This window comes from Maniola hyperantus, chromosome 6 (genome assembly GCF_902806685.2).
Source record: "Maniola hyperantus chromosome 6, iAphHyp1.2, whole genome shotgun sequence".
NCBI lineage: Eukaryota > Metazoa > Arthropoda > Insecta > Lepidoptera > Nymphalidae > Maniola > Maniola hyperantus.
This window is the reverse complement of record NC_048541.1, coordinates 4,702,380-4,990,737: the sequence shown is the minus strand read 5'-3', so window position 1 is coordinate 4,990,737 and position 288,358 is coordinate 4,702,380. Positions and strand designations below refer to the sequence as shown.

General features: G+C 37.6%; 10 protein-coding genes across 18 annotated transcripts; 4 read left to right on the top strand and 6 right to left on the bottom strand.

The window, feature by feature from the left end:
- Nucleotides 1-24,443: 24,443 nt before the first annotated feature.
- LOC117983110 (lipopolysaccharide-induced tumor necrosis factor-alpha factor homolog) lies at nt 24,444-32,364 on the bottom strand. 4 transcript variants are annotated; one of them, XM_069499447.1, is made up of 3 exons: nt 32,310-32,364; nt 29,256-29,394; nt 24,444-26,393 (listed from the first exon to the last, which is right to left on the bottom strand). In XM_069499447.1, the coding sequence occupies exons 2-3, from the start codon at nt 29,387-29,389 to the stop codon at nt 26,291-26,293; spliced, it is 237 nt and encodes a 78-aa protein (XP_069355548.1). In that variant the 5' UTR covers nt 29,390-29,394; nt 32,310-32,364; the 3' UTR covers nt 24,444-26,290. The 4 variants fall into 4 exon arrangements, with proteins under 4 accessions (XP_069355548.1, XP_034825472.1, XP_069355547.1 ...); XM_034969581.2 differs by lacking the exon at nt 32,310-32,364 and adding an exon at nt 32,002-32,160; XM_069499446.1 differs by lacking the exon at nt 32,310-32,364 and adding an exon at nt 31,660-31,851.
- A 1,374-nt stretch (nt 32,365-33,738) lies between these two features.
- LOC117983107 (lipopolysaccharide-induced tumor necrosis factor-alpha factor homolog) lies at nt 33,739-40,407 on the bottom strand. Its single transcript, XM_034969578.2, has 3 exons — nt 39,929-40,407; nt 37,257-37,566; nt 33,739-35,037 (listed from the first exon to the last, which is right to left on the bottom strand). Exons 1-3 carry the CDS (start codon nt 39,939-39,941, stop codon nt 34,935-34,937), a joined length of 426 nt encoding a protein of 141 aa, XP_034825469.1. The 5' UTR covers nt 39,942-40,407; the 3' UTR covers nt 33,739-34,934.
- Nucleotides 40,408-44,392: 3,985 nt separating this feature from the next.
- LOC117983109 (lipopolysaccharide-induced tumor necrosis factor-alpha factor homolog) lies at nt 44,393-48,775 on the bottom strand. Of its 2 annotated transcripts, XM_069499331.1 has the most exons (3): nt 48,672-48,775; nt 45,331-45,637; nt 44,393-44,793 (listed from the first exon to the last, which is right to left on the bottom strand). In XM_069499331.1, exons 1-3 carry the CDS (start codon nt 48,691-48,693, stop codon nt 44,691-44,693), a joined length of 432 nt encoding a protein of 143 aa, XP_069355432.1. In that variant the 5' UTR covers nt 48,694-48,775; the 3' UTR covers nt 44,393-44,690. The 2 variants fall into 2 exon arrangements, 1 of the variants encoding a protein (XP_069355432.1); XR_011236865.1 differs by lacking the exons at nt 45,331-45,637; nt 48,672-48,775 and adding an exon at nt 44,911-45,071.
- A 73,217-nt stretch (nt 48,776-121,992) lies between these two features.
- Nucleotides 121,993-124,242, bottom strand: mRpL27 (mitochondrial ribosomal protein L27). The gene is made up of 3 exons (XM_034969579.2): nt 124,050-124,242; nt 123,709-123,872; nt 121,993-122,248 (listed from the first exon to the last, which is right to left on the bottom strand). The coding sequence occupies exons 1-3, from the start codon at nt 124,099-124,101 to the stop codon at nt 122,045-122,047; spliced, it is 420 nt and encodes a 139-aa protein (XP_034825470.1). The 5' UTR covers nt 124,102-124,242; the 3' UTR covers nt 121,993-122,044.
- Nucleotides 124,243-128,109: 3,867 nt separating this feature from the next.
- LOC117983102 (cytochrome P450 4d2-like) lies at nt 128,110-144,219 on the top strand. The gene is made up of 11 exons (XM_034969569.2): nt 128,110-128,362; nt 130,902-131,008; nt 131,490-131,580; nt 132,741-132,926; nt 133,858-133,927; nt 134,557-134,753; nt 134,933-135,042; nt 137,992-138,125; nt 138,876-138,976; nt 142,701-142,889; nt 143,332-144,219. The coding sequence occupies exons 1-11, from the start codon at nt 128,212-128,214 to the stop codon at nt 143,496-143,498; spliced, it is 1,503 nt and encodes a 500-aa protein (XP_034825460.1). The 5' UTR covers nt 128,110-128,211; the 3' UTR covers nt 143,499-144,219.
- Nucleotides 144,220-145,264: 1,045 nt separating this feature from the next.
- On the top strand, nt 145,265-148,412 carry LOC117983104 (transcriptional adapter 1-like). Its single transcript, XM_034969571.2, is given in 5 exon segments — nt 145,265-145,789; nt 146,787-146,950; nt 147,317-147,517; nt 148,094-148,182; nt 148,185-148,412. Coding segments are annotated over 5 exon segments (903 nt in total). The 5' UTR covers nt 145,265-145,393; the 3' UTR covers nt 148,238-148,412.
- On the bottom strand, nt 148,404-155,474 carry LOC117983103 (uncharacterized). Its single transcript, XM_034969570.2, has 6 exons — nt 155,317-155,474; nt 155,091-155,223; nt 152,570-152,872; nt 150,765-150,931; nt 149,757-150,172; nt 148,404-149,718 (listed from the first exon to the last, which is right to left on the bottom strand). The coding sequence occupies exons 1-5, from the start codon at nt 155,381-155,383 to the stop codon at nt 149,865-149,867; spliced, it is 978 nt and encodes a 325-aa protein (XP_034825461.1). The 5' UTR covers nt 155,384-155,474; the 3' UTR covers nt 148,404-149,718; nt 149,757-149,864.
- A 3,243-nt stretch (nt 155,475-158,717) lies between these two features.
- Nucleotides 158,718-169,849, bottom strand: Suv3 (Suv3 helicase). The gene is made up of 15 exons (XM_034969568.2): nt 169,348-169,849; nt 168,629-168,749; nt 168,314-168,482; nt 167,677-167,860; nt 166,934-167,011; nt 166,539-166,630; nt 166,293-166,432; nt 164,935-165,069; nt 164,037-164,143; nt 163,179-163,372; nt 162,713-162,892; nt 160,701-160,849; nt 159,824-159,922; nt 159,403-159,541; nt 158,718-158,912 (listed from the first exon to the last, which is right to left on the bottom strand). The coding sequence occupies exons 1-15, from the start codon at nt 169,769-169,771 to the stop codon at nt 158,814-158,816; spliced, it is 2,310 nt and encodes a 769-aa protein (XP_034825459.1). The 5' UTR covers nt 169,772-169,849; the 3' UTR covers nt 158,718-158,813.
- A 3,712-nt stretch (nt 169,850-173,561) lies between these two features.
- Nucleotides 173,562-204,893, top strand: LOC117983181 (eukaryotic translation initiation factor 5B-like). The gene is given in 20 exon segments (XM_069499180.1): nt 173,562-173,763; nt 173,845-173,907; nt 174,050-174,204; nt 175,407-175,762; nt 175,765-176,041; nt 176,044-176,562; nt 177,183-177,370; nt 178,186-178,317; nt 178,862-179,080; nt 179,660-179,773; nt 180,162-180,389; nt 181,513-181,695; nt 183,870-184,031; nt 184,830-184,960; nt 186,112-186,244; nt 186,874-186,981; nt 187,544-187,708; nt 188,391-188,498; nt 188,911-189,072; nt 201,243-204,893. Coding segments are annotated over 20 exon segments (3,558 nt in total). The 5' UTR covers nt 173,562-173,716; the 3' UTR covers nt 201,351-204,893.
- Nucleotides 204,894-207,528: 2,635 nt separating this feature from the next.
- LOC117983105 (protein sprouty-like) lies at nt 207,529-264,286 on the top strand. 5 transcript variants are annotated; one of them, XM_069499328.1, is made up of 4 exons: nt 207,529-207,692; nt 235,161-235,189; nt 263,449-263,579; nt 263,696-264,286. In XM_069499328.1, exons 3-4 carry the CDS (start codon nt 263,516-263,518, stop codon nt 264,142-264,144), a joined length of 513 nt encoding a protein of 170 aa, XP_069355429.1. In that variant the 5' UTR covers nt 207,529-207,692; nt 235,161-235,189; nt 263,449-263,515; the 3' UTR covers nt 264,145-264,286. The 5 variants fall into 5 exon arrangements, with proteins under 5 accessions (XP_069355429.1, XP_069355428.1, XP_034825463.1 ...); XM_069499327.1 differs by lacking the exon at nt 207,529-207,692 and adding an exon at nt 210,628-210,822; XM_069499326.1 differs by lacking the exons at nt 207,529-207,692; nt 235,161-235,189 and adding an exon at nt 254,549-254,745.
- Nucleotides 264,287-288,358: the final 24,072 nt, after the last annotated feature.

Here is a 288,358-nt window from a genome sequence, read left to right as displayed (position 1 = left end):
TTACATAATTACAAAAACCTTTCGTGTAAACATTCGCAACTATAAAAACATAATTTCAAAAATTATAGTCCTCATTTTGAAACTGGGTCGTGTTGAATTTTCGTACAAAATTACGTAATCCGCATGCCCTAGACTAAAATTCTACATTGTCTGTAAAGTGAGGTGAATGAGGTCTGTACATTGACTGAAAAAATGGAACTTTACAGAGGGAGTGAAAGTCACCCCTCATTTGGGCATTATGCCAAACTTTTTACACGAACATACTCGTACATCGTTGTAATATACGGGCCTCCAACATGCGCATTTTTCAGAGCAGTCCTCTCGTGCATGTATCAGTTGTTACTTTGTTACTGATGATTTTATTTGCACAGAACTATGACATGCCAGGCTGAGCCGCAATCGTTTGTTTGAAACATTTTATATATATTTTTTTCATCTGATGTTCAAAGGGGCTTCTCCGGCTTCTATACTTAGGTGAACTATAATATCCTAGCACTGCCAGCCGTTATAAACTTTTTATACAATACTAGATGATGCCCGCGACTTCGTCCTCGTGGAATTAGGTTTTTGAAATTCTCGTGGGAACTCTTTGATTTTCCGGGATAAAAAGCTTATGTCCTTCCCCGGTATGGAAACTATCTCTGTACAGTACCAAATTTCGTCAAAATCCGTTGAATGGATGGGCCATGAAAGGCTAGCAGACTGACAGACAGACAGATACACTTTCGCATTTATAATATTAGTATGGATTATGTAGAGTATATATCATGGTCGACGCATAATAATAATAGTCTATTTTTTTTTCACAAACCATGGCCCGGCTACCTTCCATTGTAAAGGAAGTAGAACGTACGTAGCCAAAGATCATATTTTATTGAAATCAATCGGAGGATAATACTTACCCATCCTTATTCAAGTTTTATTTGCGTCAATTGCCATCATCATCATCAATAATTAGCGTGTTGTCCACGGCTGGACATAAACGTTTCCGAGAGCTTACCACCACACAGTGTTCTACGCGTACCTCATCCACCCACTTCCTGTCACCAATTAGCGGGCTGGAAGTCTCAAGTCATACCATTATTTTAAAATTTAAAAAAAAACATTTTATTAAAATCTTGAATTAAATTTTGTTTGATAAATATTTTGTATGAGAAAAGGTGTAACGACTTAGTTAGACTGTACCTTAAGATCGTCTTTGAACTAGGTAAAAGGTAATGACGTCTTTGGAGAAAGTTATCACAAACTAATTAAATCAATTTAGACAAGTTGCGGAGTAAAGGTATAAACAACCAATTTAGCAAGATCTGTGTAACATCGTTGAAGAATTCTCAGATTTAAGAACCACGGCAGTTCTCATTATATTGGTCCTCAGTGTCGGAATATTTCGCTGGAGGTAATAAATCGAAGAACATTTATTACTTTTATCAGATGCGCAATTAATTTGTCAAACCAATTTAGTTAAGAAAATTAACATTTAAATCGTCTTAGAGCAATGTTTGTATTATTTGTTTAATAGGCTATCTAATTTAATCATTTTAGTCAACAATTTCAATTTATTCGCTTTGTATCTGAGGAATTAGATAAGAAATATATTTACGTGATAGGTAAGTAGATAGTAGAAAACCCACGTCTTTTTATTCGCTTCTAACTGAAATTTTGAGTAGCTTTCATTGCGGTTTTACGATCATTAGAATTAAATAAGCTCATAATGTGCAATGAAGACGTAGTCGCGCGCAAGTTCTAGTAAAAAATACATATTATAGACTGTGTAAAATGACTCCTCACGCGCCATTTTAACTCTACGCGATAACTATCATGTCAAAAGTACGTTTGACCCATGGGTTGACCTTTAAAATACGATTTTAGTCATTATTTTTAATAACTAAAATCGTATTTTTGACACGAAATTTGACACAAAAAGTTTAAATGGCGCATGAGGAGTTAAATTTTACACGTTATTACCTACCTACGAGTTGAATTGAAAACTTCTCCTTTTTGCAAGTGCAAAGTTCAAAATTGCGCACGAAGAAAAGTCGAAAAGTCGGCTACATTTCCGTTGCACTCACGCAGTGGATCAAACCGTTGATTGCCCTGTCAATCATTGCCTAGGAACCGATGGGACTTTAACGTGCCCACTATTCACCTCTTATTCACTCTTCACCCTGAAGAAAGAGACGCCAAATCGCATAACGGGCTCACTTGGCACCGGATATTTGTCCCGGAACTTATTTACTGGTTCAACAGCGTGCCGACGCGATTTCATTTTCGTATGCATATTAATGTGTACGCGAACATGTGAGTTTGACATCTTTACAACGTTTTATTCAGATATGAAGTGGTTTTATAAACGCACAGCTTTGCATGTACAGTAGCAACATATATAGACAGATTAGGTCTATAGCAAACAGAACTTAAAGCATAAGATAATAAATTCAGAAAACAACAACCCGGCAGGAAATATTATACATCGACCTTTAGAAAGAGATAGCGGTTTCGTAAAGTATTGTCTCTGTCGTTGAGACCAACAAAACGTCACATTGACTTGAGTGACAGAAAACGCTCTACGAATCCGAAATCTAAATATATAAAAGGAAAAGGTGACTGACTGACTGACTGATCTATCAACGCACAGCTCAAACTGCTGGACGGATCGGGCTGAAATTTGGCATGCAGATAGCTATTAAGATGTAGGCATCCGTTAAGAAAGGATTTTTAAAAATTCAACCCCTACGATGGTGAAATAGAGGTTTGAAATTTGTGTAGTCCACGCGGACGAAGTTGCGAGCATAAGCTAGTCTCTTTCTAAAGGTCGGTGTAAAATATTTCCTGCCGGGAATTGTAATCCATACTAATATTACAAATTCGAAAGTGTGCCTGTCTGCCTGTCTGCTATATTTTCACAGCCCATATGTTTAATTTTGACGAAATTTGGTTCCCAGTTAGTTTGTATCCCGGGGATTGGGGAAGGCTACTTTGGTCCCCGAAAATCAAAAAATAATTTTAGTTTCCTATTTTCTTCCTTCCATAAGTTCCTCCCGATCCACGATACTTCGTAAGAGTGCAGCAAAAACTATCATTATTAATCTGAAAAATGCAATGAAGAGAAACCCGGTTTACTCAATCAGAAATAGAGCTGGCTATCAATATTCAATGAGCAAACAACTCTAACTAGCCTTAACAAGCCATTGAATGACAAAGTCTGATTCTGTCGCATACTGCTGTTTGCTAAAGAAACGAACTTGATTTCCCTTTAGTGCAAGCCATTCGCAACTTTGTAACTTATAATCCGAGATAAGACAAATGGATCTTAAGTAGAAAAAGGACGAAGTCTTTTATAATTAATTACAATCTTTAATTTAAGAGTTAAATAATCCCTCTTTTTTGCTAAAAGCACTTGGTTTCAAAGATTCAAAATATCCTTCGCTAATTTCCCGGGTAAAGCCAAATAAGTAGTATAAAAAATTCTGAGCAAAAGCAGTTTTCCAATCTACTATAGTCGACGCATTTAAAACTGAGTTGTCGATTTATCTGTCTGTTTCGTTCGCACTTACAGGTCGTAGGTAACAGGACAGATAACTCGACGACTCCGTTCAAAATGCGTTGACTATACAGCTGAAGCTATGAATGCGTCATGATTATAATAAACGTCAACAATAAGACATCCACTACCGGACATAAGTCTCATATAAGGACTTGCGCAATCATCTGATTCAGCGAATCCCTGCGACTCTTCGCTATGAATACTTACACTTTAAAAAGTAATAGATGGTGATTTTTAACGTTTATAATGAAACATTATAAAATAATGCTTATCATACATGACAATCTTTTCAAAACTACTATCAAAGGGATGACAAATCATTTATGTATGTCCCCGTAATCAGAGTCCGCAGTATCACAAACAACCCTAGAAGGCTCTATAGAATTCCTGCCCAAGCTTGCTTTTGGGGGAACGGAAAAAAAGGACGCCCCTTCCGAACCGGACGTTTGAAACATGGTCTGCATTCTCCAATAATGAATGCAAGACCTCCGTACGTTCCGACAGAAACTAATCCAACATGGAGGTACCAAATGGGATCGACTTTTGGAAATGACAAAATGTTTATTTGAAAAATAAAAAATACCATGGAAATACAGGTTGGAAATTGATTTAGTTTAGACATTATAAATTAAGCGCTGCGAAATAAGAGACATTTTTGTTAATAGTATTTGAACACTGTTTTGCACCTTCTAGTTTTCCATCTACTTACGATGCCCGTTCGTAATGCCATTGGAGTCGTAGTTTTATACCGCTAAGCTACCGCATATCATCATGATCAATCCATCGCCGGCTCACTACAGAGCACGGGTCTCCTATCAGAATGAGTAGAGTTTCGGCCATAGTCTGCCACGCTGGCCATTTGCGGATTGGTAGACTTCACACACCTTTGAGAACATTATGGAGAACTCTGAGGCATGTAGGTTTCCTCACGATGGTTTCCTTGACCGTTAAAGCAAGTGATATTTAATTAATTAAAACGCACATAACTTAGAAAAGTTAGAGGTGCGTGCCTGAGATCGAACCCCGGACCTCCGATTAGAAGGCGGACGTCCTAACCACTATATCTATCACTATCTATTGGCTATCACAGCTTACCGATATCGCATATATGGGTTGTAAAAATTTCATCTTGCTTACCATTTGCTGACAACAAAAGCGAAGCAGTGAAAATTCTTTGTTTGCTTACTGGTCGCTAGGGATGGCAACTGGCCACTTCGGCTAGTGGCAGCAGAGTTGGATCTAACGCTAGACTAAAATTAACTACCCAGTTTATGAGCACCTTGTATCATCAACCAAACTTACTGAAAACTTGCCTAAAAGCAGTAGTTATTATAATATTACTAACTGATGCCCGCGACTTCGTACGCGTCTATTTAGGTTTTTAAAAATCCTGTGGAAACTCTTAATTTATCTGGGATAAAAAGTAGCCTATGTCCTTCCACGGGTTGCAAGCTACCTCTGTACCAAATTTAATCAAAATCGGTAGAACGGTTGAGCCGTGTAAAGCTAGCAGACCGACAGACAGACAGCCAGACACACTTTCGCATTTATAATATTATAGTATGGATTAGAGCAGAAATGTCTAACGCAATGTCTAGCAAAATAGACTTTCTCTTCTTAATTGTTATATCATGATTAGCAGATTTTATATTATATTGATATTTGATAGGACCTAGAGCGGTAGGACCCCATATAATGTATGAAATTCACTCTTCCATGGTAACTCAAAGCCTAGCTTCTTAAATTTGCATACTACACCCTACAAAATCCCAATCAACACGCGTGGGTAGGTATTATTTAAAAGCTAGAGCTTTTTCGCGGGGAAATTATGACAGATGAAATCCGAAAAGCGAAGATTTTCGAGTTCGGGCTTACGTGATGGAGACGTTGCGAATCCCTTGAGCCTTCTTACCCTTATAGAACGAACGGTAAGAACGAGTTTCACACTAGATATTAGGTATTGGCACATTGCATCAAAACAATATTATAAAGTAGGTACTGTAGGTGCCTACTGTACCTACTCTTATACCTACATTTATATATAACTCCCACGAAACATTCAAAAACAATCCACGAAATTGATTTAATTTGTTTCGGTTAATTTTTTAATTGTAGGTATAATATTATTATTAGGAAGAATCGAAAATTAAAGCTGAATTGCGTGTACGTAGGTAGACCTACATATACCTCATTGGTTAAAGAATTAAAAAGATCTTAATTATTGGCCAAAAGACTTCGTATAGGAGTTTTGTCACCTTAAATTCGATTATGTTTAAAATGATGTAATTTAATAAACTTTTAAGTTCTTACCGATACTACAATATACCCAGACCTATTCAAATTTTGCAAGCGCTTATTAGTTTACGATAACATAATTTAATAGAAACATAGTAATGAGAAAATAAAATAATGCTAGAGCAAGGAATATTTAGACTGGAAACGCAAGCTCAAAATCAATAGCACGCGTGGTACAAATGAAAATGCAAACATAGCAAAGTTACTCAAATTTTTAGTCCTATTCGATTCAATAGTACGCGACAGGTTGCGGTGACAATCGGGGTATGAAGTGGAGGGACGCCCCGCACACTAGCACGTCACCCGTGCTATCCCGCACCAGGTTAGCGTGGGGGCTGTGTGGGTGTGCGGGGCATCCCCACCCCAATAGCCATCTCAACTTGTCGCGTACTATACCTAGATAACTATTGTCAGGGTTGCTTTATTCCTAGCTGTACTCTAACTTTAATTTTTCCAGACATTTTCGAGATCTTTTCAATGAAGTCAATCCATTAGTACGAGAAAGCTATATTGGAAAGTTGACATCACATTTCATCGTTAAAATATAAGACCGAGATTAATTTGTAGAACTAGAATATCGAGTGAGTAGGTAGGTACAATTTTATTATACCTACTCAAGACTTAAAGAAAGAATATAAATAACGACCAGTTTGGAGATTCGTACAAAAACACAAATAAAAAACTGCCATCCTGAGGTACATTATCTTGATTAGCAAGCATTGAAGTATTTTTTTTTGCTGCCACGATACAATGCTTTTTTTGAATAATCAGCCTTCTCTTCACTCGCGTGCGAATTTTGGCGCAAAAGCGCAGTGTGGATGGTTGTTTCGCGCAATTCACAGGGTGTTTAGGCTTTTGTGCCGCGATTCGCACACGAATGTTCCGGCATAATGTTCGTCACACTTTGCAGTTTAATGTGCTTCATATTATACTCGTAGTTCCTTGTATTACAAATTGTACACACGTACGAACGCGTTCAGTATGACGACATCCTGCCGACCAATTGCGGTCTGAACATTCGTTGGCTCTAAATACAATTCGTGTCAGGTATAAAGAACTCTAGATGATAGCTGAGGGGTGTGTGTGGAATAGTTACAGTAAGTACTTTTCTACTGCCTGAGACGCTAAACCTTCAAACCTATTGCGTGACGGAACAGACGCCCTAACCGGTGCATCTCACCTTACATCAGTACCCCTATTATAAATGCGTAAGTGTATTTGTTTGTTGGTTTGTCCTTCAATCACGTCGCAACGGAGCAACCAATTGACGTGTTTTTTTGCATGGGTATAGTTAAAGACCTGGAGAGTGACATAGGCTACTTTTTATCCCGGAAAATGAAAGAGTTTCCATGGGACTTTTATAAATCTAAATCAACACGGACGAAGTCGTAGGCATCAGCTAGTCTTAAAATAATTCGATAAAGCATTGTGCAGAATCAAGTGATATTTTTTCCTGGCACCAACTGTAGGTACAGTTATTTCCTATCACAATTTGATGATAATAAAATCACATGTAACTAAAATCGCTTCAGCTTATAGCTTACACTCAAGCAGCGGAGGTTAGTTTTAGGTAAAGGAGCAAACAGCTCCGGGGCGAGCAAATACGCTGACGAAGGAAGGGCACACCTCGCTTATATCCAGGATATACTTTTTATCTGTCACTGACAGGCGAAAGGACAGAATTTAAGTGAACCCTTTGATGATGTTGACTTTGGATGGGCCGTTTAGTGGGATGTTTTACTGGTATTTATAATATTAACACAACGTGTTTAAGATGACGCCTAGGAAAATGTAATAGCAACAACATATTATCAAGTTTTTAGACGTCAATAAATGTTACCTATGCATTTCATACTTTTTATATGATAAATGCGAAAGTGTGTATGTCTGTCTATTACGTTTTCAAAGCCCAACCACTAAGAAATAGCTTACCGTTTCTACCCGTCTCCACATGCAAGCTATCTATTTCCAAATAGATGATGGCTGGTGGGTTTTGTTTTTTTTTAATCCCATGGAAACTCTTTTATTTTTCAGGATACAAAGTACCTAGATGACTGTCCCTGGCACACAAGTTATCTCTATACCAAATTTCGTCACAATTGGTAAAACGAATGGGCCGTGAACACGTAGCACACAGACAGACACTTTTGCATTTATACTTAATATTAGTAAGTATGGATAAGCTATGAAATATCAAAAAAACGTGGCGATTTGCTTAAACCCTAAAACACAAATACGAAGATCTAATACTGGTAATATAATGCTGATGAATACTACATCAGCCTTTCGTCACCATCAGAGGGTAAAAAGAATACAATCGCCCGTATACGCAAATTGCGTATAAAATAAGCTTGGTTAAACGCAGAACACTCGTGTGAGGGATCATGCGTCAGACAGAGCCCTAGATGCCGAGTCAGCACGAACAAGAGGGCGATGTCAGGCCCTCAGTTTGACGACTTCATACCGAATTTCGGGCATAAAGATGACACGTAAGTGATGCTTAAAGATGTGGTATTTAGAATAGCTTTATTAGGGTTTTAGGATTGTCATAAAATCTTTATTACTGTAAGTAACTTGTAATTTTAATTTTTAACATCTTCATAAAGTTTTGATGTTGTAAGTACTAGAAATTATTAGCCATGTTAGCGGGGTTCATCGGCTCGAATACTGCTCTTCCCCTCGGACGCATCCAAAAGGGATCAGCAGCACCTAGGCACACCAGGTTACCTGGAGGTTACCTGGCTGGCACCCCAAGACATACCTACATGCCAAATTTCTTCTTTCCACGCACATGAAAACTGTGGAATCGACTCCCATCGGCGGTGTTCCTACTAGATTACAACTTGGGGTTATACAAGGGGCGGACTAAAAAATTCCTAAGGGCCGGCAACGAATCGGCAGTTCCTCTGGTGCTGCAAGTGTTCATGGGCGGCGGTAATCACTTAACATCAGATGACTATTAAAAAAAATATGATCCTAGGTCAACGGGAAGTACACTTATATAATAATATCCCTAGTAACCTATAGGGAAGTACCCTATAGGTTTTCTTGACAGACACGACAGACAGACAGATGAACAGACAGAGGAACTGACAGACAGAGAGACAGACAGAGAAGTGATCCTATAGATCCTTTTTTCCTTAAATCATCATCATCATCATCATCAACCGATAGACGTCCACTGCTGGACATAGGTCTCTTGTAGGGATTTCCACACGCCACGGTCTTGCGCCGCCTAAATCCATTTCTTTAAATCATCGCTACCCCTATTTCACTACCCCTATTATAAATACGAAAGTGTGTTTGTTTGTTGGTTTATTGGTGTGTTGGTTTGTCCTTCAATCACAATCATAGGCTACTTTTTATCCCGGAAACTTAAAGAGTTCCCACGGGATTTTCAAAAACCTAAATCCACGCGAACAAAGTCGCGGGCATCAGCTAGTTAATCATAAATCATAAATTTTTAGGTACGGAACCCTAAAAAAGATAGAGAGTTATGACTGGCACTGGTACTGGTACCGGCACGAATGTAAGACTTCCTAGTAAGTGTTCAGGTTCCCGAGCAAGTTTTTGTGATGCTAAATAAGTAAGTCATTATCTTCAAACCTTTTAATACCATTACTTGGCAAACGCAAGAAAAATATTTAACCTGTCAACCGTTTGCCAAATCGATAGCAATATACACTAACCAATTTGAAAATGGGCCAAGAATCTGGAAAATGAATGTTAAAATATTATGTAAGTAGGTATAACGTAAGAAAGACAGAGATATTAATAAGATGGGGAGAGTATTTTTATTTTGTCCGACAAATTGTTGTAAAATCATGCTTTTTAGGGTTCCGTACCTGGAAAGGCAAACGGAAAACTTATAGGATCACTTTGCTGTCTGTCTGTCAAGAAACCTACAGGGTACTTCCCGTTGACTTAGAATCATGAAATTTGGCAAGTAGGTAGGTTTTATAGCAGATATAAGGGGAAAAATCTGAAAACCGTGAATTTAGGGTTACATCACACAAAAAAAATTAAATTGTGGGCGTGACTAATAATTGTTACTTTCAGTTTTCGAAGTAAGATAACTATATTAAGTGGAGTATCATATGAAAGGACTTTATCTGTGTATTCTAAAACAGATTTTTATTAATTTTTATGCATCACAGTTTTTGAATTATCGTGCAAAGTGTCGAAAACATACGACTGTATTACGGAACCCTCGGTGCGCGAGCCTGACTCGCACTTGGCTGGTTTTAGAGTTCCGTAATAAAACAACTTACTCTACCACAGAAATAAGGTAGTACGGAAAACATGGGTTCGTTTGTGATTGGTTGATTGGTCTCTCAAAATGGTTACACCCACTGACTTTATCTTTGTCATTTGTATGGGCTTATGTAAAATTTGGCACGCAGATAGCTATTACGACGTAGGCATCCACTAAGAAAGGATTATTGAAAATTCAACCCCTAAGGGGGTGAAATAGGGGTTTCAAATTTGTGTAGTCCACGCGGACGAAGTCGCGAGCATAAGCTAGTACTTTATAATACTCGCACATCAAATCCTCTTATGGTTTCAACGCTTTTGTTACTACATTCAACATAACACAAATTAAGTAGGAGACCGAAGAGCTGACAGCTACCTCGGACAAAGAATTAGCCTAGCAATTCAAAGGGGGAACGCTGCCAGTATCTTCGGAACCTTGCTTAGGGACTCCTTTCAATAATATATAATATTATATTTTTTAAGGTTTTAGTTTTAGTTTCATTGTTTTAGTAAATTTTTAAGATATTCCTATAAATAAGTTTATCTTTGTCGTAACAATAAAGTTTTTATTAAGTAGGTACCATTGTAAGTTGCGCGTATTCAGAACGAGCAGCCCATGAAAAGGCTCGGGCATGTGGTCGCCCTCGCCAGCTAATGAAAATTCTTTGCGCAAACATTTGGACACCCAGGTCAAGGCGTGACAGGTTCAACCCAAATGATTACCTTACTGGGGAGCTTCGTAACCCTGTCTAATCTGTAGTAGGTTACATTAGGTATAGTAGGTACTTTACATATTCCAGCGAGAAGCTACTTGTTTACCTTTTTTTTTAATTCGATATAGGCGCACGCTTGACCACGATCACACCTGATGGAAAGTGATGATGTGGCCTAAGATGGGACGCGTTTGCCTAGCTGTGGACGTGGTGAAGCGCAAACCTGTTAGCAGTAAAAAAACGTAGAAGAAAAATTATATGAACAATATGCTATAAAAGTAGGTGAATAAAAATACTTGGGATTTTGCCAAAAGCGTCTTTATTCAAGAATCAAGGAGGGTGCCACATGACGACTTGAGCTAAGTTTATGCGGCTCGTGTAATTTGACGGTCGGCTATAAGGAAAGTTTTATTTTATTGAGACTACCCAGACGATAGTTTACTCACTGTTTTATTGCCTTATTAACATACACTACGGTGGTTTACGGCATATTCATATACTTAAATCCAGATATTATAGAGAACATATTTTTATTTATATAATTTATTTGTTTTATCTAACTGGAGAACAACTATTTAATCTTGTAAAAGTGACTAATATTGCTGGAAGGAGATTTCTAAACTCAGACTCCTGAAAAGCCGGCTACGCATTGGCGGTTCCTCTAGTGCTGCAAACATTCGTTGGCGGCGGTTATCACTTAAGATCAAGCGATCCGCTTAACTCTTTCACTCGCTATTCATATATTTATATGGTAAAATAAAAATATTGAAACAAAGTTGCAGAGGATGTGAGGCTGTATTTTGAACTCATACTAATTTTTGCAAGCATAATATTCCGAAGGTTCACTCACGTGTATAAATTTAAAAAAAAAAAATTAAAAAATTAAACTTTGGAGTGTAAAATTTTAATTAATTTTTCATGTAACTCGTATATTCGCCCGTGCGTGTTCTACCCTCTATTGTTTGGTGCGCCAATAAAACACGCATGTTCTTTTGTACGCTTGTCGCTACGCTCGACATCACTCGTGCCGTGTAATTTGTACCTGCTGTAGCTGTACCAACAACCTATGTGTAGGCACTAGGTGGGTCCGAACAAAAAATTTAGGGTGCTGAAACGTTTTTGCTTGAAAATTGATCTCTAGTGTTCTACTACCTTTGACAGCTTCATAGATCACGTATCAAATATTCATAAAATAGTTCACAGGCACAACTAACTGTAAAGCGAACTCCAGACGATAGGTCATTAGTAATCGATAATGAGCGGTACGTGCTTAATGCGTACCGAAGCCGACCTAATTGTATTTGCAAACCAATTAATGCTGAATATAGGCTCCATTATATGCATTATATTGTAAAGTCAATGCGGACGTGGTGCAATTGATTAGTTTCTGGAGATTGATTGTGACCACGTTGCGACAAATGACGATCGAATTTATGAACCGACAACCGCAATTATTACCCACCTACTAAGCTATAACCGTTCACTAATCCAAACTCTATAATATAATGCATAAGTTTTGAGAACGCACTCGCCATATTTGCTATATATGTCAAGTTGTCAACTGTAATGTCAAAAGTATAACGCGTAAAACTTAACTCCTCATGCGCCATTTTAAATTTTTGTGTCAAATTTCATGTAAAAAGTACGATTTTAATCCTTATTTTAAAGGTGGTTCTTCACCTTCAATGCGTACCGAAGTCGACCTAATTGGATTTGCAAACCAATTAATGCTGAACATCGGATCATTATGCGTGCTCACAATATCGTTAAGTCAATGCGGATGCGTTCATTGTTAATTGATTAGTTTTTGGAGATTGATTGTAACGTTGCGACAAGTGACTATTGAATTTATAGCTTAGTTAGACTAAGCTATAAATTCAATAGTCACTCGTTAATTCAGTCGTTAATTTAAATATTCTTCTTTATCTCGATAGACCCTAAAGCTAACTATATTATTCTGTATGGTGGCCGAGTTTTTTTTTGTACAAATGTGATAACTGTATTTGAAAGTAGTAATGGAACGCAATAAAATAATAATATAAATGATGTTATTAATTTGATTATGTTGATTGTTACATCTGTATTAAAAAAATACTTTAATATTTATTTCACTAAAACTAAGGTGATCAAGTGAATGAAAGTAAAATCAATAATGCAAACTCCAGACGATAGGTGATTAGTAAATCGATAATGAGAGGTACGTGTTCAATGCGTACCGAAGCCGACCTAATTGGATTTGCAAACCAATTAATGCTGAACATCGGATCATTATGCGTGCTCACAATATCGTAAAGTCAATGCGGATGCGTTCATTGTTAATTGATTAGTTTCTGGAGATTGATTGCGACCACTTTGCCGTAAACGGCGATCGGGTTTATGGACCGACGAGCGTAATCGGGATTGCGCAGTGAATAAATACCTAACGTAGGTGAGGTAATTTATACTCGTACCTAACTACTTCAGACACACTGATTTTTACGATTACTTTGGGATATAGGATCACTTTGTTGTCTGTCTATCTGTCCGTCTGTCTGTCGTGCCTGTCAAGAAAACTTATAATATTAGTATGGATTAGTATGGAAGTATGGATTGATTAGTTTCTGGACGTTGATTACGACCATCTTGTAGCTACACCTACATTAACAGTAAAGCTGAATAAAGACGATAGAAGAGATACGTGCTTAATCCGTACCGAAGCAAACCACATTGCATTTCTAAACTAATTAATGTTGAAGACATAATATATTGTAGGTACACAATACTGTAAAGTCGATGCGGACGCGTTTATTACTAATTGATTAGTTTCTGGACGTTGATTGCGACCATCTTGTAGCTAATGGCTACCCAGTTCATGGACCGTCGAACATATTATAGGAGGCTAGATTGCATTATCATTCCACAGTTAATGCGATCAGGTTTAGAGCTCAATTTTCAATTTTTATTTATTGCATTTCCATAACTCATTACATCATATTAAGCATGTATAAAGTATTATGGATACCCAGTTTGGGTGTCGCAATTTGGTCCTTAGACCTTGGTAGGGAGACCGATATTATTATTTATTTTTATGTTCGTCGTTTAGGAAATCATTTACGGCATAGTAGCCCTAAATAGCTAAATAATTCACGACCATATTATTATAATGTAAAGGTTAGGTCTTACTTTAAAAATGCAGTAGTTTAGTATTAGATAATTTGAATATTAGCAGATTTCCAAACTGAATATGAAATAGGTACTTATAATATGAATGCGGTATACCTACTCGAACCTGTATATTAGCCATTTAACAGAATATTACATGAAATTGCTTTTATGCATTTAATTAGTTTTTGTAATAATAAAACGCATTATTTCACCAGCAAAATATAAAGTGACCTAACTCATAATACGCGATAATACCTATGCGCCAAGTGCAAAAGGAATTACAGCTTAGGGCAACCACACACGCGATATAAAAGAGATCAGAGATTTGATCTCTCTAAGGTAGTTTGATGCAGCGATTGAATTCTTATTTCCACACATTAGAATTACTTAGTAGTATTTTTTATTGAACTTATAGAAAGTATATTTTGAGTTACGTGGTTCCCTCGAGATACTTATCACCGTCTTCACGATGTTGCGTCATTTTTCTCTGTTGGAGGCCGTACAGAAGGCGTTGCAGAAGGGTGTATGGACCGCTTGTCTTATTTGGTCACAGCAACGTAACGGGCTCTTTCCTCCAATCTTGCCTGTGACCAACAGCACCAACAGTTTCTCTTTATAGGCTAAAAGTATTATGTGTGCTTTGACTCTAAAAGCATAGGTCAGTACATCGACGTATTGACGCTCTAATACGTGCTTTGTCCGCCGCTAAATACGCACTCCGGGCCAAATGGCTAGTAATTATCCCGATCGGCTCTATACTGATGACTTGTTGAACGCCGCCATTGTGTCCATTACCGAATAGACTCTATTGATCATACTATATATGTGCTTATTATTATACCCCACGTAGCATGGTAAGAGCTATAATTATTAACAATACAATATTAATACAATTAAGTATCTTGTATACCTACACCACATAACTTCTATTGATAGCAGTTCATGTACCTATACGAGTAACTATTGCATCTAGAATAATTTTTATTCATTATAGGCAAACGCTTGACCACAATCACACCTGATGGAAAGTGATGATGTGGCCTAAGATGGGATGCGTTTACCTAGCAGATGCCTATTCACTCTTGTTTTAAAGATACCCGGGTTGCACCTAATTGGTAGGAAAAACATATCGTGGAAGCGTATTCCAATGCAAACCTTATGCGTATGAGGAATGATGACGCAAAAAGTTTTGTGCGTGTAGATGGGATGTCGATGACATAAGGATGAAAATTCGCCCGAGCGAGGTCTTGCTTCTCTTTTCTTACACTTAAAATTAAAATACAATAATTATTAATATTTTTAGTTATATTACCCTGTCATTAATCGTTGTGATTAGATAGTGTGTGTGACTATACCTACCTAAATTTTATCTATAACAGCAATTTCCGGTTTGAATAACAACCAATTCTAATATTATGGTTGAAGATAACTATATAATGAGGTAAATCATAATATTCTGATATTGTTATCAAACACGGCTCTTAAGATATGGTAGGTAATTCAATTCCGAGTAAGTATGTTGAAGCAATAGTGATAATAATAAGTTAACATCACGAGTTATGGCCTAAAAGCCAGCGCGTGCCAGACCTTCCTTATTTTATAAAAGCTGAAAGTTCTGCGTATTGTCCCCAACACTGGGAGGAACGTTTGTTTGGGTCATGGTGGCTTTGGGAGATAACAGGGGTAATAAAGGTGTAAAAACTCTTATGTCAAAGTATAAAGTCTATTTTTTTAATATTTGCTTCGTTAGACATAGACACCACTGGGTTAGCGTGGGGGTTGTGCGGGTGTGCGGGGCGCCCCCACCCCGATTGCCATCTCGACCTGTCGCGTACTAGGTATAGGTACATTTCACATTGTTTTGTGGTCCTGTCTTCATTTATGATGATGTTGTCATACATAAAGTTGTTTAGGTATTCCCCGTTATCAAATTGTGTTATCTAAATTGCATTATTCTATGAAATTGATAAAATAAAATTATATATTAAGACACTCTTTATGGATGTAAATAAATCCTATAATGGCTTTGACCGAACAGTAGGTATAGACTATAGTAGGTAGCTATAGTGAGAGAAAAAATTCACAACAAGAATATCTTTATTCCGATTAATATTCTTTATTGGTTTACGATACGATGGTTTTCATAAGCATGAACAGAATAGAAAAAAAATTATTCAAACAGAAACACAAAGGCGCCGGGCACGATACCCAGAAGACGCAGGAATATCTACTCGTGTGACGCAGGTTCGAATCCTGCCGGTTCCGCAATTTTTGATATATTGTATTTAAAATTATTTATTCAAACAGACTTTTACAAGTGTTTTTGAATCGTTGAAAGAATTTACCACTGGTTCGGAATGCCATTTCTACTGAGAAAAACCAGCAAGAATTCCGGCGATCGCTCTTTTCATGCCATATTGTTATGTTACAATTGCAGCCCTGCGCATTGCTGGGGCGAGTCAAATCTGTGCTTTTTATCATTTACATACCTAATCTTCATAATAATTTCATAAAACCTAAGTATACGATGACTACCGGACCCTTATTAGACACCTTATGCGAATTGTCACACGCACTTGATCAGTTTTTGAACTTTATGAAGTAGGTACCTACCTACGTTAATCTTTAGTAGTTTAGCTCAACAGTGACAAATAATACCTTAGTTATGATAGGTACATAAGGAAGCTCAGAGTCACTCAGCGGGCGATGGAGAGAGCTATGTTTGGAGTTTCTCTACGGGATCAAATCAGAAATGAGGAGATCCGTAAGAGAACTAGAGTAACCGACATAGCTCAACGGGTTGCGAAGCTGAAGTGGCAATGGGCAGGGCACATAGTTCGTAAAACCGATAGACATTGGGGTCCCAATAGCGACCTCGCACCGGAAGATGCAGCGTTGGAAGACCCCCCACTAGGTGGACGGACGACATCAGACGAGTCGTAGGGAGCCGCTGGATTCAGGAGGCGCAAGACCGTGGCGTGTGGAAGTCCCTACAAGAGACTTATGGCCAGCAGTGGACGTCTATTGGTTAATGGTGATGATGATTAGGTATTGGTACATAAGTATTACTCCAGTTTTTAAGTACCAAAATTAGAACACTACAAAAGCCTTTTTAATTCCGAGTTTAATTGAACAGTTTCATCAACTTATTCTAGCTTGAATGTGCATGCATTGTACGTTAGCCACAAGTCGAATTGATTGGGAACTATTGATTGGAATGGAGTAATAATCTCGGCAGGAGTTAGTTGCAACATGCAGGCGCTCAATTTAGCAAATAGTTACAAAAATACCAGACTGCGGCCTGTAGATTGCATCGTCAACTAGTGATGTAACGAATATTCGCATATTTTTGCATTCGCATACCGCGAAATTACTGCGAATGTTTTGCGAATATAAAAATTTTTTTTTTGCTGTTGGTTAATAAAACAAAATCCATTAATTTCTTATGTTTTTTTTAATGTAATAAAAAGTAACTTAACCTGTAATCACATTATCAGTCTTCTCTTTAATTTTGGCAATGGGACTGCCGCCAAAAGGTCACCAAGCCATAAACAAATGACGTCAAATTTAAACAAAAACTGAATATTAGCATTCGCATTCGCGAATGTTGGCAGCAGATATTCGCATTCGCATTCGCATCCGCGAATGTCCAATATATGACATTCGTTACATCACAATCGTAAACATTTCGCTCGAATTATTCCACTAGATTGTACTCGCAACTTCGTACCCGTGTTGAAATATCTATTATAGGGATCCTTCTTCTTGTTCTTAATTTTGATTTGTGCCTCATGTCATCATCATCATCATTATCAACCGATAGACATAGGTGACGCCACGGTCTTGCGCCGCCTGAATTCAGCGGCTCCCAGCTATTTGTTTGATACCATCTGTCCACCTAGTAGGAGGGGCCTAGGGGAGGTTTTAAAATGGCTTCAAAGTTCAAAAACTGTTAATCATACCTACCTACCAAGTTTCAAGTTTTGAAAAGAATGTTATTACTTAGGTAATGTACGCACATTGCTGCAATAGTATATAAAGTGGTATAAAGCTGCCGAGCTTCTTTTAGACACTACGTCCTTGAAAACGGCTAAATACCTACCTACTAAGACGACAGAAACGAATGTGCGCCCATTATCCAGTATCCACTCAACCAAAGTAGATCAGAGATGTGCTCAGCAGATCATTTAGATTTTTATTTATAGATAGATGACGTGAAAAGATTATCCAGCTTTTATCGAAAATCTGATTGGTCTGCTAAACACAATATCTCTGCCCATCTCCACTTGAGTGGATACTGGGCCTAACAGAGTACTATAATCCATACTAATATTATAAATGCGATAGTGTGTCTGTCTGTCTGTCCGTCTGTCTGTCTGTCTGCTCGACTTTCACGGCCCATCCGTTCAACCGATTTTGACGAAATTTGGTACAGCGATAGCTTGCATCGCGGGGAAGGACATAGGCTACTTTTTATCCCGGAAAATAAAAGAGTTCCAACGGGATTAAAAAACCTAAATCCACGCGGACGAAGTCGCGGACATCATCTAGTATTATAATAATTACAATCATTAGCAAGCATGGTATGTATCATCATGATACTGTAATCTATCGTTTTTATCATTCACCAATAATGCAATCAATATACCCTTAAAGCGTCCGTAATTTACCTCTATTCAATCGTGATACCTAATGCGGTTAATCAATTCCATATCGTGCAGAGGCGCCCTTACCGTAACGTCTACAACTTGGTAAATGATTTCCATAGCTATTGCTCAGTTGCATAGCCGTTATGCATTCTGCCTTTGAACCGTCCAAAATTTAATTGGAGCGTCTAGCATCCAAGCAGATCCAAGTTTCAGAGCTGCCCGCCTTCGATGGCCAAACTTTATCACTAACCTACTTACATGAGCGGTTTAAGCAAATATCGTCGTCTTGCATGTATTGTGTACTTTAAAGTAAGTCGTGCTAGCTATCCACAAGCTATCCCACCCCAGCTTCGCTTGAGTGAGATCCATAGTAATATTACAAAATGCGAAAGTGTGTCTGTCTGTCTATCTGTCCGTCTGTCTGTCTGCTAGCTTTTCACGGTCACGGACATAGGCTACTTTTTATCCCGGAAAATTAAAGAGTTCCCAGGGAATTTTTAAAAATCGAAACTCACGTGGACGAAGCGGGCATCACCTAGTCTAAATATATAAAAGGAAAAGGTGACTGACTGACTGACTGACTGACTGACTGATCTATCAACGCACAGCTCAAACTACTAGATGGATCGGGCTAAAATTTGGCATGCAGATAGCCATTATAACGTAGATATCCGCTAAGAAAGGATTTTTGAAAATTCAACCCCTAAGGGGATGAAATAGAGGTTTGAAATTTATGTAGTTCACGCGGACGAAGTCGCAAGCATAAGCTAGTATTATCATAATCTAGATGACACCCGCGACTTCGTCCGTTTTTTAATTCCGTCATTTTGTGGTTTTTAAAGGTAATTAAGTACTAATTAGAGTGATTTACTTATACAAACTGTTATTAAAAGCTGCATCCAAAAGATTTTAAATAATCTTAAATTACACTATAAAGTGTACTTTTTGTACCAGGTAGATATATTGTGCAAATTATCCAGTACCCGTAGTACAAGATTTTACGTCTGACCAAACCAAACCAAACTCGAGCGTCGAAATACTTCCGCGTTACAGTAAAATGGACCTAAACAGCCTTGAATTGAAGTCAAATATTCAATGCCACTGATTTTAATTTCGCAATGTTTCCGCTTGGAGCGCTGGCTGTAGAAGTGTAGACAAACTTGAGCTTTAAAACAAGGCAGTTAAGATCCAGTTTACTGTAACGCAGAAGTATTTCGACTCTCGAATTTGGTTTGGTTTGGTGAGACGTAAAATCTTGTACTACGGGTACAGATTCATTTAAAAGCGTACAACGACTCTACGGATTTATGTATCGAGAGTTTTTTTCGATTTATTATGTAGGTAGCCTGTTCCATTAACCAGCTGCGTTATTTATCACTGACGTAGGTACAAATACCTATGCTGTACTTACCTACCTACTCAATCTTTACTCTCGTCGAAGAAAAATCTATTTATACAAAAATATTAATAGATTCTCACTAAGTGGCCTCTGAAAAGCAATGTGAAAAACCACTAACTATACGGTGAGAAAATCCGTCAGTACTAAAATACCATCTACTGAAAGTACCTAGAATATATTTTTACTAGCTTATGCTCGCCACTTCGTCCGCGTGGACTACACAAATATCAAACCCCTATTTCACCCTCTTAGGGGTTGAATATTCAAAAATCCTATCTTAGCGGATGCCTACGTCATAATAGCTATCTGCATGCCCAGACCGATCCGTCCAGTAGCTTGAGCTGTGCGTTGATAGATCTGTCAGTTAGTCAGTCAGTCAGTCAGTCAGCTTTTCCTTTTATGTATTTAGATTTTCGCAGTTGTATAAATTGAATTTTATAATATCGCTACTTTATATGTGACAAGCTGTATAAAGTTCCTTATACCTAAACCGATACAAACATACACTCACACTTGTATGAACTATGGCGGCACTGCTTACTCAAGAAACATTCCATTTTTAGGGTTCCGTACCTCAACAAGCAAAACGGAACCCGTATAGGATCACTTTGTTGTCTGTCTGTATGTCTGTCTGTCTGTCTGTCTGTCTGTCTGTCTGTCAAGAAACCTACAGGGTACTTCCCGTTGACTTAGAATCATGAAATTTGGCAGGTAGGTAGGTCGTATAGCAGACGTAAGGGGAAAAATCTGAAAACCGTGAATTAATAAACTTATATAACACATACATGCATTCGATATTTTGCTAGATAAAAATACGGCTAAAAACAACCACTTTTAGAGTGTATACTCGGAAACGTGTGTACATCTATCCACCATGGGCTAAAAAATAATATAAAAATTCGCCATCCGAGGTAGACGGACACACATTTCCAAGTATACATCTTAGAAAGTCTTAGGGTGTGTAAACGGAATTCAGTCAATACTAGATACTTACACTCCTATGTTCCTCAATATATTATTTATTTATTTATTTATATCTAGATTCTAGTAGATATCTACATAAACCGAAGTTCTCGGCGCCATCGTCGCACCGCATGACTGATGTTTTTTATGCGTTTTCCTTTCCGTTTATTGCGCCTCGGTGTTGCCGTGCCATTGTTGTATCACATTCCTTCACGTTTTATGTGAATCTCTTTCGTGAACTGGATTCGAACGCAGCAAAGACACGCAAAGACAATGTTTGTAGCGTTAGATAATTTAGGTCAAAGGTTCTTGGAGCGAAAATGAATACCTATCTAGCAGGGCCATTAGCGTAACCGTTGATGAAAATTTTACCGTCATGTAGATAATAGGTACCTAGGTACTGTCATGGTATAGGCATGGATATAGTAAATAATAATATAGGCAGGCATATATTAATTTTTTTTTAGTGTTTTTTCTTATGGTATTAAAGCAGTACTCATCAGTACTATCACCTGACTTTGTTTTTGCTAGCGTTCTGTTTACACTCTGTATAAGTACTTAATTAATATTCAAAAGTTTAGAATACAAAAACTGAAAAATTCAAACATAGGTATCTATTGAAAGTTGAAACACATCATTATTGATGTAGGGTGGGTGTAGTACCTAGAAAATATCTATTTCTCGAAAGATTTATTAATTATTAAGGGAAAGAATCCTTACAGTACTTTGATCAAGAATTTATCAAAGATTTTAGAAACTTTTGACGACCTCCCTGGCGCAGTCGTGAGCGCTCTGGTCTTATTAGTGGGAGGTGGGAGTGGTGGTCTTAGTACTGGTTTGGAATTTTATAATTTCTAAATTTCTGGTCTGGTCTGGTGGGAGGCTTCGGCCGTGGCTAGTTACCACTCTACCGGCAAAGCCGTGCCGCCAAGCGATTTAGCGTTCCGGTACGATGCCGTGTAGAAACCAAAGGGGTACGGGTTTAATAAAAACTGCCATATCCCTTCCAGGTTAGCCCGCTATCATCTTAAACTGCATCATCACTTACCATCAGGCGAGATTGCAGTCAAGGGCTAACTTGTATCTGAATTTTAAAAAAAAACTTTTAGTAATAATAGCTAGTTACAACTCTTACCTACCAAATAAATTATTGTGTCTCTGTTTCCCCATATATTTTCAACTAGCTACTGACATCTAGGTTACATTTTATCAACAAGCCACTTTATCATGCAAAATGTTATCAGACTCAGCGCGCACTTTCTTGATTCACAATCATAGAGAAAGTGCTTTCTACGCTTTCTAGTATACTCATGAGTGCATGGTATCTATATATATTATTATGTTTAGTACATCTGTGAGGCATGATGCATGAATGTCAGCGCATAGTCCAAAATCATTGTCAAGCATATAAATAAATATAAATTTATGTAATCTACTTCATATTTTCCACACTACTCGCTCGACCGCTCGACAATGCTTTATTACAGACCTGTTATCTAAAGGTAAAGTACGTCATAACATTCCTATGACTTAGCCGGGTTGTAATGATGTACTGAAATCCATTACACCTTAAAAGATAAGATGTAATGTAATTTGAATTTAGAACATCCCACACCCGAAGCAAATTGTTCCTAAGTTTCTCCTTTCTAAGAAGTTTTTAGTTCATCAACTATTGCTATCTTGCTTTGACGTATGATGGCGTCCGTTTTACTCGCCAGAAACACGAACCATAGAGGAAAGACTAAAGATTATTATTGGAAATTCCCTCTAAAACTTATCTGCCATCTCCGAAACGTATATTGTGGTGTTATTTAAATTAATTATTTACCTTAAAATTAAAACGGGGTGACGATGATGGCAGCAGTAATTTAACTCCGGAAACTATTAATGCTCAAAGTGTAATAAACGATTTGCTCTCAGAAACTTCTTAAGACAGACAGGTAGTTACCTATTTAAGCATACGAAGATTTTGATTTTATTGTCTCGCGAGGTGTGAAAAGTAGAGTATTGAACTTGGGGGTAATACTGTCTTAGTCTTGGGTGGCTCTAAACTCCGCGCTTCACTCAGGATTCTAGATGCAACACTCTCGCTACGCTCGGGAGTTACTCTGAGATCCCTCATTACGCTTAGGATTTTTCCCGGCACCCGTGACGTAAGACCCCCATGTTGAATAATCTACTATTATAACACGCAAATTGTTTTTGTATTTTACGGAATTTATGAAGTTCCAAGGGGCCGTCGCCGTCGCGACGCGTGTTTTTATGCGTGCCCCTTTATGTTTATTGCGCCTTGGTATGTCCGTGTTATATTACACGCGTTCACGTTTTATATGAAACCCCTTTATGAAAATTATTGTTGTATAATATTTACGAAACAGGAAAAAGTGTAAAAATTCATGAGCATGATGATCCGTGGTCGTTAGTGAGGCGTCGTCGCTCCCACAGACAAGCGTCAAGAGTTCTGTAATTTGCGTTCATTTTGCGTTCAGTTCTAACTTCTGACCAATCAAAGACAAAAACATTTATATAAAATAGTTCATCATCATCATGATCAACCGGCTCACTACAGAGCACCGGGTCTCCTCTCAGAGTGAGGGTTTTGGCCATAGTCTACCACGCTGGCCACGTGCAGATTGGCAGACTTCACACACCTTTGAGAACATTATGGAGAACTCTCAGGCATGCATGTTTGCTCACGATGTTTTCCTTCACCGTTAAAGCAAGTGATATTTTAATTACTTAAAAACGCACATAACTCCGAAAAGTTAGAGGTACGTGCCCGGGATCGAACCCCCTACCTTCGATTGGAAGGCGGACGTCCTAATCAATAGGCTACCACAGCTTATAAAATAAAATAAAATAAAATAGTTGCTTACATCGAATTAGTAGGTAGGTACTTACCTAACTAGGTAATAGTTAAAGTGGCCAAGTCTTCTTTAATAACCACTTAAACTCAGATTTATTACACGCAAGCATAAAAATATGGTTGAAATTGTTTATGTAAACAAAACACAGAGAATACAATTCAAGTGCGCCATCTCTATGCCAAAGTTAATACAGAATAGTTTGAGTTGTTATCAAAAAATACGTTGCACCTCGTCTCCACTCCACGTGACTCCACTCTGTATATTGCGTGCGATGCGTCTTGCACTTAGGGCGGAAATACACTACGAACAGGTCAGGACAAACCGTCTGTGCGAAATGTTAGCTTTAATATGATTCTTACCTATTGTCCAACTAGTCTATGCAGCGCCCTAGAGAAAAATGCACGCGCGGAATTTTCGACAGCCAGACAAAAAATTTATGTCTGTGGTGTGTTTTCGCCCTTAGGTACAGTGAAGGCTGAACGTAGATAGGACGTTGAACCTAAGACCTTTGGTCGTGTTAACTTATATTAGTCTTGTGAAGCAAAACTCAATTGGATTGTGATAAGTACCTTTCGTATCTGTACGGGTTCTCAATAAAAAACTAAAAGAAAATAATATGTTGTACGTTATATAATATTCAATGCATACCAAAAATACTAGCACACTAACCTAAATACGTTTATCTTAAATATAATATATAAATGCTTTAGTTTGTTGCTAGTTTCATACTATTACAATTTAAAATCAAAAAAAATTGTCAAACTGAGTTGGCAAACGATCAAAAATCTTTCAATCATTGGTAAATTACGATGCAGTCCAGAAAATCTCTCTCTTTCACTCTAGAAAAACCCTATTCAGTGTTTTTCAGAATAATAATTTGAGTGAAAGATTTGAATTCATTTGCCAAGAAGCCTATAATTTTTTTTTTTTTTCTTTTTAAAAAGAATATTAGCCATGTTAAATGACTAATATTCCCCTTTCCCCTCCAACTAAGCGTAAAGCTTGTGCTAGGAGTAGGTACGACAATAGTGCAACGGGCGGGGTTTGAACCGTCGACCTTTCGGTTTTCAGTCCACTCCTTTACCTGTTGAGCTATTGAGGCTCAGAAAGCTCTCAAAATATTGTTTCAAATAACCACTCATCAAATAGGTATGGAATAATTTATATCAAGCAGATGTGAAACAATCAATTTCACACATACAATATACAAAACGTAATCATAAAAATCAACGTACCAATTTTGTGGCTAAAATATTAAAAGGTTTTGCAAAACAAAATACTGATCTAAAATTATTTAACAATCAAAATATTTCAATTCGACTAATGTCTCATTCTTAGCTTCAATTTGCTTAGCTATAATAATATTATATTAAGTAATTAAAAATTATATTTTAATACATTAAGAAAATTCAAAAGGCAATCGTATCAAAATTACAAATTAGGAACGAAAAAGTATTTGTACAATATTCTGCAATTTTCATCTACTTAAGTGTACCTACGTAAGTAAATACATTATGTTATACAAAAATGGATGCCATTTTGCTAAGAATTTAGCGTGAGATGGTCAATAGATTTTATTAAATTCTGTAGTATTTGCTGTTTTATTAGGTAAGATTTTTTAATAGTTTAACTAAATTATGCCTGATGGAAAGCATTGATGAGGTCGAGTATGTAACGCTGAAATCTAAGCGATGCATAGTTACCTTCTCTTGGCTTGAAATTACTGAAGTAAATTAATACAAGAGCGGATTAATACGGGCTGTAATACAAGAGTAAAGAACATGCATGTATTAAAAATGCTATCGCGTAATGGCGTTGATAATGAGAAAATACTCTAATGATTAAATCTTCATGATAAAAGCATTAAATTTTTTATCATAAGCCCGTGTGAAGATAATTTTTATTATGTTATTGGAAATGGTTTGCACATACCAAATGGTTGGTACATGGGTTGGATATGGTTAACACCATATATTCCCTGACCTCTATAAAATTCTCTTCATCCTATATCAACAGGGCATCTTAAATATCAAATTTCTATTTAAGCATTTTTTTCTAAAGCCTTTGTGTTACTTTTCAATTAGGTAAGTAGGTATATTAACGTGACTAGCACTTTAGTTGAAAATGAAAATCTGTTATTCAGCATGGATGGGCAAACGTTCTAATTTAACATCTTCGGAGTTTAGCAGATTTAAATTAACGTATCACATTTTTTTAGCTTGAAAATTTACAACGTAACGGCTTTCGGCCCTTAAATTCTATTTCTTGAAATGGCGCCAGTTAATTATTTTATAATAAAATTAATATGTGATTTCCATTAAAAGGCACATCAAGAAATTCTTATTGTAATCACATTTAAAACTTAAGTGATAATAATAATAATGAATACATCTAAAAACATTCATTTTAAAAAATATTTTAGAGTTTTAATGATATTCAATGATTAAATATTATTAAAATCGCTATCCCTGATAAGTCCCGAGGTAGGCGTTACAACTAGGACAGTAGTGATCGGCGTTTTGGCAAGAATCCATGCAGTAAGGAATACAAATACAAGGCCAGCATCTGAAAAGAAAAATCATCTAAGTATTCTATAAATATATTCTAATAGTTACATGGCAACCTGAATATTGCCAAGAAAACGGCACGTCGAATCGACACTTCGAATTGATTAAGTTTAGTAGGTACATTTCACAAAGGGTCATTTTCATAGCTCCATACCATCTTAATACATATTATAACATGTAAAATATAATTAATTACATCATGATCAACCCATTACCTGCCCATAACTGAGCCGGGTCTCCTCTCCGAGTAGAAGGTCTCAGGGCATAGTCTGCCACGCTGGCCCAATGCGGATTGGCAGACTGACATAATAATATAATATTATGGTAATAATGGTATACATATTATTATATTAAACCAACTGATCCGCCTCCGCTTCACTCGGGTGGAATTTCTGCAAATACTTTCTGATAGGGGAGCGACACGAGAATCTCAATCTGAAGCATAGATCCAGCAGTTTAAATGCTGCACATTAATATACATATCAGTCTATCAGTTTATCCTTTAAGTATTCTTGGCTGCCTGTACCTAGCGTACAAACCGCCGTGATGGCGTCGCGTTGTACTTTAGATTGGACTATTAGTTTTGCGATCACTATAGGTATGCCTATATAAATTTGGACCAAATGACACATGTTTGAGTCATGGCATATGACTCATAAGTAATGACACATTACTAATTACCACAGTAATTATTAATGTAAATAAACCGGTCGAAATCGCACAAAAAAGTAACAATTTTTTGTGATGTAACCACAAATTCACAGTTTTCTGACTTTTCCCTTTACTTGTCCTATAAGCCCTGCCTTTCATGATTCATCGGTCATGAGGTCATCGGGAAGTACCCTATTTCTTGACAGACAGATAGACAGAGAACAAAGTGATCCCATAAGGGTTTCTTTTTTCCTTTTGAAGTACGGAACCCTAAAAACGTAAGCAAGCAATCTAAATCAAACTAGTCTAGCAAAACTCAGTGACATATCTTTAGACCTACGGCAGCGTCATTCGTCACTTTGGCATAGAATCTTACCAACAATGAATCAATTAATGGGTCCAACCTATTATTTTGTTTTGGTTGTTTCAACCTGTTTGATATCTACATGTATGCAATGAATACGCAAAGAAACGCGCAGTGCGTGTTCTCGTAAATATTTAATTAATTAAAATTATAATAGAAACAAGGTGAAATTCGCCAAGGCCGCACGGCCATTACCTACCTACCAAGCCGGCAGGCTCGGGTTGGTTTGTCATGCATTAAACGACTTTGTGAGCAAGCGTACGCTGTTGAATGTTTTTCAAAAACACTCTCCGATTTGCTTTCAATGCATCCGAATTTTAAACAAACACGAAAGTATGGTTCGGAATGCCTTTAATATGGAGAAGAACCAATAAGAAACTCGGCGGTTGCTGTTTTCAAAGATTTGATAAATAATATACTTAACACCTAGACATAGGATACTATTAATCCCAGAAAAACAAATAGTTCCTGGGGGATTTAAAAACAAGCTTGAAATCAACGCGAACGCGGATGAAGTCGCGGGCACAAGCTATTGTACCTATACGTATAGTTACATCATGTAGTGATATGATATACTACAAGATTGGCAATCAGTGCTTCAAAAATTGCCCGAAAAATATCAGCCACGACATCGCTAATAGGTATATTTCAAATTAGTATGATCCAATCATAGCCAACATTAAGAGGGACCAGGACGGAGCTTTCTTCATACAAACGTAGAAGGGTAATTACTACATTACGTGATATTGTACGCTCAAAACTAAGTATTATATCGATTTATCTCGTCGTTATCTAGGTTTATTGATATATAAAACATTGAAAAAATATTGATTTTAAAGTTACGAGCCTCAAAAGATTCCTATTTTAACACTAAATTTATGACAACTATGGGCGCAAATAAATAAGATTAAGGGTATGAAAATTCTAAAAATATTTAACATTAGACATAGTTTATTTATTCATTAGTTGAAATAACTATACTTTGCAAACATAAACTCAGTACTTTTTTTTCAAAAATACTTTTCCTAAACCCTTGATTTCAGTGAAAATCATCGTGCCTCTCACCTTTCTCATACAATGTCAAGTGAAAAGCAATCAGGTTAGGTCGAGAGTACTGCGTCACCTTAAGACGTCAAAATAATAAAATGCGCATGCTACATTTCGTAATAAGAAACATGCATGTGCACACGTGTGCAAACCGTTCCACTTGAGCGAAGCAAATTCGTTTGTAATGCCTTGTCTATACCCTATTATAATAAGTCAATAACATCATGTCATATTTTCGGATATTTTGATACATTAAAACTCAATTATAGAATTTGATTGTAGTCGTAATCATAGCTGAAAACGAATATTGTTATCGTATACGTCATTCCAACAAATAACAGCAGTTAAATACACGAGCAATTAAGGGCATACAGTAGATACTACTGTACTCGTAGATAACTTTATGAGTAGGTTGATAATGTGGAAAATATTAATATCTCAATTTTATTCATACAAATCTTACAATGGAATAAGTTAGTTACATAATTACTGTAGTCCAATAAAATCGTAGTCAGTGACAAACAAGTTATTAGTAACATTTTATGGTGCAACACCGAATATTCCTGATTTGACAAAATAGGGATTTATTAGTACGCAAATAAACCTTAGCTTATTATTTTACCCTTAAAAACGCTTACATAAAATTAAGTCGCCTAAAATTAAGTTAAAACTTATTTAACTACTTAACAACTTAATATATGGAAGTTAGGCTATACGGTCCCGTTGGCATCCTTCAGACACGGAACCGTAAAATTTATATAGACAATGACCAAGACAAATTAATGTAGTATAACTTACAGGAATAGACACAGGACCAAAGCTATTATGTGTGTCTTAGTTGTCGCCTTGTGTTCTACTCTAGTGACCACGTTGGCTCTGCACGAAGGGCAGACCAGGCTGGAAGCTTTAGGTCCTACTGCAGCGATGTTCATTTTTCCTAGAAAAAAAAATTTAAAGTTTCTAAATAATTTTAAATACATATCAAAAATTTCGGATCGGCAGAAATCAAACCCGCGTCTCCTGGGATCGTGCCTGACGCTCTGACCACTAAGCTACGTTACGCTTGCTTTCCAACATTCATTTTTATGGATTTTTAGGTATATTCATTTTTATTTTTATGGATTCAACCTTCTTTTATGTTTGTGTTGAATCCCATGTCTTATTTCTTGAAGACTGTACTTTCATTTTGTTTTTCTTTTTGTTCGATTAGTATTATTTTGTAAGAATAATTTAGTTTAATAATTTGTTTTTATTTTATGTACATAGATTATAATGGGAGTGACATGTACATAAATATAAAAACCCCTAAATAAATAAAGAAAAGAAAACCCCACTTTTCATTTTTTGCTAGTCAAAGTTAAACGGTGATCGTAACAAACTTTAACCGCCTGATGTGCAACTGGTTTGTCACTTACTAAAACAAATAAATATAGCAGTCGATTGCTAATTACAGCCCGTTCCCACTTGTCGGTGGTCGGGCCCGGATTTTAATCGATAGGGCGATTGTCTAAAACCTGCATCAATCATTATTACAATCTCAATTGTTCTGATTGGCTGAATTTGTGCGATTCTTGTTGCAACAATGCATTGTAGCCATTTAACCAATAGTAAGCGAGCGTTAACCAATCAGAGATGATTGCGGTCGTGACATTGTAGCTGTCGTTCTCCCGCAATCGCGCAGCGGATGTTCCAGTGGCAGAACATTTTGACACAAAATCGGTTTAAGACAAGTGCGAGTATTTTCAGGTATAACATATTAAATTATACGTTTTTATCTTTATTTGTACGTTTCGTATTCGTCCATAAGAGCCCGTTCTCACTTTTACGAGCTCGGATTTTAATCGGATGTTTCAGTGGCAGAACATTTTGACACAAAATCGGTTTCAGACACGATTTTAGACAGGTATTAGACTATAATAGTCCACAACTACAAGTCGCCTTGCCACATGATGTCATGATTTTTTACTGAAACAAGGTCAACAGCACGATAGCTCTGACAAAAAAATAAACATTGCTGAGTATTATGGCAACTGTACACTCTGCGACCTCATTGGCGCAATGGTAAGCGCTGTGGTCAACATGAACTGAGGGATCCCGGATTCGATTCCTAGATGGATTAAATATTAGGAATTTATTATTTACTAGATGATGCCTGCGAGTTCATACGTGTGGATTTAGGTTTTAAAAATCCCGTGGGAACTCTTTGATTTTCCGGGATAAAAAGCCTATAGCCTATATCACTCTCCAGGTCTTAAACTATATCCATGCAAAAACTCACGTCGATCCATTGCTCCGTTGCGACGTGATTGAAGGACAAATCAACAAACCAACAAACCAATAAACCGACAAACAAACACACTTTCACATATTTTATAATGGGGGTACTGACTACTGACTAGATGATGCCTGCGACTTCATCCGCGTGGATTTAGTTTTTAAAAACCATTTAAAAATCCAGTGGTTTCCAGGACAAAAAGTAGCCTATGCCCATCCCTAGGATGCAAGCTATCTACTGTAGGTCTACCTTTTGTCAAAATCGGTTAAGCGTATATTCTGTACAAAGCTCTGTAAAGGCACTTTAAAATTAGTATTATTACTATGGATAAAGAACAGACCTGAGCAAATTTTATCCCAGATCAATCTGATCACAGACCACTGGCGTCGGTCTGATCAGTGACTTCGGTCATGCGATGCTAAGCCATTAAGCATTCTGATACGATGTCACGTAAAACCAAGTACCTAGGTAGGTACACAAAGAAAATCTACCTATTTGTGTTCCAGTTAAACTCTTGCGCATGACGACTAAGTAGGTAGGTACCTATATTTTACTAGTAGATGACGTTGGATGCGACCTTCATAATATTTAATTTCGTTTCCCTGATAAAATACACTCCCGAAATTCTTTTTATAGGTTTACGGGACAGCTACGTCCGGTGATAATACAATAAAAAAAATTTTGTGTTGCTCTTTGGATTTTAGCGGTACCTAAAATAGCGAAAATACTTAAGTACCTTTTGGTAAATAAATAAAATTATGTACTTATACTTATCTAGTTATTTGTATTGCATTAGTGGTCGCCGCTAATTTTCAATTTAGAAATGCATAGGCACAATGATTACAAATTGAATTGCAATTGCATACAATGGTTTATCTATGCGCTGGCGCAAGCACCAGGGAGGTCGTCACTCTTAACAATAATTACCTGACTTCTCATGCTTGTTCGACAAGCAAGTTGTGATGGAAGGTCAATGTTTGAGCTAGACTCGCGAGCACTTTGGTCTTTTGCAGACTATAATTATTTTACATTGCATGTCCTACGCATCACAATAATTTGTCATAGCCTCGAAACCATAGCGCAAGTCACTAAGTACATTATTTTCCTGCATCGAGAAAGTTCGCAACTACGGTACTAACACACCGCATTACAAATCAAACTCCAACCATACTGTACGAAATTAATTTTTTTTCTAAGTTTCATTAGAATGCGTTCGTTTTCACTTTCAAAAACAAAAGAAAAAATATTAAAATTAAAGGAAATAATTACCTGTTTTAACTAATAAAAGGCGTAACTAATTGAAAAAAACAATTGAATAAACACCGAACACAAAGTCAATTAACAACACAGAAGCGACCACACTGAATGAAAAGTAACAGACTACTAAAAGTAAAATAATCCGCTAGCCTTCGCACCTAGTATTGACATGGATTCGTTCTAGATACTTATTATAAATTTTATCGGCGGAAGCCCCATAAAGATTACATAATAATAAATTATTCATCTTTAATGTGTGTCACCATTAATGTCTTTCCTAATCAAATAAGTAATAAAATAAAAAGCTTATTCCTACTTACTATGTTTTTGTGTTTCGTTGTCAAAATTAAATAAAAACCCGAAAAACTTCAAGCGGCGTGAAGTGTGAATCGATTGCTACCCACTACTAATTTAAACTAATAAATGAAACTGAAGTCACTCTCTGTAATTTCGAATTCAGTTAATATGGTTATTTGAACTGAATCACACGTTTTTGAATTTTTGTCTGTCTGTCTGTTTGAACGGGCCAATCTTAGGAACGGCTGAATCAACTTTGACTGGCAAGTAGAAGAATAACGAAGGGGTAAATAGGCTACTTTTTTAACCAACTTTCTAAAAAGGAGTTGTGTTTTCTACCTAGAGAAAGCGCCTGTGACTAATAACATAGTAATATAAACTTATATCGATATTTTTATATCGAGAGGATTTCCTCTGAGCACAATTATTCGTTTCGACCATGGTACCACTCTGTCACAGAAAAATTAAAATATTAGGTAAGTAGATGCTGACCTACGTACTGATCCTGTTTAAAAATTGCACTGCTACATCCGGGAGGACGTGCGACCTCTGCCCTAATAATTTTCGAAATTATCTATACATGACTCATTATTCCCAGTTTGCATGAAGCTCTGATATTAAGTAGTCTCGATATTCTGACATAGAAATAAGCAAATAAATGTATTCTTGTCGTTATGTTGTAAGTACTTGTAATTCATTCTAAGTAGTAGCAATTTGAGCTCTGCCCAAGGGCAACATCTAAACAGGCGTTTTTATTATTTAATTTCGATACGGGTTAGCCCTTTACTGCGATCTCACCTGATGGTAAATGACGTTGCAGTCTAAGATGCAGGCTATCTAGGGACGGGAATAGTACTTTAATTAAACCTATACCCCTGATCGGTTTTTACAAAGTATCGTACCGAAACGCTAAATCGGTTGGCGGCACGGCTTTGCCGGTAGGGTGGTAACTAGTCACGGCCGAAACCCTCCACCAGACCAGACAAGAGACAAAAAATATATAATTTCCCAAATTGCCCCTGTCAGGAATTGAACCCGGGACCTCCCACTTATAAGACCACAGCGCATACCACTGCGCCAGGGAGGTCGTCAAAAACGTGGTCCCACGGTAGGCGTATGCGTTGCTAGCATTGCTAGTGCCACAGAAGGAACATTCATTCTCACAAAAGGATTAATCAGTACCCTGTAGTAGTACCTAGTTTCTGCTATAAACAAGCTTTCACCTTGCAAGTTTAGCTTAGTTTCAGGAATAATTGGGCTCTCAAAACGACAGTAGTGTAAAGTGGCACTAGTGTCATCATAGGTCATAGAAGTTATCAAGACCAACGAAGATCTTTACAAAGTAGCTGATTTTTCCCCTGATGGAGTTGCAACTCAGAACTGTCATTTTTTGGATAGTTCAATTTTTGTTCTCAATATGCAATATAATTTCGTTTAAAAAAAAAACAAATATACATAGTAATAATTTTATTTAAGCTTAAAATGTTTGAAAAATAGTGTAGGTACATACGAACAATATTTTATGGAATCTTATCATGGAATATGGACACATAGCAATTACTGAACCACCCGAACCATCCCATACAAAATAAATATCATCAGGGATAGTCGTAAGTAAAGAACAGGTTTTATAACCAACTTTCCACATTGCAAAGCTAGTAAAAACGCTAGTTTTCTGACAAAAGTACTTATAAATAAATAAATAATATATATCACAATAGAATTTAATAGTCTTCTGTCATTGACGATGCGATGCCATTTCAATTTTTATGACTAATCAAAGACTTTAGAAGCAACAAGTTTTAGTTTATTTCCCTTCACGTAAAATGTTTCTTGGTGGTTATGCTAAGGGTGTTTGTGCACTCATCCGTTTCGGTTCGTTTCCGTGATTCTTCGAAGTGGCCGTCATACAAATACGTACTCGTTCGATTATCACGGATCCGTGCACAAGCGCCCTAAGTTAAGTAGGCGCGTTTTACAACAAGTGTTTGTCGCACTGTCATTCGCCAGTGTCTGTAGACTCTATTATAAATTCATTATTATAGCCTTACCTATTTGTGCGAGCGGTAACTGTAATATCAGTGGCGTGCAGCTCATAGAGGCATAAAAGCACTGCTTACCTAAGAAATAGTTACCCTAGTTGAAATAGCTTAATGCTCAATGTAAATAGGTACCTTCCTAAATACTGCTTACCCTGGCTTTGAACCCTGTGCACGCCACTGCGTAATATGTATAGCTGGAGTTTCTAATGTGGAGTGTGGACACGATGTCCACGAACGGTAAGACAAGCCAGCCTATTCGCAATGGAAGCGCTTTTGGATTCGCGGTACAAACTGACTTTCATCGAGTACATAATTATTATACCTACCAATAGTACACGCCAGGTTGAGATAGCAAGCGGGGTAGGGACGCCCCGCACACCCACACAGCCCCCGCGCTAACCCGGAGCGGGCGAGTGTGGGTGCCGTGCGCGTGTGCGGGGCGTCCCCTGCCTCATACCCCGATGGCCCGATGCCATCTCGACCTGTGGCGCACTGTAGGTACTATGATTTTTGGTAACAGTCGTGCAAGGGTTAAAGTTACAGCTTGTTAGTGAGTAGAATTAGATACTCGGCTTTTTTAGGATAGACGAGATAGACATTATAAAATTATCCAGTGTATGAACCGATGTAAGCATTGCAGTTAGGGCAGTAGTGTTCAGCGTTGTTGCAAGAGTCCACACAATAGGGAACGCATACGCAGGGCCAGCAACTGAAAAAAAATATGGAAGTTTTACAAATGGCCAAAGTAGGTAGGTATTAAAAGTTAAAATAGATAATCTAACGATACTTATTTAACCCTTAACTTGGCAAGAGAAAAAAAGTATTGTTTTTATTATAATTTTGGCATATTTTGCTTTAAATTTACATAAATAAGTAGGGAAAAATAAAATGAAAAATCCAATGCTTGTAGTTTTTTGGAAAATACATGTATTATATATGATACATTGCCAAACTAGATAGAAATAAAAAATACGGTTATACAGCACGTGTATACCTCTTGAACCCACATTTTGATGGTTTTCTTTTCGTATATTGTTTGCAGGATCTGGCTTTTTTACCTTTATCATTTCGTAGATACTAAACTTCTATTCTTTTTCATATTTTAAGCAATTTGCTCTTACCATATCTAGTGCTGGTCTTATTTTATGATATCTGTATCCATTATCATTATCAACTAAATGAAAATACCTTCTAATTAGTTGATACTTTTAGCGGCATAATGTTTCCTACAATAGAAATCCTCAAATTTCTATCCTAATTCGATCCAATCTGATAATTCCTATCATAAGTTCAATCGCCACATTATCTCAAACTTCCTGTAAGGACACACTAACGCATTTATTTGCCTGTATATTGTGTGGAATATATATTTGTGTGTGGAACAATGTGTTCAATAATATTATTAGAAAAAAAATTGAAATGGCCATGACACCTTTTCTGGGTTTTTTGGCAAAAAAGATCCAAGAACCTAGTGAGTGGACTCTTTGTTTTTCTCCGACTTGAATGTTAAAATTTTTAGTTTTCCTTTCCTAACACTAAATGTTCTTTTTAGAAAAACCTGATTTTCTTTTCTAGGCTCTTGTAATTTTGAACTGCGCTCTTCAACATTTCTCTCAGAATTATCATCAGAACATGCATTTGTGGATTGAATTAGTGCAAATATATTACAAATCTTGAAAAAGAATTGCCAGTTTTGCATAAAAAATATGAAATTAGCAAAAAGCTAAGCCATACCATTATTATTAAACAAGAGGTGCTGTCTTTCACCATAAAATTCCACTAGTGTATGTTTAAATCTTAGCAAAAATATTTTCCCCAAGTTTGTAATGTATCATATTTGTTACAATGCAATTGAACTCCAGATTACTATTGACTTGGCAACGTATTACATATGATACATCGCAGTTTAATGATCAATAAAAAAGAAACACGGCTCAGTATCTCTAAAAATCTTACCACTAGATAACTATTGATACCTCCTTAAGTCAATGTATACCAATACTCTAAAAAATATGCATAAATATTAAAATAATAAATGAAAATTCACGTGTAGTCGAAACCCAACGTGCTTGCGTGACGCCATTTTTGCAATAATTAACCCAAATGATGCATAAGATTCAGGTTTGTATTTTAATCTTATTTTTAATTAAATTCTGATCACATTTCATGTATAAAAGTTACGATAAATTACGTTTTGAAGCAACAGCATTTTTTTAAATATGATGTATCACGGGTGTTACGAAGTCAAGAAAAGGGTTAATTTTTAGATATTTTGAACCGAAATATTACTTAACTATAAGATGAGTTTTTTTTTACATTTTGAAAATAAATCCAATTAGGTAGGTACATAAGTATATTTAAGTTTTGATATAATATACCACAGACAATCTGTGTAATATACTCCACACATTTGTGGTTATCTATAATTAAAAATTGGTCGGCAGGTCTATTTAAGATTATCGCATTCCTTTCCTTTCCATTCCTTGGAAGAAGACAAACCCCCCCCCCCCCCCCCCCCCCCCCCCCCAACTAGGTGGACAGGCGACATCCAGCGAGTGTAGGGAGCCGTTGGATTCAGCCGGCCCAAGACAAGAGGCATATGTCCAGCATCGCAGTCTATCGGTTGATAATGATGATGATGATGATGTAGATGCATTCCTGTCACGCCATTGTTGGACTACATCATCAATGAAATAAGTAATCAAATCCAAGAACTAACGTCCAGCAAAGCCTTGCCCGCCCCGCGATTTAGTGATCCGGTACGATGCCACGTAGAAACCGATCAGGGGTACAGGTTTAAAGAAACCTCCATACCCCTTCCAAGTTAGCCCGCTTCCATCTTAGGCTGCATCATCACTTACCACCAAGTGAGATCGCAGTCAAGGGTGCACTTGTAGCGGAATTTTAAATAAAAGCTGTATTACATACCCTATGAGACAAAGCAGTGCGGCGAACAGATGTGTTCTCATGGAGGGGACCCTCTCCACCCTTGTTACTATTTGGTGATTGCAGGACCTGCACACGTATGAGGTAGGTGCCGGAGCCATACTGTTTGTAACAATGACTGTGGCTCCCATAACTCTGGTATTTGGATGGATTACGGTTACTTGTGGTTGGTTCATGACCGGAGGATATACAGGTTGGGCGGGGCCGGGAGAAAAACCTGGGTATGGTGGCGGGTCCGGTCCTGGGTATGAATGGGCTTGAGCAGTCGCATAGCTCTCCATATTATCTCTATCTGAAAATATAATTTCAATAATATTTAGGTAAGTAGGTATATCAACTTCGAATTTTTATAAAGAGTTTTATTTAGTTGGTTCAGTTTGCAGGCTCAGTTTATTTACAGAATCTTCATTACTACCCATCACCATTTCATAAATGCGAAAATGTTGGTTTGTTGGTTTGTCCTTTAATCACGTTGTAACGGAACAACAAATGAACGTGATTTTTGTCAAAGACTTTGAGAGTGACAGACTTTGTATCCCAGAAAATGAACCCCCCAGTTACCGTGGGGTTTTTAAAATTTAAATCCACGTGGACGAAGTCGCGAGCATCAGCCAATCATTACATCAGAAATGATTCATGATTACTTACAGTTATCTATTGCAAGTGTAACAAAATATCATCATCATGATCAACCCATCGCCGGCTCACTACAGAGCACGGGTCTCCTCTCAGACTGAGAGGGGTTTTGGCCATAGTCTACCACGCTGGCCATGTGCGGATTGGTAGACTTCACACACCTTTGAGAACATTATGGAGAATTCTCAGGCATGCAGGTTTCCTCACGATGTTTTCCTTCACCGGTAAAGCAAGTGATATTAATTAATTAAAACGCACATAACTCCGAAAAGTTAGAGGTGCGTGCCGGGGATCGAACCCCCGACCTCCGATTAGAAGGCGGACGTCCTAACCACTAGGCTATCACAGCGTAACAAAATATACCTAGCTGTTATTCTAATTGATAAAAACATTAATACAAAACGATATTTCATAAAAACTTAATAAATTGAGGAAATCTATACTAATATTATGAATGCACTAGTCTGTCTGTTTGTCACCTATATCTTAGATCCCGACGAAGGACCTAGGCTACTTTTTATTCCGGAAAATCACTTGGTTCCCACGGGATTTTTAAAAACCGAAACTTACGCAGCTGAGGTCGCTGGCATCATTCAGTAAAAATAGGTTTTCAATCATTCCGATAAACAAAATTATAATAATTATAATCAGTTATTATTTATTGGTGCAAGCTTTATCTTATTTTTCTTTATATTGCGTTCTTATCATTATGTTTTGTGATTCATATAAGTAGGCACAATATCTACCTACCTATCGCAAAATCGTCAGACGTGGCACAATTAAGAATAAACAGTAATGAAGTGTTTTTGGGAGAACGATAATTGAACTTTATAAAGCCTGACCAGAAATATAAAAAACTTGGTCTTGGGGCGCCACTACTTAGTATATTATGGACTATGGTCACTACGTATGGTCTTATACAAATTAGTTCCACGGGTTTTCCGCAATATGGCGAGGTATTTTATTTTTCTGGCAGGCTTTAGTTGTATATTATACTAAAAAGTCGATGTACAACATTTCCTGCCGGCTACTGTAAGTACCTAATCATTAGCTACTCCAGCGAGACTAATAAATAATCGCCTAAGGCAGTGATCCGACCGCCGCCGCTGGCGAGAAAACGACTAACTATTGGCGATTTTCTCTCTCAAGAAACGCACAATAAATGAACATTCGGTGTAAACGAAAGAGATGCATACATCAAAGTTACTCTCTGTTAAGACTGTTCATACTGCCGGCGACGACTCGGTTTACTAGTTTTGTCGCTGAGTTACGAGCTTTCAAAAATAAACTCGCTCAGTGATATTCGTTGATGCTCGCTCGCTGTTGTTGTAAACACGTGTAACGCAGGTTTGCACAGGACTGAGCGACCGCGGGCGAATGGCGCGAGAATCGCTCGTCGCACTTGCAGACTCGCTTATAGCCCGGCGACAAATAACTATCGAAACTACACACTCGCTTCCCGCTGATCGCCAGTTTCTAGTTCTACTCGTTTCTCGTTCATCGTCGGCGGTCGGACCACTGCCTGGTCTGACCAACTGAAGGAGTCAGAGTCATGTAATGTCAATCTCATAAGTCAAAACTCTTATCATTGAGGCCGCTCTATAGTTGAACGGCTTCATTTAGTAAAATAGCTAGGCTGTTAATTGAACGGCTAATTTAGCTAGTTGACTGTGACATATACATATAAGTATAATGCGTCAGTTTAAAATGGATTCAGTCGTACAAAGTCCATTGAAAATAAAATATTTCTAGCAATGACGTCACAACATGGCAGAAACTTTTTCCTTTGTTAGTTCGGACGCATTAAACAGATGTTTACTACCGCATAGGTATACATACCACATCGCGTGCCGCATAGTTTATCTATACTACCGTGAAAATAGCCCCCAATAGGAACCGATGAAAACTATTTTCTTTCACGAAAAGAATCACTCACGGCCATGGAGAGAAAAAATTGCGGCGGGAATTGACAGTCATACAGAGAAAAAATGTACAACAATATAGGAAGCGTTACTTACTTTTTGTTTCCATTTTTTATTAGCCTTCGACACTTAGAGATGATTGAAATCACTGTAGTTTACCGTCACACGCAAAAGAATAATGCTCTGTGCCACTATTTTCTAGCTTCACTGATTCAGTCGATATCAGATTAGGCCCTATCTGAATATTGATAACAGCAAGTTCGTTTTATCGTGGTTTTATCTGAGCCAAAATTTGTTTTTATTTATTCGAGTTGCTTTTTCAATTATCTGAACCTATTTTAATGAAATACACGACTGCTTACAGAGAGATGGGGCATTCAAGTGAACCGTGCGTGTCTTTTTACTCGAGGGAATTAATTATCATGCAATACTATACACAATATAATAGATCGATGAAATACCCAATTTACTTAAGCATTGTTTAATGTGTAAAACACTAAGTAGTTAACGATAAAAATACTATTAAAAAGATGGCGTCTAATTATATCGATTGAGTTCACTTTTTGTTCGTCTCTCGCGTGAGGCCCCGTAGCTATAGCAGGGCGCGGTCGCCTGCGCATCGATTTTGCTCTGTATTCCCTATTTTTTAAATTTTGGCGGCCATTGTGGCTAATTCTGTTGTACTTACACAATTTATGCTAAACAGAAGTGACAGGTCTAAATACTAGATTTATTTATATTCTTTTCCTTGAAAAAAAATGAATATGGCAGCTGGAAGGCGCCATTTTGAAATGTGATCATTTTTTACTTTTTACTAGTTCATCTTTGCCAGCGCAGTATTTTACGACTGGTTGACCCAACTGCACCATTAGAAGGGTAAACTTTCTGCGTGATCGGTATCTGCGTTTCACGTCGGTATTTTGTGTACCCGAAAATCGTGTAAATGTAGATAAACTATTGAAACATGTGAGCTTCTCAAAAGAATGCCAGACAAAGAAAATGTTACTTTTGAATCCGGCTAAATTGTTAAACTTTAGGAACGATAACGAATTTCAACACAGCTTACGATAACTAACATGGAAGAAAGCTGTGTTGCGTTTAAAATTAGAACGACTGCACCAGAAATAACATCGGGTATCGGTATCTAACATTTCCTCGAAATCTGTAAGAAACAAATTCACCAAACTAACCATGCAAGATAGAGAAATCGCGTTTTGAGGGTTTCATTTATAAATTTGGCCTTACAGTATGTTCTTCTACTAGTATCCAGGTCAGTAAGTACACATATAGGTATTATAATGGGCTCTTTTGTAAACTTTTCTAATGATGCTTACAATATCAATACCTAATTAAGCCAATCTTAAAATCTCTATTTAATGCAACCGTAGGTTTTCTAAATGCACACATTTCTCTCAACTTTCATTCAAAATTGAAAAAAGTTATTACCTGTTTGTTAATAGTGAAAAAACGCATTCCATAGTAGATGTCTATTATTTTCATATTGGGAAAGGGAACCCTATAAATGTGACCACATCGATAAGTACTATCAGTCTGATAAGGAGATAAAGTTATACGAAATGTTTTTATTAAAGAAATAAATTTTTACATAAATATGTATTTTTGGATGATACATAAATAGGTACCTAACACATTGTATTTAAAGTTCACTATTAAAACAAGGACCCCTTACAGTCCATTCAGTCGATCTGTCCATCTGTCTGTGCCACAATCGTTTTAAAAATATACCAAGAAGTGTAGCATGAGAAGTGTAGCATGAAGTAGGTACTTAAATATACCTACTTAGGTATAAAATTAAAGTAAATATATAGTTATTTACTGGTTTTTTTATGAAAATATTACAATTAAACTTAAAGCTAGCCTTACTATACAAACCATGCCAGCGTGGAATAGTGCCAAGAATACTGGTTGCATTTTCGCACTAGACAGCCAGGCTGATCCGTTGCGCAAATAATTAGCCAGCCTTCTGTCACCAGATGAGGCTATTAATCGCGGTGAAATATATCGTAATTTTTTTTAGCACTAATACTCCATGGCCCCAGGGTCTCCACGGCAAACGGAACAAAAATGTAACCCTAGATAAGAGGGCATACTTGCGCCTCTTGCTAAAACTAAAATATATATATTGCATGCTGCAGATGTACATTAGACCTTAATGTTAATACACCTTTGTACTATCGAAGGGCAGTCCAGCGCGCGGTTTTAGCTGACAGATAAGCTAATCTTGATTGAAAGCCTATTTGGCTAATGCAAGCGCAACCACACCACATAGCAATCTATCACTTAGCAGATACAAATGGTTTTAGCCAGTAAAAATACGGCACTACCCACTGGGTGTCCATGAGGATTTCCACTATAGTACCTATACATTAAAAAATGTTGTAGGACTAGGTATCTTTACGATATTTCTGCGCTCGGTACGCTTATGTGGTCTCTCTGAGAAACTAATTTTTTTTCCAAAATTTGCGTAAGTACCTAACATAAGTATAAGTAGGTAACACTTTTGGTACTCTGGTTACTTTAATTTTCAGTAGATGCCATCAAAATTGTAAATAGGATTTGGATGAATGTACATGAAAGCAAATAAATAAATCTGAATCTGAATCTGAAATATTATATGTGTATTATTTTGTGTGTGCATATTATCATAACTCATAAAGTTTGCACATCAACGCACCTTCTTATCACAATGTAATTACAAAGGTAAGTACCTAATTTAAATGATAAGATAGATAGAGAACAAAAGCACTCAGGTATAAAATATTTCTTACATTCAAACATAATATCGACACTTGTTTAGTAAACCGCTGATAAATAAAATGTACTTACCTACCTATAGAACGCGACAGGTCTATATGGCAATCGGTGAGGTGACGCCCTGCACACCCGCACAGCCCCTGTGTTTGCCCGGTGCGGGCGAGCGCGGGTGACGTGCGAGTATGCGGGGTATCCCCCGCCTCATTCCCCATCCATTGCCTGATTACCACCTCGGCCTGTCGCGAATTATATCTACCTACCTACTTTAAAACAATCTTCATACATTCAATGAGTATGAGGAGTCATAACTTAATTGTTATCATCTTATAACAAAGTAATATTATCACTCTTGTGCTATAAACATCTATAATGAATCATGGCAATGAGTATCCTGTGATTGTGATATGAAAAATGACTCACACTGTACAAGACTTGAGGAACTGGCGAACGAATGTAATTGCACTTCTGATCCAAATTCTTTTTTAGGGGTCCGTATCCCCCGACACAAAAGGAACCCTAAATAGGATCACTTTCCGTTGACTTAAAATCATGAGGTAGTGCGTTACAATAATGAGACAGCAATGTCTTATAACACAAATAAAGAGAAAAAATCCGAAAACCGTTAATTTGTGGCCACAAAATTGTGTTATTTTTTGTGCGATTGTACGCAACCCTTCGTGTGCGAGTCCGACTCGCACTTGACCGGTTTTTTTAATACGGATGTTTCGTGCCTACTGAATACAAATCTTGTCATTTTCTGTTTTTTTTAAATCCCGTAGGAACTTTTTGATTTTCCGGGATAAAAAGTAGTTTATAACCTTCCCCCAGATGCAAGCTATCTCTGTACCAAATTTCATCAAAATCGGTTGATCGAATGGACCCTGAAAGGCTAGCAGACAGACAGACAGAATTTCGCATTTATAATTTTAGTATGGATTTTTGTGGAAGCGCCTGCGAGTAATAACATAGAAATACATGTTATACACTGATATTTTTAATATGGAGAAGGTTGAACACTGCGTTTCCACCATGATTCCACTCTGTCACGGAATAATTGTGATGGCACTGCCTACTGACCCTGTTTAGTTCTGTACGTTCAGGATGACGTGCGGCCTCTGCCCTAATAATAATTAATTTTCGCAATTATCTATACATGTGCGATCACGGAATACATATGTTATGTATAATAGTACTAACGTAGTGCGATGATGACTGATGAGCCATGATTCCCTGTTCGCTTGAAGCTCTTATAAGTAGTCTCGATATTCTGACGCGAATTCTGATTAGCGAAATTTGTTTCGTTGTGTTGGAATTCAATTTTGGGGGACATTTGAGCTCTTCACTAAGGGCAAAACATTTGAACAGGCGTTGGAACCACGGGAGGCGTATGCGTTACCAGTGCAACAGGAGGAATATTCGTTCCCACAGCAGGATTGATTTTTGCTATAAACAAGCTTTTACCTTGCAAGTTTTAGCGCCCTAGCTTAGTTTAGCAATAATTGGGCTTAGTTTAAAGTTTCACTAGTGTCATCATAGAAGTTATCAAGACGAAGATCTTTTCAAAGGATCTGTTTTTTCAACAGTTACTTAGTTAAACAATTAATGTTGTAACTCAGAACTGCCAATTTTTGGATTATGCAATTTTTTGTTTTCAATGTGCAAAATGAGCACATTTTGTTTTTAAAAAAAACACCAAATTGAAAAGTAATAATTTTTTTAGCTTAAAATGTTAGCAAAATAGTAAGTAATATACACAGCAACAATATTTTAAGGAATACTGTTAGGTATATAAGTAACTACTGAACCATGCCATACAAAATAAATATCATTTTTAGGGATAGTCGTAAGTAAAATTCAGGTAGGTTTTAAAACCAACTTTCCACATTGCAAAACTAGTAAAAACGCTAAGTAGTTTTCATACAAAAAGTGCTTAAAAATAAAGAAATAAATCACAATAGAGTTTATAGAGCCTTCTGTCACTGTAAAGCGATGCCATGCGATGCCATTTCAATTTTTTGACTAACGCTCGTTGGTGAGTAGCCGACTTCATCACGATAGCCGACTTCTTCACATTATAAAATTATTATCCAAAGTATGAGCCGACGTAAGCACTGCAGTTAGGGCAGTAGTGTTGGGCCTTTTTGCAGGAGTCCACACAATAAGGAATGCATACGCAGGGCCAGCAACTGAAAAAAAATATTGAGGTGTTATAAATGACCAGTAATAAAATAGATACCTATTTAAGAGGGGTGCTCGTAGCACGCTCCTAACAAACGTAGCTTGGCTCTCTTTTGATTACAAACCAATTCAACTCCATGAAATTTTGTACGAGTACGTTCTAGGAACTAATAGATCGGTAGTTTAAACCCTAAAATAACTAATAGATCTGTCTGTGGTATTCCAGATTTCCGTCAAAATATTCAGTTTCAAAGTTACACGGTCTCAAAAACCACAGCCGCACAAATTCAGCCAATCACATAATAATGATTGATGCATGTTTTACGAAATCGACCTAGAGCGGTAGGCCCTGACAGCTACAGTGTCACGATCGCGCAATCACCTCTGATTGGTTGATGCTCGCTCACTATCGGCTACAATGCGTTGTTGCAACAAGAATATTACTTTGACACTGAAATTGTAACTATGCGGAAAATTCATTTTGTGACTATCTATAATCAAAATCAAGAACTAATGTCCAAAACAAAGCAGTAAGATATACATACCCAAAGATACAAAGCAGCGCAGCGAACAGATGTGTTCTCATGGAGGAGACCCTCACCACCCTTGTAACTATTTGCTGATTGCAGGACCTGCAGACGTATGAGGCAGGTCCCGGGCCCATACTCTCTGTAACAATGACGGCAGCTCCCACAACTCTGGTATTTGGATGGATTACGGTTACTTGTGGTTGATTCATGACCGGAGGATATCGGGGTTGGGTGGGGCCGGGAGAAAAATCTTGGTATGGTGGTGGATTTGGCCCTGAGAATGTATGGGCTTGAGCAGTCGCATTGCTGTGCATATCTCCATCTGAAATAATTTTAATATGATTACTAATTATATTTACGGAATTATCTTTATGATGTCATCACTATCAACGCACAGCTCAAACTACTGGACGGATCGGGCTAAAATTCGGCATGCAGATAGCTATTATGACGTAGGCATCCGCTAAGAAAGCATTTTTGAAATTTCAACCCCTAAGGGGGTGAAATAGGGGTTTGAAATTTGTGTAGTCCACGCGGACGAAATCGCAAGCATAAGCTAGTCCTTTAATAAATGCGAAAGTGTTTTAATTTGTTGGTTTAATTGGTGTGTTGGTGTGTTCTTCAATCACGTCGTAATGGAACAACAGATCGAAGTGATTTTTAGCACGGGTAGTGTAGAGGTAGTTAAAGACTTGTAGAATGACATGGCCTACTTTCTATCCTAGAAAATCCCATAAAGAGATCCCACGTTTTAAAACTTAAATTAACGAAGTCGCAATCATCAGCTAGTGATTACGACAGTTATCTAAATATATTTAAAAGGATTGACTGACTGACTGATCTATCAACGCACAGCTCAAACTACTGGACGGATCGGGCTGAAATTTGGCATGCAGATAGCTATTAAGACGTAGGCATCCGCTAAGAAAGGATATTTGAAAATTCAACCCCTAAGGGGGTGAAATAGGGGTGTGAAATTTGCGTAGTCCACGCGGACGAAGTCGCGAGCATAAGCTAGCTTATTACAAGTGCTTAGCTGTTCTAAATAAAATTCTACTAGATAAATACAGTAAATACACCGAGGACCGCGTAGTTTATCTTCACCATCATCATGATCAACCCATCGCCGGCTCACTACAGAGCATGGGTCTCTGCTCAAAGTAAAAAGGTTTTGGCCATAGTCTACCACGCTGGTCAAGTGCGGATTGGCAGCCAGCAGAAAGAGAACTCTCAGGCATGCAGGTTTCCTCATAATGTTTTACTTATCACCATTAAAGCAAGTGACATTTAATTTCTTAAAAACGCACACAACTCCGAAATATTGAACTCCCGGGTTGTTGAACCGGGTTTGAACTCCCGACCACCAATTAGGAGGCGGACGTCTTAGCCACTAGTATATAACAGTTCCTAGCGCAGTTTACACTACCGTGAAAAAATAATTGAGACCGATAATAGAAAAAAATAGAGACCGATGAAAACTATTTTCTTTCACGAAACGAATCACTCTAATTTACGATGCAAGAATTGACGGTCACAGGGAAAATAGTAGAATAATATAATATTATGTAGGAGGCATTATTTACTTTTTGTATCCATTTTTTTATTTTATCAGACACTGTTAGAGATGTTTGAAAACACTGTAGTTTGCCGTCACACACAAAAGAATAAAGTTCTATGCCAATATTTATCTAGCTTCACAGATTCAGTCGATATCAGTCCTATCTTAATACCTACCTATTGATAACAGCAAATTTGAGCAAAATTTGTTAGAGTTCCGTACCTCAAAAGGAAAAGTGACCCTTATAGGATCACTTCCTTGTCTGTCTGTCTGCCTGTCCGTCTATCCGTCTGTCCGTCTAGCCGTCTGTCCTGTCTGTCCAGAAAACCTATAGGGTACTTCCCATTGATCTAGAATCATGAAATTTGGCAGGTAGATAGGTCTTATAGAACAAGTAAAGGAACAAATCCGAAACCGTAAATTTGTGGTTAAATCACAAAAAAAGTGTTTATTCCTGTGTGTGAATGTATGTCTGTATATTTGTCTGTCTGACATCTGTCAGATCTTTTTCACGGCCCATCCGACTAACCCATTTTGACCAATATCTGTCTCAGCATATATAGGCAGCTTTTATCCCGGAAAATCAAAGAGTTCCCACTGGATTTTTAAAAAACCTAATTTCACGGAGATGAAATCCCGGGCATCATATTCTAGTTACCGATAAGTTTACACAGCATCCATGCATCATCTCATCAGAGTATTGGTTGGAATCAGACTCAATACGCATTGAAGGGCTTACACAAAGGCGTATTTGTCCTATAGCTCTGAGCAAGCAATCACTTAATTGAAGCGACGCGCCGCCCGCCCGCCCGCCCATTTCCAAAGGTGTATGTTAGCTTATGAACGAAGAGACAGATGTAACAGTTTGAGTAGCTTGATTATGCACTAAATATTGTGTAGAATAGAGTATGCAGCAAGAATATTCTCTCTTTGATAACGCACTAAATAGTGAGTAGAATAGAGTACCTACCTAGCAAGAGTATTCTCTATTTGATTACCTACTAAATACTGCAGAGTACACTACAATTAATTACAATCACTACCCATATTATCACTACCCATATTATAATGCAAAGTCTCTTTGTTTATTGGTTTGTCCTTCAATCACGTCGCAACGGAGCAACGGATCGAAGTGATTTTTGCATGGGTATATTTTAAGACCTGGAAACTGACAAATGCTACTTTTTATCCCGGAAAATCAAAGAGTTCCCACGGGATTTTCAAAATCCTAAATCCACGCGTACGAAGTCGCGGGCATTGGCTAGTACCTCAAGAGTGTTCGTTGTATTATAATTTTTGCATTTCACGAGGGCGAGTGGCTAATGCTTGTGTTTAAGTCGTATCTGTATTAACTAGCTACACTATGTGTGTTTTTGCGACCGCTTGCTCGCGACTGGTTGGTCCGACTACGCACACTTACGCTTATAACGTAATTACATGAGTATCTACTCGTGTGACGTAATGACGTATGTATATGACGTAACCACAAGTGAATTTCACTCGCCTTCGTTAATCGCAAGAACTGTAAAATATTTTTTTTAATCACACAACTGTCCAAAAACAGTATTGAAATATTTTCAGGGTGTACCTATGTATAAGTACGTGTTTTTTTATTCCACTAAAAGTTATAACTTACAAATATTTTGTTAATTCAACAAAATATTTGTATCGTGTTGTATCATGACAGAAACTCGTGAAGTCTCGTTATTTTATTCGCATCCAAAACCATCCCTCTAAACTAAACTGAACATAGTAAAATCTCTCTTTTGTTGTGAAAAAAGGCAACTTTTACACTTACCAAACCCAACTGTGCTGAGCATTTTACTGTTTTATTACATGCATAAGCAAACTTCATTTTATGCGTTGCCTGTGGGTTGTTGGAACAGCGAAATTGAAAATAAACTGCAACAAAATATTACTATACAGAAAGTTTCCCGCCACGCTGCAAATGACCGTGAATGGCATAACTTCGCCATTTCGAATCACTCTTCTTTTTAACTCTTAGTAAAATTATGTACAGGTTGGTAGTTATAGTTACTAGTTAAGTACTTAGTTTGTATTTCCACCAACTTGCTTATTGAACAGATTTTTAAATAATATTGTAGTTTAGTGTAATACTAATAATCAGTTATTACACTAACCTGTCATTGAAACTATAAATTAATTAATCCGTTTAACCGATTTCGACGAAATTTAGTACAGAGGTAGCTTGCATCCGGGGATGGACATAGGCAACTTTTTATCTGAAAAAATAATCAAATACTTTAAATCCTAAATCCAAGCGGACATCATCTAGTTCAGAAATAGGGTTGGTTTATACTTGCTGTCTACCTAAATATACCTACAAAACCGGATCCCAAATGCTTCGCTATTCCCGCTTACGGTAAATATAGGTTGGCTACATTTGGTAAGGGAAAATATCGCATCTAAATAAACTTTAGGTAAGTAGTTTTACGTAATGTTGTGGCGTGCGATCACCTTCTATATATAACGTGGACGAACCCCTAAACAAAAATCAACTAAGACTCAGTCGCATATGCAAATGATTTGCGAGGGGTGATTTTACCTGAAGCTCGACCCTAAGGAGTTAATGTTTTCATCCATTAACTCGACCGAGCACTTATGAAATTCGTGCTCGCGATCTGAACAAGATTACACGCTAGCTGACATCTCTTCATTGATAGGGCTGTCACTGTACACTTAAGTAATCCATACTAATATTATAAATGTGAAAGTGTGCTTGTCTGTCTATATCTGTCTGTCTGTGTATATGCTAGCTTTTCACGGCCCAACAGTTTAACCGATTTTGATGAAATCTGGTACAGGGCTGGCTTAGGTCCTGGGGACATATGCTACTTTATATCCCGGAAAATTAAAGAGTTCCCACGGAATTCTTAAACATCCATCCGTTTAACAAATTTACTTATTTATACGAAATTTGGTACAGACACTGGTACTGACATAGGCAAGTTTTTACTCCGGAAAAGCAAACAGTTCCCACGGGATTTTATAAAACCTTAATCCACACAGACGAAGTCGCAGGCATCATCTGATATATTGAACGAGCAATTCTTGTTTAGAATATAATTGGTTTCTTTGAAACAGCTCTAAAGATTTGGATGAAATTTTATTTTAATTCCATATTTGGGCCGATTCTCTTGTACACAATCTCTAAACTAAACTAAATTAACAGGTCTAAATCTAGTGCTATCCTTTACCGCAAGCAACATTATGAAAGGGATAGCAATAGATTTAGACGTGTCATGTTAGTTTAGTTTAGAGATAGTGTACAATGGAATTAGCCACACTGTTTTAATCTCCAAATTTATCTATATAGATAAGTATTATCGCTATATTCCCAAGGAAAGTTATCGGTATTAAATTGCCACGGTACGATATATTTAAACTTGGCCACGATAAGATATATTGAATTATAATGTATCTATACTAACGTACCTCAGTGTCAAGATAAGTATACTAAGTAGTATTACATTCACGACTAGCTCACTGCCGACACCTTTGTTTTACCGTAAAAAGAAAATATTTCTCTGTGGTAAAAAGTAGCTTCTATCTATTCTTATAAAATTGTCTACCTGCCTTTAAAGTCCCGTCAATATCAGTTCAGTCATTTTGTAGATTAGCCTGGACAAAGTGATAGAATTTTTTTAACAGGCTAACAGGTAGTTACTAGACTTAGCAGGGCTAGACTTGCTAGCCAAGTCTGATCTCTAAAGCAACGGCCTTTAAAATAACCGGCCTAGTGCGAGTCTGACTCGCGCACCGAGGGTTCCGTATTACAGTCGTATTCTTTGTCTTTTTTGTATTTTTTGTCAAACAAAAATCTGTTTTAGAATTTACAAGTAAAGCCCTTTAATATGATACTCTACTTAATTTAGTTTTTTAACTTTAAAAATTGACAATACAATTGTTGATTGATTGTTTTCTGTGATGTAATCACAAATTCGCGGTTTTCGGATTTATTCCTTTACTTGTGCTGTAAGACCTACCTACCTACCAAATTTCATGATTCTAGGTCAACGTGAAGTACCCTATAGGTTTTCTTGACAGACATGACGGAAAGACAGACAACAAAGTGATCCTATAAGGGTTCCTGTTTCCTTTTGAGGTACGGAACCCTAAAAAAATAGAAAAAAAGAAAGTTATTTGGAAATTACAAGCAAACAAATAGGTATAGGTATCTACTATGGATACGATTAGTATTAGATACTAAGATAAGTCATCGGCTAGTGTCTGGATCCTATCCAAACACTAGCAGATGACTTATGCAATAGTGTTCTAGCATTCTACATCTGCGCAACATGTTACGTGTTTTCATTACGAATTCACTCTCTGAAAAATTTAGATTTTCCAAAAGTCTCACTTTCTCCAACTAAAGATATTATTGATACCCAAAAACATATCACAATTTATGATTATTATGCAGTAATTTGATTGTATTCGTAGAATCAATATCAGCTACTTATCTTTTAAAATATACGTCATTATATGCGTCATGATTTTCAGCCAATCCTAAAATCGATGGAACTGATAGACAGCCCTAGGTTGCAGCTCGTTACCTGGATGATAGTACCCGAGGCATTCGTAGCGGCGTCCAGTATTATCAGACCTCTGATTACATATCAACCACCCTTAAATCATCCAATTATATCAGGCCAAGCAGGGGAGAGTGGGTCTTCAAAAAATGGTAAATCACGTAGCAGGTAAAAGCGTATTTGCTAATGGAATACACATGTGAGGATTAACAATTTGCGGAGGTTTACCGAAATTCTGAAACGTCTCTATTTATTAACAACTTAATTAGGTAGGTATTTCAAAACTATATTATACTTAGCGCGTAAATTTTAAGAAAGGGCTTGTGATTTTATTTTAGATTTTGAATGTGTCTATCAGTTGATGATGATGATGATGATGATGATGATGATGATGATTCTCAGCCACAGCACTGTCTCGGCCGAGTGACATTTTGCTGTCTCGCTTCACTACTCGGTAGGTATAATCTGCCCATTAGCTTCTTGTAGCTTCGTCTCGAAAGATAGGTACCTACATGCTGAACAGTGAACAGTCCCGCTATCATTTTATTAAATTCCATATTGGGTTCTACAATACGTATTTTAGCAAAACTCATACTAACATACTATCCTCTTTTTAAAACCCAGTTAGAAAGCCCTATAGATAACGCCATAAAGTTTTTACAAAACGGGCACAAAATTTCAAACTGTCCGGAACAAATCCGGGCGTCGTTTGAAATATTTATGATATTTTGTGCAACCTTCATATCTCTGGCTTTCCACGCACTTCCACAACATTGAGCGGGACACGATAGAAAAACTAATGGCGACGCGGAATATACCAGTATAACTCACATTTACACAATACACACACCCCTACGCAAGTTTAAATATAAGCTTGGTTAAGTGAGAGAGGAATAGGTTTTTAGGATCTATAACATACATAAATTACAATGGTACAATGGACTGCATTTTAACTGCAAGCTGACTGCAGGGATTATGAGGAAAAGAGCAGCATCAGTGATGCGTAGAATGCGCGAAGACTCCAATGGCTGGGATTATGAGGAAAAGAGCAGCATCAGTGATGCGTAGAATGCGCGAAGACTCCAATGGCTGGGACTATGAGGAAAAGAGCAGCATCAGTGATGCGTAGAATGCGCGAAGACTCCAATGGCTGGGATTATGAGGAAAAGAGCAGCATCAGTAATGCGTAGAATGCGCGAAGACTACAATGGCATAGAAGTCCTCCGTATGAGCCTCAGCAAACATCAGTGAAGCACTGCAGAACCGCGGCAACCTCAACAACACTCTGAAACCGTTGTTATATTGGATACGTAGGTCGTTGTAGGCCCTCTGTGTATATTATGACACCCACAGTGTAGGGCTCTCTCAGTTACGTTATCTCATACATATGACAAAGACACAAGCGTCAGTGAGCGTCGACCATTTTAAGTGGCCAACCAATCACAAACGAACATATTATATTTTTGAATTGAATTTCGAATGTTTCTTGGAAACATAGGTGCTCTTCTCTTATAGAGTAAGTAGTACGGAAAATCAGCTCAGCTTATTACATCTTTGATTGTTTATCTTATAGTAGTTATGTACTTAATTATCATGATTAGATTTTTTTATCCTATCGTTATTAAATCGGTGTAAATTGTAAGATAATAATCTTCAAGACAAATAAAATGAACAACGTAAATTAGACCTTATGAGTGGTAGTAGGTACTAAAGCATGAACCAACAATCACTTCGCAATAGCAAAAAAGAAAATGAAGCCTATTTCTATCAAGATAGAGGCTATATTCCAGCTTGTAATCATTTATTACGTCACAACAACAATAACGCCAATAAGATGAACGTCACGCGAGTGCCTCTGATTTATGACTTCATTTTCCACAGGGAGAGGAGAGAAATTATCTTTTGTTAGAATTTATATAGGATACAGGCATCATGCCTTTCAACGCCCTTTGAATGTAATAAAACGTTTTAATGCATCGTTTGTCATCAATTATTTTGTGTTTAACCAATTACTTCAAAATATAATCAAAATAAGTAGGTACAGTACGCGGCCGAAAGTAATGTACATCGACCTTTAGAAGGAGATAGCAAAAGAGATAGAGCACTGCCTCTGTCATTGAGACCGACAAAATGTCATATAGATATGAGTGAGTGAGACGCATTTATAAATTTGTGTAGGTAACTGTAATAAAACATGTAAGAAACAGGGAATAAAACTAATAGCGACTATGGAGGATTTTAAATTTGGAACCGGAACAGAAGCAGAATTTCCCGAGGTGCACAGAACGGAAGTGACGTTGCAGGCAGATAATAACCACATTGTACAGCTTCCGGAGGGCACGGACAGCGATAATCTTCGACCAGCGTAATTTCCAACATGGACATGGAAGTGAATGGAGTAGGTAGTCTCATAGTACTTCTATTTATAAAAGGAAAAGCTGACTGACTGTCTAACTAACCTATCAACGCACAACTCAAACTACTGGACGGATCCGACTATAATTTGGCATGCAGATAGCTTTTATGACGTAGATATCCGCTAAGAAAGGATTTTTGATAATTCAACCCCTAAGGGAGTAAAATAGGGGGTTGAAGTTTATGTAGTCCACGCGGACGAAGCTGCGGGTATCAGTATGATAAAGTCAGAGGAAAATGGCTCTTTGGATTCATGTCTTATTCAATACCACCGATTTATGTAATGCAAGGTTTTTTAACAGGATTATCTAGGTCCATGTTACTTTGACGGTAAAATACTTTGAGGTATTTTGGAAATCTTATATACATAGATTTAAAAAGATCCCAACCTATTATAGATCCCAACGCTATATAAGTCTATCTTCTTAAATGAATTCATAATAGCAATAGATTATTATTAAATTAAGTATTGTAGATAAATAATCTCCATGCATTTTATTTTTCCAAGACCCTTCAAATTCGAGTGTAGTGACCCTCAGTTCGCTCCCTATAGGTAAACAGCGAAGTTGAACACCTGGGATCAACTTGAATTAACTTTATAAGATCAGCGCTATGGCCTTTGAACAATTCTTGGTAATTAAACGTAAATATTTGTACAAAGCGTTTGTGTAAGAATTGGTTGGAAAATTATTAATGTTACTTAGAATTACTTACTGAAAATACAACTAAAATCTAACTTATTAATAGCTAGGTATTATATTATTATACATTAGCATAACGGCGGTTACGCACTCATCGGATCCGAGTCCGAGAAAATACGTTTTTGTTTTGTACGGTAGCTTATGACATATTGTGTCGTAGATAATCACGGATGACGGAAGTGCAGTGCGTAATCACTCTTATGTACCTAATTTCAAAAAGTCAAATCTTTAAATAGTAGGTACATGGTAGGTACATACTTAGATCCCGGTCACGCGCCTCTAACTAGTTTGCAATAATTAGTTTAGAGTTACAATAATTAGTTACTTGCTTTAAACGTGAAGGAAAAGATCGTGAGGAAACCTGCATCTATAATGTTCTTAAAGGTGTGTGAAGTCTATCAATCCGCACTTGGCCTGTGTGGTGGACTTCGGCCAACCCCTTCTCATTCTGAAAGGAGAACCCGTATTAAGTGGTATGCCGGTAATGGGTTGATGATGATGGTGAGGTGTACCTAGTCGAAAGTGGTTTTTGTATATATTTTTTCCATTTTACCAGCTATAGCAGCGTATTTAATCCTGACGCTGTAAAAGCCTGAATGTTTTATTTATTCCATTCGGGTCCACACGGCGAGGTTATACAATGCTTTCAAAAAACCCCTAGAGACATATTTTAAACGGGATATGCCGCTACAAAAATACAAAGGTTCCAAATGTATCATCATAACGTAGGTATGTCTAGATCCCACTTCTCTTTTTATATCTGTTTATGTATATATCAACATATTATATAATAATTATGTAAGTAAGAATTCCCTGACTTCACGGGACATTATTTTCTGTATTTCCTGCAAATAAGTAGGTACCATTATACAAATATAAGGTTTTGTCAGAACCAAGCTCAAAAAGGGCTAATGAATTCCCTACCTTATAAAGTTTCATTTACCTACACTATATTTACTTAAATCCATCTGTAAAAAGTTAGGTAAAGTTACCGTACAGTACGCGGCAGAAACTAATGTATGACATTTCAGCTTTGTAGGGCGTTGCCTCTGTCACTCATACCTATGTGACGTTTTGTCGGTCTCAACGGCAGAGACAATGCTCTACAAATCCGCTTTCTCCTTCTAAAGGCCTATGTACATTACTTACTGCCGCGTACTGTATGTATTCGTATGACATAAAGATTTTTATTAAAACAGGGAATTTTTGACTACTACAAACCAACTGAAAAATTGCAATTGTGTCCTCCAATCCTCATAAGATTATGAGGAAAAGAGCAGCATCAGTGATGCGTAGAATGCGCGAAGACTCCAATGGCAGGGATTATGAGGAAAGACTCCAATGGCATTCTGTAGACCCTCTCGGAAAAAAAATACCGTCTCCTTCAGATCATTGTGATGGGCAAAATCGAGGAATAGAGAAGCATCGATAGAAGAAGAAAATATACATAGATATTATAAACACCCACCTAATAATATCAAGATTTCAAGTAAATACAAAGTAACAGCTAACCAAACATCTTAATGAATTTATCTATATCATGCCTCACATCTCATCAGTAAATCTTGCACGGCTGAATTATATAATAAGCACCCCTTCACGATTTACATATCAAACTAACTCCTCTGGAATAGGCTACTTGACTCATATCTAATTTCGTCCAATAAATGATTATTTATTATAGTATTTTGCAATATATCAATAACAATTATTAAAAACGCAGGATGGATATATAAATTCAATTTAAAAAAATACAGTTTTTATTTTTATTTGAAACGCAGAAAACGCTGTCAGCCATGATGTGACGTCATTCAATATGTAAACAAAGAAATGTCATCCCTATGTCACGCGTGGACTAACGTAGTAACCATATATATAAAATTTAAAGTCCTGACTGACTAACTTATATATCAACGCACAGCCTAAACATCAGCTGGTCCTAGATACATGAAATTTGGTGGGTGTGTTCTTTGTAGGTATAGAGAAGGTATCGACTAGGAAAGGATTTTTTGAAATTCCACCCCTGAGTGGGTTAAATGGGGGTTAGAAATTTATGAAGTCCATGCGGGCGAAGTCACGAGCATAAGCTAGTTTTTATATATTTCTAAAAACTCATAGTAAACGTAAAAAAATATCGTTTTCTCTTTATAAATTGAATAAGTTATTAAGTAAGACTTACAACAAAGTGATCTTTGCAAAAATAAATTTGGGTTGCAGTCGTTAGTCATATAGGATCCCTTTAAGCAAGTCTTCGCGTGTTACGTATATTTATTTCACTGGGCACTCTAATCCACAACTTTCCTGTGGTCTTTATCGATGCGTTTTTACATTCTCGGATGATACAATAACGATAATTACTATATTTTTCATGTAAACTAGTATAGAAGTCATGTTTATTAAACTTTGGTAGGTTATGCTGTTGTTTACAAATGCATGACGTCAGAGCACAGATAATCTATCGGCCAAACATGGCCGACAGTGTTTTCACCTGTCTAAGAAAAATATATTTTGAAATTAAAATTTTTACGGTTTTAGGGCGCAAAAAAATATAATGTTAATTTTTTTGATACAATAAGACAAATATTAACCATTTAAGACCTACTTAAAAAAAGTGTCAACTAGCCTATTATCCATGTTAATTTGTAGCTTATAAGAGAGAACGCTATTCAGTTGAACGTAGGTAATAGGTACATCCAAAATTGTGTATAAATGCATTAAGTAGGCAGGTCAAGATCATCATGATCAACCCAAGACCGTCTCACTACAGAGCACGCGTCTCCTCTCAAATGAGAAGGGGTTTTGGCCATAGCATACCACGATGGTCAAGTGGGGATTGGCTGACTTCACTCACCTTTTGAGAACATTATGGAAAACTCTCAGGCGTGCAGGTTTCGTCACGATGTTCTCCTTCACCATTAAAGTAAGTGATATTTAATTATGTACTTAAAACGCACATGACACCGAAAAGTTAGAGGTTCGTGCCCGGGATCGAACCCCCGACCTTCGATTAGAAGGCGAACGTCTTAACTAGGTACTAGGCTGTCAAAGTTTAAGATATATGAATGAAATGAAATTAAGTACTGATAACAATATACGCTATGTGAGTATACTTTATCCTGCTTTGTGCATCAACTTCTTGTATTCTTTTGTGTTTACTAGCTTCATATGCTCGGGTTGCCTTTAAACTATATTATAATATATTATTACGTAGGTGGTTTTCACTCTATTTGCACCCTATCACAATAATTCTTTTCGTTCTTGTATTTATTTTTAAACTAGATGATGCCCGCGATTCCATCCGCGTGGATTTAGGTTTTTAAAAATCACGAGGGAACTCTTTGATTTTCCGAAATAAAAATTAGCCTATGTCCTTCCCGGGATGCAAGCTATCTCAGTACCAAATTTCTTCAAAATCGGTTGAACGGATGGGCTATGAAAGGCTAGCAGACAGACAGACACACTTCCGCATTTATTATATTAGTATGGATATGGATTATAATATGATGCCCGTGACTTCGTCTTTCTCTTTGATTACTTTCTTTGATTTTTGATTTTGCGGGTAAAAAGTAGTCTGTTTTACTCTCCAGGTATTTGTAATAGTCTGCCTTTGTCACTATTAGATACTAAGTTTATTATAGTGGTGCCTACTTATTTATCTATTTATAAAAGGAAAGCTGACTGACTGATCTATCAACGCACAGCTCAAATCACTGGACGGTTTGGAAAAAATAAATTTTTATTTCCTTTCATAAGAGGTTTGCTCTTTCAATATTATGACATGTCTTTATAATAATCGGCAACAATAGGATCCTTTATTAGTTGCGAAAGTGGTCTAACTAACATTAAACATGATATCCTTTTTAAAAGTAATATTATGAAAAGGAAAATTTTCTAAAGACTCTTAATATGAAGTTACCGGTCCATTATCAGCCATACCTATCATGCCATTGTTTCCTCGTTAACAATACCTATTATAGCCTCTGTACCTAGGTACTGTTGCTCATATTCTACAAAGCCACTTTCCTACATTATGCTTCAAGTCATTTTATTAAGATACGCTTGGACGGGCAATTAAAATTTCTTAATTCCAGGCTGTTTAGTCAATTATGACGACCACATGAAGCAATTTAGTGGAATATCCAGCAATAGATACATGAAAACTTCAGCAATTTTATGTGAAATAATTTCTTCAGATTGCTCCACTTATTTCTCCAGATTGATCCATAGGTACATGTTGCCGAGCAACAATTTCTTAAAAAATTACCCATGTAAGCGCACTATTATATGTTTGTATAAGTCATTTTGTCACTTATGAACATCTTATAAAAGATATTTTAGTTAAAAGCGCAACTAAGGGGGGAGTGGAGAAAAGCCGATGCGCAGCTTTTTTTTTCTTTTTAACCCATTTCCAAAATGGAGGAGGTTCTCAAAGAATCTCAGCTTTATTTACTTTAATTTTAATTTATTTCAAAGCTGGTATTATGAAAACAAAACCTTGCACTGACTTGAATGAGCTGGTACATGCGCTCATTAGGTGGTTGACCCTAGGTGTTCAAACTTGCAAGATTTTAAATTATTTTTTGATCAAAATATAACCCCTAGTGAAAACGATCGAAATCGATTCTGTTGCTGATTCCGAACAAACTACTTTCAGGTTTTGCGTATCCTAACGTTGTTATTATAATGGGAGATGATGTTGTCCACCCGTACCTGCCCGAACGCTAATCAGTGGCATTAAGTTTGCTTCCCTCGTACTTCAGACTCAAACGTACCTATAGACTAGGTAAATCGTCTGTGTTGTACAGAATCTATGCTGTTTATTATGTGTCTAGGAAACAGTGTAGAAGCGCTCTTATGCAAAGTATCCACTAGCAATAAAAATTGCAAAAGTGAATCTGCAAGAAATTGCGGAAGTTAGTTTCCAATGCAAAAACTTGCAGAAATGCTGCGACACAATGCAACTAACTTGCCAGAGTTGACTTCTACAGATTTTATCGCTGTTAAACAGTTGGCATTACATACCAACATAAAAAGAAAATACAGCTACTTTTATGTACTAAGCACAAGGGAACAAGCTTGGTCATTTCAAACATAAATCGTGTTCTAGAGGAAGCTCTAAATAAAGGTAAGACACTGCGGTTAATTCTGTTGTACTCTAAACAACTAAGTTGACAGGTCTAATACTGAAACAGAATAAGCCACCATGGCCGTCAATTAGATTTCGATTAGAAGCAAAAACAACGAGTTGGAGCTCGCAAAAAAAATTGTATGGAATGACTCGTTTAGAGCGTAGTAGGCATATAGAGGTCGTTAGGTAAACCAATAGAGTATCTGGCAAAGTACAATTGCTAGCATTTTAGAGCCATTCTACATGTTACAGTAAATCAAGGAGCCACAGTTAGAGCTCGCAGTACAACAAGCTTGACGTTTCCATTATGCGGATGCGGCCGGAATTTAAAAGTGTCTAAGCAAGTAATTGTCCTGCCAGTTACTAGCTACCACGTTTACTCAATTTGCTAGTATAGAGTCAAATATCTACCATGTTCTAACAAAAGCTCTCTTGAACAAAAACTATGAATTACTTTAAATGTTGATGACCAAAAAAAATAACGTTAAAAGTAGGTAGGTAACTATACTCGTACATAGATAATAATCTAAATATATAAAAAGAATAGGTGACTGACTGACTGACTGATCTATCAACGCACAGCTCAAACTACTGGATCGGGCTGAAATTTGGCATGCAGATAGCTATTATGACATAGGCATCCGCTAAGAAAGGATTTTTGAAAATTCAACCCCTAAGGGGGTTAAATAGGGGTTTGAAATTTGTGTAGTCCACGCGGACGAAGTCGCGAGCATAAGCAAGTATAAGATATGAATTGAGTACCTATAGCCAGTAAACATGGTGCCAAGTTCATATGAACACGCTTCATTCTAGGCCTCCACCTTCCTCATCTACCTACTTACTTCCCGCTAGCGCTGCCTTCTTAAAGTCGTCAGTACAGCGAAGGTCGTCCCGTACTTGCTGGTACGCGGTCTCCACTCCAAAACACGTCTGCCCCATTAGCTTTGCCACAGACATGGCCTGCACACGGCATTTTGCTGTTTCGTTGAGCTGTTGGTATGAAGGTACAAGATATCAATTTAATCAAACAATTATACAGTAGGTATAGGTAGTAGTAGGTATACCCATTGAATTTGGCTTTACTCACAAACAAAATAAGTTCTAAAGGGGTACAGACTACACAGTCGGTTCTATTAACGAAATGAACGAACAAATATTAACGCTCCCGTTTCAAAGCAAGGCCGATAAGCCTTTTAACACCACAAGCGCTAAATATACGAGCGCGAGTATGCATACAGATTACTACGACTGTGCAACGAAATATTAGATTCCTACTAGCTGATACCCGCAACTTCCTCAGCATAGGCTTAGAATTTTTTAAATATGAAATGCACGGGAAACGTTTGACTTTCCGGGATTTTACTCCCTGGCACAGAAATCACCGCTGTGGTCTTATAAGTGGGAGGTCCCAGGTTCGATTCCAGTTCCAGGTTCGCAGGCGTAGTTTGAAATTTTATAACTTCAAAATTTGCTCTGGTTTGGTCTCGTGGAAAGCCTCGGCCATGGTTACCATTTGGCATTCCGGTACGATGCCGTTTAGAAACCAAAAGAGCATGGGTTCATAAACTGCCGCAGTTTGGAATTTTATAATTTCAAAATTATCTCTGAATAGGTCTAGTGGATGGCTTCGGCCATGGCTAGTTACCATTTAGCATTCCGGTACGATGCCGTCTAGACACCAAAACAGCAAGAGTTCCAGGTTAGTCAGCTTCCATCGTAGACTGCATCATCACGTACACCTGAGATTGCAGACAAGGGCTACCTTTTATCTGAATAAAAAAATATTAAAAGCAATGCAAACTACCTCAGTACCTTTCGTCAAAATCGGTTACACGGATGAGCCTTTAAAAATATCGTGGATAACAAATAGAATAAGTCCAACTCCGGAATGCAAGTTATCTATCTCTGTATAAAATTTCGTCAAAATCGGTTAAATGGATGACCCTTTAAAAAGCATGTAAGAACTATGTGATTCTTCGGTAAAAAAGGAGCTTATGTCACTTTCCAGGTCTTTGACTATATTCATGTAAAAAACACATCCAAAACAAAATTGTTCAATTGGCAAACCAACAAACAACACATATTCGCAATTATGTTTAAGGCAGTGATTATATAGCTAACAACCATTGAAAAACACGATTAAAATTTTCCATTACGCTTATGCACTACATATCGACGCATGTGTATCTAATGAAACGTACCCCTTTGATGTGCACACCACCAATGTTTGTCCACGCTGGTCTCAAAGCTGTATTTAATTGCTACCTCGTTATTTTCGGATTATTTACAGAGACTGTTTTGATCTGGAGGTTCCCTATGGACCAGCTTCAATTAAAACCATCAAACAATTTTTCCGCATGTGAAACATTTATTTAATTGAGTCAAAACTATTTGAAGTACGCAAATTCTTCTGCGCATTCTGTTTTAAAATGTCCGAGTACTATTTGATCGTCCTTTCTCATTTAGATCCGTGCTCAGTAGTAGGTCGGCGATTGGTTGATGATAATGATGGTTATGATAATGGTGATGATGATGACGCTGAATTTGTATTTATAAAAGAAAAACTGATTGAAGTAATCAAAGAAAAGTTCAAAACCGCTAAAAAATTGAGATTTTGCATGGAATTTCCTTTAGAACGTAAGTAAGTAGATGAAGAAATGATTTTCAGGATTTTAATATGATTTGGAAAAATTGTAAATAGCGATGTCATGAAATCACGTGTAAGAGAAAAGGTAATGTAGAATATAGAAAACGTAAAGTAAAAATGGATTTCAACAACAAAATCGTTTAGTCAATTTTTGTTTGTGGAACAACATGTTACTATAATATCAGAGAACCTGAGACAAGAACGTAGATAGATAGATGGATACATTTATATACCCTTACTTTCATTACCTACGTAATCATCGTGAGGAGAAAACTGTAAATATGCAGGTAAAAATCAGGAGTCATTTTTGAAATACCTCACCAACGATTTCCAGGCCAATAAATTAACTTCATAAATCATGTGAGATACCTCAGAATCGTGCTAGTATTGATATACGAATACATGAATTGGGGTAGTCCTATATGTAAAGCATACATGACGGGCAAATATGTCAACCCCGCCTGATATATGATAGGCTTCGCGGATAGCTGTTAACTTATGGAGTTCCTAGCAGTTTTAGAGGTGTGCAATTTAATGACTGTGAGATATCGATGTCGATATTATTGTATGCACTAATATAATTAATTTTCTAAGTAAAAAAGGATCACATTTCTTCATTAATATCTAATTTATCAGATCATTTTCTAGCTATTACAATTAAGAGATCTGATCGATGGGAATTGTGTCCATCGCATTTTTCTTAGTACTTAAGTTAAGATTCAAATTTACATCATCTTAACAATTCTGACTTCTGTTAATAGTCTCTCCAAATTATTATGTAAGTAATTAAAGACACATTAATTGTAAAAGATTATTTTTATAATTTAAACTAGCTTTATTTGCAACTTCCTCATTCCTTTTTTAACATTCTGATGAAATTTCCCAAAATCAAGTCTCAGTGGGGGTCTACCTATGTAAAGAACTGAGGTAGGTACTTACTTGACCCAGGCTTTTGAACTATTCATTGATATTATGTCAATGAATTAGCTTCTTGGCTTATAGAAATATCTCCTCGCAGCGGTGAGCGTTATTGACCACAGCCTATGGTCTTGAAGTGAGAGGTCCCAGGTTCAATTCCCGGCAGGAGCAATTCGAGAATTTTATTTCTAAACTGTCCCTATTCTGGTCTAGTTGGAGGCTATGGTCGTGGCTAGTTACCGCCCCACCGGCGAAACGCCGTGCTGCCAAGCGACTTAGCGTTCGGTATAACGATGCCGCATAAAAACCCATAAGGGTAGGTATATGTGCTATGGGTTTAATAAGACTGCTTTCATCTTAGACTGCATCATCACTTACCACCAGGTGAGAACGCAGCCACAAGGCTAACTTATACTTAATGGATTAAGACTTAAAAAATATTAAAATAGTTAGACCTAAATTTTTTAATATCGATATACAGCCCCACACTAGATAAGCACTTTACATTCAACGCCTCGCGCACGGCGGCAAACGACTAATCTCTTGATATATCGACGCTCACCTTCCCTTATCTGAAGATCTACGAAAAAGTGCTCCTTTATTACGCTACTTGGATTACTGCACCCTACAGGCCTCAATAGCCTATAAAGCCTTCAGATCACCGCTACAATGAACCTCCCTTCATAGTGTCGTGAGTGGAACTCTTGATTGCTCTTGCAATAATACATATTTCAGTGTGGAACTTCTTTTTTTTCGTATAAGTATCTACAATATTCTACCGAAGAATATTGTAGACTAGATAATGCCCGCGACTTCGTCCGCGTGGTACGTTTTTTGAAATCCCGTGGGAACTCTTCAACTTTCCGAGATAAAAAGTAGCCTATGTCCTTCCCCGGGATATAAGCTAACTCTGTACCAAATTTCATCAAAATCGGTTGAACGGTTGGGGCGTGAAAAGCTAGCAGACAGACAGACAGACACACTTTTGCATTTATAATATTAGTATGGATATACGAAATTTTTTCAATATTTTGAAAATGGTTGACCATTAAACTATTTTAAGTTTGAAATATATTATTAGGTAGGTACTTATATCAAAGTAGAAGAAGTAAAAGCATTTGTAAGTTTAATAGTTTTTAGGGTTCCGTACCTCAAAAGGAAAAAAGGAACCTTTATAGGATTACTTGTTGTCTGTCTGTCGTGTCTGTCAAGAAACCTAACCTATACTTCCCGTTGACTTAGAACCATGAAATTTGGCAGGTAGGTAGATCTTATACCACAAGTAAGGTGGAAAATCCGAAAACCGTGAATTTGTGGTTACATCACAAAAAAAATGTGTTCATGAACAAATGAATAATTAGTGTTTTCAACTTTCAAAGTAAGATTAATATACCAAGTAATGTATCATATAAAAGGGCTTTCCCTATTAATTCTAAAACAGATTTTTATTTAATTTTATGCATAATAGTTTTTAATTTATCGTTGAATCAAAAAGTATGTCCCCGGACATACTTTGCATCCCGGAAAATCAAAGAGTTGAATTTTTATAATTAATATTAAATGATCCACGGGGACGAAGTCGCAGGCACATCATCACCTTTTTAGATTACATTATATTCCACGTCGTAGGTACTAACACGTACCTACGTGTGAGTTAACCATCGTGGAATGTGACGCAGCCTCCATTGGATTTTCATAACGAGAACGAGATTAGGGTGAAAAATGACATTTTATAATGTCCAGCATTAACTCGCACAAAAATGTATGTTGTATAGTGTAACCACTCATTTTGTTGTACTTAATAAACTTTTTTACAAGGCAAAAAGATGTTTTAAAAATGTTTAATCAACGAAAGAAAATTGTTTTTATTAACTACTAGCTTATGCTCGCAACTTCGTCCGCGTGGACTACAAAATTTCAAACCCCTATTTCACCCCCTTAGGAGTTGAATTTTCAAAAATCCTTTCTTAGCGGATGCCTACGTCATAATAGCTATCAGCATGCCGAATTTCAGCCCGATCCGTCCAGTAGTTTGAGCTGTGCGTTGATAGATCAGTCAGTCAGTCAGTCACCTTTTCCTTTTATATATATAGATTTGTCAATACGAATCATAAAATTGCAATCACTGGTCTATTATAAATGCGAAAATGTGTTTGTTTGTTGGTTTGTTAGTTTGTCCTTCAATCACGTCGCAACGGAGCAACGGTACGACGTGATTTTTTTTGCATGGCTATAGTCAAACACCTGGAGATTAACATAGGCTACTTTTTACTTAAAGGTTCCCACGGGATTTTCAAATACCTAAATCCACGCGGACGAAGTCGCAAGCATCAGCTAGTAAATACATAATATTGTTATAGCCTGAGAATTGAGATAAAGAAGAACAGTGACTGAATTAGGTACCTCCTATGTGGGATAGGTACAGATAACAGAGGTATACCGATATATCTTTTAAAAAAGCTAACGCAACAACATACAAACAGGATAGACATGCTCTATCATAGTAACACATCTACACAATTTACCTCTTAAACGAAACAACCTACCTGCTTAGTTTTTCCTTTCTAATGCGTCTGCATCCCTCTATAATTTTGCAACCTTTGTTAGGGGAGGAATTTTTATTGCACCTACCTGCAGTTTATACTTCACGTCAAGAGTTTTACTTTTATTTGGCGACTTATCTGGCTTTGACCTCACTAGAAGATGATTCAGGTCACAATTACCTATTAGTTCATTAGAAAAGATGTTTCTACCTATAATGATATAATTATGTATAAACCAGCCAACTCATATCCATATCCATGCTAATAATGTTATAAATGTAAAAGTGTGTCTGTCTGTCTGTCTGCTAGCTTTTCACGGCTCAACCGTTCAACCGATTTTGACGAAATTTGGTACAGAGATAGTTTGTATCCCGGGGCTACTTTTTATCCCAGAAAATTAAAGAGTTCCGACGGGATTTTCAAAAACCTAAATCCACGCGGACGAAGTCGCGGGCAACATCTAGTTTTGTTTAAAATCTTTCTGAAATGTTATTGGCTCGTGTTTTATCACTAGTTATCATGAAATTAGTGGAAATAATCATGCAAAATGACAACATTATTTTTCTAGTTAATTTACAAATTCCAATCCAATCACATAAATTACTATCAGATAAGATCGCAGTCTTATAAAACAAAACAAACAAAAAAGGCGCAAGCTATAAAGCCTTTATTGTGGTAAAATATGGTATCTCTTTACAAAGTAGGTATTATAGTTTTTAGCACACCAAAAAAGGTCCTATTGTTATTTGATTATACTATGTTCTGATGTAGATAAATGTTGTCGTACTTAATAATAAACTGAAAATCAAAACAATGGGTGGTGTGGAAGGTGCACGAATCTCTAAGCCAATCGATGAGGGCCCGGGATGTTCCTTAAATTCTTAATACCTCACGTAACATTAGAGATTAGGGGGAGGGGAAACTGCACTTAACTTTTATAGAACCTCGAGTGTCGAGGCCACCGATCGATGATAATGGATTCATGGAGTTATTCTAGACACATTGTTTACTAGCTTCAGTGCACTCTGAGGATAAGACATGACAACAATGAAGGAAATAGTAAAAACATGAGCTGGAACATGGCTAGACATATCTTACCGTGTTATCCCAATCCATAGTTACGGATATTCGCATCCGCAAATGCGGAACATTTGCATTAATTCAGACATCCGCATCCGTATCAATTAATGTAACATGCACAAAGCAAGTGGGCGGGGCCAGAGTGGCGCGTGCCTCGCGCATGTTTGCTAGTTGATATCTTCGTTTGCCAACTGACCAATCAAAAAGTGTGCAATGGTACCCAACAGAGGTGTTACGGATTTTCGCATCCACATTCGCATTAATTCAGACATCCGCATCCGCATTCGCGGATGTGAACTTCTAACAATCCGCAACCGCGGATGTCAAAATATTGGCACCCGCAACCGTACCTACTAATATTTTAAAAGCGAAAGTGTATCTGTCTGTGTCTGTTACATTTTCACGACTCATCCGCATAACCCATATTGATGATATTTGGTATAGAGATAGGTTGTATCCCAGAGCTACTTTTTATATCTACGGGATTTTTATATAAACTAAAAAAGCTAATAGTATTTTACATGTAACTATTACAGCCAAAAGCAGAAAGCAAAAATTTCCACGGCTGAGGGTGGTGACTCTATCAATTACAACAACACTTTAATTGTCCTAGACAATTGATAAACTGGACGAAATTGTCAGTTTAATTAACAACAAAAAACCAGCAGGCAGCAAGAGCAAAAAAACGGGGGCAAAATTTTAAGAACAGAAACCTTTAATACCATTACTCATACGGAATTTCGCCATTAATTATCTTGCATCCCGTACAGTATTTTAATCCCGCTCAAGGGTTGCATCGTATGGGTAACTAAACCGATTACAATATACTACGAACGCCCCAACAAAGAGCCACCGTCGACTTGTTAGCGACCAAGTTTGTCTTGTTAAAACTCACTCGCAGGACTTATGACATTTCAGACTGGCTAAAAAGCCTTTCAACTGTGCTTTGGGGATTTTATCTGAACCTCCATGAATATGCAAAAGTTCTTCAGCTTCCTAATGGGACACTCGTTTCATATTTTGCTTATTATGCTTGTTTGTAATGGTCAAAGAAATATGCTACGTACTTTTGTAACTGACTTCCACAAATGCATTAAGGTGACGCAGGACGCTCGACCGAAATTGGCAGCGCACGTGGGCAACATATTTGCTTTTCACTTGACATTGTATGAGAAAGTTGAGAGGCACGATGATTTTCACTGAAATCAAGCGCGCGAAAAGGGTTTAGGAAAAGTATTTTTGAGAAAAAACTGCTGAATTTATGTTTGCAAAGTAAAGTTATTTCAAGTAGTGAATAAATAAACTACGTCTAATGATAAATTTATTTAGAATTTTCATATCCCTAATCTTATTTATTTACATCCAAAGTTGTCATTAATTTAGTGTTAAAATAGGAATCTTTTGAGCCTCGTACTTTTAATTCAATATTTTTTTCAATGTTTTATATATCAATAAACCTAGATAATCACGAGATAAATCGATATAAATCTTAGTTTTGTGCGCACAATAACGAATATTGTTGTAATTTCCCTCCTACGTTTGTATGAAGAAAGCACTGAACTGAGTCCTCTTAAGAAAAAGAAATAAGTACGTCTGGATCGTAGAAAAGTTTCTCTTCGTCTCTAACAGGTCGCTTTTACAATTTTGATGATGAAATACATAATAATATAGCTGGAATCCATATTATCCATATGTATAAGTGTCTGCTCGCTTTTTACGTCTCATCCGTTAAGCCGATTTTGACGAAAGATACAGACTACAGAGAGGCCTTGCATCCCGGAGATGGGCATAGGCTACTGTTGGTCTCAATGAATCAGAGAGTCCCACTTGCCTCTTCGCTTTCGACTTGAGGTCTGTAGTAAGCGGTTAGAAACCCCAATAATCTATCAGGAACACTATATTGCAACAAAGTTTACTGTTTGTAACTACACCTGCTTACAGCTGCTCATTATTATTAGAGACGAACTCATAAGCGGATCGAAGGAGATTAATTAATGTTCGCTACACAGGTACCTATCTAAGAGTAGCTTTAAGCGACTTATTTTCCAGATAATACATGTATGTATGTATGTATATCTAAATATCATTTTTAAATCCTACTTGCGTAGGTGTGCCTAATGTAAAAGACCTAACCTACCTAAGTACCTAATGAAAATTATTATTTGAAATGGAAATAGTATTTTTTTCCATTATACATTGACTTTTGAAATCATCAAGTGAATCTACCACGGCTCGTAATTTAGTACGTCCAAACTATAATACCATAAATACTAAAGTGTACCTATCTGTCGAACTATATGGCACAGAGGTAAATAGGTAGGTTCTTTGCATCTCGGCATACCTATCAAATAGTTCTCATAGGATTTTTTAAAAACATAAATCCAAGCGAACTAAGTAACAGGCATCAGCTAGTTTATAGTAGAAAGTTTAGTCCGGTCCAAAGCCAAAGCCAAAAAAGTGATCAATGATATTAGAAGAAAATTTTCTTCTAATATCATTGCATGTGATAGTAAAATTGTGATTCGTATCAGTAGGAATGTGTGATATCTCTAACTCAAATAAGTACGCACGTTTTACAATTATAGCTTGTAAAGCAAACGGAAGTTTAAAGCCGGCAGCCGTATAAAGCCACTGAAATTTAAAAAGTAGTAAAGTGAGAAACCTGGCAGGGATCTCGAAACAAACACAAGTCGGTTATCTCTAAAGTCGCGCGGAGGAAGTTTGACAAAGCATTTATTGTTAGTAAAGAAGTCGCAGCGAATATTCCCCGTGCCGGCTTCGAACGATAACGAGTTCTAAAGTAGGTAGATCCTGACTGAAAAATACACTTATCGTTGGAATTGTTTTTGTTTATATGTATGAACCAATAGGCACGATGATACGATGTGATATTTAGATTCAGCATCTTTTTGAAATGAAACTACATTTACAGGCGCGTTGGGCGATTTTGGGATGGATAAAAACATTAAGGTCGCTTCAGCGACAAGCTAATGTTATTAGCTTTTAGATGTTCCTTAACGTTAATAAACCAATAAAGTTCAATTTTTAATACACGCATGGTAGCATATTTAAATACAAACTACAACTATAAGCATATTAATTGTTGGAAAGTGCAGTCTATAAAGGCTAGTATAGGGTAAGCAATAGCGTATAACCTTTTTATTTCGTCTTTGTAATAGCCATCTCTTTTTCTTTTATTGTATTTACTCGGTAATATCACATAAGGAGAATTTCTTCACATATTCTAGTGGGTAATACATCCAACATATCTACAGTTATCTGCTGATTAATAGGCAAGGAGTCCGCAGTGAATTGTGTTAGATAACGCACCGATGACTAAGTGTATCGCATTATGTTAAACTAGGACCATTTCTTTGGAAACTAGTCGAGGGACAGCGAGTTATATCCCGCTTCATATTTTAAGGGAACTCTGTTTTATATTCTAGCTGCGAAGAGCGGATCCCATGTGGGTATTTTAAGATTGCATTGGTTTAAGATCTTTGAATCTTTAAACTAACGGATAATTCCAAAAAACTCAACTTAACAAGTTGCTAACAAAAATGCTCAATAATCTTATTATTCGTACAAAATTAGAATACTTAGTCATTAGATAATCTTCTGGAGTAACTTTACTAAAATCTGACTAGAATTCATATTGCGCAATATCTACGCATCAAATCGTTAACTTTCTCCATCTCGAGTCAAAATCAAAGAGCATTTTTCATCTCATATAATTTAAATTTCAGAAATTAGGAGATTAGCTCAACGCTAAACTCAACGGCTAGCAAATCTAAAGTAGCACTGGATAGGACACATAATTCGTAGAACCGATACACGTTGGTGTCACTGGGCGCGAGGAGACCTCTCACGGCGCACCAGAGCGTAGCGTTGGCAGACCCCTCACTAGGTGGACAGACGACATGAACCGAGTCCCAGGGAGCCGCTGGAATCAAGCGACGCAAGACGGTGGCGTGTGGAAGTCCCTACGAGAGAGTATCTCCAGCAGGTAAACATATTCTATCGGTTGATGGCCACGATAATCTAAACTTGTGTGATAGAATTGATCCATTTTTCAAAGACTTATTTTGTAGTATGTCTTTTATAGTACGTCCTTATCATCTTAGGATACACTTACATACAATGTGATAGGTCTACATAATAACTGCGATCTATCTACTATGCCCATCTAGACCATCTTCAAACCCTAACTTAAACTTAATTATAACTGCACTCAATATCCTAATTCAAGTATCCAAGATCGCCCATAGCCCATGTTTCAGGGCCAATCTGTACAAACCCTATTATAGATAACTCACCCTGGCTTCGCTCGAATGGCCTGAAGTATACCTAGGTATACTTACTATAGCTACCTACCCGGATAAAACCACGACTACAGGCAGCAGGTGTTTGAAAAATTCCGTTGAAACCCTTGGATTTTTATTTAGACTCAGACTCTACTTGTAATACCTAACTGTGACCATTCCTAGAATAGGTATAGGCTGTTTCTGAGTATTTTGGTAAAGATGGGGCGGGGCTGGCATATACTGTAAAAGCCCCTTACATAATATGTCAGATAAAAAAACCTATACTTACTCATTTAGAAACTGCTAGCATGTCAATTATAAAATATTAGATGCTGCCCGCGACTTCGTCTACGTGGATTTAGATTTTTAAAAATCCCATGGGAACTTTAATTTTTCGGGATAAAAGTAGCCTATGTTCTTCCCCGGGATGTATGCTAACTCTGTACCAAATTTAATCAAAATCGGTTGAACTGTTGGGTCGTGAAAAGCTAGCAGACAGACAGACAGACAAACAGACCGACAGACACTGCACTTTCACATTTATAATATTAGTATAGATATGTATACAATTATGTACGTACTCAGCTTTGTCTTCTAATACCTAAGTCTCTGCAACCCAGTCAATACAATTATCAAGTTTACGCAGCGGTAGCCTAAGCCAAACTTAAACTTGCTCTGGTTAGCTGCTTTCAAGGAGTTGTGATATTTCTAGAACAGCAATTATTGCCAAAAATGAATTGACGTGACTAGTCCAAGTCGCGCTTTTTATTATTTAGTTAACTAGTACTTGACCTGCTTTTACTTATTCTAATAATATCTTATCGCAACGGAGCAGCCTGGCTGTCCAGCGCGGAAATGCAGCCAGTATTTTTGGCACCATTCCACGCGGGCAGGGTTTGTATAGTAATTAGATAAGTATTTTCAACAAAAAAAAGATATCTTAACTATGACGTAATACTAATGATAATTATTGCAAGAGCGGATGTTTTCTAAAAATGTTTATTGTCAAACGTTCAGCAATGCGCGTCACCCTTCCAGTAGATTTTTATGTATTTTTTTTTTAGTGTTTACCTACACTTCAAGGAAATTACTAAATAATTTTAAATACATATCAAAAATTGCGTAACCGGCAGGAATCGAACCTGCATCTTCTGGGTTCGCGCCCGATGCCTTGACCACTCGGCCACGGTCTCGCTTACTGCCAGTGACAAAATAAGTGATATTTATGTTAACTCAGTACTGAAGCGGCTGTTTAATGCCATCTAGTAGCGACACTTTGCAGTTATCGAAACTACTTTCAAAGGCCCATATTACAATGTAGCTCTTTGAACGAGAAATGACATTATTTGCTTTTTACTATATTTTTATATATATTTTTTTTGTGTTTACCTACACTTCAAGGAAGTTACTAAATAATTTTAAATACATAGCAAATAATGTCATTTCTCATTCAAAGAGCTACATTGTAATATGGGCCTTTGAAAGTAGTTTCGATAACTGCAAAGTGTCGCTACTAGATGGCATTAAACAGTCGCTTCAGTACTGAGTTAACATACATATCACCAATTTCGTCACTGGCAGTAAGCGAGACCGTGGCCGAGTGGTCAAGGCATCGGGTGCGAACCCAGAAGATGCAGGTTCGATTCCTGCCGGTTACGCAGTTTTTGATATGTATTTAAAATTATTTAGTAACTTCCAGTAGATACCTACCGCATTTTCACTCCAGTAACAGAGGCTGGGCTTACTTCTATTTATTTAAACGTCTTTGCGGAGTGAGCTTTATGTATGTGTGAGGTATTCTGTAGTTAAAAGGTAGGTAAGCTTACGTGTATGTAATCATTATGTGGGTGCGCTTTTTTGACGTCATTTGTTGTTCGTAGGTCAAACTCATTGGCAATGTATATCCTAATTGACATATCGGGCACTGGACCGGGCCCTAGCAGCGGATTATACTCGACGACAGACCATCGAATAGCGTACTAGGGGTATAAAATCAACGCGAATATACGAACTGTGTGTGGACATAAAGGGATTATTTGTACGCAGACGCAGACCAGAATTTGGTATTTTGTATCAGAATAAAACGGTTTTTTAATAAACAAAACCGGTCAAGTACGAGTCGCATCCCACCCAATGGGTTCCGAACTATCGTAAAAAACTATTTTTAACTATTTTTTTAAACTAATTAACTAGCTTATGCTTGCAACTTCGTCCGCGTGGACTACATAAAGTTCAAGCCCGTATTTTACTCCTTTAGGGGTTGAATTTTCAAAAATCCCATCTTAGCAATCATCTTAGAATCCGTCCAGTAGTTTCAGCTGTGCTTTGATAGATCAGTCAGTCAGTCAGTCAGTCGCCTTTTCCTTTTATATATTTAGATTTAAGATTTATATTGTTGTTATAGCGGCTCTCTGAAATACTCTTTGTACGATTCACGAGATACAACCCGCTGACGGACAGACGGACGGACAGAGGGGTGGACAGCGGAGGCTTAGTAATAGGCTCCCGTTTGCACCCTTCGGGTACGGAGCCCTAAGAATGTGCTGCCACTCAGTACACTCATTCAAATACAGAGTGAAGCAGTATTACCTATCATTAATATAGAGTATTTTATATATTATATGTATTTATATTTTTCATATATTATGTATATAATTATTTATGATAAGTATTATTATTGTATGTAAGTTGATTTGGGTATTTATTATAAGATATTTATTTAGTTTATTAGATTCTAGTACCGTAGACCTATTCCACTTCTTGATACGCCTTACTCACAACCTTGAATGGGAAGCTGGAAGAAATCTCTGTTTAGAGATAAGCATATCCGATGTAACTTAATTTATTATTACTTTGTAACTACAATTTTTGGTACATGAATAATAAAAATAAATAAATAAAATAATGTGATGTAATCATGTGTCCCTGGCAACTATATTTATACAGTAGCACAATTCACAAAATTAAACTAATTTGGCGTAATTAAGCCGTCCCGTCCGTTCGCACAGAATAGGATGACAGATGACACAACTTTTAGTATCAAGTCCTCATCAAGTCAATTGCCTTTAACTATCTTTATGTACCTAAATTCATAAATAATTAACTGCGAATTGACGTAATCGTAAATTATTAAAAAATTAAATAACTCCGTACCTAGCGCTCTCAATATGAAATTGAATCATGCATTCGCCATTTGTACGACGAGTTCCGTTTTTGACGTAATAATATTATGAAACAATCACACGGCTGTGTACATTATTAACCACGTATTTGTGCACACTCTACAGTACAATATCTAAAATAAGGTAACACAACTTTTCGTGAATTAAGTATAGGGATGTGAAGTAACTATTGCATTTATTTATGCTTATCAATGCTAACAAAATGAGAGAAAAAGACATCAACGATTGCGACGAGTAGGTTGTATTCACGTGTAAAATCCAGCTAAATACAGTAATGTTAGTAGCACCAGCATCGTTCAAATCGCAATAATTTCGTCTTCATCGGTCATGTGTAAAAAATAATAATTATGTCGATTCAGATACTTCATTACATTGTGCCAATCACATCGTCTCGTGCGAAATCATAACTCAGCAAGACGCGTACCCTCCTTCTAAATCTTTAGGGAAGCTCCATCCATTGCGTTTAATTATAGCCCGACCCCAAGCGCTCACCTGAAGATCGTTAATCTTTCTTAAAGATATATTCGCTGGATCGCAACAGCCTTCATTCTACGCCCTCAGCGCTAATCGCCTTGTGTCGCACTTCGGTTTTATTAAGGCTTTCAATAGACGATACTGATTCCGGACCAGCTGTAAAATGTGTGTTTCCAATCCATAACTGTTCTTCTTTTAATTTTGAATAAAAATCTTGGTTGAAAAATGTTATGCGTTAATTAATTTTATTATCATGATTTTACGGACGTCAAAAAGATTCCTCCGACATCAATATCAGTTATCCCCTCATCAATTACCTTACCTTGTTTATTTTGACATTATCAAATAAGGCAAATTTTCAGTGTACCTAATGTTAAACACTTACGTAATTTGTTCTTGTGCTATGCAGTATGCTCTAAACAAACTAAAGTCAAATCGACACTTTCTGCCAGATTTTGTAGGAGACTACGTACCTTGTCACAAACTTTGCATACTTTATCTAAACTCCAAAAGCTCCAAATACTTATACCTTAGTCTGGTCAAGTTTAATCACAACTCAGTTTTCTCTACTTTCAAATTCAATATCATTCAAGATCAAAGATATTCCCTGCAATGGTTTGTTTGAACTTCATAGCTTCTTCAATTTACAATACGTTTTTAGTTAATAAACTCTGATTGACGCATTGACGAATAAATACAGGAACTTTGCAGTAACTTATCCGTCGACAGAGTGGCTGGCGTGCGGTTTGAGTGAACATACAATTCCGATCCGGTTACGATATGGCTGCGGTTGAAAACCGGATCGTGTATGTGTAATTTTAGCCTTTTGCTACCTTCGCTAACTCTCTTTTGCTTAGTTACTGCATTGAAAAGTCTTTGAACTCTGGATTCACCCCCTCCTTTCAAAAACGGCTTGACTTTACGTGTCACGATCTTGATTTCGACATTTATGTTTATTGATTAGCTAGATCATCGTATCAATAAGCTCCATTAACCAATTCTCCCTCGAGGTCCGTTGATTAAGTTCGGTGTCTAATCTCAAAGGTTTTGTTAAATTGGCCAAGTTCCAAAGCAAGATAATTTGTCTAATTATTTCGTAGAGTAATTAATTATTTATGACATTTTAATTTTGCTTAATTCAGTTTATTTGTGCGTAGTGAGAGGCTTTTTTATTCCTATAAAAGTTATGTTATGGAGAGAACCTACATGCAAAATCTAGTTTCTAGACCTAGCTGTTTGAACTACAGGTACTTACGTTTATATATCTTTCAGTCCGTTTCTGCTTATATAGTTTACTAGATGAGGCCCGCCACTTCGTCCGCATGGATTTAGGTAAAAAAACTGCGTGGGAACTCTTTAATTTTACGGGATAAAAATAATCTATTTTATCTATGCCCCTCTACGGGATACGAGCTGTCTCTGTACCAAATTTCATCAAAATCTATCAACGAGCGTTAATATCGAATAGGTTAATAGGCACGCTGTAAATAGTTAATAAAGAGACAGACTGATTTTTTCATTCATTAGGTAGATTTACTCATTAATGAAAGTGTAGTACAAGTGTACAATTTGAATTTACCACAAACTATAAGGTAAGCTTTCCCCTGTTCCCTTCCAACTTCTAACGCCTTGATTTATATTAAAACTTCATACCATTCCTAGGGGATTTGTTCCAAGCACGTAAATACTACTACGATAAGAATCGCAGTTAAAACAATTATAATTGTTTAATTTCAATTGCAAAATCTCGACACTAAATCAGTACTAAATAATTGCTTAGAAAACTTATTTGCATTGAAACATGAGTATACGGGCATAAATTACATTTCTGTCGACTTTTATCACGAGAGAAAATAGTTGGTAAATATACCTAATATCGCTACTAATAACTATGAGGTATACCTATACCTACCTCATAGTTATTAGTAGCGATATAGGTACCTACTTAAATACAAGGATATTATTTAAAACTTCAGAAGTTCAGATAGGCATACGCGTAGCGACACAGACTTCATAGATATTAGCGCGGGGTTTACGCACCTTTTGATATCTAACTACTTACTACGTCCTACAAGCGTGCTTCAAAAAATAGTGTCATGTTACCAGGACTGCTTTTAAGCAATCCTGGTAACATGACACTTTTTTTCTACTACTGAAAACACTATTGAAAATTTATCCCTTTATTTATAAAGGGATAAATTTTCAATTTAAGCGTTTACAGGAGACCTAGATAAGGCTCAAGCTATCTCAGTGCACGTAAAGGTTTTATCGACGATTAATTTGATGTTTTTATTTGTTACCCGTATCTACACTAAAATATGTCGTTAAACGATGAAATACTTTAAGTTTTTCGCGTGCGTAACTTATCTATAATTTTTGAAACATTCCTCTATCGGTGGGTGATTTCAGTTAACACAAGTTCTACAAGAGCAAGACACACAGTCTGGCCACAGCGAGAACTGTTCAAATACACCGAACGCCCGTTCGCTTTCCAATTAGGCTCGGAAACTGTTTGAGTTCTGTACAGGTATCATACCTGGCCCTTTGATGTCATTCCATAAAATTATTGCCTTATGAGGCATACATTGATTATTTTAACATCGTAGGTATATAGAATGTTTGTTTTTAATGAAAAGCTCAAAATACGTTCTGACTGTAAGGTGTAAGTAGTTTTTTTCACAGAAAGGAGCGGTCAGTAAGAAGAAATTTACACTAGGTATCACAACCTAATACTCTGCTACATAATTATGTTTGTTTTTACTACTTTTAAAGCACTAAATTCTTATCATTATTGTAAGAACTAACAAAATACATTCAACAAACAAGAATATTAAAAATTATTTTATTTAAGTTTTTAGCAAAATTCATCAATTTGGACAAACAGCTGTTTGTAACTTAGTAGCTGTAGTAATAGTAAGATGTTGTCTGTGACATTCATAGATAATGTTTATGATGTTTGGCTCTTGGCTGGGGATTTTTGGCAAGATCTTTGGTGTCACCTAACCTAAAATAAATTAGTTACTTAAATATAAAAAAAGTTTAATTAAACGAGAAACACAACAGTAGCCATGCAGGTAACCTAAAAGAAAAGATGAGAAAATAAAAAATACCTTTTCCGCGTAGGATTTTGCCAAAATAAAATTTAAACTATCATTTCATGAAGCAGACGGTTTTATATCTTGATAAAATTTAGTACATTTTTATGAACTCTGCTTGGGTTGTTTACCGCTATAATAATACGACCGAGATCAGACTTCTGAACATGTTTACTTTGCGTAGAGAAACTGTATCTTCAGTTTATGGAAGGATAATTTGTTTGTTTGTTTGTATAGGTACCTATTTTGGTAATTGGTAAATTTCATCATAATATATCTAGTTATAGTTTAATAGTTTGCGATTCTCAGTATAGGTATTCACAGATCTACATCAGTATCCTTATTATAAATGCGAAAGTATGTTTGTTTGTTGGTTTGTTAGTTTGTCCTTCAATCACGTCGCAACGGTGCACCGGATTGACGTGATTTTTTGCATGTGTATAAGATACATAGACAAAGACCTGGAGAGTGACATAGCTAGGCTACTTTTTATCCAGGAAAATCAAAGAGTTCCCACGGGATTTTTAAAAAACCTAATTCCACGCGGACGAAGTCGTGGGCATCAGCTAGTTAGATATACTTGTGAGTTACTCACCTTAAATTATTGTCTTTGTTAAGGCCCGTTCACAAGAACATCCTTTATTTAACAATCTAATCCATCAGCCTGTATGCGCTCACAGCCGGACGTACCTAGCACTTTTCAAGAGCACTCCATCAAACCCTCCAGTGGCAGTAGTTCGGTTTTTAGTCCGGTTAACTCAACTAATCCAACTTTTTAGTGAAAGTAGTTCGGTTGGTACGAAACACCGAACTATTGATACTTTTTAGTGGCAATAGTTCGGTTAACCGGACTACAAGTGCTACAACCGAACTACAGTTATAGCCGGCAGGGAATCTTTAGAAAGAGAGTTGTCTCTGTCACTCATACCTATGTGACGTTTTGTCGGTCTCAACGACAGAGACAACGCTCTTAAGGTATTATAAGATATTATTATTTATTGCACTCTTCTAAAAAATTCCTAAAAGTATTAAAATATAGCTGAATATTTCATGACCCGAAAATATTTCAAGGAATATTACAAAACTATTTAAAAGCGTAGTTCAAACTAGTTTAAATTAGTCCAAAATATTAGGACCATTCCAAAAAAATGCAAAAATATCTAAATACAGGACATTTTTCTCTGAGCTTCAGTGAACTTAAGCGACTTTAAACATCGCTTTCTAACGCTTGATAACTTTGAATTTTCAAAGCCATTGCAGTTCGCTGCTGCAAACAAAATAAATTCTTGTAAAAGATAACCTAGCCCAGAGCGAAAACTGTTGCAATAAATTAGTTCCGAGATCGTGACGACATGGATTAACTTAATCTGCATCCAACAGTAAAGTCGCTTCCGACTTTACTTTTTAGGGTTCCGTACCTCGAAAGGAAAAAAGGAACCCTTATAGGATCACTTTTTTGTCTGTCTATCTGTCTGTCTGTCTCTGTCGCGGCTGTCAATAAACCTATAGGTTACCTACTTCCCGTTGACCTAGAATCATGAAATTAAACAGTTAGGTAGGTCTTATAGCACACTTAAGGGGGTTAAATAGTACTTTCAACTTTCAATGTAACATTAATATACCTACCAAGTGGGGTATCAAATGAAAGGGTTTTACCTGTACATTCCAAAACAGATTTTTATTTATTTTTATGCATAATAGTTTTTGATTCATCATGCAAAATGTCGAAAAAATACTACTGTAGTGCGGAATCCTCGGTGCGCGAGACTGACTCGCACTAGACTCGTAGAAAAAAACCGGTTTTTTCTACTATTAATTGTTGTATTTACTAGGTATTTGAGGGATGTGCGATCTAGTTGTGAACTTTTGAATTTTCCGTGATAAAATTTAGCCTATGTGTGATTTCAGGGTATAAGCGATCTTCATTTCATATTATTTTCAACCAAATCGGTTCAGTCATTGTGGCGGGAAGGAATAATCCAAACTTTCACATCACTAAATTATAAATGCACGAATGTGTCTGTTTGTTAGTTTATTGGTTTGTCAAGCAACGAATCAACGTGATTTTTTGCATGGATATAGAGAATAATCTGAAAGATCTGGATAGTGACATAGGCTACTTTTTATTCCGTAAAATCAAAGAGTTCCCACAAGAGTTTACAAAAACTAAATCCACCTGAACGAAGTCGCGGGCTAGATAATATTTGTAAGAAGTATCTCACCTGCGTCTCTCATAGGAACAATGAAATCTTAATATAGTAAGTAGACACTTCAGGAATGTTCCCACTATGAAAGAGCAAACAAAGGGCTTTAACTTTATTCACTTAATACAGAACGTCAGGAACTGGCGCAGTCATAAAACAATAATATAATAATGTATGTATTGTTCGCGGCTCCGCTATATCAGGGCATTGTGCGTCGAGAGCCAGGCTGTCTGCCTGAAATCTGCTTTGTGAATCCCCTTTCACGAGGACGACGGCTTAAAACCTCATTTAGAGAGAACTCGACGCCTCTACCGCTTAAACTTTATGGCCCAAGAAAATCGTCCCTTAATTTAAATAACTTTGTCAAGTCCTTCATTCCATTGTCTTTTGCTTCAGACCATTTGAGGCACTTCTAGTGTTTAAATATATGTATCTCGAATCTTTGTTAAATGCATTAAGTACGTCAGTGACTATTAGCTGTGCTTAGTCTATGAAGTGAAAACTTGGGAATGGATAAAAACAAGTCCGATAATATGGGTGCTCCAAATCCCAAAAGCTGTAAAAATCTGTCAAATGCGAGTCGGACTCGCACACAAAGGGTTCCATACAATTCGTACAAGAAATCACGCTTTTAAAAAAAAATTTATACTTCATGGCGACCATTTTAAATTTTTATTGTTTGATTTAGATATTTTTTAATTTTTTTATTCAGATACAAGTTAGCCTTTGACTGCAATCTCGCCTGGTGGTAAGTGATGATGCAATTTATGATGGAAGCGGGCTAACCTACACTTACTTGCTTACTTGGTTTCTACACGGCATCGTACCGGAGCGGTAAATCGCTTGACGGCACGGCTTTGCCGGTAGGGTGGTAACTAGCCACGGCTGAAGCCTCCCACCAGACCAGACCAGAAATTTAGAAATCACAAAATTCTAAACCCTTGCCGGGAAGCCGTTGCCGGCAGACAATATTGTACGACCTTTAGAAAGGGAGTTCGACATCGCTGAGCGTTGTCTCTGTCACTCATTGACGTTTTGTCGGTATCAGCGACAGAGACGACAACTCTCTACGAAACTGCATCTCTTTCCAAAAGTCGATGTAAAATATTTTCTGCCGGCAACTGTACAATTAATTTGAGAATCCAAAAAAAAACATTTTATTAACGATTTGCTAAAATTAAAGTCTGAACTGACCACAAAGCTAAAACCAGCCTTCCTATAAAGCCAGCCAGCAATTAGCTCGCTGTTTGTGGTCAGCATTACTAGGGGGGGGGGGGGGGGGAGCGAGGAGGGGGTAATTAGCAGCGTAAATGTCTCTTTGCCAATGGGAACCTTTCTGCTCTAAAGTTGTATAATATGTATTCGTAATTTAAAACTAAAACAGACTTATTATTAAAGCAATCATTGTAACTAGGCGACCGTGCCTACTGCCTAGGTAAAGAAAAACACTTAATTTATCTCAGAGTTAGAAGGATTTGGCCATAGTCTACCACGCTGGCCATGTGCGGATTGGTAAACTTCACACACCTTTGAAAACATTAAGAATTCTCAGGCATGCAGATTTCCTTCACCGTTAAAGCAAGTGATATTTGATTACTTAAAACGCACAGAACTCCGAAAAGTTAGAGGTGCGTGCCGGGTTCGAACCCCCGACCTCCAATTAGAAGGCGGACGTCCTAACCCCTAGGCTATCAGAACTCAATTTATGTATAATCTGGTAATATTAGTACCTACCCTGTTTATTGCCATTTTTTTTGCTACAAAGCAAAGGCCCTGTATTCACTTAATTTACCTTGTAACAAACAAACAAACAAGCAAACACTTTCGCATTTATAATATGGGTAAGCAGTGATGGGTAAAGAGTGATTCTCTGTGTTTACCTACAGAGTAGGTACATTTTGCAGTAGCCGGCAAGAAATATTGTACATCGACCTTTAGAATGAGATTTCGGCTTTGTAGAGCGTTGTCTCTGTCACTCATGCCTATATGACGTTTTGTCGGTCTCAACGACAGAGAAAACGCTCTAGGAAACCGTTTTTCTTTCTAAAGGTCGATGTACAATATTTCCTGCCGGGTACTGTACTGTACCTATCTACCTACCAGTACTCGTAGCTTTTGTTTTAAGTTTGCATAATAATTATCACCACTATATCTTACAAATCCAACAACTGACCATCGAAAAGAGTAATTTATTACGTATTTTGAATAAATTATTTGACTTTGACTTTGAGTAAAAACATAGTAGGTATCCAACAGAGACGGCCACGTGTTTTAACAATTCAAAAAGAAAGATCGAGCAAACATCGTTTGTGGATGGGCCCTAATTTAATTCGCCGTGTACTCAGACAGGCCAAAAAATACACTCATTTGAATTTCGAATGCATTGCGAACGTGACCTAAGCATATCCCCATTTGGATGCACTCTGTGGCTCTCTCGATTAAGTTAAGCCTTTGCGAAAAATACATTAACCTAATTCTGAAACTCTCTGAAATTGCTCTGACACTGAAATAAACTTTTCACTATTTCGTTTTACTGACTATTGCAATTCGACGTAAAACGAAACATGAGCTTTGCGTAAGTGCTTATACCTAGTATAGTGGAAAAGTGCGTGAAATGTAGGAAGTGTTCTAGTATAGATATTACTATTTCTTAAATATCCTTGTTAACCCGAGAGATCTCCGTAATATTCTCAAAGGTGTGCAAGTCGACCAAACCACACTTTGCCAGCGTGGTGGACTGTAGCCTAAAACATTCCTATCCTGAGTGCCCGTGCTCAGTAGTAGCAATGAGTCTGATCTTTTATAGGAAATGATTCAAAAGTAAATGTGTGTGTATTTACTGTAGGTATACCTACAAATGTAACTTGAATAAAGAAACCTACACCAATATTTTGAAGTGTTTGAAGAAAATTCGAGTAAAACCGTGGCATAAACAACCACTTAGCTTTCCGCTCTGCATGATAACGACAATGTATGGAGCAAGGAACCCCTCTTTAACGAAAGATGTTCCGGGACAGTTTACGATCACTGTGTAATATGCGGTATTTCTTTATTGTTTATTATTAAAGGGAACCCTACTTAAGGGTACGTATGTCTAGGTATGATATAATAATATGTAAATATTATTTTTATATTATAGCTTTATAAGAAACTAGGCGATGCCCACGACTTCGTCCGCGTGGATTTAGGTTTTTAAAAACTCTTTTCTTTTCCGGGATAAAAAGTAGCCTATGTCATTCCCCGGGATTTAAGCTAACTGTATACCAAATTTGATCAAAATTGGTTAAACTGTTGGGCCGTGAATAGCTAGCAGACAGACAGTATGGAAGTATGGATTTTGGTAAATGTAATCAATATGTATCAATAATGTAATGGTAGGTAAGTAAATGTAAATGCTAATCTCTTCGGATGAATCCTTCGTATAATTATGATCGAACTTCACTTACAGATTAGTTCGTTTAATCATTAACCCGACAAGTCGAGATGGCAAACGGGGAGGAAGCATTCCGCACACCCGCACAGCCCCCGCGCTAACCCGGCGCGGGTGTCCCCCGCCTCATACCCCGATTGCCATCTTGACCTGTCGCGTACTGTAGGTATGGAATGTAATTACAGTAGGTATCAAGACATTTATTAACGTACCTAGCTGAACTAACAAAAAAACTAGATCGCGGTCCAACTGTTGTTGTTGATAGTTCTAAAACCATCATTTCGCCAACCAACCGCTGAGAACGGGTCTCCTTTCAGAATGAGAAGAGTTTTGGCATAGTCCACCACGCTGACCAAGTGCGAGTTCACATCTTCGAAAACATTATGGAGAACTCTCAGGTAAGCAGTTTTTCTCACGATGTTTTCATTCACCGTTAAAGTAAGTGATATTTAATTACTTAAAACGCACATAACTCGAACAGTTAGAGTGTATGCCCGGGATAGAACTTCCGACCCCCCGTATAACAGGTTGACGTCTTAACCACTAAGCTTAACCAATAGGCATTAGGCACTAGGCTATAATATACCGAATAGGCCGCCGATTTTGCAGTATATGTATAATATGCGCATCACCAGGAACATGTTTACATGATCATAAGGCAAATCATAATTCGTCGTACGGCTATGCTATGAATTAAGAACTTTTGTCTTGTTGACCTAAGTCAATTCTTAATTCAAAAATTCTTAATGCAAAAACCCGATGCGATCAGACCTTACTAAAGTTACAGTATTTTAAATTAATCTGCAATAATTTTAGACTGTTTAAAGTGAGAATGGGCCTGAATAAAACACGACGGCGGCACAGGCCGACCGCACGTCCATTGCATTTGCTGATTTGCTCCACGAATAGCCTTTGATTCCCGCACTCGTCGCAATCGGCCTGTTCATTCCCAAATTGAGGATATAACATGTGACTAAATGCACTACATCGCGAAATCACTTCGCTAATAGCAATCTGTTTCAGTAAAAATAATTGAGAACTGAGATTGAAATAAGTATTGAAACACAAAACGCGTTTTCCCATTAGGTAAACACATTTAAAGTACAGAGTTGGATAACCTTGTCCAATACTATCTACTTATTTATTAACTGAATCCCAAAATCGACAAGTATTTTCTGCTTAGATGTGGAACTCTATATTGACGTTCATGATTCTTATTACTTCGAGGTAAGAGTGAATACTCTACTTCTAGGTACTTCTAGGAAGGCGAGTTCCAACCTAGACTTCATTATTGCTATCTATCTGATATGATTGTCGTCATAAGCAAGCTTATTTTGCATAAAACTAATTAAATGGTACCTACTTAGATTTTTATTTTGTGAAAGTTGCTTTGGCAAAACAGAAAAGCTCTCGCTAAGTATGTTCCACCATTGCAAAGACCAAAAAAGTCGGATATGAAAATTGAAAATTATTTTTACCATTAATAACTGCATCATCAATATTCTCTTGACAAAGCCTACCCATCAGTCACGCCGTAAAAATTTATTGAATCGATAAAAATCTAGCTTCTTTGTTTTATATCGACACTGACAAATTAACGGACGACCGAAACAAGCAATTTTCAAAGTCGTAATACCGTAATACCCCATGATTTATACGCCGATGATGTTTTATTAAGCCCATAAAACATCAAACAGCTTGCCTCGCGAAGAAAGCCTCCGAGTTTTGTACTTTGGAGAGATATTTTTTTGATATGACAAAATTTATGCCTGCAAAACAACTTTATTATTGAAACTAGCTTATACTTGCGACTTCGTCTGCGTGTACTATACAAATTTCAAATCCCTATTTTACCTCCTTCGGACGACATCACACGAGTCGCAGGGAGCCGCTGGATCCAGGCGGCGCAAAACCGTGGCGTGTGGAAGTCCCTACAAGGGACCTATGTCCAGCAGTGGACGTCTTTTGGTTGATGATGATGATGATTTTACCTCCTTAGGGGTTGAATTTTCCAAAATTCTTTCTTAGCGGATGTCTACCTACGTCATAATAGCTATCTGCATGCCCAATTTCAGCTCGCTTTGTCCAGTAGTTTGAGCTGTACGTTGATAGATCAGTCAGTTAGTCAGCTTTTACTTTTATAAAACTTCTTTAGGCGCGTTGGGCGATTGTTAATAAATGAAGACACATTAATTTAAACATAGAACATATTTAACTAATAGAGGTACCCTGCTAGATTACTTAAGTAGATAGGTAGGTACTAGGACAAGAATGGGGCCTAAAGTATTAGTGTTAAATAAAGATCGCTACAATAAAGTGATAAAGTGGTGACATAAATAACTTTCTTTTGAAAATTAAGAAAGAAACAAGGTTCAGTATAGTGCCAAAATACATTTTTGCTGCCTCCTTGCAAGGAAGTGGCTGGCGCGATCGCCGCCTCGGCGTCGCCGGCGGCATTATGCTCCTCACAGTAAATTTGGACGCATAAAATGTCACATGAACTTTGGACCAAAGATATTATAAAACTTCAGATGGGCAATCCGTCAGGATGACAGACCAAGCTGCGATGGACGTCCCCTTACAAGAGTGCTCAAGGAAGGCAGCCATCAGAGAGGAAGGGAGACGCATTGTTAAGCGTACCACAGCACCAGCACTGCAGTGACGACCACGATCGCTCTGTCAATAGCGTAGCGATACAGAAAAAGATTGGCCATAGTATTTAAAAAAGTGAAAACAAATTCGTACCCTTGTATGTGTGACACAGACTACATAGATATTGGCGTGGGATTTACGCACCTTTTTACATCTACAAGCGTACTTCAAAAAATGGCGGCCCGTTACCAGGGTTGTGTGTATCATGGAGAAGTCCATAGCAAAATAACGCCAGCCTCCAGCTAAAAATTTACCCGCAGCGCCATTTTAAACGTCTTGTTATGCCATCGGGCTTGTAATTGCCAAATTTATGGCTGCCTACACTAACGCAATTGTGGCCGGGGTCCGTGGCATGTATCACTCTAAATTAGATTGCGATGCAAACGCAAAACGGTTGTCAGTGAAAGTGGCCTTATTTATTGGAAAAACAGCTCTCGGAGTTTATTATGACCATTCTTGTGGCAAACTTTTATCTTTGTAACAATTAAACGGTCAAACTTTGTAATTGCTCAGACGTGCTTGTTTTATCCTGAATCCTGATACTTAGTAATACGAGTGAATCAACCCTTATGCTTAATGCGAAAGTGTGTTTGTTTGTTGGTTTGTCCTTCGATCACGTCGTAACGGTACAACGGATTGACGTGATTTTTTGCATCGGTATAAAGACCTGGAGAGTGACATAGGCTACGTATTATCCCGGAAAATCAAAGAGTTCCCACAGGATTTTTAAAAAAGCTAATTCCACGCGGACCAAGTCGCGGGCATCAGCTAGTAATATTATGTAGGTACTAACTTTTATGTAAAACTTACCATAATCCGATTACGTTAGAGTATGGTTTAAGTATAGTAACGTTAAAGTATACCTAATCGTCTAAATGAAAAAATTTACTCCCATTCGTAAGTAAGGGGATATTTTTGCGAACACTTGACGTCCAAAAGCTCATCTTGTCATCCAGCAAAGCTTTTTGGCGACTAGTTAGACATGGTGTGTTTTTTTCAGGCTTAATTGGTAGAAAAAGCTATCATTAAACAGTTTTGTAACTTGGAAGTTGAACAAAGACTGAGCTCAAAGCGCAGTCAACAAATCCTTTGTAAATTTCATCTAAACTGTTTTAAAGTTGAAGATCTAACTGCTTTCTCGTTTGCTAAAGACGGGCGCTTGAGGCATCTTCTTTCATTTGTTTTCAGAATTATCAACATCACAACAGCGAAAGTTACGGGATAAGATAAGCTTGTGTTTGTTATTTTACCTGCTCTATATAATATTTAAGTTTACCACGGAAGAGTTGCCGTATTAAACTTTTTAATCGATTAGTTTATAAAATGACCTACATATTGTTAATAAGTTTAGATTAGGTCTTAAATCAGGTGAGGTGTTAACGTAAAACGATTTAACTTAAAAGATTTAACGCAATTGACGTAGTAATAATAGTTTGTACTACGGGAATTAATAATTTATACCAGTCATACCACAATGCCAACATCCAGGCAGAAACCTGCATCATTAGTTGTCCTAAATCTAGACCAATAAATAGTTGACCAGATACTAGTTTTATTTGTTACGATTTCTATCTGATATCAAAGGTGAACATTCTCTTACACAATTCGGTTGACTTGATCAAAATACAAGATTCAATACGTTCTTTGAAACAAATAAATCTTGCGCTGCGTTATCTCTGGGCAAGTTGATATGATTTGAATAATATGAAGTTACGTGAAAGTTTGACCTCCTCGGAGAATACTTGAATTCGCTCTGGGCTAAGAAAACGATGTTGTAATCTTAGTTGCACTGACTTCTATATTATCATGATAGTATAAAATACAACTTACTTGAGGTTTTCATAGACCACATATACCTTACAAGAAATGGAGCTGAATATTCGAACTTCATAACTGATCGGTACAAAGCGATGATAGCGTAAAACTACGGCCTCCTATTCGGGGGTACGAGTTTCGACCTCTAACATTTTGGAGTTATAATATCATGTCCGTTTTAAGATATTAAGTAATTTAAATATCACTTTAACGGTGAATAAGGAAACCTCTACTACTAGAGCCGACTTAGCATATTCGGCGCCGGGGAGCGAAAGTTAGGCTGCGCCCCGACCTCCATTACAAGTATCTACATTATCACCGACACCAATAATAATTATTTATTACTTAAATAGAAAAATATCTCGGAAATAAGTGAAATCGAATTTTTCTTGCAGCTCCCGCCCCTCGAGGGCTGTGGGGCTCCTTGTTCCGTGGGCCAGTGTCATTTTGCCCGGCTTGCCACCTTATTGTTCCACCACTGGCTGTGCCCGCGGCTCCACTCGTGTGGTCTCAGTGGGTCCCTATTCGAATTTATGGGCGGTCGGCTTGCACACCCTAGAACTCTGCGCCCGGCTGCACCGCACCCCCGGGTAGACGGCCCTGTCTACCGCGACAGTTTGACAGCTACAGTATGACGATCGCAATCACCTTTGATTAGCGATACTCGCTCACTACTGCCTACAATTGGCTATTTCTTTTCCGGAAAATCAAAGATTTCCCACGGGATTCTTTAAAAACTTAAATCCATGCGGACGAAGTATCAGGCATCATTTAGTTGAAAATTATATTGGCAGCTGAAATTTTTATTAATATTCATCTAACTTCACGGCACTCCATCATCAATTCCCACCCGACCCATCCATAATCCTTTAAATAAATTTAGGTCATTTCCAAAAATCAATTACCTTTTTCTATGTCAGCTATCACTTTGTCACGGGAGAGTAATGACGGATGGCAATCGGTGGGATTTCATTTTATTCCCTAAACTCGTTCGCTCGAATATTGGCGTCATTGGCAATTGATTGCTTATGAAAACCGTTGACTACTTGTGTAATTTTTTGCAATTTTGTTTTTATATTTGTACTTTGCTGTACATCATCAAAATTTCAAATCATTTATTCAAAGTAGGCACTATTGTAGGTGCTCTTTTTGATAGTCAGGTTATAGATGATAGTAGTGATAATTTTAATAACCTAAACTTAAGGCGAGTCACCGAGGCTAAGCGGAAAAAACTGGTTTGCTAGATCAAATGTTTTAGTCATTTACTATTAAATAATGGCCTTGCTAAAAATATACAATATACCTAAAGACATTGTCTAAAGAATGTGCTACTTTGATACACAATAGGAAGTACTTCACTCGATCAAATAAAATCTTGAAATAAGCCGAAATAAAAGTCTAAAACGAATTATTTAACACTAAAATTTCTGACTTAGCAAATAAATTTTATATGGAAATATTTGTCTTTAAGTACTACAGAGAACCTGCTAAATTTTGGTTTTCAACAGGACTTCTATAATTTATTAAATTCAAATTTAACGTTTGAAACACAGAATTTGAACGTTGCCAAGCGGTTTACTTCAAAGCCGCGCTGCCCGCCTCGGTGACTCGCCTTAAAAACTAAAGCTACGAGTCAACATCATACGAGCCAAACATCTCAAAATCCCAACCCATTGCTGTACTGAGAACGAGAATGAGAATGAAAAGGGTTTAAGCCATCTACCATGCAGGCAGGCAGGCTTATTTTTGTAATGCATTCTTTACTTGACGGAATTTACGCTAACGTAACGCTAATGTAATGCCTTTGCCTTATGCTAAGGTAATGCCTTTACTCTTTAATTGTAACAATTACCTATGCAGTAGAAACACATCTGTCCTCAGTATTAGACGCTAAATCGACGAAACACAGAAAAACATTTAGCCTAATAGGCTACTTGACACTTTTTTTAAGTTGGTCTTAAATGGTTAATATTTGTCCTATTATATCAAAAAAATTAACACTATATTTTTTTGCGCCCTAAAAACCGTAAAACTTTAATTTAAAAATATATTTTTCTTAGACAGGTGAAAACACTGTCGGCCATGTTTGGCCGATAGATTATCTGTGCTCTGACGTCATGCATTTGTAAACAACAGCATAACCTCCCAAAGTTTAATAAACATGACTTCTATACTAGTTTACATGAAAAATATAGTAATTATCGTTATTGTATCATCCGAGAATGTAAAAAACGCATCGATAAAGACCACAGGAAAGTTGTGGATTAGAGTGCCCAGTGAAATAAATATACGTAACACGCAAAGACTTGCTTAAAGGGATCCTATCCTATATGACTAACGACTTCAACCCAAATTTATTTTTGCAAAGATCACTTTGTTGTAAGTCTTACTTAATAACTTATTCAATTTATAAAGAGAAAACGATATTTTTTTACGTTTACTATGAGTTTTTAGAAATATATAAAAACTAGCTTATGCTCGTGACTTCGCCCGCGTGGACTTCATAAATTTCAAACCTCCATTTAACCCACTCAGGGGTGGAATTTCAAAAAATCCTTTCCTAGTGGATACCTTCTCTTTACCTACAAAGAACACACGCACAAAATTTCATGTATCTAGGACCAGCTGTTTAGATGTTTAGGCTGTGCGTTGATGTATAAGTTAGTCAGGACTCTAAATTTTATATATATGGATACTACGTTAGTCCCCGCGTGACATAGGGTCCATAGGGATGACATTTCTTTGTTTACATATTAATGACGTCACATCATGGCTGACAGCGTTTTCTGCGTTTCAAATAAAAATAAAAACTGTATTTTTTTAAATTGGATTTATATATCCATCCTGCGTTTTTAATAATTGTTATTGATATATTTCGTTGTCTTAAGCAAAATACTATAATAAATAATCATTTATCGGACGGAATTAGATATGAGTCAAGTAGCCTATTGATCTATCATTCTTTAATAGTATCGGAAAAGACGTTAAAGTAACCAACAGTAGAATCCAATTTCGTTTTGATTTGTATGGCCAAAAGCACGCGATATCGTACGATCTGGGGCATGTATTGTATCTACTGTTTACGAAAGAACAAAACATGAAACAAAAGAAAAGGTAGGGATTGGAAAAATAAGTAAGTATATAGGTATAATATGCCTATAGATTTAAAGTAATTCGTTTGAGAAATAGAAATTGAATCGATTATTAAAAGAAATCACCGCTAAATTTCAATTGAAATGGATACATCGAGTTGGCAAAGATTACTGCACGTATTCGATGAACTAATCTATGCTTATAGTTTATTTGGACAATTTCTTTGGAGACAGAAGTCCTACTTATTGATGATTGTGGAATTATTTGGATTTCTTACTTTTAATGCCAATACAATATGTAACGTTACAAAATTATAAACCTTTAAGAAACAATCTAAAATATTATAGTCAGTACAAAATTACTCCTCACACGCCATTTTAACTCTATGGGTCAACTGTCATGTCAAAAGTACGGTTAAATTTTACACGTTATACAACCTTAGAAGACTTCTGGAACATTGTAAAAAATCATCTTAGTTTTTCTAAAATTGGATTAAATCTGGCTAAAATATGTTTAAAAATATGTATGAAGAAGAAGGAATATTTCTTAGTACTAAAATAAAGTAAGTATTTGAATATACCTAATTCTTGTTGTTAGAATAATGTTATTCGCAAAGTTCCTTTGTCAACAATTTGTGTTGTATGAGTGTCGTGCATGCAAATTTGCAAAATATCTTACAATCGAAGCCATTCTTCATGCAACAGCGATCGGTGTTTCGCGAAAACCTCAACGTCTCAGACCTCAGCACACGCTAACGTCCCAGCGACACGGCATTGGTGACCGACCTACATATATTCCTGAAAGATTGCCTTTGTCTTTCTTATTATTACAAGGCGAAAAAAAAACAACGTATCACTTATTTACTTACTTATTATTGTAACCTCTTGCCTCTTACCTTTATCTTTTTGGAGTTACATACGTTTTAAAACAATTAAATATCACTTGCTTTAACGGTGAAGGAAAACTTACAATGCCTGAAACTTTTCCATAATGTTCTCAAAGGTGTTTAAAGTTTGTTAATCTGCACTTGGCTAGCGTGGTTGACTAAGCCTTCTCATTCTGAGACGAGGTTCTTGCTCAGTAGTGTCTGGCAATGAGATGATGTCGATTATGATAAATTTTCCGCGAAAATCCTCTCAGCACACGCTAACGTTTCGACAAAACGGAATTGGTGACCGACCTATATTCCTGAAAGATTGCCTTTATCTTTCTTTTTATAACAAATCTTAAAAAAACAACTTATTAATTACTTGTAACTTCGTACCTCGTAAACTCATCTAAGCTCGTAAGTCGTAACGTTTTGCAGTTATAGGTAGACTTACTTTGACAGTGAAGGAAACATCCAGAGGAATCCTGCATGCCTAAGAGTTCTCCGTAATGGTCTTAAAAGTGTATGAAGTTTGATAATTCGCACTTGGCCAGAGCTATTTACCTACTCGTAATTCGTTACCTGTGGTGGGACCACCATTTACTTAAATCTCACAAAATCTTCACGGTAGTTGAATATTAGCTACGCATAAAATAGATTACCTGCGCGCCAGTGGCATGCAGCTCGTAGAGGCTTAAACGCACTGCTTACCCTCATTGTAATAAATCAATGCTTATTTTTTATTGTAACCTGCTACAAAACAAGTTCATACCTAAATGCATACCCTGGCTTGAACTCCTGTGCACGCCACTGCTGCGCGCTACACTTTTTAGAATACCTAGCTGGAATACCTACGTAAGAAAAACTGGAAGTTTTAAGCCTATTACTCTACTATTTTATACTAATAACTACATTATTGTGAGGTATACGAAAGGGCGCCCATAGTACCATCTGCACAGTGCACAATCATGTAAGAACTTATCAACGTGAAAAAAATACATCGCTATATTTTTTACGACCTTCGTGAATGGCGCACATTATTCAAAGTAAATATTGCCAAGATATGTAATATATCTTAGAAAATAACATAAAGCATGAAAATAATAGAGGCTTTGGCATACGCCGAGCGACGGAACATTTCTTACGCAGCTCCTAGAAATTGGACCTAATAGGGAATAGTTGAAACTTTAAGACGGTTTGGTTGCTTTAAGGTGGCAGACTATGGCCAAAACTCTTCACATTCTGAGAGGAGACCCGTGCTCCGTAGTGAGCCGGCGATGGGTAGATCATGATGATGATGATTTTTTAGTAAAAAAAATATTTAGTAAAAAAATTTTAGAAAAAAACTAAAATTATCTTAATTTGATTAAAAAATTCAGATCGAAAAACATGAAAAGTGAAAATATTTAAGTATAAGTAGGTACACTAATTTGTGGCAAAATTTATAAAAAGTGTTTTGATCTTAGGCCATTCTAACAAAAACTACAAGTTATAGTAGATTGTACAACAAGGGCAATAAACAAGCCATTCTATCCGAGACGTTTATATTTAGGCAGCATGAGAAGTGGAAAAGTAATTTAAATAGGCTGACGAGGCTGACATAGAATAAATTAAATTAAATTAAATAGTTTAAAAAATCGGATAACTATCCTGTGTGACCTACTAGGATATAATAAATCTAAAGGTAGGTAACTCAATATGTGGGTCATAGTACCCTCATCAGCAGCGCGAAATTCAACAGGTAATAAAACACATTAGTCCCTAGCGTGCAATACCGTGATACATTATAATCGAACCGCTCACAAAATATCAGGGAAAAGCACACAACACGGCATTCACCATCGTGAGCACATTCCGACAATTTATGGCAATCCTTTTTACCGCAATATTTTTAAAAATATTCCTTATTGTGGCCCGAAAGAGATAGAATTTATGGTATCTTACAAACTGAAATTGTGATTGAGGATAAGGGAGAGATAACTCGTATAGTATGGTCGAATTTTGTTACAAATATTATTTTGAAATAGCAATATAAATATTTTGAATTCTTTAATTCTATAATAAAACTATCGTTAACCTCAATACATTGTATTATTTAAGTTATAGGTACAATTTTACAATAACCGGTAGGTACATAATTCAGGTAGTATTTTGTTACCAAAAATCGTAATGAAAATTATAAGGCTATAAATATCTGATATTCATACATGAAGCTATACCAAAAAAAAATTAATTTTGTAGGAAAACATCTCCAAAATGACAAATTTATAAAAAAAAATATTTTGTAAGAAAAATGAGAACATATAATATCTACGTGCTTATCTTTACAAGTTATTAAAATCTTAAACGTCATGCATCCCTAGACTCGAATCATTTACCTAAAAATATAATTTAGGTAAATGATTCGAGTGACGTCATCGTAGGTACCAAAGGTAGGTGGTTTTCATAATACTTATTTAGAACATGCGGCATCTAGCCACTCCAAGTCCATGGTAACAACGCTAAAAGGCTTAACATAGTTTTCACTGGATTTTTGTAAAAAAATCTCTACAATAACAGTGCAACCGTGTACCTACAATGATCGTTTATCACGCTAAAACTACACTTCAAAAAAGTTAGGTAACTTTTCATATTTCACAACCCCAGCACAAATGGGTCAGCAGTTACTCAGGAGTGGAGTAGGTACGCTATTGTTGCAATATCCACAACAATAGGCAAATGGGAGCAGTTGTCAATGCTAGCTTTGTCCAATACCTACTCAATAGATCTAAGGTTTCCTACATTCAGCCGGTTGAAAAGAAAACATAACTGTACATTGGGACACAGTATTGACACTCGTTGCCTTATATCGACTATAGTCTTCTTGTATTTCATTTCGGACTGAATTTAAGTGCCTCGTTATATTATAGAAACTATTATAATTTATAAACTACGTCATGATGATAGCTTCGTCCCCTTGGATTTGTTTTTGAAAATCCCGTGGAAACTTTACTTTATTATAAACAGTGATGCCTATGTCGATGATTATAAATGGAAGGTCACTCTAATAAAAACTCATTTTCAAAGTAAAGCAAACAAATATATTATTAAAACATTTAATAACCTTAGAAAGCAATTATTATACGGAGCATTTTATGGAAACCCCGCGGTATCAAACACAATTTTCAAATTAATATACGTTGAGCGTTATTGAGTTCTTACATTGATTAAAAAAGAAAAACATTTACTTATTTATTTAGTAACATGTTTTTCTCGTGTTATTTGTATATTTTAGAAAGATTTTTGTATTCAGGTTCATAATATAAATTACACTTGCTTAATCACTCCGGCTTCACTTTTCCTGAATTTCTGAAAATCCTTTTTTAGTTGGGGTCAACCATGGGTAACGTGCCACTATTTTCCAAGTATGCTTGAAGGGGTCAAAAAGGTGCGTAAACCTCGTGCCAATATTATATACTTAGTACGCGTAGTGTGCGTCGCTACACACACAAGCACACATATTTGTCTTCACTTTTAAAAATACAATTGTATAACTCTGGATTTTAATCATAATATATGTGGTTAGGACACAGTTAGGGTCTCTATAGAAAGAACTTAGGTAAGTAAGTACATGTAAAACCTCAAGTTTCTAAACTCAGCTGTAGAGCTATACGTTTATATGGCAAGCAGTCCCTTCCCTTCCCTTCTAAAAATAGATTTAATCTTAGTACCTATTTATTTAGCTCTACGATCACAAACTCCTTGATTATCACAGACTTCTTCTTAAAATCAGCGAGCATACTGATAATATACTAAATAAAAATAAAAAAGATTCCCTTCGCCAACGTATTTATAAATAGAAGACGTAAAGTCAAACATAATACTTAGAGAAATGTTTGCTTTATTATTTAACGTTTAAAAGTATAGGGACAGGCATAATCGCCTTTCAGTTAAGTCTTGTTGTCGAGTTGAAAGCCTTCAGCCTTTTCAGGCTGGCTTTCGCGGGAATTATTAATTTATTGCTGCCGCTATACAATTTTCGCACCGCATTTCATCTGCTTTCTCGCTTTGAATCATTTAAACAGCTTGTTATTCGTATTCGTGCAATCATCATTGGGGTGGAAGATGGTAAAGGACGTATTTTATTAAATATTTAAGAGAGAATATACTATTGAAGTGTGCAAACAACCTTTTTGCAATCAATTGAATTAGATTAGATTAATAGGGAACTCCGTGCTAAGTACTGAGTTGGCGATGACTTGCTGGTGATGACTCATAATATAAAAGTATAAACGCTCAAGCGGATGCCTATGTCATAATAGCTATCTGCATGCTAAATTTCAGTCCGATCCTTCCAGTGGTTTGAGCTGTGCGATAATAGTTCAGTCAGTCAGTCAGTCAATCACCTTTTCATTTTATATACTTAGATATAGACTTAGACCACCGCTAAGAAAAGGTTTCCGATCTTCCTTCCAAGCAAAGCCAGGGCCAGCAGCTAATATTTTCATATAGCACTGCTCGTTTCCCATACTTGGTAAATACTCGTAAGTATATATCACAGATACCTATGTACTAAGTGGTTTGTTTTAATATTTTTTATTTCAGTGAGAGAAAACAGTATAATAACCAAGAACAGAGAACTACCGTGATGACGTAAAGAATGCTGTAGGTACTTAGTCTAATTAAATGCTCTCCGCAAATAATTAATTATGCGCTTCCTACGTGGAGATAGAGGCCTTTATGTTTGCCTTACCGGTTTCTAAGATTCTAGACAAGACTCGATGTAAAGTTTATGTGAGGTGTAAGTTTCCACGTCATAGTTAGTTAAGTTTGTTGTAGAACATCTCTAGATTATAATAATTTTGAGTGGTAAAGTATCTACTTGCATGCCAATATGACGGAGACTTTAAATAGGGAAGAGAAATATACTTTGGTAAAAAGATGGATTTAAATTCTGTTTTAAGATTTAAAGGTTTTTTAATTGTAACCAAACACCATTATGAGTTTCGTGTGTCTAGTGTCTACATACACTGCTGCCCAGTGTCCACAGATATGTCCAGATTTGCAACTAGCGTGGCCCCCTCAGTCCCTCTCGCTCAAGCAGATTTTCTTACTTGTGAAATGTCATTCCTTCTACACTTCACGTTTTTGCCAAATACTCACGTACAAATACATTTTGGCAGACAAAAAAAAATGGCCACGGTGATAAGGACAAAACATAATCATTTTGTCACGTTCTAATAAGAGCTTAAATGCATTAAGCTATCTCGCTCTAACAGTAAGTGTCACAATAGGGCTACTTCTAATAGTCCTTGTTCTGAGCCAGTGCCCATATTCACTCTATCCACTAGATATGTGCTACGTTGCCAAGCTACGGAAGTGTGTCAAACCCACCAATTTAAAATCGGATTTGCATAGCGCGGTCTGATAAAAAAGGTTTTAATGAAGCTAACTTTTTACACATAACTTGTTATGCTCACGACTTTGTCCGCGTGAACTACACAAATTTCAAATCCCTATTTCACTCCCTCAGGGGTTGAATTTTCAAAAATCAAAGCGAATGCCTACGTCATAATACCTATCTGCATGCCAAATTTCAGCCCGATCCATCCAATAGTTTGAGCTGTGTGTTGATAGATCAGTCAGTCAGTCAGTCAGTCACCTTATCGTTTTATATATTAAGAAGATTACATAGTTGGAGCGAGAAATACGAGCTAAGGACACGAGAAGATGCGAGCTAGGGATGCATGACGTATAAGATTTTAACAACTTGTAAAGATAAGCACGTAGATATTAAGTATATGTTCTCATTTTTCTTACAAAACGGAAGATAAAAAGAAAAATAGCGCTCGAAACAGTTTCGCTGGAAGCCATGTAGGTGAGTAATACTAATATGTTACAATATCAGCTGTTGAAGCACAAACACGTTACGTAACACAAATTTACGCTCCGCCGCGATGCAAGGTAAGCTACCTCTCATGAAATATGAAGAAAGCGGAGAGGCGCCGGTGAGGGACGGACAAATTTTATTGCCTTATAAATAGCGCTTGCCGTGAATCAGTACAAGTAGTTGTCTCTTCTCATTTGTCGCTTTAAAATAAAGGCTTTGTGAGATTTGCTTCTTTTTGGTGTGATTTTAGTTTGAACATTAGGCATAATTATTATAGTTATTAACTTGCATTAATTAATAAGCATCTTCACTGAGACCAAGGAGTATTAGCAATATTTAGATAACTTCACATTTATGAAGCGAAAAAAGCACTATATTAGCTAGGTATCTCTCAGCAATTTTTGACATCTAATTGTAAAAATGTAATGAATGGCGATATGAACATCTTTATGGTAAACAGAATAAGTATCTTTTTGAACCATGCTACAATAAACTAAGAACTGCATCACATGATAAAGATATCGATGTAATTCTTCTTTGTCGGTTCACTCTTGACAGAGCGGTTGTGGTCATCACTGTAGTGCTGTGGCACGCTTAACAGTGCGTCTCCATTCCTCGCTGACGTCCATCACAGGCCTCACTTGGTCCGTCCATCACATGTTATATAGACAAAGCAGGTTCAATTAAATGAATCACGTCTGATGTATATTTCTCTCAATATAATCAAGGCACCAGTGTGTGCTGGTTACTGGTTTGCAAATGGTTCCGCATTCAAATTTGATTGGGTCACGTCACATCGTAACGACATTTTCTAACTGAAGTCTGATTTGGCGCAAAGCTTCAGCTTTACTTAGTTACCGTACTGGAAAAGCCGTACTGTCGCCGCAGGAAGCGGCTGAAGATCGTGAAAATTAATTTAACGCGGCTTTAACTGCAAGCCCGGCATTTATCGATGTAATATTTAATTTATTTAACGATACTTTCCTGTAAGCTGGCTTATACTTGCGTTAAATGTTACCTTATAGGATACGGTTAGTTAGAAACTACTAAGCAAAACCTTGCTAAAATGACAAAAAAGGCTATAAAAACTTATGGAAGAGAACGTACCTAGTAAGTAGTAATGTGTGATTCTATTTTGGAAATGCTTGAATCCTAGCTATCTATTGTGTTCGATAACCACATAATTTCATAGAGGACAGTACCATGTGCATAGATTTTAAAGCAAGCGCTATAAAAATATTATACGCCAAAACCTGAATTTTTAAGTCAGTAAAAACCTTTGGCAATATTATTATTTTCAAGTTCAGTCACATACAAAAACCTTGGCGAAGAAAATCACTTATCGCTTCTTTACCCTTAAGCTTATCGGGGAGGGTGCTTCAAATTTTCCAGTAGTAATTTCTTCTTGCCATATTGTTGTGCTCGGCCCAATAACGTCTCACACCCGTTGCTCAGTGTCGTAATACTAGGGGCTAAATTAAACTTTTTGCACGGAAACACAAGTTATATTTGCTTGCTTTAGTTTTGTAGGTACTTTATCTATCTACTTATCAAAACTCAAACACTAGCTGACTGACACATAACGCATAGCTCGAACTGGTGGGTCTAGATTCTAGAAGCATGAACTTTTGCATAGGAGTACTCAGTGGCGTGCACAGGGTTTGAAGCCAGGGTATGCATTAGTTAGGTAGGAACCTGTTTACTGGCAGGTCATAATGAAAAATATGCATTGAGCTATTACAACTGGGGTAAGCAGTGCATTTATGCCTCTATGACCTGCACGCCACTGGGAGTACTTACTGAGTTTAGAATAGAAGTTTTGAGCAGGAGTTATAGATACATACCTATTGTAATGTAGGTTGAGCATTAAGAAATAATTATTTTTGAAAATTCACTCCCAAAGGGGGCAAAACATTCGCGAGAATGCGCGCGTATTTATGCGATTTTTTTGTTTTCTCAATACATGTGATTAATGTAGTATAGCTATAAATGCTGTGTAAAATTTTAGAATGTCACTTGGATTCACAGCCAATATGAATCGAACACGGCTAATAGGTAGAAGAATAACATAATAGTTTTGTTGCATGACTAGCAGCTAACCCGCCAAGATTCGGGTGCTGAAAATTCTTATCAGTCATAGAGAAAAGGTAGTAGGAAGGCCTACTTACATACAAAAATCAAGTTTCTAGACCCAGAGTATGTCAATCAATTTCTCCCTGACTTCCAAACAGGAGGTGGTTCTTAATTCGGCCCTTTTTGTATTTATACATTTCCCACTATAAGTAAGTCTATTTTACTGAATAAATACTATCTAAGTAGGTAATTAAATAATAGTCCTACTTTAAGCATCTACTTTTCAGCCTTTGTGTAGGTAGTAGGTACTGAAGCTTTTTTCGTAGAGCCGTTGTAGAGGCGAGATAAATGTCTGGTTAGTGCGTGCCCAACATTGATTTATGCTGAACATCCATCGAATAATAAATTACCAAGCAGCGCTGTAAATTACCTGATGTCAAATCTGAATCAATACTCTCGTAATGAATTTTCAATAGGAATAAAAAACTAAACTGACATCAATGAACAAATAGATTTTATTCTTAACTAGATGATGCCCGCGACTTCGTCCGCGTGGTTTTAGGTTTTTACAAATCCCGTGGGATCTCTTTGATTTTCCGGGATAAAAAGTAGCCTATTTCCTTCCTTGGGATGCAAGCTATCGCTGTATCACATTTCATCAAAATCGGTTGAACGGATGGGCAGTGAAAGGAGAGCAGACAGACAGACAGACGGACAGACACACAGACAGACAGACACGCTTTCGCATTTATAATATTAGTATGGATATGGATAATTTAGATTTACTCACGTAAGTAGCTTACGTAATTGATTGACAGCAAATTTACTGAGGTAAATGACACTTATGATAAGAGTGTTCACATTGGTTTTGTCGTAAGTTAATCGTGTAAGCTACTTACGTGTGTTAAACTTACAGGTGTAATTGCGGCCTAAGTAATGATAATTGTCCACTCTGATAATGAGACGTTTCTATACCTATCAGGTTTTTCTCTATCAATTTTAGATCAATCTTAGTGCAGGATGTAGAAGTTTGAGTTCTGATTAGCTGACAGAGTCGGCGAGTCTTGTTTAGTTTGCTCTATCTTGTATGCGCTTTAAAAATAAAACTACCATTTTATATGTAACAGAAATATGATTTCAGCTAAGTAAAAAGAAAGATTGTGTCAACGACTATATTATAATATTCATGGAAAGGCATAATTTCATTTTATAAGACAGCCTGGCTGATCTCGGTGGAGATAAGACTCTTGACTCGAAAAATGTGTATAATAAAAGTAAATCACGACCAAAATTTAAAAATATGGCTTAAAAAGAATATTATTCCTTTATTGTGTGAGAGGATTGTAAATAATAATAACGATTAATTAAATTAGTTTTTAAACTGGCTGATGCCCACGGCTTCGCCCGCGTGGATTTAGGTTTTTTAGAAATCCCGTGGGAAATTTTGATTTTCCAGGACAAAAATTAGCCTATTCGTAGTAGCCCGTCCCCGAGATGCAAAATATCTCAGTACCAAATTTTGTAAAAACATTTAAACGTATGATTCTTTAAATATCCCATGGGATCGCCACTATTTTAGAATGCTAGTCCTTACAGCATCAGGGCTGAGGCTTGTTTAATCTTGTCTATGAAAGTCCCGTCTAAATAGATTCCGCCGTTACGAAGATTAGCCCATTCAAACAGACCGACAGACAAAAAAATTAAAAACGTGTGATTCAGTAATAGTACATTTCAAATAACTATATTATGAGCTTAATTTGAGGTAGTTATTTAGAAATTACAGACAGACACTTCAATTTTATTTATTAGTAAAATATATAAAAGCAGTACTCTGCAGTTGTTCTGCTTTACAGTAGGTAAATACATAGTTATACAAGCTACGAAATTATAATGACTTGGTAATAATAAGTAAACGAATATTTAAATATTTTATTGAACCATTTCAATCGGTTTTTAAATTAGGTTTTGATGTAAATGAAGAGTTCATATTTTATAAATGAAGAATGAAACAGAATCGAAAATGACGTGACATTTATAAGATAACTCAATAAACTTGTTTTGGAGAGTTCGCCAATTCCTTAACAGATTTTCATTTTCAAATAGATAAATTAAATAAAGTTAGAGATCCTACTTTTTGAACCATTTTCAGTGAAGAGAGATAGACTTTCATTCAAATGCATCACCTGGAGGCTGCTGTGACATATTCGATGATTTACAACTTACGCTAAAACTGAGTTACTCAACCTTTATAATAACACGAGGCGCTCCGCTGACTTCGTCTGCGTGGATTAAGGTTTTTAAAAATACCGTGGGGTTTTAAAGAATTTCCTTTGATTTTGCGAGATAAAAAAGTTGCCTATGTTACTCCAGGTTTTTAACTATATCCATGCGAATAATCGATCCGATGCTCCGTTGCAGCGTGGTTGCAGGACAAACCAACAAACACACTTTCGCATTTTTGTTAGGGGTCTTCATGTAATAGTTTTTTGTTTATTATCTTTGATTTTTGCTCCCATCGCGGCCAAAATCTAAACATATAAAAGGAAAAGGTGACTGGCTGATATATTTCTAGGTAGGCATACGCAGTGAGTAAATCTATCTTTCTATACAAATTAGCATTTACGATCATTAACATAATTTTTAACTTTTGAACTACTGAACCCTAACGCAATCAAGTAGGTAATTGTTTTCAACGCAATGGACTCTCATTAATTGTTTCTCTCTTCTCTCATTAACATAATTAACAAAAAATATGAAATGAAACTGGAACAAACGAAGTAAAAAGTAGCCACAATATGCATAATAGTTATTATTGTGTTTGTGACATTGTGTTTCATATCAATTCCAGTGAACTGAAATTTTCAGGCGCATTGCCGCGGGTTCTGTTTTAATTTTCCGCTTGTAATAATAGCTACATTTTATTTATTATTTAAATCACACACACAATATAAAACTAATTCCCTAATTGCTCCACTTTCTAGAAGTCGTCTAAGAAGAAAAAGTCTAATAGAATATTTTGATTTAAGATCGTTTTTTTTATTACCTATCATAGGTAATAAAAAAAACCTATGAATTTTTCAGATTTCTGAGATATCATTTACGTAAATGTTATGAAATGAAAATAAAACTTTCAAATAATTTCATCGGCGTTCTGATTAATAAAAAAAATCTCAACCGCGTCAATTTAGGTATAAAGTAAAAAAAAAAAGATTGTTATTTATATTTTAATGAGTTACAAAAACTAACGCTACGTAGTCTGTACCGAAAAGAATGTAATCACAGTAATGAGAAATCGCTTTGATCGGATCAGGCGTCGACGGTAACAGCCCCGCGCGCCGCCGCCTCTGAAGCGCTTTAATTTTCCGCTAGCCCACAGATTTATATATTTTCAGTTTTCCCGTCAATTTTCACCATTTTTAATTTAAACGCTACGTTGACCCCGAAAAGGCAGTCGTTTCAATTTTCATTTCACCTTTCCGTTTCGCAGACTGTTATTTAATGTTATCGCAGTGGAATATTTGTCCTACTTATTACATTTTGCGGTTTTCATCACAATGTCTTTTTGTGACCGATAAAGCCTTATTTTACACTAGCTGATTTACCCAGCTTCACGAGGTCACCAATAGAAGTTCATCCCACAGACCTCTATTGATACAAGTACGCTAGATTTGCTATTGTCGACCTGTTTTTGAACCAACTTGATTATCGCTATTTTGGCGCTGTTAGCAGCAGTGAGCGTCATGTGAACGTAATTGAAACTAAATGTTAGTGATGAGATATCTGTCAACATACTAGTGTCAATACGAAGACCAACACAATCTGAATTTCCGGTGGGGCGCTTTGAATAGGCACAAAAATAATTGCCATTTGTATGCCACACCTTATCTAGCGTAGGTATGACAGGTCGAGATAACAATCGGAGAGGGAACGCCCCGCACACCCGCACAGCCCCCGCGCTAACCCAGTGAGGGCGAGTGCAGGTCACGTGCGGGAGTTCGAGTGTCTCCCCGCCTCATACCCCGATTGCCATCTCAACCTATCGTGAACTATAGGTACCTGCATATGTCCATTCTGTGGGTCATTAGTTTCATGGATTTTAACTTCGGACCTCCACCTAAAAAATTGGTAGGCTGTATAGGTATCATCCGATGTACTCGTAGGTCACTTCAGTCTTCAGTGCATTCGTACCATAAAGGCCACTTTATTTTCTGGATAAATACGAAAAAAACTGACCATTGACTAAGAAAGTTCATTGCTAAAAAAAAAGAGGCCGCAATTACTCTAGTTAATGGTATATTTTAGATGGAGTCTAAGATAAACGGGAAGTCAATGATAGTAGGTAATTGAGACTGTTTCCTGCACCCCAAGCCTCTAAATTGTGAAGGTTCGATTCGCTTGTCTGCACTTTGTCCTATCGTACGTTGTTTATGTTACCGTGTTTCTGGAGAAATAAATAAAGCCTTCCGTGACTATCTGATGGGACTGGCGAAAGCGGCTGTGAGGCTCAATACAAAATATAAAGTTGTCTACTGAAAAACAAAATATTACAAAAAATAAGAATGGTTTACATAAATGTAACTTTACTCATTAATTGCTAATATTTCAAGTTTTAAATTGCGTAAATAATAATTTATCACTATTTACAGATTTACATAATAAAAATGTTTGCCAGTTTTCCAATCAAACTACATTTGTATGGTGAGCACTGGGGAGCGCGCTAGGGCTACTTCTCTCAAATAAAGCAGTCTTAATTGACTTTCGGCGCATGTTAGTAAACATAAATTCCAAAACACTAGTGCTAAAGACAATAGACATAAAATTATGGTGAATTTATGTTCTTAAGCGAAATTAACCCTTAATTAGTTGTGGCCGGAGTTGAAATTGCTTTGTTTAAACTTGTGGGTAGGTTTCGAAGGTGGAAAGATATGCCGAACCCCGGCGCAGACGAAATATGAGGATTAAATTCCAGTACAGCACTTAACTAGTCTAATTTATACGCAGGATGCTTGCAACGCGGCGTGCACTCCACTTAACTAAACTAATTGAGAGGTAATGGTTGATGTTTAGCAGGAATATGCTTTGTTTGCTCATTGGCTGCATGTTTGGTAACATTTCCCCTATAATAACAGTTTCAGTGTCGATGCATGCTGGTGTGCCAAAACATTCAACATGCCTTTGAATAGTAATAGGTTCGTGGTTCTTGCCACTTCATCGTTATGACTTATGATTAGTTTTTTGCAGCTTATGTTCGAAGTGACTATTTGATGGTGCATAATTTTTGATTCGGTAGGAAAGGCATTCCGAACCTGTTGCACTTAAATTCTTTTGACGATTCAAAAGCGCTTACGAAATTTTAATTGAAAAAAAAATGTTTTTACATATTTCTATTTCTATTGATGCGTTATCTTTTCATATCTCGCAAAAAATAGGATATGATACCTAAGTATTTGAAGGTATATTTCTATCACCTAGTTATCTATCACTAGAATACTGTACTATATGCTAACGGCCAAATACTGAACCTTTTTAAAAAAGTCATATTAACATTGTATGATTTTTACATTTATTTTTGCTTCACGGATTTTTTTTCTTTTTTTTCTTTTTCAATGTATGTATGCATTTCTGCAACCCAAACCGCAATCTAATGCTTGGTCCACTATGGTGGGTTAATAAGTTCACATTGGGATGGTCCTCTAGAGGTATTCCCGATTTCGTCACTTTCATTTTCCTCGTAGGTATTTCATTCTGCTTATTATGAATAATGTGAACTGAAACTTTAAGCAAAGAACCTTCCTACTTATATTAAGTAATCTAAACTCTCTTTTATAAAGAAAATCACTCCATAACTCAAACGGGAGACGTGAGTGTCACGTAAGAAAATTACGTTGTATAAATAAACTAAAATATACAAAAATTTTCAACGGCCACATTTGAGAAGAACGAATTACACAAGAGGCCTACGACGACGGGGCGTGAAATTGCCTTCGGATGGAGACTCGGATGCTGCATCTTAAGATTATCTCCTTATATTCGTTTAACATTTGAAATGAGGATACATTTATATTAGCCCTGTAAATAGCCACTTAAATATAATGTGATCAATCCTGCTACTCGGGGATCACGTATTAAAGAAGAAGGCATTTTTGTGTCAGTCATGCCGCTCACGTGGCATGCGCCTTTTTATAAAAGTACCGAAATAATTTGTTTTTTTACGTCGATTTAACGGCAAGATCTAATAAAATACAAATGTGGCAAATATTCATTACTTCGCCAGTAGAATATTGTTGATAAGCGAGACTAAAGGTTTCTATATCATAACTAGAACTGATTTTTGTACTAAATTATAATAAAAGTTTCCTAAAAACCTAACGCGGTATTTGAAATACATAATAGAACAGGCACTACGCAAGTCTGTCTATATTATGTACCTACACATATTACATTTCTGAACAGAGATTACATTATAACACTGTGCGAGAGCGCCTGTGTTATGTCGATAACAGAAATTAACGTTTTGTTTTCCTTCGAAATTAATGTTTAAGACCCATGAAGCTCATCGCTTTATTAATTTGGGAATGCGCGCTAATACTCCGCTTTTTCTGTTCCAAAAATGGGGATTGGTTGTTAATTGAAATCCGCGTAAGTATTTTGTTTTTAATTTTACGTTATGCAAACACTGGCGAAATATTAAAAAGGTCTTGGAAAATGACTACCCATATTATTATTAATGCAAATGTGTGTTTGTTTGTTGGTTTTTCACATAAACGGATTGGCGTTTTTGCATGGATATATTCAAAGATCTGAAGAGTGACCTGGGCTTCTTTTAATCCCGGAAAATCAAGTCGCGGGCATCAACTAGTATACTACATTTCATGTCAAAAATTGGACTTTTCTATGAATTTTCCATTGAGAAAAATATGCAAAAATATTGTCTGTTTAAAGTCCTTCGAAATAAAATTCAGACTACAGTAACGCCACTCAACAACACAAAGCCTCGAATATTTACACTGCATGCACCATATTGTTCAGAATTTTCTTTGCAAAAATACAAGAAACCTCAAATCTATGTATCGAGTGGGTATTGGACAAAGCCAACGCTGACAACTGCCCCCATTTGCCTATTGTTGTTATATTGCAACAATACCCTCCGTTCCTGAGATATTTTCCAACTGACCCAATTGCGGACGAGTTGAAAAATATTAAAGTCAAACAAAAGTTTAAATATAAACAATTTTAAGGTATTCAAAATACCTCGTAAAGATCTCGTAGTCTAGTTTGCGAAAACGGTGATAGCCTAGTGGTTAAGAGGTTCGCCTACTATTCGGGAAGTCAAGGGTTCGATCCAGGGCACGCCATCATAAAAGAACAATATAACATGTTTACCTATACCCATAGACTACAGATACTACTTACCACATTCTAAATAACTTGGTTATTTCTAATTCTTTTTATGCCGGTAGATGCTCTATGTGCCTCATACGTACAGTTATACGAGCTCCACAGGTTTCAAGCGCAGAAAGTAAACAAGAGGAGAATAGAACTCTACCTGTTTTACTCAATAATAATCTCAAGAAACTGTACCTAAAGCAAACTTCTCTATTACAGCTACTGCGTCGAAACTTACCTACCTTAAATAAACTTCGTCTAACTCTCGTCTAGAAGGTATATTTGAAAATGGTGCGAATGTAAGGCCGAATGCAGGCAACCGCCTCTTATATTGACGACCTCCTTGGCGCAGTAGTAAGCGCTCTTGTCTTATTAGTGTGAGGCCTTGGGTTTGATTCCCGGCAGGGGTCTGGAATTTTTTTAATTTCTAAATTTCTGGTCTGGTCTGGTCTGGTCTGGTGGGAGGCTTCAGCCGTGGCTAGTGACTACCCTTCCGGCAAAGCCGTGCCGCCAAGTGATTAAGAGTTCTGGTAAGATACCGTGTGGAAACCAAAGGGATGTGGGTTTACTAAAAACTGCCATACCACCCCTTCTAGGTTAGTCCGCTTTCATCTTAGACTGCATCATCACATACCACGAGATTGCAGTCAAGGGCTAACTTGTATCTGAATTTAAAAACGACCGATTTTTATACTATATAGACTGACCATCTAAAGACAGTGAGAGATGATGTCCGATTTTAAGCGGACTCAACCGTCCGCATAAGGACGTGTTCACTCGTAGGATGTTCCATCCTTCTCTTCATCAATAAATGATCGAATCAATTGGATGACAGTTGGGATACTTATCTACTTACTCCGATTTTTATAAAAACGCGACTTGCGCGAAATGCTTGCGACTACATAAATTTCAAACCACCATTTAATCCTCTAAGGCTTTGATAAATCCTTTTTTAGTGGATACTGTTTTCTCTCATTCGCTTCCATTATTTGATGATACTGCTATTATGTTGGAACATCGATGAGTTTCCCTTTTGGGTAATTCTAATTTTAAAATTACATACGCAACCAGGTTTGAGTAAAGTACCATTTTAGATCATCTTCATCATCAACCGATCGCCGGCTGGCTATAGAGAACGGGGTCTCCTCTCAGAATGAGAAGGCTTTGGCCACAGTCTATAAATACGCTGGCCCATTGCGGTTAAGTAGACTTCATACACCTTTGAAAACATTATAGAGAACTCGCAGATATACAGGTTTTCTCGCAATGTTTTTCTTCGCCGTTAAAGCAAGTGATTGCGAGTTGTGCGTACCTACCCGGAATAGAATCCCGGATCCCCCGACTAGAAACTAGAGATCCCACTACCTACCTAGCTGGTAATATTTGTATCTATTTATGTTTTGATACTCACTTTTCATGTACCTACCGATCTACTACGTCCATGTTGCTCTAAAAGTTTTTACAATTTCGTTGTGACATACAGACACCCTAGACGAAATTATAATTGTTGTTGTTTCTTACGGAACTCTAATATGTAACCTGAAAAATGCCGACCAGGGATTCATCATTTAGGCTTTAGCAAGAACTAAGACGTAAGAAGTAACATTTACCTACCGTTTAATTTTTTGCTGTAAATATGTGATTTTTAACCGACTTCAAAAAAGGAGGAGGTTCTCAATTCGTCGGAATCTTTTTTTTTTTTTTTTATGTATGTTCCCCGATTACTCGAAGACGCCTGGACCGATTTTGAAAATTATTTTTTTTGTTTGAAAGGGTATACTTCAAAGTTGGTCCCATTTAAATTTGGTGAAGATCTGATGAACATCTTCGAAGATAGATACTGGAACTCCTCAACGGATAAGAGTACATTGCTCGCGATCAGTGTATAAGCTTAGTAAACAGTAGATTTTTAACCAGTCATAGCATAATTCCATGGGGCCACTAAAAATTGTGAAATAAAAAAAATTTACAAAAAAAATAAAAACCGACTTCGATACACAAACACTAAAAATTGAAAAATAATTTAATTTATTACCGAATATCTTATGTATACAAGAGTTAATATAGTTCCATAATAATATTTTTTGGGGTCGGTGCCAATGAGGTGCCATTGTGGAGTCTCCTAAAAATATGAAGTCTAGACGATTCGCGCAGCTAAAGCTAATTGGCACCGGCACCAAAAAGTATTATTATGGAACTATATTAACTCTTGTACCTATACATAAGATATTCGGTAATAAATTAAATTATTTTTCAATTTTTAGTGTTTGTGTATGGAAGTCGGTTTTAATTTTTTTTGTAAAAATTTTTTTATTTATTCAGATACAAGTTAGCCCTTGACTGCAATCTCACCTGGTGGTAAGTGATGATGCAGTCAAAGATGGAAACGGGCTAACCTGGAAGGGGTATGGCAGTTTTTACGGCATCGTATCGGAACGCTGAATCGCTTGGCGGCACGGTTTTGCCGGTAGGGTGGTAACTAGCCACGACCGAAGCCTCTCACAAGACAACGTTTTCATGGAACAAATCATAAACTTAATCCATGAAAACGACTTAGGCATTATTTGCCATTTTTATTTAAAATTTAAAATTACCATAATATTAGGTATATAATGACATTGTTATATGGAAATCGCCGTCTTCAATTAAAACAGTAGACAGAAATGTTTATAAAAGTAAAAAAAAGGAAGCCTGGAGGCTCTTTGTATTGTGCTAGTTGTAATTTCCGCGCAGACGAGTCTTGCGACAATCCCGACTTATCTTTGTTCCTTCACTACACTTTCCCCTGGGCTTGCACCTAACATAAATAACTTTGGATTTGCTTTAAACCGTAAGACTTTACAAATACAGTCGATTTTCCCGTTTTCTAGATGCAAAAACATTTTGTAAGTAGACAGCATGATTTAGGGCGAAACTTGTGAACTTTTGTAGTCGCTTTCATTTCACACGCCACCATGAACAAGACGACTGGTTTGTTTGTGTTACCTACTCTAGTATAATAAACTCATTTTTTTCAGTTTAATTTATATTCTCCTTTTTAACTTTTCGCTAAGACTTTTTTTTGTCTCGATAAAATTGTAGCTCGAGTAAGTGAACTCATGAAAAATTCATAACTTGAAATGGATAATTTAAAAAAGAAATAGGAAGGTAAAATCACGGACTTACATTTTAAATAATTCCAAATAAGTATAATCAGGTTTAGAATTAAGTACCTACTTACAGGTTGATTAATTTTTATGTACCTACTTATCCAATAATATTTATTTATTTCATTAGATATTGTATCTATACTTCTATACTATTAAAAAAAATTGAAGTTTCTGGTCTGTTTGAACAGGCTAATCTTCGGGACGGCTGAACCTATTTTGACAGACAAGTATAGGATAACAAGGAGTAACATAGGCTACTTTTTTAACCGACTTTCTAAAAAGATGGAGTTGTGTTTTTCCTACCTATATAATTGCGTAATTTTTTTAATCGATAGAGAAACGTTGTGAAATTGTCCCATAAATATTTGGATTCCAACTCTTCAATCCTGATGCTGTAGGTATAGGATTTAAAACTGACGGTTGTAAATTTGTTATTGGAAGTGCCTTTCGTAGAGCGTTGTATCTGTTGAAAACGTCACGTAGGAACGAGTGAAAGAGACAACCATCTACAAAGCCGAAATCTCATTCTAAAGGTCGATGTACAATATTTCTTGCCGGCTACTGTATGTACATTTTATGTAATCCCGTCTGTTTGAACTCGCGGCGTTTCGCGGGTAAAATATATGAGCGTTTATTCCTAACAAACTGCAACAATTAAAGGTCCGTTGGTGAGCAATTACAATTTTAACGTACGCCTTTAAATTAGCACCGTGGTGTACAGCCATCTACAGACGCGCCAACTTCCAACTTCACTAACGGTCGGCTGATGTCTTTTTTGTAGATAGGAACTTCTAAATCTAAGGAATGTACCTAGGAAGAAGTTACTTTGAAGTTTTTTAAACATACATAAATATCTAAAAAGTGGTTAACTGGAAAAAAAATCAGAGATATTGCCAAAAAATATAGGAATTTAGAAAAACTGATGTTTCTGAAAAGGTTTGCTACGTAGGACCTATCTTAAAATCTTATTCCTACCGCCTACGTAGTATTGTTTTTAGAAACATTAGTTTTTGAAAATTCCCATGGGTTTTGGTGGTGGCTCAAAAACAAACTTTTGCATAACAGATTTTTAAGGCAGAATTGAGTAAGCCCGACTCAGCTACTGACATATTCAGTGGCCAGATGATTTCTCGAGTACTTCGGTCACATCGCAAGAAAGAGCGGCAGCAATATTGAAAACTCATGGTCACTGGGAAGATCGAAGGAAAGAGACCCCGCACACGTAGCCCGAGTCGTTTGGTCGTCAGACCAAACGACTCGCAATCCACGCGGCAAGAAACAGAGAGAAATGGAAAAACATCGTTTCAAAAATTGCATCTAAGGGAAGTCACGATCCTCAAAATTGAAGGACTGACGCAGGAAGAAGGAAGAAGATGATGTCAGCAAACTTTTTGGCAACTCGAAGACGGGTTGAAATTTCGACGAACTTGTTCGAAATTGTGTCAATCGACTTCTTTGACATTCGCAAGCTGATACTTTGTATCCAAGTGGACATGTTGGCATGTCTGTAACTGCCTTAAAAGTAAAACATGGGGAGGAACATTCTGTTGAATTTCAGTCCTTATGCTGGAGGTCATAAGAGCATTAAGTGTTCGTTGCACCTATGTTAGTTCCAGTCGGAATACCGTGGTTGTTCTAATGCTGGTAATGTATGGCCGTCTGCGCCCTGCTGCGAGAGACATATAAATCGCGTACGAATATCGGCGAACGTATTTGATATCTAGTGTAATACGAAAAACGACATATAAAATATATTGGATTCAAACTATTAAATTCAAATGGTGCATGGGAGTGATTTATAGAATCAACGAACTCTATACGAAATTGATAAAAGCAATGCTTAAAAAGTACAATATTAATGAGGGCTATTTATAATAGGCACCTACCTAATTTAAATCAAAGATTTCGACCTGATAATAATATTATTTACAAACACCACCTAAAATAAAAGCTGGTCAAATGCAAATCGGACTCGCACACGAAAGGTTCCGTTCCATCGTCTGCAAGAAATACTTAACATTTTTTTAATTTTTTGTGTGGTAACCGCGAATTTGTGGTTTTCAGGGTTTCCGCTTTACTTGTGCTAAAAGACATTGTTACCTATCAAATTTCTTGATTCTAGATCAACGGGAAGTACCCTATAGGTTTTGGTTGGACGGGACTTGACAGACAGATAAACAACAAAATGATCCTATAAGGGTTCCTATTTTCATAGTTAAGATGCGGGACCCTGAAAAGCAATAGGTACGTAAGAGTGAAGACTGTAAGAATAGGGTGATAATAATACACCAAAATATTTTACCTAGGTATCATCATCATCGACCGATAGACGTCCACTGCTGGACATAGGTCTCTTGTAGGGACTTTCACACGCCACGGTCTTACTCCGCCTGAATCCAGCGGCTCTCTGCGACTCGTCTGATGTAGTCCATCTACCTAGTGGGGGGTCTTCCAACGCTGTGTTTTCCGGTGGGAGATCGCCGCCCCAACGTCCTTCCAACTACCTAGGTATTTCCTATATAATGATATACCTATATAATAACTGTACTTATGCTATCCATTTTCCTCAGTGCATTATTAATAAGATTCGTTAAACATCAAACATCTGTCTTTCAACTAAGATTAGGCACTGGAGCAGACGTCACGTGGCAAGAGATGATAAAATAAATTTTAAGCGACCCCCATTACAGAGCTAATGGGCTGTATCTCGAAGCTAGGGAATAAAAGATCCGTCGATTAGAAACTTTATGTTTGCAATTTTCCGGAGCTCCCCTAGAACCTGGCCCGGCGGAAGATACTTACTTCGCTTCGACGGAGCTATTAAAATAAACAAAATGAATCCGGTTCAAAAAGGATGGAATAAGTGCGCACAATATCCTACCTACCGATCTGAATTTTCTGCACATACCTAGTTAACATAATCTGATCATATTTTTAAGAGAAGATTCTCCTATGAATCGTGATCCATCCCGGCAAGGAATATCTATCGAAGTTTGTGAAAGATTTAAACCGTTCCTAAATCATTTAAACAAAAGACCGAAAAAGGCATCCCTAAAGATCGCCTTGGTAAATAATAACTGACTAAAATAAAACGAAACTTTGAATTGAAGACACCTTCAACATAATTATGTTTTAGGGGAAGCAGGGCAAAATGGATGTTGCGGGCAAGTCGAATCATTGTCATATCTTTTTTTATTCGCTATACCTAACCTATGCGCTATACATAAATATCATGCCTACCGTTTGTTGGCTGATAAAATACATTTGTCTAATTATTAATTTGTGTTATCTGTACCTAGATAATAGGTACAGATAACAGAACTATCCAAGAAAGCAAAAGGAAATGGGCCCGTCACCCCATAATTACATATCACTGACTCCGGGTTGATCTGGGGCTCATCGACACTATTAGCTGAGCTTTAATCCCATCTCTATTTTATTGTGCCTTATTAAGATAAAACCGATATAGAGGGCGGCTACCGGCTACATCGAATAGACCGAATAGTTACAGTCAATGAATAGGAATTCGTGGTGAACGCTGAAAACGATCTTATCTGTTGATAGATGATAAAACGCACATACGGTAGAGTTATCTAACTACTCTCTATAGATCAGGGGGTAGGTATGTAGAATTAGTTGCTTTAAAAAATTGCCCTGGGGCAAATTACTACGAATATTTTAAATGCGAAAATGAGTGTTTGTTTATTGGTTTGTCCACCCTACCGATATACTTAATCATGAACCTTTGGCGGTTGCTTTATGTAATATATAGGTATGTTCACATAGCTAAGATTTTAATCTTTTTTGTTTTTTTTCCTACCTATAAGTTGTTAGTTCTAAGCTCTTTCGCACGACTTATCCGTCTAAATTTGCATGCTGTAGCCGCCTATAATTAATACCCCACTTGATATAGTCACTCACTTCGAAAGTTGAAAATACTAATTATTAGTTCATGACCACAATTTAATTTTTTTTGTTTGATCTAACCCTAAATTCACGGTTTTCATTTTTCCCCAAATGTCAGCTATAAGATCTTCCTACCCACCTGCCAAATTTCATGATTCTAGGTCAACGGGAAGTTCCCTGTAGGTTTCTTGACAGACAGACGGACCGTTCCGTTTCCGTTTTTCCTTTTGAGGTACGGAACCCTAAAAAACCCTTAAAGCATCAGAAGTTCCATAGCATTACGAAAGTATGAGGGTAGTTACAACAATTTTCCATTTCTTCTCGCTGCCGACTGTGTTCGTCGTTCCGATTAATGATGCAGTAATGCGTTTGTACTGTAACCATGAAGGGTGTAATTCCAACGACTCTTAGTACAAGTCGATTAATATTAAGCACCAACATCTCATTACCTTAAGTATTATAAGCTTCAACCAACTCCTTGGTCAACAAGTTACAAGAGATTTTGTTTTTTATTTGTACCGTAAAGTTGTAACAATAAAGAGAAAAAGAAAGTAAGAGTGGACAGGGAAGCACTTATCTCTATAAGAGATCTCTACCAGTGACCCCAGTTACCGTTCGCAGTCCGAGAGATTTGCAGAGGGAGTAGAATAGGTATAACAAAGATATAAATTATTCCTGAAAAAAGCATAATAGATATTATGTAACATATCTATATATTATATAAAAGGGAAATACCACTCACTGACTGACTGACTGACTGATCACGAAATCTCAGGAACTATAAAGCCTTACAAACTAGAAATTTGGAAGCCAATTACATCCGCCTCTCCCCCCTAAGAGTGTGAAAGGGGGGTGGAAAGTCCTGTCTTTAAAGTTAGAGACGTGAAAATCGTGAATTTGTGATTAGGTACATCACAAAAAAAATGCGGTATCATATGAAAGGGCTGTACCCGTACATTCTAAAACAGATTTTTGCTTCTTCTTATGCATAATAGTTTTTGATTTATCATGCAAAATGTTGAAAAAGTACCCGAGTATGGAACCCTCGGTGCGCGAGTCTGACTCGCACTTGGCCGGCTTTTTTAATATCGAACGTCCATGATATCTTTACCCTCAAAAGCTTATTCCCCTATTCCCCTTATATTTATATGATTGGAAAGAAGTATTTTTAAATTTGGAACAATATGGCGGACAGCGGGTTGTCATAAATCTAAAGATGGCCGTAATGCTAGAAGATACGAATGGAATCCCATATGAGATTTGAGTTTCAGATAGCCGATAGGTATTGGTTGTATTCGAAACATAAATAATTATTGGGTAGATTTAAGTGTTCAACTTTTATTCGAAATTTCGAATTAGGTTTGCCTACCTACCTACTATTACCTAAGGTGCTACTATAATAAATCTTCCAGTTTTTAAGATTGTCGGTGAGACACTTAGGCCTACTGAAGAATTCAATATTAACGCCGACGACAAAATTATTGTTATTACTGAGTTGGGTAAATTCAGAACTTTATTTCCATTGACAATAAACAGTAGATAATATAAGGGTTCTCAAATCTCAATCAATCGTTAGAAATAACAGAAAAAAATTATTATGACAATCTTCAAAAAAAACCAAGATAAAATCTTGCAAGTTCATAATTTCTAATTTTGGTCGCGATTTTCCTTCATTACATCTTTTTCGAGACAAGAGTCTAATCTCCAGCCAGCGAGCTCGAGCTGTCTCCTGAAATTAAATTATGTCTTTCCATGAATATTATACTTGATGTCGCAATCTTTTTCCTTTTCTGACGCTCTGCCCTGATATATTTCGCACACGATATTATCCAGCACCCAATTTCTTTTTTATACTTTACTCAAATCAGTAAGCTACCATTAGGTATATCATACATAACCTGTAGTAGGTACCTAACCTAGCTACTTCATAAAGGGTTGACAAAAAAACCTAGTCTCAGCGGGATCTATATGCATGATTAAATGTGAATATAGTTGCCGGAGCGAGTACAGATACCAAAGGTATTAAGAATTTGAGTATCTTGCCGGCTCTTCTCGATAGAATCTTCAATTTTGGTTTTGATTTTGAATCAAGTTTGGGAAATAATTAGGTACGTGCCTAATAAGAATTACCTATCATAAACGACAAATTGGAAGAACTCTAGCTAGTGTAATCACAGATAAGAACTTCTGATATGAAAAAACGGATGTTATACGTGTACATGACACAGTAAATAAATACGCCAGTTCCTGCGATCGGGCATACATTTCAGCCCTTCCGTACCGAAGTTTTTTATCGTAGAGCCGAGATAAATGTCCGGTTAGCGGGGGTCCAACATTGATTTATACTGGACGTCCATCAGGCAACGAATTACCAAGCAGCGATGTAAATCACCTGACGTCGGAGCTGAATCAATACTTTCCTAATGGCTTTTCAATAAAAACACGATTCCGCTGTAAACACTGGTATGCGTGATAGATTCGATTTGAAAAATGTTATACATAAATGATAACTAGTACCTAAGTAATCCTTTTTAGGTCGGGATTTTACATTTTTAAGTCCATAGTGAAAAAGCCTAGGTAAGCCACTGGACGTAATGATTCGGTAGGTAGGTACTATTCAGAATACCTAACGGTTTTTAACGCTTTGGTTACAATCACGTCAAAACCATTAAACTGTTAAGAACGCAATACTTCATCTAAATTTGCAGGACGACACAAGACCCCGAAAAGATGTTGGACAGCAAAACAGATGGCTTTAGAAGCCGAGGAAGACCTAGAGGTCGGTGGATTGATGGAGTGGAAAAGGACATGAGCGTTTTGTTAGCTTGGAGTTGGATGGGAGCTGCATTTGACCGGCCTCGATGGACAAGTTAAGGCCCAGCCAGGGCTATAGTAATTTATTGATAATGACTAATAATACACCACTGGATAGCTAGGTAAGTCAGTAGCTATAGCTAGGTAAGTCGGTAGGTATAGTACGCGACAATTCGGCATCGCAATCGGGGTTGGGACGCCCCACAAACTAGCACAGCCCCCGCACTAACCCGGTGCGGGATAGCACGAGTGACATGCATGTGTGTATAATAGTTACAAAGGTTAAATAGGCATTTAAAGCTTACAACAAAAACAGGCAACATAAACAACAAGAGACGTAACCCCGGCCGTTACAGCGCCAATGTTTATTGCAGCAGCAGGTTGGGTGTCAAAACTTTAGACGTAAAAGTCGACGCTCGTAAAACACGATCGCAGGTGGATTAAAAAGGGACACAATTTCGAGCATGCAAAAGCTTAGAGAAAGAAAAATTTGTAGAAATATTGAAACGCCCTTCCGATCGTGGTTTTAATAAGTGTACTATGTACTATTCTCATCAGAAATTCTTAAAAGACATTTCTGATTTTGTGGTAGGTACCTACCAGGAATAACTGCAGTCTGCGGTTTTTATTTAAGGACATAGCCCTGACGCACAGCCCCTGCGCTAACCCGGTGAGGGATAGCGCGGATGATGAGCGTGTGCAAGGCATTCTCCCGCCTCTTACCCAGATTGCCATCTCGACCTGTCGCTTAATAAATATATGTGGCCTTGACTGCATTCTCATTTAGTGGTACCTAAGTGATGATTCAGTCTAAATAAACAAGCTAACTAGTAACTATAGCAAGGGGTAAGTAAGTATGGCAGTTTTACTAAGCCCATACCCCTTATCGGTTTCTAGTTTCCACACGTACTGGAACGCTAAATCGCATGGCGGTACGGTATTGTCGGTAGAATGGTAAAGAATGGTAACTAGCCACGGCCATTGCCTCCCACCAGACCAGACTTGTAAAATTTTATTTCATTTTAATAACTCAACGGACTTATACCGTTTTGTTCCCCGTCTTTAGTCAGTTCCTCATACAGTGCGAAAAGTCAATAAATAGCTCCATATCAAGCATACTATTCATAAAGCAGTTCGCAGTTTGTAGGTCATCAGCACCAGAGAGACAATGTTGCTGCAACATCACGTCACTCAAGACTTTCATTAGAGAAACACTACTCCATTCGGAATACTCTTTAATTGGAACATAGTGAGGAAAACATTAAGAGCCTTATAGCTTCAACTTTAAGGTTGATTTTCGTTCACTGTTTTAATCACAATGTCCCCGTACCTACATGCTTTGCAAATGTCTAACATTGCCATGGGGAAGACGCGCGGTGATGTATTGTATGAGCACGGATTACAGCCATAGTTGAGTTTTCATTTCGACAAGAATTGTTTTGTCTGTTTGAATTTCGAAATTAGCAGAAATAGTATACGTGCGTACGCCCTAGACCTACAGCGATTAGGTAGATAGGTTGTACTTAAGTACCTATTTCGCTAATTTTAGAGCAGAGATACCTACTTGGCATAGTAATAAGATAAGTGATGACTGACGAGTGAATAATATATAGGCACAAAAACAAACTTTTAAACCTACCTATCCAACTATTTAAAATTCTAAATTCAAGAGTTTCCGATAATAAGTCAATGCCGCTCACTAATAAAAAATATTCCTTATTGCTCAGAGTCATATCACATTTTTTAGGATAATAATGCGATAGGTATTTATTTATTTTATTTTATTCTGATACAAGTTAGCCCTTGTCTACGATCTCACCCAATGAATAGATCTGGAAATATATTATTCTAGAAAGGCTCTAGGATCCTTCCGCTCTATTAGTCTTGTCAAATGTTAGTAAAAAAACTGGCACAGACAAATGATCAGATGAAAGCTGAAAACCAAATTCAGACTTCCAAAATTGGTTACCCATTCAATTAACTACTATGGTGTACGTTGCTAACCAGTACCAGCGACTAATATTATGCGCTGCCGATGTCGCAACTAGGCCACCCCACTCTCAAAATGTTACTTCGATAACTCTAAATCCATACTAATATTATAAATGCGAAAGTGTGTCTGTCTGTCTGCTAGCCTTTCACGGTCTATCCATTCAACCGATTTTGACAAAATTTGGTATAGACATAGCTTGCATCCCGGAGAAGGACATATGCTACTTTTCATACCAGAAAATCAGAGTTCCCACGGGATTTTTAAAAACCTAAATCCACGCGGACGAAGTCGCGGGCGTCATCTAGTAGGTGACTGACTGACTGACTGATCTATCAACGCACAGCTCAAACTACTGGACGGATCGGGCTGAAATTTGGCATGCATATAGCTATTATGACGTAGGCATCCGCTAAGAAAGGATTTTTGAAAATTCAACCCCTAAGGGGTGAAATAGGGGTTTGAAATTTGTGTAGTCCACGCGGACGAAGCTGCGAGCATAAAGCTAGTAGGTACGAGATAAATTCTGAAAAATTGAAAGGCTTTGTTGGATTTATGTAAGTTTGAACGCGACCCTTATCAACCTTTCTCAACACTAAGCTTTCTGCGAAGCTCCTATGTTACGTTTATGAGGAAGTTTTTTTTTTCAGAAAATGTGCCTTTTTATCGATAACAATCTCCTGGCACCGAATGTGGTGACTGTCTCTTAGTGATAATGCAGACCTTATGGTGCATCCACACCGCAGTTAACATGTGTAGAGCAGCATTGTGCAACACGGTAACATTAGGTAACAATCTGTAACTTTTGTGGCAACATATATTAACAACTAGATGATGCCCGCGATTTCGTCCGCGTGGTTTTTAAGAAAACCGGGGGAACTCTTTGATTTTCCGGGATGAAAAGTAGCCTATGTCCTTCCCCGGGATGCAAGCTATCACTGTACCAAATTTCGTCAAAATCGGTTGAACGGATGGGCCGTGAAAGCCTAGCAGACAGACAGACAGACACACTTTCGCATTTATAATATTAGTATGGATAAATAACTTTTTGTTGCCTGATGTTGCTGAGTAACATTTGGAAACGTTGCTCCACAAATGTTAACTGCGGTGTGGATGCACCGTTAGACCGAAGCGGGTTAACTCGGAAGGGTTCATCATTATCATCAACCCATAGCCGGCTCACTACAGAGCACGTGTCTCCTCTTAGAATGAGAAGGGTTTAGGTCATAGTCTGTCACGCTTGCGCTTGCCCAATGCTGGTTGGCAGAATCCAAACACCTTTCAAAACATTATGGAGAACTCTCCGGCATGCAAGTTTCCTCGCGATGTTTCCCTTCACCGCTAAATTATATACATATTTTAATTGCTTAAAACGTACATACAGTACGCGGAAGAAAGTAATGTAGGTACATCGACCTTTAGAAGGAAATAGCAGATTTGTAGAGCGTTGTCTGTCGTTGAGACCGACAAAGCGTCATATAGGTATGAGTGACAGAGACAACGCTCTACAAAGCCGAAATGTAATTTCTAAAGGCTGATGTACATTACTTTCAGCCGCGTACTGTAACTCCGAAAAGTTAAAGGTGCGTGTCCGGGATTGAACCTCCGCGACCTCCCAAATAGGAGGTGGACGTGTTAACCACTAAGCTATCACGTACTGTTGTACCTAAAATTACATAACACCCATAAACTAAATTTAGGTAGGTAGGTAAACTTACATACTTGATCCAGTCCAGTTTACATCCGGATGCCGGACGTCATTTCGCGACCGGAAAATCGCCAATCTCCTCTCCCTACCTGCCATTTTTTATGTTTCATACTCGTGTTGCAACATCTGTTACATCGAACCTACACACTCATATAGGTATATTATGTACTAAACTACGAAATACTGCCGTATTTCATACCTCATACCTGCCTTGTATGTAACGAGTTACGGAGTTGCCTACCTTATAGATACATCATCATCATCATCATCATCAAGCGATAGACGTCCACTGCTGGACATAGGTCTCGTGTAGGGACTTCCACACGCCACGGTCTTGCGCCGCCTGGATCCAGCGGCTCCCTGCGACTCGTCTGATGTCGTCCGTCCACCTAGTGGGGGTCTTCCAACACTGCGTTTTCCCGTGCAAGGTCGCCATTTCAGCACCTTGGGACCCAACTATCGGTTTTACGAACTATGTGCCCTGGCCATTGCCACTTCAGCTACGCAACCTGTTAAGCTACATCGGCTTTAGTTCTTCTACGGATCTCCTCACTTCTGATTTAATCATGTAGAGAAACTCAAAGCATAGCTCTCTCCATCACCAACTGAGTGACTCTGAGCTTTCTTATGAGACCAATAGTTAGCGACCATGTCTCAATCCATATGTCATCACTGGCAACACGTACTGTTCGAAGACTTTGGTCTTCAAGCACTGAGGAATTTTGGACAAGAAGACATCTTGAAGCTTCCTTCCGGCCTATCCTTATAAATACAGGTTGTACCAACTTAGCCCTTAAAGGTCTTCTACAAAGTGAAAACACGTTAATCTATATAATATATAAAAAGGAAAAGCTGACTGACTGATCTATCAACGCACAGCTTAATTTACTGAATGGGTTGGGCTGAAATTTTCATGCAGATAGCTATTATGACGTAGACATCCGCTAAGAAAGTAATTTGAGAAAATTCAGCTCCTAAGGGGATAAAATGGGGGTCCGAAAGTTGTGTAGTCCACGCGGACGAAGTCGCGGGCATCATCTAGTATGAAATAAATTTGTTTTGTTTTGTCAGAGATTTGGTACCTACCTACTTAATAAACTAAAACAAAATAAACTAAACAAGGTACTTTAAAAACTATAATTAATACAACTATGATAATAATTTAACTATTCAACTAAACTTCATCAATCAGCTTGAACCGATTGTGCTGCGGTTTTGGTATAACATTGAAATACTTTTTAAATATGGTATGTTGCTCCCGGCCTGCATAAATTCTTTTTACCCATGTATGTTCCCAGTTGGGGTCAAACTTCTCACAAGTTACAACAACCTTGCCTTCCTCAATGGCAAAAAGGGTGCCATTTCTTCCAAAACCAACCTGAAATTGAAGAAAAAATTTTGTTAGTAAATTATTTGTTATGTTATTATACTCGCAACACCCCAACATCGCACTGGTTAAAATTTTCAAAGGGTTCTCTAATTTTTTGAAAATAAAATAAAAAACCTGTCACTCGGAAATAATGTAGCTTTCTACTGCTGAAACAATTTTCAAAATCGGCTCAGTAGTTCCAGAGATTAATTCCTACTAAGAAACTTACAAACTTTACCTTACCTTTATAATATTTGTATAGATTATAGTTTAGATTTTGCTTATTACATCTGTGTTATAATTTATAGCCTATAGCATTCAAGGATAATGTAGCTATTTATCTATTAAGTTTTGCAAGCGTTTGACTGCAATCTCACCTGGTGGTAAGTGATGATGATGCGGTCTAAGATGGAAGTGGGCTAACCTGAAAGGAGTGTGGCAGTTTATTTTTTTATTAACCCCATACACGTTTGGTTTCTACACAGCATCATACTGGAATGCTAAATCGCTTAGCGGCACAGCTTTGCCGGTAGGGTGGTAACTAGCTACAGCCAAAGCCTCCCACTAAGACCAGACCAGAAATTTAGAAATTACATATATGATTCCAAACCCCTGCCGGGAATCGAACCCGGGACCTCATATTAATAAGACCACAGCACTTACCAATTCGCCAGGGAGGTTTTTAGAATCACATCATTAGTTTCAGAGATTACGCTCTTACCTCTTTATAATATAAGTAAGATTTTAAAATCCTTTATTTTTAACAGAATCTAAACAAGAGCAAATTTGAATTTCAACTTAAGAGAGTTCTGGAATATTACATAATGTTTGATCTACAATCAAGGATTTTCAAATTTATTAGTTATTAGGGTTATTTGCATCACAAGATCTACTTTTGTGCTGAATTCAAGATTATAGATCACCATAGTACCCTATAGCTTTGCTAGCTTAGCTTGTTAGCTGAAGCCATTAAGAAAAATAGCCTGAATGTAAATCATGTTGGATTCTCACTTCTCATATTCTATTACGATGTATGATTTTTCTTATTACAGCATTTTTTTACTGTGAGATAATGATGAGGACTAGGTTGGGGCGAGCTTGTTTAGAAGATATCTGGATATCTAATTTCCCAAGTGCGAATTTATTTTGCAGTGGCCGTTGACAGCTGCTTATCTGACTTAATTACTACCCATATTATAAATGCAAAAGTGTTTATTTGAGGGATTGTCCTTCAATCACACAACGGAGCAACAGATTGACCTGATTTTTACATGGATATAGTTGAAGACCCTGAGAGTGACATATGCTTTTTTTACCCTATAGAATCAAAGAGTTCCCATTGGATTTTTGACAATCTAAATCCATGCGGGTGAAGTCACATGCATCAGCTAGTTTGCTAATGGTTTTGATATTATCAACTCACAATATCAATTAATTATTTTAAACGAAATAAACTTGCTTTAACTTACATTCAATCCTGGAAGAAAGCGGGTTGTGAGTTGAGTGGCTAATATATGACCCTTAGTCACATTGTGGCCATCTTGCACTTTCCAGCCCCTGTGTTTAGGTCTCACTTTACAATTTGTGTTTTTTGTACTGCCTCCTGTCTTTTTACTGGCATAGCGAACTGAATCTGTAAATTAATTTTGTTTGTAATTTTTAGGGTTAAGTTAAGGTATTCATAAAAAAACTGTTAAAACACTTTAATTCTTATCAATATAATCTAGTTCATATCTAGTATCAAAAGAAATATCTTTGTAAGTGGTATTTTCTTTTATTTATTGTCTTATGTTCGTAGGTTAGAACTTACCGAGTAATGTTGTTTTTATTTTGCACGAGTTTAAAATTATATTCCAGGACATAGTTAAATACTTCAGAATGTTGGTTATTATGTTATAAACCACCTACTTAAAAAACTAGGTATGAAAACCCATGAATAATCCCCGAAAAATCCAATAAAATAATTCTATTCGACAATAAGAACCACAGATGATTTAGATCAAAGAGTATATAATCACTACGGATTTAGATATCGTACGCCGTACGTGACAGTTGAATTGACATTTGACAACGTAGACTGAATAAAAAAGCTAGACTAAAGTACTGTGTAACCGAGACTGAGATAGCGATAGCCCGACGTAACGGTGAATAACACGACAATTACCATTGTTTAGTAGTCAATATTTGTATTAACCGATCAACAACATTTGTATTAAACGTTTTTTATGTGAAAACAAGTAAATAACTCATGAAAAATACAATTACGCCACGAATTCTCAAAGTTTGTTTCGCAAATAAAGTTGCATGCCTTGTATGGAAGTTGTATGTATTCTTGAAAAAATTCAGTTACACGATAAGGGACAAAAAATAGGTTAGCTGCGTCTGTGTTTATCACATTAGTAACTTTATCTGTGCTCTCTTTTTACTGTGAATGAGAAAGCAAACGTTCCTGTATCTACCTTTATTACTCTATCTACGATTTTTTCTTTCTATTAAAAATACCACGTGATAAATTAAGTTTTAAGTTTTTAAAATTAAGTAGGTACGCAACCATAGACCACAGTTAGTCACGTTCAAATTTCAACTCGTACTTTGCGCCCTAGCGAGCAAAATTATCACTTTCCACTCAGATTTCAAAGGGCAAACGGATTATTTCCGAGCGAGTGAGATGAAAACAAAGTTCGTTATAATATTCGGGTGTTAGACTGGCGCTTCCCATAGCACCGGGAATCCTAGTTTGGGGGCCAGGAACTTTGCTTGTTACTACCATGGTTTACTCAGTGTTTCCCTTGTTTTTTCTCATATAAAGATTTATTATTATTCATTAATAGGTATTATTATACCGTATACCTACCTACCCATTAGAACCTATTAGAACAACAGAACATATTTAGGTATGTAATATCATGAACATCGATGTATTATGAATGAGTTTTTTGAATCTTATATTTTGCAGAGTCATCATCACTCATCACTGATTAATGAGCACAAACAAATAGTTCACAACATTTAACCTGCTAATAATAAGGGCATAAATTGTATTGCGTAGATACGGTCCATAAATACATGATTAATATTATTTGCGCACTTTGGCACTTTTAATTAGGAAAGTTCAATTCAAACTTGTTGTTTTCCTGTTTTCAGTTTAGTTAGATAGATACCTAATGAGTAATGATAAGAAATAAGAATTTACCAATTAATTGAGTATATGTACCTACTTACTAAATAATTAATTAGAAGTAGGTACGTGTATAATATAATATTATGATAATGCAGCTTCAAAAATATTGCACATGCCGTGTGAGTCGAATGCCAGTAGACAAACCAGTTTTGCAAAAAATGGGTAAGTAATAGTACATTACATTCCGGGCTGAAATAAAGCGATTACTGGCAGAGTTCGCCTCGGACTTCTGAAGGGATTTCAGGACGAGGCACCAGCCGAGTCCTTTTAAACTAAACGAGAACAAAGAATCAAAATATATGTTTATTTCATTATAAATAATCTGTCCCGGCTGTACTCACGTGTTTAGTCGACGTTAGCCCGACTAGTTTCGAACCCATCCGGGGTCCTTTTTCAAGGGAGTCAGTTCGCGCACGCGCCGCGGTTGTGTGTGTGGCGTCATGACTCCCTTGAAAAAGGACCCCGGATGGGTTCGAAACTAGTCGGGCTAACAGCGTCGACTAAACACGTGAGTACAGCCGGGACAGATTATTTATAATGAAAATCACTCACGGTAGTTTAAACGCTAAAATGTTTATATCAACATACAGTTCTACGTACATACATAAATAGAAAAATAACGGAATAACTTGACCACAACACAACCAAACATTTTCTGGTAATGACTTAGTTTTCTGTTTTTTTTTTTCATAAAATAAAATTATCGTAAGTCGCCATAATTCTTTATCGAGATTTTGGGGGCAAAATTCCATCTTGCGCAGTTTTCGCACCAGATAAAATATCGGGTGGAGTTAATCCCAATCACGTCCCTACTTGAAACTCATCATCATCATCATGATCAACCCATCGCTGGCTCACTACAAAGCACGGGTCTCCTCTCAGAGTGAGAAGGGTTTTGGTCATAGTCTACCACGCTGGCCATGTGCGGATTGGTAGACTTCACACACCTTTGAGAACATTACGGAGAACTCTCAGGCATACAAGTTTCCTCACGATGTTTTCCTTCACCGTTAAAACAAGTGATATTTAATTACTTAAAACGCACATAACTCCGAAAAGTTAGAGGTGCGTGCCCGGGATCGAACCCCCGACCTCCGATTAGAAGGCGGACGTCCTAACCACTAGGCTGTCATAGCTTATCATATTAACAAAAAAAAAACAATTTATCACACAAGAAATGAAAATATTCAGGAAATGACGCGTTTTTTGTAACGCAACTGGACATAATATATTTAGGGTTCCGTACCCAAATGGTATAACAAGGCCCTATTACTAAGACTCACCAGGCTGTATCTCATGAAACGTGATATATAGACAGTCGAAATTTTCTCAGCTAATGTATTTCTGTTGCTGCTATAGCAAAAAATACTAAAAACAGAATAAAATAAATATTTAAGGGGCTCCCATACAACACAAGTGTTTTTTTCGCCGTTTTTATAGATAATGGTACGGAACCCTACGTGCGCGAGTCCAACTCGCCCTTGGCCGGTTTTTTTTATCCGACTGCGGAAAAGCGAAAAGGAACGGTTATAATTTTAGCAGTCTATGTATTTAGGTTTGTCTATATGTGTGTTTCATCGTAGCATCGTAGTACTGAGCCGATTATGATCCGGCTAAGATTAGGCTACATTTTTTTATACGAATAAAATCGTTTCCAAAAAAATTGTTTTGCTATTGTATCGAGTGGGAGTTGTATCAAATAAAAGAGGGAAAAAACCGGCCAAGTGCGAATCAGACTCGCGCACCGAGGGTTCTGTACTGCAGTCGTATTTTTTCGACATTTTGCAAGATAAACCAAAAACTATTCACTATTCAGTATAAAAATAAAAATAAATGTTTAAGAACGTACAAGTAAAGCCCTTTCATAGGATACTCCACTTGGTATTACATATCTATTACTTTGAAAGTTGAAAATACCAATATTTGTTCATGAACACATTTTAATTTTTTTGTTTTGACGTAACCACAAATTCACGGTTTTCGGATTTTTCCCTTTACTTGTGCTATAAGACCTAGTACCTACCTACCTGCTAAATTTCATGTTTTTAGGTTAACGGGAAGTACCCTATAGGTTTTCTTGACAGACAGACAGACAACAAAGTGATCCTATAAGAGTTCCGTTTTCCTTTTGAGGTACAGAACCCTAAAAATAGTTATTGAAATAATGTATTATGAAAATATACCTTTCATATAGTACCAAGTAGGGTACTACATGAAAGGCCTTTACTTGTACATTCATTTGAGTCTGAATCTGTCTTTGAGTCTGAATCGCATTTCGCCGATTTTTTATTTTGACTTTGGTAAAATTTTAGGTTCGAACCGAAACGTGGCCCAAACAAGACAACCTCCACAACCATGTCACATTGAACTTTAACCGACTTGAATGTTTGATAGCTAATTTATATTTAACTAGCTTATGCTCACGACTTCGTCCGCGTGGACTACACAAATTTCAAACCCCTTTTTCACCCCCTTAGGAGTTGAATTTTCAAAAATCCTTTCTTAGCGGATGTCTACGTCATAATAGCTATCTGCATGCCAAATTTCAGCCCGATCCGTCCAGTAGTTTGAGCTGTGCGTTGATAGATCAGTCAGTCAGTCAGTCAGTCAGTCACCTTTTCCTTTTATATATTTAGAAGAGCCGTACAAATCGCAAAATGAAGTGTTTGTAAATACTGATACTGAACTGAATTAATTGTATAGTCGCGAGAGTATACTCGCGCAAAGTGGACGTATCCACTAATAAAATTGTTTTATTAGTGTTATCATAAAATCTAACACATTAACAAACATGATCGCGATTTTAATTTTAATTCTCTTAGTGGTAATAATATTGTATTCGTGGGTTGTGTTATTGAAAGATAGTAAGAGGTTCAATGTTCCCGGACCTAGGCCTCTGCCTTTAGTGGGAAATGGACATTTATTCATCACAAAGACATCAGGCAAGTTCACCCCTATTCTAGGTCAAGTGTCAAGTGTCAAGGCCAGAGGTAGTGTTTACGTCCTTTAGTTAGGCTGGTCTTATGTATTCCATCATAAACGGTCGTGGAGTATCCCTAGCTACCACGAAACCGAGTACCTACACTACTTCACAGGTGGTGAGGAATATACAATGTAACTCCTTCAACTTTTAGAATCGCGATATCTCAAGAATCGGGATTCTTAGAAAAAAGTATGAATTAATTTTTGTAGATAATTTTATAATCTACATTTTTTGATCGATCTATTTTATGGTAAAACCACGGTAAAACTTACCGTTTAGCTGGAAGATGCAAAAACCCCCATTTTGGTAAACTTTTAATAACTTACGAACTTTTAGACGCCAAAATGTAGGTATACCGAAATTCAGCTTATTCCCTTTCATTCCGAGACTGACCCCTTTTTATGCTAAAGCGGCTGGACTATTTAGTATTTTGTTTAAAACATTTAAAATATCTGGTGTTAAAAAAATTATTTTTGACACCAGATATTTTAAACAAAAAAAATGCGTGTTTTGCAAAAATTAAATTTTTTACACCAGAGACAATTTCGACACGAAAATTTGAAGTTATTTATAAGAGCGGAGCGAGACCAATAATTAATCTATGTTTATAAAATTACGAAATATAAATTTTGAATTTTTACTTACCTATATTCTTTGTCTACATCTTATCTATAAAAAAGAAATTGATAAGCTCATAAACATTAAATGTTAGGTTAAAGTATGGCAGGCGGGGGCAAGCTAATAGTCCTAAGTAGTTGGCTAAGTAGTGCCCCCGCCTGCCATACATTTTTAACATTTATGTTTATGATTATATCCTTCGTTTACATCTTAAAATTAATGGAAGACCTACGAGCTAAGGCTGTGCTGGCCCCCGTGCTGCAAAATCGCAATTAAAATAGGTATATATCTACCAGGAAATAGCAATGTAGGCCTACGAGCAATACTAGCTATACGCCTGTGCTACGAGGGGCATCCCTTTGAATCACAGTCCTGCTACGCTTTTCAAACGACACGATCCACTCTCCCATTTTTCCTTTTCATTGCGTCAAATTTTTTAGAAGTAGATTATGTGGATGAAACGCAATTTACGTTTTTTTACGCAATTTAAGTCAAAGTCGTCTTAAAATTCTGAAAAGCAAATGAGAAACAAATCTTTTTGAGTTTATTTTTTGTTTTTAACTATTTATTGAAGCCAGTTTCATGTCCTTTCGTTTACAGTAGGTACATTATGAGTTTATGAATGATTTTAGTAAGTATACTGAAATGATTTTATTTTATTTTATTCGTTTATTTGCAATCAACAGCGATACATACAATATAATTTTACATAATAACAGACTGAAAATAAGGCCAAATAGGATTACAATTTTGTTTTACAGGTTACTTAAATAGTTATTAATTATAAATTTATAACAGTACGTTTGAAGAGACCAAATAATTTAAGCAAGCTTTACAATATAATAATATGAAAATATAAAAGTCAATTAACTAGTAAAATTACCTAGTAGGTGATTCACAACATATGCATGTGTGTGTATGTGTGAATGTATGTGTGTCTGTGTATTTCTAAAAATGTTGACACAGTTGCTTTTTAGATTTTTTAGATAACCGACTTAAATTGCGTTTCATTCATAAATTCGTAACCAAAGATACTTAAAAACTGATGGAGTAAAGTTTTTTAGGATTCCGTACCAAAACGAAATGTATGGTGCGACTTTATCCCTGCATTGTATTCGTACAGTTCGTTCAGTAAACAAAACCCTCGGGTCTCGGTAGGCAACTCTGACTTGCAAGCGGCCGGTTTTTTATAGAATCCTCATGCTTTGTATTACCTACTTACCTATTAATTGACGCGAGATAATTTGTATCTGACAAAGCAAATAGGTATTATGGCCTTGAGATGTTTAAAAACACAAAAACAAACGTGATGCATGTGAATAATTTACTTTGTTAAAATTAAAATTAAAATATAACATGGAAACAACGATTTATTTATACCTATTTTTACCAATAAGTAGGTTGGTAAGCATACCTAATAATCTAAGTACCACCACGCCTACCACTCGCATTTTCAAATGCATCTTTTGACACTTGTGACCCAAGCATCTCCTGCGCTGAGGTTCCTGTTTTTGGTTAAAATCTAATTATATTATTTATAGTTGTTTTATATCTCAATATTTTAACAATACTTAAATAAAAACATTTGGTTCACCTAATCTAATAGTTCAAAGTAATTTACTAATAATAAAGTATAGTACGCGACAGGTCGAAATAGCAGTCGGGGTCCGGGGAGGGAACGCCCTGCACAGTGCACACCTGCACAGCCGCCGCGCTCACCCGGTGCGGGCGAGCGCAGGTGACGTGCGGGTGTGCGAGGCGTCCTCTCTCCTCATACCCCGATTACCATCTCAACCTGTCAAGGACTATAAGTAGGTAACATACTATGGTATAATTACGTGAGTCCAGCCGTAAAATATTTATATGCGGTTTCTTTACAGAATTCATACCACTTCTGCGTAAGTTCCAATTACAATTCGGAGATGCTTATCGAGTACATTTGTTCCACAACCCCTACGTGTTAATATCACATCCGAAATATGCGGAGGTAAGATTGAGGAACTCCTGCGCAGTCGGGTTTCTTTCTATCTAATAATTCTTTTTTATGGTTCCGTACCTCAAAAGTAAAAAAGGATCCCCTTATAGGATCATTTTGTTGTCTGTCTGTCTGTCTGTCTGTCGTGTCTGTCAAGAAACCTACAGCAGCTACACGGTAGTTCCCGTTGACCTAGAATTATGAAATTTGGCAGATAGGTAGGTCTTGTAGCACACATCAAGAAGTAGTAAAATGTTCTCAAAGGCATGTAAAGTCTACCAACCCGCACTGGACCAGCGTGGCAGACTATGGTCTAAGCCCTTCTCATTCTGAGGAGACCCGTGCTCAGTAGTGCATCGGCGATGGGTTTAGTGAGATGATGAGTGAAGAGTGTTATGTACATAAGTTAAAGCGCGAAAAGATAAATTGACAATAATAATTAAGTATGTACCTAATTATAATTACTATTATGTATTGTTTCATTGATTTGCAGCCCTTACTAACACATAATGACCTGATCACAAAAGGGCGTTCGTATTACTTCCTTCGACCTTGGCTTGGAGATGGCCTTCTTACATCTACAGGTAATGGATTTTGTTTTAATGCCTCAAAGTCTTTCTCATTGACGACAATCAGGCCTGATGGAAGGCATTCTTTTTTTTAAATAAAAATAACATGCAACCAAACGAGCAGGCGAGTCACTTGGTGTTTAGTGATTACCACCGCCCATGAACATTTGCAGCACCAGAGGAACCGCCAATTTTCAGGAATTTGTTGATTCGTTCTTTGAATAACTCCATGTTAAAATCCAATGGGAACATCGCCGAAGGAAGTTGGTTCCACAGTTAGCATGTGCGTGGATAAAAAGGCATTGATGTGATCTAAGTTGACGTCCTCTTCACTTTTTCCTTAAACTAATGTACTATAAGTAAGTACGTTTTTAAAAAAAAAATGAAACACAGACACCGCAAGGGCGACATTCCACATTTCGTGCGACTTGATTAGGTTGTCAAGGTAATTTTATATTTTCCCCCTAAAAATGATACATAAATATTCGAAATATTATGGCTCAAAAAAATTGACTATCACTGATACTGATAGTCAATTTTTAGAGCCATATTAAAACTATGAAAACATGTTTCTACTTTAATAATAGGACGCGTTTCGGAACAAATTTTAAAAGCTACCTACTAAAAATTATCAATCCCAAATCGCCTATCGCTCTTGTACAAATTTTCGCTTCAACAATACTTTTCCGGTTCTTGAGAGGCTTTGATTGATAAAAAATATAAGTACCTGGATACCTAGGCTAACAACATGAGCCCGTGCTCATATAAGTATAGATATATAAACCCACTATGACGTAACAATTATTTTGAACTCACATCGGTTATCGTGGTCGTTTAGTTAATATTTCACCAAAACAAGATAAAAATGTTTGCCTTTTACTCTGTAGAATAAATAGTAAATGGATAAGAAAAGATCTATCTACATCGGTACAATAGTGAAAGTTTGTTTAATCATAAATTAATATACTACTTACTTAACAATCCAACTAAATAATGAGTTTTTTGGTTTGACGTAAAATCTCAAAAGCACCGAAATATTTTCTGTAGGCACTTTAACTATTCAACTACTATTTCATTCTACGTATTTAACTTTAATCATATGATTATGTATTTAACTTCAATCATATTATGATTATTTTCAAATAAGTACTTATCTAGGGTTTTATTACTTTAAGGTTTTAGATGGAAGACAACTCGCAAATTTTTGACGCCAGCATTTCATTTTAACATTTTGCAAAATTTTTTGCCTATTTTTCTGAAAAACGAGAAGATATTAATTAAAAAATTGCAAAGTTACGCCGATGGAAAATCGTTTAACTTATTTCCAGTCATAGCACTGACTGCTTTGGATAATGTTACAGGTTTGTTTTCAGTAGGTACTTAGCATGAAATATTCCTTTATGTTTAGCTCTCATAACAGGTAAGTTTAGCTACCTCATTTTTTTAAGAACACAACTTAGTACTTACCTAATTAAATTATGTAGTTAGTTTTACATAATTTATGTGTTGGAGATGATAAAAATCCATACTGATATTATTAATGCGAACGTGTGTCTGTATGTCTGTCCGTCTGTCTGTCTGCTAGCTTTTCACGGCCCATCCGTTTAACCGATTTTAATGAAATTTGGTAATAGAGATAGTATGCATCGCGGGGAAGGACATAGGCTACTTTTGATCCCGGAAAATTAAAGAGTTCCCACGGGATTTTAAGAACCTAAATCCACGCGGACGAATTCGCGGGCATCATCTAGTGTTGATATATTTCTGGTGGCCTCCTTAAATAAAAATGCAACATAGACGCTTCAAATAGGTTTCAGATAAAATGTTGTATGAAAGTCAGTATTCATTTTAAACTTCCATTATAATAACTTATTACTTACATTGATTATAAAAGTTTGACTGAATAATTTTCCGATTGAACTGCCGAACAAAAGTTTGTTTTTTAACAATTAACTGTTATACTTATTTGTAAAAAAAACGAATTTCCCTATCACATCAATAAACGAAAGAAATCATTTTGGTAAAATATTTTTGGACTGGGGAATTATTCAGCCAAAATATTAAGCTGTTTGTACCTTTAGGTATAAATTACCTAACTTCGGCTAGTTTATTTTTGTATTTTTATGTAAGTGTTGGCTCATAGTAGGTATATTACTACCCAGCAAAGTTTTACCGACTGAGAATTTGATGCAGGGGTCTTCATACAACAAATTGCTTCGTTTCCTACACTATAAAATATGGTTTATCTTGTAGCTACTTAAATATTTACTTTATTTTATCATTATTTTACAGAGTCTATTATGGGAGTTTCTGTAGAAGCTCAAAACAATAGTGAATCAAAATATGTAAAATCAATAGAAACGTGAGTACCTTTTTTATTATTAATTATATTGCGTAGATAGGCTTGCGCTTGACGACAATCATGTTTACAAAAGCAATGACGAGGTTTAGGTTGGAGCACGCTTGTCTAAAACATGCCTATTCACTCTTGCTTTGAAGGTATTTACGTTATACAAGACAGGAAATACGGACGCCGGAAGGGCATTCCACACCTTAGCGGTTCATATCAGAAACGTTGAGCAATTAATGTCTGATACCTTTAATGTGTATAATATCAAAAAGTGTAATTTATTACCTATTTTGAATAAACTTTTCTGACTTTGACTTTGACTTTGTTGACTCTCGGACTATCAACGGGGTCAGAGTACGGGAACAACGGTAAAAAAAATTAACAATTTTATTCATTTACCGCAGTCCCCGTTGAAGGGTAATAGAGAACGAGGACAACGGGATAGATTTTCAGTAGTTTTATTCAAATACCGTTGTTCCCCTTAAACGGGACAGACAACGGGGACAATGGGATAAGTTTTTAATAATTTTATTCAAATCCCAATGTCCCCGTTAACAGAGCCATACGGCTAACGGGGACAACGGGATGGTGAAGTCGTTTAATAAACATCCCATTTTTACAACCAAGTTCTTAAATTTTAGCATAGCCAAGATTATATCGTCGAGAATGCAGAATCCCTTCATAGGAGAGGATGTATTTTTTAACTTTCTCAATTATAAAAAAGCGCAAGACGAAGCACTGAATGTTCTGCACTCTCAGACTAGGAAAGTAATAGAAATTCGACGAGAGGAATTGAAAAATTCAAACATAACCGACTTGAAGGAATATAGTGATACTGGTAAAATTACTTTTGATGAGTTTTTTACAAATAAGTATTCGTTTCGCCAACAATTTATTCAGAGTCCAGATTTAGGTAGTCATCATGAACTAAGTAATTGAAGTGGAAACTAATTTTATTTCTTAATTCTTATTATTTACGTACCTAGCTAACTAATAATGAATATTTTTTTATTTAAGGTATGAAAAATAAGCACGCCTTTTTGGATTTACTTTTGCTATCCAAGGTAGACGGCAAAAAAATCGATGACGAACACGTCAGAGAAGAGGTCGACACGTTTATGTTCGAGGTAAAAACTTGATCGTACATATAGGTTAGGTAGTAGGTACGCAATAGCACACAATATATAATATAGGTTCATAGGGTCATTCATTATTATAGAGAATACCTAATCAAATAAAAGTCATGATTTTTATTTATTTTTAACATAATTAATTAACGTCACGCTGTGCGGAAGTCGATTAATGACGGCACAAAGCGTAAAAAGCGTTGAAAATAAATAAAAATTATGAAATGATGAAAAATGAGAAAAAAGCGTTAAAAATAAATAAGTAAAAATTATTCTAGCGTTTAAACTATCGTGAATGATTTCCATTATACCTATACAATATACATATTACATACCTATCTCACACCCTCACCTCAAAAATTATTCTCTTTAACAAATAATTGTAGCCTCATAAACTACCGCACTACAGTCCAAGACACTATCATTTCTCTTTCCTGCTCCATCATCAGACCTTGATCACCATCAGCTATAACTAATTCATTGAGACCATTCCGATGAGCCCAAACACCATACCTTTGCTATAAGTTCGTGAGGAGTCGAGTATCTTGCAGACTTCAGGGTGACACTACAGCATCAGGTCATGGTTACCATATTCTTACTATATCATTGAAGTAACAGAATACCAAATTTCAAATTGATCACATCTGTGGAAGTTGGTCTAATCCCTTCATCAACGAGAAAAGTTGATAAAGGAAGATGTTACTTTTCAAACAAAAAAAAAACAACATCAACATTAGCTTAATCCGTTTATGGTTTAGGAGCTACACAGAAGCTACGATGCCACAGACAAATACACAGCTGACTCACAAATTCACAGATACACACAACAAACTTATAACACCCCTTTTTATGCGTCGGGGATGCGCGTCATGGCGTCAAGCGCAGTTTTTACGTGGCATATGGTTTGATAGAGATAGGTGTAAGTATAACTGCCAGTATATATCCAGATATGATCCAGATATTATGTATTAGTTCCATAGAGAATAGAGATAGAATATTAAATTAGTCATAGCTCAGTATTTAAAAGATTTAAAAAGATTTTCAGAATACAAAATGCAAACCTTTTGCATTCTTATTAGCATTTAATGAGATAAAGTCATTTTAAAGCCTCAATATTTTGGTTTAAAGGTAAAATTACGTCCGACGACTTTAATCTTGTAGGTAAGTAATATGAATAACAAAAGAAAACAATTGTGTTATGAAAATAATAAGCAATTGAGTTTACCTAATGCGTAGTTATAAAATTACAGAAAGGTTTAAAAAATTTGTTAATAGTACACAGTACACACTAACTTTATTTATGCGAAAGTGTCAGTCTGTCTGCCTACTGGCTTCTCACGGCCCATCCATTTTACTGAATTTGTTTGACAAAATTTGGTAAATAAATTGGAAAGATTAGGCTACTTTTATCCCGGATAAAAGTTTCCACGGGATTTCTAAAAACTGAAATCCACGTGGATAAAGATGAGGGCATTATTTAGTATTTTATAATAGAAACTGGCGTATAATTATGCAGACTATATTATGTATTTTATTTTAATATGTACCTACTGTCCTAAGCTGCGTGACTTTTCAAGGCTCAATATGTTTTCTAGGTCAACTTGTTTAGAACTGCTAAGGTATAATAGCATTGAATTAAGGTAGGTATCAGAATCTCTGCCAAAACTTTACACGCTAGAGACACAGACATATAAGTAGTTATTTAAAAGTAGGTAAAACCTAGTTATTTAAGTTTCAAAGTTGCACTTGAAAATAAAGTTATCTTGAAAAGTTACCTACAGCGGCCCGTGTCTTGTTAGTTTATTGATTACGATAAAGTACCTATATAGTCCGCAACAGGTTGAGATAGCAATCCGGGTATGAGGCGGGGGAATGCCCCGCACGGGGTTAGCGCGGGGGCTGTGTGGATGTGCGGGGCGTTCCCTCCCCGTTTGCCATCTCGACTCGCGTAGGCACTCATACGTAGGTATAAACCGCACGCGTTATGTTTGCCACCGCGCACTGTGTAGGTATTATACTTATGTCCCGACAAGGTCCAGACCAGCCCCCAATTGTGTAAGAATAACTATTTCATCGTTATCGTAATTCTCAACAAATTCTGCCCTTTGATTGGCTGTGGAAAAATGTAAACAGCGAATCAACAAATCAAAGGGCAGAATTTGTTGACGATTACGATAACGATGAATACGTTTTTCTTACATCATCGGGGGCACGTCCAGACATTTAAATATTTTAAATGCGTCAGTTTGGGCCCAACTCGCGGCATTATTCGACTGGGAACGAAATTGTCTAGCATGAAATATTTTATATTAAGTAAATATACGCATTCGTACTTGATATTATAATTTTATAAATACGAAAGTTTGTCTGCTGGCTTTTCACGACCCATCCGTTTGACCTAAATTTATATCTTGACAAAGTTTGGTACAGAGTTAGCTTGCATCTCGGGCAAGTACATAAGGCTACTTTTGGTCCCGGAAAATCACAGAGTTTCCACGAGATTTTTAAAAAACCTAAATCCACATGGATTGAGTCGTGGGCATTAGGTATAGGTAGCTATTCGGTACAGATAGCTCGTATCCTGAGAGACATGCTGGAGCTGGAAAAGGACATAGCTACTTTTGGTCCCGGAAAATCAAAGAGTTCCACATCCAGAATCACAGGAGTTTTGAAGGTCTGTTCACGCAGACAAAGTATCGCCATTATTTAGTTTTTAATAATAAATATGTGTTATTTGGAATGACTATATTATTTAAAAATAACAGCTTAATCCTTTGCCTTAACTTACTAAATTACATACATTACAGCTACTAATCTAAAAAACACAATATCTACAAAACAAGAAACAAAATTAGTAGACCGTAATAATGTGCAAGGTAGGTACCTACTTACTTAACATTTTTGGTTTTATTTAAACATTTAGGTATTCTGTTTTTGTTAATTTTTCAGGGTCACGATACTACTACATCCGGTATCTCCTTCACGCTGTATTGTCTGGCAAAACATCCTGAAATTCAGGAGAAAATTCTTGATGAACAAAGAAGTATCCTTGGAGAAAATTTGGATAGGGATCCAAGTTACGTGTGAGTATTACATATCTTGACTAGATGGCCCCCACCGATATAAATATCTACTAGGTGCGACGTTTTATAACAACACAACACGTTCCAACTTCCAACGAACACCGGTGTTGGAACACTGTGACTCCTGTCAGCAGTTCATTTTTGCAAACTCTTTAACTTAGAACAAGCTTAGAACAGACTATACTTACAGTACGCGGCAGAAAATAATGTAGGTACATCGGCCTTTTGAATGACAATTCGGCTTTGTAGAGCGTTGTCTCTGTCACTCATACCTATGTGACGTTTTGTCGGTCTCAACGACAGAAACAGTGCTCTATAAAACAGAGTACCCACTTGTCAAACTACTTCGGACTATTGGCACAGATAAGAGAAGACTATTAGCTAGCCCCCGCCTGCCATAGGTACATTTTCTAACATTTATGTTTATGACCTTATTTTCTATTTAATAGAATACAAAGCTTGTTTTAGCGTTTAAACTACCGATTTCCATTCTAAATAATATCCGTCCCGGCTGTACTCACGTGTTTAGTCGACGTTAGCCCGACTAGTTTCGAACCCATCCAGGGTCCTTTTTCAAGGGAGTCCGTTCGCGCACGCGCCGCAGTTTTGACGTCGACTAAACACGTGAGTACAGCCGGGACAGATATTATTTACAAAGCTTGTTGTTTGCTTTTGAGTTAAGAGTTACTATTTATAAGCAGTCGGGTTTTTAGTTTTTTTAATTAGTTAATTTTTAACTGATCCCTACAGAGAACTCAAAGAGATGAGATATTTGGAGCTAGTAATCAAAGAGAGTCTTCGACTGTTTCCCTCAGTGCCACTCATTGAAAGACTTATGACTAAAGATACAGGTAAGAACATACATAATTATTACTTAGGTACCTATATTTTATTTTTAGTGAAAATTATTTTAAACTAGCTTACGCTCGCGACTTCGTCCGCGTGAACTACACAAATTTGGAACCCCTATTTGATACTGATTTAACTAGTTGTCAAATACCGGATTAGGTACATTATTACACGCGCTCTCTGGAAATACCTACCTAGTAACTTCGATAACCGTTTGTTCTTTGTACCGCGGTGCAAACTGCAAAGTACAAATGGTTATCGAAGTTGCACCGATATTATAGTTACCTAACGTCAACAAACAAATAAGACTTAATTGGCTTTACTTTATCTCGCCTCGAACTACATAATTATTTAAATAGTTGGGGACCCATTTGTTCTTTGCACCGCGGTGCAAAGTACAAATGGTCATCGAAGTTGCACCGATATTATAGTTACCTAACGTCAACAAACAAATAAGACTTAATTGGCTTTACTTTATCTCGCCTCGAACTACATAATTATTTAAATAGTTGGGGACCCATTTGTTCTTTGCACCGCGGTGCAAAGTACAAATGGTTATCGAAGTTGCACCGATATTATAGTTACCTAACGTCAACAAACAAATAAGACTTAATTGGCTTTACTTTATCTCGCCTCGAACTACATATTATTTAAATAGTTGAGGCATTTGTAAATCAATGAGTTGGGGACCCATATTTTGTTCTTTGCACCGCGGTGCAAAGTAATGGTTATCGAAGTTGCACCGTCGATATTATATTTACCTAACGTCAACAAACAAATAAGACTTAATTGGTTTTACTTTGTCTCGCCTCGAACTACATAATATTTAAATAGTTGGGGACTCATTATTATTAGTAAGAGGTTAATCGCAGTTCATCAGTGATTATATTATAAGCGCTAACTGAAATGAAGATTAGGTAAATACCTATAATACGCGACTGACTGACTGATCTATCAACGCACAGCTCAAACTGCTGGACGGATGGGCTCTAATTTGCATGCAGATAGCTTTTATGACGTAGGCATCCGCTAAGAAATGATTTTTTAAAATTCAACCCCTAAAGGCGTGAAATAGGGGTTTGAAATGTGTTAGTCTACGCGGACGAAGTAAGGACGAAGAACATAAGCTAGTTTTGTATAAATCATCAAACAAAATCAAAGGCACAGCATGCTTTTTCTGTGTTACATTACTACCTAGGTACATATCTACTTAATATAAGTATAGGTAGATACACGTAACAAGAGAATCATAATCGCCCTTATATTACGAGTACCTACGGGTCTAGCTTTAGAGTCTAGATAGACTGCATTTGGACTGCCAGACAACTGCAGTTGGGACGCGACGCCGACTGAACGCAAACTGCATTCCAATTTCCATCTGCTACTTTGCAGTCGGTTACTTCATACTAAGAGTGGATAGTAAGAACAAGTTGAAGGCCAAACTAGCACTTATGTGCTGTTACGACCCGATCCGCTTTAGCTACATGTAGGTATAGGTCAATGTTATATCACAAAAATATATTACGCGACAGGTCGAGATGGCAATCGGAGGGTGATGATAGACAGAAGATACAAAACTCACTAGAGTAAAAGAGATAGCACTCTTCAAAATGTGACCCAAGTGTTGTCTTTACTTTAGCTAGGTAGACCTACTATGTACCTATAGGTATGTATAACGGGTCTACTACTTTAATAGTATATGTACCTACCTATTTTTAGGGTTCCGTACCTCAAATGGAAAAACGGAACCCTTATAGGTCTGTCTGTCTGTCTGTCGGTCTGTCAAGAAACCTACAGGGTACCTACTTCCCGTTGACCTAGAAACATGAAATTTGGCAGGTAGGTAGGTCTTATAGCAGATATTCGGGGAAAAATCTGAAAACCGTGAATTTGTGGTTACATCACACAAAAAAAATTAAATTGTGGTCATGAACTAATAATTAGTATTTTCAATTTTCGAAGTAAGATACTATATCAAGTGGGGTATCATATGAAAGAGCTTCACTTGTGTATTCTAAAACAGATTTTTATTTATTTGTATGTATCATAGTTTTTGAATTATCGTGTAATATGCCGAAAAAATACGACTGTGTACGGAACCTTCGCTGCGAGCCTGACTCGCACTTGGCCGGTTTTTTTTAATAATATCATCAATAAAAAAGAATTTTAATCCAGCACAGTCTTAATGGTTCGGCTCCATTATCGGGATTCGGCAAATGATTCGTAATATAATACTATAGCTGTGGCCGGCGCGGCGGTAATATTGTATCCGCAATCCGCCCAATACAATTCCGCAATTCACAATAATTTTTAAAAATTCTGCGGGAACTTGGTGCTACACCTCAGAGAGGAGATTATTTGCTGTCACAAAATAACAGGAATCCAGATAGCGGAGCCGCACCTTAAGAAAATCTTCACAACCGGTTGCACTTATAAATTATGTATACAATCCGCATCATATTATGTTACACGTGTTTGGATTCTACTGTGCGCTAACAATGGATAGGTGTAATTAATACTTAAATGGATGGCCTCATAAAAGCACTACAATAATAATTAGGCGCCCATCGGACGCAATAATAATATTTTTGGATCTACCCATAGGATCTACCTTCGATTCTTATTGGTTTTTTCTTTCTATTCTTTCTATTTGGATTCGATTTTTGTTGGTAATTAAATCGTACGATTTAGTAGGTCTAGGTACCTACCTATTATAAATTCGAAAGAGCGTTTGTTAGTTTGTCCTTCAATCACACCGCGATGGAGCAACTGATCGACGTGATTTTTTTATATGAATATGAATTAAAGACCTGGCGAATGAAGGCTACTATTTATACCGGAAAATCAAGATGTTTAAAACTAAAATCCACGCCGATGAATCATCTAGTTATTACAATATTATTATCTACTTAACTAATTTGGAAAAAGTACCTATATTGGTAAACTGATAATATTAGCAACTTGAAAAACGTAAAGACCTTAGAAAAATACTCTGTTTATCAAGTAAAGCGTTTTAGCGGCCGTTGGGGATGAGGACGTACATGGCAAAAAGTGAAACGAATGAACGCGCCCTGAAATTCCAAATGACACCTCACTAATTTTGTGTAGGTACCTTTACTAATAGAGAACGATCCTGTGAGGGCCAGACCTTCGTTATTTTATAAAAGCTGAAAGTTTCTTTGCGCATTAGTCCTCAACACAGGGAGGAACGATCAGCGACTGTGAAGTTTGGATCATGGTGGCTACTGGCTTTGGCAGATAACAGATAACAAAGACGTATAAAATCTTTCGTTTAAGTATAGGTAAAGTCTAATTTATTATATTTTCCTCGGAATAGTACTTAATAGAAATCACGTCATGTAACGCCAGACAATTGTGGCAACCCAACCCCCTACCAAAACCCTTAAACTTTAATATGTCTTAAGAGGCAGGGGGTTACTAATCGGAAAAAAAAAATAGACTACTTGACTAAAGATTTTATACGTCTTTGTTACCTGTTATCTGCCAAAGCCGTCATGATCTAAACTTCATAGTCGCTGATGGTTCTTCCCTGTGTCGGGAACAATGCGCAGACAAACTTTCAGCGTTTATAAAATAACGAAGGTCTGGTCCTCACAGGCTCTTAGTCCATAATATTCATTTGTAGTTTATTGATAAGTCTACCGCACTTTTGGAATGATCGACTAAATTTATCTTAACATTTTTGCCATTTCCTTTTGCTCCCAGAAATAGCTGGACTAAAGCTAAGGAAGAATACATCAGTGATGGTGAACATATTGGAGATACATCGTCATCCCGAACTCTATGACAACCCAATGGAATTTCGTCCGGAGAGACACGACACGTTGGAAGCCAAGTCCGCAAAGAATGCCTTCAGTTGGCTCGCTTTCAGCGCTGGACCTAGGAATTGTATTGGTAAAATTCTATTGATTTGACATATAAAACCTACTAGATATTCGTACAAAGTACAAATTAGGCATAGGTACTTAGTATATGTATATTATATCACGGCCGCGCTAGGCGCCCAGCCCGCGCAGCGCGCACGCCGTGCGGCGCGGCGCGCGGCCGTTACCTACCAGCGCGAACGCCTAGCCGCGCGGCGTCTGACGCGACGCAATTCCGAAATTTTGATTCAATTTACAAAATATGATTTTGCTAAAAGCTTTAAAAATATTGGTTGCATAGCTAGGATAAGACGAATAGAATAAATAGTATGGAATACAAATGCCATACAAAACTCGTGAGGTTTTTGACGACCAGCATGGTCATCAAAAACCAGCGAGCTTCTAGGTAGGCCAAAATCTTCAAAGCCCTTTAAAACAGAATATTCATAAAAAAATCTGGTTTTTTTTTTCAGGACAAAAATTCGCAATGATGGAACTGAAAGTCACTGTGGCGAGTGTCGTTAAAAACTTTACAGTGCTACCGGTGGATACCAAAGAACCAGGGTTGTGTGCGGAGCTTATTTTGAGGAGTGAAGATGGTATTAATGTTAAATTGAAGCCTAGAAATAAAAATTACTAAGTTAGGTCATAATAAATTTCGCCATGTTAAGTTTGTAACATAAGTAATTTGAAAAATGCACGAATATTATTCAGCTATTTGAATTTCGAACACTTTGGTAAAACAGCTTTGGTGATTGTTTTCTCAGGTTTAAAAGACAAAAAATATCATCATAAAAATCTCCAAGTCTCTGCCCGGAAGAAATATTTTCTTGTCTTAACTGTTGAACTAGGTAGGTACTCGTAGTAGGGAGTAGCTAGGTACCATAATATCCTATCATCATCTGCTATTATGTGCGTTTTAAGTAATTACATATCACTTGCTTTAACGGTGAAGCAAAACATCGTGAGGAAACCTGCACAACTGAGAGTTTTTCATAATATTCTTTCTCAAAGGTGTGTAGTCTGCCAATCTGCACTTGGCCAGCGTGGTGGACTATGGCCAAACCCCTTCTCATTCAGAAAGGACACCCCATGCTCTTTAGGTGAGCCGGCGATGAGTTGATCATGATGATGATGATTATCATTTGATTAGATACAAAGCTCTTAATTGAATTAGATACAATAATAATATTATTCCTTAAAAAATCCATAGGTATTTACTTTTCTAGTTCGGTCATGGAGTAAAATATGGCTATATTTATAATATTATGTTGTACCTACATTTATTTACATTACATTTGATGTTAAATTTAATTTTAATACCTACTACCGAGATATAAATAAATTGTTTCTTTAAAGTTTTTTAGTATTTTGTTTTGCCTCTTCCAATATAGGACCCTGGTCCCTGAATAGCCCCAATTCCTTCGCATAGGTAAGCAATGACATAAGCAATATTTAAAATTATTTTTTTATTAAAAACCCGACTTTCAAGACCACGGGTGAGCTTCACGCTTTGATTTCTAGTTGCTTTTATATTAAGTACTAGCAGCTGATGCCCGCGACTTCGTCCGCGTGGGTTAAGGTTTTAAAAATCCCGTGGGGCCTCTTTGATTTTTCAAGATAAAAGTAGCCTATGTCACTCTTCAGTTTTCTAATCACGTCGATCCGTTGCAACTTGCACCCCTCGCGCCTCTCCAAGTCTCTGCCCAAGTAAAGTAGGTACATACCGTAGACTGGTACATACACACTTTTATTACTTTCACAAGTACCTACCTCTGCTTGGCTTGAGTAGACGTACTTACAGTGCGACAAGGCTATCTTGGCGCGTGGCGAAAATCGGAACTAACGTTGCCATCTAGTTCCCCTTTGTTCTTGCTTGAATAGGTAGGTACCTACCTATTCTAAGCCTTTGTTCTCCAACAGCGCTCCCCTGTCAATGTCATTCGAGTGCCAAGAGAGCCTTATCGCATTGTACTAGGGGTGAGGGACTATAGCTTGGGCACGCTAGTTGCATATCTGTAGGTACATATCTATGAACCTATGTAATATTTATAATATCGGTAGTGCATCAATGTTATACATATATTATAACAGTATCGGTTACTTGGCGTTCCTTTTTTTTCGTCTGTGTCACTTAATTTATGCAGTATGCTAGAACCTAGAGCCGTAAATCATATTGGTATAAAAAATTTGTTCATCTAACTATGTAGGTACTTTGTGGCGAGACTTGAGAGGATGGTTTGTTTGAAACTTGAAAGTAAAGACATTTTAAGTACCTTATAATTGAATTATTACTTTCCAAAGAAATGTAAGAATTATATAAATGCTTGAAAGTTGAAACTAGTATATTATCTATGGTTGAAACTTTGAATGGAAGTCTGTGTTTGACTTTGACAGCTGGAAAGCAGGAAAGTACCTACCTACAAGAAAAACAATAATTGTTGTTATTTCTTTTTTTAATAAATTTATGAAAACATTTTAATTCATTTTCACATTAGTATCGCGTGACATAGTGCTCACTAAATTAACTGCAAAATGTCTTCGGACAGTTTAAACATATGCCGGCGAAAACTTAACGACGCTTTGGGCGACAAATCAACAAAATATTTCAACCACATGAAACAGTGGTTTCGGATGAAACTCACGAAGGAAGAATTTGATACTGAAGCTCGCGCTTTGCTGAGTCTGGACCAAGTGCGGTACCATAACGAGTTTTTACTAGCACTATTGAATAAGGTCGAAGGATTGGCGGAAACTTCGATAACTATTGCCCGCGACAAAGCTATATCTCACAATAGAAATAGTAGACGGCATAAGAGGAGCTCCCGAACGTCAGAGAAATCTAACTTTGAGCCGGCGGATTTGTTGGAATATTTGCCGCCTAATTCACCACCCGGTGCTGGAAGTGATGGTGTCAAATATGCAGCACAAGTAAGTTGACTACAATAATTTAGATATTGCTCAATAATATTCCTTATTACCTGTCTGCATTGCTGCATCAGCTTCCGTGCGTAAAAGGCTATACATTTTTTAAATGCATAAACAACAAATTCTGCATAAATTACAAATTCATGGTTCTAAAGGATCTTATGTTGTGAACTTTTGTAAGTAATTTAGTGAGAAAGAAAGTGATACCAATAAAATACTTGCTAACTTTTTATGGGCTTCTACAAAGGGGGACCCTTCAAACAGTCATAGTTTTAAATTGACAAAAATAATAGGCTACTTGACAATTTTTTTAAGTTGGTCTTAAATGGTTAATATTTGTCCTATTATATCAAAAAAATTAACACTATATTTTTTTGCGCCCTAAAAACCGTAAAACTTTAATTTAAAAAAATATTTTTCTTAGACAGGTGAAAACACTGTCGGCCATGTTTGGCCGATAGATTATCTGTGCTCTGACGTCATGCATTTGTAAACAACAGTATAACCACAGGGTTATTTAAATTAAAGTTTTACGGTTTTTAGGGCGCAAAAAAATATAGTGTTAATTTTTTTGATATAATAGGACAAATATTAACCATTTAAGACCAACTTAAAAAAATTGTCAAGTAGCCTATTGTTATTGGTACTGATTCTGAGCACAACCTAATTTTAGAGTATTCACATCCTCTTCTTACTAATGTAATATGAAAAGGACACACGCAGTTTGACAGTTTTAAATTTAATTTTTAGATGGTAACCGTGATTTTAGCGCAGTCGCAAGCCTACTGTTTAAATTTGTAGCGTGCACTAAAATTTAGAGTCTTTAAATGTAAAGTTCATGTTCTGTCCCTTTTTAGCATTGTTAAAAAGAAAAGGATGCAGATACTTTAAATTTAGTTAAGAGAAAGACAACAGAATCGGTGCCACTGTCACCTCACTCCAATGAAATTTTTGATAATTTTTGACTTTGATAAGTTTTGACTGTTTGTACATTTTTCAGGAAATATTTCTGCCAGATCATGCATTGGTGGTGGGAAGATTCATGCTCGCTGCATGGGAGCTTGGACTGGAAGGGGCTGATGATGATGCAGCAGACATCATTGTGGTAGCCGTACAGAACTTCCTCAAAAACATCATAACTGCTGTTATATCACAGAGAAAGGGGTATTTATGCAATTTGATGATATAGTACTTGCAGCAGTTCAGGGATTTGCTTTGCAAGCAAAAAACCATTACCAAATCTCAAAAAAGGCACATGCCTGGTTGTTGTTAAATTTATGATGTATAAATTCAGAACTTAATCTAGACCTAGGTTATTGCCAAATTGTGATAACATAGAAAGTTTAATTAGACTTTTTTTTTCAAAATTGTGCCTTTTGAGTTCAAGCTTATCATTGTGTCCAAATGGCTGAAGATTTTGTTTTAAATTCACTACTAAAAATAAAGAATTAGCGTTTTTTAGTGCCTGGTTAATATATTTTCCATCCATATATTATCATCAGCTAGTGAATAATAATTTATTGTCCACAGATACAAATTAAGAAACAAGAGGTTTATGTATGACCTCGGTGGAGATATGCCGAACATGTGGCTAAGGAATAGTGGCTTGCTGTATGATCCTCAGAACGAAGGTCGGGTAGACGTGGATGACAGTGTGGATGCCCTGGGTCCAAGATGTCCACCAACTATCGATGAAGTGGAACAATCAGCAGCATATGAAATAGCATGCAGGTATGTAATTTTTTTCACTGCTCTATACAGAAACAAGAATACCAAACCTTACTACAACTATGTGATTTTGTTTGGATACACTCTTATTAATCAAATTATTATTATTATTTGTTCTTTAAAATTAACTGAAATAATAATTCTATGCACAACATATTATATAAAAAATAATAGGAAGGTATATTTTTTGGTTAGTCTAAAAATCTAATGCAAATTTTTTAATTAATTTTGTTTTAATATGTTTTATATTTTGTTTTATAAGGTAATTATCATGCTAATAAAATTCTCATTTGAATTTAACACTCGATATTTTAAAGTAAACTATAAATCTTTAAGTATTTGTCTTTGTCCGCGTGGATTTCCTTTATCCTGTAACCCATTTACTTGGGATAAAAATTGATCAATGTCACTCATCAGCGCGTCAACTATATCCGTGCCAGAAATTACGTTGATCCATTGCTTTGTTTCGTTGTTGCATAAAGGACAAACTAACAAACACACTTTAAAATAATTAGCATAGTTTTACGTAGATAACTAATATAAAACAATATTAACGAAAACAATACGATTTATTTGCAGTGGTCCCAGCACAGAACCAAATGATGATAAATTGACGATAGAAGAATTCTACAACACTTTATTGACTCACAAGAACGTGATAGCTTGCCATTCAGTGTATGCAGTAAACATGGAGAGACTGGCTGTAATGTTAAACCATCCTAGCTATTAAGCTTACTTGAATAAGGCCTGAATGTGAGAAATCAATTTCTAGCACAGTGCCATTCTTCTTATTAGGGTTCCGTACCTCAAAAGGAAAAAGGAACCCCTATAGGATCACTTTGTTGAAACAGACTTTGATATAATTTTAAGTTAAAATAAAAACTTTACATGTAATTTATTCTATTTTTTATTATTTATAAACAATATTAGAATAGAATACAGAGATTATAACAAAAATTCCAGTCTTTATTTTTACTATTGAATTATTATTTGTCTTAAACTAACTTATTGTAAATACTTAACATTTGTTAAACAAACAAAAAAAACGGCGAATATTGTGAAAAGTATGGCACTATTTTTTAAACTGTTAGTTTAGAGACTATGTAGAACGAAAATCACAGCATCTGCTTGTTACCACTTACCATCAACACAATAAATTATTGAAAACTCTTCTATCACGAAAAAAGTGAAAACTCAAATCTCAAAGTGCTGAACCCATTTTATCATAGTTTTCGCAAAAGAATGTCGTCTTTCAAAGAAGGTGCTTTAGTACTCGTACATTAATGCTTCGAAATAAGAACACTTATACTGAGATCTATAGAGTGTACTTTGACTTTGCTTGGACCTAAGACAGAGTTGAAACAAGACAGATTTATATAAGCGTCGGGCGACATAACTGTGTCTCGTTATAAAGTCTATAGGTATAAGCAAAGTCAAAGTACGCTCTATATGTAGATCTCTGCTTAAGAGAAAACTACATATTATATTGAGTTTCATCAATAGCTAAGTCCCTTTTATGCGAGGCGGTATGGAATCTATGGATGAATTTTGATAGAGATCAAAGCGCGTCCCTAGGTCAAGGCGGCGAACACAGCTGCCGGACAAAGCTACAAGCCTCGCGAAACTGCCGCGTATATCTAATGAGCTTCACCATTGGACAAAACTGAGCAATGGTGCTGATTCGGTTGCAATTTGTACACACTCGATACTTTAAAAACCCCCATCAATCATTATTACAATCGCAATTTTTAGGATTGGCTGAATTTATGGTATGCTTGTTGCAACAATGCATTGGAGCCAATAGTGAGCGGGTGTCAACCAATCAGAGGTGATTGCGATTGTGACATTGTAGCTGTTATTCTATCACAATCGAGTTGCAGTACTGTGGCTCACTGACATATTATGGCGCACAGCCTAAACCAGTGGATTGAGAAACTTGAAATTTTGCACGTAGATTCTCTCTATAAAGAGTACACACACCCTAAGAAAGTATTTCGAAAAATTCAAACGGAATCCTTAAAACACTTAGATTCATGCGGACTAAGTCGCAAGGTATTTCTTTAAACTAAATTATTGAACTATCAGGTCTAAAATTTATGGTATAGAAAAATGAAATGAATACCGTATACTATTTTTAGACTTGTCAGTTTAGAGATTGTAAACAACCGAATTATCACTACCAAGGCAAGCCAACTGCAAAATTGCCGACCGACTGCACGCGGACTGCGCACTCGGTCGGCAGTTGCGATGCAGTATCAATTGCAATATACTTGCATCCAACCTGCAATTTTGCAGTCTGTCTGTATATACAATAACAGTTAACTACCGAATCTTACTATCTTAATAGGTTTTACAGCGGGCTTTGATATCTTGATATAAGCGGCGAGGTCCCAGGCTCGCCCGGCGTCGAAGGCGACTGAACTACTATAGCTGGCACAGTTCTCTCAAACCTTGGACTTTGCCCTGCCGACCCTGGCCTTGGACTTGCCGAACTTGGTCTTGCCATTTCCTGAATCTCAATCACTTCTGGCTGAGGGGCCGATCCGCCTAGGAGTCTCCGTTTCTTCCACGCAATGTATCCCAGAGAGGCGAGTGCGATGGCGATGAGGATTCCACCAACCGTGACGCCCGTTGCTGATGCTGTTGACATGTACATACCTGAAAACATTGGAACCAAAGTTCACCTAAGTAACAAATTATCATCAAACCATAAACTTAATTTGCTATAATCCTCTGAGACAGACAAATCTGTATGGTGCAACATGCAGCATGCGATATGCACCGCCCGCCCTCCTACCGTTAAACATGCAGGAAAAGCAAGCGACGAAGAAAGCAATATGCACCTCCACCAATGCAATGCACAAATCTCTTCCAATGTACAATAGGGTATTTTAAATTTAATTTGATTTAAAACAACTTTATTGTTACTAGATTTACAGAGAGTAAGAATACAGGATAGACTTAAAATACAAAGGGCGACCTTATCACTAAATTGATCTCTTCCAGGCAACCCATACTGAAGAACTTATAGAACTGTAACTGTATTTTACCCTTTTTTGAAAAGTATTTGATTCTAAAGTGATAATAAATATCAAAAAATTTACAAAAATGTTATTCGATCGATAAGTGCAATAAAAATCCATTTAAATTCTGCATTTCAAATTTTCAAATTTTTTAGACTAAAAACTTCAGAGCGATCAAGAAGTTTGGCGTCACTTATAGCTATACAAAATATTACACTTCAACGAACCTTCCACCTCTAGTTTGATAACGTCGATATGCTCTTTGCCGTCATCCAGCCCAACTCCGCAGGTCCACAACCCAACGTCTTCGTACTTCACTTTCACGATGGTAACTGCGCAGTCGCCACGATCGAGGCTGGCATTCGATGGGTAGTAATATTTTGCCAGAATTGAACTATAATGGAAAAAAATATTTTCAAGTTTTTCGTTTACACTTTTTCTCTTTTACTTTTAAGTATGAGTGGTTTAACTCCGCCCGACATTTTGAATGAAGCGGAAATCGGACAAAATGGTCTTTTGTTTTTTAGAACTCTAGTTTGTCAATGCGCCGATTACAACGCGGCATTGACTCCGTGTGACCTACTTGCGCAACGTTCGTTGACCTCTAGCGTCAGTCAGATGTTTTATTTGCAATATATCGTAAGCTTTTACAAAATTATAGGATTTTTTATTTATTTTTCGCGTTTTTTTTTGTGGTATCACATCATTAATCATCAGTAGGTACTATCACCCGTCTTCGTTTTTGCCAGCGTTCTGGTTACACCTTGTATTATACATATTTGAAGAGTAGGTACCTAGGTACATATAAAATATAATTTACCTTGTCATGGCCTAGGTTTTTTAATTATTCGTATCTTAAAATTCTTAACCACTTGGCCTCAGAAAATTGTTTACAAACTGTTACAAAGTTGTAATCAGTGAAGTTGTCCGCCTTATCACGAAAACTATACCTACTTAATAAAAATATTTTGTAACAATCCATATCCATAGGTACTTAAACTGTGAAAGTAACTCTGACTGTCTGTTACATTCTTGTGGCTCTACCGTTGAACCGCTTTTGACGTTTGGATACAGATATAGTTTGCTTCCTGGGGACTTTTTCTTCTTCTTGAAGTGCCGTCTCCTATCGGAGGTTGGCAACCATGGGCTATCTGCACCTTGGACGCTGCTGCGAAGAGAAATCGGGTACTCTTCCCGTACCATTGTCCATTGGCGTAAATACTTGAGTTACGATGGGGACGGACATATTTCATTATACGCGTAAATTTATGTTTTACCTGTGGGTTTTTATTTTATTTTCCGGGATAAAAAGTAGCCTATGTCCATTCCCGGGATGCAAGCTATCTCTGTACCAAATTTCATTAAAAACGGATGGGCCGTGAAAAGCTAGCAGACAGACAGATACACTTTCGCATTTATAATATTAGTATGGATATGGATAGTACGGGTTAAGAATTTCTACGGGAAACCTAAACCCACGCGGACGAATTTACAAAATAACAATAGAAATCTATGTAAATATAATTTTACGTAGGTATACGACCTTCTAAAATGCGGAACTATTAACTCATGAGGTAAACCATAGAGCAGAAACAAAGCCGACTTCTATTGTAATAAGTAGGTAAATAGTTATCCTTGGAAATTAATTAAGACAGATTTTTGTCTTAGATAAAATCGCCGCCAGTGGATCAAATATAAGTGCTAATTTGCCTTATTTGTTAAGTTAAGACAGTTATAAAATTACGATGGCAACTAAATAACTGTATGCCTATTTGACACCTTTATTCTCTTGCTAGGCAGTTAGTGTGTTTGTACCTTTAGAGAGATAATCAAATAGTCCTGTGGCTCATATCAGAATATTAAGATCTATAGAGCACTTTGATTTTGCTCTTGCTCAGACTTAAGATACTGTTAAAACGATAGATACAGCGTTATATCGCTGGCATAAAAATCCTGCCTCGTTTTGACTGAAACTTAAGTCTGAGCAAAGTCAAAGTACCTACGCCTAGATCTCAGCCTATATTTCACTTACTTTTGCTCAGTTACAGACGAGTCGATGTTAAAAGACCTTCCATTTGGTGGTTCGAAGCGACAGTAGCTCAACGGTATGAGTCCTTTCGTAGTTGCGCAGGCGATTGTGATTGGTCGTCCAAGCTTCGCTGTTATGTTGGGTTCCAATGCCGCCACTTGGTTCACTATTCGAACTTCGATTTTCTTGATAGATTCCAATCGTTCGGACTGCCTTCCGATGTGACACCTCCATTCGCCACTGTCGGCCTTTGTGGCTTTGATCTTTTGCACACATTTGCCATCATTTACCGCGCGATCTGTGAACCTGTTTTTATTGGATTAGTAAGAACCTGAGTTTATGAATTTAATGGGCGTGCCCACTCTCCCTAGTCTTAGAATGCTATCGATCTTCTAATAATTAAATTTTAAGCATCAATAGCTCAACGGTCAAGGAATGGACTAAAATCCGAAAGATCGGCGGTTCATATTCCACCCGTTGCAGTACGCTACATTATGGTTAGTTGAAAAAATATAGAAATTTGCTTAGATGGTATTTTTAGGGTTCCGTACCTCAAAAGGAAAGAGGTATAGGACCACTTCTTTGTCCGTCTGTATATCTGTCTTGTTTTTCAAGAAACCTATAGGGTACTTCCCGTTGACCTAGAACAGTGAATAATACGTCAATAACCTAGAAATTAGAATCATGAAATTTGGCAGGTAGGAAACTACTTAACTATTTATGTCTTATAGCACACGTAAGGTACTTGTAACTTAATAATTATTACTTTGTAACTAAAATTTTGGTACATGAAAAATAAAAATAAATAAATAAGGAGAAAAATCCGAAAACCGTAAAGTACCGATATCTACTTAGTTCAAATAATCTGCTGCGAGTATCTAATAAATAAAATATATACATCGGTACCTAATAAGTTAGCAAATGGAATTATCATGTTTAATTACAACAAAATATGTTTACCTAGTATAACTACTTACTAAAACAAATGATAAAAGTTACTTAAGACAGTAATTTGTTATCAAAGAGTAAAAACAAGAATTTGATAGTACCTACGTAGGTATTAATTTAACTTAGGTAGGTAGTTAGCTACTTTTTGTTCGCAAGTTAATGGGGGAAGTTGATAATGAATAAGTAGTAGGTATGCGCTAACGTAACGCAAAGTGCGTGAAGGACGCTATTTCTCGCCATCTAAGGCCAGGGTTAGGTTAGGTACTAAGCTAGCAGAAAAACGGGCTCGAAATTCCGCTTGTGTGATGTACCTATAGTTAAATGATAAAGAATCGATTCGTCACAAACTGAAGGTCCGACGCTTTATAAAGTTCCGTGCACCAAGAATGCTAACAGGTTACCAAGCCTCCGTATCCGTCCGTCTGTCTGTCAGGCGTCAGCGGGCTGCATCTCGTGAACCGTAACAGGTGCTTAGGTAGTTGAAATTTACACTGAATGTGTATTTCTATTACCGCTATAACAACAAATAATAGTTAAAACTTAATAATGATCGCTATGAAATTAAAAAAAAACCGGTCAAGTGCGAGTCAGGCTCGCGCAATGAGGGTTCCGTACTACCGTCGTATTTTTCGACATTTTGCACGATAATTCAAAAACTATGATGCATAAAAATAAATAAAAATCTGTTTTAGAATATACAGGTGAAGACCTTTCATATGATACCCCACTTGATATAGTCACTCACTTCGAAAGTTGAAAATGCTAATTATTAGTTCATGACCACAAATTTTTTTTTGTGTGATCTAACCCTAATTTCACAGTTTTCAGATTTTTCCCCAAATGTCAGCTATAAGATCTACCTACCTGCCAAATTTCATGATTCTAGGTCAACGGGAAGTACCCTGTAGGTTTCTTGACAGACAGACAGACAGACAACAAAGTGATCCTATAAGGGTTCCGTTTTTCCTTTTGAGGTACGGAACCCTAAAAATTGTGTTATTTATTGACATGGACTACTTGTTGCTACGAAGGGATGAGGGATCGAAGTCCTACAATGGCGGCGGTGCAAGTACGAATGAGTAAAATAAACAAAAGTATACAAAATTAAACGACCGATAGGCTTATTATTACTGTGAATGTGTCCGTGACCCCTTGTTGAGTGCTTCGTGGTGGTGTCTAGCGACAATCCGTCCACCCTTATTTATACGTCCATGTTTATTGTATGATGTACAGAACCCTTCGTGTGCGAGTCCGACTCGCACTGTAAGTAGGTATATTATTGATTCGGTGTCGGTGTTAATCGATGTGGATCGACCCTAACGCTAAAGAGGTTTACCGCGTGCTTTCCGCAAAGACTATGATCTAAATACACAGATTGCTAAAATCATAACCCTTCCTTTTGACTTTGCCGTAGTCGGGTAAAAAGTCGACCGTAGTGGCATGAAAATGGATCTCAGACAAAAAGTTGTATTTTAGGCTACGAGTTGGTAGTTTATTACATAACGCATAATTACTTACTATAATTCTAAGCTAAGACAAGCAATTAAGTCGTTACAAATTTCCAAAAAGTACTTACGAAAATCGCTTTCCACTCGGATGCACAAAACCACAATAAGTCATTGGAAAATCGGATTTACATTGGATGCTTATATTTTCATTTTCCGATGCTAATATCGTTTCTTTTCCATCCAAATCGAATATCCGAAACGCTGTAAACACATGATATAATTACAAATCCACTGTATACTTAAAACTAGAACCAGAAAAACATGTTTAGTTGAAGTTATTTATATAAAAATTACCATTTGCTATCGAAAAATATAAGAAAAATAACGGAGCGAAGACGACCAACTGTTTCACGATTCGCATTTTGAACTATCACTGATATACTCGTGTAGGTACACTCGTCTCTCCGTAACCTCCTAAGTCCTACCCTCTCGTTATACTAAGTGATAAATGCTTACTGCACCGCCTCAGAAGTCAGTAGGTCGTACTTTACGGTTGTTATTTTTGATAACATTGTAATGAATATAATATATACTTAAGTATTTTAGTAAGTACTACCTAACCCAAATAAACAAAGATGTGTAAGGATAAACAAATATTTAACCCTTGTTTTCCTATATTTTGTGGTAGTCAAACAACTCACGATGAATATGGTTTGTGTGGTAAGAAATAAATAAATAATAATAAATAAGCCTTTTACTACTGAAAAAGGTACAAATTTTCAATTTTATTACAATTCTAAATGTGTAATTAGATACATGCTTTGTGCTTTAGGTATAAGTACATAATATAGTTGCTTATAGTTATAGTAAACAAGTTGGTTTACAATATTTTCTGGTTTTTATTTTATTTTATAGAACACAATTTGTGTGGTAAGTAGGTAGTTATATTTCGTTAGATGAATGATTTTTATACCAGACCGAGAATAGTTATAAAATTAAATAAAAACACATTAAATACATAAGATGAACATACAAGTATATGTATTGGTGAAACAATGCAATTTCTTCCCGCCTAGGTCATAGCAACAGAATACATATGTATGTACCTAGTAGCTCGATACATAATATAGGTCGACAGGTCGACATGGCAATCGAGGTATGAGGCAGGGAGACGCCCCGATTGCCATCTCGACCTGTCGCGTACCTAGGTCTGGTCAATGCCCCATTTGTTCCCTTCCTCGGCGAAACAATAGTTAAAATCTAATATATATAAATACTTACTTACCTACGCATTTCAGATTAGTCATGGTGTATGGTTTTTAAGATCTTTTCGTTCTGAAACTTTCATTTTCATTATCTATCCATTCCCCCTTTTTTAACCGTCTTCTTTTCTATAGGTAGGTAAGTTTCAACTTAAGTACTATACTAAATAGATTAAGTAATTAATATTTTTATTTGTAATGCTTTACTGTAACTTCTTTTGCATTTTTGTTATTGATAACCCACCCAAAATACACAAAAGATAACTTAATTATTTCTTTTAAATTAAGAAAATACACTTATGTACCGATATGCATGCTCTTTGTCGATAGCAATAATTAATCTCTCTCAATTATTATTCATTGGCTCATGCGTGTGCCATAATTGATATGATAACATGTAAAACTGACTTTTTTTTTCGTCGGGACTCGCAATGAAACGCCACGAGACCACAACGGATCACCGCGTGACGTGACCGCAACGCCTCGCTGCGCCTGTTCAACCTGCGTCAACTGTTCGCGGTAACCAATGATATTAGAAGAAAATAGGTAGATACGTTATACGCGGACCGCAAGTGGCACGTTAAAACTAAGCTAATTAGCAAACCTGAGCTCAGTCGCCCGCTGTCGTCGCGCTATCGATGACGTCGTTGATAGTAATGTGTATTTTGTTTTCGTCTCCCAAAACAACCGAAAATGCCGCCGTGTGTGATGAGATTCTGCACAAACTACACAAGCAAGGTTTCCAAAAGTCAAGGAATCACATTTCATTCGTAAGTAAAACTATTTCTTTTATATAATTCGTATTTTTCACTTATTTAACAATAACAAACTCGTGCACGTTCGTGTAAAATGCAACTCATTGCAATTTGTACCTTATGTCACATGCCATAAGTACGTATCAAGTTATCGTTGTACGTATTTTAAAGTTTCCGATCAAAGAATATAAAATAAACAGATAGGTCTCTTCTGAGTATTGACAATTCAAATAGTGTGCATATTTCCTGTTTTAGGGAAGGATAAATTAACTATGGTCTAACATCTTTTTACGGTCCACTGCTGGGTCTCTTCATACAATGAGGGAATTTTGGCTATGAGTATGTAGATTGTGTAATAGTAAATATTTTCAAAAATAAAAAATATTTTCATTTCACATTTTATTCCTTTACCTACCTTCCCGCGGCTTCGTCCGCGTAAAATTTAGTAATTTTATTTCGACTTCTTTTCCATGTATGGGAGCCCCCTTTATTTAATTTAATTTAATTTTTATTATTTTTATTATAGCGGCAATAGAAATACATTCTGTGAAAATTTCAACTGTCTACCTATTACGGCTTACGAGATACAGCCCGCTGACAGATGGACGTACAGACAGCGGAGGCTTAGTAATAGGGTCCCGTTGGCACCCCTTGGGCACGGAACCCTAAAAACGAGCGGAACCGCGGGAAAAAGCTAGTTCGTAATATATTAAATACCACAGTATAAGGTTTTTATTTTACTATTCAACTACAGTGTAGGCATAAATCGGCATTAGCCGAATAGACTTTGCTGTTTTTTTTTTCTTTGGAGTTTCTAGTTTACCGTCTCGTCCCGTCTCTTTTACGCTCGCATTATTAGGCATATATCCGTCCTTCTTCCACTCTTCTGTGCAGGACGAGGTAGTGCAAAATATAACCGTCTCTTTTTCGTGCGCAACTGAAGCTGAGGTTATTAGTTCACCGTCCTTTACTCTCTGTTGTGTGAGGTTAAAATACTATCTATGCGTTTATGTGTGTTGAGTCTTTCGGCGCTGACGCAGCGTGCCATTACTAAACATCGAATTTGATATAAGTAACCTATCTACCTATTTTTCTTCTAATATCATTGGCGGTAACGCCGTGAGACTCGACGGTATCGTCGCGAGACGCAACGAGTCCGTGACGTTATACTCGTCCAGAGTCACTCGTCGTATCGCCCTAGGAGACTGGCCCATAGAGTTTGTATCGAATTTTGTCTATCGCCGCGATTCTCTCGTCCGTAGAGTGGCGTCCATATTTCATTTCGTCGTCTCGTCTCAGTTCATAGGTCACCTTGTAGGTACCACACTACCGTCGCGGTTCGCTCATAAGTATCCAGCTAATCCCTGTCACTCATTTAAACTTGTCCGTCTGCCTAGTGGACGAACTATCAATATTGCCGTCTAATTTCAAAAAAGCGTTTAAGTAAATACAAAAAGTAATTTTTGAATTATCGCCAAAAAATGTGCGAATTTTTAAAAATGAATGTTTTTGAAAAAGGATGCTAAATAAGACCACACTAAAAACTAACTAAAAATCTTGTTCCTACGTAGCATTCTTTTTTAGAAACATCAGTTTTTGAAAATTCCAACGTTTTAGACGATAACTCAAAAACTACTTTTTACAGTTAACCGCGTTTAGAAATTGGACGGCACCTATAGTCGTCTTATCTATCCAATATAATACTAGGATTTCAATTCAACAAATAAAATAACCATGAAACTATTCACTGATATACTTTATTACACATTCACACTTGATCATACACCAAAACAATCACAAAACATAAATTCATACAATAACATAAAAGTTATATTTATTTCCTTCTATTTCTACCGCCTTTTGTTCTTCTATCGGGTTTCTCTGCGCTCAGTTCTTGTTGTAACTTTTTTAGCATTTGCGGAGTTATTAATCCCTGCAACAACAATAATTAAGTTGAACATTTTCACTTCGTACTTTTGTAATAGCTGTGGTAGCCTAGTGGTTAGGACGTCCGCTTTCTAATCGGAGGTCGGGGGTTCGATCCCGGGCACGCACCTCTAACTTTTCGGAGTTATGTGCGTTTTAATTAATTAAACATCATTTCCTTTAACGGTGAAGGAAAACATCCTGAGGATACCGGCATGCCTGAGAGTCCTCCATAATGTTCTCAAAGGTGTGTGAAGTCTACCAACCCGCACATGGCCAGCGTGGCAGACTATGGCCAATAACCCTTTTCACTCTGAGAGGCGACCCGTGCTCTGTAGTGAGCCGTTGATGGGTTGATCATGATGTTGATGATGACTTTTGTAATGGCCCATTCATAGTATTCTTATTTGCAGGGACTATGGGCACTTGCTTCGCCTCTCTATCAATCCTTATGCACTTTTGACACCGAATTAAACTACTAAAATTAAAACACTCACCTTAGCGACCAGCATTTCTGAAAGTTTCCCCTTAGGTTCGTCGTCTTTGGATTGTGCGTGCAGTTTCCCCGCTCTTCTTTTGCCTATATCAGACATCTCCAGGTCGCTACGGAGGACTTGTTCTGAGTTCCGCAACAACCTAAAACAAAAAAGTTTGACTGTTAGCAAGTATATTATAACAAGCTGACCCCCCCCCCCCCCCCCCCCCCCGTTAATCTTTAGTTAACCGCCATATTGTTTTAAGCACAAAAAAATCTCGTTTAAATCTCGGACATAAATATTCCGTATCTATTGATACATGAGAGATACCTGATCATTACTTCACAAATCTAACAGATAGTTTAAAAGGATGATGCTACGCAATAATTCTGTCACAACTGCCTAAAAGAAAATAATTAGATAGGTAGAATAAATTCCTTACCTGGTAATTTGGAATATTCCTTGCTGAATGATAGCGTCCAAACCGATTTCCATTTCTCGTACGAGTTTTACATCGGGGAACATGTCTGGAAATCTATAGCTGAGGGAAAAATGTTAAACATTTATAAATTTTACAGGATTTTCGGGAATTCGAATACCCGACTCAGCAGCTTATTATGTATATTGTCTTTGTTTTAATCGAATTCGAATCAGTTTTAGTTATTTAAAAATCCGTAAAGTAATACCCCTCATTGCTAATTGAATGATTTGCTTTTTGACCAGTTTTTGACAGTTCAACGTGTGGGAACAAATATCTCTCCTCAAGTTCGCATTGTTATTAACAATATGCTAACGGATGTTAAAGAAGATTCCGAAAAATTGAAGAATATTAATTTAATAAATAAAAGTTTATTCAGCTCACAAAACAAGTGAAACAAAATATATAAACCAAATGTTAAAAATTACAAAATTAAAACTAGGTAGGTAAACTTCAACCAAGCTAGTGAACTAACTGCCAACTGAATTCATTTTATTTAGTCCGAGACCTGAGTATGTATTTTTGATCATTAATAAATGCAATAATTATTATTTTATATAATCCATACCCTATATAAACCGAATTAGACGAAATTTGGTACAGAGATAGATTGCATCCCGGGGAAGGACATAGACATTTGATAAATTCAAGCGGACGAAGTCGCGGGCATCATCTAGTTTCAAATAATATACACATCGACACGCGACATGACAGAGATGCGTCACTATGCCTGCCGTAAGGCCTGTAAGTGCGACAAAGAGCGCAACAGGCGGCGTCCTATTTCCCCACCTCATTGCCTCGCGGGTAGCGAGTCCTCGCTACAGGTATAGTAGGTACTTACCTGAGCCACAGGTACAGCTCTAGCACGTCAAACACAGCCTCCAAGTGTACGAGATCCATGATGGTTTTGGGCGGCGGCAGCGGCCAGTCCACCACGTTGCACATCCAGTTACGAGTTATGGGCTCGTTCCTGCTGTACTGACGGACCATCTAGAAAGAGGTTCCACCGTCATCATAATGATTTCCACTAGACATGGGATCTTTTTTAGGGTTCCGTACCTCAAAAGGAAAAACGGAACCCTTATAGGATCACTTTGTTGTCTGTCTGTCTGTCCGTCTGTCTGTCAAGAAACCTACAGGGTACTTCCCGTTGACCTAGAATCATGAAATTTGGCAGGTAGGTAGATCTTTTTTTTTTTTTTAATACAATAAAACTTAAAGCTAGCCTTATCTAATTACTATATAAATCATGACCGCGTGGAATGGTGCCAAGAATACTGGCTGCATTTCCGCGCTGGACAGCCAGGCTGATCCGCTGCGCAAAAAATGAGCCAGCCCTTCTGTCACCAGTTGAGGCTATTAATCGCGGTGAAATGTCTCGTAAAAAATTTTTAGCACTAAGACTCCATGGCCCCAGGGTCTCCACGGCAAACGGCACAAAAATGTAACTCTCTATAAGAGATAGATAGATAGGTAGATCTTATAGCTGACGTTTGGGGAAAAATCTGAAAACCGTGAATTTAGGGTTAGATCACACATAAAAAATTAAATTGTGGTCAGGAACTAATAATTAGTATTTTCAATTTTCTAAGTAAGATAACTTTATCAAGTGGGGTATCATATGAAAGGTGGGTGGTATAAGGACCTGTGCATTCTGAAACAGATTTTTATTTATTTTTATGTATCATAGTTTTTGAATTATCCTGCAAAATATCGAAAAAATACGACTGTAGTACGGAACCCTCACTGAGCGAGCCTGACTCGCACTTGGCCGGTTTTTTTTCAACGCACATGCAAACTGTGGAATCAACTACCTTCGGCGGTGTTCCCACTAGATTACAGTTCTTGCAATTCACGAAGGCTACTGAACTTCACTTGTGGTAACGTCGTTTACATGGTTATTGCGTAAGTGTGCATGCATGTCGGACCAATCAGTCGCGAGCAAGCGCTGCCAAACGCACACATGAGGTTTACCTTATGTATACCGATACGACTTAAACACAAGCATGAGTCAGTAGCCTTCATGAAATGCAAGAGTCAAGAACTATACAACATGGGGTTATTCAAATGGTCGATCAACTAACTCCTAAAATGACACCAATATGGTAACCACTACATAATGCGTGCCTGGTGCACCTCGCCACCCGTTGTGCCAGATCTTTTTTTCCACAAACATGCAAACTGTGGGAACCAACTCCACGGAACCTTCGACGGTGTTTCCACTAGATTAAAACATGGGGCGGATCGACAATTTCCTGAAAAGCCGGCAACGCATTGGCGGTTTCTCTGGTGTTGCAAATGTTCATGGGCGGCGATTATCACTTAACATCAGGTGCTAACCACAGTCCACAAAAGCTGGACAAAATGTCCAGTTGTGGACTGTGGATAGTATATGTACGATTATAAAATTGTCAATTACACTCCGCTGCGATTCGTCGCGCTGCGCTTAGTCTGAACCGTACTTTAGTCTATGAATGGCATAAATTGTTAGAAAAAAACTTGATCTTTGTTTTTGTTGCTTGGTATGGTTTTGATAATAAGTCACCGAAACTTGTTTTTCTGTGGGCCTAGTTGAGCCATTATGAACGTGCGAACGGAGTCATAAATCATTTTACCAGACATCTTGCGCGCACTAAGCGAGCGAGGGGAAACAATACAAAATTAGCTACCGTATTAGTTAAAATATAAGGAAGGCCTGCCTCCCTTTATCTATAACGACATCTGCGGCATTTTCGCAACCCTATGATCATAATGATTTATGACTCCGTTCGCACGTTCATACTGGCCCAACTATTAATTTTGATTTGACGTACCTATCCTAACATACCCATATCCCCACTTGTATAACCTTACCTTGAGGAACGTAGCGCACACAAAAGGCAGCTTATTGTTGATGGGCGCGCAACAGAACACGTACCGTGCCCGTAGCGGCAAGGGCACGTGCTGGATCATCTCCGCCAGGAACTTGAACCCTTCTGTGTTGCACATGAAATACAACGAGTCGTCCACTGTGCACAGGTGGACGAATATGTCCTGCGAACAAGATTCATTTGATAGCCATATCAACTCTAATATATAAAAGGAAATGGTGACTGACTGATCTATCAACGCACAGCTCAAACTACTGGACGGATCGGGCTGAAATTTGGCATATCTACATGCCAAATTTCATATATATCTATTATCTATCTATAGGAGATAAAAGTTTAAACACTTTTTGTTCAAAAACGAACTTCATATTGTGTATAATTATTAAATTTTTTTAGGAAAGTGTACTTCAAAAATATTATGGTATCGTTATTTATAGTATGTCACTTACCATTAAGCTACTGAGAGTTGCGTGTGGTAAGTGGTAGGCGTACAACTCCATCTGTTCCGCTGTGGGATGCAAGCCCGCCTGAGTGATGGGGTCCGGAGGCTGTGACAGTAAAGTCTTCAGCGTCGCGAGGTCTTCTGTATTGTATGTAGTTACGAAACCCGTCTCCCAAGCGCTGCCGTATCTACCGGCTCTACCTGGGAAATGTAAAAAGGTTTGAGGTCTCAAGGGGCACACAATAGAAGTGAAGCTGTACTCTGACTCGCTCACTCATTATAGGCGTTTCATCTCGTATGCGGTGTGGTTCATTTTATAGTTTTTACCATTCAAGTACCCATCCAGCATCCGAAAGATCCCTTAAGTAGCTTCGCATCAAAGTTCAAGTTCAAGATTTAAAATTCATTTATCAACTAGTATATCTTATGCTACGCCTGGGATTCTATCACCGGTTCGGAAAGGAGTAACTACTACTGAGAAGAGCCAGCAAGAAACTCGTTCCTACTATTTTCAAATTATAATAAGTTACAGTAATTACAGTTACAACTATTAGCGACCCACCCGGCTTCGCACGGATCTCTAATTTATTGAAAATAAATTATAGCCACTCAGGAATAATGTAGCTTTCTACTGGTGAAAGAATTTTCAAAATCGGTTGGTTCAGTAGTTCCAGAGATTACTTCCAGTTCCTACAAACGAACTTACAAACTTTACCTCGTTATAATATTAGTATATATTATAGCACTTAGTGTTGAGATTTTTCATGAAATTCCGTTTCAAGTTACAGGCAGCAACTTTTTACTTTTATTAATTTAATACTTAATAATTAAATTTGATTTCGTACACACACACCATTTTACATACCCGCAATCTGCAACGCCTGCGATATGCTTATAACATCCATTTCCTTGTCGCCATCCTCGTTGACCACGGGCTTTATGAGCGAATAAAATATTATCCTTCGTATACTCCTAAAATGAATTTATTAGGTTTATGATCGTTTCATTTGAGACATTTCATTCAGTCACAGTAAATTGTTTTAAAAATGTACAAAAAAACAAATCGTATCGTTTTGTAGCGCACATTCGCTTACGTCATTTTATTTTAGTAGGACAATAATTGTAGAATCAATTGTACAACCTATTTAAGGTATCACAATTGCTCAGTAAAAAGTGTTCAAAGCTTAATAACTCTAAAATACAAAAAGAATAGTCATGATTGTTATTAGTTTTCAAACGGATGGGAAAAGAGAGGTTGGGGAGGAGGTTAGTACAACTATTAGTAAAATTTTAGATAGTCCTTTCAATTAGCCTCAACTCTGCATCAATGTGAATCGACAAGTTTTTTCAAGAGTTTGCAGTGTAAGCACTGCAAACTTAGGGCGAGGCCACAACACTGCGGTGCGACATCGCATCGCAAAAACGGTGCCGCATCGCATTGCGATGCGTTGACCCAACGCAAAAATTTCATCGCTCACGGTATCACTTACCATAAATTTCTAGTGAGCAATGGACTACACGTATCCTACTTCTACTTGCGTTAAGTCGCATTAAGAAAAACACAGACAGCACAAAATGGCACATAGAGAGGTGTGGACACCGACTGAATGGGAATACGTCGTCGCATCGCAAGTTTATACGGTGTGGCACCGCATCGGAAATTTGCAGTGCCTTGTGCGACGTCGTAGATTTTTATGACCCGACGTCGCATCGCAGTTGTGGTCTCAGCCTACATGTAGACTCCATACAAAAATGTTACTCACAAATTGATGCCAAGTCCTATAGCATCAGTGGCCACCATGACTTTGCAAGAGCTCTCCGGGTCATTAAACTTATTCGCTTGAGCGAGCTTTGTGCCCGGCGGTAAGCTGCCATATATGACTGCCACTTCATGGCCCCTAAAAGAAGCAAAATTATTAGTGTTTACTAGTAGAACACACATATGGAAAATTTGAATCGAACGCCACGTTTTTTTGTTCAACTTATAGTCTAGCGCTTGGCTACAATCAGACCAGCTGGCAAGTGAAGAGGCAGCCTAAGATGGAACGCGCTTGCCTATAGACGACGCCTTTAAACACTCTTGACTTGAAGGTCAATTAAATGGTACAGTATGCGGCAGAAAATAATGTACTGACTAATGAAATGGCTTTGTAAAGCCTTGTTTCTGTCACTCATACCTATATGACGTTTTGTCGGCCTCAATAATAGAGACAATGCTCTACAAATCCGCTATCTACTTCTAAAGGTCGATGTACATTATTTTCTGCCGCGTACTGTACTTTGTCAGAAATCTTGCATTCTGGAGCCTGACATAGGATACTTTTAATCCTGGAATATCAACTGGATTCGATAAACTTAAATTAACAAACGAAGACCCGAGCATTAGCTAATCCTGTCTTAAGACGTGTGTAATCTAAATATATAAAAGGAAAAGGTGACTGACTGACTGACTGACTGGTCTATCAACGCACAGCTCAAACTACTGGACGGATCGGGCTGAAATTTGGCATGCAGATGGCTATTATGACGTAGGCATCCGCTAAAAAAGGATTTTTGAAAATTCATCCGCTAAGGGGCTGAAATAGGGGTTTGAAATTTGTGTAGTCCAAGTAGAAAGTTTTTATATGATTGTTCTTCTATCACGCCGCAACGGATCGACGTGACTTATTATATGGATATAGTTAAAGTTTATGTTCTGTACTTTATGTCCTGGGATATTAGAGTTCCCGAACCTAAATTCACGCAGACAAAGTCGCGAGCATCAACTAGTAAAATCATAAAATAATATAATGCGCGCAAAACAAGGAGTCCAATCTAATCGAGGGGTACCTATGTATCATGAGGTGATTGTAAAAAACAGATCTCAGCTGGGTTCCTGTATTTAATCCTTAGACCCTCTTGCAATCTCATTAGTCTAGCTGTCACTTTTTGACAAGTTTATTCTGAGGTTGAAAGAAAAGGACAGGGATAGAAAATTTAACTTAAACACATTTAAAAGATTTTGTGTGTGCTCAAACCTCCATATTGCAACTTCAGATTGGAGTACTTATTTTGCGGATACTATAAAGGGAGAAATAAAATCGTATCTATGATTGGATACCTGCCTCGACAAGGGACTGACCTCTGTTCGATCGCTCGACTTACACTGTAAATGTCGTTCTTATTGAAACACACTATACAATCCCCCTCGCGCACCTTGTCCAGCGAGCCCAGGGCACTGTCTTCCACTTTGAGTTCCGTTAGCCTTTTGTATGATCTGACCTAAAATAACAAAGGAGCATTTTTATTTAAAGTGTAACATTAAAAGTTAGTTACAAACATTATACTATGTGGAGATTAAAAAATGGCATTAAAATTTAATACTAACTTCAATTTCTTCCCCAGTAGTATTACATATTTCTTCTATCAAATTAATTGAGCCTGATTCACCACACAAATGTAATTCCTCTGCTTGTAAACCTTAAATATAAATTATACAATAATTAATAATTTATTGCTTTATATGTATATAAAAATCATCCATCCACACTTCCAATTATAAATGTGAAAATATGTCTGTCTGTCTGTTTGTCTGCTAGCTTCTCACGGTCCATCCGTTTAACGAACGAAATTTGATATAGATATAGCTTGCATATAGGCTATTTTTGGTTCCAGAAAATCAAAAAGTTTTTTAAAAATCTAAATCTACGCAGATGAAGTCAGTCGTGGGTATCATCTAGTAATCTATACTTATAATAATTAGGTACATAATAAAATAATTACCTAATACTGCTCTTGTCCAAGCCCAACCTCGGCCTCTGTCACCAATCATTTGTATTTCATCAATAATTGCCACTTCATCTGTAAATAATGTGAATTAAGTAAATTCATCTAGAGTATCAGTGTCCGTTCACACAGACCGGCTCGGACAGAATCGGACGGTGCTCTTCATTTCACACAGAGCTCCGGCGCGCGTACGGTTGGAACTGGCCGGAGCGACCAAGCTTTGTTTCACATAGACCGCTGGAAGAGCACTGTACTGAAAGAGTACGCAAACGGAGCTGTTCGGCTGCGCGAGAGCGGAAGAGCGCGTCATCAGAAATCATAGGTAGCCGGTCGGCTCCTTTTGTTTTTTCACACTAACCGCGTAAGGTTTCCTCCAGGGCATTCTCAATAACAAAAGAGGTGATATGTAAAAATAAACCTTATTTCAAATATCCAACACTCTATTTTAATCGCTATCAAAATCCGTTCTCTGGTCCAAGCCAGTCTGTGTGAACGGACACTTAAGGTTAACCGTTAACCGGTTAAGGTGTACCGCCAAGTCAACCCTCAGACTCGGATTGGGTGTAGTGCGCAACCGCTCTTAGGCTAAAATCTATAGAGCACACTTTGACTTTGCTCAGACTGAGACAGTTTGAGTTAAAACGAGACAGATTTATGTAAGAGATATAGCTCTGTCTCGTTTTAACTCTGCCTTAAGTCTAAGCATAGTCAAAGTGTGCTCTATAGATCTCAGAACTTACACAATTCATTCAAAGAAGTCATTTCAACAGTGCACGCCACATGTCTTGAGGGTGTCAATTCTGGTTCATCTATCAAATATGACTCTTCCTTATCTGTTTCAGTATCTTCATTATTGTCCACTAGCGTATTATATTGTGAAGCATGCCTTCGCTCCTCCCCTGTGATTAAGTCACATGGGGTGCCCTAAAAACATAGGCTTATCATAAAAATATATTTAAACATGAAGATAGCCTACCTAGATAACCTAGCCAAGTTGACTATTTAATGTTTGTAATATAACTTTACTGTTGCAATTTTTTTTCTACAAAACATATCTCTTAGCTTTTATAACTCAGTATGTATCATGCTTTTCTTTTTATCTGAAAAAAGCTAACAGATAGGACACACTTTCACAATTATAATATTAAAAAGTATGGATTACGATTGACATTTTTGCCTAATAAATAAATATTTATTTTTTATTTTTGTGGTTTTAATGCATACTTCCATATCAACTACTAAAAATTACAAATGCGAAAACATGTGCGTCTGTCAGTTACCTTTCCTGCTGAATCGATTTTCACAAAATTTGGCATAGACAGCTTGCATCCTAAAAAATCAAAGAGTCGTCAGCTAGTATTAAGCTATTAAGTGTACCTTAGAATTAGATTTATGGTATATTTCAGTAGCTAACAACTTGAGTGGTCCACAGTAAACACCAGACTTAGATGTGAGGAACCTTTCCATCGCATGGTAGGTCTTTCCCGAATTTGTGGGTCCCGCATGAAAAATTATCTTTCTATTTATATTACGAGCTTGTGGATACCTGTACAAACAAATTCATTATTGATCATATAATATTGAGAATACCAAGTTCCATAAAACTGAGAAATGACACGAAAATAAATTATTTTTGAGTAATATGCAATTGTGAAATTGTTTTATAAATATTAGGTAACTTGTTATACTTACCAACTAGCAGGTGTTCTTAAGTCTGATATTTTTTTAAGGTCATCTAAACAGTCAAGATGTGGGAATGCAAGTCTAGCGTGTCTAAGGAAGTATGGAAACAAATCATCAACATGACCAGCACCTAAAAAAACAAACAAAATAAAATTTACATGTACCTTAAACAATACTGAAGTTTTGAAATATGTTTAGATTATCCATTAGACAATAGACTAGGTTGGTAGTATAATAATTTTTATGAATAAAAAGATGATGAATGCCATTTTGATGCAATTTTTTAACTTGATAAATCATAAATAATGCCACATTAATTTTAGTTAAAATTAAATTTTGCAATGCAAAAAAATCAACAATGTACATAATATTAAGTACAACATTTTAAAGCCAAGCTTTTAAGATTCATAAATATTTACTCTTTGAACACATTCAGTTGGTCGTACAAGCTATATTTAAAAGTACATAAGTAAAAGCTTAGCTATATTATGAATCTCACAGCACTTGGTGCTTTAGTGGTACGGTATGAAGTTGTATGATTATTGCAGGATACCACAGACAGAATATAAATGATACTATATATTATCATAATCATTATTATGATACCAGCAGCAAAGATGTTAAAATGAGAAACATATTAATGTAGTATAGTATGTTATATGTAAGTTACACTGTGGTATGGTGGTGGTGGTGTGTGGTAGTAAGTATATTACACTCTGAACACTTACCTACTAGTATATCACTTATTGTAATGTGTAAATCTGGAGGTAAATCATGTTCCAAACAGTGTCTTCTAAAGGATAAAAAAGACTGATGCAATAACTGATCATCCAAACCGTTTTCAGCCGCTAAGACTCTAACCTCTGGCTTCTGATAAAACTTATTTAATATTTTCAGCAAATCCTGCTTTTTTAACCGGCCTGTGAACTCTTCACCTATATTAATGTCATCAGGATTTGGTTTAACCGGTACAGGAACAAAAAGAGCAGAGGGGTTTCCTTTATCATGCCTTTTGGTTCGCTTAAAAACATAACCTACACTTCCCACTTTGCCCTTTTGAGAATTTAAAACACTAGAAACAAATGGAGTGACGCACGGCTGCAGTTTATCTATACAGTAAACGGTCCATATTCGTGAAAAACCTTTGTACATTTTGATAAAATTATAAATAAAAGGTTAATTTACTAAAATTTTTAAAAGCCTTATTATGTTTTGGTCTGTGATATTTTTTTAACTGATTTTACGGCTCTGGGTTCTAGTTTTTTAGAGCCTTTTTGCCTGTGATCAGTAGTGATACACATTACAGTGCGACAAGATAGGACAAAAAATAGGTTAGCTGCGTCTCTGTTTATCACAATAGTAACTATATCTGTGCTCCCTTTTTATAGTGAATGAGAAAGCAAACGTTCCTTTATCTAGCTGTATTACTCTATCTACGCTTTGGGACATTGTTTTTGGACGTTTGACTTTGACGTAAGTTAAGCATCGACATAGGAATACACAGCTACTTGAGACTGGCAAAGTGCATTGTGCTGACATGGCACTGGAAAAAGCCATATATTAAGAGAAGAAGAAGAAGAAGGAATACACAGTAGGTAGTACTTAGAAATTCTTTGAAGTTAAGTCTATAAAACGTAGTCACAGATATGTCCAGATTTGCAACTAGCGTGGCCCCCTCAGTCCCTCTCGCTCAAGCAGATTTTCTTACTTGTGAAATGTCATTCCTTCCACACTTCACGTTGTTTGTCAAATACTCACGTACAAATACATTTTGACAAACAAAAAAAGCGGCCACGGTGATAAGGACAAAATATAAATATTTTGTCACGTTCTAACAAGAACTTAAATGCATTTAGCTATCTCGCTCTAACAGTAAGTGTCACAGTAGGGCTACTTCTAACAGGCCTTATTCTAAGAACGAAGTGATTACCTTACTCTTTGGTCTTTCTCTCTCTAAGTCTAAGCCATAGGGGTGCAACTCTAGAACATTAAAAAATCGCAAATTGAAAATCGCTTGTGGTGCCATCTAAGCGCGAGCACGGCTAAACAAATAGAGAACAGTTTACAAAAGACGTCAATAGATGGCGGGCACAATGGTGTAATTTTAATGACATTAATAAATTATAACCAAATTTTCATGTTTTCGTGTGCTGTAGTAAATATTTATATTTCTGTTAAATTTATCTGACCCTGCTTTAATAACAGGACTCTGTAGTCTGTATTTCCTTCCACCACCTCGATAACTATATTCTAAGGATTGATTTAGTGACTCGATTCATGCCTGAACGATTGACCACGGCTACGGATTACGGACTTGTTTTTGCTTTGTGAAATGATTTTTCTGTGAATATATTTGTGCAGAAAAATGCCACGGAGATCTCGATGTGTGTCTGGATGTGACTAATTCGGTAAGTATAAAATCAGCTTACTCGTAATCTAACTCAAAATTACTTCAATGAGTCAAACTCTATGCACCATTAAGGCACCATTAGCACATTAGGTATTTTATCATGATACTAGGTATATAGTTCCTGCGATTTCGTCCGCTCGAAAAAACTATTTTAGAAATCCCGTGAGAAGTCCAATTTTCCGGGATAAATGTGGCCTACAAGTTACAACCGTCTGATGCAAGCTATCTCTGTACCAAACAGATGATGACCACCACTTTGTCTACGTGGATTTAGGGTTTTTGGGAATCCCATGGGAACTGTTTGAGTTTTCCGTGACAAAAGAAGCCTATGTCCTTACCTGGATGCAAGTTATCACTGTACTAACTTTCATCATAAACGGTTACACAAATTTACTGTAAAAAGCTAGCATACAGACAGGTTGACACACTTTTGCATTTATCATATTGTTATGGATTATTAACTACTAATTCTGTAAATTTTTTGTTTTGTAATTAAGTGTACTTACAACATTTGTTTTGAACTTTATTGACTAAGTTATTTTTATATTATAGGTATCAGCTATCAACTAATTAAGTACAATAAGTAATTATAGACTAATGCATATTTTATGTTATTACTTTTTCAGATGTTTGCATGGCTTTCCAAAACCTGGCTACTCCTCTCTTTGAAACCATTTAAACAATGAAAAGAGATAGTAGGACAACATTTAGAAAGCAAGACTGATAATGAAATAATATATAGTTACGAATTATCAAATTTGCAATCACCAGTTTGAAGATCGTTGAAATACACCAGTTGTGGTAGTAATATGAAAGTTATGAAAAGTAAATAACCAAAAATTTTGGATTTGAGCGTTACCTATTTCACAATCTCGTGGGTCTTGAATTTGGGTATGTATTTTATGTACCTAGTTACGAATTTATGAAAATAAAATATTTTACAAAACCTTAAAACCTTTTTATTTCTATAGTGTTTTATAATTTAGTATCTTAAAGAGTCGGTCTTGTAATATATATTTTTAAACATGTTTTAAACAAACGTTAATGGAATTATTGATGTTTTTTTAAAACATGTTCAAAAATATAAAATATTCTAGTAAAGTACATTTAAATAGCATTTAAATTTTCGCGCTCTCGCACGCCTAGCGCGCTTTTAGTGCCCTCTAGATGTGAGCACACGCGTAACTTTGAAAAAGAAATCTAGAGTCGCACATCTATCTCTAGTATATAGTAGATAATCTATGGTCTAAGCTGTCTGTTATCATTCGTGAAGTTATCCTATATCAAATCCTATATGTATGTTATTGGTCTGTGGTCAAGTCGAGGACGGACACACAGAGTACATTATATATACTGGTATAGAGACGTCAGCTAATCTTTCGTAGTGGCGCCATCTGTTTCTAATTGCAGTAACTATTGTATGTAATTTATTTTTAATTTTTTCCGGCCTTGGATACTAGTTTTTTAAGATCAACTATATAGCTATACGTATAACAGGTATAACACGTGTGCAGGTTTGATTCATATATTATTTTTATAGGTAGTGACTTCAAAGAAAATACGAATCAAAAATTATAATCCCGCTTAGGTACACGTCGCAATATGGCAGACATTCAGTCTTATTCTTAGTTCGGCCGCATTATTTATTATTTTATACATTGAAAGAAGTACTTTCAGTAAGTACTAAAAGTTAAGGTAATAAAACAAAACCCGTAATTTATTATTTAAAACTAAATTTTCTTTTTTTCTTTACACATGATTTTTGTACTGCATTCTCTATAGGTATTAGGTTATGTTGAATTTAGCATGAATTTATAAGTGAATATCCCAGCAGTACACTTGAATGGATGGATCACGGATGCAGTAACACTGCGTAAACAAAAATGTGGCACAAACATGGATTTCAAGGTTGCTATAGTAGGTACCCTTATTATAAATGCGAAAGTGTGTTTGTTTGTTGGTTTGTCCTCTAATCAAGTCGCAACGTGCAACGGATTGACGTGATTTTTTGCATGGGTATACTATAGACTATACATATAGTCTATGGGTATAGATATAGATATAGACCTAGAGAGTGAAATAGGCTACTTTTTATCCCGGAAAATCAAAGAATTCCATCAGTGTTTTAAAAACCTAATTCCACGCGGATTAAGTCGCGGGCTTCAGCTAGTAGCATAGGAGTAATAGTGTCCTGTGGCTAGTAGCACCTAGTAGTAAATAAAACTTTTTGAGTCGTAGAGATCTTCTTCATCTTCTTAATTTGCTTTATGGGAAGTCGTAGAGATACCAGACTACAGTGCGACAAGGCTCTCTTGCCACTTGATTGACATTGACAGGGGAGCGCTATTGGAGAACAAAGGCTTAGAATATTCAAACAAGAACAAAGGGGACACTTGACGGCACCGTTGGTTCCGATTTCGCCACGCGCCAAGATAGCCTTGTCGCACCGTAATTTATTTTTTGATAAAACGCCATCTAGTTCTAATTGCACAAACTAAAATTATGGAGATTTTTTATACTAAACAACATTAGTTCTATCTGTTAAGACCCTGACGGACACGACGACTGGAGATTTATATTTCGGCTATTTGTGCATCGATTACATTTCACATGATAGAATTTACTGAATATTCTAAAACACAACACATCATAACAGGCATCGTGACTTAATAAAGCATTTATAAATCATGGGTAAAGCCAAAAAGGGGAAGAAGAATCAGTCAGTGGAAGATGGGTAATTTGGACTCTAAACATATGTTCACCTTGCTTTGGCACATATTCTGATTATATTTTATGATTTTTCAAATATTTTCAGTGATAGTGATGTGGAAACCACGACTATTGAGAACCTGAAACCGGCCCAAAATAAGGGACAGAAGTGAGTAGTTTAGAGGTTATCTGTAATTTCATTCTTGTTTCTAATTGTTTATATTTAATTTTATAACTCTACAGCATTTAACTAATGCCATGCGTACCCTTAGCAAGCACTTATAATTATAAAAACTGATAATTTTTTCTAGAAATATAGATTCAGATGAAAGTGAAGATGAGAAACCCAAAGCAAAGGCTAAACAAAAGAAATCAACTGATTCAGACGTAAAGGAAGTCACAAGAATATAAAAAATGTGTCCATCTCTACCAAGTCACAAAGAAAAAGTGGATGCCAGTAGTGAAGGTAAATGTGGTAAAAGTTATTATACGCTATTGTTATGTCTTTAAAACAGGGCAATAAGGAACTAAAATGTTCATGGGTTTTTATTAAAGTTATAAAAGAAGAAAAAACTGTGAAGTGCTATTAAATTAGAGAGTGGAAATTGAAGATATGGGGGAAAAAGCACCCCTTTTGGTACTTTCAGAAACAACACACAATATATTATTCAGATGCGAAATTGATTCTCTACATAAAGTTTTATATAAAACTAGCTGATGCCCGCGACTTCGTCCGCGTGGATTTACGTTTTTCAAAATCCCGCGAAAACTCTTTGATTTTCCGGGATAAAAAGTAGCCTATGTCTTAATCCAGGGTATAATGTATCTCCATTCCAAATTTCAGCCAAATCCGTCCAGTAGTTTTTGCGTGAAGGTGTAACAAACATACACACACACACACACATACAAACTTTGGCCTTTATAATATTAGTCGGGATATATCAAAATTTTGCATTGTTTATGAGATACATATATTGAAAACACCAAATCTCTACCCTCAATGTTCCACTCTCTAATTTAATAGCACTCCACAGTTGTTCTTTATAACCCATTGAACTATTCCTGCAAATAAAAAACCTGTGAACGTCCTAGTTCCTTTCTTTAGAACATAATCAATAGTCAGTATAGGTGCAAAGAAATCCGGGGATCACATACATCCATCCAGGGATCCAAGGGGGGGGGGGGGGGGTGGGGGGGGGGGGGGTTTGACTGACTGACATATCAACATACAGCTTAAACTGTTGGGCCTAGAACTTGAGGTTTTGATTCTTTGTTTTAAACTCTTTATTGCACATGATAAAAATACAGTACATAACAAACTTAACACTAGAGGATATTCTCTTCCAATTAACCTTTGATATTGAGGATGGTGATAGAACAGGTGTGTAGAGTAATGAAATCAAAGAAAAAGAAACATACCTACTTAAAAAGTCCCACTGATTGTGGATAATATGAGTATTTAAAAAATCAAAATCTATATGGACACACCTCAAGCTGTAGCCAAGTTTATAATTGCAGTAGACCTTAAGGATAAGTTATGAATTGGGGGAATCCTAAGTAATAAATAAAATACACTGTGTGCCTGCATATTCCAGAATCTATATTGCACAAGGAATCTATGTTTGTAGACAACACTTAGCAAATCTATTAATATTTTTTTTTGTTTAGATGAATCAGATGAAGAAGAAAAACCGAAAAAGAGTAAAAATAAGAAAGAAGAAAAAAGTACTTTTTCTCTATTAGAAGTTGAAGACTCAGGCGGATCAGCACCTGAAGCGCTACCATCTTCTGATGATGAAAAGCCTGTTCAGAAGTCACAGAAAAAAACCTGCTCAGGAAAAGAAAGAACCAGCTGGAAAAAAAGGAAGAAAGCAAAAAGAAGGAAAGATGAAAGTGATGATGACTTAGAGAAAGTTCTGGCTGAGCTAGAAATGGAATATTCTGGTGTCAAAAAGGAAGTACCTCCAGCACCTGAACCTGAAAAGACAGCTGAAGTGGTTGAAGAAACGTCTAAGACAAAAGAACAAAAGTACAAAATGAAGAGCCTCACCAGAGTCAGAATGAAAATGAACCAGATGAAAAAGGAAGTGATAATGAAAATGATATAACAAATAAAAACTGCAGCGCAGAAGACAGAAAGAAAGAAAGAACGGAGAGAAACAGAAAAAGTTGAGGCAAAGAAAAAAGGACCAAGAAGGTAAAAAGAGCCAACAGAACCAAACTAACACAGCTAAACCTGAAGAAAAGAAACCTGAACCTGCTTGAGGAAGTAAAGAATGAACCTAAAGCTCCATCAGAAGAAAAAGAAAGGAAGGAGAGGGTGAAACACTTGCAGCAGAAGGAAAGAAAAAGAAAAAAGGCGAGAAAGCAGATAAAGATGACAAAGGTAAAAAGGGGCCTACGAAAAAAACTCTCGCAGCCATGCAAGAGGCTTTAAAGAAAGTTAAAGAAGAGGAAGAGCGCATGCAAAAAGAAGAAGAAGAAAGGATACGGCAAGAAGAGGAGAGGGAGCTCCAAAGGCTGGAAGCAATTAGATTAGAAAAAGAGCGCAAAGAAAGGAAGAAACAAAAGGAAAAAGGAGAGGAAGAAAGACTTAAGGCTGAAGGTAAACTGTTAACTCCCAAACAGAGGGCAGAAAAGGCCAGAGCTCAGGCAATGCTTGATTCATTAAAGGCGCAAGGTATAGAAATTGGGACTGCTGAGAAAAAGCCCCCACGCCTTGGGACTAGAATTAAGCCAATGAGATTAAAATCACAATTGTCACAAGAAGCTCCTGTTACTCCAGTAGAGGAAAGAAGATTGAATTGGAAATTACTGATAAGAAAGGTTAGTTTAAAAAACTGCTCTTTAGCATCTTCAGTGAATTCATTCTTAGTTTTATGACTCACTAGCTGATGCCCGTTACTTCGTCCGCGTGGATTAAGTTAAAAATCCTGTAGAAACTTTTCTATTTTCCGGGATAAAAAGTAGTCACTTTCCATTTCTTTAACTATACCCATGCAATAAATCATGTCGATCCGTTGCTCCATTACGACGTGATTGACGGACAAACCAATCAAAACAAAACACTTTTGCATTTATAATAATGGGTAGTGGAGCAGTGGCGTGCACAGACTTTTAAGCCAGGGGTAGGCATTAGTTAGGTAGGAAACTAGAACCTGTGTACTGGCAGGTCATAATGAAAAATATGCGTTGAGCTATTACAACTGGGGTACACCACAGTGGCGTGCACAGGAGTTCAAGCCAGGGGTATGCATTTTAGGTATGAACTTATTTTACGGGCAGGTTGTAATGAAAAATAAGCATTGATTTATTAAGCAATGCGTTTATGCTTCTATGAGTTGCACGCCACTGGGTACACAGTGCATTTATGCCTCTATGACCTGCACGCCACTGGTAGTGAGGTTGTGATTTAATAATGCAGTGTGTGATATTTACTGTACAGGAGGAATCGCCCAAAGAAGAGTCACCATAAAAAGGAATCAGATACTGAATCAGTTAAAGATGCATGGGATGCTGAGTCATCTGAGGAAGAGGAGCCTGAACAACCAGAAGCATCACCACCACCAAAAACTGATGTGAAGAAATCTGGAGCAGAAGACAAAGCTATGAGGTACTACAAGTCAGATTGTGTATGAAGTAGTTATACTTTTACACTACTTTATTGGTACCACCCAATTGCCTCAAGTTATTCCCTAAAATCGGCCACTGTGCAATTTTACCCTTTGGAGTGATCTTATATCAGCTGTTAGAGTTACTGCACTTTCATGTGGGAGTTACGTTTACCCCATATTTTGCTGTGCTACTTTATTTACGGTTTTGCCAAAATCCTATTTGTAGCTGTTATGTTGTCTACATCCCCTGAGCTACCTATATCATCATCATGATCAACCCATCACCAGCTCACTACAGAGCTGGCTCTCCTCTCAGAGTGAGAAGGGTTTTGACCCTCGTCTACCACGATGGCCATGTTGCGGATTAGTAGACTTCACGCACCGTTGAGAACATTGTGGAGAACTCTCAGGCAGTGCAGGTTTCCTCACGATGTTTTCCTTCACCAGTTAAGTCAAGTGATACACACACGCACATAACTCCTAAAAGTTAAAGAAGGCGGACGTCCTAACCACTAGGCTATAACAGCACCTATATATTACATAGCAACTAACAGTAAGCTTTGAACCAATTTAACATACTAGTCAATGTAGCTACTCTATTGTATACAATCTCTAAACTAAAACACAGGTCGTATATATTGTTATCCCTTTCATAATGTTCCTTACGGAAAGGCATAGCACAAGATTTGGACCTATAAATTTAGTTTAGTTAGGAGGTGTAACCGTGTACATCAGAATTAACCACATAATAATTTACAGCTTAAATGGACCTGTTATGACTGCTTTGATAAACAATGAAATGTAATACAATCATAAATATTGTTGTCTTTCAGAAGGAAGAAGAGGAAAGTTCAGATGAAGAAGATGACAGTTCAGAGGAAGAATCAAGTTCTGAAGAAGATTCTGATGATGAACAAATGACAGACGCTCAAAAGAAGAGAGAGTTAGTCCTTAAGAGATTAGAGGTTAGTTTCTATGTAATCAATGAGATGGTGTTTTTTCACCCTGCAGGATTACTCTGTCTAGAGTCCAGACGTCTGTTCTGTTCACCAACTGTATGAACTATTTCTTAAATATTTTTAAATTTATTTCTTGGTTGTGACTATACTATTATTTTGTTTTCGAACTGCGATAATTTGGTGTTGTCAGGCAATCTCAATGGTTTATAGCGTCAATAGCTCAACGCTTACAGGAGCGGACTGGGTTCTGAAAGGTTCAAACCCCACCCATTGCACTATTGTCGAACCTACTCCTAGCACAAGTTTTACGCTTAGTTGGTGGGGAAATGGGAATATTGGTCATTATTAACGTGGTTATTTTTTTAATAAAAAAAAACTATTAAGCTTATTTCAAACTTTAAATTATATTATTGTCCAGTCAATATTGGCGTTCCCACCATTCGTAGGAATTTTTACTCTAAAAATTGGTACAAATGTTGGGAACGCAATATTGACCGGATAGTATGTTTGAAATAAGCTTTACAATTTTACAAGTAGAAATAATTTACAGAAACGTCGGGAAGATAATGAAAAGAATAAGGGTAACAATCCACTGCGCGCGGCCGTCGTTTGCGTCCTCGGCCACGTGGACACGGGCAAGACTAAGATCTTGGACAAGCTTCGGAGAACCAATGTACAAGATGGAGAAGCTGGTGGAATTACTCAACAAATTGGAGCCACTAATGTTCCTATTGAGAATATTAAGGAGCAAACCAAACATGTGAAAGGGGTAAGTTGATGTAAAGGGTACACTCTTTCGAGCTTTCAGTCATACATGCTATTTCAATCCGCATTTACAGACGAGATGTTTGTTATTACGTTACATTTTACAAAAAAAAAAAAAATTTTTATAGAGACATTTCGAACTAGTTTTTCTGTGACACCAGGTTATTAGATTTGCAACTTTGTCTTTTCATATAGTTTATTTAAGAACAAAGTTGCCTCATAAATATATTTGGACTTAAATAGAGATTCTTTAATCATTACTTTTAAAAGAATGTAATTGTACTATGTACAATGTACATGTACATGTACAATATGAATAAACTTAATATATAAAAGGAAAAGGTGACTGACTGATCTATCAACGCACAGCTCAAACTACTGGAGCGATCGGGCTGAAATTTGGCATGCAGATAGCTATTATGACGTAGGGATCCGCTAAGAAAGGATTTTTGAAAATTCAACCCCTAAGGGGGTGAAATAGGGGTTTGAAATCTGTGTAGTCCACGCGGACGAAGTCGCGAGCATAAGCTAGTGAAGACATAAATCAATCTATCTGCTTTGTAAAAAATGTCTATTTTCACAGGTGAATGAAATAGCATTCAAGTTGCCAGGCCTGCTCATCATTGACACTCCTGGGCACGAGTCCTTCAGCAACCTCAGGAGCAGAGGGTCTTCATTGTGTGATATTGCCATTCTTGTAAGTCAAGGCTATTTTACCAGTGTATTTGTGCTTTATGTAAGTTGTAATTGTGTATCTCTGTTACTCATTTACAAATCTATAGCTTTCTCACTTGTACAGAAATTTGACAGAATATTCTGCGGTAAATTAATTTTATCGATTGCGTTATCGATTAACTGTCACTTTTTAGGGTTCCGTACCTACCTCAAAAGGAACAACAGAACCATTATAGGATCACTTTGTTGGCTGTCTGTCTGTCTGTCTGTCAAGTACAGGGTACTTGACAGACAGACAGCAAACAAAGTGATCCTATAAGAAGGTTTTCTTCACCGTTAAACTCATCAAATAATATCACTAAGTTGATATTTATTATAATTATGTATTATGTATGTATATTCCCCTCCAGGTTGTAGATATTATGCACGGGCTGGAACCACAGACTATCGAGTCTATAAACCTCCTGAAACAGAAGAAAACACCGTTCATAGTGGCACTGAACAAAATAGATCGTCTGTACGACTGGCAGAGCGCTCAACGGAAAGATGTGCGAGACATCCTGAAGTTGCAGCAACCAAACACTCAGTTGGAATTCGAGAAGAGAAGCAAAGATGTTATCATACAGTTTGCAGAACAGGTAATTCATCATCATCATCATCATGATCAACCCATCGCCAGCTCACTACAGAGAACGGGTCTCCTCTCAGAGCGAGAAAGGTTTTGGCCATAGTCTACAATGCTGGCCATGTGCGGATTGGTAGACCGGTAATTCAATTCAATTAAAAAATCTGCACTCTGCACCCCTATATAGTCAAAATTCCACGGACTCGTATGAAGTTTGGCTTCCTTATTTTTCTAATATACAGTCATCATGGATCGTGTAATGCATTTCCGGCTTTTTTTCCCGCTAGCTACAATATTGGTACCTTGAAAAGGTATTTCAAGTTAAAGTTATTTTTAAGGTATTCACTATTCACTGTTCTTTGCCTAGGTAGGCAGGAGTGCTCCTCCTTCTTGGGCTGCATCAGCACCTACTTTTTTGTATGATTCCTGTCAAGCGCAAGTCTATATTGGTAAAAAAATTATAACTAGATGATTCCCACGACTTCGTCCATGTGGATTCATGTTTTTTAAAATCCTGTAGGAACCGGGATAAAAATAGCCTATGTAATATGTTACTGTCCAGGTCTTGAAACTACATATAGTATATCATGTCGATCCATTGCTCCATTACGGCGTGATTGAAGGATAACCCGAGATACTAATAAACAAACACACATCGCATTTATAATATCAGTAGAAACTAGCTGATCCCGTGACTTCGTCGATGTAGATTTATTTCGAGTGTTTGAAAATCCTCACAAAGACACTGTTTGATTTTCCGGTATGAACAGTAAGTATCTTAATGGTACTGATTCTGAGCACAACCTAATTTTACAGTATTCGCATCCTCTTCTTACTAATGTAATATGAAAAGGACAGACTCAGTTTGACAGTTTTAAATTTAATTTTTAGGTGGTAAAACCCGTGATTTTAGCCCACAGTCGCGAGCCTACTGTTTAAATTTGTAGCGTGCACTAAAATTTAGAGTCTTTAAATGTAAAGTTCATGTTCTGTCCCTTTTTAGCATTGTTAAAAAGAAAAGGATGCAGATACTCTAAATTTAGTTTAGAGAAAGACAACGGAATCGGTGCCATTGTCTGCATTTAGGATGCAAACAATGGCCGTTATAAAATTTTAAATATCCATGTTTTTTTCAGGGTTTGAACGCAGCTCTATTCTACTCGAACCCGGACCCGCGCACGTACGTGTCGCTGGTACCGACATCGGCCGTGACGGGCGAGGGTATGGGCAACCTGCTTGCACTGATCGTGCAGGCTTGCGAAGGCCCTCTACACAAGCGCCTTGTCTTCTCGCACCAACTGCAGGCCACTGTTCTTGAGGTGACGACTTTACACTACACTTTAACACTACACTTTTACAAAGTGTCCCTGGTATCAAAATCGGCGGTAACGGGGGAGGGCATGGGCCACCTGCTGGCGCGGCATTGACTCCGAGTCGCCTACTTACGGAACGTTCGTTGACCTCTAGCATCAGTCAGATATTTTATTTGCAACTAGCTTACGCTCGCGACTTCGTCCGCGTGAACTACACAAATTTGAAACCCCTATTTCACCCCCTTAGGGGTTGAATTTTCGAAAATCCTTAGCGGATGCCTACGTCATAATAGCTATCTGCATGCCAAATTTCAGCCCGATCCGTCCAGTAGTTTGAGCTGTGCGTTGATAGATCAGTCAGTTAGTCAGTCAGTCAGTCACCTTTTGCTTTTATATATATAGATATATCTTACAATTTTACAAAATATAGGATTTTCAGGGTTTCGTACCCTTATAGGATCACATTGTTCTCTGTCTGTCTGTTCGTCTGTCTGTCAAGAAACCTACAGGGTACTTCCCGTTGACTTAGAATCATGAAATTTGGCAGGTAGGTAGATCTTATAGCTGACATTTGGGGAAAAATCTGAAAACCGTGAATTTGTGGTTACGCCACACAAAAAAAAATTGAATTGTGGTCATCTACACTTCTACACTAATATTATAAAGAGGAAAACTTTGTTTGTTTGTTTGTTTGTTTGTTTGTTTGTTTGTACTGAATAGGCTCAAAAACTACTGGACCGATTTTAAAAATTCTTTCACCATTCGAAAGCTACATTATCCACGAGTAACATAGGCTATATTTTATTTTGGAAAAAAATAGGGTTCCGTAAGATATTTGGGTTTTTCGGACACAAGGTGTAAAAAATCAACCAGAAAAGTTACTTATTTTGCGTACGCTGCCTAAACTATAAAAGATAGAACCATAAAATGTTCTAATTAATTGTAGATCTTATAAATATCTACAAAAAAGTCCGCGACACACTATACCCATCTATGTCGAGTGAGGCACAGCAACCATTTTTTTATTTAAAAATCTTGAATTTTTTTTGGACTACATTTAAACGCGTTTATTTTACTCATGCTATTAATCCTTATCAAAATAATGTTTGTGTTTGTTTGTTTGTACTGAATAGGCTCAAAAACTACTGGACCGATTTTAAAAATTCTTTCACCATTCGAAGCTACATTATCCACGAGTAACATAGGCTATATTTTATTTTGGAAAAAAATAGGGTTCCGTAAGATATTTGGGTTTTTCGGACACAAGGTGTAAAAAATCAACCAGAAAAGTTACTTATTTTGCGTACGCTGCCTAAACTATAAAAGATAGAACCATAAAATGTTCTAATTAATTGTAGATCTTATAAATATCTACAAAAAAGTCCGCGACACACTATACCCATCTATGTCGAGTGAGGCACAGCAACCATTTTTTTATTTAAAAATCTTGAATTTTTTTTGGACTACATTTAAACGCGTTTATTTTACTCATGCTATTAATCCTTATCAAAATAAATGATTTCATCACTAAGAACAGTTTATGGAGATAATATTTGGTCTTTGAATGATTAAAATTGGACGTTTGGTTTTGAAGTTATGGCGAAATTAAAATATTACGATTTCTGCTGCACGGCCCGTTGTATTATATAAAGAGGTAATGTCGTTAAGTTTGTTTGTAGGGGGTAATCTTTAGAACTACTGAACCGATTTTAAAAATTCTTTCACCAGTAGAAAGCTACATTATTCCTGAGTGACATAGGCTATACGGGATCTTTAAAAACCTAAATCTACGCGGGCGAAGCCGCGGGGATCAGCTAGTGAACTAATAAATTAGTATTTTCAATTTTCTGAGTAAGATAGCTATATCAAGTGGGGTATCATATGAAAGGTCTTCAACTGTACATTCTAAAACGGATTTTATTTATTTTTATGTATCATAGTTTTTGAATTATCCTGCAAAATGTCGAAAAAATACGACTGTACCACGGAACCCTCATTGCGCGGGCCTGACTCGCACTTTGCGGTTTTTTTATTTTATTTTCACGTTTTTTTCGCGTTTTTTTTTGTGGTATCATATCACTGATTAGATGTACTATGGTTCCTGTCTTCGTTTTTGTCAGGCGTTCTGTATAACACTTTACCGTAACCTTTGTAGTTAAAATACAAATCTCGTTTTGTAGGTGAAAGCAATCCCCGGCCTGGGCACGACGATCGACGCAATCCTCATCAACGGCACGCTGCGAGAGGGCAACACTGTCGTGCTGGCGGGGACTGACGGCCCCATCGTCACGCAGATACGCTCCCTGCTCATGCCGCAACCGATGAAGGAGCTCAGGGTTAAGGTGAGTTTTTAGGTAATAAAAATTAATCCATACTTATATTATAAACGATACACGTTGGGGTTGGGATCCCAAGGTGCTGGAATGGCGACCTCGCACCGGAAGACGCAGCGTTGGAAGACCCCCCACTAGGTGGACGGACGACATCAGACGAGTCGCAGGGAGCCGCTGGATCCAGGCGGCGCAAGACCGTGGCGTGTGGAAGTCTCTACAAGAGACCTATGTGTAGCTGTGGACGTCTATTGGTTGATGATGATGATGATGAATATTATAAATGCGAAAGTGTGTCTGTCTGTCGGTCTGCTAGCCTTTCACGGCCCATCCGTTCAACCGATTTTGACGAAATTTGGTACAGATATAGCTTGCATCCCGGGGAAGGACATAGACTACTTTTTATCCCGGAAAATCAAAGAACTCCCACGGGATTTTTAAACAACCTAAATCCACACGGAAGAAGTCGCGAGCATAAGCTAGTTAAAGATAAATTCTTTAGATACTATGGGTCTCCGCTCTGCTCCTCTCGTCTCCGTACGTATGGAGCGTTACTTTGACTTTGCTCAGACATAAGGTTCAGTTAAAACGAGACAGATTTATGGCAGTGATATAACGCTGTCTCGTTTTAACAGTGTCTTAGGTCTGAGCAAAGTCAAGGTGCGCTCTATAGATCTCAGCCCTAGTGTTAAATAAAAATGGCGCCATTTTGCATTTGAAAAAGCATTATATTATTCTATTTGCATAATTTAGAGAGTTTTCATTGTTTTAAATAAGGTATTTAAATGCTATATTTTTATTATTTACCAGAATGCGTACATAGAATACAAGGAAGTGGTGGCGGCGCAAGGAGTGAAGATAGCTGCTAAAGAGTTGGAGAAAGCCATCGCTGGTCTCAATCTGCTTGTAGCTCAAAAGCCAGATGAAGTCGAAGTGTTGAAGTTAGTAAAACCACTATACATTCATGTAATGGAAGATTTGCCTTGTATCCTTAGTTTTAATAGTTTTTGCAAACGAAATTCGATGTCGTATCCTCCATTGTCTATACTCTACTATCTAACGTCTCGAGCAAATTTTTTAAACAATATTGCAGAAAACACTACTTTTTAACAATAAAATTACATTCATGCATACTTAATATTATAAATGCGAAAGTGTGTCTGGCTGTCTGTCCGTCTGTCTGTCTGTCTGTCTGTCTGTCTGCTAGCCTTTCACGGCCCATCCGTTCAACCAATTTTGACGAAATTTTGTACAGAGATAGCTTACATCCCGGGGAAGGACATAGGATACTTTGTATCCCGGAAAATCAAAGAGTTCCCACGGGATTTTTAAAAACCAAATTCCACGCGCACGAAGTCGCGGGCATCCGCTAGTATTAGATATTATTTTTATCGTAATATACCTATAGTACGCGACAGGTCGAGATGGCATTTTGGGTGGGGACCCACCCGCACAGCCCCCGCGCTAACCCGGTGCGGGGTAGCGCGGGTGACGTGCGGGTATGCGCAGCGTCCCCCCGCCTCATACTCTGATTGCTATCTCAACCTGTCACGTACTGTTAGAACTATTAAAACTTAGTATAACACCTGAACATGTACACAGTTAACACAATAAAAATTTATTTCTATCAGTACCCTTATTATAAATGCGAAAGTGTGTTTGTTTGTTGATTTGTCCTTCAATCACGTCGCAACGGAGCAACGGATTGACGTGATTTTTTGCATGGGTATAGTTAAAGACCCTGGAGAGTGACTTAGGGCACTCTTTATCCCGGAAAATCAAAGATTTCCCCCGGGATTTTAAAACCTAAATCCACGCGAACGAAGTCGCGGGCATCAGCTAGTTCTACTATATTTTTTATAGAAAAAAATGGAGATGTTCTCTAAGAAATACTAATAACTGATATTACAATCAAATATGTCTTAAATGAACGTAATTTTATCGTTTAGGACTCGGCCGAGCCTGTTAAAAGTGTACTGATTCTGTCACAATCATTGATTATGTTAGAATGAGAGAAGGAAACTTTGCGAACCTTAGCGCCTTAATAGAAAGGCGATTAAATCCTTTGCTCAGTGATTCCTTGTTTCCTCAGAGAGGAAGTGGCGAGAGAGCTGAAGTCTGCTCTGTCGTCCATCAAACTGTCGGAGCGCGGCGTGTACGTGCAAGCTTCCACCTTGGGGTCGCTGGAAGCTTTGTTGGAGTTTCTTAGGACTAGTAAAATCCCTGTGAGTATTAATTAGAGATCGCCATTATTGCTACTTTTAAATCATTTTTATTCGGTAATAGTTATTTGCTATGCAAGTCTGCAAAGTTGTTATTTTGTCGCGAGAGTTTGTATTGAATTCCGAGTCAGCGAAGGATTTTAAGGTTGCACCACAAGCGGGTTCAAAAATATAATCCTGAGCGTAGCGAGGAATTGAAAGGCTCGAGCGCAAATACATTTGCAGCCGTCCGTGAGAAACACACAACTTTTCATCTCACTACAGCGAGGAAAACGCTAGATGCTTGATACGAGAGGCGCCAGTACCGTGGAGGTTTTATTAAGAAGTTTCTATATTAATAGGGCACAACCACAAGTCAGGCAGTTATTACGAAATTACAGACTGACACTTCAATTTTATTTATTAGGAAGGATAGATTATAGCTATATCAATTTTAGCGTTTAAACTACCGTGAGTGATTTCCATTATAAATTATATCTATCCCGGCTGTACTCACGTGTCTAGTCGACGTAGGACCCCGGATGGGTTCGAAACTAGTCGGGCTAACGTCGACTAGACACGTGAGTACAGCCGGGATAGATATTAGCTATATCAATGTTCTCATACTCCTATTTTTCTATGTTTGTGCACAGTACTCCGCCATCAGGATAGGACCGGTGGTAAAACGTGACGTCATGAAGGCGTCCGCCATGTTGGAACACGATTCGCAGTATGCTACCATTTTGGCATTCGATGTAAAGGTAAGCTAAATGAAAAGTTAAAAAATATCTGAAAACATTAATAATTTTGGCATGTGAAATGTAGCATATTGACATTGAAAGAAAGGTGAAATCTTTCGCGAAATTACTTTGGAGATTGATTGACAGTGACCAATGCTTGTCTGCCAATCCGCATTGGGTCAGCGTGGCAGACTATGCCCTAAACCCTTCTCACTCTGAGAGGAGACCCGTGCTCAGTAGGGGGCGGGTAATGGGTTGATCATGATGATGATGATGACCAATGCTTGCAGCCGCTGGCTTTATATTATGTCGCAAGGAAATTGCGAGACTCCCTTACTTTGATTATCTGTACAAATATTGTTATAAAGAGGTAAGTACAGTTTGTGAGTTTGTTTGCAGGAAGTTATCTCTGGAACTACTGAACCGATTTTGAAAATGATTTCCAGTATAAAGCTACGTTATTCCTTAGTGACACAGGATTTTTTTAAATTAAAGATCCTACGTAAATTGTAATATAAGCTACCCGTGCGAAGCCGGGGCGGGTTGCTAGTAATCAGTATTGAAAGACACTTCACACTCGCAGATTGAACGCGACGCGCAAGAGATGGCCGACAACTTGGGCGTGAAAATATTCGCGGCGGACATCATCTACCACTTGTTCGACAAGTTCACGGCCTATCGCGACGAGCTGAAGCAGAAGAAGCGCGAGGAGTTCAAACACATTGCCGTGTTCCCTTGCAAGATGAAGGTCAGTGTGAAATGTGTAGTCGGTAGTCACACTTTAGTAGCAGTAGTCACTTTAGTACCAGTAGTCACACTGTAGTAGCGGTAGTCCTACTTTAGTAGCAGTAGTCACTTTAGTACAGTAGGTACCGAGGCACTTTAGTAGCAGTAGTCACACTTTAGTACAGTAGGTTCCTAGGCACTTTAGTAGCAGTAGTCACACTTTAGTAGCAGTAGTCACTTTAGTAGCAGCAGTCACTTTAGTAGCAGTAGTCACTTTAGTAGCAGTAGCCACACAGTAGTAGCAGTAGCCATACTTTAGTAGCAATAGTCACACTTTAGTAGCAGTAGTCACTTTAGTGGCAGTAGTCATTTTAGTAGCAGTATTCACTTTAGTAGCAGTAGTCACTTTTGTAGCAGTAGTCGCTTTAGTAGCAGTAGTTTTGTTTTTTAAGACAATCTAGGCGTGAAGAATTTTACGGCGGACATCGTAATTCAGCATAACAGCTTTATAAAACTGCCATGGATATTCAAAAATATACGTTTTCATGTGAAACTATTTCCATTGTCGCGGAAAGAATTATTTTGATAACATAGCTTGAAATTGGGTCAGCAAAGTAGTTGAAAGAAGCTTTGACATCTCTTAACACTGGTCCACAGCCGTGTCGGATATTGTAGAAACTCTATAATAGAGACGCTTGTTCCAGATTCTGCCGCAATTCGTATTCAATTCCCGAGACCCCATCGTCGCTGGTGTGATGGTGGAATCGGGTGTTGTCAAAGAAGGGACGCCTATTTGTGTGCCTAGTAAAGAGGTATGTTAAAATAATTGTTTTCATTGTCCTATACCGCTGCCGCTTTCGATTGTGAACAGGACTATCCAAACTGATGGGTAAAATCGAAATGGCTTTTTAATAATAAAAATAGTTCGTAAAGGTTGTTACCAAAAAAAACTGTTGCTATAAGTCCCGCAAATTACTAATGCGCGTGGCCGCCGTTTTAGTGACGTCAGCACTAGACTGAAGTTTCGAGCTGATGGTATATTTTTATGTCGGTTAACGTCAAAATGAGGTCATTTCGATGTTAATGAGACACGGTTTCAGCGCAATAGCAATTTGCGGGACTTATATTGCCCATTTATATAATTCTTACACCCAAATGGGTACCACCCCATATGAGAGACGAAGTGGTCCCGGACACCTCATGATCTTTTTTTTTGTCGTTCAGTTCGTGGAGCTCGGCATCGTAACGTCCATCGAAGTGAACCACAAGCAAGTGGAGACGGCGCGCAAGGGGCAGGAGGTGTGCATCAAGATCGAGCCCATCCCCGGCGAGTCGCCCAAGATGTTCGGCCGACACTTCGACGAGACTGATTTTCTAGTCAGCAAGGTGAGCGTTGTGCAGTAGGAGCGTCGTAACTCCATCGAGTGTACAGTAGCAGGTGGAGTTGTGCAGTTTGAGGAGCGTGGAAACTCCATTGAGTGAACCACAAGCAGGCGTGTGGTTCATGTGTGCATCAAGATCGAGCCCATCCCCGGCGAGTCGCCCAGTATGTGACTCCGACTGGAATCAAAGTTATACAAAATCAAAAACTGAAGTGAAGTGTTTGAGATGTTACACATATTTATAACAATTATTTTTCCGTTCATTATCACAACATTCCAACACTTTTCAGGCGAGTTCACGTGATTGACAATATATTATTGGTTATTGTATTTTTACACGCAACTGAAGTCCTATTTTTCAATACATAAAACTACAAGCAACGACGAAATCGATAAACGCCATCGATACGGACTTGGGCAACACTAAAACTATGATAGCGCAGTTGTGCGGGGTGTCCCCCCCTGCATGACTCACCTCATACCTCGATTGCCATGTTGGCCTGCCGCAAACAATACATTGACCCCTTTCATTTGATATGGATAAATAAAATAAATAAATAAAAAAGCCTTTATTCTAATACGTTATACGTTAATACAATGATTATTATTATTAAAATTAATATTAACAAATTACTACAATTCTAAATCATGTCAATAATAATAGAGGTCAATTATGTGTATATTTGAAAGTAACAATTTTTATGTCAGTCAACGATAAATAAAATAAAATAAAATTATAAAATTTAACCTCGGATAATTTTCAATTTACGTATTAGTCGCCGCTACGGCGTAGGCCTCCCCCAAATCTTTTCAGCGCTTTCTGTCCCTAGCTTGCCGCATCCAGTCAGGTCCACATACCTCTGAGAAAATGTCTCGCCATCTCTTTTTTTGGCGGCCTCTTTTTCTCTTTCTATCTCTTGGGATCCATTCGGTAACTTTTTTGGTCCATCTAGTGTTATCTAGTCTGCAAAGATGTCCTGCCCACTGCCATTTTAGTGTCCGAATTCTTTTAATTATATCTACTAGTTTAGTTTTCTTTCGAATTTTTTTGTTGCTTATTCTGTCTTTTAATCTCAAACCCAACATGCTTCTTTCCATCTTTCTTTGGCAGATAGCTAGTTTTGATATGTATATAGCTAGGTTTGATATGGATATGAGAAGTGAAAATAAAACGCGATCTGCATTGTAATATGGGCCTTTGAAAGTAGTTTCGATAACTGCAAAGTATCGCTACTAGATGGCATAAACAGTCGCTTCAGTACTGAGTGAACATACATATCACTTTCGTCACTGGCAGCAAGCGAACCGTAGCTTAGTGGTCAGAGCGTCAAGTGCGATCCCAGGAGACGCCGGTTCGATTCCTGCCGGTCCGCATTTTTTTTATTTTCAAAATAATTTTTAGTATTTAAAATTATTTTGAAAATAAAAAGTAATCCGACATCTTTGACCACACAATTATAAAAATTAAGATGACATCATAACTAAAAATGAAACGACCCTGAAAAAGTGTGATGATGTACTCGCAGTTTTATTGTTATATTTGCTATACATAAAATATATTGAACGTGAAAACATTCTCTATTTTTAGAGCCGCGATAGGAATATCTTCAAAGCTAAGCTGTAAATATATTTCATCGAAATGAATTAGTTATTTTTTTGTATACGTTCTCAAAGGAACGCGCGTGAAAGTTTTATCGGTGCATGATTATCGTAACTTTTTATATCTATCGTTTCCTCAGCTTTACCATTTTGTGTGTTGTATTTTAAAGAATATTAACCGCGTTTCTTTGAATATGACTAATATGCCCCTTTATCCCTCCCAACTAACTTTGTAACGTGACTTTGAATATTCAAAACGTTCTAAATGAGGAAACCTACCCAGAATGATGAAAAATAGTCTCTAAGGCTGAGATCTATAGAGCGCACTTTGACTTTTGCTTAGACTTAACATACGTTAAAGGAGACAGCGTTATATCGCTGACATAAATCTGTCTCGTTTTAACTGAAACTTAAGTCTAAGCAAAGTCAAAGCACGCTCTATCTTAGGGTGAGATTTATTGAACGCACTTTGACTTTGCTCAGACTTAATAAGTCAAGAGTATAAATCTCTCGTTTTAACTTAGTTCAATGTTAGACCTCTCCCAGCCAAAGAATTGCATTTGAAACTGTAACCATTAGAATTTCAGTTCCCTTTTTAGTGTACGTTCTTCTCCAACGGAAACCAGCGAAGAAGTACCGTTGATGCTTGTTGGTCGGATGTGGATGGATTGACAACGCCAACGAAATTATTTTGGATGACGTATAGGTTAATGTACCGAAGGGTACTGAATTTTGGATGCAAATGCCAAAACATATCATTAGGCATTAGCGCTTGTTGTGTGCGCGCCAATATACCATTTACTTATAGTACCATTATCCTTTAAATAATTCAAAAAACCGGCCAAGTGCGAGTCAGTCTCGCGCACTGAGGGTTCCGTACTACAATCGTATTTAATCGACATTTTGCACGATAAATCAAAAACTATTATGCCTAAAAATAAATAAAAATCTGTTTTAGAATGCACAGTTGAAGCCCTTTCATATATGATACCCCACTTGGTATAGTAATCTTACTTTGAAAGTTGAAAATAGCAATATTTGTTCATGATCACAATTTAATTTTTTTTGTGTGATGTAGCCACAAATTCACGGTTTTCAGATTTTCCCCCGAAGGACTGCTATAAGACCTTCCAAATTTCATGGTTCTAGGTCAACGGGAACTGGGAAGTACCCTGTAGGTTTTTTGACAGACCGACAGACAGACAGGCAGACAGACAACAAAGTGATCCTATAAAGGTTCCGTTTTTCCTTTTGAGGCACGGAACCCTAAAAACGATTAATTCTGGAATAGAACTTTTTTTTTAAAAGAATATTAGCCATGTTAAATTACTAATATTCCCCTTTCCTCTCCAACTAAGCGTCAAGCTTGTGCTAGGAGTAGCTACGACAATAGTGCAACGTGCGGGGTTTGAACCGTCGACCTTTCGGTTTTCAGTCCACTCCTTTACCCGTTGAGCTATTGAGGCTCTAAACTGAACAGAACTGGAAATAGCGTAGATACGGCAAAAAACGTTCACAAAATATAAAAAAGAGACGGAATTGCATGCCAGAAGAGATGGATTCGTTCAATATTCGAGCGCATTTTCCGCGATCTAAGTATATGTGATTTAGAAGAAAAAATTGTCGTGAACATATTTTAATTTTTTTTTTCGTGATGTAACCACAAATTCACGGTTTTCGGATTTTTCCTTTACTTGTGCTAAAATACCTATCTACCTGCCATATTTCATGATTCTAGCAGACACGACAGACAGACGGACAGACAACAAAGTGATCCTATAAAAAATAAATGACACACTTTTTAAACCTTCGTGGTTTTTTGCTGTGTCTAAATTAGATTTGTTAAACATTCTTTATGTTGGTAATTTAAAAAAATATATATTCAGCTCACTAAACAGTACAAGAGAAAAGAATATAATATAACCAAATGTTAAAAATTACAAAATTATAACAAGGGTTCCTTTTATCCTTTTGAGGTACGGAACCCTAAAAAAATTCTAAAGACTATTTTAGTAGTGAGTAACGACATTTTAATGCATCGTCGTAGCTCATCGTTGCATATCAAATCAACAGCGTTAGATATCACATGTCCCTTAACAGCACATACGAAGTGCAAATGTTTGGGTACGGGAATAGAACGGATGTGTAGCGTAAACTATTAACACACGCTTGCTGTATTGATATTTGCGCACTGTATACCTGATACCTCAAACTCAAACAACCATTGACGTATGCAAGAACCAAGAAGTTTCAGCTCGAGTAGACTTAGCTTAGATGTGCAATGCGCATACCTATATCTAATGAAGAATCAGAATGTAAAAACTGGATTTAGGTACGAGATTCCGTCCAATTAGTGAAGTTGCAAAGTTTAACAGGGTGGCAATATATTGTTTTTGTCTAAAAACTTAAAACAATAAATTCTTAATATATATTTAGTCTATTTTCATAAAATGTGAGATTTAAAAAAAAAAGTATACCTACTGTTTAATTTTTATCTATTTAAGATGCTGAAAATGCTTATTTCACCGGTTTTCGTCCACTAAACCTTGAATCCATCCACCTGTGCACCAGTCGGTCACCTTTTCCTTTTATATATTTATATTTCTTTTTGAGCGCATTTCTATAATTTCTTGTACATATATTAGTTATTGAATAACACATTTTTCCGTAAAAAAGAACTAAAAAGGGCCGTGAGATGTCGTAGGACCTAGTCTTGACTTGAATTATATAAAGTCCTCCAATAATAATGTCTTTTCATTTGACTATAAAGTTTCATATTACACAGAATAACCTAATCCTTATAACTTGAGAATTTAATATAGATTAGTATGGATTTATTCCTTTTTAGCGTATTACATATAATTTCATTTTATTTTTTTACATTTAATATAAGTATTTCTTTGTTTAATAGGCATCAACATAATATTGAAGAACCTCTAAAAGCTTTGACACGATCTTTTAAAATTTGAAGGACGTTCTTAATGACCGGATATCCGGTTACCTACATAAGTATTAAGTATTTGGTATTTAGCCAATTTTTTACTCTCATTGGCAATATAATATTATTGATGCGTCATACTCATATTACAATGCTTTGTTGTCTTACTCAAAATAATTATTTTGAGTAAAACTTGTGATAGGTAAATTGGGTATTTGACTATATCAAAAATAAATTATTTCTCAGTAATTATTAAATAAAGGATCTTCCAAAATAAGTAAAATCCACGCCCTCCATTTCAAATTATAGATTAAACTAAAACAGTACGTCATTATGATGTGACGTCACGTTCTAGTATTTTATAGAATCTCGCATACTAAGCGCGCGTTGTGACGTTTGATAAAAGTCACAGATTTGACTAGTTGTCAAATACCGTATTATATAAATTACAATAGCGAACCTACGTGTTTGTCGGAGTATGTCCGACTAGTTTCGAACCAGTCCAGGATTCTAAGCTTATTTCGTGGTTTAACGGCATATTTTAAATGCTACCCACAACTCGTCCATGTGGATTTTAAAAATCCCATGGAAACTTTGCTTTTCCGGGACAAAAAACCGGATGCAATTTATAATCCGGTATAATATTTATCTCTGTACCAAATGTCGAAATTGGTTGAACCAATTGTTCTGATTGGCTGAATTTGTGCGATTCTTGTTGCAACAATGCATTGTAGCTAGCATTAACCAATCTGAGGTGATTGCGATCGTGACAATTGTATTGTAGCTGTCATTCTCCCGCAATCGTGCAGCGGATCACAGATGGATCGTGACAAGTTAGCAGAAACAACTTTTGCATTTATAATTAATGTATGGATAATGAAAATTTCTAAAAATTAAACACCTAAAGAAGTATTGAAGTTAGTATTATAATGAGGAACAAAAACTATGCCCAAAATTTTATACTCAAAAAACGGATAAAATTAGGTATAAATAAAAAGAGATTGTTGACAGCCAAACGGTTATTGGTTTCTAACATCAAAGAGGCACCCCTGTGAGACTATAAAAGAAGGAGACAGGGCACATAACAAGCATTCTATTTCCACTCAACTTCGCCCGCATTTCATTGAGAAGTGCAGTATGAATGCAAGCCACGCCCGCCGCGGCTCCATTGATCTTCGCTTCAGGTCACTGGGTCGAGGGGGCCGGGGACGACTGTACCTTGCTGTAGCAAATTAGGTTTGTCGCGTATTTTCTCTGCTGAATAAATTGCTATTATTAGTGTTATTACAGTCGTATACCACACTAGAACAGGGCTATAAAAAAGAAATGCCATAATAATATTATCGCAGTGTACCAATCCATTTAAAAAAGGGTGACATGCTTTCAAGTCCTGGTAATTTGTTTTAGTACCGAATTACCACTATTACTAGTCAGAAAAATACTTTTGGATCTAATGTACTAATTTTATGAACTTGTGTATTGTGTACAGTACGCGGCCGAAATGTCGAAAAAAATACGACTGTAGAACGAACCCTCGGCCTCGTGCGGAGTCTGACTCGCACTTGGCCGGTTTTTCTTTACAGATCCACTATACCGATCTACTATTTGATAGTTTCAAAAGTCTGCCCTTGTGTATAATAATATTTTATTTGGTTTATTTTGACGAGTGACTAAAATATTTCTTAAAGAACTTACGTACCAAACGGTTTTTTTATATTTTGCGGTAAAATTTTGACATCTTTAATAATAACAATCGTTGAATTGCCTTAAGAGATGCTTTATTTCACGTTTTAGTAAAAGTATTTTTTCCGGATATAGTTATATGTTTAGAGATCTTTTAGTTCATTGACGCTACTGCTATCTGCGTATCGATCGACAACAAAAAAACAAGAATAATGCTTTATTTCCGAGAACATGAAAGCATCAATCTTTGTTAATCCACCATTTTATAAAGCACTCTGTATGAACTCAGCAGTTTTCCGTCACAGCGCGAAGGTCGCTTTATTTTTGGACGTGTGACGTCACGGCTTTACATTTATTAGGTAAGAACTCCGAGCGTCTATTGGGATTATACTTCATTCAAAAAGTCATTATTAATTTACGAAGATACTTTCTATAATCTTCGTAAATGAAATAAAAATAATAAGTATAAGATTTTAGCAAATTAGGTAAATATGTATGTACTTATTGATTTAGTTACACTAAACAATAATATGTAAGCAGGTAAAATAATGTAATAAATAAATAATACTTGATTCGACAGACGAATTTTTAAAAACAACATTTTTTGACGTTTCCAGTGCTACCAGATTTGTATAAAAAAATAATAATAGTGCGGGTTTAAAAAGAATTACCCTGAGTTGGTATCACCTGCTGTAAATTGTTTAATAACATCTTAGACCATTTAAATAAAACTTCGACTATAAGCAATACATCGTGCACTGCTTCGATAACTATTTTGTGTAAAGCTTCCACTAAACTATTATAAATATGTTACATGAAAGCTATCACAAAATGTTCTTGCTATGGCTATTATATATTCTGTGGCTATGGTTAGATTAGTAAGATTTTACATTATTAGACAGTCTATGAATTTTCCTTCTTGCAGCATCACCAATGCAATGTCACATATTGTAGTTACTTTGAATAAAGCAAAAGCTTTCTAGGGTTTTTTAGGGTGCCAACGGTACCCTATTACTAAGCCTCCGCTGGCCGTCCGTCTGTCTGTCTGTCTGTCAGCGGGCTGTATCTCGTAAACCGTAATAGGTAGAGACTACAGATTTGAAATTTTCAGAGAATATATATTTTTACTTGCTGATGCCCGCGACGTCGTCCACGTGGATTTGGGGTTTAAAAATCCCGTGGGAACTCTGATTTTCCGGAATAAAAAGTAGCCTATGTTACTCTCCGTCCTTTCAATACCTCTATGCCAAAAATCAAGTCGATGAGTTGCTACTTGCTTAGTTAAGGCGTGAAGGAAGGACCAACAAACAAACACACTTTCGCATTTATAATATCTGTATAGATTGCCGCTATAACAACAAATAATAATGATTTCTAAATGGCCGCCATGAAAATTTAAAAAAAAATGTGTTATTTCTCGTACGATGGCACGGAACCCTTCGTGTGCGAGTCCGACTCGCACTTGTTTTTTAGTTTTCATTGTACTTTCTTTTATCGACGGCGTTTTTGGAAACTATCGGTCCACGAGAGCTGGATGTAGCTATCCATATTCGGTACTCCATTGGTGAGCCGAAACCTTGGAAAATTTTCCCACGACCACACAAAATAAACTGGATATCTATAGCAGTTATTGAAGTTTGTTTCTAATCTCGCTGAGAAAGTTCCAGAAGTGTTTACATTGTTCGAACATGTGGCGTTATTGGAGCTACTCTGTGCTATTATTATGTTGAAGAACTTCCCGTATCCCGTACCACTAATATGAGGATTTATGCATTCGCTAACAGCTCGACCGGTTTGCCCGATTGAACACATTAAAAACAATAAATCTTCGAAAAATCTAGTAGAAAGTGTACCTACTTGTTTAAACGCTTCCGACCATAGAAATGGTCGTCCATTTGAATACATTCCCATATTTTCCCTTCAAATGCATACAGAGAATTAGTCCACTTTATTCTAGAACTAGCGAGTAGCGGCGCGCTCAGGCTTCGCACGGGTGGGTGACGATTCTTTCCTATTTGGTCAAAACTATCATACGGAATATAATTTCCTTAAAATGCTCATAAATTATAGCCTTCTTCTTCTTAGATTAGTGAAAACTACTACTAAGATTAAATACGAATTCAGCACGACGATGCGGGGAACTTTAATTTCTTATAAATCAAAGTCAAAGTCAAATGATTTATTCAAAATAGGTAATAAATTACGCAATAAAAAGTTATATTACATGTAATGATGGAGGTTTATGATCAAATAAAGCAAACTAATTAACACCCAAAAATAGAACTTAATTTTTAAAGAGATGATCTGTGTGCGCTGAGAGATCTTTTATTTATTTTAATATTTCTCATTTTCACAAAATTTACACCATGATTCATCATTTCATTGAGAATATTCACACAGAATTCTACAGAAATGTAGGAAATAGTAAATAGACAGTAGATACACGAGGTTTCTCTTACACGGACGAAGAAGGGGGCATTGCCTAGTTTACTTGCATAAAATTCATTCATAATTTCTAAATCTGTCGACCTAGTCCATGAAAATCAGAATTTGGAACCCTGCCCAGTCCCAACGTTTAAATTGAAGTGCGCGCAATTTTAGTGGTTTTTTTTCGAATGCTTAATGAATCAACAATCAATGAGCATTGCTGTAGTTGTAGACATATTTTATTCTTCCGCCACTTAAGACTGCCAGCTCTTCAAAATAATTTTATCGTTGTTAAATTTATCATTGAAATAACTATAGATATGATAGCAGACTAGACATGTTGTGTCTGTAGTTTGTATGACTGTGTGTAATTCGAAAAGCTCAGTGGCTCGATTGCGATAGAATGACAGCTACAATGTCACGATCTCAATCACCTCTGATTAATTGACGATCGCTCAATATTTGCTACAATGCATAGTTGCAACAAAAATACCATAAATTTAGCCAATCACAGCAATTGCGATTGTAATAATGATTGATGCAGGTTTTCCGCAATTGACCAGCATATCTAACTACCTATATTGTGCTCCAGTATCTACCCAGTATATTATGTATAATGTGTAAAATTTACACTCCTCACGCCAATTTAACGCCATTTTAACTTTTTGTGTCAAATTTCATGTCAAAAGTACGATTTTAGATAGAGTTAGTGGCGCGCGAGGAGTCATTTTGTATGGACTATATCTATATTGTGCCCAAGTATCTACCCAGTATAATCTGTATAGGGAGATAATGGTACTGATTCTGAGCACAACCAAAATTTAGAGTATTCGCATCGTCTTCTTACTAATGTAATATGACACAGTTTGACAGTTTTAAATTTAATTTTTAGATGTTAAAACCCGTGATTTTAGCGCACAGTCGCGAGCATATTGTTTTTTGTAGCGTGCATTAAAATTTAGAGTCTTTAAATGTAAAGTTCATGTTGTGTTCTTTTTTAGCAATATTAAAAAGTAAAAGTTGCAGATACTCTAAATTTAGTTTAGAGAAAGACAACAGAATCGGCGCCACTAAGCAATTTTTTTTAATGTAACTTAATAAAATTAAAGCACCTACCTTAATTGTGCTTAATTTATAGCAAAATCTGTTGTCATGAATATGACACAAAACATGATTTGTTACGTTACATCATAATAATATGGTCAAGTTACAATCGAAAACAAAGTATGAAAAAACTACTTGCAATGAAAATATGATATATAGATACCTACAAATTCGCAATTCAACAAGATATTCTCTTTCAACAAACTCGTATAAGATCTAAGTCAGATAAGCCTGCACACAAGCGCAGGGGAAAAGGCCTGGCTTTATCGTATAATATGCAATTATTACGATCAGGTCATGTGCACACCACGTCCCCTGTCTTATACCCTGTCTGCGGAAAGAAGTTAGTATAGCGCTCTCTCTATTACGTAATCCTATACAAATGATAAGACATAATAATAATAATGACAGTAGGTTTTAACCATTTTGAGGCTCGAACTAATTACAAACATGTTTTCAAAAAACATTCGAAATTCAATTCGAAAATGTTTTCAAAACATTCGTATTTTAAAAACATATTTCAATTTATTTATTTATTTATTTAAATCTTAACACAGTTTCGTTTGTGATTGGTTGGTGCCTCAAAATGGTTAACGCCCACTGAGATATTCGCCTCTACCATTTGTATGGGATTACGTAATAGAGAGAGCGCCATACTAACTTCTTTCCGCGGATAGGGTATAATACTAGCTGTTAGGCTCCGCGCCAATAGGCCACCAAACACAGCCACAAGTGGCTGGCGACAAGCTGTTTACATGATTTTTAACACGTTTTGTGAAAAAACGCCACACACGTGTAGCGAGTGGATGGCGTCCACTCGCGACTGGTGTCCGCGACTCGCTACCGGTGGCGGCCACTCACTTATAGTAGGAAAGTGTTACAAATTGTAGCGGCCACCGACCGCCTTCGTTAGCGCGGTACCACAGGACGTGGCGCGTGACAGCCATCAGTGGCTGTGATCGGTGGCCCGTTTGCGTGTAGCCTTACTGTACGCACACTAATTCATCTACCATAGCATGCACACAGTCACAATGACCGGGTCAAATCTTCCGAGCTCCATTGATATTTTCGCAACGCGGTTTCATTGATGAATGACGACTATGCAGCCTTGATTCAGAAGCGTTGTTTTATGTAATCTTACACTTCTGTAGGTATTTTATATTTATTACTAGATGAAGCCTTCGACTTCGTCCGCGTTGATATAATATGTTTGAAAAATTCGGAACTATGGATTTTTACGGGATAAAATATTGTAGCCTATGTATTAAATCAAGGTATAATCTATGTCCACTCTAAATTTCAGCCAAATCTGTCTAGTCAAGACGAACAAACATACACACATACACAAACTTTCGCTTTAACTTTTCGTCTTGGTTTGGCTCAGGGGGAATTATCTAAAAATCCTTTCTTAAGTTAAGAAGAGAGAAACTTGATGCAAATTGATTGTTAACTTAATCAGTTGGTTTCTCTTTTTATGTAATAGGTACAAGATTTATCTACCTAAAGTTCTTTAACCGTATCTACCTACTTACTTTTTTTCAATTGCAAGATAGGGACTAGGGTTGCTTAATAAAAAGCAATAATGAACTCTATAAGTTGAAGTGCTCTTGCCTAGAGGATGCCTATTCACCATTTTTTTTTTTTCAAAATTTTCGTTTTACAATCACAATTTTTTCTAATTGAACTCTTATTCACTATGATGAAGATTTTTTTTCATAATAATGCAAAATAAATAATTTATTATTGTATAAAATTTTATCATTCCGGCTTTACCTATTTCCTACAATTTCAGCCCCACCCTTGACGCAAATTACATTTCCCGTAGCCTCGATGACGTCATACCCGAGGGGCTGCTGCAGCGGAGGCAGGGCGGTGCCAGGTCGCGGGATGACCCAGTTCTTGCTTGCACAACCTGATCTATTTTCCCTATGACGTCATTCCCTCATTCAACCCCGGGAAGCTGAATCGATGCGCCAAAACTGGGTCGACCTGAATGAAAACCCCTGTACATTCATGAAAGCTATTTATAGCATCAACAGGAAAAACACTCAATCATAATATAATGGATATACCTAGCACAAAAATATATTTTGTTTCTTTCAAAACTTGAACTTAAAATTTTATGTGATTGCTGATCAAGGGATATAGTAATATATTATGTTGGTCGATTCTGTTGATTTTCTCATCTATCTGCTGTCAAAAAATATAAGTTGACTCCTCAATCTTAGTCATTTAGTTTATTTGGATTTGTTAAAGATAAAAAGAGTAACTTAGACAGTAAGGACTCAACTTTTATTTCATTTTACTTCCCTCAATTTAGCTCTTGAGCTCTTATAAGCTTTAGGTACAAACTTTTAGCCATAAATAAACACGATTCTCGTAGTTTATAAATAACGTGTACTTATAATAGCTCTTTGTTTCAGATATCGCGCGCAAGTATCGACGCTTGTAAAGACTACTTCAGAGACGATCTCATCAAATCCGATTGGCAACTAATGGTGGAGTTGAAAAAGCTTTTCCAAATTCTCTAACTACCCCCCCGCCGAGCTGAAATTTTGAATTATAAAATCTTGTAGTATCTCTTGTCTGTAACACTATGTTACATGTGATTTTTTACTTGCTTTTTATATAAAGCTCTCATCCTAAAAGCAATTTCTGTGGTGCGAAGATTTTTATCAAATAATATCGCCTGGTCTAATCGTCAGGCATTGTCTGATCCATCTAATTCATCTGCGTTAGGTATATGTCATACAATAGAAACCTTAGAAACACATTGCGTTATAGTGTCCGAAAAAATTGTCCTTACAAACTCAAAGTTTTTATCTTTACCAGTGTAAAGCTATTATACTATTATACCTTTCTTGGATATTCTTCAATTAATACTTGACCGATTTGACGCGATTATACTAGTCTAAGATTGAGTGAGTCTAATCTATGTATACAGGATTAAATTTAAAATATCAGAAAGCTCTCGGCATGTAATAGTTATCATTAAAACTAACAACTTTTGTTCTTCGATTTTTCAAAATTCCATATTAATTTACTTCATACCAAAAATTGAATAAATTATGTTATTTCTGTAAAGTGGTATTACACTATGAATCCAAATACTCGAGACGCGAGTTCGCGTGGCGTTACCGATGTTACAGAGTAGGTACTTACAAGGAGAGAATCTATGTAAAATCTCTATATATTAAAATGAATCGCTAAATGTGTTGCTGATCGCAAATCTCGAGAACAGCTGAACCGATTTTACTAATTCTTTTTTTATAATATTCCTTGAAGTACAAGGATGGTTCTTACGGAGAGAAAAATTTAAAAAAATTGCCTGAAAAAGAATCCACTGTTAGGCGGTACGATTTTCGCCAGGGCAGCTAGTATTGAATATTTCACAAAATACGTAACATTACGTGCCGGCTTTCTGATATTATGGTTTTATGGAACCATGTCCGTCACGACCACTCTGTCACGTCAGTCAATCTGTTTATTTTTATACTTTAATACTTCTTATTAGACTTTAACAAGTTACCAGATCTTTCACCAAGCGATTTCATTGTATAATGTATTGATTATATTGTAGGAAAATTTCATCGAATATGCGTCGGACACTTTTCGCTTTTTTTGTATTATAGTATAATTTGTATCAAGTCTTAATTTTACCACCCAGAGCATCATAGAATCTCGTTCCCGTACTTGTATTTTATACGGATACAATTATTTACAAACATGCTTAGCGTCCATAGATTTTAGTGATTATTTTTCGTATTTTTTATTATAAACTTTAGACCCCGAGCATGAAAATAGGTGTAACTACCTACGCTCTCGTTTACATGTGTAAATAGTCCATTAGAAATTATTATATTTATTAAAACTAAACCGCGTTTCACTTTCAACCTTTTGGTATCTTTTAATGGATTTCGAAATTGATATATTATGTAGGTAATATTTCAAACGGGGGCGATCAAGTATAGCGCCTAAAATTTAACTTCTCACGCGCCATTTTAACTTTTTATGTCAAATTTCATGTAAAATGTACGATTTTAGTCCTTATTTTAAAGATGAACCGTACTTTGACATGACAGTTGACCCATAGAGTTAAAATGGCGCGTGAGGAGTCATCTTGTACGGACTATAATAGTACGCGACAGGTCGAGATGCCAGTGGGGGTATGCGGCGGGGGACGTCCAGCACACCCGCACAGTGCCGGCGCTCGACCGCACGGGGTTAGCCCGGAGGCTATGCGGGTATGCGGGGCGTTCCCACCCCTATTGCCATCTCAACCTGTCGCGTACGATAGGTATTTGAAGTTTGAACTTACTAACATTTAATTTAACCAACTGATTGATGCCACTGTTGTGTTCCCGCATTTCTAGGCCTAACATCAGTGTGACCTATACCCGCACTATACGCTTATCCGTGACTTAACACTTATCCGTGACTTAAGTAGGTAGTCCATTTTTACACCGTGCAAAAATTTATTATTGCACGACTTTATCGCTCTCCGTCGTTACGCTCAGGCGCGAGAACTCACGCCGTGCAATAATGGTGTACTAGCTACTATGTTTTTACTACTTTTCTAACACAATTCTTTGTAAATATTCAGATAAATTATTTGCTATTTCAATTTTATGTACATAAATAAAGTGTGGCAACACTAATATTTTATTTTTATCTGTTCGAAAGTGCAATAAACGATCTCGGGTTTACTATTCGTTAACCACATTTCATAATAATATGTTGTTATTGATGAAATGAAATTAAATGGAGGAACACAGTGTTAAATATAAAATTTACGACGGAAGTTTTTATTTTTGTTTCCAAGCCTGCATCTTGCAAGGGTATCTTGCGCAACACACTCGCAATGTAAATTTCGAGCTGATGGTACCTATATTTTTATGACGTCATTTCGATGTTATTGAGACATGGTTCCAGCGCAATAGCAATTTGCGGGACTTATATAACTTGACATAATTTATTTATTTATTTATTTTTATTATGTACCTACCATGGAAATGCTTATCTCTAAACAGAGATTTCTGATAATGAAGGTAGTCGACTTGTAAATGGCACAAATCAAATCGCATATAAATGACTATTCTTTGACGCAATTAACTACTTACTTGCGAATGCGTTGCCTAGATTTTTATGTTCTTAGGCTACTAGTGCACTGAAATTCCGTCAGCGGCCTTCCGCAGCGGAATGCCACTACATGTTCTTACAATATAATTTACTATTATCGAGCACACTATGCGGAAGATCGGTTGGTCGGTTGTCAGCACTCAGAATAGTATATTATACTTAGTAAGTAAGTACTATACGCGGCAGAAAATAGGCTCCACCTAAGCGGAGAGGAGAGGAGATATGTTCAGTCAACCAATTAGATTCATAATAAATGACGTGAAAAAATTAACACGTGTTTTTTTTTATCTGATTGGCCGACCGCACACATCTCTCCGCTCCGCTTAGGTGGAGACCGGGCTTTAATGTACATAGCATTTAGAATAACATTTCGGCTTTGTAGAGCGTTGTCTCTGTCACTCATACCTATATGAAGTTTTGTGGGTCTCAACGACAGAGACAATCCGCTATCTTCTACCGCGTACTGAAGTAAATTATGTGTGATAAAATGTAGTGGCATTCCGCCGCGAATCGACGGCGGAATTCCCGGGGAATGAGCGCTAAAACTCGCATAAATATTTTAACTAGCTTACCGAGATCAATTAGGTACTTCTATTAATGAATTATTTAAATTATTAATACATTGAGATCGAAATAAAGATAAATGTAAAGCAGAATAATTTATTATCTTGATTTATTTAATTATTCATGATACCTAATATACATAATACAATCAAAAAATATTGTGTTGTCCAATTTGTACAAGTAGGGTAGGTATACCTATTATATTATTATCCTTATCATACTCGTAAATAAAGTACGCGAGTCCTTAATCGATAAAGATACAAAAGGTTGTAATTTTTGTAGGTATTATCCCGTTTAAAAATGCTTTGTATTATATAGATGGAATCGGACATATTCTTATATTGAAGAAATTTAATAAATTACGAAATACATTTTGGATTTTTATTTAATAGAAACATTTTTCCTTAACCCCCACACAAAAAAGGCCTGTTATAAGTTTAGATCTAATCACTTATGACGACGCAGGAAGATAGTCACAGAATTTCATCCCTATCAAACATAGGTCCTCGAATTTGAACTCTGGCTTTGTCTCGACGAGTAATTAGCAGGAAGGTGGTGTGCTTAGAGTAGTTCAGAGAGCTTACACAGCTTATAAGGTACTAGCTTATGCTCGCGACTTCGTCAGCGTGGACTACACAACTATTTCACCCCCAAGGGGTTGAATTTTCAAAAATCCTTTCTTAGCGGATGCCTACGTCATAATAGCTATCTGCATGCCAAATTTCAGCCCGATCCGTCCAGTAGTTTGAGCTGTGCTGTGCTACCAATTCCAGTTTTCCTCAAGACGATGAAGCCAGAATTAATCAAAGAAATTGCTTGGAACTGGTGGGTGAATTTTAGATCTTGAATCTTTCCAACTTGGTAAAGACATTATATTAATCGCTGCTGTTCTTGATCCATATATTTAAACTAAACATATAAAGTACCTACCTAACTGTGCCTTTATGAATATTATGTAGGTAGGTATCTACTTTGTGCCTACATAATATAAAAAGCTAGCCACATCAAAAATGTAGGTACCTAAGTAGACAAGCTAAGCTAATCTGTTTTGAAACCAATCTTAGATGAATATTCATATACTTACTTACGTGGAAAATCACGGCAACTGATTTGTGACTGCCTACACGTAGGGAAGTAGGTACCTAGCTATACAGTGTCCTATTTAAGATTATTGCAATCAGATATAACTGAATGTATTCAGATGGGCTCATTCTGTGTTCATACCTACAAGGAGAAGGATCTAGCTCACGCGTGCAAGGTTCATCATGTCGATTGTCGACCCACCGCCGCCGGCCCATTACTGAGCACGTATCTCTTCTCAGAATAAGAAATATTTATCCCAAAGTCGCTCGCCAAGTGCAGATTGACTCAAAGACATAACGCACCTTTGCCTTTGAGAACATTAAGTATTGAGAGTTCTCGGGCATGTAGCTTTCCTCACGATGTTTTCCTTCACCGTCAAAGCATGCACATGAAGTGACTAACACCGAAAAGTTAAAGGTCTAACCCCAGATCCCCGAATAGGTACACATACTTACATAACTTTTAGGATTTTTATCACAAAAAACTAAGGTGCCTTCGGGATAGGTAGAAGAAGAATTTTTTTGTCGATTATATAACTCCGTTAAATCTAAACCGTTTTCAGCAATTCTTTTTTCATCGGAAAAATTGTACCATCGCTAGTTTTATTCAAATTTAGCGAGATCTGATGAACATTATCGGAGATGGAAGACGGAATTCCTCAAAGGACAACATCAAATCACTCGCACATGCATCCATAGTCCGTACCACATATTTGTTCCTAGCTATGAAGTCTTTACCGCTATAGCCCCGCTAGCCATCATAAATTACATAATGATAGGAGTTGATGAAATTCATGAAAGTGACAAGTCATAGCTACTGGCTACGTAAACATTTGGGCATCGCACGGCTCTACGCACTATTATTATTGCCACGAAATAATAATCTGATTTTAGGATTCCGTACCTCAAAAGGAACCCTTATAGGATCATTTTGTTGTCTGTCTGTCCAGAAAATGTCAAGAAAATCTATAGTGTACTTCCCGTTGACCTAGAATCATGAAATTTGGCATTTAGGTATTGTAGCACAAGTAAAGAAAAAAATCCGAAAACCGTGAATTTGTGGTTACATCATTTACAAAGAATAGCATTTTTAACTTTCAAAATAAAATTACTATGCCAAGTGGGGTATTATACGAAAGGGCTTTACCTGCACATTCTAAAACAGATTTTTATTTATATTTATGCATAAGTAATAGTTTTTGATCTATCGTGCCGAAAAAAATACGGCTGTACTACGGGACCGTCGATGCGCGAGTCTGACTCGCACTTGGCCGGTTTTTTAGGGTTCCGTAGTAATTAAATAGCTGGTTTGGTAATGTAAGGTATGCATGCACTTCTCCTTTTTTTATATCGGTTGCATATGCACGTATTTAATTAGGTACATAAGTGTCTCTGTTAAATAATAATATGTATAACATCCATATCAATTCCACATAATACTTTATACCTAGGTAAGTATATCATGTAGAAGTGACCTTTGACAGGCTAATAGAGCGTTACCTATGTTGCTCTTATTTTAAATCCATAATGCCCCCCGGACGGACAGCTCGGGCTTGAGCCAATGCTGAACAAGCGAAATCGTTGATTGGGAGGAGCAACCAACCGTAGGTAGTGATTTACTTCCTCATATCAGTTTGATCGTGGTTTGACCAAATAAATGTCTAAAGACAGCTTAAAAATAATATTCTGACTTGTTTATGGGATTTTTGTTATAATTTGTTTTGATTGAGGGGGGTTAAGCAGAAGGAAATTGGGTTATTAGTTCGAGTTCCGTTTGCATTTTAGGTTGCATTTTCGTCAGTAACCATGGCAACTCGGTGTGTGTAGGCGGGAGGGTGGTGTTTTCAGGGTCTAGGTCACGCCCCAGTGCTGAAGGCGCAAGCGCGGGCCGCTGGATACCAGTCCAGCTCAAAAGTCCGTGGGAAGTAGTTGATGGAAAGCCAGATTATTTGTGATCCTGATCAAGTATGTGACACAATATATAGGCTGATAGTCAGAATACTAAAAAAAGTGTCTTAAGTGAGTGCTGTCCTCAAAATCTGTGATAAGTGTTGTTCATTTACCTCAATAGCGGTAGCGGCTATGAAGGTAAGCAAATAACATATATTATTTTACCTATATTTTCGTTTTCTAAAAATCTGTGTACTACTTACCTACATAATAAGAATTTATATCCCAACATTATTTATTTTAATTATTTTAATCTAATTTCCCTATAGTTATCTATTAAGCAATATTACCTATATTGTAAGTACCTAATAATATGGTATCTATACTTTTCAAACATGAAAATTTTTTATAAAAGCACATAGGTAACCCCACCTAGGTATATTTTTCAGAGAGTAACTTTACGATATAGTTTTAAAAATTAGTTTTATTTTGCTGCTAAATTAGCTAAGTAAGTAGGTCGGTGAGCAATTACGTAGGTGTCTAAATGAAAAATCCGTTTACAAAATAGCAAACACAAGCAAAAAGAAAATTCCAGAAAGGTCGGCATTCGCCAACGCATTGGCAGTTCCTCTGGCGCTGTAAATGTTTATGGGCGGTGGCAATCACTTAACATCGGGTGACCCAACCCACCAGCTCATTTGGTCGCTATTTTTATTTTATTTTTAAAACAAAGGGAAAAACAATAGAGTTCCTGTTCAAAATTAACTGTTTCCAAATATCTAAACTGCTGCCGCACCAAATGATCACCTTCTATCATCATCATCAACAACAACTGATAGACGTCCACTTCTGGACAAAGGTCTTTTGTAGGGACTTTCACACGCCACGGTCTTGCGCCACCTGCATCCAGCGACTCCCTGCCATTGACCCCATCGTCTATCGGTTCTGCGAACTATGGCCCATTGCCACTCAAACCCGAATTAGGTGCTGCATGCTTTCACCGGTATGATAGCTCTGGTAAGTACCAATAAATGGCTTTAGATGCTGTTGATCTTCGAGCAAGGTGGTGAAGATTTACCACTTCTGGTCCATGAAACTTCACCCCGCGCCGTAAGGTTGCCGACTTATTGGTATTTTACAGGATTTATTTCGGAGAGTGTACTCAAGCTTTTGAATCTTGTATCCTTCGCCTTTTTATTTCGCCTTGTATTCCACCGCACGACGCCAGGCATAGCAAGTTTTCAGCTCTATGCTGTCGACATCTTCATCTAAACACACGAAACGCTTTGTGTCATCATTCCTAAAACGCATAGCTAGGGTTTGGAACACTTTTTCAAGATCTGTGTGTCCTAACAATTATTATAATCTGGATATCTTTAAAACAAGAGCGAATATGCCGTAGTCTGATTGGAATCTTTTGTATAACTAACGTTACGGAAGATAAGTTGGTATACTTACATAATAATATGTCATAGCATAGATATCACGTTTTCCCGAAGTCAAAAGTTAGCTCCAAACTAAGTGATGAGCTTTATTACAAATAAAACTAAATTTCTAAAACTTCACTTAAAACTTGGTCAAGTGGGGATTGGAAGAATTCACAGACCTTTTTTTCATTTCATTTATTTACTTACTTTCATGTACATTAATTGATGGGGGGTGCTTAATTAAGCTACATATACATGAGACGCTGTCAGGGCATTTTAAATACAATTTGTAGGTACAATAATATTATAATAGTCAAATTTTAAAATACAATCAATATTAGAATTAAACCAAATCAACCAAATAAATTAACAGTGAACCCTTGAAAATATAATGGAGAACTTTCAGGCATGCAGGTTTCCTTAGGATATTTTCCTTCACCGTTATTAAAGCAAGGTGATATTTAATTTCAAGGTACATAGTTCCGAAATGGTAAAATAATCGGAATCGAACTCCCCGAATAGGAGGAGACGTCTTAGCCACCTAGGCTGTCACCGCTTTTACTAAGACTTGTTCTTAGTCGGAAAAGTTATAAGATTTTGGGTATATTCGCTGGTAGGTCCTACCAGTGAATCTTGAAAAAAGGAGATTTACCACAAGAGTCATTTTTCCATTCCTAAACTGGGAAATGCGTTTACGCATCCCCCCCCTCCTGGAAGCCAGCCAGCTAAACAGCCAGCCAACCAACTGGAAAGGTATGTGAGACTCGCCGCCCGAGAGGCAACCGGAATACCCACTAAAACCCAGCGGCGCTCCTGCGTGTCGCCTGGCGACTGGGGTCACGGGAACCCCAAAGCAATAAACCGCGATCCAGCCGGCGACGTCCGCCGAGGCTGGCCCTCCACCGGGGACCCACTCACGAGGTCACCCTACCGCACGTACGAAGCGCACCGACGAAGTGCGTGCGGAACCCAACGGGCGACAACTGCTGACCCCGCGCCACATCGCCCGCGTCCCATCCTCCGCTTCGTCCACTGTGCCCTCTGCTAGTCAGAGGGACACGCGGAGAAACTTCCCCCTGCCAGGTCATTAGCCATAGCCAACAATATCCCCGAAGATAGATTATTAACCAATACCGGAGTGCACCGGCCCGAATGCTGCTCTTTCCCTCGGATGCATCCAAGAGGACCAGCAGTATCCAGGCACACTGGGAGGTTAGGTACCTGGCTGGCACCCCAATGTGTCCCGTACCTACTTCAACTTGCTGGGCTAAGGGCATGGGAGCTTTTAGGTATCTAGATACTAATTACTTAGTATCTGCTGATTTATCTACTTAGAGTAAAATTATGTAAAAATCATGCTAGGTGTAGACTAAAGCAATAAATAAAGAAAAATATAAATTCTATTTTAAATTAAATTCTCTTCACTGCGCAGATATTTAATTACTTAGAATAGAATGTTTAATTTGTTATGCTCGTAATATTATATCAGTGTACGTGTAAGTGTACTGTAATATGAATGAGTATTATATTGAGCGATTACTGCGATTACAGAGCGATGTTTATTTTTGTTATAGATATAAACGTAGGTAAAATAGTTCACATAGTCAACTAATAAGTCTAGTCACCGTTAGACAAGGTCGATCCAGTGTTTCCTGCCAGAGCACAGTTTCAGTGGTTTTCGGCCACGTGCTGGCAGTCGTTCATTCATGTGTACGAGTCAATGAGCAGCGGGGCCGAGCAGTCGGCCTGCGATCGGCCGCGGGCACACCGTGCTGCCCTCGCGCCTCGCCTTCGCGAGTGTCAACTTTGAACTTTCGCTAATAATTACAGTTCACTCCAACCAGTTACGAACTCGCTACTTACGAAACCACACATTACCGAAACACCAGAGAGAACTATCGGTGCGTTATCTATTTATAACATTTTGACTCCACAACCTTGAATCCCTGCTTCATTCACTGTCATTTTCGATTCGGCTTATCGTCTCGCTAGTTAGTTATAAAATAATATTATACGATCTAAACTCGTGAGTGATTAACAAATCGTGAATTGGACGTCCATTAGATTTAGAATGGCCGCTATTTATTGTTTCAAACATACCAACATTTCAATCATGGTAAAAATTGCTAAGTTTACATTAGGTCTGTCAATTTTAAATATCTTCTGCTTCTATCTTGTTGATTCTTCTCGGTAGGAAAGGCATTCTGAACCAGCTGTGGTTCAGAATTTTTTGATGATTCAGAAGTGCTTGTAAAAGTTTATTTCAATAACAAATATTTCTTTAGTTTATAATTAGTAGATATTTTTGTTGAGCACTTTAATTTTTTATTGTTAATCAAAGCCCGTCAATATTATGTATGTGTGTTTGATAACATACATAACCCTCCTTAGGGCTTCGCCGCTGTCGGGTAAAAAGTTGGAACCGATGATCAGAAAAAGTAATAACACGGTCGCAATTGTAGATCCTTCTGTCTATATTTACTGTTATATACCAAGAAAAGACTATTGACAGGAAATTAAAGTTGTTAGTAGAGCCGCGGCGGACGACTAACAGTAGCCAGTCCCGTTGCTTGTTTGTGAAGTTGCGTCTCGCCGACACTGCCACTCGACGCCGGCACATAAGAACACTTACATCATTCGTAGGAAGCATACCTATCGCAATATGGCATCAGAACAAGCCCTCGTTGTGAGCCGAACAAAGCGCGTGCCAAATGCCACCAACAAAAAACCACTCCGGAATATGTCCGGAATACTATTTCATTGATAAGATAAACATTCACAAAGGTCTACCAGAAACTTAAGCGTGTTTTAAAAGAATTGTGTCCATTATTTACTTTAAAAGCCAATATGACAGGGCTTTTAGAAAATGACGGTTATCAACTTATCACTGTGGCGCCAGACGGTTTTTTCGAAGCATTTAAATTTTAAAATGTTGAAGTTAACATTGAAATATTTTATTTCGACATTATTTGAACGTGTGGTCGTATAATAAGCGGCTGACTCGATGAAATAGAATTGTCTAATTTTAGCCAGAGCAAACTAATACACATTACACACATGTATGTAGTTAGTGCCTACGACCAAACTGGGTATACAAGGTTTCGTGGAATTCAAATTCGCCGAAAGACTGTGGGCAGTCATAACTGAACGGACGAGTCTTGGACATCTGATTTATAAACATTTCAACCTCGAGTGATATATCTGTACTACAACTTATCACTTTTATTGCAACATCAATTCACAAAAAACTTTACATTTCAGATTTTTATTTATTACAAACACCGTTCTCGGTTTTTGCCTTTCATTCGTCGTTAAGTAGGTGAGTAGTATCTTGCTTATGAAGATAAGGGTAAAATTTAGTCTGATGGTCTGATTCGCCTCACGGAACTTTGAATTGTTATGTACTACCTAACTACTAACGTAATTTTTCTTTAATACTGCCCAAAAAGGAGCGTTTTGTTTTCAGGGTTCATGTACGTGAGGTTTTTGACTTCACCAGTCACCATACCCGCTAAATACCTGAACAGATTTAGAAGTGTGGGTATCGTAATAATCCTTATCTTTATCATCCCGAGTTACACTGGTTATTTTTTTAAGTCAATATGGCAGGGCAGTCGTCGTATTTTAATTTTTTTTATTATCTTCTACTATCTCTTGGTGCTAATTCGGTGAAAAGTTAGTTCTATTCTTTCCACAATACTTTATGCGAGTAAAAGTTACACTCATCACATTTACACAACACTCATCATCATTATGATGATGATCAACTAACTCATCGCCGCCGCCGGGCCTCTACTCAGTCTCTTCTAAGAATCAGAAAGGCTTAGTCCATAGTCTGCCACACTGGCCCGGTGTGGATTGCCAGACTTCACACACCTTTGAGTACAGTACTCTAAATCTCAGGCATTAAGAATTTCCTCACAATGTTTTCCTTCACCTTTAAAGCAAGTGATATTTAATCTGCCCATAAAAATTTCGAACTTTCGATCTCCTGAATATGAGTCGGGCATCTTAACTAATAGGCTAGCACGACTCCACTTCAGTTTAAATCTTCAGTAGAGACTTGTGTAGAACTGTATTGGCACTAATATCTTAAACAGAATATTATACACTTGGGTTGAATGGAATAAATATGAAGAATCCAGTAAGTTTGAAACGTGAGGCGACCGTTTGCATGATAGCGTGGGGCGCAGCGCGGGCGACGCGACCTCGCCAGATAAATCTATCAATGGAGCCGATAAGGGGACCGCGTGTCACGTAACCGCAGGAAGTGCCCCGACTCCGCCTGCGCCGCCGCGCCGCGCCACCGCACCGCGCGGACATCGGGACGACTCTCTCAAGTCTCAACTGACACGATAACACTTTTAAACTGTGAACTTGTAAAGTGTCCTTCCTACTTCAGCTAAAAAATCACCTTCGGTCAAACTTTCGTCTTTGGTCAAATGGGGCCGAAGTTTTGGCCGAAGCCGACGGTTTCTACCAAACGCCGAAACAGAATGAACTGTTACGATTACACAAGAATGATGCGCGAAGAATTAAATCGCTTAATTTTCCAACTACGTATCTACATTTACATACTACTGTACATATACTAGGTAACTACTACATTTGTGTGCATTGTCAAAGTTTACTATAGTCCTTAAAAAATAACTCCTCACTCACATTTAATTTCACACAGAAAGTTGAAATGGCGCGTGAGGAGTTAAATTTTATGCGTTATACTTTAGACTTTAGTCTAGTTTCACACGTCTAGTTAAGGAAAACTGAGACTGATTTTTATTGTTAAAGTACTTTTAAGTAAATAAATAATAGGCATTATAATTTATATCTAACAGATATTATTTCGAAGTATTATTATTAATTTATGACAAGTTTAACAAGACAACAGTGAAAATAAACTTTTAAAAGACAATGTGGCTAATTTCGTTGTACACAATCTCTAAACTAAACTAAAATGGAACGTCTAAATCGAATGCTATCCCTTTCATAATGTTGCTTGCGGAAAAGGATACCACTAGATTTAGACCTGTTAATTTAGTTTAGTTTAGAGATTGCGTGCAAGAGAATCGGCCCCATTATTTTATTAACTTTTAGGGCAACCTTGAACTGATTTCTTAGGGATATTAAACCTTCGGTTTTAGCTTTGGCCGAAGGTTCTGGCGATAGCAGATTAATCGGCTTCGGCTCCGGCCAGAAATCGACTTAAGCTTCAGTCGGACACTAAAATCTAGTCATACGTAGTGCCTCGTCATTTGATAACTCCATCAGGTTGGTTAACTTGAAAACTTAGTCAAGACCATGATACTTTGAATGGACCGCAGATCCTTGAATTCATTGATTACTTAATTAGTCTTATAAAAGACTAATTAAGTAATCAATGAATTCAAGGATTCATAATAATATAACAATTTTTCGAAACAGAAAAAGTTTAGACTAACAAGAAGTTTGGAGATTAATTACAACTATCTCCAGACTTCTTGTTGGTCTAAACTTTTTGGCTGATTTCACCTATTTTACATTTAGATTTTAAGATTTCCTTAATGTGAATTTTACCATTTTCATAAGGAAATGGTAAAATCTACCAAGCTAGGACCTAGGACATCAAACCTACATTAAACGCTCCCTAATCTCTAAAATTTTGTTAAATAAAAATAAAAAGTGTTTCGTGATGTTTCTAAGTATTTTCACTGGTATATTTGAACTTTTCAAGTACTTAAGTATATTTTTAAGAAAAATAACGTATGAAAAATAACTAAATATCTAGACCATTTAAGAGAAAGACTATAAACGGGAGATATTGTAACTATTACTTCTAGATATAATAGCCTCAATCGCAATGTTACACAATTATGTAATTAAGATTCGCACCGAGTAGTTAAACAGCGCCTATGGCATACTTCGACCTGAATTGCAAATTTTATCATAGCATGTGCTAGATTAGCCTCAGAAGTATAGAGACAATAGAGTCAGGAATCACCTACTGAGAGCCTAAACCTTAATTCGTTATCAATAAGCTAGGGCGTGGTTGAAGGTAGAAAACAAAATAAAAGATTGTATAAGGAAATAAACTGTTTTATTCAGGGAAAAATCCCTCCATATCAAAGTTTATCTTTACCATTACTTATTGCTTTATCATTAAATAATTTATTATTTCCTTTAAGAAAAATCTACCGCCAGTTCGAAAAAGCATATCTACCGAGAGAAAGAACTGGCAAGAAAAAACTCGGCGGTGTCTATCCACAATTATTGAAAAATAGATACAACTATGGTATTACCATAACATATCCAACCCACATCGGGTATAAGCATAAACTATTACAAAGGAATACCAGTTGAATAACAAATTACACATTAAACAACATCCATAGTATAACAATAGAAATATAAAATCAACAATATTCGTACCTGTAGGTATGTCACAGCTTCTTATTAAAAATAGGAAAATTAATGATGTCTACCGTCAAAGCAGAGCCATTTATAGCCCTTTGGCTACCCTTTCCATAAGTATAATGATACCATATAAAACTCAAATTCAATAGAGTCGACAATAGAGATTAAACTTTAGTTTTAAATTTATACACTTCAAAATTCCACATTATACTCTATTTAAATCTACAATTACTTTACTTCTAAAATATAATAAAATCAATTTCACCATGTAAGACCTTTGGATTAGCTGCTATATATTATCTGTTACGTCTGTAGTATTTTGTCTATCATTTTGACGTGCCTCTGTTTACAAATAAAATGTCAATGGTTTAGAATTAATTCTTAAGCAAAATCTAAAGAGTTTAGTAGCAATTTCAAGAAATAAATAGCAACTCTAACCATTTATCTTATACATGCGCACAGCGATCGTTCTAGATTTCCGTGCTGCAAAATGACTGTTTTACGTTTTACGGTCATTTAGTTTTCCAATTCTCCCGCCGGTTACGGTAATTTTGTGACAGATTTTTCTGACACATCGCATCCCATTGGATTTGATTCAGCAACTTATATTATTCAAATAAGCACTTACTTCATTGTTTCAGGTTTTTCTGTTTTAAAACCCTTTAATCTTTTTTCATGCGTTTACGCATGTTTCTCATTAGGAAATTCATCAGATGGTATATTAAGCTATTTTGTCGTTAGCACCAATCACTAATAATATTAATATCTGCTTGTCTTTTGACTGAGCACAATACATAATACATCACTGAAAGAAATTTTTTTTTGTTTTTCTCCTTCCAAAATGATTCCTTTAAAAAGTGAGAACTTTTCCTTTACCGATTACGTACATAATCGGTTAAATTGCGTGATTCCTACCAAGAAGAAAATTAGAAAGAAACGTCAGACTCTGTGACTCAAAATTGCTCTAAGCAGGCTCTGTTTTTCCGGTAAAATAAGTCTATATTCTTAGCTGTAATTTGTACCTTTATTGAAAGAACCTAACCCTTTACAGTATGCTTATTGTTTGTATGCGCAGCGCCAGTCGAATTATTTATTTGTGCTAGTGTTTCTAGCTATCAGAGGCGGAAACCCTAGTTTGGCATCAGACCAATGTGACGCATCGCATAAATGTTTACGCTATTATATGCAAATACAGATGTACGTACGGTGCGATAATTTCAATGTACGCATACCTTTTGCTTTGATAAATTATTCTGAAAAGTTATAATATTTTACCTTTACGTCCCGGGGTTTTAACCTCAAAATCATAAGCCATGGTAAATGAATATGGTTGATAAATAATCATTGACTATCAAGTTTATAAAATATTAAAAGCATATTACACAATTGAAGATTATCTAAATGATAAAAGAGCGTGGATTTGACCTGCAGCTCGTTCCGGCAACGCACAAGACTGCAAATACTATTTTATACATGGCATAATCTTGTACCTATATCAAATATTTGAAAAGAGCAACCGCCGAGTTTCTTGCTGGTTCTTCTCGGTAGGAAAGGCATTCCGAACCAGTGGTAGATGCATCCGACTATTCGTAAGTACCTACTTGTAAAAGTTTATTCGAATAAAAAAGATTTTTATTTATTTATTTATAAAACGATCTGTTCGTAATTTGGTAAAATAACCGCGTTAAAAAAACTGGTTAGATCTATTAGAATTAAGTAGATTAGATTGAGGTAGTCCGAAATCATCGGATTTTTCAGGCAACTATCTCGATTTTCTTCAATCTATCAAAGTTTGTAAGGATAAAATAAGTTTCTCCTAATGTTTTAGGGTTCCTTAGTATAACAAGGAACCCTTACAGTTTTATGCAGCTCATCTGTTCGTCGGTTTGTCCTTCTGTTCGTCTGTCCGTGAGTGTTACAGCCATTTTAAAAAGAACTGTAAAGTTGAAATGTAGCACAGTTATTAAAACGTAATGGAAACATGTTACCGCGACAGAAAGGCATACTGAAGTGTTGATAAATATAGACCAACACGAAAAGTGAGAGTCGAAAAAAATGTGCTTACCTTCGTGAGTGACACCGTGTTAAATTCTTACGTATTTTAAAATCATTAGAATTTATAAGGTTGAGACCTTTTTAGAAAAATATAATGCCGTTGGAGAAATAATGACCACCAAAGTTTTTAGCAACTATCGTGGCTACGGAACCCTATCTTGCGCATGTACTTACACGCACTTGACCAGATTTTAGGGTTCCGTACCTCAAAATGGAAAAAGAAACCCTTATAAGATCACTTTGTTGTCTGTCTGTCTGTCTGTCCGTCTCTCCGTCGTGCCTGTCAAAAAAACCTATAGGGTACTTTCCGTTGACCTAGTATCATGAAATTTGGTAGGTAGGTAGGTCTTATAGCACAAGTAAAGGAATAAATCCAAAAATTGTGAATCCGTGAAATCACATCACAAAAAAGAATTGAAATATTATGTTCATGAACAAATAAATAGCTGTTTTTGATTTATCGTGCAAAATGTCAGAAAAATACGACTGTAGTACGGAACCCTCGGAGCGCAAGTCTGACTCGCACTTGGCCGGTTTTCAAAATAAATAGTTAAATAATGATATCAGCCTTTTAGCACTAGGATCTAGATGTTTTTACTACTTAGGTGCCTCTTACATTAGGGTAGGACCTTGCTTAGACCATTACATACGCGTTTGGTAAGAGGTAAATTGTGTTCTTCGTGACACTCATGCTAACACCAAAATTGAATTGCAGCGTAGGTTGCATAACCTACTTATGGCGGCTGACGAGGCGCCAGAAATACCCAAGCAAATCGTTATACTCCATTTGAGAAACCTTCGATAAGGATACTAATAAAAGACTATTAAACATTTGGTTTTTAGTAGGCATATTTACACAGGGAATATCTTTGTCGGGATTGGATGGTGCATTCAAACTTTCAAAGTATCACTATACAACGCCACCGCCACATAATGTCCACGATGTTCCATTTTTGAACATCCGCAGGAGATCAGAAAAATAGATTGTAGCTCTTATGTAAGTAGGTAGGTACCTATATTATTTACTTAGTTGTTAGAAAAATTGTGATGCAGAAAATTGGACGGCCGAATTGATTGTGATACAATCAATGTCCGCAAACTTTTTCAACGACGTCCTATCTACCTACATGTAACTCTCATAACAAATGGTAGTGTGTAACAGACCACTTAGAAAAGCGGCAAAAGCTTAGTGGTTAAGACGGCTTCGGGAGATCCGAGGTTCGATCCCGGACACGCAACTCTAACTTTTCGGAGTTATGTGCATTCTAAGCAATTAAGTACTCGTATCACTTGCTTTAACGGTGAAGAAAAACATCTGTCTTGGCCAGCAAACACTTCGTATTCTGAGAGGAGACCCGTGGTCAGTATTAAATCAGCGATGGGTGGATAATGATGATGATGACTTAGAAAAACGTATATTTTTTACACTAATTTTATACATATATCCAGTGATGTATTTAATTAGCTATGTCCAGTTCTTTAAAATATTGTGGTGACTTTATTTATGACCATTAATTAGGTAAGCGGTAGGCGTCAGAGGTGAACAAGTGAAGGACATCGCATACCTTTTATCGAAAATGCTCCATTAACATAAAGAATCGAATATTAATCCCTTATTAATGCCCACGATTTAATGTAAGTTTGCAGTGATTGTATGAACAGCTGTCTCATTAATTAATTATTGTCATATTCAGAATTTTATTTTAGAATTACTTATTGTTATTATTATATTTAGGCATTTTTTTTGCTCGCCAAGCCAAATCTGCATTAGGACTCTAATATTATGATAGGTAGGTTGCAACTTGTAAGGAAGCTACGAAGACGATAGGTATCTTTTTTAATTCACACGCCGCCATCGCCGGACCAAAACCACCTAACCTGCCTTTTACTAGAATATATTTTGCCTAGAAATGCCTTATTACTTACTGTCTTTTATTTTGTACCTAATACGCGATAATTTAGAATAAGTAGTCAGGAAACACGAAAGGGTGTCCTAAGTTATGGAATGAACTAACGTTTACAATTTCAATTATTTAGACTTAGGGATGAAAACCCATCCAGTATCTTGAATGCGGCGGGTAAATTGTGACCTATTCTTACTAACAGTAAATTGTTATAAATAGTACGTATTTCGTAGTACCTGGAGGCTGTAGGCTACCTACTCGCTTAACCTCAAAGCCTATCAAAATGTCCCACGTAAATGCCTGTAGCGGCTTTCGCATCCAATAAGGTGTACGCCATATCGAACAGTTGCATAATGCTCCGCTTTCCAGCATCCCACGTGGGCCCGTGGGCTCACGATTTGGTACCACCAGCCTCCAAAGCGTCCGCTTGCGAAATGCGTAGCGTAGGCGAGGACTGGGAAGCTTATGCGGTATTTCAATCGATTAAGATCAAAATACATTATCAATGTTTGGATTAATTGTGGAACCAACTCCCTTCGGTGGTTATTCCACTAACTGTGATATCTACAGCGATTTTAATCACATACTTATGTAAATAAGTGGTGGAAAACCGATTTCTCGTTTGATGTCATCTGTCCATCTAAGAGAGGCTGCAACATCCAACGCTGCGCTTTTCGCAGGTAGGTAATCTGTTCATCCGCTAGACAAGTTAATCCTCGCAATAGTGAACCAAGAATCCAGTTCTACTTACATTGAATTTTTTGCGCAAAACATCGTGGTCCCTAGTGGTAATTAAATGTCGGTAAATCCCTTTACTCTTGTAAGAAACACGGTTAAGTTTTATTGATATTGCAAATAATCAGCAAATTGAACAGCCACATCCGCTTGTGCAAGCATACTCTGTAGGAGGCAGATTTCTGTGCCTAGAACACGTTTAGTTCGCTAAGTGTGGGACCGGCATTGCCTGGTTTGCCCGCCTGCGCTGCGCCCCCGCTTCTCATATTATTATATCTCATGTTATTTTAGTATTCCTAATTAGGTATGTAGATACATATGCAATAAGACCAAATAATAATAATTTAAACCATGTACCCCCACTAGCACCGAATTCATGGTAGGTACCTACTTTAGGAGCCATCAAGATTATTGATGTTTGGGGGGGAGCCCTCAATCTGATATTGTACCTACGTAATTTAAACTACTCGATAAATCTATCCTTGGGCTCCTTGCCAAAGGAAATCTTTTTTTCTTCTGGAAATCTTATTTGAAAATAGCACCATAAAGATTATTTTTTCAAAACAATTATGGCAAGAGTGACTCGAGATGATAATAAAAGGATTCTAAAGATACCCCATAAAACATCCAAATCTGTTCAGAGATTTAGAAGTTATGATGGAGCAAAGCAAACTCACATACATGATACATTATACATATCATACATCATCTTTGAACTCTGAAAACATTACTCCTTTTTAGCAGTCGTGTAAAAATAAAACATGCCAACAGTTACCTCATCTTTAAAGAATACTGAAGCCTTAAAGCCAATGGAAAGGTCTGGGTTTGAGGTCGGTTCCAATATTTGGTGTGTCAGGCGCAGGGTCGTCGACCGCACTCTTCGGTGTTGTGCGTGCTATTTCCAGGCGCGAGCGCGCCGAGCGCGACCGATCCCGCCCGAACGACGCGCACGCGTAAACAGACATGGCCGAACTGTCATTCACTAATTCATTCATGATCATTGTATTTGACAAATTGACTCAAACTCATTACCCGCCAGAAATAGCCGCAACTTTGCCGCGTGATTCTTATTTTCATACCTAGCTACTAATTGCTTACTTACAATCATACTTTGAAATGGGATTCCAACATCAATGAGCGTTCCTCAATATGCTAGAGTCGCCTACCTACGCATTGAGTTTACCAGAGAGGTGCCATTTAAATACTAGAGGCTGAGGTTCCTGCCACCTACCTATAACCTGAATAATAACTTTCAAAGCAAGAGGGCATCTTCTGATTTATGTCAAGGGCAAGCCTATCTTGCAATAAAAATTTAACAACATAAAGTTTATATTTTCATATTGTAGTATATATTTATATTTATGAACTCAGTTTCTCCTCTTTCATTTGAAATCCCACTGGATACAATAGCAAAATTTTTTTTTGGAGAATTCCACTTTATTTGATGTTACATCCATCAGGTCAATTTTTTGTATAAAATGTAGCCTATGTCATCCGGACCATAACATAGAATCAATTATTGACACCTCATTCATCAAAATCGGCCCAGTCAGTAGTTTAGGCGCTAAGAAGGAACACACAGAATCTGATACAAAATGTGGATATAAACATACAAACATACATGCATAGACTACTAAAATCATAACCCTTCCTGGCTTTGCCTTAGTCATTAGTCGCTTAAAAAAATGTAGGTAGGTATGAGGTCTGCAGCTGCTTTATTAAGGCTAAGATCTATAGAGCGCACTTTGACTTTGCTCAGACTTAAGATTGAATTAAAACAAGACAGATTTATATGAGAAATATGTACATCTGTCTCGTTTTCACTGTCTTAAGTCTAAGTAAAGTCAGAGTGCGCTCTATAGATTTCACCCTAAATGTCTTTGCTGTTGCTCCGTCTAATCAATGCCCAAAAAATTAAAAAGTCTTCTATTTAGAGTAGGTAAGCAAGAAAGTGCTCAATTAATGATGATTAATGATAATACCTAGTAACATAGATAAGTATTGCCGCTTAGATAGTTTTGTCATAGACAGGTCTATTTATGAGGACAAACCCTATAAATAGAACACAGTTGTAGGTACCTATTTAGATTTAATAGGCACCCGCTACCTACTCAAGAGTCTAGAATAGACTGCGCTGACCGCGCTGATATGGTTTATTGTGTTCTAAATTTAAAATAAGTACAGCTCTATCTGCCTATAGACGATTTTTAGGGTTCCGTACCTCAAAAGGAAAAAGCGGAACCCTTATAGGATCACTTTGTTGTCTGCCTGTCTGTCTGTCTGTCAAGAAACCTACAGGGTACTTCCCGTTGACCTAGAATCATGAAATTTGGCAGGTAGGGAGGTCTTATGGCTGACATTTGAGTAAAAATCTGAAAACCGTGAATTTAGGGTTAGATCACACACAAAAAAAATTGTGGTCATGAACTAATGATTAGTATTTTCAACTTTCGAAGTGAGTGACTATATCAAGTGGGGTATCATATGAATGGTTTTCACCTGTACATTCTAAAACAGATTTTTATTTATTTTTATGCATCATAGTTTTTGGATTATCGTGCAAAATGTCGAAAAAATACGACTGTGGTACGGAACCCTCATTGCGCGAGCCTGACTCGCACTTGGCCGGTTTTTTTAATTAAACAACACGTTTTGACATTATCTAATATCAAATCGTAAAATAATGATACCATATTTGGTACAAGTTGTATCGAACGCTAAACTAGTATCGCGATATTTGGGACATATTATTGTCACATGTGAATTGTGAAGGTAGGTAGGTATGCATTGTTCTAGCTCCATAGACTTTTTAGGGCTGCGAAAAATATATTTATACTAGCTTATGCTCGCAACTTAGTCTGCGTGGACTACACAAATTTCAAACCCTATTTTACCCCCTTAGAGGTTGAATTTTCAAAAATGATGCATCATCTAGTAAGGATTTTTTTCTTACACGAAGGATTTTTTCTTACGATTCAGTTTACATACGAATTTTTTAATGAGTTATGGGACAAATTAGGGGATTTCTTATTTCATACCAAGATTATATTATTAAACTTAAAACTTCTCAAAGACAAACCTTATACAATCGTATTTTTAACCGACTTCAAAAGAGGAGGAGGTTCTCAATTCGTCGGAATCTTTTTTAAAAAGAGAAAAATTCGTACGTTACTGATGTGACACGCATTTACGCGTGGCTGCAAAAACTACCTACATAATAGGTAATTACTTCCGCTGTATTATTGTTTTTTTTTTAAATTAAACTATAGGTACCTACCTACCTACTTAATCGATATATTTCGAGTGCCAGCCCTAAGCGTGCTCGACGATATGGTACATCTGTAGAACATATTTAAGCGTGCCTTTTGTTAAACCCTGTTCATGTGGCCCGCGGGGCCGCAATGCGCTTGTTCTTCGCTTTACTGACGGTTGTTTAGGGTTCCGTATCCCAATCATGCCAACGGGACCCTATTACTAAGCCTCTGCTATCCGTCCGTCCGTTCGCCTGTTTGTCTGTCAGTCTATCTCGTGAACCGTAATAAGTAGAGAGGTAAAATTTTCACAGAATATGTATTTCTATATTCCCGCTATAACAACAAATACCTACTTATCGAAATGGCCGCCATGAAAATTAAAAAATAATTAACGTGTTATTTCTTGTACGGAACCCTTTATGTGCGATACCGACTCGCACTTTTCCGTTTAAAAAGCATTCATGCCTATTCGAGTATCCGGTCACTAAAATAAGCCTTCCTACACGCCTACGAAGAATGAGCGGATATTGTTTCATTTAGTGACGTCGTAGAGGAAGTCAGGAGCTCATTTTGAATTGTTTATTTTCTAATGATCAAGGTAACTAGGTACCTGCCTTGCGGCGCGACCTTAATCTAAGCATGTAATAGTTTCTGGTCTGGTCTGGTGGGAGATCTCAGTCAAGTTAATTATAAGAAATTAAAAAGTCCTATGTAGTAAATTACACAGCCGTGCATACAAGTTAACTCGACACAGTTCCTTTGTAACTACAATAAGTAGTAGAGTACATACTCCGGTGTCAAGCTTAGTGTCAAGCACGTGTGTTGAAGAGTTGCCAACTCGCATACGCTTCCTGTTTACCGCGGGCCGTGCGAGTCCTGACTCCTGCCCATCTGTGCTTGATAGCACTTTTTTTTAATCTTTATTTACATAGATAATTCGCTTATATAATTCGCTTGGCGAATTTTTCAAATTCAAATTTTAAATAAGTACCTAAGTATATCTTTTACCCGAATAAATTTTGTTTAAGTTATTAAAATTATGACATATTAATTTTTGACAGGCACTTAACTGCTACAAGTAATTTGAAAATCCAAAAGCAAATGGACATGCCAGACTTTCATTATTTTATAACAGCTGAAAGTTTCTCTGTGTAATGTCTTCAACATAGAGAAGAACGATCAGCGACTATGAAGTTTGGATCATGGTGCCTTTGGAAGATAACAGGTCTGTCTGTTTGTCCTTACTACTTATCTTCAAAACAGCTGAAGCGACTTTGACGTGCCTTTTACAGGCAACGAGTTAACTGTGCTAACTTTTATCCCGGAAAAATAAAAGGCGGATCGGTTCTACTTATAGAACTATAAGTAGTAGGACTTATTGAAAACCTAAATCGCGGCCGAAAGTTAGTAAACAATAAATGGGTACTTACTGGGTAGTGGGTACTGGATATCTAGTACCTCTCTAGGCGATACCCACTCCCTAACAAAGTAGCATTTTAGATAGGTAGGTATTATGTAAATAAGTATCCTGTTATCAGATCATAAAAATCTTTGGCTCGTCCTCAAAGTGTCCCCAGTAACTTATTTGACATTGCCCAACTCTCGTGTACGCCAATATTTAATAGAACTGGGAAAGGAAGAGTCCTTCTTCCACATGGAGGGTTCCGCATGCAATATTAGTAAGATATTCATTATTATGATTATTAGTAAGTAAGTAGGTAATTATATATTTAGGTACCAAATGAGACACTGAGGCATTCTGCTTGACAATTTAAATTTAAAACTAATAGAGGAAGTAGAGACTTTTTTTTATTTATTTTTTAAATTCAGATACAAGTTAGCCCTTGACTGCAATCTCACTTGGTGGTATGTGATGATGCAGTCTTTGATGGAAGCGGGCTAACCTGGAAGGGGTATGGCAGTTTTTATTAAACCCTGGCCCTTTGGTTTACGTAGATTTCACGTGGATAATCTTTCATTGTCATACCTACCTGGGTGTCTTATAGAGTAGATAAATAGGTGGTAAGTAAGTATAATTATGGTCGTTTTTGGAATTTTTAATTTCGTTAACTTCGCCAAGTAACTCTAAACCGTTTTTTTGTAAAGTTACCGTTTACTTATAGTAGATATTAAGAGTTCCGCGTAAAGATGGCCTTGGTGTGTGTTGACTTAATATTTTTTGTCGCTTCAATACAGATAACGCATTGTGTCGCCTTATCAAGGAACGAATTCGACGCGCTTTATGGATAGAGTTACTGCGAATTATTCAGAAATAATATGTTGGGATAATATTTGAAAATTCGATAAGTAAAACAAACTATATACTAGGTAGGTACTATAAATCAGACCTCGGGTAAAGAAGAGAAACAAAATCTTAAATTACCAAATGAAAGTGCCTCAAAAGGAAAAACGGAACCCTTGCAGGATCACTTTGTTGTCTGTCTGTCTGTCGGTCTGTCAAGAAAACTTCCCGTTGACCTAGAACTCCTAGGGTTCCGTACCTCAAAAGGAAAAAGGAAGGGTTCCTTTTTCCTTTTGAGGTACGGAACCCTAAAAAAGCTCAGCTTAAATAAAAAGTCAGATTCATAAAAGCTTTTTTACTGCATTATATTTAATTCTATGTTTCACTATAACAAGTTTAAGTTTGATACAAGTTCAATTAATAATGATTTATACGGGAGCTTAATAAGAATGGTCTTAAGGTTCGGTCCAAATAGAGAACACATGTGCTATGTCGCTAGAATCCGGGATAGGCTTAGCGGGGGACGCAATTATGATGATTAAAGCAAACTGGTTCCGTCGTACTGCGGCGCTATTCTGTAACCGCACAGCCTCGTTTTCAGCACAGGCTTACACTGAGGTTGCAGCTACGAAATCAACGTATCGTATTCGAAGCTCTTTGCGTATAGTTTTAAAGTAAAAAAAGGTAACACTGGAGTGGAGTTACTTTTTTATTTTACAATCGCAAGGTTCGATTTTCGTTTGCGTAAGTTCAGGGAAACGTTGAAAAAACTATAGTACATAAAATACTTTTATTATAAGGCAGGTACGTAACTGAGCAACGTAACATAGCAAGCAAGTAAAATATTCTTTTTAAAACATCATTAAGTACATTTTATTTCTCAGGTTTTTCGGACACTAGATCAAAGCTAACAATAGGCATTATGTAACTTTGTGAAGGACCTATTGGAACATCGATCACGATGTATTGGAATCAATAATTAGTTTAAATTCAGACATATAAATAAGTAGACCTATAACTAAAACTAGGGTAAATATGCGAGTATGTTTTAAGGCGAGTCACCGAGGCTAAGCAGAAAAAACTGTTTCCTAGATCAAATGTTTTAGGTATTTACTATTAAATAATGGCCTTGCTAAAAATATACAATATACCTAAAGACATTGTCTAAAGAATGTGCTACTTTGATACACAATAGGAAGTACTTCACTCGATCAAATAAAATCTTGAAATAAGCCTAAATAAAAGTCTGAAACGAATTATTTAATACAAAAATTTCTGACTTGGCTAATAATTTTTATATGGAAATATTTGTCTTTAAGTACTACAGAGAACCTGCTAAATTTTGGTTTTCAACAGGACTTCTATAGATTTATTAAATTCAAATTTACGTTTGAAACACAGAATTTGAACGTTGCCAAGCGGTTTACTTCAAAGCCGCGCTACCTGCCTCGGTGGCTCGCCTTAACGAATTAACGACGAATGCTGGCTTTTAGAGAATAGCATCGTTGCCGTTGACTAAGCGATTGGTCTTGTGCCCACAGTCAGGAGCTTTGCTAACGTAGTTAATGTTATTTAAATATCGCCTAAAGAAGAGTTTTATGTTGTTTTAAAGTGTTTCTTTTAGTTTAGTAGTTATTTAGCATTAAAAACTTCGTCGATTGAAACTAAATTTTCGCATTTTAAAATCAAAATGATGTGTTACTCATTGCTCTTAGAGTTTAGTGGTAGCTATATATAGCTTGCTCGAATTTCACGCGAACAACTCGAACGCTGTATATGGCCGATGTACATTATTTTCTGCCGCGTACTGTACGATGTGTTACCCTAGGTGCATCCACCTATTAGAGTGGGGCTAGGGTTGCCAGGCGTCCGGATAAAGCCGGTCATAGGTAGGCTTTTTTATTGCGTGTCCGGCCAAAATAAACGGTGTCCGGCTTTTGTCACTTTTTACATTTTGCAAACGAGCGTGGCCGAGCGCAGGCGAGTCGACTGCAGTCGGTCGCTCCCGCAGGGCCGCATTGCCGCCCGCCCTATTAATACGAAAATCCTCAATATGTCCGGCCTTTCTACCAAATGTCCGGCCAAACTGGCTGGTCTGACCGGCTATTAGGTTTGGCGACCTGGCAACCCTAAGTGGGGCAGTAGCACAGTGGCGTGCAGGTCATAGAGGCATAAAAGCACTGCTTACCTAGTTGAAATGGCTTAGTGCTCATTTTTCACGATGAGTTAGCTAACTAATGCTTACCCTAGGTTCAAATCCTGTGCACGCCACTGGTAGCAGATCATGTGCATCAAAGTCTCTGCGGACTGCCGTACCATGGCGTACCATTAGTGACACTAGCCAAGACGCTTAACGAGTTATTCGGGGGAACGGCACGGCCTCAAAAAGCGATAGCTAATAAATTAATTAGCTACACAAAATCACAGATTAGTTCTGAAGTCGCCTCCACGCTGTCGTTGCAGCCGGCGCCACGCTATTTTTATACCCTTTGAAAACGCCGCCCCTTATGTTTTCACTCAGTTTACTTGATTCCCCCGGCTTTTTGTGATAATAATTACGTGGGTAAATAACAAATATTTACATTACATTACATAACAACTTTGACTAGCGCTCGCTAGAAAATCAGTAACTCAGAGCCTCAATAGCTCAACGGTTAAAGGTGCGGACTGAATCCGAAAGGTCGCCGGTTCAAACCCCACCCGTTGCACTATTGTCGTACCTACTCCTAGTTAGTTGGAGAGAAAAGGGGAATCTTAGTCTTCATACTAGACATTATTCTTTAAAAAAAAAGTGATTTCAAAAAGTCTCTGTAAAAAGTAGGTGATGTAAAAAGTTATTAATAAACAATAAGTAATTGAATATATTTTTTTCACTTGCCTTCATAGCCCGCGTAGATAGATACCTACTACTGGACAAAGGTCTCCTCTTAGAATAAGAAGGGTTTAGGTTAGTCTACTACGCTGGCTAAATACGAATTGGCAGACTATAGACAGATTTGAGAACATTATGGAGAACTCTCAGATTTTCTCCTGCCTAACGCCGAAAAGTCAGATGTCGGGATCGAATCCTCGACCTCCAGAATAGGAGGCGGACGTCTTAACCGTTAGTCTATCACGGCTATATTAGGTATACAGATATACTTAATAAATAATATGTAAAATTGTATCGTAGGTTATAAATGGATGACGAGATGCCAGCCAAAACTATTTGAATTTCCGTGTATTTTTCTGAGAAGAGCTCTCTCTTCAAAAATAACGTTCAATTACACAAGATTATATGAGATTATACCTATGGCTTTCAAGTGCTTACTGTTTATTTGCTTATTTCAAGTTTCAACAACTTGATATTTTCAAAAATATCAAGTTCGAACGGAATATAAAATAGGTACCTAGGCATAATATGTTTACTTAGCAATCCAAAGATTTCCGGTTTCTATTTTATAGCGATCGTTATCAGTATTCTTACACAGATGCCATGTAGATACGATTTTACATGTTTAAGAATAAACTTGAAACGTTAACATTTTAAAATTTCTATATCGGGCAAATTGGTAGGTATATTTCCACTTTGGTCACATCGGTCCTATAGACTTCTCAATTCAATAATCAAAGTGAATTAAAAGAAATGTGGAACCAAATTACGGTATAATAACATTATAAATTGAAAAATTAAAAAGAGCAACCGCCGAGTTTCTTGCTGTTTCTTCTCGGTAGGAACGCCATTCCGAACCAGTGGTAAATTAAAACTACCTGACTATTCATAAGTACTTGTAAAAAGTTTTCATGAATAAAAAAACATTCTATTCTATTCTATTCTCAAAAAAGTTAGTTCGGAATTATATCACTTGAAGATTACTTATTCATCAATCCTGGTAATGCGTAAGCACAAGATTCAGTCGCTTCCGGTCGCATCGAAGAAATGCATTAGACAGAGTAAGCCATTGACTGATGATGCAGTGCGGGCTAACTTGAAAAAGTATGGAGTTTAATTATACCTACTTACGCATATTATTCCTAATCGGTTCCTACAGGGTGTAACCAGAACGCTAGCAATAACTTAGCGTTATTGTTATACTATCTAAACACAATCCAATACCAATAATCATTTGCCTCATTTGTAGTTTTAGTGATTTAGTATTTTTCAAACCCGCAATGTATAGCGTGCAAAACTCGGGTCAATGCTCCCGCCTACGACGCGACGCGGCGTTGACTCCAAGTGACCCACTTCCTTACGCAACTTTTGTTGACTTCTATTTCTTCTTATATTATTTTCGCGTTTTTTTGTGGTATCATAGCAGTAATCATCAGTACTATCACATGTCTTCGTTTTTGCCAGCGTTCTGGTTACGTGGTAATGGCATGTATGTGGCATCGTACTGGAACGCTAAACTGCTTGGCGGTATCCACGTCTTGCTGGTAGGGTGGTAAACATGGACTTTCGTGGTGGTAATAGTGGTAACTACCTATGTAAAGCCCGATGGCTGAGGCATCACGCTAGGCCTAAACCGTATCGAATTTTCACCACTAACGATAGTAAGTATGTATACTGTTGAAGCTTTTAATAATTTGGTATGATAACCAACGTTGGTTAAGATTAAATTATTTATCTGTGGAGTAATATTCTCGATGGTGCGGGTGGGCGTCGAGAATGTGGATATTTCGGGCCATTATCGCGCGCCCACGCCCCACTATTGGCAGAAAAATGTTACAGAAATACATCGTCGCAATTCACACTCCGTCTTACACCAATGGCCGACCCAACCTGACATTGCTCCTGATATCTATTTTGCTTTGGCTGACTTAAAAGGTGAACATCACAGCTAACTGCTCGGAGATCTAGGTACAGTACGCGGCCGAAAGTAATGAACATCGACCTGTAGAAGGAGATAGCAGATTGTTAGAGCGTTTTCCTTGTCGTTGATACCGACAAAACGTTATATAGGAGCGAGTGACAGAGTTAACGCTCTACAAAGCCGAAATGTCATTCTAAAGGCCGATGTACGTTACTTTGGCCCCGTACTGTTGTTTCATCCCACGCCAAGGTGTGTTTTTCATAATAACTAGATGATGCCCTCGACTTCGTGTGCGTGGAAATAGGTGTTTTTAAAATTCGACAGGGTCTCTTTATTTTTCCGGGATAAAAAGTAGCCCATGTAGCATCCCCGGGCTGCAAAGCTTTCATTAAAATCGGTTAAACGGATGGGCCTTACAGAATTCTATGGGGAGCTCTTTGATTTTTTGGGATAAAAGTAGTACCTAGCCATTAGCCAATGTCCGTGCCCGGTAATTGCACAAACTTTAGGACTTGGTTGACATCTCGACTGAAAGAACTCGTCCGAATGGCCGAGTTGCCATTTTGCAATTTTTTCAATTTTATGGATGGTCAACTCGACCGATCGTGCAAAGTACATTCGTACACTTGATGTTGTTAATTTTTAGGATTCCGTACCCAAAGGGAACCCTACGGAAGGGTACGGGAAGGGTACGGAACCCTATTAATGTCACTCTGCTGTCTGTCTGTCCGTCTAGATGTCACGCGGGTCTCTATCTCATAGACGGAATCAGCTGTTATAGACCTGAAATCTCAGTTCAATTAAATTAACAATTCAATTAAATAAACAAAGAAGAAATTCAAACTACACTTACTTTCAATTGTAATTACCCTCTCTGATACTACTGCAATGTTTATTTTTTCTCAAGCATTTAACAAAATATTAGATTCTCGAAAATTGTATTTGACTGTACATAAACGCCTCAGTATTTTAAACTGTCGGCAGAGTTGACTATCCAAAAAATCGGAAAAAATGCAAAGTGGCAACTCGGCCATTCGGACGAGTTTCTTTCGGTCGAGATGTCAACCAAGTCAAAAGTAGGTGATGTATGGTGTTGATAAATAATGAATATCAGGTAAATAATATATTAAATCCATTAAATCTCATTAATAACGACAGCCGATATTGTCTCCTCGTATGTACTATCAAAGGGCCTTATCTCTTATCGTCCTCACAGAGAGCTGAGACGTAATGGAAGAGATGTGTTCCACATCGTGACGATCTCTGCCCGTTTCCGGTGGTTGTTTACAAAAAGTGATACATTACTACTTACCTACCTACTAAGACAAATTATAAATATGGTGTCAGTCTGTGTCAGTCTATTTGGTTTTTAGAGTTCCGTCAAAAGGAAAAAAGAATACCTTATAGGATCACTTCGTTGTCTGTCATGAAACCTATACGGTACTTCCCGTTGACCTAGAATCATGAAATTTAGCAGGTGGGTAGGTTTTATAAAACAAATGAAGAAAAAATTTGAAAACCGTGAATTTGTAGTTACATCACAAAAAAAATTAAAAAGTGGTCATGAACAAATAAAGTATATAGTTTCAATTTTCAAATTAAAATAACTTTACCAAGTGGGGCATCATAATATGATAGGGCTTTACCTGTACATTCTAAAACAGATTTTTATTTATTTTTATGCATAATGTGATAATATTTGATTTAATGTGCAAAATGTCGAAAAATTACCTGAGTACGGAACCCTCGGTGCACGAGTCTGACTCGCACTGTCTTAGTCAGTTTTAATAATAGAAATGTAGCTGAAAAAACTTAAAAAGTAAAAAACTGATGTCAGAGAATCTTTCACTATAGAGACAAATTGCTTAGTTTACAGTCTGCCTTTCGCAATGGATCTACGAGGGGGCTTCCAACGTCAATGGATCTACCCTACCGGTTGAGAATTCCATTTCGACCGAAGTAGGTAGAATACAATGTTTAGTTCTGTAATTTGGCAGCAATCAAAGTTGAATGGGTAAAATCTAATCCTCAACCTCATAATAATACAAAATATGTTGGTAGGTAGGTAATATAGTACTGCTACAGTGGTAAATAAATATATAAATACTGCTATATATGGTATAAATACTGCTACCAAGTGGTATAAAGTTCGAAGTGGTATAAAGTTCAAGTGGTTTATATGCAAAGTGGTATTAAAGTTTGCATAATCGGTCATTTGCATAAAATTCGACATCAACGCGTGTGAAGCCGCGCAATCTATTCTAGTCTTATTTTCCTTACTAAATATTTTGTGTCGATGTTTGTCACTCAATTCCGCAAAATCAGCTAAACGGATTTGAAGGAAACGAATGTGTAAACCATCTCCTGGATTAACACATTGGATACTTTAAGAAATAAAAGGATACTTACAGAATTTTTAAAACCCTAATTCCGCGCGAACGTAGCCGCGAAGAAAAACTAGTCTATATAAACTTGTTGTCCAAAGCGGGCGTACGAACCGGCCGGCCGAGATACTTGGTGCGATTAAAAATCGTTACAACTTCCGTTCGGGCCCGAGACTCGGAGCGGAGGCCCAGATAAAAAAGATAAATAAAAAAAATAACATAAAGATCGATACGGCGGGACGGCGCTACCTGTTTTTTTCACCGAGCTTAGAGTTCGAGGCAATTGGGCCGTTGGTGTCGCTTGGCCAACTTATTTATTATACGTTTGTACATTCCACGGCTTGTTAAAAAGTAAATTGAATAAAATTGAAAAACACAGTGGCTATTTTGCAGAAGTCTATGATAAAGGTACAAGCAGGAAACCGAATAGTATGTACCTATCTCACCTGTCATAACGAAAAAGATTCCAGCACTTATCGAAGACTCACTCTATGTATTGTTTTTGGGCGAGTAGGCAATGTAAATGTTTACTAAGCTAAAAATAAAACACATAGGAATTCTATCTATTCTGTGATAAAAAATTTCAATTTGGCTTCATATAGCATTTGTATATTCTGGAAGTCTCAGTGGCAGAATCACATAATCTCAATGTTCTAAACCCATCGATGTAATCTTTCTTCATTAAGCGGGACATTTCTTGTAATTATTAAAATAAATCCTATGTACCTAGGTACCTACTACTACTTAGTTCTAATAGGTATCGACAGCAACTTCATGGAAGTTGACCAGTTTTTCGGAGCATTTTATCTTTTTATTTACCTTAGATGTCGAAGTCTAAGAAACATTATCTAGTGTCCACAACTATTATTGAACTTAAGTGAGCATAAGCAGTGACCTATGTTTCCGGTCATTAGTTTCTGCTGATTAATGGGCTAATGTACGGTGTAGATACCTTATAAAATAGATTATCATTATTCATTAATTGCGGCTTACAACGTCTACTGGCCCTGCTATAGATCTTCCCAAGAGCCTCTTGTAATTTCTGATGGCTGTACCTACCTAAAACAACAATTTATTGCCTCTCTAGCTTTTAAAATTAAGTGTAGTGTATTTTATTCTGATTATTATCGCGCTCTATACGGATTATTACGTGCTATCGAATGAGACGCTATAAACGTCATTAGATATTATAATGCGTTCGTCTTAAATGACACTCAAGAAACAAATTAATGATGCCATAAATACCCTCCCATTTGCATTTAAAAACATAAAGCTTTAAAATAAAACGATCGTGTCGAGGAAAGAGCGCTAAGATGAGCGTTCGTACTGGAGGGATCGGTTTAGAAAGAATTTGCATCGAATGATGTCACGTATCCGGCTGCATCTTCTAGACGGACTACAAATCGAACGGGTTCGATATTTTTACTTGATTGCAACCGGTACCTAATAAATGATATTAGATTGATATAAGACATCGACGAGAACGGAGGAGATCGGCAGCAATTTCACGAATGGTACGCCATGATAATTAAAGTGTTCGAACGCGATGGTGTGTGCGTGGGCCCGGCCGAGGGGCGCGAGCAGGGTGCGGGACGGGCGGGGGGAAGGCATATCGAGTCTGGTAACTATGCGGCGTAACTCCGGTAGCAATGCAACAGGTCTGAGCGGGGACGCGCGGGCGCAGGCGCGGGACGGTAGGAAATCCTTTGCTCACGAGCGCACACAGACGAACGCACCCCAGTGTGCGCCATCCGGTTCTCTTTGCGCGTGCGCACCGTGTACACACAGCGCGCGCATGTGGGGGTGTCTATCGAGTCGATCGATCAATGAGCTCGACATCGACTCGGACTGTTGCTTGCATGCAACTCATTGATTAACGCTATGAACGTGGAATTGTTTATTCATTCATGATGAATATTTTTATTTCAAATAAATGTTTTTGTTGTCCGCTACCTGCAGGTTGACCTTCTTGAAACAGACTTGCAATATCGCTGTATCGTAGGCATGTAGGTACACAGACAAATTAAATATTCTCTCTACATAGTATAGATAACTACCTACGTGTATACAAGCTGTTTATTCGTCCTTACGAAGCATATTGCCATAACATGTGTTGATTTACGTTTATTATCACAAAATGTGCGGATTGCAGTCGTTACGTGGGAAAACAATTGTTTACCTTGTTTGTATTGACAGACCTATCATGTAATTTCCACTGTAGGTACCTTCGTTTTAGTGTCTATTACAAAGGTAAATAGACTAGGTATACACTTCGGTAGGTTTTCTTTCTTATCTTCCTAATCAGCAGATTAATCTACCTAGGTAGGTACCTATTAGAAATTTAATGAAAAATAGTCCGTAGGTAGGTAGGTAGGTAGTATGTCACTACTAAGTACCTACTTACCTACATAATAAGTACCTACTTAATATAATATGCTTTTACTTACTAATTTGAATAATTTGAATATTTTCTGTCTTACAGATTCATGCCGGTCCCCGAGTAAAATGTAGGTGAGTTACCATCATCCATGTAAATACATAAATTAACCTATCTATAGGACGAATTCAGGTCCATACTCCATAGGTCCCGGTCCCGGTTCTAAGATAGGTCCATTTTGGTTGCATGATACACAGGCTACTGCCTACTGCTACGGCAACGACTGGAGATCAATCCTTTATCCCCTTTAGTTTCTCTAATCTGTGCCTTTATCTAAGCGGCAAACAATCGTTTGAGTGTGAATTTCGAATTAGTGGAGGTCTTCGTAGAGATATTGATAATAAAGCGTAGTGTTAGGTGTGTCATCAAGGCGTTAGGCTGGTTTTGGTTCTTAGTGTTTTACCAAGAATGCACGAGAGTGAATGGCGACGGTTAGGTAGGTCAGAATAGTGACTAGTAAAGATGGGCGTTATTGGCTATTTACGGCAACGGTTAATCAACAGTTACTTAGTTTCAATACCGATATTGTTAACCGTTGCCGAATATCAGTATCAGAGTTGTGTTTCAACTAATTTAATATGCGCAACGCGCAGCGGTTTCCGTAGTAGTAACTAAGCTAGCTGCCGTATCAATACCGTCTGTATAGCTAGCGCGCGCATATTCACTAAAATAAAACCAATTTTACTTTCATGAATATCGTGAAGTAATCACAACCTTAAGTTCATAGTAGTAAAGTTTAATTTGATCATTGACATAGGTCAAACTATAGTGGACGCCTGCACGAATAGTTTGCCACAGTCCAGTTAACCAAAAACATTTCATGAAGATTGATAAACCAAAGAGGACCTTATCTCTATTACTCTAAGGCTAACTGTATTTAGATTGACAGATCAAAGTGTAATGGACAAGTACTTGTACAGTTAAGCCTTAGCGTAATAGAGATAAGGTCGGCTTTGGTTTACCAAGTTCTTAGTTACTAAGCCGGTAGCCAATAACCGCTCCTTCTCAGCTTTCAGTGAAAGAAAGAAAGAGAAGGCATAATTATTGCGTTTCTAGTTACCAAAAAACCAAACAATGCATTGTCAGTTGCCAGTTGGCAGTGTTGCGTTGTCAGGTGGTTCGTCATAGATGATAACTGAAAACCGTTGCTAGCTACGACAATAACGCTACGGTACGCTATAGGCACGGCAGCGGTTTTCAGTTAAGTTAAGCTATAGCGGACACATGTCTAGTGACTAGACTCAATTAGAACGACTGGACGATGCGTAGGTACCGAGGGTTACGTGTGGTAACTGTTAACATCAATGTAGGTATACTGTTAATGCACCTATAGAAGAGCCTCGTTTTTACACCCTATCTCAGGTAAGCTCTGATGGAAAAGGCTTAAGGCGAGTCACCGAGCCTAAGCGGAAAAAACTGGTTTGCTAGATCAAATGTTTTAGGTATTTACTATTAAAATCCTTGCTAAAAATATACATATATATATATATATACATATATATCCCTATACCTTGCTAAAAATATACAATATACCTAAAGACATTGTCTAAATAATGTGCTATTTTGATACACAATAGGAAGTACTTCACTCGATCAAATAAAATCTTGAAATAAGCCGAAATAAAAGTCTAAAACGAATTATTTAATACTTAAATTTCTGACTTGGCAAATAATTTTTATATGGAAATATTTGTCTTTAAGTACTACAGAGAACCTGCTAAATTTTGGTTTTCAACATGACTTCTATAATTTATTAAATTCAAATTTAACGTTTGAAACACAGAATTTGAACGTTGCCAAGCGGTTTACTTCAAAGCCGCGCTGCCCGCCTCGGTGACGCGCCTTAATTAAAGCTTAGCTACCGATACTATTATTGGGCTCCACACACTTCCTTCTTCACGAATCCTCGCACTATCCACTCCAGATATCAGCATTTGTTTTAACCATAGAATTATTATATACTAAGGTACTTAGTATAACTTGCTAAAGCCATGGTTTTAACTTATGACATTTCAAAAATCCACATGAAAGTTCGTGCCTAAATAAACTACCAATGTGGCTAATTCTATTGTACTTACACAATCTCTAAACTTCACTAAATTGACAGGTCTAAATCTAGTGCTTTCCTTTTTCCCCTGAAGCGTTGTGAAAAGGATAGCAATACATTTGTCATTTTAGTTTAGGTTAGAGATATGTATAAAATTCAATACGTGGAGTCATATTGACAAAAACGTTAAACTGGACTGGACTTTGAATGTATAGATTAATTTTGTTCACACATTGTGGCTAATTCCATTGTACACAATCTCTAAACTAAACTAAAATGGCACGTCTAAATCTATTGCTATCCCTTTCATAATGTTGCTTGCGGAAAAGGATAGCATTAGATTTAGACCTGTTAATTTAGTTTAGTTTAGAGATTGTGTACTAGAGAATCGGCCCCATTGTTAACCTTACTTATATGGAATATTGGAACTGTGGCAGGTACTTATTAATCAAAGATTGCTTCATAATACGCGATCGGAATCACCAACTTCCATTACCTATAGGTACCTACATCGATATTTATGGTTGTCATTTGTTTCAAAATAATAATACATTGAGTCGATATTGTTTTTTTTTGTTTTTTTTTTTGAGACCGTCATTAGCAATAACAATAGGATTACATTCGACATGTCACGTAAAAAATAGGGGTAATAAATCAAACTCATAGAGCCCATTCATTTTTAAAGGAGCCAGTTCAACCTGTTGATAATTTTGAATTCACTTCCAATCTCAAGTGGAAACACGACAGTTTATTTTGAATTCACTATACCGTGTGTACTGTGTAGGTAGGTTCAGTCACAGTATTAATTCATATTTCATAACTACAATATGTATGTACCTAGTAAGTGTTATCCTCGACACTGTCGTCCAGTGATGATGATGATGACTATGATGCGACCTGTGCCACAACAGTCGTGAAAAACCACATTATGAGGCCACATCCACCACCAACCACATCGATCGTATGTGGCAACTGTGAGGCGACGGTAGGGCCTGGGCCGGTAGGTGCAGGTGTGGGCTCGGAATGTGCGTGTCCGCGTGTCGCAGGCGGTGCGTGGGCGGCAGTTCGCCCACGGCGCCGCACCTAGCCGCCGAGCCGCCGCCGGGTTTTACGCACTGGACTTGCCGCACGCGTTTCACACCCAGCTTATAAAATCACTACCCATATCACCACTCATATTATAAAATGCGTAAGTGTGTTTGTTTGTTGGTTTGTCCTTCCATCATGCCGCAACGGAGCAACGGATTGAGCTGATTTTTTATATGGATGTAGTTTGAATTCCTGGGAAAATCTTAATCCACTCGAACGAAGTCGCGAACATCATATTATACTAGCTTATTAATAATAATCTAGTTAAAAGTAAAGAAATACATGCTTCAGACTTTTTAGAAATAAGTTCCATAAGCGATAAAACTTTGTATGAAAATCCGTCATCCGTCAGTATTTGGGCTTCAGGCAAAAATAAAGAAGTACCTACGTACGTATTTCAGGATTTTGGAAATTCCACCCACTCACCGATTTTCAAAACTTGCACTCAAAGGAAGCCGGGGTGGGTCAGCTGTATTTTATAAATAAGAAGAAGTTTTCATAGACTGAGGTTAATTTTTGGAATAGGCCCTTAGATAGAGTTTGCTAAGATCGAATACGGCAGTGCAGCGGTCCGCAATATGCAGTGCGTTCATACCTCTACAAGATAAATCGCTAATCACTTCTCCACACAAAGCATGTTGCCACCCGTTCTATGATTATCTATATTATATTTTACATCCATCTATGTACATATTATTATTTATATAAACTACTTTATACTAACATATTAAGTAGGTACTATATGATGCCCGCGACTTCGTCCGCGTGAATTTAGGTTTTTTAAAAACCCATGGGTACTCTTTAATTTTCCGGGATAAAAAGTAGCCTATGTCCTTCCCCGGGATGTAAGCTAACTCTGAACCAAATTTACAGTTTATACCTAGTACCTAGTACATTATGGTACAAGTGTGTAATGTTGGTGATTACCGCTGAGGCGCCAGAGGACGATAATCATCAGAACATGTGTATCAGACGACGTTTTTCAACACACTTGTGGAAGAAAATAATACCAAAATAGATATTTTTCCTTGGAGTTTTCAGGTAGTAGGTAAACTTTCCATAACGTTAAGGACATCACATATCGGGCGGTGTACAACACAAATCATTTTCTTCATAATTAATACTTGTAGACATTTGAATTAATAAATAACTGTAATTTCAACAGTGAAAACAATTAGTTGTGAAATCAAAATTGTTCGCAATGGCGGGTAAAATTAATCAGTTTTCCTATGCCCGCGCATCTCAATGGCGATCGGCCATATACTAAAAGAATGAGGTTTCTTTTTTTTTACCTGTTATCTCCCAAAGCCACCATGATCCAAACAAGCGTTCTTCTCAGTGTTGGAGACAATACGTAGAGAAACTTATATTTTTATAAAATAACGAAGGCCTCCACGCGCTGGCTTCTCTCTCTTTATTAGATTCCCATGCAAAATTAGGCTTATTTCGGGTTTATTCGCAACTATGGTTCCCAAGAACAGTTTTAATTTGTGAGAACGTAAACTTAATAGCCAAAAAGGGGTCTCTAATAGCACGTTGATGGTATTATGTTCGTACAAGAAATTGATTACACGATTGCTATCACGCACGGCTCTACCGAAAATACTACGCTCACAGCTGTAATATGCTGTTATTATAATTTAGACAAAATTAATATATATACCGAAAATATTTCATTAGTAGTTTAGTTTTGAGATAGACCCCGTCACAAAAATGGTCTAAACTGACTACTTTGACGGCCTCCCATTTCTTCATTTTTCAAGATAAAAAATAAATAAAAAATATATTCGTACTCTACTCAGTGAGTTTTAGACACCTAATACCCTCACATGCTGGACAAGAAGAAAAAAATTCGGATTCTTTTTTTTCGTGTATAACCACCTGAAAAATAATTAAATTTAATTTCTATGATTTCGAGTCGACGTTTTACAATAAATCCAAATTTCAGGTTTGTAACTCATTTTGCCTACGAGCTAGATATATTATATACCTACTAGAGCTAGATATATAGACGATATGCGGACAGACAGATAGACAGACAAACAGTCAGACAGACAGCAAAGTGTAGACCTTAATAGGGCTCCGTTTTACCCTTGTGTCATCATCATCATGATCAACCCATCGCCGGCTCACTACAGAGCACGGGTCTCCTCTCAGAGTGAGAAGGGTTTAGCCATAGTCTACCACGTTGGCCATGTGCTGTGCGGATTAGTAGGTATTTGGAGATCGCCCGTGAACGGGCCCTCTTTTGTGGTCGTCGTGTCAAAACTTAATTTTTTTTTTTAATGTGTTATTTTTTTACGATTATGGTTTATAACGACTTTTTTTCACTCTATTATTGAAAATATCCACAATTACAGTTAGAATCGTAAACATGCATTTATTTTGAAGAAGTATTAATTAAATATAACCTCAATATCAGCAATATAAAAAATAAGATATCTTTATAACCAGGTGAATAAATAGAAATCGTTTGCAGAATATAAAGAGTTAATTATTTGTCTACAAAATAAAATTAAAACCATGGTGACATAACAATTATATTAGGGGGGGCCCAAAGCTCCTAAGAAAATGGGCAATCTCTTTTAGAACTCTCAGGCGTGCAAGTTTCCTCACGATGTTTTCCTTCACCGAAGCAAGTGATATTTAATTACGTAAAACGCACATGATTCCGAAAAGTTATGAGGTGCCCGAGGTGATCGAACCCCCGACCTCCGATTAGAAGGCGGACGTCCTAACCACTAGGCTATCACAGCTTTTTTTTACAGAACATTAATAATAATTGAATAATTTAGTTAGGATGGAAAAGTTTGAGAGTCACAGAATGCGTGTTTTACTACTGTCGCTATAACAACAAATAAAAATAATATTAAAATGAGCGCCATGAAATTTAAAAAAAAATCAAAAAGTGTTATTTTTTGTATGATGGTAGGGACTAGGGACCCTTAGTGTGCGAGTCCAACTCGCACTTGAACAATTTTTTGTGTACCTACCTAAGTAAATATAACATTACCTATATTAGGTAAAAAGTGTATCTTTGTAAGTAGGTAAATAGTCTCATCCGTATAAGAGCCTAATCAATTTCAATCACATTTAGTTGTAACTTGTTGTGCGGACACTACATCCTGGACGCACACGTCATATGCTTGGAATTTTCTAATCACTTCGAAGTAAGATTTTGTCGTGGGTATTTTTTGTAAGAGAAAGGTGAGTTTTAAGGCGTCGACGTCCATTAGATGATTAGACGAAATGTTTTGCTACCAGTTTTGCCGCAGTTAGGTACTGTAAAATACAATAAATAAAAATAAAATAAAAAAGCCTTTATTGTCTAATACGTTAATTCCAATTATATCTCCTATTACAATAATTTATTTATTTTTACATCATTTTTGATCATAAATTCATCGTATTCGAAACAATATCAATTCATAAAAATATATCAGTTCATTCATCGTCATAATAAAATTAGTTTCTAATTTCAAAATTTATGGTACTGTAGTACTATGACTAATATTATGTACTAATCTACGTATGATAAACAACAGCCTTTTAGGAGAAATAATTATCTGGATAGATAGGTATGTAATTTGTCTTTTTCTTAATTTTTATTCAACTATCAGTTATGCATGCGGATTTAGGACATGTTTAGGACACATCGTCTAATAGTGAACTTCATCATCATCATGTTCAACCTATCGCTTGGAATTAGAAGGGTTTAGGACTTAGTCGGTCACGCTGGCCCAGTGCGTATTGGAAGACATTCACACATTTCACGCACTTTGAGAACATTACGGAGAACTCTCAGTCATATGCATGTTTCCTCGCGAGGTTTTCCTTCACCGTTAAAACTACGCATAACTCCGAAAACTTGAGGTACATGTCCGGGATCGAACCCCGGATCCCCCGAATAGGAGGCCAACGTCTTAATCACTATATAAGCTTAATGTTGGGACAGTGGCGGATTTGACCTAAAGCCAATTAGGCTTGGGCCTAGGGCAGCCAGATATTAGGAGCGGTCAATCGTGACCAAAAATTCACGGATGTGATAAAAGTTGGCAATAAGGTAAATTCATTATGTAGTCTACAAAATTATGCTGAGTGCTGAGAAAGGGGAGGCTGGTACACCTACTTACTACCTTACTACCTCATGGCCTGGGGCCTAGGGCGGCCAAGACTGCAAATCCGCCGCTGGTAAGGGGTGTACTAGATTGAACATTGAACTCCCTTAGGACACCTTCTTGAAAATTTGTTTAGGTATTCTGACATCTTTTGTGCGTTGGGCCGTCAGTAGGTCTGATTTGGGTATTCGACTCCAATTTTTTTATTACTTTATAGTATATCCTAGTTTATAATAAAGTAATAAAAAAAATTGAGAAAAAACTAATTAAATCGATCAAATAATAAAAAGTTATAAACATTTAAATATTTCTAATTAGACAGAGATAGCGATATAGCATTTTGACGTCACACCTTACTAATGCCACAGTAGCTTCGTGCAGTTTCATACAATTTTTTTAAAATGCCTGTAACTTTGTAAATCTTTGTTGGATTTTAATATTTTTTTCAGCGTACGTCTATTATTTTTATCCTAGTTTATAATAAAGTAATAATATTTATCAAATTAAAATACCCAATTGTGGGGCTTTCGGGTGGCTTTCCTGCGTTTGGGGCCCGTCTCGAATCGAGGTGACACTGCAAAGATACAGAGCGGAGAAAGGTATAGAGATATTATGCGATTTGCACCTCTATTGACAAACTTATGAGCGAAGCTCGAAGTTACATGTACACGGAACAGCTTTACGAGCTTTAAGTAGCTTTGGAAAGTGGCTCCGAGTCCGAAATTCAGTGAATTTTCCTTACTGTACCTATGCAGATTTTGTATCTGGGAGGGTGAATCACCCCGGTTCACGACCAGTTAGTCGACTTGGCGTATTAAAAGTTACGCAGCTTTTCAAAATATACCTTTTGAGCCAAAATTCAACTTAGAAGGATCATCATCATCATTATCAACCAATAGACGTCCACTGCTGGACATAGGTCTCTTGTAGGGACTTCCACACGCCACGGTCTTGCGCCGCCTGGATCCAGCGGCTCCCTGCGACTCGTCTGATGGCGTCCTTCCACTTAGTGGGGGTGCTTCCAACGCTGCGTCTTCCGGTGCGAGGTCGCCACCTCGCACTGGATAGAAGGATAAAAAACATTTAAAAAAATTAATTGTTACATATTATGTTTTACACATTTTAATTTCTCTATTATTTATAAGTTATTAGCAACCAATACTACGCTTGTGTATTTACTATTTATTCCTTGTCTATTATTTGCGCAAACCACCTTGTTGCAACTTCAGATTGAATTATTTGTGTTGCACTATAGTTGAGTTTCCGCTACGCTTCAGTAAGCCTATAGTGCTGAGCGCTAGCAAGCGCGGAGTGGCGCGGGCGGACGCGGACGCGACGGCCTCCCGGAAGGTCGACACTCGACCGCCGCCGCCTCTCCGCACCTCTCCTGCGCCCTCACTCGACCGCTACGTGGAATTTATGTAATTGCCTTCAACTAAAACGAGAATTTCATCCAGCGCATGTTCCATCTTCGCGTGACAGACGTGACTTTGGATTTATCGCTGACAAATTCGTTAGATCGATGCCGAGTGCTTTATCGCGCTGGTCACGCGGACGAATATTCGCCACCTACTTACTACACACATATCCGCCGCTAAATCCACATGGACATGGAAGGTCACCGTCGATGAGTGCGTGCCATGAATGGAGCGAGTCGTGCGCGACAGCGGCCATTCAACGAAGTCCTTCATTCTAGCTTTTGTCTTACGTAACGCCTGTATGTAGATAGGTACCTACTACCTATCTACTTACGACTACAATGTTAATATTGACAAATGTACTATCTGTGACAGATCTCTCATAATAATTATTATAGGTAGGTACATATTTACATATTTCTTGGATTTCTTGGTAGCATAAACATTATCATAATTATCAATCTCTCGTCGGCTCCCTACTGAGCACGGAGGTCTCCTCTCAGAATGAGAAGCGTTTGGCCATAGTACCTAGACTAGGGCCAATCCGCACTTGGCCACTCTAGCCAAGTGCGGATTGGTGGGCTTCACAAACCTTTGAGAACATCACGGAGAACTCTCAGACATGTAGGTTTCCTCACGATGTTTTCTTTCACCGTTATAGCAAGTTATAATTGCTTAGCTTAATCACACAAAACTCCGAAAAGTTAGAGGTACGTGCCCGGGATCGATCCCCCTACCCCCGACTAGGAGGCCTTTGCTTAACCACAGGCTATATTATAACCGCTATAAACTATAAACTATTTTAAATTTTGCGTAAATAAAAGAGAGCGTGTTGGATTTAAACTCGTCGTCAGTTACTTCATCAACACATTTTCTAAAGCATAGCTACATCATAACGCTCCGTATATCAGAATTCATGACTTTTATGAGATATCTACTACTCGCATCCGTTTCATCATCATAAAAACATACCATACTATTTTTTCGCCTTATTTCCTGCTCACATTTAAACATAATATCATGTGTTAATTTGTCATGTTACCAACATGTTTACAAGCCAAATGTCGCAAAAAATTTAGTATCCGCGAAAACCGGCGCGACGCGCTGTGCCTCAAATACCTATGTTGTTTTTATTTATTTCTAAGAATCAGTGTTCGCAGAAGTTCTGAGGCTCGGATAACGAACTCTTTATAATTTTATCATTGGATCAACACACTACGTAATATGTTTACTTAGATAGTCTAAATAGTCTATATATGCGTTTCCTTTATCTATCTAACATCCGGCACAATACGCCCACGACTTTTCAGTGCTGGCACACAGATATCACACGGTTTCGGCTCACATTGAGATAGTGGTTCGAAACAAACAGCTCTCTTATGAACTGCTTATCGGCTCTTGTGCTCGCGAAAGATAATATTGGTGTTCAAAACAATAAAACGATACTATTTATCGCTTTTAAGTAAGCAGACTGGTTATTTCGTAATATCACTGCCCGTGTTGATATATAAACGTTAATAAAACGACCCCGCTTAGTTATATTCATATTTAAAAAAGAATTACGAATAAAATGACACCTACTGATAACGGGGTTTGACTCCAGAAGGAAGTTCAAAGATAACACATTATTTTCAGAAAACGGTTGGTTGATAACTGCTAGCTAGCGCCACAAAAAGCTGATTAATTATTTATTATTGGGTATATTATATTTTATAACAACATACCTACTTACTTTTAAATAATTGACTCATTATGCTCAATCAAGGCTTTTGAAGTTCGCATAGACCTATTCGTATTTTTAAGAGCAAAGAGTTGACTTATGTTACAGCCTATGTTGTGATCTCGACATTTCTCTTAGTTTTTAAAAAAAAACTTGGTACTTTAGGAAACTTAAAGTAGTTCTAGGCAAAATAAGTCGCTACTAAGTAAAAGTTAGTGGCATACCTACATAACACCTACATTTTATATGAAAAAAATAATATAGCGGATGTTATAGGTAGGTACTTACCCAAAAAGTGTGGATATCTAAATTTTTTTGTTATCGTATCGAATGAAAGAAGACAAAATTCTGAAAAATATACCTAAATATAGTACCACCAAGTGACAGAAAAACTAATATTTTAGCCACTTTCAGCGTTTAGGAGCAGTAGTCGGGTTTTAGTTTTGAACTTTACTTATTTTTTTGTCTTGCATTTTCGTAATCTGCTTATTGTACGTATAGGCAAAGTTGCGTGTACAAGCCAGTGTGCACATAAAGCAGTCGATACTCGATAGGATCGGCGCGGTTGCGCGGGCGCAGGCGAGGCGGATGGAAAGTGCGGCGGAGGCGCAGGCTTCCGCTCGCGACCGCGCCGCCTCCAGAATAACAAACGAAACCTGATTTCTATCGAACCCACGTTTATGCTCAGCTCGCTTTACAATCACAACACTTTTTAAGCGACTTCGTAAACCGAGCTTCTGTTTTCAAATTAATGATTTTATAGGTAGGCAACTTAAGTGTAAGTGTTCCCTGGTAAACGTTTTGCTTTGGTAATGTGGAGTATAGTAGTACCTACAGAGATCGAAGGTTAGAATATAATATTCAATAATATTTCGCTAACAAGCCTAGAATAAAAAAGACGGCCATATGCGAGTCGGACTAGCGCACTGATTGTTACATAAGTTAACGCTAATTCGAACCGCTAGGATATTATGGAACGCCCTTTCGGCATCATTTTTCCCCTGCAATTTTAATATGGGTACCTTCAAGTCAAGAGTGAGTAAGGCTGCATCTTCTAGTCGCGCACCATAGGCTGCCGCCTGCCACTCATCGCTTGCCAGCAGGTCGATTGCGGACTGCGGTAGAATGACAGCTACAATGTTACGATCGCAATCACCTCTGATTGGTTGACGCTCGCTCACTATTGGCTACTGGCATTGGCTGGCTACAAGCAATGTATTGTTGCAACAAGAATAGCATAATTTTAGCTAATCACAACAATTGCGATTGTAATAATGATTGATACAGGTTTTTCGGAATCGACCCACAGATTATAGCGCTTGTCTATAAATGAAAAAAAAAACCTGTCAAGTGCGAGTCAGGCTCGCGCACCGAGGGTTCCGTACTACAGTCGTATTTTTTCGACATTTTGCACGATAATTCAAAAACTATGATGTATAAAAATAAATAAAAATCTGTTTTAGAATGCACAGGTGGAGTGCTTTCATATGATACCCTGCTTGATATAGCTATCTTACTTCGAAAATTGAAAATACTAATTATTATTAGTTCATGACCATAATTTTATGATGTGATGTGATCCTATAAGGGTTCCGTTTTTCCTTTTGAGGTACGGAACCCTAAAAAGTCACAGATAAGTAACTTGGTGGCGCTGTAGTTGATGTGTATTTGTATTAATATAAAAATCAGAAAACATAATTAATCGGCATATTTATGTCTTGTCTTTATTCAGTGTAAGCCCACGTTGGGTAGGTCGACATGGAACAGAATGAAAAGAAATATAATGCGATCTGACGGTGACGCATCCACGCCTACTGCCTCGGGATATTGTGGAAATTTAGATAGTAGATACCTACAATCTACATAGATAAAAGGCTTTATGCTTTTATATTATATTATACTAGCAGTTGCCCGCGACTTCGTCCGCGTAAAATTTCTGGTTTCTCATGAGATCTGAAATTTTCCCGCTGCAAAAGGCCTCACTTACCTTTTCACTCAGTCTCACCTTAAGGCTCGGAACCTAGAATACCTAAATGCCAATTTTCATATCTCTAACTTTAAAAACAGGATTTTCATATAACTTTTCAACCGCCATTTCATCCCCTTAGGGGGAGAATTTAGTTAGATCCTTTCTTATCTGAAACCCACCCCCTATAAATAGCCTACATTTCAAATTTCAAGTAAAAATAACAATTGTTAAAACTTTTCTATAAAAACATTGCCCCCCTATTTTACCACCCTTAAGGGGGGAATTTCCCAAATTGAATTATACAGATTTTTATTATTTAAAGCTAATAACCTAAATGTCGATTTTCACGTCTCTAACTCCAAAAACATAGGACTTTCATACAACCTTCGACCCCCCCCTTTCGCACCCTTAGGGGGGGAATTTATCAAAACCGTTTCTTAGCTGACACCTACGTCCTAGAAAGAACCTACCTTCCAAATTTCAAGTTATTAGGCTTTATAGTTTCTGGTGTAGTGTAGTAGTAGTAGTAGTGAGTAAGTGGTATTTCTCTTTTATATATTTAGAAAAAGGATAAGCTGACTGACTGACTGACACTTCCCACAGATTTTATATAACCTAAATCCACGCGGAGGAAGATTCGAGCATTATCTAGTCATATTTCATATTATCTTAAAAGTAAAAGGTGATTGACTGATCTATCAAAGCTCAGCTCAAACTACTGGACGGATCGGGCTGAAATTTGGCATGCAGATAGCTATTATGACGCTAAGAAAGGATTTCTGAAATTTCCACCCCAAAGGGAGTAGGCACAATAGGGGTTTGAAATTTGTGTAGTCCACGCGGACGAAGTCGCGAGCATAAGCTAGTCTATATATAAAAGGAAAAGCTGACTGACTGACTGACAGTTCCCACAGATTTTATATAACCTAAATCCACGCGGAGGAAGATTTGAGCATTTTCTAGTCATATTTCATATTATCTAACAAATAACAATCCTGTGGAAACTCTTTAACTGTCCAGGAGAAAAACTAGCGTATATATACCCGTCTCTAGGATGCAAGCTATCTCTGTACCAAATAGGTCTCAGCGATGCGCCCGCGACTTCGTCCGCGTCGATTTAGGTTTTAAGAATCCCGTGAGAACTCTTTAATTATGCGGGATAAAAAGCCTATGTCCTTCCCCAGGATGCAAGCTATTTCTGTAACAAATTTCATCAAAATCGGTTAAACTCTTGGGTCGTGAAAAGCTAGCTGACAGACAGACAAACACACTTTCGCATTTATAACATTATTGTAACTGTGGGCCAGTGTGCATAATATCCCTCGATAGAAACACAAGAGAATCGTCATGGATTAAGAATAGTGTTATTACCATAGATAAAAGAAATTCACTTATCTGTGGTTATTACCTACAGAGAGCCTACAGAGGTTCGATGTAGCTGTCTAGACAGAGCAATCGTGAGGTAAGAGAAGGATGTGGGATGACCCTTCGTAACACATTTACCACGAAATCAATGGCGTCAGACTACTGTATCTCTCCTTATACTGTGGTATCGTGAAGCTTATTACAGGGAAATTCTCTTTCTCTTAAAACCTTCTTTATTGTACGATTTCCCGAATATCACCTTCAGCATTCCATGAAGAGCCTTGTGTAGCTTCAATTGGAAGTCATTGGTGTTGTTTTCACTTGCAATACCTATTTAGGCCACCCATTGTTCCTGCAGGGCGTCGCATTTCGTATCGGGCCTGTATTGAGTCATATACCCACCTAAGTACCTAGTACCTACTCATTGTTAGACGGTATTGTAAAATCATAAACAATGGAATACCTGTTATCACTTGTACATACAATTATTATTATGTTTGACTATGAATTTGATGACCTTTTACCATGCCTTTTCTCTTTCGGGACACTCCCATCACCCCTTCCAACAGCATTGGGATTCTTGGTGTCCACATTTCGGGTGAGGTTTAATTTCGGGATCATTTGGAATGTAAGGCCAAATCTATATATATAAAAGGAGAAGGTGACTGACTGACTGACTGACTGACTGACTGATCTATCAACGCACAGCTCAAGCTACTGGACGGATCGGGCTGAAATTTGGCATGCAGATAGCTATTATGGCATCCGCTAAGAAAGGATTTTTGAAAATTCAACTCCTAAGGGGGTGAAATAGGGTTTTGAAATTTTGTAGTCCACGCGGACGAAGTCGCGAGCATAAGCTAGTTAGCATATAAAAAGCTTGGGGTGCTCAACAGAGAAAACCCTACTTTGCGCACGAGCACAGGCTCCTTCTCTATAAAGCGCAAGTCCGCCCACATATGGAGTACTGCTCCTACCTTCGGGCCGAAGCACCGCAGTACCAACTCCTTCCATTCGATCGGATCCAAAGGCGGGCTGTTCGACTTGTGGACGATCCCAAACTAGCCGGCTCGTTGGTGCGTGTTTTATCGCCTCTATAATGTCGAGAGTGTTCCGCTGAGTTGTTTGATCTTATTCCACCCTCCTTTTTCTACAACCGCACCGCACGCCGGTGCAATCAATTCCACCCTCACCACCTGGGTTTCTGGAGCACTTCGACCACCCGTTGTGCCAGATCCTTTTTTCCACTCACATGCAAACTGTGGAATCAACTCCTTTCGGCGGTGTTCCCTTTAGATTACTACATGGGGTTATTCAAGGAGCGGACCAACAAATTCCTAAAAGGCCGGCGACGCATCGGCGGTTCCTCTGGTGCTGCAAATGTTCATGGGCGGCGGTAATCACTCAACATCAGGTCGCCTGCTCGTTTTCTCGCTAACTCTATAAAAAAAATGAATCAATTAAAAATATCGTGTTACTTAGTAAAATATAACACACACACACACACACACAGTATTCACAGCAATTCTTTAAAGTCCTTGTAGTTTTCAGGCTAGTGATGGCCGAAAATCAAGCATTCTCTTGCGGGGAAAACTCGCGGGAATTGGTATGAACCTGCAGCAACCCACTAGTCTCCTTCGATTGGAATCGCTAAAATTTTACACATTGTCAAAGGTTACAGGTTAAAGGTCATAAACGGTTTTTCATGAATTTCTCAGTTAGGTATCTAATAGAAAAACCGGTCAAGTGCGAGGTGTCGCACACGAAGGGTTCCTTACCATCATCGTACAAGATAATGTAACATTTGTATGCACTTTTTAATGAAATAAATATTTTTTTATTATTTACTTATTAAATATATAGTATAGTACTAAAACCTTAAATCTAAATTAAAAGTAAAATAAAACAAGATTAAATTAAAACTGAAATAAATTAAATTAAATCTAAAACCTCATCGAGACCACCACAGCGAGGCAGTGTACCGAAGATGCTGGCAGCATTGCCGATTTGGATGGCCAAACTAATTCTTTGACCAAGGTAGCTGCCAGCTCTCGGGTCCCCGGTTGACTCGATAACCCTTTTCGAAATGTCCTCAAAAAGAGCTCGAGCCCCCGGGCCCCACGGTCTCCACACCAAAAGGCACGAATATGAAGCTCCCATCAAGGTTTTCATATTTGCGCCTCTTGGCCTGTGCACTTGGCTGATGGCCGCTGCACCCGCCATAGATGAGGTCGTTTGAATGTGGGGTGCAGCTAAAGTGTCTACACACGTTGCATCCTAAACAAGCGACCTGCCCGTTTTCCACGGCACGAGCATCATACCATCAGGTCTCTTGCCATCGCTACGTGCCAAACCAATAGGTTCTAGTACAGCTGGCACATGGGCGGTGGCAAGGGACTTCCGGATGATGTCGTTAAGGGAACTATGGCGGGTGAAGCGACCAGCGCTTCTCGAACAAGAGTGCCCATGGTGCCCGTAGGTGTCAACCACAGGTGTCAACACAGTCACCGCAGTGGCAACGGTGAGGCTGGTTTATGGTTTTTTAAATTGTTTTACTTTGCATGGCGACTATTTGGAAATTTTTATTATTGTTGTTATAGTGGCAATAGAACCATTAGACAACGTCAACGCATAGGTATTTTGCCGGTTTTTGTTTGAGTTACTGTTGAGTGTTGAGCAGATGTATTCATTTGGGCAGCCTGTTCGTCAATCGTCTCATATTGAGGTTGTGCTCCAATATATGTGTGATTCTTCGGAGCCCTTAATTTAGATGTCCAGACGCTTATTTCTGTAACTATGCAATGTAAAGGTCTGAAGTATTTTTCATGATACCTTAATTTCTCGTCTCTAGGTCATTTGCCTATTATAGTACAGTTACAATATAAATAGTATATATACAATCATTTTTTAAAACCTATTACACAAGTGTAGAACCTCTCAGGATAGAGAAGATAAAAAAAATTGATTCGGTGGAATATGATCTATGAAACATGCTTTTTTGGAACAATTTTTTTTACGTAGAATACTAGGTACCTACCTACTTGACCAACTAAAATATACGCGTTAAAAAAACACATAATGTTTTACATTAATGTTCGATTTCAAAGCCTTTATCAGATTCCTCTGTTATGATAATCTGATTTCTCTGGTCACGAATCGTGTAACTTTTTATCGATTCATAAAATCGAGTGCCAAATTCTTGTACTATAGGTAATAGGTATGTTTCTTACTATCCATACTTTCATGGGATCGTGTACCTACTTTCTGGTCAAAAGCAACAACATTTATATGAAGAAATACCCAGATACGACTACGAGGCTATATTGGGTAGGTATGCTGCAAAAATTTGACACGATCAAAACTATTTCCCCCGCATTTTTGTACTAGCGGATGTTCGACCGTTAATGTAACAAAAAATGCGCCGACCCGGATGCAGTTCTTTAAAAAACCGGTGGCATTAGCACACACATGTCGATTCCAATGTTCCGATCGAAAGACCCTTAGTAATAAAATTATCAAATGAAAATGGTAAATTAGACTGTCTAAATTATATTACCGACCGTTAACTAAGCTTCCTTTACATTCTGATTTTATATCCGGTCTTTCCCTTTTGGGGCGTTCTAGTCCATTCCTTCTTCCATAGGAACTATGTAGATTTTTATTTTATTTTATTCAGATACAAGTTAGCCCTTGACTGCAATCACCAGATGGGATAGTAAGGGGGGTGGGTAAGTGACGATGCAGTCTAAGATAGAAGCGGGCAAACCTGGAAGGGGTATGGCAGTTTTTAATAAACCCATGCCCCTTTGGTTTCTACACGGCATCGTACCGGAACGCTAAATCGCTTGGCGGCACGGCTTTGCCGGTAGGATGGTAACCAGCCACGGCCGAAGTCTGCCACCAGACGAAGGTGGTATGCAAAGATAAATTATTTGTTTGAAACATGAATAAATACTAAATAGGTAATTCTACTTTACTATTCTCTACGTGATCAAATCAGAAATGAGGAGATCCGTAGGAGAACTAGAGTAAACGACATAGCTCAACGGGTTGCGAAGCTGAAGTGGCAATGGGCAGGGCACATAGTTCGTTAAACCGATAGACAATGGGATCCCAAGATGCTGGAATGGCGACCTCGCACCGGAAGACGCAGTGTTGGAAGACCCCCACTAGGTGGACGGACGACATCAGACGAGTCGCAGGGAGCCGCTCGATTGTGGCGGCGCAGGACCGTGGAGTGTGGATGTCCCTACAAGAGACCTATGTCCAGCAGTGGACGTCTATCGGTTGTTGATGATGATGATGAATTCTACTTTATCCAATCAAGCATAAGAATGGCACCCACGACAACGAAGTCTTGCGAATGAAATTAGAACTGGGACTTTTTGTACATTAGACCCTTTGCCATTGAGATTTTGGAAGATCACGTGAGATAATAAGTTTTAATTCAGAAAATGACGATTCCAAGCATAAAATGTGAGCGTGAATGGATGTTCGTTTAAGTTTGTGTTTTAAAAAAACTGATTTCTACCTGGAGTTACTTTTTCTACTGTCCAGCTGCAACCATTAACCGCACAATAATGCGCGCCCGTTACATTCTCATTTCATTTCTCTAGAGGTCTTGAATGAAAGAACATCGCCAGTAGGTAATTTATCGATGGATCGTAGGAGCGCTAGATTTTGCGTCTTGTTTGAGCTTTTAGCAGTAGGTAAGTACCTACTTGATACAGCACAAAACAGTAGCACTAATTCGTTAAAGATCAATATCGATAGATTCGTCGATAATTTTCTAATTTTCTAATAGATCATTCAGTCAGATCAGATCATGATGGTCGGAATCAATAATATTTTGATATATTCTTTATTGGTTTTACCTATATTTACAATTTGAACTGAGGTGTTGCAATAACAGACAGAATAAATCGGAGATCCAGATATATTTCACTAATCATTATTATTTACTTATTAGGTCAAGGGCACAAAGTTTTATTATTCGAAGATTGAATTGGAATCGACTTGATTTTGGTGTAGTAGGTAGTAGGTATACCTATACCTAGTAGTACGATGACAGCCGTTCCGTATGGCAGACTTATCGCTCGTCCTTGACACAGAGACGCCGCGTGCACAACGCGCCTTATTGTCGTCGCTGCAACCTTACGGAAATCAGACTGATATTGTTAGGTAAAACCTACTTACTGCTACCTACCTACCGTGATGACACAATGCTGGCTGGTGATGCCCGACTGCTTGTCTTCTGTACGGCCCAAGTGGGAGTTATCTTTAATCCTTTCCGGTCTTCGGAGTCGTGTGTGTTTGGGTCATGTGGGTCATGCATGGATTGAATGTTGATTTCAGGCTTCTCAAGGACCGATAGATAGTACGATAGCAGGACGAAAGTGGGCGGCATGTCACGACTCTCGCCGGCCGGAAACCTAATTCCCGGATGCGGCCGCGCGGGGATTTCGCCGGAAGCTCGATAAACGAGCACATCCGCTGCCGTCGCCCGCGCCGCAAAATTTGGCACCGCGAGCGCTCGCAGTTCGCTTCCGGCCCCCGCCCTCCTCGCCATCCCCGTTCGCCTGCGAAAATAGCGGCCGACCGCTTCGTGTACGCGGTTCATTCAGTATGGCCGCCTTCCATTCATAAAAAGGCGAGGCGCGCGCGGAGGAACGCGCGGCGGCGGGGCGCGGCCCTCTGCCGGCCCGCTCCCGCGCCCGACGCCAGTGCGGAATGTGCCAGCGAACGGAACGGTCGTTTCGTTGGAGCGTAGCGCTAACGCTCCCCGTTTTCCATTAAAATGTGTATAAGAATAAGTGCAGTGAATCCGCACGAGTTCGGAACGGTTACGAAAATCGCCGTCATCGAGATCAGGAGTAGAAATCAACGAAGAACTTCACCGAGGAAGTGAGTAGCGGCCATATTGCAGTGATAACCGCGCGGCGGGCGGACGAGAATCGAGGCCGGTGCGTGGGCCGCCCCCCGCCCGCGCCAGGTGCCGCTCCGGACCGCGCCGGTCTCTGAGCCTTCCCGTGGATTTGCGCGGCCAAAATTCGGTGGTTCTGCCGTATTTTTGTGTGTCAGTGAGCCTACCGGCGCGGTTTCGATGCGGTACGAGCGGCCGAGCGACAGAGCTCAGTGCAGTGTGTGCGGCCAGTTGGCCCGAGTGCCCTTGTGTGATGTGTGTAGGAGACGTGTGACCGTGGACCGTCTGCCTCGTAAGTACTTGTCCAACGTCACTGCGCATCCAGGATGTGACGAGTCAGGGCGGATTCGTCCGGCTAGATTTTATGGCGCGCGCGTCCGTGTATCGTGTAGGCAGTAATCACTTTGATCATGAAAAAAATGAGCAAACATGAATGACAGTCGCGTCGCGCTTGGCGACCGACGAGCGAAGCGGAGCTACCAAGTAGGTATACAGCGCCGCACGTGTGCGCCTTGCGAGTCGCGACCGAGGCGAGAACCTCCACCGACGAGTTTAAGAATGCTTTCATTTATAATGCTGCTTCAAACATCATTAGAAAGATACAATTACAATTCTGTAAGAACAGACCTCTTACATTAATGAGTTTCAAACAATTCGAAATTCAAGCAATGTGCGTTGAGAATCTTAAAAACTGAAACTGATATCGTGAAATATCATTAAAAGTGTAGATTACAGTAAAACTTTATTTTTATTACTTATTTTTACCGACGAAATTCGAATTATTATAGCAACAGGGACCAATTTCGACAAGGTTTGATAACTGAACGTTGATAAGAAAAACGGTTTGTAAACAATACACACGGTCTATCTTTTTACAAACTTGAATTGTAACTTTAAAGCATTTAAACAAAATAACATCTGAATTCACATTTTGAGACAGATTCTGTTACGCATCTTATCGTTTAATACTAAACGATTAACTTGATAGAGACAAATCTGATTTGTAGCTACTTACCTACCTATATGTATAGTCACATTAAATTCATTAAAATTCAGTCCATAATCTATCCAACTGATTCCAATTAAGAAACCGCAAAGGCGTTCTAGCTGTCGTGTAAAAAATACTAGACGAAATTTCTTAAATTAATATTCATAATGTCAAAGCATTAATGACAACATTTGTTTTTTTTATGGGAATACTAATTTCCTACCGATAAAGTTGCTGTTTTAAAAACGAAATACGTTATTTTTATTGAATATCTACCTACAATAGGTATCGTCCGAATTAATAAATTTGGATATTCCAAAAGAAGAAAGAACTACTAATAATTATGTATTTACGCTGTTGATTACTTTCAAATAAACAAAATAAAATAAAAATAAAATAATAAGACAACGCTACGTTTTGCCGTTAACACTTAAAATAAACCGGAATTCGGATATAAAGTTCTGAAGCATTAAAAAGTAATCCTGCGAAAATCTATTCAAGTTCACTAGTTGGACTATTACGTAAAAAGTCTTAAAATAGCAACGCCCATGATCTTTGGATCTGTATTCATTTAGATTCTAGACATATCAGACAGATTCAAAACATTACTACAAAATAATAAGATTTAAAGCAACTGAAGCAACTAGCGAAAATTTCTCTCGATACGAAATTCAGTTTAGTAAACAGCTTTAATTTACATTAAAAGGTACCAGCGGATAGGTTAAGTATTACATAAACAAATCAAACAATTCAAACAAGTACGTAGGTACCTAGTTAGTTTGGTACCTAGTTCATTAAAATTGTTCCTATAAACTGCAAATGAACATGGTGTTGACTAATATAAAAAGATAATCAAGGTATTCAAATGATAAGTCATTATGATTCTTCTATGTTTAGTTATTTCAAGGCAGTAAACGAGAAAAAGTTAAAAAGAAAACATAAAGAAAGGTTGCCAGAATACCAGTTACTTTCATTTAGGAATAGGATATTATCGGTGTAAACGTGACTTTATTTCATCGAAGATAAGCAAACACTTATGGAAGCCAGATGCCTGTCATAATTTACGTATATGCAAATAGCTCAAGATATTATTAATCTGTTTCTTACTTGCGCTACATTAATGATCACAAAATATGATGGTAGCTGATCCTGATAATTTTCACGAAAAATATTGTTTAATTTGCCAGTTAAATTTGTCATTTAATTAAAAGAAAACTTTATCGGAAAATATAAAACCCACATTTTGTTTGAAATGTACGTACCCCTTGCTTAATTTTGCACACTACTGGTTTTTCTTACTGGTATGCATTCAAGGGATTAAATCAGTCTCGTTACCCGCATTGCATCAGTCTGGTTCCACTGCTGGGCAAGGGTCTCCTTCCCCACTGTTATTAGCCTCGATGTCTAGGCCTAATCGAGATCAATCCTATAAATGACAATCAAATTCTTCACGTCTTGTTCTGACTTCAATTTGCATACATCAATGTCTGTGATATAGTTTTCTAAAACAGATCTGTACATATACGGAAATTAATGGACCTGCTGCCTAACATTGTCAACAAGACTACTGAATCCAAAATCTAATATCAGGCGGGTCAATTTCAGAAAAGCTGCATCAATCAATATTAAAATCTCAATTGTTGTGAATGGTATTTTTGCTGCAGGAATGCATTTTAGTCAATAGTGAGAGAGTTCCAGCCAATCAGACGTGATTGCGATTATCATTCGTCACACTACTTGGCAAACTTCAGTGGTAGACCCCCCTGTAGTTGTCTCCAATCAACCATCCATCATATTTATCAAATCTTAGTTACAATAACCCTAATTGAAGGTTTAAATTACAACGTCGCAAGTCCCAATGAGTCCACAACCGTCTAATTAGGTATCTAAGCTTTTTGTAATTTTCGCAAATAATGGTCCTTTGAATGTCAAGGACTTTTTGTTAACTCTACATAATAAGTAAGTATCCTCCGATCGAAACTCAATTGTCTAAACTCCAAAGCGAAGAGGATACTAGGTAGTTAAGCGGCTGTTAGCCTTATCCAAGGTAGTGAATGTTGCAAATAATCGGAATTACTGGACTAGATTTTTTCGTTTTAATCTACCTTGACATGCAATACATGGATTACCAAAAGTTTATATTAGCAACTATTTCTGATTGGACGTTAAATAATTTTCGATTAGACGTCGTAATCTTAGTAATGTCATTAAAGCTTTCTACGGTTATATACCTACCACGATAATACCGCGAGTGAGTACTAAATAGGCACCTTCTAGGCAGGCGCGCTCCATCTTAGGCTATCATCACCTAATATATGGTGTGATTGGAGCGAAACGCATGCCTATAGTATTGTAAAAAAATATTTAGGAGATTCGTTGATACTTCAGCCCAGTAGCGATCGTGGCAAAACGAATATACATGGATATTCATCACCACGTGGTGCTATAATGGAGGCCTATATTTTTAATGATAGTTGTGTCAGTTGAAAGATTCATGAGGAATTCATTGCGCTCACCATCATATTCATTTTCAGATAATTTAGCTCAATTTCAAAATGCTCCAACCCTTTTTTTCGCAGTACTTTTTCCGAATCACTTGTACCTAGTTATTGTTTGTTTTGTATAGAAATCGTCTTTAGGAAATCTATGACGTATTTAAATTGTAATTCTCATTTGAAACAATCGGGTGAAATCCACTTCATTTACCAACTTTTACTTACTTTATTAGACCACAATAAATTTCACTTCATTTATAAATAACCTGATTCTAGTTTTATATTCCTATTGAAATTCTAAATAGACTACGCTATAAGCAATAAATTAGTATAAAAGTCCGTTTTGAATTATAAAGTATTAGAAATTCAAATATCTGTCGTTATAAAGTCGTGAGATGAGATCTATTGAGGATAGCAATATACAAATTAACCTACAAAAACACAATAACTACGTTAAGAAGAAAGCCTGCATTGATGCTTTAGTTTTCACTTTTTTTGTGACAGATCATTTTTTGATAGTTGAAGATCTGCTAAATGTTAATTGAAAAGCTATTACAATTAGAACAGTTGTACAGTAAGAACGGTTACCTACTGCATCCGATCCGAATTCATGAAAATACGTTCCGAAGTAGTCATAGAACTGTTTGTATGGTAGTTTACGTACTAGATCCGACTTCCGTCATCTGATTTCTCTCCGTCATCCGTGTCTCCAATTCGGAAGAAATACACCGAAGTAGCCGTAGTACTGTTTGTTCTAACGCTTTCGCATTACCTCGGATTCTTGGAGCTTGCATTTGGATCAGAGATCGGATTAGTGCATAAGCAATATCCGAATTCGGTCCGAGTTTCTTATTTTATTTCTGTATGTTCGATTTTGATCAATAAAATTATTACTTAGAGTCTAGACCTTAAAACAAAACAGTTAATTTTTGTCACAAATTAAAAAATATAGATATTTAATAATATAACCGATATATTTAGAAAATAAAGTAAGTGAGTAATTTAGAACAGCATGACCAAAAGCGAATCCAAAGTGCGGCCTTTAAGTTGGCGCTTTAAAAACACGAAATATTCAAATGTCAACGAACGAACGGCACTTAATTTATAGTTAGTAGCATTAATGTTATTCTTAGATTCAAATAAGATAAGTAATGGTTACGCAACTTGAATATTTGTGATTTTGACAAGATAGTTTTCGTAATTATTCAGTTAACATTCCTAGTGACCTTGCCTTATTTACCTAACCTTGCTTACTAACGCCACATATATATCATTTATATATCTCTTTATGTTAATTATTTGCATAGCTCCAATTACCTTTGTTATATTAATTATCTATCAATATTAAAGATAACTAACTTGGCTTTATAAATTTCAAGCAATAGGGACCGTTACTTGAATAATTTGGCTCTTGATGTATTTATTCGTTATTTTTTGTTACATTTGCCTACTATATCACATATCACTCATATTGACAAATATTTCTCGAATGCCACAATAATCACTATTGTAACAGCATATCTCTGTAAGTTAGTGTAAGTGGCACTGCCGTTCTAATTAGATATAAAATAAATAAAATAAAAATGAAATAATCTCTGAAAAGAAATTAGAATAAGATTGGCCTTACTCAATTTCTGGATTCTAAATTTTTGCCCTATCCTGAACCATTTTTTCTTCTGTATTTAAACTAGTTTTCTGAAATTTAAGTGCTTAGTGCCGAAATGTTTTATTAATTTATTTTACCAAAAGCTTTTTCATCTCAGCTTTTTCTGATTTCCGGCATTATATTATTCTAATTCTGACTTTTGTTATTTTATCACTTTTTGGTGGTTGTGGGTGTCGATTGATTATATTTATCAGCTCTTGCGTTGCTGCGATCAATGAGGTTTATTTTTTGTAAAAAAATGATAGACCCAGTTTACAAGGCCAGGAAATGGCTATGACATATTGTGTTGTTTAATGTTTTGCAATTATGTGGAGTCATTTGATGTCTTCTTGACTAAAATTTACGTACTCTGTTTGTTTACGTACTAGTTTATGCCCGCGTCTTCGTCCGCGTGGACTATACAAATTTCAAACCTCTATTTTACTCCCTTAGTGGTTAAATTATAAATCCTTTCTTAGCGGAAGTCTACATCATAATAGCTATCTGCATACCAAACATTCGTCTAGTAGTTTAAGCTGTGCGTTTGCGGTTTATATCAGTCAATCCGTCACCTTTTCCTTTCATATATATTATTTAGACTAGCATAAGCTATGTGGGCATAAGCCCGTAACTTTTTCCGTGTGAAGTACCTACACAAATTTAAGTAAATATTTTACCTCTTTAGGGGCTGAATTTTCAAAAATCCTATAGTGAATATCTACTTCATAATAGCTACCTACATGCCTTTCAGCCTTTCAGATCCGTCCAGTAGTTTGTAGCTGTGCGTTGATAGATCAGTCAGTCAACCAGCTTTTCCTTTTATATTATATTCCAACCATTTCATATAGTTCGTAATAAAGCATAAAACATCATCTACCACTGGATAGGAATGCCTTTCCTACCGGGTAGAACCAGCAAGTAACTCTGTGGTTGCTGCTTGCAAAGATTTGGTATTATGTCATGTATAAAGTAATTGCAGTCCCGCGTCTAATCCGTGCTAATTCTTGCCTAAATTCCTTCTCATTTTATAAGAGTTTTCGGAGGCATTTGTAGCAGGTGGTCTTCTTTCTTCAGTAGATTCCACACATGTCTCTGATAAATAAAAATTGATTGATGATTCACATCGGCGTAAACGGTACTTAATAAAAATTTCGTATGATTATTTACTCATAGAAATTTCTTCATTTTTATCATCATTACGCTACAGTACGCGACAGGTCGAGATGGCAACCGGGGTAGGTACGCCCTGCACACCCTCACAGCCCCCACGATAAAACGGTGCAGGATAGCGTGGTAGACGCGCAGGTGTGCGGGGCGTCCCCTCGCCTCATACCCCGATTGGCATCTCGACCTGTCGCGTACTTACACGTTTACATGGCAGTCAAAACCGCGGCGCGGGCGCGGACGGACTCCCTTGAAAAAGGACCCCGTATGGGTTCGAAACTAGTCGGGCTAACGTCGACTACACACGTGAGTAAGCCGGGACAGATAGTATTTATAACGTTTACATGTCTTTACAAAGCAACCGGGCATTGCATATCCAGAATAACTTTGTTATTAACATTGTTAGATGATAACTTCTTAATACTTCAATAATTATTGTTAGTTCATTCAAGCTTGCCAACCATCCCCCGTTTCACAACTCGACAGTCCGGTTTTGATGTCGTTTGTCTATATCCGGTTTGTTACATGCGGCCAAATTGAACGTTTTATTCGTCACGTTTATAAATCGTACAGGATGAATACACTTTTAATTATTTTTTCGTTTTATTTATGAACGGACGAATATCTAGAAGATTTGTCTTACATTGGTAAATACATAATGAAAAATCCTTAAAACATATTTTTACTTGTCATGCCTTTAAACATTCTACATATTTCTAAGATGATTAAAAGATGATAATGGTAAAGTAAGCGACGGAATAGATGTTGATATTGGATAAGTCTGGTGTGAAGAAAGAAAGATCGTTATGTTTTTACCCGACTATGGCAAAGCCAAAAGGAAGGGTTATGATTTTAGCAGTCTATGTATTAGGTCCTTACTCCTTACATATGAAATTGGTGTTTTGTCGTACTGGCCACTTTGATCTCAAATATCTCCTCTTTGGTTAGGAGTTCCAATTTCATACTGCTAATTTACTGCTTTTGTGTTTTAAAAACCCCAATTCATTAGTTTTTCCTCTTTTGGAAAACTTGAAATATTTTTACTTATTTACGAGTACGAGTTCCATCGTGGCACCAGTGATGCAGAAACGGCTCTAAAGATTAATGGCGGCGGTGTCGCAAAAGAAAACACTCCGTTTTTGGTTCCAACGTTTCGTTTTGGAAATTTCCACCTGCAGAACAAGCCCCGTGGCCGGCTGGAGACCAAAGTTCATGAAGAATTGAAGGCTTTCGAGTCAGCTGCAGGCTGCGGTGTGATAAAACTGGGAAGGTGAAAAAGTTTGAAAGTTTTTAAGTGCAGCAAACCGACAAACGGTCGTCGACTGCTGTGTTACATTACTCAACCGGCACAATAATGAAGGGACTTTAAATCGAATCATGACCTGTGATGAAAAGTGGATCCTGTACAATAATCGGAAATGCTCATCGCTATGGCTGAACCCTGGCGAACCAGCCAAATCCTGCCCCAATCGAAAATTGACTCAAATAAATTACTTGTGAGCGTTTGGTGGACTAGTGCCGGTGTCGTTACTACAGTTTTCTTAAATCTGGCCAGACGATTACGGCGGATGTCTATTGTCGGCAACTGCAAACCATGACGGAAAAGCTAGCTGCTATACAACTGAGGCTGGTCAATAGCTCTAGGCCACTGCTGCTTCAGGACAGCGCTAGACCACACACTGCACCTCTACCGGCTTTATTAGAGGAGCTTCAATTGGAATGTCTAAGACATCCACAGTACTCCCCGGACCTTGCTCCAACAGATTACCGTTTTTTTCGAAATTTGGATATCTTCTTGTAAGGGAAAAAATTCAACTCCGTCCAAAGCGCCTTTAAAGATTTTATTGATTACCGTCCGAATGGATTTTTTTAGTAAAGGGATCAATGAACTACATATGAGATGGCAGAAGTGCATAGATAGCAATGGTACATACTTTGATTAAAATAAATATATTACATTAAAAAATTGACTTTATGTTCCTCCCTTACAAAATGCCAATTTTATATGTAAGGACCTAATATGTGTGTAAGTTTGTATTTATGTGTGTTCAACCGTAGCGCCTAAACTACTGAGCTAATTTTGATGAAGAGGGTTCAATAGATTGTTATTATGGTCAGGGTAACATAGACTATATTTTAAATGAACAAAATCAATATGGCGGATGTGGCACCCAAAAAGTGGAGGTCTCTGAAATTTGCTATCGTATCGAGGGGGGGTTCAAATGAAAGAGGAGAAATTTTTGAGTTCATAAATATGTATAAGTACCAAGCGACAGACAAACAATTTTACTAAAATATTTCAGCGTTTATTAAGACGAACTTAGTCTGGTTTATAAAAGACAATTAGATATATTAAAAGTACCATAATATTAACGACGGAAATTTGTTGCAGGTGGGGACGATGAGGGAACAGGAAGGCGACGGCCCAGAAAGCCGTTAGCCGGACTCGATGGACGAGTATGGCGGGCCGGCGGCGCCGCCCCGGCCGCCTAAGCCGGCGGCGCGCGTGCACCGCGCGGGCGCGGCCGGCGGCGCGGGCGGCGCGCGCCAGCCCGCCGTTTCGCTGCTGCGGCCGCGCCCCGAGACCGAGCGTGAGCGCAACGCCTACGTGGAGGCGCCGCGCCGCGCGCCGCCCGCGCCGCCGCACCGACACGCCGCCGCGCAGCCGCTCAAGCCGGTGACGGCGCAGCCCGGCGCCAAGCGGCGCGTGCCCACCGCCGACTCGATCGTGTGCGAGGCGTGCGGGCGCTGCCGTTGCGCGCAGTGCGCGCGGCCGCGGCCGCTGCCGTCGCGCTGGCTGTGCGGCTCGTGCCTGTGCAGCGCGGAGGCGTGCGTGGACTACGCGTCGTGCATGTGCTGCGCCAAGGCGCTGTTCTACCACTGCGGGAGCGGCGAGGAGGAGGCGAGCGAGCCGTGCGCGTGCGGGCCGCGGCTGGCGTGCGTGGCGGCGCTGGCCGTGCCGCTGCCGTGCCTGTGGCTGTACTGGCCGCTGCGCGGCTGCGCGGCGGCGGGCGCGGCCGCGTACGCGCGCTGCCGCCGCGCCGGCTGCCGCTGCCCCGAGCCGCCGCCGCTCTCCAGTATTATCTAGTCCCGCCGCTGGGCGCCCGCGTTGTACAAATATTTATTGGCGAGCGGCTCGCTCCGGAGCGGACCGCACGGGGTGGACTCAGATCGCTCGCGGTCGTGTGTGCAGTGAGGGCGCGGGGCGCGGGACAGAGCCGCCTCGCGCCGAGAGTGCTCGTCTCGTGTAAATATAGTCGTAGTGTGTGAATGTACGTGAACGTGTCGCCCGAACGCAAAGTCTCAAATTTTCTTGAGACCGAAACGTGTCATAAGAAAACGCTAACATTTAGTATTTTTGGATTCCACACAAATCCAAGGAAGATTAAGAAAATGAGATATAAAACATACTTATTAAGATGTAGATAATTTACCATTTATTTATTAACTGAATTTGTATTTATTTGTAAATAAAACGACAACATTATATTATAAATACGAATGTTTACTACAGTATTTGTTTTCTTTGAACTAAAATTACCCATCGGAACGTTGCATCAATGCTACAACTGTAAACTATCGGAGCATAGCCGCAACCATTGAATATTTTTTTTACAAAACATGGTCTACAGCAGTAATCAAACAAAGTTTTTGCTAAACATTAAAATACGACAATTTTCCAACAGATAGAGAATGCGCTATCGATAGAAGGAACATAATGTACCTAGTTACAATATAATAATTTAATTATGCTATAGCACAGACCGGATATTAAGATCGAAAAAAAATTATCGTGAAAAGGTTTGCACTTGACTTCACTTAATGATGACGCTGAAAATCTACTAATGATTTATCACCGAATTCATCTCGGACTAACCTAGCCAAAGCATTCCGGAAAATATAGATTTTTATTTTTGAATTACCAAACAAGGAATCGTGGAACTTCTGCTCAAATCGATGCGCCTGAAACTAATAAATCCACAAACACCCTAAAATATGCCTAAAACCAAGACCGTTAAGACCTGATTTCACCCACAAAATCATAAAAAAGCTTCAAAACACTAGACTAAGTATACTCTTTGAGATGGATTTAGTCAACATTGTACAGGTTTCCATAACTGTAAAGCTTATTTAAAACGCGGATGACATGGCGGTCTCCTGCCAGCGCACTGTCGGTGTATAAATAGTGATTCGTTTAGTCGGCAGGAGGAAGCGAGGCGCGTCGCTTCCTCCGCTACAGGATGCGCCTCCTGCCTCACTCTTCCTTCCATCGCTCTATGTTTATTACATAACAGGAATGTACTCCGAAAATACATAATATAATAATCCAAGCAACAGTAACACCGATTCGGTACCTTTTTACACACCTAATGCATCCGATCCGATTTCGAGAACTTTCGATTCGAGCCGTAGTAGGTACCTAAGTACTATTTTGTATATGAGGGGTTACGCACTAGATCTGAATTTTGTTTTCCAAAACCGGGAATACTGAACTAACCACAATACCTGTATCTCTTGCTTGCACTGACGCAATGCCCGCGTATCCGACGTCACCAACAAGTAAAGTCCACTCGCCTTCGTGAATTGCAAGAACTGTAACGTACCACGTTGCTGGGTACTGGGTACCCAGCAACGCGAAAGAAAACCGATCACCTTCCAAAGAAGATTGTGGTCTTGATAATGTAGACTGTAGAGGTACCTATTTGAAAACGAAAGAACTTTTGCACGAACTCGATGAATAGAAATACAAAGAGATTGTTTATACAATTAACTTTTACAAGTGCTTATCGTCGAAATAATCTACCACTGTTTCTGAATGCATTACACCGAAATAAACCAGCAAGAAACTCGGCGGTTGCTATTGTAAATAGAAGTTTTATATTTGGTTACCGAGGACTATTTACAAGATGTGGAGTACATAGGACCGTCTAAATTAGGACAACAGATGTCGACAAGCCGCCGACAGCGTTTGATGGCCGGACGAGCATAGCGTGTGATAAAAGGAAACTCACTTACCTATAGGGCAACGAGATACTTGTGTAACTACTCGTACTCTATGAAATACCTACTAAGTAAATGGTCTTTCCATTAGATAATCCATATATCCATATTGATATCTAAGTAAGGATAATTAAAGGAAAAGCTGACATACTGACTAACTGATCTATCAACGCACAGCTCAAACTATTATGACGTAGACATCCGCTTAGAAAGGATTTTGGGAAATTCAACGCCTAAGGAAGTAAAATAGGGGTTTAAAATTTGTGCAGTCTACGCGGATGAAGTCGCGAGCATAAGTAAGTTATTATAATGTGTGTGTGTGTGTGTGTGTGCGAAAATGTGTCTGCGTGCTAGCTATAATATATATAAGGTTCATCAGTTTCTGTTTATCTGATCTCTCTTAACCAATTTTGAATTAGGGGCCATAAGGAATTTTACATTTCATCTTGGTAAGCAAAATAAAATAATATTTTCTGTAGATAAGGTATAGTTAAGTATCCTAAGACGTCCACTGCTGGACATGTCTGTTGCAAGGATCGACATAAAACACGTAAACATAATATTATCATCTAGGGGTTATGTAAGAAATTCCTAAGAAAATATTGTATAGTGGATTTCTAAATTTTCCGATCAAAACAGACGGAAATTTATTTTTCATGCATTTTAATAAGCCCGTCAGGAATACGTTAGCCACACTTGACAAACAACGGGAAGTGTTGATGTGTCATCATGCTTTTAGTTCAAGAGCTAGTGGAAAATTGAAGGGAGCAAAAGCTGAAAATTTACCATTGGAATTTCTGAAAATCTTTTCTAAGTGAAGAGTGGGACTCTTCATCCGCGTGGATTTAGGATTTTTAAAAATCCCTTCTACGGAGTTTACAATGTATAAAATGTGTTACTTGCATGAAATAACATGAAGAAATTGTGCATAGTACACGGCAGAAAATATTGTACATCGACCTTTAGAAAGAGATAGCGGTTTCGTAGAGCGTTGTCTCTGTCGTTACAACCGACAAAAGGTCACAAAGGTATGAGTGACAGAGACAACTCTCTAAAAAGCCGAATCTCATTCTAAAGGTCGATGTACAATAATATGTCTTGCTGGCTACTGTACTTTCTCTGATGAAGCTCTGATTTCACTATGCGAGGAGGGACACCGGCGGGTGCTACGAAGACCAAGAGAATGCAAATACTGTGTTCTGATGGAATCAATATTTACGGTAGAGGAGCTCGTAGGTACAGTTTATTTTGTACAGGAGACAAAAAGGAAACTCAAAAGGAAATAATACCCTTAAAGGATCACTTTTTTGAAAATTGAGTGTATTTTGTTTTGTCAGTGTCCACTGTCCATGTTTCCGAACCATAGGTTATGAGTAGTATCAGACGACGACTGACTTATAAGATACGATTTAAATGTAATAGAGAATCATGCACCAGCTCTCCTACTATTAGCCCTACTATGTATCGGCGGTACATCGAATCTGCTCCCGATATATTTAGGCCCTGCCATATCGAGCTCGTATAGACCGCCTATGTGCCTACCTATTTACCGCTTGCGTAAGCGTCGCAACGTGAATTTTAATGTTTCAATACATACAGGACTACTTACAACTGCTGTTGTGTTGCGTTACGTTGGATTTGTTTACTCCAAATTACTTCTCTATACTAGCTAGGTACTTTAATCCTAATCCATACTAATATTATAAATGTATGTCTGTCTGTCTGCTAGCTTTTCACGGCCCAACAGTTCAACCGATTTTGATGAAATTCGGTAGAGTTAACTTACATCCCGAGGAAGGACATAGGCTACTTTTATCCCGGAAAATCAAAGAGTTCTCGCGGGATTTTGAAAAACATAAATCCACGCGGACGAAGTCGCGGACATCAGCTAGTTTAATTATAATCCATATTCACTTAATATTATAAATGCGATAGTTGGTATGTCTGCTATCTTTTCACGGCCAATCTGTTGAACCGATTTGACATAAGCTACTTTTTATCCCGGAAAATCAGCAAATTCCCAGGCGAATACAGGAGGCGAAGTCTCGAGCATCATGAGTCCTAGTTACTAGTAGGTGTTATTGTAAAAGCAAGCCTGCCGTCTCTCTGTTACCTTTTAACGGCGTAACCATTAAACCGATCTTGGCATTTGGCACAGAGAGGTGTATTGAAACCTTGAAACGGACATAGGTTACTTTTTATCTCGAAAAAATAACAAAAACACTGGTCACACAGTGTGTGTGACTAGTGTGACAGTGTGACTCACACTGTCATTGTCACACTCGCGATTGCCGTCGCTTCATGTACCTAGCAGGTAGGTACCTAACTAAGAAAAATAATCTCTCGTATAAAATAATCGGCCCCGCGGATCTTTTGACCTGTGCTTCGTAGGAGATGGATTATTCAAGTCATTGTGAGATCTTAGGGCGGTCGAGGTGTTTATGTAAACACAGTTTAATAATCTTACAGTAAGGTAGCGACTTTGTTCACGCGTGACTGCTACTATGCTATCACTATGTTTTAACTTCATTTCTTATTTTTCTTTGTTTTAACAAAAATAATATTAGCCATTTTAAATGACAATTGTTCCCCTTTCCTCTCCAACTAAGCGTCAGGCTTGTGCTAGGAGTAGGTACGACAATAGTGCAAAGGGCGGGGTTTGAATCGTCGCGTCGACCTTTCTGTTTTCAGTCCACTCCTTTACCGGTTGAGCTATTGAGGCTCTAACTATACTTAGATAAAGGCAAAATTAATTTGCAGCGCCCATTTTTTAGAATAATAATAAGACTCTGGTTAAATTACTTTGGACACAGGTGACCAAAAATTGCATTATGTTGTCACCTGTCAATTGTACCCTGACCTAGCCTTACTGCACCAAGAGCTTTAATTTAAATGAAAGTTTTGCCTTATTAGCACTATACATCATTTCTAATAATTTTATACCTACTTATCTATCAACTTAGACTTAGAACCTACTTTAAAATCTCAATCAATCAATCAACCAGCCTGTTTGGTTTGCGTCCACTGCTGGACATAGGCCTTCCCAAGAGCACGCCACCACAGACGATCCTCCGCCTTCCTCATCTACCTATGCAAGTTTATTTCTGATCGAACTCAGATTGTTCGGTGATATATATAGATAAAGTAGATAGTTTTTTTGCATACACAAATAGATATTGCAGCTAATAAAAAAACATCTGGTTTATTTGCTATTTTTCCGACTAAGTACTGCAGGATTAAAACAGTCTATCTTAGATACTGGACAAAACAAAGCGAGACTTTGAGCGCGATATCGGATATCGGGTCTGTCCGCTTCGTACATTCGTTGACTGACTGAACTCTGCTTGCTAAACAGTGGCATTTCACTGTCAAATCTTGCTATTTATCGATCGCATTCCTTGACCTGTGGCCCGAGATGCATGATGCAGTGGCACTCGGATTGTTCGACGCTCTGTGAATACACAGACCGTAAAGGCTTGTACCACAGACATGCGCATCGCCAAATGCACGCCAGGACGGAGGACCTCAAACTCTTACCTACACTTGTTCATAGTTCATAGAAATTCCCATTCGAAAGTACTTGTAAAAGTTCATTTGAATAAAAAAGATTTTCATTTATTTATTTATTCATACATAAGTACAAGGAATTGTATTAAGTAAACATAAAATAGTTGAAAAATTTAAATTCATTGTAAATTTTTAATTTAATGTTAATTGTAAAAATATACTAATGCTATATTTATTTTTAAGTAATTTATTTTACAACTTATAGGTCACTTTCATTCCTTACCTTATTTTACTTCTAGCTCACATTCATGCCTTACTTTATTTTACTTCTAGGTCACTTTCATTCCATACTTTAATTTACTTCTAGGTTACGTTCATACCTTACCTTATTTTACTTCTAGGTCACTTTCATACCTTACCTTGTTTTTTCAACTTCAGGGCTTATTCTTCATCATTCAAGCCCTAGCCAGCCCACTACTAAGAACGGGTCTCCTCTAAGAATGAGAAGGGTGAACACTTCTCAGTTACATACCTTCCCTTATTACTATCGTTGGACAGGATAACGTCGCGTGTCGTCGCGTCGCGCCTGGTGTGTGTGAAGCCTTAATTGCGATAGTACAAATAGCTCGTTTGTTTGGTCTTTTTAAGGATAGCCATGATTAATCTTCCCCCTTTGGTGCACTGCTGCTATTGTTCCGAACATGACTTACACACGAGTACAGACTTATAAGTAGATTTGTTTATGGATGCATCGTACCTATGTGAATCAATGTTAGTAGAGTTATTTTCTAAATCTTAATCTGACTCACTCACTGACTGACTCATCAACGCCCAGCCCAACCATTGGACCAAGAAATCTGTTGCACAGAGGTTCCCTTTTTAATGTAGACAAGGAATAAAACCAAATTTCAAGAAATTCCCACGGGAACGAAACCGCGGGCGGTTACTAGACTATTATCCTACTATCCTACTACTGACTCGCCCTGGCTTTACCGGGGTGGTCTAAAGATTTTATGATATTTTTAACAGGGGCCTTTAAGCTATTTGACTAAGACTCCTCAAATTTGGAGGCCCCTCTAGAACCGAGGCCTAGGGCGGTCCAGCCCCCAATACTCTTAGTCCGCTACTGACATACGAGTAGGTGTAGTACCTACTCTTTATTTCGCAGACCCGTTGGCTACGTGACCGAGTCGTCATGCGATAATGCCAACCTTATTAATAGTGTCACTTATTATCAAATTATTGCACGTACCCACTACTTGCCCAGCTTTAATCATTTACCTACTGAGTATTGAGTTTTAAGGGGTGCTGTTTGTCTTTACAATTATTTTGGAGACGATTAGACTACTTTTTAGCCAATTGGTAGATACATTTTTTTTATTATGACTATAATTAAGTGTGCGGTCCATATTCCCTCGTAGTAATGAATATCTGAATAATTCCTTAACCACCTTAACCAACTTGATCCGAGAATCCGGAAAGTGATAGAACATAGGTACTTTTTCTCAATTTTACTTTTTCTTTGCGGTCTACCATAGTTTTCATATCCATTATATTATACCCATCCATTTGTCATATTTTGTCTTTTTTTCCACGCACATGCAAACTGTGAAATCAACTCCCTTCGGCGGTGTTCCCATTAAATTACAACATGGGGTTATTCAAGGGGCGGACCAACAAATTCCTGAAAGGCTGGCAACGCATTGGCGGTTCCTCTGGTACTGCAAATATTCATAGGCGGCAGTAAACACTTAACATCAGGTGACCCGCCTGGTCGTTTGCTCGCCATTTTTATTAAAAAATATATATAATAGACCCTTGAAATCTTACTGAGCAAAAGTAATCTTTTTTACCTGACTGAACAACACAAAGGCGTGGTTATAAAAAGGGAAACGACCTAATCATATTTTTCTATCTCTATGAAAAAAGTATAGTGTTCTTAAAATCGTAAAACTAGTCGTGTCGAAAATAAGTTAAAATATTTAATGTAAATCAACACCAGACTAAATAAACATAACAAGCAAGATAATATACAAAAGAAGACGTCGATAAGAGATTTTCGTTCTAAATTTAGAGGTCTAGATTTTTAATGAACCAGATTTTGTTACGAGGGCTCATTGATAAGGAACACTGTTATCACAACGTCATACTTTTACATTTGGTTTTTCGTACAAAAAGAGGAGTGTGTGGCCCTTATTTTAGGGTTCCGTATAACTCAAAAGGAAAAACGGAACCCTTATAGCCGCAGCAAGACAAAATTCCCTCATCAGCGCCGATATCTGCAGCTGCTGACAGAATTTTATCAGCGCGCTCGCGACTTGGAAACTTTTGCTTAAAGCTTCTTGTGGCTTTTATTTGGTTCTTTAATTTCAGGAGCTCTTGAGAATCTCTTTTTTATACAAATATCAGGGAACTTACGGATAAAAAGGAAATACATAGCTTTTGGTTAAATTAAATGTTTTTATTTAAATGTTGTTTAAGCTACTGTCTTGACGCCGACATAGACATACCCATTGTAAGCTGGTTTGAGCTTGACAGGACAGACGGACACCGGAAGGGCATTTCACACCTCAGCGGTTCGTATCAGAAACATTGAACAATACGTTTTGTACGAGTAGATTGGGTGCCCCCCAGTTTAAGCGACTTCAAATATAGTTCCATGAAATACGCTTGAAACCGAGAGTATTGGGCGTTCTGCATCGTAGGCGCATCGATAAGGCAGGTCATCGCGCAGGAAGCGGCTCTTCAAACGATGCGGCGATAACGAGTTGAGCAACCGCCAATCGCTCGTTGCTAACCTATCTCAAGACCGAAATTAAACAATTAGACCGTCTGTACAGACCATAGATACATGCATACGAACGTACAGATATGTACTATGTAGACAAGGACCTACTCAATAAAGATTTCCCTGCGTGTATATATCCGGGATCTTTTTGGACAAATGCAAAGTACCTACCGCATAGTATTACCTTTCTTTAGTAGTTTCTTAGGTAAAGGTAGTCTAACGATCTCTAATATAACGAGACGAGCCGCAGTTGGTGAAAGAACCAAAAGATATTCAAATATGAAGTCATATAATTATTATTTCTTCGTAGTCGGACGCATCTGAAGTTCAGATGCGTCCGACATTCTGAAGCGCGCCTGATGATGATGATGGCCTCGCACCTCGCTCTCGTTTTCTGTACTGTAAAACGCGCCTCTACTTTTCTTCTTGTCTTCTTGTCTAGTCACCTTGGCGGTTTTCACCTACTTCTACTGCTTGGGGCTTTTGTGGATTTTAAGCGTCAATGTAAAGTTGTAAATGTTGGCGATCATAATAGATTGACAACCGTCAACCGTGTCATAGGTTCTCCAAGAATACAATCTCGTGAAAAAGAATGTACAATCTTGTGAAAAAGAAGAAGGGTCCACCAGCGCTCTTTAGAGTTCCGTACCCGAAAGTTGCCAACGGGACCCCATTAATAAGCCTCCGCTGTCCATCCGATCGTACATCTGCTTGTCTGTCAGCGAGGTATCTCGTAAACCGTAATAGGTAGAGAGATGAAATTTTCACAGAATGTGTAGATATCTATTACCGCTATAAAAACAAATAATAAAAAAAACCGGCCAAGTGCGAGTCAGGCTCGCGCAATGAGGGTTCCGTACTACAGTCGTATTTTTTCGACATTTTGCACGATAATTCAAAAACTATGATGCATAAAAATAAATAAAAATCTGTTTTAGAATGTGCAGGTGAAGACCTTTCATATGATACCCCACTTGATATAGTCACTCACTTCGAAAGTTGAAAAAATACTAATTATTATATCATGATCACAATTTAATTTTTTTTGTGTGATCCAACCCTAAATTCACGGTTTTCAGATTTTTCCCCAAATGTCAGCTATAAGATCTACCTACCTGCCAAATTTCATGGTTCTAGGTCAACGGGAAGTACCCTGTAGGTTTCTTGACAGACAGACAGACAGACAGACAGACAACAAAGTGATCCTATAAGGGTTCCGTTTTTCCTTTTGAGGTACGGAACCCTAAAAATTTCAAAATGAGAGCCATGATAATTAAAAAATTAAAGTGTTATTTCTTATACGATGTTACGGAACCTTTCGTGTGCGGGTCTGACTCGCACTTGACCGTTTTTTTTAAAGAAAGAAAAGACGTTTATTTACCAACTGTGCCACAGATCATATCTTATAACTAAGAGCTGGTTATACTGGCGCTTCTTCCACCAGAGCATAAGCCGAACGCGCTTCAAGCAAAAGAAGCGTCGCCGGAAGAAACTGTCATGTATGGCACAACCCGAAAAAGGGTTCCAGCTCAGCGTTATGCGTTATGCCTTTTTCAGGCACCTTTTGTACTGTGATTCTTGATATTATGATATCAATGGCAGCTTGTCCCGAAACGTGCGTAATCCTTATTGGTGTGTTAGTTGCTCCTAATAGGCGCAATAGATCTGACTCGCGGATCAACGCAAATCCCTAACACCTGCCCGTGTCAACTAAAGTTTAATTCCTATAATTTGGTAGCTACGAACTATTCTCATTATTCTCAAGCGAGAAACGCCATCTGCTTCACAGTTGTAAAATTATGAAAACAACTAGCTGATGCCCGCGACTTCGTCCGCGTGGAATTAGGTTTTTAAAAATCCCGTGAGAACTCTTTGACTTTCCGGGATAAAAAAAGTAGCCTATGTCACTCTCCAGGTCTTTTTCTATATCCATGCAAAAAAACACGCCAATCCGTTGCACCGTTGCTTGCGACGTGATTGAAGGACAAACCAACAAACTAATAAACCAACAAACCAACAAACAAACACACTTTCGCATTTATATTAAGTGTACTGGTTATAATATAACATACCTATTAGGTAACTAAAGGGGTTTATATTCTCTTTGTTTTCCTGGAATCAAAAGGATAGATACTATGTCCATCACCAAGAAACAAGCTTACTCTTTGTCAAAATTACGTCAAGAACGACTCAGTGGCTGAGCTGAAAAAAGGGAACAGACAGACCGACAGACACTCTTTCTAAAATAATTATTTATAATATTAAGTAGGTAGTTGGGATAGTGTGTATATATATTCTAAAGCCTTTTTCTCAGGACAAGAAATACATATTTACCTACTGTATTGTGACGACGACGGCGAAACTCTTACTATCGATACCACGCTAAGGCTATGTGCTTTTTTCGGGATCTATATTACCATTGTTGATGGGCTAGCGTCCTGTACCATTTGTCCCTCATCTTGAAGCCGCCTCGCCGCTGACAGCACCCGGTTTGTATGCATCGTTAAGGATCATCATCATCAACCGGTAGACGTCCACTGCTGGACATAGGTCTCTTGTAGGGACTTCCATACGCCATGGTCTTGCGCCGCTTGAATCCAGCAGCTCCCTCCGACTAGTCTGATGTCGTCCGTCCACCTAGTGAAGGGCCTTCCAATGCTGCGCCTTCTAGTGCGAGGTTGCCATTCCAGCACCTTGGAACCCTAACGTCTATCGGTTTTTTGAACCATGTGCCCTGTAGTTTGACACTTCAGCTTCACAACCCGCTGAGCAATGTCGGCTCTGGTTCTCCTACGGATCTCCTCATTTCTGATTTGATCACGTAGATAAACTCAAAGCATATAGCTCTCTCCATCGCCTGCTGAGTACTCTGAGACTTCTTATGAGGCCCATAGTTAGCGACCATGTCTCGGATCCATATATTAGTAAATGTATTCAAGCACTGAGGAGTTTGGAACGAAAATACATCTCGAAGCTTTCCGAACGCTGCCCAGCTGAATTGGATTCGGCGGCTAACCTCTGTGTCGAAATTGCTCCTACGTAGCTAGATCGTTAAGGATACTGGGCACCAAAGCTTATCGGCTCCCCGTTTAAGATTCTTGACGTCAAGCGGCCACATAAACAGTGTCCGCTCAACGAAACCATAAATCGATTCATTCATACGACGTTTCGCTTCATCAATCAATTGCCTATAAATAAAAGATGTAAACGCGGCACGGGCGCGGCGGCTCCCACTTCCAATGCTGACGTCAGTTACAATGGATGGAGCTCTTTTCTTATTCAACTTTTGATATCCACTAGCTTTTGGCCCGCGAATCTTCACCTCAACCGCGCAGTAAGCTAGTCTCCCGTGAGTAAACGATCCGAGGCTGCTATTTTGGTTGATTTGTTTGTAAAAAGCAGTAGATAACTACCGGGGTTCGATCCCGGGCACGCATACCCTCACTTTTTACAGCTTGGAGTTTTAATCAATTAAATATCACTTGTTCAAAGGAAAACATCGTGAGGAAACTTGCATGCTTGAGAGTCCATAAAGTTCTCAAAGGTGTGGAAAGTCTGCCATTCCACACTTGACTAGCAGCGTGGTGGATGAGGGTCTAAGCCCTTCTCATTCTGAAAGCAAGTTGAGCCGGCGATGGGTTGTGAATTGTGATGATGATAATGAACAGTATTATATTATGTAGTCACTTGTGTAAGACATTACTAGCCTGACATCTGATGACCTCACTGGAAAATGAATTTTGAGCGTGATGGTAAGTGATTTCAAGATCAGTTCCGTAGGTTTCAACTGGCGATCAAGTTAATCCAAATTTGAAACCATTGGGTAGGCTCGTCAAAATAGATGAAGTAGTATGATGGTACAAACAGACTAAAATTACTATATAGTCTTATAGTAGTATGTAGTTATAGATAAATGGATAGATTCTCAAGAAAAATGGCATTATAAAGAATTCATAAATAAGAAACAAGTTTCTTGCCTATAGCCGGCAAGTGCAACTTGAATACGTCCAACGGTGGATTTTTTCGCATCCATTTCGTATTACCGATAAATGTGGCGACATCCGGGCGGGTTGAATGGTAAGTCTTGAATTTAATTTATCCGGGGTTTATGTTAAGTAACATGGACAATGTCCTGTATCCTGTATCATAGGGTGGGGTGTTTTATACAGGGTTATTCAAAAAGGGGGTTCTAACTTCTAATCCAAAAAGGGTCATTGTTAGAGTGGGTATCTCGTGACTCGTGAGCAAAGCCGTAGCCTCTTTAGTCAGGAATTGATTTCAGGGGGGTTTCTTGAGACTAAATATTTAACTGAACCCTTTCAAGAGAAAAACATTTTTGGCCCGACTGGAAATGATTTCTGTTCAGTAAAATTTTGTCAGCGGATCGCCTCGCTCGCTGCTGATATGATGTAGTGAGCGTATGTCCATAGAAGTACATAATAATAAAGAATACTATTGTAGGTCGGGTAACGGGTGGGTCAATGGGGCTTTTCTGGAGACGCTGCGCGTTGAGCATCACGTGGTGCGTCGCGTCGCGCTGTTCACTGAAAATGGCCAAGTAAAGAGTGTCTGCTTGTTATATGGCGTAGTATGTCGTCCTCTTTCCGGCGTAGATCAGGTCTTCACTCTCCTTGAGATAAAAATACTTATACTTGTGCAATAATAATGTCAGCCCGGCCTACGCTCTCGTAGGTGTAGCCCTCTTACCCATTCAGAGGACTTGTTTTGCATTGGCACGATTATATTTTGGTATTTGTTATTAATGTACCTATACCCAATAAATACGTTACGTTTGTATGGTATTATGGTTTATATGGTATGGTTAGTATGGTTTACCCTGGTTTACCTACTTAGATGGGAGTACATAAAATAAATTAATAAAATTACTTTCTCGTACCTACATATACATTATAATAAATTTCCAAGATTTTGTTGTTAAATTAAAGCTTAGTCATAAACTTAAAAGCTTATTCGAGACCAACATAAAATATACTAAGCTTGAGGACATGTAAACGGCAATGGAATAAGAGTCAGTGCGTGCCAGACCTTCGTCATTTTATAAAAGCTGAAAATTTCTCTGCGTATTGTCCGCAACACAGGGAGGAACGATAAGCGACTATGAAGTTTGGGTCATGGTGGTTTTGGGAGATAACAGGTAATAAAGGTGTAAAAATTCTTACGTCAAAATATACGTGATTTCAAATACTGTTCCGAAGAAAATATAAAAAAAATACACTTTATATTTACTTTGACGTAAAATTTTTTACACATTTTTACCTGTTATCTGCCAAAGCCACCATGAACCAAACTTCATAGTCACTGATCGTCCTCCCTGTGTTGGGGACAATACGTAGAGAGACTTCTAGCTTTTATAAAATAACGAAGTACTGGCACTCACTGGCTCTCTCTCTACAACAGATTTACAGGAAAGTAAATTGACACTAACATGTTAAGCCGAGTCCACATTTAGGTAATGTCCACATCAGCAACAGGAAATCAGGATCTAGTTACTAAGTACCTACTTAATAAGTATAGTGAACGAGCGTTTGCTTATTAATTTTTATATATCACTAGCTTATTCCTGCGACTTCGTCCGCATGGACTACACTTATTTCAAACCTCTATTTTACCCCTTTAAAAGTTGAATTTTCAAAAATCCTTAGATATCCACATTGTACGTAATAGCTACCTGCACGTCAAATTTCAGCTCGATCTGTCCAGTAGTTTGAGCTGTGCGTTGATCGATCTGTCAGTCAGTCAACTTATCTTTTATATATTTAGATAAATGCTTATTAGATTTGTAAATAATTCAAAAAAATGATTTATCTAAATATATAAAAGGAAAAGGTGCCTGACTGACTGACTGACTGATCTATCAACGCACAGCTCAAACTACTGGACAGTTCGGGCTGAAATTTGGCATGCAGATAGCTATTATGACGTAGGAATCCGCTAAGAAAGGATTTTTTAAAACTCAACCCCTGGGAGTGATATAGGGGTTTGAAATTTGTGTAGTCCACGCGGACGAAGTCACGAGCAGAAGGTAATCTAAATATATAAAAGGAAAAGGTGACTGACTGACTGACTGATTGATCTATCAACGCACAACTCAAACTACTGGACGGATCGGGCTGAAATTTGGCATGCCGATAGCTATTATGACGTAGGCATCCGCTAAGAAAGGATTTTTAAAATACAACACCTAAGGGCGTAAAATAGGGTTTTGAAATTTATGTGGTCCACGCGGACGAAGTCGCGGGCATAAACTAGTCGTAGAATAAAAGCGTCGCATCAAGGCCTAGGCCACTCCAACCTTATGTGAACCCATCTTTATGGGAAGCAAAGTGAATTATCGCACAATGACAAAGAACTTCTTAAATCGTGGTATCGAAGCATCTCGCGAGCGGGTGTGTAAATATGGACATAAGCTCCGTGCGATAAAACCCCGTTTACATGGTGATAGCGGCGATTTTAATAATTGTAATAGATTTTAGCGTTTAAACTATCGAGAGTGATTTCCATTATACATATATCACACACCAGCTTTACTCACGTGTTTAGTCGACGTTAGCACGACTAGTTTCGAACCCATCCGGGGTCCTTTTTCACAGGGACTCATACGTGAGTAAAGCCGGTGTGTGATATATGTATAATTGTAATAGAATGGCTAGCTAGCACTGAAGTGGTTATTATATTGTGGCTTATCGCTGGCTCTTCCCAGTAAAAATTGCTTTCTGAACCTGTGGTAGAGTGATGACGTAGCATAAGTGGGACAAGTCTTCTTACAGGACGTAAAGGTATTTGAGCATACAATTATTGTCATTTGTTTGTTCGACGGAGGTATTCCTCGAGGAAGATTCAATAGACATAGGTAATCGGAACACAAACGTCTAGTGACGTTGATGGAGTCTGCGCGTTGAGACACAATCTGGGTTACCAAGGAGACGAAGAAAAACAATATGGTATGAATATGGTAACAAGAGTGAGAAAAGATTTGCGTAGAATCGTATCCCGCGTTCCAACTAAGTTAGCCAACATAATTACCCTACAGATAAACGCCCAATAGAAGGAAACAAGACGATCCAAACGCTCTGCCGTTATAAATATAAATAGACACTAAATTTTTCGTTGGGTTTCCGGCTCTACCACTTTTACCAGTTTGCTCAGACTTTTTCAAATAATGTGGATTATTACAATTTCTGTTTGTATTAATTCCCTATTTAAAGAGTTTCGTTTGGACAGTCAACCATTTAAAAAAGTAAACATAAAAACAAGAGCTGAATGTAAACGCACCGTAAACATGTAACGCTTGCTTACTACCTACTTACCAAGTTGAAGAGTCATTTCTTGCAGCCTGATCTTCCATTGTTTTATTTATCCAAGATCCTACCTTACCGCAGAGTTGTCGCTAGTCCGAACGAAAAAAGCGGCGACAGCCTAGGGCTTATTACACCTTCCTAAATAAGACATCCTAAACGATATAGTTACCGTCAAACTAGCCAACTTTGCCCAGAAAGCAATTTATAAGCAGCTATGTAATTATTTTTAACATTTACCTAAACCAAAATTTGTTCGATTTTAATGGCGGGCAAAGTAATCCGGACTTTTAGCCAACATTGCCCACATCGATTTTTCATCCAAATATAACTCTTATAATATACTAGCTTATGCTCGCGACTTCGTCCGCGTGGACTACAAAATTTCAAAACCCTATTTCACCCCCTTAGGAGTTGAATTTTCAAAAATCCTTTCTTGGCGGATGCCTACGTCATAATAGCTATCTGCATGCCAAATTTCAGCCCGATCCGTCCAGTAGTTTGAGCTGTGCGTTGATAGATCAGTCAGTCAGTCAGTCAGTCAGTCAGTCACCTTTACCTTTTATATATATAGATTTCACGAATTTGCTTATAAATTGCTTTTTGGGCAAAGTTGGACGTCAGCCTACTATTCGGAGGGGTCCGCAGTTCGATCCCGGCACGCACCTCTAACTTTTCAGTGAGTTATCAGTGCGTTAACTTGCAATTTGTTCTTACTGCAATTACTATATTATATTGTAAATTGAATATTTGAATAGGGCGACCGCTGAGTTTTTTGCTGGTTGTTTTCGGTAGGGCATTCTGAACCAGTACAGATTTAGTGACGATTCAATAGCACTTACAAAAGTTAATTTGATTAATAAATCGTTACATTTAGGTATAGGTATTATTAGGTACCTACTTATCGCCACAATTACAGACAGTTACAGAACTTTAAATAATTGCAGTTCAAAAGCATTTATAAAAGTTTAATACTCAGGGAAAAACCGGGAGACTTGCCCATGTAGGAGAGTTGAACCACCTTTAAAAACTCAACTTAAATTTCGTGCTAAGGCTAATGCGTCCTGTACACATCTGCATACCTACTTAATATCTAAATATATAAAAGGAAAAGGTGACTGACTGACTGACTGACTGACTGATCTATCAACGCACAGCTCAAACTACTGGACGGATCGGGCTGAAATTTGGCATGCAGATAGCTATTATAACGTAGGCATCCGGTAAGAAAGGATTTTTATAAATTCAACTTCTAAGTGGGTGCAATAGGGGTTTGAAATTTGTGTGGTCCAAGCGGACGAAGTCGCGAGCATAAGCTAGTCACAAAATAAGAAGGATAATATAGAGTAGGCAGACAGTCGATTGATGTAAGTTGTTTCGTATTACCATTATCGGTGTCGAAACGCGATCTCTTCCTGCTGCGTCACCCGACACCTCTGCAGCCTGCAGCCTGCAGTAGGTACGAGGCACCCGCACACGATCCCACAAATGTGGTCGATATGCAACTTACACTGCACTCAGTAATAGAATCACGATGAAATTATCTATTGCTTTTTGTTCCGGTCTATTGAATTTCAAGATATTATAAACTGGAACTCTTTGACTTTCCGGGATAAAAGATAGCTTATGTCCGTCCCCGGGATATAAGCTAAATCTGTACCAAATTTCATTAAAATCGGTTAAACTGTTGGGCCGTTAAAAGCTAGCAGACAGACAGAAACACTCTCGCATTTATAATAGGTATTAGTATGGATATCTTGAATATATACAGTACTAGACACTAGATGATGCCCGGGACTTCGTCCGCGTGGATTTTGGTTTTATAAAAATCACGTGGGAACTCTTTGATTTTCCGGGATAAAAAGTAGCCTATGTGTTAATCCAGGGTATAATCTATCTTCATTCCGAATTCCTTCCCCGGGATGTCAGCTATCTCTGTACCAAATTTCATAAAAATTGGTTGTACTGTTGGGCCGTGAAAAGCTAGCAGACAGACAGACAGACACACTTTCGCATTTATAATAAGGGTACTGATGAAAAAGCATAATATAATTGGTTAAGTTAAGCATATTATAGTATAGTCAGTATTCCTATTTCATAATTTACATACGTGTAACGTGTAGGATTCAAGAGCAGCAATCGGTCGTGCCGGACGCGCATCCGGCGCGCGGCGGCCGCACGGTGCCGGACACAGCGCCAGATAATATTCATGCATCCGTCCCTCGACAACCGGCACCAGTTTTGTTGCTATAAAGAACCTTGGTTAGTTAACACACATTAGCCCAACATTCGGCCAATGAACTCAACGAACGCTAAGGCGAGCTAAGTAGTTCATGCTGGCCTAAGGCATACGCAAGAAATACGCCAAGTAAGGGCTATTCTGGGCTAAGACTCTGTAAGGGTACCTACCTTTGCTTTCCACTGAAGCGGAGTGAAGGCGTATTCAGCAGACCAATCAGATTTTAGAGAAATAACCCAAAAAAATATAATGTCACCTCTCAATAATCTGATTAGTCCACAGAGCACACCTCCGCTCCGCTCCGCTTGAGTGGGCAGGTACAATTACAGAGTCGCCCGCGACTTCGTCCGCGTGGATTTAGGTTTTTATAAATCCCGTGGGAAATCTATAATTTTCCGGGATAAAACGTAGCCTATGTCTTTCCCCGGGATGTAAGCTAACTCTATACCAAATTTTATCAAAATTGGTTAACCTGTTGGGCCGTGAAAAGCTAGCAGACAGACAGACAGACAGATGGACAGACATACACACTTTCGGATAGTAAGTACCTATAAAAGTATGGATATGGATTTTGTTGAATGTTAATAGCAGAGTATAAAGAGGAAATGGAGACTCTATGGTAAGTAATAGTGATTTATCCTAGCTATAAAGACTCGATCACAGATCACTACAGCTTAATAATGAAGGAACCTGCTCTCTATTAGGGATACCTAGTTCTGATTTCTGAAGTCAAGTTTGTATGTATGTACTTGTAATCATCAAGCACGGAGACCGAATACAGAAATAGGGTTTTCAGAATAATTTTTATGAATATTCTCAAATTGTGTGACGACACATTTAATTACCAGAGCTTACACTCGTTCGCGGTACTTGTGTTAGTATAGAGCTGCTGCCTACGCCGCCCCCGCGCCGCCCGCCCACGCTTCTCGCCGCGCGCCCGCGCCCTGCCGTATAGTGTAGGCTCCACGGATGAGAACATCACAACATAGATGTGGCATTTGCTGGGAAACTTTTTACCTACTTATATGTAACTGTTGTAAGTTATGGTGTCATCAATAGATACATTCACGCAATAGGTAAGGCGGCAAGTGAGTCAAGTACAGTAATCGGCAATAAATATTGTACATCGGCTATTAAAAGAGCTTCGGCTTCGTAGGGCGTTGTCTCTGTCACTATGTGAAGTTTTGTCGGTCCCAACGACAGAGACAACGCTCTACGAAGCAGCTATCTCTTTCTAAAGGTTCAACATTTCCTGCCGGGTACTGTAGGTAGGTACATATTGTGGAGAAGGAGAAAGGCCAGAGCACGCAATAATTCAGAAAAGAAGCACAGAGAGAAGTTAAACCAATAACATCTACAAATCTTGTATCCCGCATACCTACTGATAAGCGAACAACAGCGGGATGCATCGATAGCCATCTTTCGGACGGAATGCAAAGGTATTATAACCTGAATGACAGAGCGGAGGAGGGTAGGAGCTTTTAGTACTTAGGCCGTTGGGCAGTGGAGTCGTATTGCGTGTGCAATACGACACAATTTTATGTCACAATCTGTCGCACATACATATATTCCGCGACAGGTCGAGATGGCAATTGGGATATGAGGCGGAGGGACGCCACGCACACCCCCCTACATCACGGTGCTCGACCACACCGGGTTAGCGCGGGAGCTGTAGCGTGTTCCCTCCCCGATTACCATTTCGACTTGTCGTGGCCTAATACAGTTAGGTATAGTACCTTCTTCCAGCCAGCTTCTACCTACGGTGTTCAGCCAATGCCTTACAGTTATTAGCCAATCCGTAAAAGCTAGAAGTCTGTTGCTTATTTAATCTTTGGCATTAACCTTTTGAGTTAAACCGATTTAATTGCGAATGACTCGTTTGAATCGTAGTACTCCGTTAAATTAATGAATTTTCTAGCAACCAACTGACCAACATCGAATCATAATATTTATTTATGTTACAAGTTCAGTATGAAAAAAACAGTCGGGGTGCTGCAGATGAGGGTTTTGAATTATTTGATTTTCAAAATTAACGAACGTTAATTAAACGCTTGTGGAATTCAATTTTTGAAAATGAGAGGTTTTCATTATAATGTCATGTAATAAATGTGACTAATAATATGGTACAAACTTCAAACGTAGGGTTGGTACTTGGTACCTACGTAAACTTACGCTGGCCATACACGATCAAGTTTACAGCGGCGCGGCGTCCAGTCAACTGATAGCTCTATTTGTACACCGTGCACCGTCAAAGTTTACTGGACGCGCCGCTTCAAGTCCGCTGCAAACTTGACCGGTAAACTTGATCGTTTATGGCCAGTGTTACATATTCAGCGTATGGCCTGTCCAAGCAAGTTCAACTCGCACTTGTCCGGTTTTTGTGTTCATGTTTAGCTCTAGAATTCTCGATGTAGAAACACTTCATCATCATCATCAACCGATAGACGTCCATTGCTGGACATACGTCTCTTGTAGGGACTTCCACACGCCACGGTCTTGCGCCGCCTGAATCCAGCGACTCCCTGCGACTCGTCTGATGTCGTCCGTCTCAGCGCGGTCATTACGGGCAAATCCTTGTATGGGAGGTAACACAAGGCCAAGGCCCCTAGTCGCCGGCGGCCCCGCTATTCCTGGTAGGGACAGAAACCTATTCACCAATTTTAAGGTTTAGGTTTTCGACGAGAACTAGAGCGTTAAAATGATGTTCAAGTCTATTTTTATCTTTCTCAATTTGTAAACGCTCTCGAATATCATTATGCAAATAGGTACTTGGCTCGTAACAAGTCCCTCTGATTTCATGAATGGAGCAGAGGTTGAGGGGGGGACCACCCCACCCCATCCCACAGACACTCTTGACTTGGGTGTGAATGCGAAGTCTCAATTTTGTTATTCGGAACCTCAAGTGTAGCTTTTTGCGTGAAAATTCACTCAGCGTTAAAATAATACGAATATGTTAATTACCGATGTAAAAGAAAATTATTACCATAGAGCCTGGAAAAGCTCGGCATGCATCAAAATTTGACAGCTACAATGTGACGATCGCAATCAGCTTTTATTGCGTGACACTTTCGAACTCTTGGCTGATACAAATCATCAACATCATCATCATCAACCAATAACGTCCACACTTGAAGGGATTCCACACGCCACGGTCTTGCGCCGCCTGAATTCAGCGGCTCCTTGCGACTCATTTGATGTCACGTGTGTCACCTAGTGGAGGGTCTGCCAACAGGGACCCCAAATACTATCGGATTTTCGAACTATGTGCCCTGCCCATTGGATTGCCAATTGCCTTACGTTTTTCAGCTAATGGGTTATCTACCTTGGCACGATCGTAATCAAGTACAATTTCTCGTTAAAAATAGTAGATATAGTTATATGTACCTACCAGCTGATAATACGTAATCCGAGGCATATAACACAGCGTAGGTGGACATGTTTCCTATAAAATCTTTATATCTGATACACAATGAACTCTCGCTCGATAGGTAGGTATTGAGTAACGACATGCGGAGTTGGCATAGCGTATTGTGACGCAACCGGGATTCATTAATGGGTGATAGTTTTCCAAAGTCGTGACGTCATTCCAGCTAGTAGACAAATAGACGGTCGCCATACTGTCGCGACGTCATACAACTTACACGTGTGGTGGATACCCAGATGATGAATGGTTCTGGTATTTTATTTGATGCGTTGGTACTTGGTTAACCTAGGTATGAATAATTTGTAGACTGTAATTTGTAGTATTTAATTATGTAGTTTGTCGCCTTTATTCAAACTTTTTCATTCATAGTTATCGAAATGTAGAAACACCCTCTCAATTTTCTTAAATTCGGGACACGTAATATTTCGAACATTACAATTAATTATGCAACCTTTTCAGAGCGACGTAGCCGCAAAAGCAACCAAGCTCTAAATAAAGATTATAAAAAAACCGCTGCACTGTCTCTAAGCCCTGTGGAGTGTGGTACTACTGTCAGGAGTCAGGACACATTGCACACAATTGCTGAGTGGAGTCAAAGAGAACTTTTAGATAACAATTGCAACTCAAGCTTCATATTCTTAAAGTAGCTGATCATATATGATTTTCGAAATCGGATTGACTGAAAATAAAACACGGATGAGAGCGTCTTTTCCAATTTGTATGGGAAAATGAACAGCGCCGTAGCGAGCTAAATGCTAAATTTGGTTTGCCCCCAAATATTGACAAATGGACGCCATTTTCAGTCAGAAATATTTTTAATCGAGCCACATAGCTAATGCCCTGGAAAAACGAGAAGGATGGCAATCCTTACATAATCACCAAGTTTAATCTTACAGTTTAGTTGGGTGGTAGGTAGGCGACAGGCGTGTGGGGTAACGGCGTAGGGAGGTGGGATGGTGGGGAATCGCGTGGGCTACCAGTATGAATGAACTGCTGCAAACGCCGGCAAAGAACCGCTTGTAAATGTTAATTTCCACCAAAGACATTTGAACGTTATGTAGGGATTAGCTTATAGGGACAAAAGTTTTCAAAAGCTCTAATTTGAGTTCTGTTAGTCAGACTCATCATTATCAACCGATAGATGTCCACTGCTGGACATAGGTCTCTTTTAGGAAGTTCCATACGCCATGGTCCCCATGGTCTTGCGCCGCCTGAATGCGTGCGACTCGTTTGATGTCTGTACAGTGTACACCCTAGTGGTGGGTCTTCCAACGCTGCGCTTTCCACTGTGAGGTCGCCATCCTAGCACCTTGGGACGTTTTGTTTGGACGACGACCCAATGCTTATCTGTGTTTAGAACTATGTGTCTTGCCCATTGCCACTTCAGCGGTCATAATATATAGCTAGAAGATATAAAAGGTCGATGAGCACATAATTATGTACGAATAACTCCGAAAAGCCGGTATAAAAAATGTTATATTTGAAATGTGTTTCTGGTAATAAGTCCCGCAAATTGCTGTTGCGCTGGAACCATGTCTCATTAACATCGAAATGACGTCATTTGTCGTATATTTAAGTAAAAATATACCATCAGCTCGAAACTTCAGTCTAGTGCTGACGTCACTAAAATGGCGCCCACGCGCATTAGCAATTTGCGGGACTTATATTAAAAAACTAGAAGTAAGTTATACCCATAGTATACCCATACCCATAGTTAAGTTATATACACAGGAATACGAAGTAGTACTTAGAAATTCTTTGGTTATACCATTTATATTATGTCAACATTCGTTAGACATATCCATTAGGTACGTTGATAATACAGACTGTATGCAGAATGTAGATGATATAATGAGCTCAAAATGCTCAAATGGTATGATTTTGTTTTGATACCCACTCTACCCGCGTGAATCTCTTCGATTTCAACACGATTTCGATCACGGAAAGTGCAGCGTGGGTGAATTGGTTGGCAATTCATTGGTTACAGATACTAATCGAGATTTAATTATGTACTTACCTGAAATAGTACCTACCTATTGCGTTTAGCTGAGAGATAAGAAAATTGCGAAACATTACACAAGTCTATTACGTGGAAACTTACTTAAAGAAGTATAGTTATTTGGAACTAGCTGATGTCCGCGATTTCGTCCGCATGGATTTAGATTTTTCGAAACACCGTGGGAGCTATTTGATTTTCCGGGATAAAAAGTAGCCTATGTGTAGCCAGGGTATAATCTATTTCCATTCCAAATTTCAGCCAAATCAGTGCAGTTGTTTCTGCGTGAAAGAGTAACAGACATGTACATTGTACACATACACAAACACAAACTTTCGCCTTTGTAATTAATATAAGTGTGCTTTCTGTAGGACCTATTATGCGTTTCAACTAAGAAGAGCACCGTTATCTAGAAACGTAATGCCAAATTTGTACAAGAGATCTCTTTCTTGTTCTATTTAATAAGTGGTCTTTAGAGTTACTCAAAGAAGACTATACAGGCTGTAACCAGAACCAGATCGCTAGCAAAACCTTAGGTTAATGTTATACTAAACCTAAACACAATACAATACCAATAACCATTTTTTAGTGATTCAGTATTTTTCAAACCCGCATGTATAGCGTGCAAAATTGGGTCAATGCCCCACCTACGACGCGGCATTGACTCAGTGTGGCCTACTTACGCAACATTAGTTGACCTCTAGCGTCAGTCAGATGTTTTATTTGCAATAATATATCGTAAACATTTACAAAATATAGGATTTTTATATATTTTTTCGCGTTTTTTGGTGATATCATATCACAATCAGGTAATAATAATTTGTGATATAATCATCAGTACTATCACCTGTCTTCGTTTTTGCTTGATCTTTTCAATTTGACGTTCACGTTTATAGGTATAAGTATAATATAATATGAAGGTACATATAACACCTCATAATATATTATACCTACTTAGCTACTAATAATCTTGATATGTTTTCAATGGAAAATTACTTAATTACTTTATTGGTAAGTAACAAAATGTTATT

Coding starts and splice junctions, on each gene's coding strand:
- LOC117983102 (XM_034969569.2), top strand. CDS start 128,212: ATGATCGCGATTTTAATTTTAATTCTCTTAGTGGTAATAATATTGTAT. Junction 128,363..130,901: donor ATTCATCACAAAGACATCAG/GCAAGTTCACCC, acceptor GTTTCTTTACAG/AATTCATACCACTTCTGCGT. Junction 138,977..142,700: donor ACTTATGACTAAAGATACAG/GTAAGAACATAC, acceptor TTTTGCTCCCAG/AAATAGCTGGACTAAAGCTA.
- LOC117983109 (XM_069499331.1), bottom strand. CDS start 48,693: ATGCTCAGCACAGTTGGGTTTG. Junction 45,638..48,671: donor GCTCAGCACAGTTGGGTTTG/GTAAGTGTAAAA, acceptor AAATTATTTCAG/ATGGAGATATGCACAGCAAT. Junction 44,794..45,330: donor GCGCTGCTTTGTATCTTTGG/GTATGTATATCT, acceptor ATTTTTTTTCAG/TTGCTGGCCCTGCGTATGCA.
- mRpL27 (XM_034969579.2), bottom strand. CDS start 124,101: ATGTCCTGGAATATAATTTTAAACTCGTGCAAAATAAAAACAACATTA. Junction 123,873..124,049: donor AATAAAAACAACATTACTCG/GTAAGTTCTAAC, acceptor ATTAATTTACAG/ATTCAGTTCGCTATGCCAGT. Junction 122,249..123,708: donor GCTTTCTTCCAGGATTGAAT/GTAAGTTAAAGC, acceptor CTTCAATTTCAG/GTTGGTTTTGGAAGAAATGG.
- LOC117983105 (XM_034969572.2), top strand. CDS start 263,506: ATGGACGAGTATGGCGGGCCGGCGGCGCCGCCCCGGCCGCCTAAGCCG.
- LOC117983103 (XM_034969570.2), bottom strand. CDS start 155,383: ATGCGAATCGTGAAACAGTTGGTCGTCTTCGCTCCGTTATTTTTCTTA. Junction 155,224..155,316: donor ATATTTTTCGATAGCAAATG/GTAATTTTTATA, acceptor ATGTGTTTACAG/CGTTTCGGATATTCGATTTG. Junction 150,173..150,764: donor TATCAAACTAGAGGTGGAAG/GTTCGTTGAAGT, acceptor CAATGTTTTCAG/GTATGTACATGTCAACAGCA.
- LOC117983110 (XM_069499444.1), bottom strand. Junction 26,394..29,255: donor TTGGTCCTGTGTCTATTCCT/GTAAGTTATACT, acceptor TTTTCTTTTCAG/ATGCTGGCCTTGTATTTGTA.
- Suv3 (XM_034969568.2), bottom strand. CDS start 169,771: ATGTACAAAGGTTTTTCACGAATATGGACCGTTTACTGTATAGATAAA. Junction 167,861..168,313: donor ACCATAAATCTAATTCTAAG/GTACACTTAATA, acceptor CTATGTTTTTAG/GGCACCCCATGTGACTTAAT. Junction 159,542..159,823: donor GGAATATTCCAAATTACCAG/GTAAGGAATTTA, acceptor TTTTTGTTTTAG/GTTGTTGCGGAACTCAGAAC.
- LOC117983107 (XM_034969578.2), bottom strand. Junction 35,038..37,256: donor GCACTGCTTTGTCTCATAGG/GTATGTAATACA, acceptor ATTTTTTTTCAG/TTGCTGGCCCTGCGTATGCG.